General features: G+C 39.7%; 24 protein-coding genes and 2 long non-coding RNA genes across 39 annotated transcripts in view; 15 read left to right on the forward strand and 11 right to left on the reverse strand.

Moving 5' to 3' along the window:
• Mipp1 (Multiple inositol polyphosphate phosphatase 1) overlaps nucleotides 1-7,318 on the forward strand; it is a 9,646-nt gene extending 2,328 nt beyond the window's left edge. The window contains exons 2-6 of the mRNA XM_036815308.3: nucleotides 4,951-5,212; nucleotides 5,679-5,915; nucleotides 5,981-6,222; nucleotides 6,284-6,356; nucleotides 6,421-7,318. Coding sequence (XP_036671203.3) covers nucleotides 4,955-5,212; nucleotides 5,679-5,915; nucleotides 5,981-6,222; nucleotides 6,284-6,356; nucleotides 6,421-7,011 — 1,401 coding nt within the window. The 5' untranslated portion in view covers nucleotides 4,951-4,954 and the 3' untranslated portion in view covers nucleotides 7,012-7,318. The remainder of the gene's footprint in view (nucleotides 1-4,950; nucleotides 5,213-5,678; nucleotides 5,916-5,980; nucleotides 6,223-6,283; nucleotides 6,357-6,420) is intronic.
• On the reverse strand, nucleotides 3,505-4,139 carry UQCR-6.4L (Ubiquinol-cytochrome c reductase 6.4 kDa subunit-like). Its single transcript, XM_017087295.4, has 2 exons — nucleotides 3,886-4,139; nucleotides 3,505-3,764 (listed from the first exon to the last, which is right to left on the reverse strand). The coding sequence occupies exons 1-2, from the start codon at nucleotides 3,963-3,965 to the stop codon at nucleotides 3,623-3,625; spliced, it is 222 nt and encodes a 73-aa protein (XP_016942784.1). The 5' UTR covers nucleotides 3,966-4,139; the 3' UTR covers nucleotides 3,505-3,622.
• Nucleotides 7,319-13,943: 6,625 nt separating the features above from the next.
• Nucleotides 13,944-15,230, reverse strand: LOC118877363 (fibrous sheath CABYR-binding protein). The gene is made up of 2 exons (XM_036815866.3): nucleotides 15,126-15,230; nucleotides 13,944-14,810 (listed from the first exon to the last, which is right to left on the reverse strand). The coding sequence occupies exons 1-2, from the start codon at nucleotides 15,126-15,128 to the stop codon at nucleotides 14,046-14,048; spliced, it is 768 nt and encodes a 255-aa protein (XP_036671761.3). The 5' UTR covers nucleotides 15,129-15,230; the 3' UTR covers nucleotides 13,944-14,045.
• A 12,903-nt stretch (nucleotides 15,231-28,133) lies between these two features.
• Nucleotides 28,134-29,526, forward strand: LOC108019464 (uncharacterized). The gene is made up of 2 exons (XM_036815768.3): nucleotides 28,134-28,242; nucleotides 28,753-29,526. Exons 1-2 carry the CDS (start codon nucleotides 28,240-28,242, stop codon nucleotides 29,413-29,415), a joined length of 666 nt encoding a protein of 221 aa, XP_036671663.3. The 5' UTR covers nucleotides 28,134-28,239; the 3' UTR covers nucleotides 29,416-29,526.
• Nucleotides 29,527-31,190: 1,664 nt separating this feature from the next.
• Nucleotides 31,191-78,349, forward strand: LOC108005621 (adenylate cyclase type 6). Of its 5 annotated transcripts, none has more exons than XM_036815921.3 (29): nucleotides 31,191-31,406; nucleotides 35,556-35,779; nucleotides 46,126-46,388; nucleotides 47,257-47,523; nucleotides 49,311-49,422; nucleotides 51,275-51,429; nucleotides 51,962-52,443; nucleotides 55,682-56,076; nucleotides 56,151-56,271; nucleotides 56,760-56,940; nucleotides 57,625-57,774; nucleotides 58,686-58,807; nucleotides 60,184-60,276; nucleotides 61,263-61,409; nucleotides 62,203-62,361; nucleotides 64,627-64,771; nucleotides 64,837-64,931; nucleotides 65,011-65,170; nucleotides 65,808-65,905; nucleotides 66,126-66,216; nucleotides 66,303-66,416; nucleotides 67,831-67,980; nucleotides 68,981-69,141; nucleotides 69,491-69,624; nucleotides 71,449-71,558; nucleotides 73,450-73,619; nucleotides 73,729-73,910; nucleotides 74,413-74,537; nucleotides 75,406-78,349. In XM_036815921.3, exons 3-29 carry the CDS (start codon nucleotides 46,149-46,151, stop codon nucleotides 76,618-76,620), a joined length of 5,574 nt encoding a protein of 1,857 aa, XP_036671816.3. In that variant the 5' UTR covers nucleotides 31,191-31,406; nucleotides 35,556-35,779; nucleotides 46,126-46,148; the 3' UTR covers nucleotides 76,621-78,349. The 5 variants fall into 5 exon arrangements, with proteins under 5 accessions (XP_036671816.3, XP_065721185.2, XP_036671814.3 ...); XM_065865113.2 differs by having other exon boundaries at nucleotides 35,607-35,779; XM_036815919.3 differs by having other exon boundaries at nucleotides 35,610-35,779.
• st (ATP-binding cassette transporter scarlet) lies at nucleotides 78,335-82,369 on the reverse strand. The gene is made up of 7 exons (XM_017068946.4): nucleotides 81,938-82,369; nucleotides 81,698-81,747; nucleotides 81,468-81,604; nucleotides 79,352-80,317; nucleotides 78,814-79,055; nucleotides 78,652-78,752; nucleotides 78,335-78,595 (listed from the first exon to the last, which is right to left on the reverse strand). Exons 1-7 carry the CDS (start codon nucleotides 82,273-82,275, stop codon nucleotides 78,420-78,422), a joined length of 2,010 nt encoding a protein of 669 aa, XP_016924435.3. The 5' UTR covers nucleotides 82,276-82,369; the 3' UTR covers nucleotides 78,335-78,419.
• Nucleotides 82,370-83,652: 1,283 nt separating this feature from the next.
• Nucleotides 83,653-164,425, reverse strand: LOC108011297 (elongation factor-like GTPase 1). Its single transcript, XM_036815922.3, has 6 exons — nucleotides 162,113-164,425; nucleotides 161,626-162,055; nucleotides 161,450-161,563; nucleotides 97,011-97,195; nucleotides 89,473-89,679; nucleotides 83,653-83,787 (listed from the first exon to the last, which is right to left on the reverse strand). The coding sequence occupies exons 1-5, from the start codon at nucleotides 164,294-164,296 to the stop codon at nucleotides 89,491-89,493; spliced, it is 3,102 nt and encodes a 1,033-aa protein (XP_036671817.3). The 5' UTR covers nucleotides 164,297-164,425; the 3' UTR covers nucleotides 83,653-83,787; nucleotides 89,473-89,490.
• On the forward strand, nucleotides 83,994-89,094 carry LOC108011296 (probable peptidoglycan muropeptide transporter SLC46). Of its 2 annotated transcripts, none has more exons than XM_036815924.3 (5): nucleotides 83,994-84,245; nucleotides 85,872-86,657; nucleotides 87,880-88,218; nucleotides 88,442-88,770; nucleotides 88,834-89,094. In XM_036815924.3, exons 1-5 carry the CDS (start codon nucleotides 84,243-84,245, stop codon nucleotides 88,955-88,957), a joined length of 1,581 nt encoding a protein of 526 aa, XP_036671819.3. In that variant the 5' UTR covers nucleotides 83,994-84,242; the 3' UTR covers nucleotides 88,958-89,094. The 2 variants fall into 2 exon arrangements, with proteins under 2 accessions (XP_036671819.3, XP_036671818.3); XM_036815923.3 differs by lacking the exon at nucleotides 83,994-84,245 and adding an exon at nucleotides 84,688-84,909.
• On the forward strand, nucleotides 99,306-112,732 carry aos (protein argos). The gene is made up of 4 exons (XM_017076417.4): nucleotides 99,306-100,174; nucleotides 110,677-111,230; nucleotides 111,344-111,515; nucleotides 111,579-112,732. Exons 1-4 carry the CDS (start codon nucleotides 99,803-99,805, stop codon nucleotides 111,789-111,791), a joined length of 1,311 nt encoding a protein of 436 aa, XP_016931906.3. The 5' UTR covers nucleotides 99,306-99,802; the 3' UTR covers nucleotides 111,792-112,732.
• On the forward strand, nucleotides 132,684-161,138 carry dsx-c73A (doublesex cognate 73A). Its single transcript, XM_017068944.4, has 5 exons — nucleotides 132,684-134,511; nucleotides 156,389-156,537; nucleotides 156,632-156,710; nucleotides 159,127-159,277; nucleotides 159,812-161,138. Exons 1-5 carry the CDS (start codon nucleotides 133,030-133,032, stop codon nucleotides 160,522-160,524), a joined length of 2,574 nt encoding a protein of 857 aa, XP_016924433.4. The 5' UTR covers nucleotides 132,684-133,029; the 3' UTR covers nucleotides 160,525-161,138.
• Nucleotides 164,426-164,831: 406 nt separating the features above from the next.
• Nucleotides 164,832-166,793, forward strand: TyrRS (Tyrosyl-tRNA synthetase). The gene is made up of 4 exons (XM_017068937.4): nucleotides 164,832-165,541; nucleotides 165,601-165,967; nucleotides 166,022-166,348; nucleotides 166,412-166,793. Exons 1-4 carry the CDS (start codon nucleotides 164,902-164,904, stop codon nucleotides 166,656-166,658), a joined length of 1,581 nt encoding a protein of 526 aa, XP_016924426.4. The 5' UTR covers nucleotides 164,832-164,901; the 3' UTR covers nucleotides 166,659-166,793.
• Nucleotides 166,794-167,031: 238 nt separating this feature from the next.
• GluRS-m (putative glutamate--tRNA ligase, mitochondrial) lies at nucleotides 167,032-168,888 on the forward strand. The gene is made up of 4 exons (XM_017080411.4): nucleotides 167,032-167,383; nucleotides 167,448-167,858; nucleotides 167,918-168,304; nucleotides 168,359-168,888. The coding sequence occupies exons 1-4, from the start codon at nucleotides 167,058-167,060 to the stop codon at nucleotides 168,768-168,770; spliced, it is 1,536 nt and encodes a 511-aa protein (XP_016935900.4). The 5' UTR covers nucleotides 167,032-167,057; the 3' UTR covers nucleotides 168,771-168,888.
• Nucleotides 168,752-171,585, reverse strand: Serinc (serine incorporator TMS1). Of its 4 annotated transcripts, none has more exons than XM_065864349.2 (7): nucleotides 171,428-171,585; nucleotides 170,364-170,919; nucleotides 170,189-170,298; nucleotides 169,946-170,129; nucleotides 169,680-169,889; nucleotides 169,226-169,379; nucleotides 168,752-169,188 (listed from the first exon to the last, which is right to left on the reverse strand). In XM_065864349.2, exons 1-7 carry the CDS (start codon nucleotides 171,461-171,463, stop codon nucleotides 169,023-169,025), a joined length of 1,416 nt encoding a protein of 471 aa, XP_065720421.2. In that variant the 5' UTR covers nucleotides 171,464-171,585; the 3' UTR covers nucleotides 168,752-169,022. The 4 variants fall into 4 exon arrangements, with proteins under 4 accessions (XP_065720421.2, XP_016935904.1, XP_016935903.1 ...); XM_017080415.4 differs by having other exon boundaries at nucleotides 168,752-169,157; nucleotides 169,226-169,367; nucleotides 171,428-171,584; XM_017080414.4 differs by having other exon boundaries at nucleotides 168,752-169,157; nucleotides 171,428-171,584.
• Nucleotides 171,586-171,649: 64 nt separating this feature from the next.
• LOC108011314 (uncharacterized) lies at nucleotides 171,650-172,967 on the forward strand. The gene is made up of 2 exons (XR_010653927.2): nucleotides 171,650-171,940; nucleotides 172,005-172,967. It is a non-coding gene; the product is annotated as an uncharacterized lncRNA (long non-coding RNA).
• A 12,196-nt stretch (nucleotides 172,968-185,163) lies between these two features.
• Nucleotides 185,164-193,671, forward strand: fax (failed axon connections). 2 transcript variants are annotated; one of them, XM_017076424.4, is made up of 5 exons: nucleotides 185,164-185,922; nucleotides 189,674-190,012; nucleotides 191,221-191,564; nucleotides 191,634-191,736; nucleotides 192,112-193,671. In XM_017076424.4, exons 1-5 carry the CDS (start codon nucleotides 185,500-185,502, stop codon nucleotides 192,163-192,165), a joined length of 1,263 nt encoding a protein of 420 aa, XP_016931913.1. In that variant the 5' UTR covers nucleotides 185,164-185,499; the 3' UTR covers nucleotides 192,166-193,671. The 2 variants fall into 2 exon arrangements, with proteins under 2 accessions (XP_016931913.1, XP_016931914.1); XM_017076425.4 differs by having other exon boundaries at nucleotides 191,230-191,564.
• A 3,739-nt stretch (nucleotides 193,672-197,410) lies between these two features.
• Nucleotides 197,411-206,620, forward strand: LOC108011301 (uncharacterized). Its single transcript, XM_036815298.3, has 8 exons — nucleotides 197,411-197,885; nucleotides 197,950-198,008; nucleotides 198,077-198,200; nucleotides 198,251-198,431; nucleotides 198,498-198,690; nucleotides 199,315-200,412; nucleotides 205,983-206,123; nucleotides 206,206-206,620. The coding sequence occupies exons 1-8, from the start codon at nucleotides 197,411-197,413 to the stop codon at nucleotides 206,434-206,436; spliced, it is 2,502 nt and encodes an 833-aa protein (XP_036671193.3). The 3' UTR covers nucleotides 206,437-206,620.
• Gagr (Gag-related) lies at nucleotides 200,469-202,712 on the reverse strand. The gene has a single exon (XM_017086405.4). The coding sequence runs from the start codon at nucleotides 202,418-202,420 to the stop codon at nucleotides 201,377-201,379; it is 1,044 nt and encodes a 347-aa protein (XP_016941894.4). The 5' UTR covers nucleotides 202,421-202,712; the 3' UTR covers nucleotides 200,469-201,376.
• Nucleotides 206,621-207,416: 796 nt separating the features above from the next.
• Nucleotides 207,417-211,483, reverse strand: RAF2 (RING-associated factor 2). 2 transcript variants are annotated; one of them, XM_036815294.3, is made up of 7 exons: nucleotides 211,235-211,483; nucleotides 210,845-211,172; nucleotides 208,750-210,780; nucleotides 208,532-208,696; nucleotides 208,207-208,396; nucleotides 207,915-208,145; nucleotides 207,417-207,679 (listed from the first exon to the last, which is right to left on the reverse strand). In XM_036815294.3, the coding sequence occupies exons 2-7, from the start codon at nucleotides 211,165-211,167 to the stop codon at nucleotides 207,623-207,625; spliced, it is 2,997 nt and encodes a 998-aa protein (XP_036671189.3). In that variant the 5' UTR covers nucleotides 211,168-211,172; nucleotides 211,235-211,483; the 3' UTR covers nucleotides 207,417-207,622. The 2 variants fall into 2 exon arrangements, with proteins under 2 accessions (XP_036671189.3, XP_036671188.3); XM_036815293.3 differs by having other exon boundaries at nucleotides 210,845-211,178; nucleotides 211,235-211,482.
• Nucleotides 211,484-211,832: 349 nt separating this feature from the next.
• On the forward strand, nucleotides 211,833-216,326 carry Agpat3 (1-Acylglycerol-3-phosphate O-acyltransferase 3). 2 transcript variants are annotated; one of them, XM_036815299.3, is made up of 5 exons: nucleotides 211,833-211,986; nucleotides 213,806-213,992; nucleotides 214,063-214,598; nucleotides 215,250-215,607; nucleotides 215,929-216,326. In XM_036815299.3, exons 2-5 carry the CDS (start codon nucleotides 213,812-213,814, stop codon nucleotides 216,012-216,014), a joined length of 1,161 nt encoding a protein of 386 aa, XP_036671194.2. In that variant the 5' UTR covers nucleotides 211,833-211,986; nucleotides 213,806-213,811; the 3' UTR covers nucleotides 216,015-216,326. The 2 variants fall into 2 exon arrangements, with proteins under 2 accessions (XP_036671194.2, XP_036671195.2); XM_036815300.3 differs by lacking the exon at nucleotides 211,833-211,986 and adding an exon at nucleotides 213,536-213,665.
• A 591-nt stretch (nucleotides 216,327-216,917) lies between these two features.
• On the forward strand, nucleotides 216,918-219,549 carry Agpat4 (1-Acylglycerol-3-phosphate O-acyltransferase 4). 2 transcript variants are annotated; one of them, XM_036815302.3, is made up of 5 exons: nucleotides 216,918-217,024; nucleotides 217,672-217,842; nucleotides 218,191-218,726; nucleotides 218,909-219,266; nucleotides 219,327-219,549. In XM_036815302.3, the coding sequence occupies exons 2-5, from the start codon at nucleotides 217,677-217,679 to the stop codon at nucleotides 219,404-219,406; spliced, it is 1,140 nt and encodes a 379-aa protein (XP_036671197.3). In that variant the 5' UTR covers nucleotides 216,918-217,024; nucleotides 217,672-217,676; the 3' UTR covers nucleotides 219,407-219,549. The 2 variants fall into 2 exon arrangements, with proteins under 2 accessions (XP_036671197.3, XP_036671198.3); XM_036815303.3 differs by lacking the exon at nucleotides 216,918-217,024 and adding an exon at nucleotides 217,598-217,615.
• A 658-nt stretch (nucleotides 219,550-220,207) lies between these two features.
• On the forward strand, nucleotides 220,208-226,647 carry roq (RING finger and CCCH-type zinc finger domain-containing protein roquin). Of its 2 annotated transcripts, none has more exons than XM_036815018.3 (4): nucleotides 220,208-220,365; nucleotides 221,753-221,915; nucleotides 221,969-224,179; nucleotides 224,391-226,647. In XM_036815018.3, the coding sequence occupies exons 2-4, from the start codon at nucleotides 221,754-221,756 to the stop codon at nucleotides 224,535-224,537; spliced, it is 2,520 nt and encodes an 839-aa protein (XP_036670913.3). In that variant the 5' UTR covers nucleotides 220,208-220,365; nucleotide 221,753; the 3' UTR covers nucleotides 224,538-226,647. The 2 variants fall into 2 exon arrangements, with proteins under 2 accessions (XP_036670913.3, XP_036670914.3); XM_036815019.3 differs by having other exon boundaries at nucleotides 224,394-226,647.
• A 1,745-nt stretch (nucleotides 226,648-228,392) lies between these two features.
• LOC136116918 (uncharacterized) lies at nucleotides 228,393-228,730 on the reverse strand. The gene is made up of 2 exons (XR_011604453.1): nucleotides 228,501-228,730; nucleotides 228,393-228,447 (listed from the first exon to the last, which is right to left on the reverse strand). It is a non-coding gene; the product is annotated as an uncharacterized lncRNA (long non-coding RNA).
• A 379-nt stretch (nucleotides 228,731-229,109) lies between these two features.
• On the reverse strand, nucleotides 229,110-230,299 carry LOC108018835 (alcohol dehydrogenase 1). The gene is made up of 4 exons (XM_036815868.3): nucleotides 230,139-230,299; nucleotides 229,861-230,088; nucleotides 229,627-229,800; nucleotides 229,110-229,490 (listed from the first exon to the last, which is right to left on the reverse strand). The coding sequence occupies exons 1-4, from the start codon at nucleotides 230,229-230,231 to the stop codon at nucleotides 229,206-229,208; spliced, it is 780 nt and encodes a 259-aa protein (XP_036671763.3). The 5' UTR covers nucleotides 230,232-230,299; the 3' UTR covers nucleotides 229,110-229,205.
• A 1,137-nt stretch (nucleotides 230,300-231,436) lies between these two features.
• On the forward strand, nucleotides 231,437-232,906 carry Cpr72Ec (Cuticular protein 72Ec). The gene has a single exon (XM_017076418.4). It carries the CDS (start codon nucleotides 231,486-231,488, stop codon nucleotides 232,776-232,778), a length of 1,293 nt encoding a protein of 430 aa, XP_016931907.4. The 5' UTR covers nucleotides 231,437-231,485; the 3' UTR covers nucleotides 232,779-232,906.
• Nucleotides 232,907-233,428: 522 nt separating this feature from the next.
• On the reverse strand, nucleotides 233,429-234,409 carry Cpr72Eb (Cuticular protein 72Eb). Its single transcript, XM_017076410.4, has one exon. It carries the CDS (start codon nucleotides 234,125-234,127, stop codon nucleotides 233,477-233,479), a length of 651 nt encoding a protein of 216 aa, XP_016931899.3. The 5' UTR covers nucleotides 234,128-234,409; the 3' UTR covers nucleotides 233,429-233,476.
• A 957-nt stretch (nucleotides 234,410-235,366) lies between these two features.
• On the reverse strand, nucleotides 235,367-236,282 carry Cpr72Ea (Cuticular protein 72Ea). Its single transcript, XM_017086413.4, has one exon. The coding sequence runs from the start codon at nucleotides 236,214-236,216 to the stop codon at nucleotides 235,443-235,445; it is 774 nt and encodes a 257-aa protein (XP_016941902.4). The 5' UTR covers nucleotides 236,217-236,282; the 3' UTR covers nucleotides 235,367-235,442.
• Nucleotides 236,283-238,974: the final 2,692 nt, after the last annotated feature.

The following is a 238,974-nucleotide window of genomic DNA, read 5'->3' on the forward strand; positions in this document are numbered from 1 at the left end:
AATTACGTAGTGCTTGGGTATTTATAATCGACTTTTATATTGAGAGAGCTATAGGGAGACTTTCTCACGATCTGTTATGCCTGAAAATTTCCCCACTCGCCTCAAATAAATTGCTGAATTTGTCAAAAGTTTTTCACTCTTGATACAGTGCCAAAATCATTTTGGCATTCGCCGTTGATCACTTAACCTTAACCGAAACACTTTCCATTCTCCACTTTTCCTTCCTTGTTTGTTGACGAAAATAGTTTCGGTTGGCAGTCAGCACTTTCCTCGCTTTTTAATGGGCATTATTTAATATATCATTAGAAATGTAGCAATTCTATTCTCGAACGACGTCAGATATTTGGCCTGCCACAGAGCTATCCCTATAAATACTTTCCTAAACTCTTTCAAAATTCCAAGATGTCTCGCTGAGGTCAAGCAGGCGGCATATTTTAAAATATCTTCCAACAAAACACAGGCCAGACGAGATACCATCCATTGGACATGTAATGGGTGGGGTCGCCTTGGGACCTCTGGGGTGATAAATTAAATACTTAATGTTCCCAGACAATTTTCGGGTATACCGCTTTCAATTAAAGATTCCGCAAGGCCTAGGAATTATCCGTCTTCCCGGAGAAATTCGATGTCTGCATATTAACTAGATGGTGGCCTTGTCTTTCTAAGTGTGTGTTTTTGTAAGTCCCAAGTCCCAATATTTTTTATGTTGTGCTTGAAACATGGATGTTCCGGTCGCCCAAGACTGGCCATAAATATGTAATATCTCGGTTCTATATGGCGTGTATGATATATGCCCCATTATCCGGGGACGTGTCGGGTGTTTAAAGTGAATTGCGCTTGAGCATCATTACGATAATTGGTCGACCTGGCATTCGCCCTCCTCCCGCCACTCATTTGCACACGTATGCTAATTAATATGCCCAGTAGTCGCTCAACTTTGATTTTAGCATTTTATATTTATTTTTTCCTTTTTTAATTTGTATTTTGTAAGCCACAACATTCGCGGGCAGCTGTGAAAAACGCTAAGAAAACGCTCACAAAAATCACCAGCCAGCTGTTTGCGTGTGTAATCAATTAACTTGGCCAGCAATTGATGCAAGTATCCGTATCTGTATCTGCGCACTCACTGCTCCACATCTCTGAATTGTTTCGTAATCGAAATTATTTAATTTCCCTGTAGAAGTTCAACGATCCCAGATCGATCAGTGTGTGCTGGAGAAATCAATTGGTGAAATGATGAATTGGATTTTGGGTCCACTGACAATGACTTTTGTTGCAGACTGCCCAAAATGAAAACAAAAAAAAAATGGGGAATAGAAAAAACACATCAATAAATTAAGCAAAATGGAAACAGCAGAAAAACAGCAACTGAAAATAAGTTTCTGGTTTTGATTTATGCTACGCTCTAAAAAACCGAAACCCACAAATGAAACCGGCACGAGGGCAGATCTCGAAGAAATATAAAAACTAGGAATTTATTGAAAGAAAAAGGGTACACCGAAAGAAATAAGGATATTTAAAAAAAAACATAGAATTATAGTTAGTTATAAAAATAGATCTCTTAGAAAAATAAAAACTAAGAGTTTGTTGAAAGGAAAATTGGGTGCACCGAAAAAAAAGGCATATCTATCTATCTTAAAGTTTGTATACCATTGGATAGATTTTTTTAAACAAAAAATATACAAAAAGATCTCTTATATTTAAAAAAACCAAAAAAAAAGGAAAAAGGGGTACACCGAAACAAATGGGGATATTGTACAAAATTTGTATAAAATGTTTAGAGATATTTAGTTTTGTATATTACTACTATTATATTATACTATGTTATTATAGGGATATCTAAAAAAAATCTATAGAAAAATATCTCTTAGGAATATAAAAACCAAGAATGTATTGAAAGGAAATGGGGTACACCGAAACAAAAAGAATATATGTTATTTTAAATATTATTTAAATTTTGATATAAGTGAGGATCCCAATTGATCTTGCAAATCAGAGGCAATTTACTCTATAAATAATCGCTATCAAATTAATCACGTTATTCTTCTGTGTATAATATAGGGGTGTTGCATATAGATAGACACAATCAGGCAAATTAGCCAAATGTCACGCACACTTTTATAGGAAAATTCAAACAAATAGTAAATATTACTCACAGATTAAATTAGTTCTCCAAGTTGGCGAATCTGTTTTACAATCGAGGCGGCGGAGTGGGAGTGGGCTAAAAAGCTGGAGCAATTTGCCTCCCCAGTTCATAAAAGCCAGCTAAGTAAACACGAGATGGCAGCCAAATTGGAATTTTAATTTCGCATTGAGAAAACACAAAACTAGAAAAATGCCGATCGAATGGAATGGGTTGAAAATGCAAACAAAGGAGGGGCATTCAATTGATTAGGGGAGTGCCTAAGGAGGGGGTCTCAGATCTCAGATCGCAGATCGCAGTTCGGATCGTACATACTATACGTATAATATCGAGGAGACTCTGGGATCGCTAGAAAAGTGCAACCAATCCGATGGATGCGATGTGAATGTGAGGCAATTATTTGCACTTGAAAATGCAAAGATGGCTGTGGAGGCAGCAAAATTAGATGCGTGTGTCAGATCGCTTTTTGGCCTTCCGCACATGGGATGTAATTGGAAATTTCACAAGCTAATTGCAGCTGTCAATGCTATGCCACTGACGTCACAGATGCACTGAGAGAAAATCTCAATGGAATTTTAGAAGTATTTGTAATCATATATTTGGTTGTATTCAATAAGCTATTTAATGATTTTGGAAAGTTTATAAACAGTATTTTATTTGTATTTAGTAAAATCAGTGACCGAAAAGTAGTAATTTTTTGCGATTTCTTTTTAAACTTGTCTAATTTTTAACTGTTTGTGGCTAAGATTAGATTTTTGTTTGATTTCCAATTTGGGAAATTTGTGAGCAAGCGTAAAAGAGTGTTATTTTTGACATTTTTACGTAAAATTCACAGTGGTCTTGTAAAAAATATTTTCAAATAATAATCATTTGCGGGTCCTGCTTGAAAATAATTTTTAAGTCCTAATCGGTTTTCAAAGAAATTGATTTTTTTTTGTATGCTTTAAAATTCTTTTTTATTATCTATATTTGCTATTATCTAAAAAAGAACAGATTTGTATAAATATTTTTTTTCGGTGTGTAGGATCACGTATCCATTGTATTTATTTGTTTTCCATATCATTCATGCAACAGGTTGCCCAACTGCATTTACCAGCGATCGATGGGGGCGAAATTGTAAACAGAAAACCCCCCAAATTTGTTTCCAAGTTTCCGAGTTGTATTATTTGGGATTAAAGGGGCTTTTTGGGGGATTTTCGGATCATCTATTTCTGGTGCTGTGGCAACAATTTATTTGTTGATCTTTCGGCTTGTGTTTTGACTGGCAGGAGCATTTATTTATTTTGGAAGCGTGTTCCACCAAATGCATTTCCGAAATATAAGCAACATTAACCGCAAAAGGCAAAATTACATTGAAAATATTGAATGCCAGTAAAAGCGTTTATTTGAATTATATTCGAGGGAAAGGCACGATCTTCAAAGGTCTGATTTTGTTCAACCACAGAGACTAAAAATAAGTGAAGCGGCAGCACTCATCTCCTATTTCTTCTTTTTCTTCGGATCTTCGGGTTTGGGAAACTTGGTGTTATATAGGGGAATCCATCCGGCAATGACTTTCCAGTCGGTATAGTAAACAACAGCCAAAGCTGCAGCCAGTCCAAAGGTGGCAGCTGATGGCACACTGTGGACATAAGGAAATATAGTGCTTATTTAGTCAGGTTGGCAACTCTGCTTAGAAAGCAACCCTGGCTAACTTTTGTCCTACAGTGGATGCTGTACTTTTGCTTTTCATTCACACTTACAAGGCTAAGGCCAATGCTTTTTGGTTTTCCGAAGGCTTGTGCTTGCACCATAGACCGCACACTTTCTTTTTCAAACTCATTTTGATTTTTATATTCTGAAAGAAACTCCCTTTTGGAATTGAATTTTAGAAGTAAATAGACGGGCAAGCTTGTCACTCAAAATTCGTATTCAACCAATTTCATCTTGTGTTACATGCTGTTAATGAGCTATTGTAACCTCATCGAAATTCCCTGGGTTGATTAATCAATTTCGGATGCGGGCCCCTAAAATTGAAACGTTACAATCTTTTATGAGCAATCTATGAGCAATCCCAACTTGTTGGCCTGACCTAATTGGGGAAGGAGTGTGAAGGTGGGGACAAGGGTCGGAGGTTGGAGGTCGCTTGATGGACATGGGTTGATGACTAAAAGCCACGTGGAGGACTAGAACTGCAGCAATTTGTCAGCGGGGCCAAGCGAAAATCATTAGCCTAATTTTCAGGCCCAGAGTTAGGTTAGTTTTTCGCGACGGTTCAGAGCACTCAGAAAAATAAGGGTTAACTTCTGGAAAAATGTACTCAACATATGTCGAACTGATCTCAAATTTGGTATACAAGAAAACAGCATTTTAATTTTAAAAGCTTGGTATAAGTTCCAGAAAGCTTAGGCTAAAAATCCATATATTTGTACTCTAATTTGTTATTTATTTATTTGAAACCATAAGTGTAAAGGGTTGTTTTTTTCGAGTGTGGGTGCGTGTGTGCTGGCATTTCCTCCGAACTCCGACTGGATTTCCATTCGATTCGATTCTGTGGGGCCCCTCCCAGATTGTCTTGCCAAGCTCCTTGCCAGACGCCAGCGAAGCAATTTAAATGCCACACCTTCCACTGTCTGAGTTGGGTGGTTACCAGGTGGCCTCCTCATATGACACTCGTCGTGTCCATTAGGGCAGCCACGGCCAGTTGGACAGGACGACAGTTCAAGGATGTGCGCCCGACCGAAGGCTGGGCCACTTAATGTTCGAACAACCCTTTCTCCGCCTCCCATCTGACAATCTCCACTTTCTTTCCATCTGAATTTCCCCAGAGCCATGCGCCTGCTGATTTTCCTGCTGCTGCCTCTGGTGGCCATCGCCCAAGGCGATGACTATTGCTTCAGCAAGGACACCTCCCGGCTCCAGACCCGCCAGTTCTCCTCGAAGACCGCCTACCAGATCGTCAAGGGCACGGACATCGAAAGGCAGTACCTGGTACCGGGGTGCCAGCCCCAGAAGATATGGATCTTCCACAGGCACGGCACTCGGCTGCCCAAGGCGAGCATGATCAACAAGGCGCCCCGGGTGGGAGAGGTGAGTGCTATCTAAGGATACTACTAATATTATATTACTATTATTACAATAAAGGGGGTACAGTTTCACTTATAATATTATAATTTATCATTTATGTACATTTCTTGTCTGTATTTAACAGTATTAGATTTATAGATTCCTAGATTTTATAGTTATATTTAACAAATATACCAAAAAATGTTTCTAAAAGATCTTAAAATTCCCTTTGATCTTAAAATATCTCGTTTATTGCCAAGCAGCAATTCATTACTAGACAAGCTGCTCATTTAGGAAGTGGGTTTCGAGTATTACAAACAAATATGAGCTATTGCTGTTTAGATTTACGACGTTACATTTCCAATGAACATATCATTTGTATTCAAGACAAGTAATAGCAATTTATTATTGAATATTAGAGGGCTATTGTTTATTGTGTTTACCAATGTAGTTTTATGAAATAATCATAAAAATTGTCCATCATATTTAGCTGCGCGATATCATTGTGAATAACTATCAAGTGGCCAAGACCAAGCCGGAAACGGATGAGCTGTGCCAGACGGACCTCATTGCCATCAAATTTTGGAAGTGGAACAGCAGCATAACGCCCGACATGGAGGAGTACCTCACCGCCCAGGGTTACGAGGATCTCAGGGGCACGGCCAAGCTGTATCAGCGGTTCTACCCCAGTGTACTGCCACCCACTTTCAACGATACCTATTACCAGGTGGGTTCTATTACGATATATGTTATACATCTTAAATTGCATTATTTCCAATCAATCTCCCGCAGTTCCGTCACACGGACACCCAGCGCACCACGGAAAGTTTCAAGGCCTTCGCCGAGGGCCTCTTTGGATCTCTGAATACCGCCCATCCGGTTGAGATTCCCAAGGAGGATCTTTTGCTTCGTCCGTATGACTTTTGTCCTTCCTTCAAGAATGTCAACTACAAGGGCGAGGGTTCCGAGTACCAGAAGTTCCATCAGTCCAAACTGTATAACGACACCTTGGCGGCCATCTCCACTCGATTGGGGTAAGTTTATTATATTATCTTTAAAGAATCTTTTAACAAAACCTCCTTTATTGGCACGCAGTTTTCTGTATACCTTGAGTGAGGATGATATCAAGCTGATGTACGATATGTGCCGTTACGAACAGGCGTGGAATGTGAGTAGTTTCTGGAAGAACTCATGTTTTATAGGTTAAATACATTTTAATTAATAATCTACAGGTGGATCGGAATAGCGTTTGGTGCGGCGCCTTCCTGCCTGAGCAGATAACAGTCTTCGAGTATCTGGAAGACCTGAAGTACTACTATGGATCGGGCTATGGGTTCCCTGAAAATGCGAACCTGAACTGCCGCCTTGTACAGGATATGCTCACCCATCTGAGCAACCCGGTATCGCCTCATGTGGTGGCTCACTTTGCCCACTCCACGGGTCTGCTGACCCTGCTCACTGCCCTGGGAATCCAGAAGGACGACATCAAACTGAGGGCCGATAACTACGATAGTTTGACCAGTCGTCGCTGGAAGACCAGTTTGATCGATCCGTTTGCCAGTAATTTTGTGGCAGTGAAGTACGATTGCCCCGGGAGTCTGGATCCCGAGAAGGTAATCTTCTTCCTCAACCAGCAGGCCGTCCAGCTGGACTGGTGCAACGTGGGCCTGTGCAAGTGGTCCGATGTCCTGGAGAAGTACAAGGCCATTTCGGAGGCGGACTGCGGGGAATACTTCTGCCGGACGGGCGGAGCTCCGTCGCTGCGATCCGGAATGTCTGGACTCCTGGCCATCCTGGCCTTTGTGGCCTACTTAATGCACTAACTTTCGATAGGAATAGTTCTTAATTCGTAATGTACAAAACAAAGTTCGTACCAAATGGAGGGCCGCCTCACCTCGACGGCGGTTGTCAGTCAAGTATTTTTCGATTTAGATTTTCTACTTTTAATCCAGCAAAAAGCACAAAACCTCTCACACAGTCGAAAATCAACAAACACAACACAAGAACCACCCACACCCAGACACGGAAATATTTAACTTAACGGTTTTTCTAAACGCTTAACGAACGTTGACGGCGCTGCAGTCAGAAATAGCTTTATATTAACTAAATAAAATGAGTATTTAAAATGTGCTTTCGGTTTGAATTTCACTGAGTTGGCGCCAATATCACTGCTTGCTGTCAAGTTAACTGCTTGCTGTCAAGCCAAGCAGTTTGTAAAATAAATGTAAAATGTATGCGGCGAATTTGTACGAGCTACGGCGAATTCAAACGAATTCATAATTTGAAAAAAAAACATTTGGCGAGGACTCGCGAATTCTTCAGAAAAAAGAGAAAACAATATGAACCATTGCATTAATTGTTCATAAAAAACAAGATTTATTAATTATAAAAAAATAACAGGAACGTTTATAACTTTTGATAGACATTTTCCACTATTGATTCCACTGATATTTCTAAGAAAAATCGTGGGTTAGTCCCTGGATTAAAAGAAAAATTCTTCTTTGTCAGGTGACTTATTGCTTAAGCCATTTTTGACATTGGATGAGTACTAGTTTTAGCTGTAAGGGTGATAATTCTTTGGCTTGCTGATCAACAAATATTTAGAAAATCGTTTTTGTAGAGTTTTTGTCATTTATAATTGCTACTTATAAAAATTTAGCAACTATCTCATTTAATTCAATGATGTTCACAAATAGGATAAAGTTTTGAGTAGCATAAAAAGATGTGTAGTTATAAATTTGTAAAGTATTTATCTACTTAATCCATTGGTTAGTCTTAAACAAAGCTCTATGGCCGATAAATTACTAATCTCTCAGTAAGTCGCGGTACTCACAAGTCGAACTTCCCCGGCTTAGGAAATGGATGAAATTCGAAATTAATTACATTTCCTGGGCACAATCAGTGCGGCATCTACGACCACTGTGTCTGGCCTGGAGGAGAATGCCCCATTCTCCATTGGAGCAAGCCAGCTTTGACAAATCCTTTTTGGGTGTGAAAAGCGTAGGCCCTGTTTAAAGTGCCACACCCCCCGGCTCCCAATATTTTTCCACCGACTGCCACTGTTCCAGAGTTTTTGAAGTGGAATGAGGGCGATAATGGGCGGGGCAGGTCGACTGGTATGAAGCGTCACGTGTTTCCTGTTAAATGCTCTAATGATGGGTATTAGGCCAGACTAAGTGCCACTCATAAGTGCCGCACACGCACCTGACTCTCCTAAAATCCTGGGCCCCCAATTTTCCTGGTCCTGGATTCTGCCCGCCTGCGAATCGGAATCCAAAACCGACTTTGTGACCTGCCTCCCGCCTTTGACATCGAAATTTACGCAATATGCGTTTTTTATTTCGCTCACTCACATTTGCGCCTTCGACCCACTGTCTTTTGGTCCTTTGGGCGTTGTCACGACAGCCCAACTGACGGCTTTTTACCCCGCCCACCAGCGAGGTCCTGCCAAAATCAACGCCCACTTTCCGCCCCAGCTAGTTGAGTGTCCTTGTAGTTCACCTACCGACTGAGAGGGCTGCGTACGTGTTTTTATGCCACTTTCGTACCTCCAACTCCAAAGTCAAAGGTTGATATCTAGCCTAAATGTCTACTTTTCATTAGATTAATACCCTCTGGAAAATCCGAAAAATTACTTAAAAGACAAGCTCATCCATAAATAATGGGCTTCAGCTTGAGTGCTTAAGGTTTTTCAGCCCTAAAAAACATATAATAGTTAGATATGATATCAAGCGGTTGAACTGAAAATATTCCTATAAAATTCTGATATTTATAACTAAAGGAAAATTTAAATTCTTTAATATATACAAACTCTCTACCGATCCAAGTCAATTTAAATAATAGAGAGGAAGAAAATTATATTTTTAAATTCAGGGCTCCACTCATTCCGATCCATTTAGTATTCATTTGTTCGACATAATTATTAAATAATATTAAATCCGACTGACAATGGAGCGGTGAATATTAAATGGCAGCAAAAATCCAGGTTGCATCGAGATGAGTGCATAAGCCAGAAATATTTCACAAACAACAATATTTACTCAGGTATGTTTATACCTTTAACCAGTACGTTTTTTGTAGACTTTTTGTGTGTAAAGCAAACACTTTGACTTAATTAAAATGGCCAGGCCAAACAAAAACTACAAAAAAGTAGAGCAAACAAAGAAGAAAATTGCTTTGATAACGACCCAAAATGAACTCTCTCTCGAAATCCAAACGAAAATTACAAGAATTTTTGTGGTCAGGCTATTAATTTTCTAACGCAAAAGTCGAGAGTAAGGCATACATATGTACATATGTATACACACAGGTGTGTGGATTTCCAGTGCGTGTGTGGAAAATGAAAATGAAAAGTTGCAGTGAAAAATGATTACCAGCAGTGTTGACATCGTTTTCATATGAAATTTTCCCCACAGATGAGCTTCAACTGCATATGTAGCAATAATCAAGTTACCCAAGGCATCAAGTCAGTGTTTAAATATCCTTACCGTTTTATTTGATTTCGGAATATAATATAACATGCAAAGTTAGGAATAACTAAGTAATAAATACGAAAAACATTATAAAGATTGCAAGACTTAATATGAAAATATTTTAGTCACGGTAGAAAATATTAAATATGAAATATCTAAATTGACTTAATTATTGCTTTATTTGAGGATGCAAAAATAAAATCCTTAAATAAACTATAGATGTTGTTTAAATTAATAAAAGAGTGAATAAAAATCATAGTCGAAAATGTTTAAATTATGTAAGATATCCTTGGACTTACTACGTATTTATCAGCGTTTAAATAAGATAATTTAAATATAAAAACAACCATTTTTATAAGAGAAAGTATCAATCAGAAGTTGCAAAAAAAAGATACTTTCTTGTAGGGCAAAACAAATGCGAAGAATGCTCTTACATAAGGCTTCCAAAGCACTTGAAATACGTCCTTTTTGTAGTGAAACCAGTGGAAAAGTCTCATATTAGTGCTCTGCAAATGTGGTGTTCATAGCTGCCAGTTGACCAACTGTGCAATTTGAGGCGATGGTTAGCCATTAAATTTTATCCGGGCACTTCTTGCTACCCTGCTGAGCAGAGGAGCACCGGAGGAGGCCTGGGGCTAGAGCAGGAATAGCAAACAAGGCCTAATAATTAACCAATTACCTGCCGCACTTCAAAGCTCCTGGCTTGGATATCCTGCTCATCGGGTAACACACTCCATCACCCACTCTCTGAACACTGGAAACCCTTTTAGGCCCTTTGGCTCGACGCTTACACGGGACGAGTTGCCTGTTGCTGCTGGTCGGAATCTGACCAGAGGCCACAAAACTTTCATCTCCAGCTGCGGACAGATGGACCAAGACTCAGAATTGCTTATTCATAGCTCACTGACACACAAATGAGTGGCCATTAACGAGTTCTCGATGGATGTTTGGACTTGGGTTTGGGTCCGGTTAGGAAGAGTAGAGACCCTGTCGTGGACAGCAGGGATTAACCCGGATCAAATGTTGCTCAAAGAGTAGCAAATGAGATAAGCTTCACTGAGTTTGCGCTTGAGTGAGTCTAAAATGTTTTAAGCAATCTACGTTAAAAGAAATAATTGTACAGGGACATCTCAAAACTAAAACAGAAGTAGGTAATTCGGTATATGAAAATTCAGCGCCGTTCTATGCGATTCTCAAAAATATTACTTAAGCTTACTTCATTTGTTGCCAATAAATACCTTCTTAATGAATTTATTAAAAATGTATTTTCTCATTTAATTAATTTGCATGCTACATTTATTAAGACAGTAACGTTCTGCCCTAAATTATCTACGATTAATATTAAAACGTGAACAAATTGGGTTCATAAATTTGGGAGCCTACAAAAAGTTGACAGATGTAGACATTTCATTTTAATTTTATTTTTAGCACTTAATTAGCGGGAGACATTGATTAAGGGCGAATGTGGTACACCGAAACCGAACAACCCACCGCTGTGAAACACTTGAAAACCTCCTGCGGAACGTCACATCCTTCGGTTAAGGATGCCACCTCGACGACCGTTAAACGCGGCACTTGACAGCCGACCGTCTGTGTGAAAGTATCTCGTATCCCGGCATCCTTTGTTTTTTACACTCTCCGCTCGAAAGACAAAGCGTGTATGAAATGTGCACCGCAGGGAGGGAATGGGAAGGAGTATGAAAGGACATCAAAAAAGGAATATCCTGCATACGCAGTCCGCAGTGAAATGAATTTTTCCTGCCATTTACGAGCTCAACTCGAATGGCCTGCAGTGATTTCAGTCCTTGCCTGCCGCACATACTCCGTGTTATCTGTCAGAAAGCGCTGTAATGCACAAATTAAATTTATAAATATGCATAATAATTTTTAATAACATTTCACAGGGCGAGACTGTCACTTGCAGCGCCGGCTTTTTGCCAACGAAATTGACTACCCGGGGCAATTTGATTTATCCCAGGTTCAGGTGTGGAATACCGAATGTAAGGTAATGTTAAAGGTTGTTCGGAGCTTGTCTCAGCTTAAAATATATATCAAATGAAAATTGGTTGAAATTGGTTGTCATATAGATAACATTCTAAAATTAATCATCGGAATATATTTTGGCAATCTATTTTCTCTTACATAACAGCCAAGGAACTATTAAGTGTTTTTTTGATCAACTTGTTACCCTCTAAAATACAATTAATTTCATATTTACTAAGAACACTTTTAATTTGGAAGTCATCTTTATAAACTACACTTTTATCATTATAATATCTTTTCATTAACGCTTACCAAATTTAGCACCTTTCTATGCGATTCTCATAACAGCAGCTAAGCAGAAGCTTCTAGTAAGTCAGTATTATTTACATGTGGATATTTCGTAGACATGAATATCATGGTAGACGGTGCTGTTGACCTAAACGATGGGTATAAAAAAGCCGTCATGCTTCCGGAATATGTGACAAATCGTTTTCACAAATATGTTTGCCTTTTCGTTAAGCAGCATCGCCCATCACTGGCGTCACTTTAGCCCAAACATACAGGAGTGCCCACACAACTTGTCCTGCGTGTCCCTACTTGATGGTTTTGTTATTCCTTCTGACAAACACACAAATGTCCTTCCGGGCGGGCACTCAAAACGATTGTAGCCGCTTGTTGCTCCTGCTGGCAGATTCCTGACTCCTGATTCCTGATTCTGGGCCGCTGTCCCCCCAATTTAATATGCAATAAGCGGGCTGTCATAGGCAGTTCGGTCCAAGCCGTTCGTTCTCGTTTTCGATTCCCCCAGGGGGCCTTTCGTACCTAAAATAAACATGCGGAAAATGTTATTACGCTTTTCGGGCTTATCATATTTGGACAGATGTTGGGAGTGTAATTGAGATTCCTTCGAACCAATTGCGCAGCGAAAAGTGCAGAGATTTTAATTGAATTTTGCACAATTGATTTCATAATTTAACAGAGAAGATTGAAGAAGAATGGTGGACGTGATGGGGGGGAATCGGGAAATTGGTCAGCGAAGAGTGAGTGTGTAAAAATGACGAGCTGGTCATTATCTGCGCTTTCCCCTTGCTGCTTTCCTCGTCAGTCAAAGTAATTTAACTTGAGTGAGCACTTAATGCTGCTCCTCTTGCGGAAGATTTTCCGGAACCCATTCCTTTTACCATTTCCATTGAGTTGAGTTAACGCGCAAGTGCATTAATTAAGATCCAAAGGCGTCCATGGCGACCCAGTGGATTGTGGGAAGTGGGCGTGGCAGGATGCGGGCTGAGGGCTGAATGTGAATATAAAATCCTGAAATGATTTTCATATCGAAGGGCTTCAAAGGGGAGGAAAAGGAGCAGATGCCAGCAGGCATTGGGCATAAATTCAGCTAATTGGTTACTCGCATATGAAAGCGCTTTTATTGACACTAAACAAGGCTCAAATGTACAACGTAAGCCAACTCTGACTGCGGAGCTGAAAGCCACTCGGGGCGTATACGTAATGTTATGGTTGCTTTGCGACAGGTAGATTGACTACCTTATTGACTTTAATTATATAAACACATAAGGCCTTGCAACTATTCTGGGAATTCCTTAATAAGGCTTTGCCAGGGATTTAATGGCTCATTGGCGGGGCAACAAAACTAAACTAAAAATAAGAGTTTATTTACTTTTATAATAAATACAAATGTGCATATTTAATTATGTTCCAGAAAAGTAACTTTAATGGAAGAGAGAAAGTATTTTGCTGTGAAATACATATAAATCTTACTCACCATTCTCTACGTTTTTTGCTTCCTTTAATCCGCATTATTTTTCAGCATCATTGCGTACTTAATTTGCATACATAACAAATTAATTAGGCGTAAACAATTTGCAAGGAATTTACAACTTTTTACTGCGGTTAAAAGTCAGGTTAAAAACTGAAACAGTTTACAGATATTTGCAAGCTCAGTGCATTAAAAAAAACTTTTTTTTTAAAATACCAAAAAACAAACGGGTTTTAACTAATATTCTTTCAACTTTGCACAAAAGCCGGTAAAAAACTCTAAGCAGTATTTAGTATATATATATTTATATATATATTTAATATATACAATATATATATATATATATATATACAATTAAAAGGTGGAATAGAAACGTGTCTAAATTGCTGGCAAACTGAGAAATTTAAAATCTGTAAATAAAGAAACATTTTTCCTTGAACAAAAAACGTAAAAAACTCTAAACACTTTCATATTACATATATAAATATTGAAAGATGGTCCCCTTCCTTACTTCAAAATCATTTCAGTGTACTGTTCAAAAATTCAATTTTATTTAGACCAATTAAAAAACATAAACAACAATTAAGAGGTGCAAAAGAAAGGTGAGCAAATCGCTGCCAAACTGAGAAATTTAAAATCTGTAGCGCCTGATGGCGCGGTACTGGTAGCCATCGCTGGTCAGGACGGCACTCTCGCCCCCGGCAGGACCCTCCACGATGACCTCCTCGCCGCCGAGTGGCGGCAGATACTCGGCAGCTGCCTCCCTCAGCTCGGCGGGCACCTGGGCCGGCTGTTGGTAGTGGTAGCCATCCTGCAGCAGTTGTCCGGAGACAGTGGGCACATCCACCACACGGACATCGGCTGGCTCCTCGGGAGCAGCAGCCTCGGTGGTTTCCTCGGCCGCTGGAGCCGCTTCGGTGGGCGGGAGGTACTCCCGATTGACCTTGGGCTCGGCGGCGGACACCACCTCCTCGGTGTCATCGGCGGGAGGAGCTGCTGCAGGAGCAGCGGGAGCAGCAGGAACCTCCTGGGCTGGCGGCAAGTAGGACTTGCTGGGCGGCAGATACTGCCTGGCTGGCTGCAAGTGGGAGACATCCCGGCGGTTGCGATGGCGCAGCTTCAGGCGACGCACCGTGCGATACTCGTAGCCCTCATCCCCCAGGACGGTGCCCTCGGGATCGGCCTCCAGAGCAGCCGGTTCGGCCTGCAGCTCAGCCTCCGACGGATCGGCATTCAGGAGGGCAGCCTCGGTGATCGCGGGAGGAAGGTATTCCGCGGCAGAGGGTTCCACCAGTTCGGAGACATCGCGGCGCAGGCGGGACTCCAGCTGAGGAGCACCCAGAGCCACACTGGCCACAGCGGAGAGGGTAAGGACACCACCAAGCGAGAAGATTTTCTGAAAAATAAATAGGGATAGGTATTAAAGTCATAGAATTTTTTATGGATTTGTTCTGTTGTTTATTTTTAGGAACTTTTTTATTCAAAAACTCTGTTTTAAATTCCAAATATCCATGTCCAAATGAGTAATTTTAAAATCATAGGATTTTTAACAAAAATCTATGGTTTTGTTTTTGTTATCTACTTGTTTTTGTTATTTTCTTTATTAAAGATACTCTATTTTCTTCAAGTTCCAAATATCCAAGTTCATTTTTTTATTTATTTTCTGCTTTCAATTAATCCTTTGCAAAAGTCCCAATCCTAGAGGACTTACCATTTTTCAAGTTTGCTTTTTTTTTGGGTTCACGATTTGCGTCTTGCAATTGAAAGTTGCCTGGGCTGATTGATGATTTGCCAACGGCCAGCTGCTCAATTTATAGCCAAAAAGCGAGCACGGCCATAATTAGAGAAACAAAACGAGAAAAAGGCAGAAACAAATGGAGGCACTTCAGAAGTGAAGTACTCTTCTTGGGGCTTCGCCTTGCTTCAGTTTGCTTCAATTTTGCTTCAGTTTCGCTTTGGGCAATGTCAAGTGGCCCAGCTTTTGGCCCTCGCTCGGCGGCTTGACCTTTCAGCACTCTTTTACCTTTTTTATTTCACTTACTTTTATAACGTTTTTTGTCTAGCTAAAAATATATCTTTTTGAGGTGTTAATTTGCCTGCCTATCGAAATGTACGGAAGTACTCTTCGAGGGCTCTTCAAATTCACTCAGTTAGGGTTCTATTCTGCTTTGCTTTTGAGTTTTGGCAGCTTTTTCCCATAGCTAATTGCGTGCCAATGAATAATTAACATAATTTAAATGCGTATTACATGGGCAATATATAAAACCCCAGCCGTTACTGTCACAGCCAATGAAATTGTCATCAGAACTTGTTGCGGAAATTATTTATTGATTTCATTTTCCACCATGTGTTTGCCTTTTGTTAACCAAACACTGAGGGTCATTAAACAGTCATAAGCATAATTGCACGTATCACATTTTATAAATTCAATTGCGGTCCTTTGGGTGGAAAAAGTTTGATTGTTCTTCGAACCCCTCGGTTTTTGGATAACATGTGTGTGTTTCATTGATTGAATAAAAGCCAAGTTATATAAATACTTTCCTACTATATTCTTGCTTGAATTTTTAATATAATTACTTACTTAATATTTTCTTAAAAATTTACTTATTACATTACCAGGATATTTTGTATCTTTATAAGCCTAATTAAAATTTTATTAAAACACCATTATTTTTTCCAACCAAATGTAAACCCGATTTTTCGAAGCCCTTCTGTTTAAAGTACGTTCCCATGGGTTTCTTTTTGTTCACCCACCACATGTGTAAACGAATTTCGGGAACCTGTCTGCTTAGAATAAATTGGCCCTGTTTAGCTTTTCGTTTAATTTTTCCGGTGGCATTTAATGAATTGTTAATGAGCGGGTGTACCCCCCGAAACCCACCATATAAAGAGGGTGGTAAGGGATTTGTATTCCCTGTTGGGGGGATAAGCCCGAACACCTCCTTCTCATCCCCTGGTTGTCGGCCTAAAAGGCGGCAACAATTTCCGCTGGCTCTTTAAGTTTCCCGCCACAAGGCAATAATTCTTCTCATTCCGCTCTACAAAAAGGGGGCCAACTTGTTGCTTAGCCAAGTTTAAAGTGTCGGGGGAGGCGTCTTCTTGGCCCAGCTTCTTTGCATAAAAGCCACTCATGTGTAATATTTTATGTTCGCAAGATGGCAGAAGGTCTAGGTAGGTATCTGCCGCCTTTTTTCTCGCCCTGTGAGGGGAATAATTTATAGCGCAAACCAGCAAAAAGAACATGCAGATGGCATATAGGATATGTTGAGCCATAAATTGTCCGGGCCTCATTGATTCCAGTGTGTGTGTGCGGGTCTTTGACTCCTGATTTCGTTTTTATACGAATGTAAAACTTTTGCTATGTCTATTTGCCATCGGGCTGCTTTCTTGCCCGTTTGTTTCGCAGTCAATTTGCATGTTGGGTCAATGAAACGAACCATCAAGGGCTTTAAATTACGGATGGCTAGAGCATCTACTTATGGAAATCACTTACGTCTGGAAAAAGGTGTAAAATAGAAATAGCGATCCTGAGAAGTGGGTGTAATTTGTATTTAGTATGTATTATGATTATTTATTTATGAGCTCATAGTATTAAGAACTATATGTTCTTATAGTAGAAATATGTTTCACACTACACATTGATATTTTACTTCAAAAAACTCTTAACGATTTATATTATGAATAAATTTTTACTACCGATTTAAGAGGATGTCCATTATAAATATTATTTGATCAAAAAATAGTACATTCCCTTACTAAAAAAGTAAAATATTTAGAAATTAGATATTATATTATATAATAATCTTCTTCATGAAAATGGTTTTTTTGATTTCACAGTATTTCACCAATTTCCAATACTTACTATTCTTTCCTAATCCTTATCCTTGGCTCAGTACCGATTACAGAGCACCATTAGCCATGAAAGCTGCTGTAAGAAGCTGCACCTGAAAGAAAATTCTTTCCGTAATCCAAGGAGCTGGGAAAAGGGGTTGGAAAAGCCACCCTTGGCTCCCTCGGCAGCCAACTCGAAAATGTTTGTCGAGGTCCCCGAAAAGGACAGCCCCAGTCGAAAATGGAGCTCACTTGAGTGGCAGCCGAAAGGAGTGGAAGTCGAGCTCCTCTTTAGTTTATGAAAATTCTGGGACTTCTAGGCGCCGTGGGCAACCGTTCGCCTAGCATTTATTAAGTTAAAATATTTATAAAATTTAACTGGGTACAGCAGCACGTAAAAAGGCGAGCAGCAAACCAAAAAAAAAAAGGTTTGGGCACCGACAAGCCTATCGATTTACAAATTTAAATTACTTTCCTTTCTTCGGCATTTTACGTGCTCTTTTTTCGTGGAGCGTGGTTGCTGGCAAATCTCGACATGGAAATCCTTTTTTGTTAACAAATTTGCCTGCATGCTGCCAGCCAACCAACCAACCAACCAGCATCCGTCTTTCTCGTTTACGACAAGTATTCGCAATCATTTAATTTTGCATTTGCGTTGACGTTGCCTCAATTAATTGGACTATAAATCCAAGTCAGTCATTCTGTGGGTTGTGACAATTTAATTGAATTGGGTCCCGAACCCCCAGGTCTTCTGGCCCTGCTCATCAATTGGGTTAGTTCCGTAATCCCGTGGTCCTGGCCAAAAATGTGTTGTTAATGGCAACTGCTTGCGGCGGGTAATTAGGCCACGGTTCCGCATGTTACATGTGTGCTAGTTATATTCTAGTAATTGTCGGTGGGATGTATGATGTGCCCCAAAGTCAGAGTAGCTGAAAAATTGATGAGTTGTCATTTCTGGTTACTAGGATTCGAGGGCGGGGGTATCTGTTGAACTTTAAAAGCTGAGCTAATCATAAATCAGACAGCAAATTAATACTTGATATTTGTTCTTTAAGTTGTGTTTTAAAATTTTTAAAAATTTGTCTATGCTTAAGAAATAAACAAAAAATGCTTAGCATACTTTTAAACACCTCTTTAAGACCTTAACAGTTATTAAATTAATTTTTATAAAATTTTTATAAGCTTTCAAGTTTAAATTTAAGTTTAAATAATTTACCATTCTATAATGAGGTACTTAATCAAAGTCCTTAGTAAGTCGAAAGAACTACCACACTTCATCAACTGAGTTCATAAATCTAGTACCAAATATATGTTTTTATTGCTGTCCCATTGAGGCTCAAAACCCATGATGTGTTGACCGCAGGACCCAATCAATCATTCAACCCGTATTTCCACAACTTTTCCGTTCGCATTAACTTATAGTTTTCCCAACCCATCCATCTAGTCATCGCCTCCAAGCAGGGTCCCAGGCAAACCCCGAAAAATGCTGCCCATAAATATTTATAAACTCGAGACGGGAATGTGATGCCAACGAGTCAAAAATCGATGGCAAAGCAAACGATTTTATTAGGCACACCCGCGCACATTTTCGGAGGTGTTCTTTGGCTTGTGAATTTTTAAAATTCAATTTAAATTTATGTAGCCAGGAATTGCGTGCTAGGAAAAATGTTTGGCAATCGACGAGAGCGAAAGCAAAAAGTTGACAAAATGAAAATCGAAGCTTTGGCAATTAGATAAAAGCGGCTAAGTGGTCTCTTTTCTGCAGATATTTATAGCTAACCAATCCCCTGGGGGTTTATTTAAGTAAATACGTTATATATGTTAAAGGCCAAAAGTAGCGGCCCAAAGGTTAAACTCCAATTAGCTGTGCACCAGCTCGTGATAATTAACTGCGAGAACTTTGGAAAAAGGGTTAAGAACCAGAGTTTATTGTTTCGCTGCTCAACGTGGCGTATGCATAATGTTCAGCCAGAGAATCTGACGTTGAACTTGACGGCTGCTGTTCCCCCAGTTCATATTTCATTAAAAATCCGCCAAGGACAGGTCCTGAAAACTCCTGTTCGGAGGGCAGTGCACCTGCGGCTTTGTTAATTTCCCCAGACACCTTGCAACCGAAAAGCGTTTTCCCTCCTGCAGTCCTTCCAAAGAAATGAAAATGAAAACAAATAAGCATCCAGTCCAGTGGGGATGGGGACTCCTTCAAAATGGAATCGGTATAAGGGGGCGGGGGACATACATAGGTCAACAAACAGCAACAATTTGATTTTGTTTGCCTTGCCCTCCGCAGGTTTGTTTGTTTGTCAATCTGTTTGTTTGCGAAATTTAAGGGGAGCACAGGAGGTCTGTCGGCCTGACACGTATTTTACACCTGAAGTTATGTTTAAAAAGTTTGAAAAATAAAACAACAAGTGATACAAAAAAAATTGATAAATGATTTTTCTTTAATTTAAAAATCAAACATAAGAGGTTTCTGTCAACTTTCATTTAAATTTTAAAAATTTTATTTGATTTTCTGTTAGAAAAAGTGGAGTCAGATCTGGAATTTAAAGGTATTGATCAAACATTTGATATAAACATCTAAAAACATGCTATCTGCAAAATTATCTCAAACCTCCTTAAAAAGTATGGTCAATGCGATGGGAGTTCGGATATATAATTCCTATTAAATGATGATCCTCGTGTAGGTGCCATTGAAAATTCCCGACTGAAATTGAATTTCAAATAAAATATAAGGTTTTATAATTAGATAAAAATAATAGAAGCTTAATTAAACATATTGTTAAATATTTTTAAAAGCAGGACAATTAAAAAAGGTTTAAGAATTGTATATATTATATAAAATTATATTTGTTATGCTTTCCGACATTTCAGTTGCTTGAACTTTCTTTCTGTGTATTCAAGTCTAGATGTCCATTCGAGCTTTCCGTTTCACTTTTAAAATAAACAAATTAGTGAAAACTGCAGGTGCAGCATTCCGGTGAGTTCATTGAACAGGACATGCCCCGCAAACTGGCAGACTGCCCGCCAGGATCAATTAGAATCAGACTGGATTCCCGTAGCTCTGCTGTCTGGTTTTATATTTTTTTAATTAGGTCTTTTGGCCAGCAGACATTTTGAGCTCTGTTCGACGCACTTCAATTTCAATTTACTTTTAATTATTCGCCCATTTGTTTTCACTCTCACTTTGCCCTCGTATTCCGACCATTTTAATATGAAATAATTGTTTCGACTACGGTGGCAATAACAATGGCAAACATGGCAACAATTGGCGTGTCGTTTAAACGACTTTCGAGGGTCGGACTTCAATATGGCCAATGGAATGAAAACTTGCTGGTCAGTTGGAGGACCAGGACTCTACGTGTTCTCCACCCATTGTGTGTGTTACTTGTTAAGCGGCAGATTCGTTTCAATTAAATTTGTTGCCATCACTTGTCGACTTAATTAGTTGGCATAACCTCTGACTTCTGCTGCCCGCCAGCGACTTACGGACTATTTAAAAGTGCAAAGAGGATACTTAATGGTTCAGTTTTACAGGTGAGTAGAAATCAAAGGGAAACTAAGCGATGTGAACCTGTAAATATATTTAAGACGGAGTATTTTGGGAAAGGTAGCTCGTTGGAAATGTATTTAGTAGCCTTACGTTACAAAATGGGATTCTAAAGATTTTTCTCGAATGGGGAAGCCACATTTTTAAGAACCAAACCAAAATAGAAATGTGACTTTTAAATTTGATATTAAATCCATCTGTTTTAATTGCATGAATTAAAAATCGTTATGTAAAAATGTATAATATAATGATAGTAACAACAATCTCACCAATGCTTAAAATATTTATTTTAATATTTTAACAGACAGTAAGGGGTGAGGATAATAGCAGATCGGTAAATTCCGCTAAATTGCTGGAAATACAAGGCGCTTTCACCATTTCCCGCTGAGTCCTTGTTATCCAACACGGAGCTGTTATTTATGTAAGGTGTCCCAGGTTGCTTGATGTTGATGGCCCTGGCCGATTATCTTGTTCCAGCAATTTGCCACATTCCTATTCGGCGCTTTGTCGCCTTGGCCAGCGCAGTAAATTGAGCTTAATTGGAAATTACACACCAATTGCCGCACAAGGACGAGCACGAGGATGTTGAGGGCGCTTTCATATGCATTACATAAACCGATTCTGTTCGAGCGCGGCCACTTTGAACCCAGTTAATATAATTAGTTTCGGCGTAAAATTGTAAACGTCAACCGCGAAAGACGATAACGCACAGGAGGAATTTAAACCGCATCATACACACAGCACAAAACAGGACAAGGACATTATTGCGGGCCGACAAAGGAGTGAAAATCCTGCGGCCAAGGGCTGGCAATCCGGGGTATTAAAGTTTCCCACTTGCCACTCATTATGCCCCACATTCCACCTATTTCCTCTGCCACTCCCACTTCAACTCCCACTTTCCATGGAAAATTCAGTCATCCTGCCCACGCAACATGTCAATAGAGGAGTCCCCAAAAGCCGCAGGATATTTCCGTTCAATATTTGTACAATTTCCTATATTTGCGCAATAGAATTTGCTGTTGACATGCCACTTTTTCCCCGCTTGTGGGCGGTTTTGCAATATGAGGTGATGTAAAAAAAATGAAAACTTTACATGTTTTTGTTGCTCAATATCTGCGAAATGGGATGGATTGAAGGACCCTCGAATTTTGATTAGATGTCATCCGCTTTTTCACCGAAAATGCTGCCCAGCTAAGTGTGAAATTATGAAAATTTTCGGTGGCCCGCCAGGTGCGTGTGTGTACAGTGTGTTGTTTTTTAATTACCTGCGAAGCAAATTACGTACACGCCGCATTACACACCAGCAAGTGCGTCTAATGCGATGTCTGCTCTGGGGTCGCCATGTGTCATCTGTTTTGATAAACTGGCTGTCTGGAAAAGGGGAGAAAATAATTCCTTAAACTTTACTTACCTTTAATATTTATTAACACCTTTGCAACACTAATTATTGATATTGAACAAAAAGGTTGTAGAAGGTTGTACTTTATGACAGTACAATTGGGTTGCTATCTATTCATCAATCTATCAATCTATCAATCTATCAATCTATCAATCTATCAATCTATCAATCTATCAATCTATCAATCTATCAATCTATCAATCTATCAATCTATCAATCTATCAATCTATCAATCTATCAATCTATCAATCTATCAATCTATCAATCTATCAATCTATCAATCTATCAATCTATCAATCTATCAATCTATCAATCTATCAATCTATCAATCTATCAATCTATCAATCTATCAATCTATCAATCTATCAATCTATCAATCTATCAATCTATCAATCTATCAATCTATCAATCTATCAATCTATCAATCTATCAATCTATCAATCTATCAATCTATCAATCTATCAATCTATCAATCTATCAATCTATCAATCTATCAATCTATCAATCTATCAATCTATCAATCTATCAATCTATCAATCTATCAATCTATCAATCTATCAATCTATCAATCTATCAATCTATCAATCTATCAATCTATCAATCTATCAATCTATCAATCTATCAATCTATCAATCTATCAATCTATCAATCTATCAATCTATCAATCTATCAATCTATCAATCTATCAATCTATCAATCTATCAATCTATCAATCTATCAATCTATCAATCTATCAATCTATCAATCTATCAATCTATCAATCTATCAATCTATCAATCTATCAATCTATCAATCTATCAATCTATCAATCTATCAATCTATCAATCTATCAATCTATCAATCTATCAATCTATCAATCTATCAATCTATCAATCTATCAATCTATCAATCTATCAATCTATCAATCTATCAATCTATCAATCTATCAATCTATCAATCTATCAATCTATCAATCTATCAATCTATCAATCTATCAATCTATCAATCTATCAATCTATCAATCTATCAATCTATCAATCTATCAATCTATCAATCTATCAATCTATCAATCTATCAATCTATCAATCTATCAATCTATCAATCTATCAATCTATCAATCTATCAATCTATCAATCTATCAATCTATCAATCTATCAATCTATCAATCTATCAATCTATCAATCTATCAATCTATCAATCTATCAATCTATCAATCTATCAATCTATCAATCTATCAATCTATCAATCTATCAATCTATCAATCTATCAATCTATCAATCTATCAATCTATCAATCTATCAATCTATCAATCTATCAATCTATCAATCTATCAATCTATCAATCTATCAATCTATCAATCTATCAATCTATCAATCTATCAATCTATCAATCTATCAATCTATCAATCTATCAATCTATCAATCTATCAATCTATCAATCTATCAATCTATCAATCTATCAATCTATCAATCTATCAATCTATCAATCTATCAATCTATCAATCTATCAATCTATCAATCTATCAATCTATCAATCTATCAATCTATCAATCTATCAATCTATCAATCTATCAATCTATCAATCTATCAATCTATCAATCTATCAATCTATCAATCTATCAATCTATCAATCTATCAATCTATCAATCTATCAATCTATCAATCTATCAATCTATCAATCTATCAATCTATCAATCTATCAATCTATCAATCTATCAATCTATCAATTTTAACGGATAATATCTAATTTTAAAGATATTGTATCAATTCAATCGTTTTATTTTCATGTTGAGCTTCATTAGCACTCAATTGGAACATGAAGAACTTTTCTGATTACATTAATATTACAATTATAATTAAAATGTAATAATAATTATACAATTTTTCAGCAGATTCCTCCTGAAGTGCCCACACCAGAAGGGCCTTTATAAGACATTTTACTAACCAAGTTCTGTCCCGAGGCCTTCAAGCCTTCGTCCTTTTTCGCGGCATGGTAATGAAGGCACAAAAGTGCATTCAACTGAGCGTGAAGGCGGGAATTGACAGGACAGGGTCTTGAGACCGGAAAAGGATGCGGACAAGGAGGAGGTGAATTCCGCGGGATTCCTTTAGGCCATGACAAGAGGCCACCACAAAAGGGTTGGCGAAACTTTTTGAAGTTGCTACAAAATTGCGCTAACTTTTTAGTAAGTCACTTGATTATTTGGTCGTCGCCTTGCCTCATTTCTGTGCCTCTGAAGGAGGTGAAAATTGCTTCAATGAAGTTGCCTTGTCGTCGGCTTGTCTCCGGTTTCACAGCTATAGTCACCCGAAAAAGGATACTACCCCCATGGGTTGACCTTGTCCTGGGATTTGGGTCGGAGTTGTTGGTCGGAGCTGTTGGAAACTGGCGACATTTAGCGCATAATTGAGACAATTAAATTCGCTTTGACAATGGGACCCAAAGTGAGAGAGAATCGAGGCAAATCAACAGCAAAACGTGAATGAAATGTAATAAATAAACCAAAAGGCGGCGATGGGGTAATGAAAGGGGAAAGAAGTTCAAGGAGTCTGGGCCAACACTTTGCCAAAAGGAATCCAAAAATTAATTGAGTTTCAGCTCGGGGTCAGTTCAATGCCAAAAGGATAGAGACACACAAAAGATACATTTATCTTGACAATTCTGGGCCATTTGTTCTAATCTAAAGACTTTCTCTTCTTTAAAATTTCATTTGGTTGCTCTTTTTAGGAGCAAAATTTGTTTAAAATAAATGAATGAATAAATTTTTAATGTTTATTTAGTATAAATATAGTGTAAATAAAATAAACCAAAACTTAATATTTGGTATTTAAGAAAAACAAAGTTCATCATTTTTAAGTATCTTAAAGTAATATTTGCCCATCTGAATTTATTTTAAGTGTGCTACCGTGAAAAGGGTTGACAGAGGTCAACCTGTAAATTGTAATTAAATTTTTCCTCCGGTCATAAAAGGTTTTTTTATATCTTTCGGGTAACACCTTCTGGAACTGCTTGTCCCGGGACAGGATTTGATGTCCCCACTGCAGTGCCTGTTGCATAAGTGATGTCCTTTCCCCCTGAAAGCTGACTGCTTAGTATGCATTGCATTTCCCAAGCCGATTGGGCGACTCCTCTGCGATCCTGCCCAGCTGCAAGGCTAAGGCGACAGGCGACGGGCTCCGACTGATTTTATTATGCGGAAAGTGATATTCGAGGAGGCCGCCCAGGACGAACTTCCTCCAGAGCCAAACAACCTCCGATTTCCGTATCTTTTGCCCTACGAAGTCGCGTAATTGGAGCGTAATGTGCTAAGTTGACAGGCACGTGAATTGCCTCTAATTTGTTGCCTGTTTGTAGATTGTCCTCCCATGAATCCCCTTTTCCTCACACATCTGTTGCATATTTCATGGCGTGATTACATTTTGTTCACTTTTCTATATATACCCGTACTACCTCGCACTATGTGTGCCATAAAGTTGGCAAGTTTTGCATGCAAATGACACTTAGACCAGCAGAAGGCAAACATCAATCAAAGAGTTTGGGGGAGTTAAGGAGGTTAGAGCAATTGACTTACCAAGGAGTTACCAAGAGAGCTGCAATCTACAGGGATAGGCAAGGATATGGGGAATTGGGATGGGAAACTAATAAAATGGGAGGTTACTTTACATTTTAGTAAGGTAATCCATACGCTTTCATCACCCCTTTATTTTACCAGGCGAATATAAATACAATTTGGGCTAGTTCTCGATGAAAGTGGGTATTTACCAGAGCAATTTATGTACACATCTCCAAAGCGAACAGCATTTATTGATTCAAATTTATTACAAAAATGTTTCTATTTTATTTTCTTCGAAATCAACAACTTTTAGTAAGATCAGATTATCTGCAAACATTTTACACCAGGCTGTAATCCTTTCTGCAGCTTTTCTTGTTACCTCCCAGGAACTTTTTTCCAATATAGAGGCTCTGGTCGAACGGTCCATTAGCCAAATTTGAATAGTTTTTCCCTCCCGGTTTGTTCAATGTATTTTTTTGGATGTTTGGTTCGGGGTTTTGTTTTTGGTCGATTACATGCAAACGCCCCAAGTGGCAGCCGCTCGAACAAATATTCCATTTTCCCGGTTGCCCCCATTAAACTACGGCTAAAACTACAGATGTCGATTACATTTTCGAAACTTTTTAGACCACTTTTATTGGGAATTTTAATTGAAGTCGCCTTCGAATAAACCAAGAGGTATTAAACCGCGTGTTCGCGGTTCAGTTGAAATTCCTAACTAAATATTTAGCTTTTCTATTACGCAAACTGGTGGGGGAGCAAAAAACCATCAGATTTCTATGGGTTGGGGGCATTTTCCAATTTCTACAAATCCCCGGTATGCGTAGCCAGCTAAAAAAAATTACAACGAATTGAACTGGCTGAAAAAATGGACCTGAGAGGTAGTTTATTTTGGGCAGGTCGTAATGGCGGATCAAAAAAAATTGCAAGCACTTTTACATTTCGTATTTTTTTGCTCTTCTGTTTTGTTTGCTCGCCACATTGGGGAATAAAATAAAAATGTTTAAGTCCTCTCTTTTTTGGGTGTCCTGTAACCACACAAAATGATAAAGCTGCACACCTAGCTGAAAATATTTGTTTGAATAGCTAGTATAACAACTGTTTGCATTTTTGATACCCTTATTATAGTCTCAAGGGATATGAAATAATTTTAGTTGTAGCAATATTGAAAGGTAAAGAAATTTGTTATTATATATTTATAAGATAAAGAAAAAAGTACTTGCTTGTTGCACTATGATTTATAATTGTCAAATAAAGGTACTGCATTTGTTCAAACAGGTATCAAATATTTATGAATGTTATTTTTATTCTTAAGTAGCTGTGAAATATTTTAGAAGTCTGCCCAACCTATTTATTGATTTGCTTCATTAGCAAAAATGACTTGTTATATCAACAAATATGTGTCAATATAATCACGATTGAGTCATTAGCATTTATTAGAAGTATTAGAATTACTCTTTTTCCTCCAGTTAGTAGGGTATTTAAGCTCCTGTTTGTTTCTGAAATCGTTTCCCTTTGATCCTGTTTTTTGAGCTGTTGAAGCCTGGTAGACTAATATTTTTATTGGTAAAATGGATTTGTGACAGCTCCGATTGGCTTACGGCATTTGATTGAATATATTCTCTTGGCTTTCACTCTTCACATACGACTTTCATTCATTGATTCTTTTTGTGCTTCAGTTTCAGTTTCATTTTCATTTTCGCTGAGATTTCGATTTCGAATTGGAGTTTCGTTTTCAATTTCATCTTAAGCTGGCTTAAAGGGTTGAAGGGCCCTCGGTGTTTTGAACCCACTCTGCTTTTTTATACAGCACCGGTCAAGTGCGATAAGTCGGTTAATTGCTGCTGGATGATGCAGCAACAAATTACATCGGTCCGTTGCGTGACTTCTTCGACACCATTCTGAATCGAAGTGGCATATTGTTTTCAGCACCGTCACCGTCGACCTGCAGTTGGTGTTATTGTTACAATGGCCCAAGACACTTGACATTGGCCCCTTACACAGGCGACATTGAAACCCCGCATCGAAGGTCCCCCACCCAAAATAATTTTATAATTGTAGGATAAATGGTGTTTGTAGAATGGCGGAAGGGAATGAGGAATATCATTTAGTATATGGGAATGGGTCTTCATGGGGTGGGGTAATCTCTAACGAAAATATTGACAGATTCTTCGGCAATCAAATAGTGCAGAGCAAATGGGTAAACACATACACAAGCCGGTCTTCAGATCTTCAGATCTTTAACGAGCATTGACCATTGTCAGGGCCCAAACATCGAACATCCGGCTCTGAGCTTCGAACACGTCTTCGAAGACGCTTGGACCAAAATGTGGCAATGCGGCTCGATTGCGTTCGATTGACCATCGAACCTCTTTTAGCCGTCCTGTTAATTTTTTGTATAAATAGTTAAAACGATTTCAAAAGCAGCAGCAAAACCCAACCGCAGCTCCAATAGATTGAGCAGGTCAGAACCAGATCGCAGAGCAAGCGAAGCAAACGTTCAAGTTACAGGAAAGATGGTAAGTCAGCATATTGAAATAGACCGGCTCTTTAAGTAGTTCATAGCTTTAAGGTGTTAAAAACTAAATTCAATTTAGAGTTTCACTATAAAACATGTCTAACTTGTATACCAAATAAAATTGTGATAAGATACATTTCTTAGATGTCATAATCTGAAATAAATATAATTTATTTTGAAATATATCTAACATGATAATATGAATCATAATCTATCATGAATAATAATATATCTAACATGATAATATTATAGGTGTCATAATCTATTATGAAATAACTATAATTTAATTTAAAATATATCCAACACGATAATATTATAGCTCTTTTAAATCTATCAAAAAATAATTATAATTTATTTTGGAATAAATGTAATATGATAATAATTTGATATATGACGTGTTATATTTTTTAGAAGCCAAGCTCATTCATTTTTTAGATAGTTATTATTGATATTATTATTCAATATGTACAAAAAATATCTGTAAGGGATTAAAATATATTTATATTTCTAGCAAGGATTAGAAGTACTCTGCCTGCTGTTGGCTGCAGTGAGCTTGGCCAGCTGTCGTTCGGTGGTGCGCCGTGATGTGAGCCACCTGCCCTTGGAGTACCTGCCTCCAGTGGAGCTGCCACCTGTGCCCAGTCGGGATTACCTGCCGCCGGTGGAGCAGCATGCGGCCACATTAACCCATGTGCTCCAGCCGCCCCGTGATTATCTGCCTCCCCTGCCGCTGAACAGCGAGTACTTGCCACCTGTGATTGCGGAGGAGGAGCCGGAGCAGGAGCAGGAGGTGGCCACCACAACGGAGGTAATAATTCCAGAAGAAACCAGCACAGTGGAGCCAACCACAGAGGCAGTTATCGTCACCACCGAGCAGCCGCAGGAAGTGGAGATAATCACGGAACCGCAGGAGCAGGTGGAGGTGAAGGCTGTGGAGCATTCGGAGGAGGAGGAGCCCAAGGAGGAGAAGCAGGTGGAGTCGGCAGTGCTCCTGGACGATGGCTACCACTACCGTACGCCCTCTGTGGTGCCCGACCTGCTGCCCGTGAAGGAGTATCTGCCTCCTCTGGACGGAAATGCCGTGGTGGAGGAGCTGCCCAATGGCGAGGAGGACTCCTCCGCCCTTCTGGACGATGGCTATCACTATCGTTCTGTAAAGCGACTCCGCTTCTAGTCCTCCAAAGCCACTAGGTGCCTTATTTTATTCCACTACGAATTTCTGTTTCTGTTCTGTGCGACAATTGTTGTTTAATTTTACAAAATATATAGACAAATACCTTGCCGACACTGATGGTTTGACACGCAATGGGATAAAGGAAAGTTGGTAGTGGAAAACAACTGAAAAGTACTCAGTACTTTCATTTATTTTAGTGTATAGATGGTAAGAAAATATAAAATAAGTGCCTAAAATCTTATAGTCACAATTTATTTAGTATTATATCTTAACTACAACTCGTTACATAAGTTTTTTTAAAAACTCTGGAGAAATTGTGTTAAAATTAAAATGGAGACATTTGATATTCTTTCTATTGTTGGAAAACCAAACCTCTTAAAATAAATTTCTTGTAAAAAACCTGAACTATTTAAAACACTTTAATTTGGAGAGATGTGCTATAGAACTCTCTAGACATTTCTAGACATTTAAATTTCGAGCTTCTTGTCAACCCTTATCACGCGTATACCCTTGTAATCCCACACATACCTTGTATTAGTATTATCTTACCTACAACAAGTTATTTAACTTTTTAACTTTAGAGAAGTTGTGATAAAATTAAAAAGAAACCATTTGATATTCTTTCTATTTTACTCACTTAATGCTTCATTTATTATAAACCGGTAAACCAAACCTTTTAAATTACATTTCTTGTAAAAAACCTGAACTATTTAAAACACTTTAACTGGGAGAGATGTGCTATAGAATTCTCTAGACATTTCTGGACATATAAAGTGATTTCGAGCTCCGTGTCATCCCTCATCACGCATATACCCTTGTAATCCCACCCATACCTCGTAACAACTGGATGGCTGCCGTGAACATTTCATTTATATTGATGACAGGAAATTAGAAAAATGTTTTCACAATGCGCACGCGACGAGAACTCTTCACCGGGAGATATTGTCGCAGTCCTGCGAGGTCCTTGCTGCGTGGGTCCTGCGGGCTACCACCTTCACTTTCCACTTTCACCCCCATTCCCCAACCCCTCTCAATTGATTTGCGGCCGCCTGTGGCCGGGTTTTATTGTTTTCTTTACGTGTCGGCACTCCGCATACATTTTCATTAACCAATCTGGAGAAAGTTTTGCCCTGAACTTGGAAAACCCGCAGCGCCCTTTTTCGTCTGACAAACTCTCAAGCCAGTTCAATAATTCAACAAATTTCCAATTGGCCGTATAAATATTTGAAAACTTTTAAATGTTATTACTGTTTGGCGTGGTGTGTTTGTGTTGGGCCTAAATATAAATGGAATTTTTATGTTTCCGTTGGTTTTTCTGTTGTTGAATTTACTTATGAATAATTCAATGCGAGAGAACAGTGAAATTTCTTGCCTACTTTTGCGCGCAGTTGGCAAATAAAAAGTGAAGCAACAAGTGGCTGAAAATTTGCGGATACGTTTTTCCCCTTGAGATAACCAAAAAAAAAAAACAAATAAAAAATCCAAGCCGTAGAGCTTTAAGTGCATTGCACTCTGCCGAATTTTTGTTTTCCTTTCTTTCCCTTTTTTCTTGATGGTCATAAACCTCAACAAATCGGAGCCAAAACAAACACCTGTAAACAGTTTCCGATTGAAAGAATCGGCCATGTTTCGTCGAGTGTTGAAGGCGGGTAAAGCTTGTGGGAAATGCGGGAAAAGCCTGCCGAAGCTTTGGCCATTCAACATTCGACGAAGCGACGACGAGGAAAATCGTATAAAAGCCGAACGCCGAGGAAAATTCAACTTAGTTGCGGGTTTATTGTTGCCGAATGCGAACGGTTTGGAATCGCCGGAAAATGCGGCCGGGCTGAAGACAGTGCGAGCGAGTGAGATACAGATAGTCGGGCGAGCAACAGTGAAAAGCGTTTGAAGGGCCATAGATACAAGATAATGCCCCATAGAGGAGTCGACTCCTCTCCGCCAACCGATATGTGAAAATCACCCAGTGAGGCGAAAGTGAAAGTGTGTGAAAGGTGGGGGAACGAGGTGGCCAAGTGATAATGGATAAAGCAACTCTAGATTATAATACAAGCTATTTGTTTCTATGAGACAAGTTTTTAAATGATGCCAAAGTACACAGTTACAGAGATAATGAGTTCTAAAAATCTCAATAAATCTTATGAAATATAACAGTCTTACATTCGAGAAATGATCACTATTTAAATGTACTATTTTCGAAGACTTTAGTTTTATAATTGTAAATAATTTTTGAAATATATCACCTTTTTTCAAATTTAAAAGTGAAACTTAAAACCCAATCATACATTTTTTAAGGATATTTAAAAAAAATAGAGTTACAAAACTTAAGACATTTTTAAAGTGAAGTGTAAAATTGCAAAATGTAATGTATAAATAGAAAATCATCTATTTTTATTGCGCAATAAATCCAAATATTATGGCATATTAATTTGTAAACATCCAAAAAGAAAACCCAAATCTTTAAGATAAGCAAATGAAAATCATGAGGGGAAAACTCTGCGTAAGCTACCCAAAAATTAACTGCCACAAAACATTTGCAAATATAAATCAAAATTACCATAAACGAAATTCCACTGTGAATAAAGATGAACTCAAGGAGCCAAAACGACTTGAATAAATCAAAATTAAATATTAATTAAGGCTGCATTAAAATTGCTAAGAAAATTGAATAACCGAAATGGCTGTAAACCAAATTGCCTTGTGAATGCTACCGAAAGAAAACCAATTTTACACACTTAATTTAACCACAAAACTCTTTACGTTTCTCTGCCTTTCGCAATTAAAATGCAATTAATTTGGCAACAAATTTGTTGGGTCTTCGTCTTTGAGTACCAGTCCCCAGTAGGGAATTTTGAAATTTAATTTTCAATTGTCATTCCATTAATTCCATCCGATCGATTCAACAACCAGTTGACTTTGCGCCTCCATTGAATGGCCATCCGCACAAAAATGCATTTTCCCTGCGAAAAGGCTTCTGATGTTGTTTGGTATTTGTTGTTCGGCTTTGTGGGCTCAGCACAGAAAAGTTTATTAATAAAACGTTTTGCCTAACAAAGCACAAAAATGATAAAATAAACGCAACTCAGACAGGCGGATTAGGGTGGCAAAGAGGGGTGAGGTTTAGGGTGGTGGGTGTTGAATGTCATTGTTAACAGTTTTTCATAGATTTGTTACGATGTTTATGGGTAGTACCTGTTATACTTAGTACGGTTTAACTTGAATTCTGAACATATACAACTTCAAACTTAAAAGCTTAGTGCAAGACATTAAAATCTTAGGAAGTCATTTAGGAAGTATGTATTATAATAGCTATATTATATTATGGTTCTTAAAACGATGTTAGTTTTTATAGAATGCTTAAGAACTTCAAGTTGGTAAGGAATGTGTGTAGTTTGAAATGCTAGTGCTTAAAATTAAATCAGTAGTAGTAAAATCTTTAATAAACTTGGTTATTAAAAACTCTTTTTTTTAAATGAACTACAAAAGTTTCAAAACTTTTTTTTTAACAAGGAATATAATCTAAGTTTTCGAATACAAACTATTATTTTACATGCACTTAAATTTCAGTACCATCTTAAATACTTAATTTGTTATATTGTTAGCTTTTGTAATAACAGTTCCTTACCTTTAAACAGTATTATTCTAGTCATAACAATGACTTAACCACTGAGTACTTCCCCCGTCGATCAGATTTCGCCATGTGTCAGCTGGCATCTTTGTGCCTGCGGCCGTGTGTTTGGCACGCTTTTTGTGTTTATTAATAACAAAGTAATCAGAAATTGTAATCTCCCCGCAAAGCGTATTACAGCAGTAATAACAATGGCTACATTGAACCACCAGCCCATCAGCCCATCAGCCCACCATAACCCCTCCGCCCCATTTCAATCGCACGCCCCACAGAACCCCATCCACATTCTCATTCATTTGGCGATTTCAATGTGGGTTTATCTTTGCCGCTTGGCTGTCTTCACGGGATGCATCCTTGAATCCCCGGATCCTCGGATCCTTGTTCCATTGTTGCTGCCGCCACCGAGAACGCTTCCGGCTCAAGTATCTCTGTTTTTGTTATGACTCCCCTGCCTTGAACATGTTTTCATATACTTATTTTCCATAGATTTGCTGTTTATATCTGTTTTTATTATTTTCTAATTTGACGCTTCATTTGTCCATGGGTGATTTCGTTTTATTCTGTTCTCTAACAGAAGGGTATTTTGTTATTTTTCAGGAGCGCGGAAAAGGGCAAATATCTTTAAATGAGACTACAACTTTTAAAAACATAAATAGTATAGTTCATTATTGTTTTAATTAAAGTAAATATTTCTTCATTTTTTTTAAATAGGCCCCTTAAAAAACTGTATATTTAATAATATTTTACCATTTCATATTTCATAATCAAGATGGTATTGTAGCTTTCTAGAGGGAAAATATCTTTAAATGATAGTACAATGATAGAAACACATATAATTAGTTTACTGTTTTAATTCAAGTTAACACCTGTATATTTCTTTATAAACAGGTCCCTTTTTATTATTTTTACCATTTCCTATTTCATAATCAAGATGGTACTTTAATTTCCCTTTTTTATATTTTATTTCTTACATAATAATATTCAATACTTAAAAATAGATAATATGGTATCATCAAGACCAAAAGGGTGTTTATGGGCCTGCTTATAGAAAGTGTAATTTATTTCTCGTTGTTTTTCCGTTCTTTGTGTTTTTCCTGCTTTCTAATTTGACTTTTGCTGGGCGCTGATTTGCGCTTTGATTTTCGCTGACTGATTGGGATTTAGTTGTCGGGGATGAGGGGTGGATGAAAGGACCAAGAACCAAGGACCTGAGATGGATATCGGGGTCCTTCCTATTGATGACTCGATGGCGTGTCTTTATGCCTCTCAATCATTTTGCCTGGCTGCGATTCGTTATTTGTACACTTGCCTTTTTATGTAATTTCACCCATGTCAGTTGGCTTTTCTTTCCCCACCTGCAATTTGTGTTTTGCCAATTTGCCTATTTCGTATGCAAATTGCCAGCCATTTGGTGTCAGTCTCAACACGATGCCCCCCCTTTTTCCACCCCCTTTTATACGGTTTGAGCCACTGGGTCAAAGTAATAAAGCAAACAAATTAATTTGATTGTTTTCACTTGATTCGCGGCAATTTCGAATTTGGCTTCTGCAATTACTTCGGAACTTTGTTTAGCCTTTGCTCATTAGCAGCGATTTTTAAATCGAATTTGGGAATTTTACTAACAATATTAATTGCCCAATAAGTTGAAGATGATATATTTTACTCAGTGGGAAAAAGAAAAGATCTAAATTAAATAGACCTGATTTTCGTATGGTTTATAAACAATCTCATACTGGCTGTAGTTTGAATGGGCATGAAATATATACCTAATTTATATGTATATTCCTAGAAATAACAAAGAGCTCTCCTGCCTATTGTTTTCTGAAATGTTAGGAGCATTGCTAGAAGATAATTCCTTCTAATTAAATAAGAGATGAATTTATTTTTACATTCAGTATGTGCATTGCGTGGTTTGCAGAGGTGGGCGTATTTTATTGTGGAATTTGATTTTAAGTTTGGCAATGAAATATGCCTTAAATTTCCCGAGCTTAAGAATTTAATTTACCTTTCAGTTCAGTGCATTTTCAAATAATTTAATTAGTGATTGGTTTTCATATAAATATATCAATCATTTAATTTAATTTGTAATTCTTAACCTCCCTTTTAAAACCAAAAAACATAAACGAAATTGTTTTCCAACAACCTTTTCTTTACCAATTTTCTGTGGTGTTTTGGTTACATGCCTTAATGTCCTTTTTGGCCGCAACAAATACCAAAAAAAAAAGTGAACTGTCAACCATAAAATCTCGCAAAATGAGAAAGAACAACAATCGGCAGGCAACTACAACAAATCAGTTTAATTTGAATTCCTTTTTTTTCGCCAGCGCGTGTGTGTGAAAATAAAGAGAAAGTTTTTACACAGTTTATTTTTGTCGAGACCTTTTCCCAACGCCCACAATAAACAAAAACGAAATGAAAAGCGCGGCATCGAAAGGGAGCGAAAAGGGAAAATTAAATTCGCAATAATTATTTCAAATATTTTTTCCCTTAAACGGGCTTTTCATTTGGTATGCAGCCATCTCGGCCTTTAAAAAATGCGCACAATTTAAAGTTCAAAAGTTGGCAGCAGGCGAAACAAAGCAACGTAAGGAAAAACAAACGGAGAGATGAAAAAATGCTAAAATTCTTCAGATGTTGTTCGTTAAGGCATACGAAATACTCAGATAAATTATCATCAGCCTAATCAACATCAGCGTTATTATCAGCAGGAGGAGCGAAACTTTTCATTTTCAGCACAAGGTATGTATGGGAAATTGCAGGAAATAAATTCTGATTTGCTCCTTTTAATATGTCCGAAACATTACGTAGCCGACCTGTGTGCCGGTGTCCTTACGATCCGCTGGCTCCTTTGTGATTTCGCTCGTTCATAAGCTGGCTGCCACTCTAAGCACTTAATTATTTAATTATGTTGAACGTCACACACATACACACGGGCTTGTCCAGAATAATATAAGGGAAAGATTTCCGGCCCCCATACCAAACTATATACTAAACTAAACCACTGGAGCTTTTCCCCCATTCAACTTCTGTTTCGGTTAATTTCCTCTACATTCTTTGGCCTTCCACCTCATGTGGTTCGCAGTGCAGTGCTGGCTTTGGTTTATTTCCATTTCCGTTGCACGAGGCGTATGCGTAATATGAATATTTTTGTAAATTATTAAGTATACGTAATGAGATAGTAAATTTGCGCCCCCAACCGCAGGCAGGTAGTGTGGTTTAGTGTCAGCGATGAAAATTGCATGTGTGTTCCCTGGGTGGGTATGAGCCAGCAATTAGTTAAACACAAAACTTTATGCCCCACCAGAGGTTGCGGAGTTTCGCACTTCCTGTGACCCCCGACCTCATGACTTCCCGTAGTTTCCTTCCTGCCCTCCAGGACCTCTTATCTCGTAGGCTCGTCCGGGTCTTAGTGGGGATTTATGCTGGCTCATCTGACTTTAGATATGCTCGTTGGCAGCCAGGTGGTCCAAGTTCGGCCTAAACTTTGAGCAACTAAATGTCCTGGTGCTACCAGAGATGGCCTCAAAACTTTTTCTCTCGGGTGTCTCAGTTTGCTGGCGAAAGATGGTAAACTTTATGGATTACAAAGAATTTATAATTGAAGCGAAGTGTGATGCGAAAACGTTTTAGGAAATCGATGGCTCAACACAAATTAAAATTCCATTCAGTGCGGGGACTTAGAAGTTGCAGCGAAAACTTTTTAGACATTTCAGTTTTAAGAGCACTTTAATACCTTGAGATAAGAATTCAATTATTTTCTTAAACATCATCACCTGCCTGGCATTTAATTCCCTATCGAATGATATTCCATCCAATCTATGCCTAATTTGTGTGAACACATTACTAATTAGCTTGAATGTCATTAGCCCAAAGCTTTGAGCTCATTTACTCGTGTGTAATTCATTGGATTTCCATTTCCAAATGTGTTGATACTCTGCCTGAGGGCAAGACCACAAAGTATCTTATTATTTGTACATCTTTTTAGGAAACAAAAGAATTACTTAATTAAAGTCAAAATCTTTTAAAATATTGTTTTCGTTGTTGATAGGCCTTTATTAGAATTTTTAAATAGCAAGCCATTGTGGATTAGATTGATCAAATATTTAGTGAATTCTTTATTTATTAAACTGCACAAGTAGACAAAAATAGAACTTTGTACTCAAATGTAGCTGATTTGGCCATCTTTAATTAGTCATTGAATATTCGTCTGGCATCGGCCATATACATTTTCATCCGTTGAAAGCCAAATCCAATCAGCTGTTGAGCGTGTTAATTTATTCATAGAATTATTTTTCTGGCCCTCCTTAACTGACCTACGACCCTAGCACTGCCTTACCCTTTTCCCCCAAAATCTGCCTGATTAGTACAAAGAAAATCCTCTTTTGTTTGCAGTCCACGCACGAATTCGATGGGAACTTCAAGGCGAGTCCCCAAATACCCCTATCCCCAGTCCCCAGTCCACAATCCCCAATCTCCGATCCCCATCCATGGAGGCTGAGCTCTCGGTTCAATATGTTTTCCCATTCGCCTGATGCTTTCTTTCTTTCTAATCCGAAAGTGCGGACCATCTGGTTCTGCCTTAATTCCCCGGGCATCCTTTGACACATGAGATGGAAACTGTGAGAGTCCTTGAACTTGCCACGTTTCGTTGCCGAGTTACAAAAGTAAAACACGGCATTCAAGTTCAACTCAATTACTGTACCTACTGAAATACAAAATTCAAGTTCAACTCAATTACCTGACTTTTGTGATGACTAGGCCTTTTATTTGTTTGTCGAAAGCCCCAAAAATGAGAGATATTTTCCTTTTCCGGGTATGAAAGCGCCAACTGACTGCATAAAAATTGTTTCGCTGCTGCTCTTCCGGTTGCCAAATTAAACAAAAAATAAAAAGAACAATGAACTGAACACGTTTTTCTGTTTACTCAGCAATTGTCCATGGAAATGCACACAATATTTTCGATATAAACACACAATGCAGGCAGATACGCAAGAATGTGTACTTATGTGGGCCATATAAACAATCATAAACTTCGTGATTTATGCGCCATTCGAGAGCATCGAAATGCAATCGAACGGAATTGGAATCGCAAATTTTTCGACTCTATTCAAAATGCAGTTTACTTAAGTGTGTGCGCCAGTTTAGCGAGCTGGAAAGCGAATGTCGAAAATGAATTCTCAGAGAAATTCCTAAAAGCTGGGCAAATTCAATTATTTAAAAGGGGAAAGTCAGCTAAGTTTTCTGAAATAAATAAATAAACGTGACTTGTTGTTTTTGAATAAAATAAATAAATAAACAAATATAGATTTCAAAGAAAAGTTATTAGGTTCACAACAAGTTGCAATCCATTTAAACTATTTTCTTTCCTGATCAAAACTAAACGACTGCATATTACTTTTATTTTATTAAATTGAATTATTTATAAATAATTATTTATGAACAAATTTAAATTTGTTACTTGTTACTATGGGAAAAAGTAATACACTTTAAATTGTGTTCATAGATATATTCATGAATTTTAATTTTAAAAATATTTTATATATTTTGATTTAAGTTTAATTTAAGCAATCCTTTATTTTAAAAAAGCAGTCCTAGTTACACAGATTAAAAAATTTACTGATCTCTTATTTAGCCCTACACTTGGAGAAAATAAGTACCTTTTTAAGATCAGCTTATCTTAATATGGAAATACTAGTTATTAGGTAAACTTGTAAATACCACTTTAGTACAGCCGAAAGACCAAGCTACTTTGGCCGATTCCTCCTTGTACCGTAAGTTTTGGACAGTGTACAACAAAATATATATTTTCAAGACCCGGACAACTAGGATTGGGAATTTGGAATTAGATAATATTGCATTCAACGGATTCCTTAAAGAACCACTTAGTTTTTTTGCGAATGACACGTCGATTTTTAATATTGCATCTGTAGCCTTTATTGGCACCTTTTGATTTAATGAACCGGTGAGCAATCAATGCCTTGGGCAGTCCTTCAACGATGACGTAGGCCGAGTCATCGAAGGCGAAGGTTTCCGGATCCTGGCCGCCTGCCAAATCGGCACTTGACATTGCCCAGGGACTCGGAGGTCCTCGGAATGCTCCAACCGCCGGATGACCAGGGGAAAGGCCATAACCCGCCTGCTGCATAACTTTAATGAAATTGCAACCGGCTAAACAGACAATAAACAGTCAGGACATGGGCGGGCACAAGGGGGGTCCGTTTCTGAACCGCAAACTAAGTATGCAAAAGGGCATGGAAACAGTGGCGACTACGGCTAACTAAGAGAATGGCAGTGGAGATACAGAGGGCTAAAGTCACCGGGCCAAGAATGGCCGGGAACTGTGAGCTCTGGGCCACATGAGCACATGGCTCTGAGCGCAACGCATAAAGGATAACGGATAATGGACTTAAAATAAACAAAGCCAAAGGCAGGCGGAAGAGCAGGGCAAAAGGAAGGCGGACGAACAAAACACGGCAAAACAGAAAATGGCCAGGAAGGATGGAGAACCGGGCCAGGGAAACTTTTTTGCTTTGTTGCCAACGTACCCATTGATCGGGAAAATGGGGAGTGGCTACATTATGAGGGTTTTATTTTGGCATCTCTAATTAAGCTGTTTAGTATTCTTTATAAGCTTCTGAGCAAGTTAATACGAAAACCTATGGATGAGATATAGAAATAAGTGTTATATTTGTAAAGGTACAAATACTTCAGTTTACTAAGTTACTAGTCTCAGTTGAGTGGCTGTTGCTTGATACATATTACATTTTAAAAATATTAAATATAGTTTAATGAATAATTTTTATAAAGAATTCCAATAAATTATGAACAAAAGTGTGAGGAATCGTGTAATCCTTATAAATAGATCATGTCTTTGTCTGAGAAATTGTCTTTACAAATGTTGGAACCATATAGCATATATGTTTCAATCGAAATGTTTAAGTATGTTAAGTGGATAGCTTTAAATATTTTAAATTTGGAGACATTATATGTTTCAAAGTATTATTTTTCATACAAAATACCAACAGAGTTAAGATCAAAATGGTTAGGAACCCGGTGATCAATATAAATCTATCACAACTTAGTCTGAGAAATTGGCTGCAAATTTTGGAACTGGATAGGATATATGTTTAATTCGAAATTCCTAAGTTTATTAAATGGATTTCACTGTGGATAGCGTAATATATTTTAAATTTGCAGATAATATATATTTCAAAATATTATTTTTATACAAAATACCAACAGAATTAAGATCAAAATGGTTAAGAACCCGGCAATCATTATAAATCTGTCATATCTTAGTCTGAGACTCTACAAATGTTGGAGCTAGATAGGATATACGTTTAATCAAAATGCTTAAGTTTATCAAGAGGATTAAGTTTACAGCTTTTTATGTTTTTAAAGAGATGTTATATATTTCAAAATATTATTCTTATACAAAATCCCAACAGAATTAAGATCAAATGGAATCAGGAAATCATTATAAAATCTATCCACTCCACAAACGTTGGGACTTTAGAGCATTCCCTTTCTATGAAGGATGCACTTTTATTTCCAATAGCTGAGTACCTCCTTGTTGATCAGTCCCCTTTTGTATTGACGCTTTTCTTCACCGCTCAATGCACATCATCAACAATGAAGGGACTGAAGCTATAAACCGAGACAAAAACGAAGCGGAGGGCAGATAGCATCTGGATTCAGGTAGGATGTCGCATTCATTCGCTTGGTTTGCTTAACTTGGATCACGTCACAAATTAGTAAGTCATTTTGCCATCTTGTTTACCCATTTAGCTGCTGGAAATCATTTTCCGCTCAGCCAGCTGCCGCTGTTGGCAGTGAACTTTCCCATTTCCCCTCTGCCGCCTTTTTTGGACCTCATCCAATGGCTGTCGGTTCGGGTTTTATTACGATGGTCTTGACCGGTTTTATTGCCCCCAATATTTCTTGCATTTTCTGGCCACAACTCATTCAGCAAATACTAGTATGTGGGTTCTGTTTGGCATTTGACTTTTGCCTTGGCTTCGGCATCTTCGCTACTTGGCTCGAGGTTTGTTTTAACAAATTTATAAGCTAAACAAATTTATGCTCGTTGCTCTGGGTTCCCCACTAGCTGTATTAATTATGAATGTTATTTTAGCCCGTTCTACGCCAACCGCACACATTCATGTTTTTGGGTTTCGGGGGAAAATTCCCTTTCCATAAAATTAATTCGATTGCTCTTGAGAGAATTTTAATTGATGGGATGCCAGACCTTGGGCGAAAATTCAAAAGAAATATAAATAAATGCTTGGTTGAGTAATTTTAGATTAAACAAAAACTATGGTGTCGAATATTAATCAATCTGGCGAAAGAGCATCAATTCAGGGATTATTAAAATTATAAATTAAAATATGTAATTATATATTACATTATATTATTTTTAATCCATTAAGTAAGCAAACATACCTTAAAATACAAAAGGGAGATGCTTTTTTATTGATATTTATTTTTGTAAACTGAGATAGGTAATGGTTACTTCGTAATTACTTAAATAAATGGATGTTATTCTTATAAATCACTTCCTTCTGTTTCTAAAATAAAATTTCCAGTTTGTTTTTGTTAGACAACTTAAATAGTCTTTGAGTTCGCTTCTTGATTAGTCAAAGCACTCTGTTCATTTTCCGATGGCACACGCATTGCTATACTGTAGTTTGTACCTTTCGGCCCGGCTAATGAATTCGTTTGGCAATGCAAATTTCCTACCGAAAAACACCTCAACGCGTCAAATGAAATGCAAACAGTATACAAAACGCCCAAAGATGACGACGCGTAAACAAAAAAAGCAGCGAAACCAAAAAATCAGGAACAAAAACAAACAGCAGGCAGCATAAACATTTGGCGGGTTCCAAAAATAGGTGAGCTCCACTGTGCGAAAAATTAGGATAAGCATTTAGTTTTAATATACTTTTCAACTAATATCAAAATATAATTTTTTTTCATTCCAAAAATTAATAATCAACTACAGTTGGATTTTGATTAACCCAAATTACTTAGGTATTATAATTTGTTATAATAATTGTGGTAACAACAAATTATTTATTATTATTTTACTTCAAAATATATAAAATAAAATATATGAAGTGAATATTATAATAGTCAAATAGAACGTTTTCCAATTATTACTTGTACTCAAATTTAAAATATAAATACGATTTATTTATTTCTCTGTATCTTTGTATTTAGTTATTACTCATACCTAAAATTTTAGAGCATTGTAAAATGTTTTGTAGTACATATCAGGATCTTACGAACATTTCTCTCAGTGCTTTTGTGGTGCGTGTTTTTGAGTGTGTGGGAAAGTGTTGGTCGCACGTGTGTTAGTGCGTGAATGCTGGCTTCGCTAACTATATTTAGAGGGACTTACCCAGAGGCTGAAACATAGGTGGTTAATTGGAGAGTATGGTTAGGTGTGATATTGGGGGTGTCTGAAAGGGTGAGGTTCAGGGCGTAATGCCAAATGCCAGCAGCTGTTCCGTTGCCCGGTTAATGAATGAACATATTCATGAATATATGCATGAGAGAGGAGCTCTAGTGCTATTCTTTTTTGGGGATATTTTGTTTATTTCATAGCATATCATATCATGTCATGTCATAACATATCACAGATAACATATTCTTGTTTATTTAGCAACTATCTATTTTTATACATCAGCATTTATTTTTTTAGTATTTCTTTTTTTTAGGAAACTTAGGATATCTTTTCAAAATAGTTAGAAAAAATAAACATTGTAAGTTTTTAAAGAGATACATTCTAAAGCTGACAGTTATCGCATAGTTAGGGGAACCCACCTTCAACAGAACCTTACAGTAATCCTCTGTTTTCCCATTTACACATGTCTCGCTTTTGGAGAGGGTGTGGGCGAGGAAATGAGCTGCCCTCATTAATTTGCTTCGCTTATCAAATTGGTTTTGTTTTTATCAATTTTTGTTTGGCTCGAAGCGGACACAAAAGTTTATCCTCGTGTTGTTACTGTGCCCTCTTGTTTTTGTTGCTGGCACAATATTTGCCAGACCATTAGCGCCATTAACATAATGAATTGCCATTGGACTGCGGCATCGATAGAATCGAATCGAATCGAATCGAAACGAATATAACCGAGGCGATATACCATTATTTCCTGCATGTTGAAACTGTTTGCTTGCCATTTACCTGGTAAGGTGTGCAAATATATCAGGGGTGTGGAGAGCGGGGCGATGACATTGATTTAGTGGGAGTTTTCACAGCTCTGGCAATATTAGAAATTCAATTCCCCTGTAAGTGTATGCAGTTAAATTGGATAAGGAAATATAAGCGAGGGATAAAAAGGAATATAGGGTTTGCAATACTTCAGTAGAAAACTAAAGATTTATGTAAACTATATCATTATAAGTGGTATCAGATCCTTGAACATTTCTATCCCATAATGATTGCTAATGATTTCCAAACTGTGCACCATGACAAACCATTTCTATTATGCGACTGCCTGTGATTAATCATCTGATTTAGCATCCGAAAAATATAATTTTTGATTGATTATGCACTCAGCTGTTGCCTATTATGCCCAAAAGGACCAAACAGTTCAAGCCAATTAAATCCGTTTGTATCCTGCTTTCTGTCAGGGGGCTCTTCGCCGTCAACTTATATTTGGAAAAGTCCTATTGGGGTCGTAGGAAAATGCAAAATAGCTTAGGACTTAAGACGTCGAATGAATGATTCCTGAAGGCAGCCATAAGTGTCGAATGACAGACGATGACGACATTTATGAGCTTTCGTTAAAGAGACTTTTCAATTGCCTGGGCAACGTCTCTGGGGATTTTCCCGCCGCTTTTCCTCCCTCGAATTTCTGTTTTCCTTTGCCTATTTTGCATATGAGCGGGAAGTTGGGAAAACTTGTGATGTTTTTTATTTTTAGTTTTGGTGCAGAAGTAAACTTTGGTGACTTTTCGCAGTACACATAAAGTTGTCTTTTTAGTTTTACTATTTGGAAAACTTTTCTAATTGATGCCAGCTTTGTAGGCTCTCAATTGGCCATAGTTTCTAGAGAATATTTGAAATGGGTTACCCAATTTTCATTTTATTGATCTCTCAATTGGTTTTCATTTTAAGAATATTATAAATATCTAAGAAGTGTTAATTAAGTGTTGAATTGCTTAAACTATGAAACTACTTGAAAAATAAAAGAACTTTTGATTAGCAGAACTAAGAAATATGACTTATAGTTTATGTTATGATCTTCGGGTTTTTCCTCTTTACCATTCTTTCCCTCGATGGGTGGCAAAAATGTTTAACTAAATGGAAAACACAGCATTCTGAATGGCGTAAACTGATTCATGCGAATTTCCAAGGAATTTCTTAAGTGAATTTCGTTGAATTGTTTGTTGTGTTACTCGATAGGTTCGTACTTGTGCGAGAACTCTTTTTTTAATATTTATATTTTCCATTACATTTTTCTTGAAATTTTTTTGGCGTTGAAATTTTTCATATATTTTTTTGGCAACAGCAAAACAATTTGTTTATAGCACGCGGAGCGTTGTGTTTTTGACATATTTATGCCGTTGGCCAGGCACTTGTGCTCGGCCTTCTTCCCTTTCCCCACTTTCTCCCCTTTCTCCCTGCCATGCCCCCTGCGCCCTGTATTGGCAAAGTTTTCAACGCCGCCTCTGGCTAAAAAACAAAAGCCGACAAAAGGCAAAAGACGGCGATGATGAAGACGAGACGATGAAGAGCCAAGAAACCGGCGAACGGCGAACGACCTGGCTTTAAGACTTTCCACAATGGAAGTTTTCCCTCCGACTGCCTGCTTTCTTTCCTTTATTTCCGCTTTACCCGCCCCCCTTCTCACCCCGCCTCTGTTTTGCTGTTGTCTGTGGCACAGTTTTGTTTGGAATGCTAATGAAATCGGGCAGTTTGACTATATCGAAAGACACGATACATTTTTTGTTAAATGGAATATCCAAACAGAACTTTAAAATATTCTATTATTATTAAACTTAAAGGAAAGTCTAAGAAATCTATGCCTTACAAATACATATGTAAGTTTGGCTGGAAATCTTTAGATCTTAATGTTTTTTATCACTTTGTTTTCTGTTTGATTTTTATGTTTGAGTTTTTATTGATGGATAGTAAGTATCAATACCAAAGCATCGTTTAGGATCACAGACAGACCAATAAATTTTCATCTTGAATAATAAACTTTTTTTTTTAATTTCCTTAATTCGTCCTAAATCAGTTTACTAAGATCTAGTCCTATCTAATTTCACTAACTTATAATTAGAATTTCCTAATCCTAAATAAGACAAGTACTTTCCTTGTTTTTTTTTCAAAGGCCTCTGCAAGTTGAATCTCATATCTTTTCACAATACAAACCATATTTTCAGCGTGCCATAAATGAAAGATAATCTCAGCCTTCATTCTTCCAGTTCATTTGCCGTATTTCTAAGATAATCTCTGTTACTTTATGACTTTAAAAGGGTATTAAAACTTCGCTTGATCACTGATAAATTTCTTTGTATTTTCTGCTTCCCAGTTTTTGTTTCATTCGAAAATTTAACAAACAATCTGAAGTTGTGCTCGTTGTGGGCCTATCTACCCATCTCTTTCTGTCCAAATCGCCCCGTCTCTTTCGCGGCTTCTGTTTTGATAGGACCTCGCGTGTCTGGCGAGCATTTCGTGAGACTTAAGTGGGCCGGCACCCAAAAACAAAAAACCAAAAAACCAAAAAAAACCTTAAAAACCCATATATATATAGGTATATATCTGAAGAAAAGTGGGTGGTGGGGGGAATCCGAAAAGTAGATACGATATATTTATTGGCGGCGTCAGTTTGCGATGTTTTTTTTATGCGAGGGCGGCAGTTTCTGTTTGAGTTGCTTTTGTTTTTGGGGTTTTTCTCTGCCTTCGCCAGTGCAAAATCGAATTTATTGTTTTAATGCCATTTTCTGTCGCTGTCGAGCGCAAAAATTGGCAATTTGTTTAGAAATTAGCGCACTGCTTGTCGTTCTTTGTGCCTCTTATAGCATGTAAAATGGAAATCAATTTTCACTTTCCCCATCTCATCCTCTTTTTTCAGACCAAGAGGTTCGAAGTGGCCAAATGAGCGGAGCGTCGGGAGCGGGAACAGGTGGTCCAGGTGGCCCAGGTGGCCCAGGTGGTGCAGGTGGAGTGGGCGGCGGTGGTGCCACCCACATCTTTCGCTCGCTTTCGTCGGAGAGCCAGAAGCGGGAGTGGTCCAAGCGACTCTCCCTCCGGGGAATGCGCCACGGAGGTCCTGGCGGCACAGGATCTGGAACTGGAACGGGATCGGGCTCCTCGAGCCTGGCCAGCAGCAAGGAGGTAAGCCAATTGACCAAACTCGAAATCATTGCTCAACAGTTCACTGGGGAAAAGGGAAGAGATACATCTACGCACTTCAACAAATTTGCTTAAATCATAAAGATATATTTAAATATCTAAGGATCCCATCGTTAGCTCTTAGTTTAACACTAATTGTTAGCTTTAAATTAGATAAATAAATTAATTTTTCAAAATATTTGTTTTATGAATGTGAAATCATTTTTTTTAACATCCATAAAAGATTTTATAAAATCGTAATCTATTCATAATTCCAAAATTAATTTTACTTTCTACTTCTATATAAAAAAGATAGTAATGAATTTCGAATCACAACAAAAAGTAAAGTGATCATTGTTTAAGGGATTGCTCACGATCAGAAGTGGTTGTTAACAGAGAGATATATTTTAGACTAATAATTTTTTAATTACCAAATTATTATATATAAAAACACAACAAATAGATTGATACAAATGTAAGGGTGGACCAATACTTAATTCAATGGGCCATAAAATGTATGTCAACAATTAAAATTAATATGGGATCAATATAAATAATATATATAATGACGATAAACATAGATATCAATCCTGCTTCAATGAGAAAATTAATTGTATAACAAAATTCTATGTGTTTACGTGTTAGGTAATAATAATAAAGACACACTTTTCATAATATTTACGACAATGAGTATTTTGTTTATTTTTTAATTTCAATGCTAGTTCATTTTTAGTATTTGTTGAATAAGGGATGTAATTTAAATGTGTTTATGTTATTGCTTTATATTCTTCTATTTTTTTTGGAAGGTCAGTTTCAATTTTATTTGCTCTAGTCATCAGTGTACTCACACTTTCCCCATGTACTTTTTCAGGAGAGCAAACACAGAAAGTTCTTCAGCCGCTCGGCCTCGTTGCGTCAGGCGGGGAGTGGAGGAGGTGGTAGCCAACAGACCTCCATGGAGCTGCATGTGCCCGGCCAGGAGGGAAAGGTCGGCGGAGGAGGAGCCTCCTCCGGAGCGGGCTCACCGCATTCGCAGACCCAGCCGTCGACGCCCAAGAAGTCCAACTGGGAGGTGATCGAACATTTCAATACGAGTGCCAAGGGAGGCAAGGCCATGGTTAGCAGCAGTTTGATTGCGGTAAGTACGAGGGGATTCTGGCATCAATTAATTTGCCCGCCTAATGGATGGCAGGCCACCCACAGCATCCACCCACCTCCTCTGGGATTTAAATATTTAATTTGATTGTCCCGCCAATAAGCCGGGCCGAGCTAAATTTAAATACGATTTCATTGATGGCTGAAGTTGCTATTGGAAAAGGCGAAGGGACAAAACCTGCGCCCTGGGAAATTTATTTAAACTCAAACAATCTGGCACAAGCAAACCGTCTGCATGTCAGCAAATTTGGATTTTAATTAAATTTATTGTTTCATGGCAATCGATGCCGCAATATGGCTTGAGGACGAAGCCCTGCGGCCAATTAAAAGCTCTTTAAACTTGATCAACACTTTTTTGTTTGAAATTAATTAAAGATATTATAATTTATTATTAGATTACTTAGTTACTTAGTAGTTACTTCCGAAAAAATGTGTGATATTGATTTACTATATCAAATTGTATTTGCTAGTTCATAATTTTAATTTTCTTCATAGTTTGACGTTCTTAAAAAATAAGACAATATAAAATTAGAAATAACTGAACAGCTCTACTTTATTTTCTGTAATTTAAATAATTTAGTTACTGGAACACTTATGAATGCTTTCAAAGGTGAAGTACACATTGTAGAGGATGCAATTCACATTTATTGAGAGCGCGGGTTTCAACCGATGACTAAAATAGATATTATTATGGTTTCTGTTTTGCAATGTTTACCTTTCCTGGAAACTCTAGTGATAGTTAAGCTGTTGCTATCAAACGACTCTATAAGCTGCCCCCATTTTATATCTTTTTTCCGCTATATAGTATACATTTTCAGATGCGGTACTCTATATAAACGTGTTTTAATGCCAACTAACAAGCCATGTCCTGGAGAACGCACTAACACACACACAAGCGCAGGCGGGCACCCACACATGCATGGCTAAGCTGACATGCACAGGGGGCCACTTAGCAACTGCATATGTGTGTGTGTGGGAGGGTATTTCTATTTGCGTTTGTTGTCAAGAGTCAATTGACAAAGTTTAGCAAATTGAAAAGGCAAAAAAGAGCGAGAGAAGTGGGAAAAAAAACATTTCTGGCATTCAAATGGGCGGCAATTTGCTTAAAAACGCCACGGGGATCCAAAACACACACTTGCCACTGTGTGTGTGCGGCTGAGAGTGTGTGCGTGAGTGGGTGAAACGTTTAGTTCAATTGTTTGCGGACCACACAAAAAATCATAGCATACTTACAAGAGCAAAATGAATTTTTTGTGTAAATAAAAGAAAAAGTATCTATGTAACCATTTACACACAGATTCTAGCTATTTAATAATAATATATTATTTTAATTAGGCAGCTGAAATATGTGGTTAAATTGTTTGTTATAAAGTATTCACTAGACCTCTTTTAACATGAATTGTTTCGGCTATGATTTGATTTGATTTAACTTTTTTATTCAAAATGTATTCATCTGATTGAATTACAATTTAATACTAATTAAAACAGATTATATCTTTATATACAAGTAAATTTTTATTACAATAACCAATTTTCCATGTGACATTTAATTCGTTTATTAGATTAATTGCGATTGGTTTGATAACACTTTATTACAAATATAAATTTTAAATATGTGCAATAAAAAGTCATTAAAAAGTTGATTGTTTCGGGAAAAAATAAATATGCCATTTAATTTAACTCATGACTGCGGTTTTATTGAAATGCCAAAATGAAATTACATACCCTGCAGCTCTAATAAAACTATTATTCCTCATTTTACCTTTGAAGGCTGGCATTACGCGGTGCAACATAGACGAATCCATGGACTCCACCAACTCCAGCTCCACCTGCCACAGTCCCATGATCTACCAACGTGACGAGACGCAGCTGCTGCAGCCAGGTGAGAAGAATGGATAGAATCTTGGGTAATAGGAATCGCTTTTCCATCCATAACAGGGGCTACTGAGGGTCAATAGAAATACCAGCATGCTCACATGCCTCCTTAGCCTGCCACATATTTCCCCCAGCCACACCGCTCAAAATGTCACAAGTTGATTGTCATTGTCATATTGAATTTGACGAGGCTATTTCGCAGTCTTGTCTCTTTTTTTTCTCGCTTCTTGTCTCACGTTTCCTAGTCATTGGCATTTCACTCACATACCGCCTTTTTCCCCCCTTCAAGGTTGCCTTGGCTGCCCAGTTCCTATATCATCGCCCCAGCCTCCTTTCACCCACAGCAACCAGATTTATTCTAGTTTGTGTTTCCTGTGAAAGAAACCAGCCAGCCTTTGGTTTTCCTTGGCTTCGATAGACATCTGTGTGTGTGTGTGGGGGAAAAGCTGCGTAGATTTCTATGGAAATTTACATAATCACGTTCGGCATTTATTTATTGATGCATATAAAAACATACTCCGAGATCCATGCCATTCCATGTTTCCCCTACGAGCTTGTGGTTTTCCTTTTTTTTGCATTGTGGTCAGGACACGGGACAGTTGAATGAGTTTAATATGCCGATTTGGCCGACGTTCTCCATTTTACAATAAAATATTTGATGGCTTTGTGTGCTGCATTTGAAATCAAGGTTTCCATTCTTGGGAAGGGAAATGTCAGAGGCATTGACGACGATGTGCCGCACACAATGGCTGGCAAATCGAAAATGTATATAACACGTTAAGCGTACGAATTGTACTCGAGTTGTCACAATGGCCCCAGAAATATGATTATGTGGGAAGATAGAGGTGTCCCAACTGTCTTCGTTAGGTTTTGTAGCCCAAAAAGATACACACGATGTGTTCATCAGGTAACAGAAATTGACAAGTAGTTCAGGGGTTATAAAAGGAAATAGATTTTGAATGGGAAGGAATATGTTTACTTTTTGATTATTAAAACCGAATTTGATTTATAAATTCAAAAAGGAAAATATTCTTTAGAATTTTAGCTAATGAATTAATAATTTTGACAAAGAATAGTTAGTTAATATTACCTGGAAAATATAAAAAACATGTATTTATATAATTAAAAAAAACTTTATTGGACCATTGACAAGTATTAGCTTTTTAACTGAACTTTAAGCTTAGATGGCTTAAAAAATCAGGCACTTAATGAAGCATTTAAGTTGAAACAAATCCGAGCTTTTACAAAAAAACTAATAAAAAAGGTGGCAAATGACACCTTTCACAAACATTTTATTAGTTTAGTTTTTTTAATTACAAATTAACCACAAACAGATGGTTTTTTAATTGGAATTACAATTTGGATGACTAATAAAAAAGTGCAGTATTTAATATACCTAATATGTTAATTTAAAAGTAATTTGTCATCGACAGCCTTAACTTGCTTCAATGCACGAAAATAATTCATTGCACAATAATATTGCATTTACCTGCCCATTCACCCATGGCAATCACTATTTACAATCAAAACCCTCTTGCGAATGCCAAAACTTTTGCATTTCATGCTGTGTCGGATTTATAACTAAAATTTCCATAATTCTAATCAGTTCCCAAGCTTTTCCCCATTAGAATGGTAACTCAAATGTGAAAATGCAACAGCTGTAATTGAACTTGCAAATTTGGCCAGCAATTTGCAATCAGGTTGTGCGGCTAATTGCAGTTGAATTTCAGTTAGAGCTCAAGTTGGTATAACTTTCTGACTGAGGTATTAATTAATTTCGCTTTTGTACGGGTCCGTATTGATAGGCCTTTCGTAGGAGACTTCGACTTCGAATTCAAATCGAATTCATCTGCTTTCAGGCGATGCCGGCAATGTGGAGGCCAACAATCCGATTCCGGGCGGCGGAGGATCCGGAACGGGAAACGGTCCCGTGAGCCCCAGCATCTCCTTCTGGTTCCGTTTGAACCGCATCATCCTGCGCCTCTGCTCCACGCACCAGTTCAAGAATCTCCAGGTAAGCTACTTACGCTCCGGGCTTAGCTAGAAATCCTTTGCCAAACAAGTTCCGACTGCTCCTCAAACGCCCCCGTTCTTAGAAACTTTTTCGCCCGCTTTGCTACTTAGTTTGCTAAACTTTTTTTCCAGCACTTGGCAAAAACATTTTTGTGAAAATGTATATAAAGATTATAGATTTTAATGTGTAATGTCATATTTTATGATTTATTAGATTAAGTTTGAAAAATTTATCTTAATTCAAAGACGTCCAAAAAATTACTTTGGTTGATAAGAGATTATTTTCTGGTATAATCAAAACTTTATCAAAGCTGATGATATAATATCTACCAAAAAATATTTTTGTGTTTTATTTAATTTTAATTTTTGTTGAATTTGAAAAAGATTTCTAAAATATTTGTTAGCATGTAATATATTCACAGAACTCATTATTTTTTATTCAGTTATCTATAAAGAACTGTCCATTTTTTTCTAGTTAATAAATCTTTGAAAACTAATTCTCTGAGTGCCCTAATTTGCCTCTGCCCCATCAGGTGGAAATGCTCTATCAGCGGTATTTTCTGCGTATGAATCAGAGCAATACGACGCACATTTTGGCCCTGCTTTTGGCCCTGATTTTGGCCCTGTCCTGCACACATTTGGTTTTTACCACGCTGCAGCTGCGGCGCAGCACCTCCCTGCTGTTGGAGATCAGCGAAATTGGGCTGGACGCAAATGCGACCGTTGGCAACTTGACGACCACCACAATGAAGCCGCCGGCATCAGCGGGTCAAATTGCCCAAGGCAGGAGCTTCGTCCCGGTTTTGGCTCTCAATTCCAATGCCAGTTGGTTGGCAAAAGAGGCGGTGGCAGGGGGCTCCGATTTGAAATCGGCCCATAGCCACAGCCCCGCCGATTTTGAAGCCAACGATAATGGGCAGCCGGGGAGGCAGTGGCGCCGGCAGAAGCGCAAACATTATCGACGCCTCCACAAGCACCGGTACAAGCACAAGTCACACCAACAACATCGCACCAGGTGAGCAGGGATGCCTACTATTTCCTATAGAACGTATGAACCAACCAACACAATGTACACATGCTGAAGCAAGCTAAATATATTGTTATTTATTTATACTTATCATAAGTTAAGTTATCGGATTCCAATTTTATTCCCTAATATTCTAGATTTAAATATTTATTTTAGAAGAGGGTCGAAATTTTAACCCATTTTCATGTATAATTTTTCCGTGTTTCCAAGGGCTTTCCAGAATGGGAGCCCAAAAACCGAACTTCTAAATTCCGTAACTTAAGTTATCGGAGTCCGAGTTTGTCGTGCGATACCTCTATGAATTTGTGGTTGAATTCCCTTATATTCTTCATTAAAATATGTATTTTAAAAGAGGGTCGAAATTTTAGCCCCTTTCCATGTTCGAGTTTTCCTTATTGCCAAGGGCTTTGCAGAATAGGATCCCAAAAACCGAACTTTGAATTTCCATAACTTCAGTTATCGGACTCCAGTTTAGTCGTGCGATACCTCTATGATTTTGTCCTTGAATTCCCTTATATTCTCGATTCAAATATTTATTTTAGAAGAGGGTCAAAATTTTAGCCCCTTTTCATGTTCGATTTTTTCGTATTTCTAAGGGCTTTCCAGAATGGGAGCCCAAAAACTGAACTTCTATATTCCATAACTTGAGTTATCTAATTCCGATTTAGTCGTGCGATACCTCTATGAATTTGTGGTTGAATTCCCTTATATTCTTCATTAAAATATGTATTTTAAAAGAGGGTCGAAATTTTAGCCCCTTTCCATGTTCGAGTTTTCCTTATTGCCAAGGGCTTTGCAGAATAGGATCCCAAAAACCGAACTTTGAATTTCCATAACTTCAGTTATCGGACTCCAGTTTAGTCGTGCGATACCTCTATGATTTTGTCCTTGAATTCCCTTATATTCTCGATTCAAATATTTATTTTAGAAGAGGGTCAAAATTTTAGCCCCTTTTCATGTTCGATTTTTTCGTATTTCTAAGGGCTTTCCAGAATGGGAGCCCAAAAACTGAACTTCTATATTCCATAACTTGAGTTATCTAATTCCGATTTAGTCGTGTGATACCTCTATGAATTTGTGGTTAAATTCCCTAATATTCTAGATTAAAATATTTATTTTAGAAGAGGGTCGAAATTTTAACCCCTTTTCATGTTCGATTTTTCCGTATTTCCAAGGGCTTCCCAGAATGGGAGCCGAAAAAACCGATCTTATAAATTCCATAACTTGAGTTATCTAACTCCGATTTAGTCGTGTGATACCTCTATGAATTTGTGGTTAAATTCCCTAATATTCTACATTTAAATATTTGTTTTCAAAGAGGGTCGAAATTGAAACCCCTTTTCATGTTCGAATTTTCCGTATTTCCAAGGGCCTTCCAGAATGGGAGCCCAAAAACCGAACTTCTAAATTCCATAACTTGAGTTATCTATTTCCGATTTAGTCGTGTGATACCTCTATGAATTTGTGGTTAAATTCCCTAATGTTCTACATTAAAATATTTATTTTAGAAGAGGGTCGAAATTTTTGCACCTTTTCATGTTCGATTTTTCCGTGTTTCCAAGGGCTTTCCATTATGGGAGCCCAAAAACCGAACTTCTAAATTCCATAACTTGAGTTATCTAATTCCAATTTAGTCGTGCGATACCTCTATGATTTTGTCCTTGAATTCTCTAATATTCTAGATTAAAATATTCATTTTAAAAGAGTATCGAAATTTTAGCCCCTTCTCATAGTCAATTTTTTCGTATTTCCAAGGGCTTTCCAGAATGGGAACCCTAAAACCGAATTTCTAATTCCATAACTTGAGTTATCTAATTCCAATTTAGTCGTGTGATATCTCTATGAATTCGTGGTTGAATTCACTAATATTCTGCATTAAAACATTTATTTAAAAAGAGGGTCGAAATTTTACCCCCCTTTCATTTCCGAATTTTCCTTATTTCCAAAGGCTTTTTAGAATGGGATCCCATAAATCGAACTTAGAATTCCCATAACTTGAGTTATCGGATTCCGATTTAGTCGTGCGATACCTCTATGATTTTGTCCTTGAATTCCCTAATATTCTAGATTAAAATATTCATTTTAGAAGAGGGTCGAAATTTTAACCCCTTTTCATGTTCGATTTTTCCATATTTCAACGACTTTCCAGAACGGGAACTAAAAACCGAACTTCAAAGAGGAAAGCCTGTAGTATATTAAGTAGCCTTATTTAGCTACAAAATATCCATCCTATCTTCACTGCAGATGAAAATGGAGGGGTGTAATATAGATGAAAAAGAGGAGGCAAGTTTTGGCAGGTCACCCCAGTCGACAATGTGTTTTTCCCGAAAGGCGATTCATATTTTGCACAGCTCGCATTTGAGGTTTTACTCCCATGAAATTCAATCAACCAACTTTAAGCTGCCCAAAAAGAGCTGAGCCCATAAAAGTATGGCCAAAGTAGGCTCAAATTGAATTTAAAGCAGGCTGGAGGGGCTGGAACAAGTTAAGCTTCAAGAAAAGTAATTTTAGCCCAGGCAAGGCCACAATCGAAGGGAATCCATGACAAGGCTTTAATCAAGTGCGAAAAAGCGATTTGAAATTTAACTTAAAGACACATTTTAGGGGATATGATACCAGTTGTTAAAGTAAATACGTCAAATTCAAAGATAAATAGTTTTAAGATCTTAAGCAAAACAAATTGAGGAAACGTAATTTGAGTCTTAGTTACAAGAAATTAAATTTGGGATGATTTCGGTAAACCTTAAAAAAGAATCAACCGTATTTAGTTTCAAAGACAATCTCTATCCAAAATAAGTAAAGTTCAACTTATAAAAGCGTATAGAATTCAAGAGGATTAAACTTGATTTTTAATTAAATTTTATTTAATTTAGCGTTGTAAAGCCACAAATGAAATTCCTAGAAGGAAACAAAAGTGAAATTCGGTACTCAATATGTTGTCAAAAAAGAACATAAATTGGTATTCTGTATTTCTGCCTTAACCAATTTATTTGCAACCAAATATTTGTCAACAAGACAATGCCTTAATCAATAGCTCGTGCGAGTACTTGATAACTGACTCCTCGAATTCATTTTGCCTGCCATTTCCATTTACATTTATATTTATTTTGCTACAAATATTTATGCTGGCCATAAGTGCCAGCAAGACGGATAGTTAGCCAAACACAAAGCAGGCATTTTCATCAATTGAGATGGGAGTGAAATTAAATTTCGGACTTTATTGCAGATACAGGATACGGGAGAAGCGGAGTCTGCAGGATATTGGGCTGTCAAGGGGGCGAGGTAGCCAGCTGATTGTTGACACTGCCCCCGATGATGTGTACACAGTATCTCGTGACCAGGACGATAAGGATGAGGATGATGATGATGATGATGATGATGGAGGGCGTAGGGCTGGCAGTAAACGCATTACGTATACGCCGCGTGTCCGCGACAACAATCAAATTTCACAAGCGGAACGTGATGAAGTGTTAAATACATCGTCAAACGCAGGTCCTGCAGCCGATAATTTGGACACTCCCCTGGGCTATGGTCACCTCATCTCCCTGATCCTGCTGCAGGTGGACAGGTCCGTGCTGGTCTTCCTCATTGTCATGCTAATCTGCGGGATTGTCTACGCCTGTAAGTTGCCACCCCACCCCCCCCATTGAATGACTCCCAACTTGGGGCCCTAATCCCTTTGTGTTTGCCTACAGTCCTGCTGTGCATCCTCTCCAAGCCGGCCATGAACGAGATCTTCCTGGTGCTGGTGTCCTACGTCATTTTGGCCACCTTCCTGGCCATCGAGGTGGCCGTCAGCTATGCCATGCAACCCAGGTTGGTATATGGGTGCCCTAGAAATCGTCTTCAAGGCGAAAAAGGATATTAATAATAATAACAATAAATCGGTTATAGACTTTAAATATAATACAAGATAATAGTTTCTGTTAGAAATTAAATAAGTTATTTATTTGAATTATTGTATCTAGTAATATTTTAAATTTTAAATATTAAATCAAATACTTTACTTTAATATTTTATAAAACTGATTTATGAGGTTCAAATATTTTTCATGAAGCTTCTATAAATTCCTTAATTTTTTATCTAAATTGGCTGTTTTTGTTAGACAACTTACTCTAACATTTTGTTAAATGAGACTTAAGTACCCGTAGTTTTTCCCAGTGCACTCCAGCTGTTGCCTGGCTCGGCAAAATTAATCATTCACGGCTCGCTAATTGCGAGAACTTGGCATCATGCTGAGCTAACCACCCCATCTCGAGTACCGTGTCCTAATCGCTCTTCTTGTGTCCGATTTCCTCCGGCAGCAAATCCTTCAACGGCAGCGCCTGCTGCATCGTGCTCATCTACATGACCTACACGATGCTGCCCCTCCGCCTTCGGGAGGCTCTGATCGGAGGCATCCTCCTGAGCGTCGTCCATCTGTACACCTGCCTGAGGTTCACCGCCATCGAGGACGAGGCGGTGGAGGAGCTCCACTGGGAGGAGGTGAGTGGGGGACACATGATACTATACAACTGCGGTCTCCGATTTGGTGAATTCCTGTGGCCTGAATGGGCTTCAATGATATGTGTCTTAATTGCTGTTTGAATTACAAGGGAAGTGCCCGATTTAATTTCTTTAATATATGTGCCCCTTTAAAGACTGTTTGCCATTTAAGTTTACTAAAGAAGTGAATTAATTTGAGGTGTTACAATAGCTTACATTAGTCAGTCTAGCTAATTTGATTACCCAACTTGTTGTTTAAAGTAAAACATTGTTTTAGGGTGTCATATAACTTTTCAGCTATTTTTGTTTGCATTTCAAATGAGCCATATAGCCATCTATCAACAGGTTTTGGCATTTCCACTGAACCGCAAATGCCAATCGATTTAGCGAATAATAAAATTGAAATACTGCGCAACAATAAAGGAGCGGAGTGTTTGAAGGACATCCAGCTTTAATTGCCTCCTTAACGGCGGTGGAAAATGGGAAATCCGGGGAGGAAAACAACAGCTGAGTGTGGCACGTGTCCAAGGGCCTGAGAGTAGACGTAAATGAAATGAAATTAAATTGCCGCCAAATTGAATGAAATCGAGAATGTGTAGTGTGCTCCTCCTCCAGTTGCCTAAGTGTTGTTTTCCTTGTATTTATGGCTCGTAATGTCATTAATGCCTCAATCTCCGCCCGCAGCTGCTGTGCACTCTGGTGGCCCTCCTCCTGGCCAACCTCACCGGGGTCTACACCCACTGGCCCAAGGAAAAGGCCCAGCGGAAGGCCTTCATCGAGACGCGGCAGTGCATCGAGGCCAGGCTGAGGACCCAGCGGGAAAATCAGCAACAGGTGAGTGCTGTTCAAGAGGCGGAAAAACTTTAAAGTTCTTCTCATCTATCATAAAAGAAATAAATATAGAAAGTCATATAAGGATTAGGGCAGTCTAATAAATGGATTATTAGAATAATAATAGAAACCTTTTCTATTTTATTGCAATTTATCTTCATATTTTGTTTCCTTTTGATTTACAACTTGCAAGTCTCTTTAAAGGCTATTTTATAAATACACCATTCCTTCCCCAAAGAAAAATCAGCAGGTGTCTTATTAATGTGTGGGCGTAAAACATGAAAAGGCCAAACCAACAGGCAAACAACTGAATTTCCGGCCATTTTCGCAAAAATGGTATGCATCAAACGGAATGTTGACTGAGGACCAGCGGGGCAACATATTCATCTTTTACTTTTTGGAATGACATACATCCATTCACATTTCCGTGGTCTTTTATCTTGAATATAACAAGCAAATGGTGTTTTTTGTAGAGGGGTCCCACAATGTGTCAACACCTTTTGATGATGACTACTGGAACTAAAAATAAAAATAAAATAAATGAGAAATATGAAAGAGAATTGCGATCAACTTAGAAGCGCCCCCTTATTAAATATATAACATAAAACTAAACTTTTCCATTTCAAGGCAACTTTTTAATACGTATTTTTAAGAATTTCCATTTAAAAAAAAATAAAAAAATATCTTAAAGCACTTTCTTTTAAACAATCCCCTTTAAAAATGTTTAGTAAAACACCAGTATTATAAATACGCTTCAAATGTAAATACAAATTTGATCTGTTGATATTTCTTATCGAGTACGAAACCGTAAAATTAATTTATGCAGTCTGATCCCGGGAGCCAGATTCAAATTCAAATCGTATTGGGGGGTTCTGTAATGGATGTGGGTATTAAAGCGGATCCATTCGTTGCAGGAGCGCTTGTTGCTGTCGGTGCTGCCTCGTCATGTGGCCATGGAGATGAAGGACGACATTGCGGGCCAGCCACGTGACACACAGTTCCATAAGATATACATCCAGCGGCACGAGAACGTCAGGTGAGTGGACCAAAAGGTGGAGGGGGGAAGGGGGTTTCGAATTTATTTGCATGCAAAGTCAATAAATTGCTCGACTGAGAGTCCCTTGGAAGTCTGAATGTCTGAATGTCTGAGCGTGTAACGCGAGCAATGAATTTGTATGCAAAGCCAAAAAGGAGCTGAACCAAATGCACAGCGCCACGCACACAGTTGCAAAGGCGCACACACACACAGGACACCAGCAGTCAACCAAGCATAATAAAGCATACTTTGAGGCGCACCTGTTTGAGCCAAAAATGTCCTCTGTCTCTTGCTTTTTGTTCGCTTTCCCTTTAAAAGAGTTTCTGGGATTTCTGATTTAAGATGTCAAGGGGAAAAAGAGAAATACAGCTGGGTTGTTTACGATAATATTCCTAGAACGTGTCAGTATTATGATATTTCAAAGGAAAAAACTGAGGTGATACACAAGTTTCTTAAGGAGACTAAATAGAATAATATCATTTTTCTTAAGAGCCCTAAACCATATTTAACTGCAAAAAGAAACTCACAGTTCAAAAACCATTACAATTTTAAATGAAATAACAACTTTTATAAATACATATTAAATCTAGCACATAAATGTTAGAGTATTCCCTCCTTCAGCTTTCATACAAATTTTCCCCTGTTACTTTACTTTGTGCTTACCCTCCCAAACTTTGCCTTAGCCATTTTGTATTAAATTACGCGCTGAGCCGACTAAGCCCTTCTCAGTTACGAGTCGTAAAATCAGCAAAAGCGAAACAAGTGGCTGTGCTAACGTGGCTCTGTCAACACATGGCCGTGTCTTATAGGCCGAGAGTAACGTGAAAGGATTTAACATCGTTAGATTTACGTAAATAAATAACTGACACATAACCTGAAATAAAGGATAAAATATATTCCAGAAGACAACAGCTAACAGAATTTTGAAGGGGAAGCATTTGGTATACTGAAATTCCTTTGAAGTAACTGCTTTAAGAGAAACCTTTAAAGGTCTCGTAGATGTCTTAAGAATTCCTTCACAGAACATAACTCATAACGCAAATAAAAAGGGGATCATAACCAGTATCCAATAACAAAGCGGGGAGTATTGACCTCAACAATTTAACGTTTCAGCTAAAGGCAACCAATTCTTTTGAAATGCATCATTACTGCTGCACAGAGAGAAATATCTATAATAATAATTATACGTAAGAATACTTTTCTTAGAAAAGATAATTATACGAGGTTCAAACATTAAAGTATCTTCCCCAAAAATGTTTGGTTGAAGTCCAAAAGCTCCTCTCCCACGTGTTCCCCTAAGTTATACGACTGACTGCTTTTTTCTCTGTATAGGGAGTCCTTCCACCATCTCACATTCCCATTTCCCTCTTTTCCAGCATCCTTTTTGCGGACATTTGCGGTTTTACCAGCCTCTCGGATCAGTGCACCGCCGAGGAATTGGTGCGCCTGCTGAACGAGCTCTTTGCCCGGTGAGTATTTGGATATTTTCTGGATGTGCCATCTGAATGGACCAGTTGGACGGGTCAGGGTTCGAGTTCCTAGCCATAATTAATGGCAAACAATTCATACACTTGGCAAAAAAGAACTACACTTCAGTTTCGGTTAACTTTAGAATAAAATCCTGAGTCCTAACTATTCGATTCGTAACATTAATTAACAAGAAGATAAGATACATTCAGGGTTCTTTCTGAAAGAAGGTTTCAAATTCTACAAATTCATTAAAAGATACTTTAAGTTTTCTACGACAATAAGAAACCAGACCGTACAAAGTCAAAAGATACATTGTAAAGACTTAGAAAACAATAACTACAATAGATCCTAATAAGTAATATATAAGTAATATACCAAGCACCGGTTAAATTCTTACAGTGCACGTGTATCTGTCTGGTTCCATGTCTTATTCATGAAATTGAAGCCCAGACAGAGCCTGTGGCTGTATTAATTGCTCCAAGTGAACGAAGGAAAACTGAACTCGGGGAAAACAAATAAAGCTGCTGACCTCTTTGTAAACGAGCTTAGGCATTAGTAACAAGTTGGTTTCATGGCTAAAGATAAGATACAACTGAGGAAATAGGAAAGGGGTTATAATAGAGGTTAGATGCCTCTTGACCTTTTAGAAATATGAATTTACAATATTATTTGGTGGTTAAATTGGCAAGAAGAAGCCTAAATGCATAAACTGTTTGACCTTTTCAAGCAAATATAATAAATCAAGCCTTATTAATTGGAAGTAATTGATATCATGAAAGAATACGCCAAATTCGGTACATCTTAATTAAAATTAATTAAAGGGTCGCTCTTTGGTAACCCTTTTTATTTCTTTTGTGTACAGCTTTATTTCTTTAAATTAAACTGAGATGTGGGATGATGTCCGTCGCTTATATTGTCGTCCAGACTTAGATTTTCCTGTCCATTTTCCAACTTCTTCGTTTCCACTTTTCCACTTCCATTGCAGCTTTGATCGATTGGCTGCGGAGCATCATTGTCTGCGCATTAAGCTGCTGGGCGATTGTTACTACTGCGTCTCCGGACTCCCAGAACCCCGTCCGGATCACGCCCATTGTGCCGTCGAAATGGGTCTCGATATGATTGACGCCATCGCGTGAGTATCCGTAGCCGTATCCGTATCTACAAACAGAAACACAAAGGAAAACTCCTGTTTTGCGGCCTTGTTGTGGCTGCACAGGGGAAAATGGGTTATTTGTTCCTTTTTTGTTACGACTTCTTGAGATACCCATTATTATAGTTTCAATATTTACATAGAATATATAGAATAATTGCTTGCTTTGAGAAGAATATCTGAAATAAACGTAATTTTAATAGGATTGTTTCTAAAAGCAATATGTTTTTACTCAACTTCTTTAGGCTAACTTGCTAAATAATAAAGATAAGATAAAGATAAATAAAGAAAAACTAAGAAACGAAAATTTTAAAAAGTTCTTAAATAAATAAAGAAGTATATCTTATTCATTTACTCGACTTATTCAACTTTAATTTAAGCCTACTTTAAATTCAGAAAAAGATTGACTTTTTGACTTAGCGCCGATTTCCCAATGTCCTGTTAGGGTTATAATTATGTCTCTGTCAGAGAAAGTTAACCAGAAGTTAAATAGTTTTTGAAGGCAAATTCGTTTTAAAGTGAAGTTATTTAAAAAATGTAAAAAGATTATTTACTTACGTAGGTCTAAACTAGGTCTTCGTTTAACAAGCTCTTCCGAAATATCAATTTAACTATATGACAAAAGTTAAGATGACATTGAGAAATTGGTGCTAAGTAGAAATTTAACATTTTTTAAAAATACCATCAGTAGTTGTAGTTTAAATAATAAATAAGTACGGTTAATTTTTAAAGTGCAGCCAATACAATGCTCCTTTGTTTCCTTCCCATTTTGCAGCCTGGTCCGCGAGGTTATGGCCGTGAATGTGAACATGCGAGTGGGCATCCACACGGGCCGGGTGCACTGCGGCGTTTTGGGCCTGGTCAAGTGGCAGTTCGACGTTTGGTCCAATGACGTGACGCTGGCCAACCACATGGAGAGTGGTGGCATACCCGGGTGAGTCAATCCCTAAACCCCTAATCTTCTAGCTGAAATTAATTGATCCGGCGTCTTCGTCTGTCATCGGTTGACACTTGAAAAGCGTTTCCATTGTCTTGGTCTTGGTCCTGGGAAAATCCGCAACAATTCAATTCATTTTGCTGCCAATCCCCTGGCAAATTCAATTTAATCTTCTGCCAACAAAACCAATTCAATCCATTCAAAGCCCCCGATTCGGTCAGTTTGAGCCACTTCTGGCGACAGCTGTGAATAATGGCTCGTAATGCCCTCCAACCCCCCAAAAACCCTGGCCAATAAAAGCATTGGCGAACAATTAAAGCCAACTTGTTGTGGTGGTCCCCAAAGTTGTATTGTCTGAAGTACAACCCATAAAGGCACTTGAAAGTCCAAAAGTGTCGCCGCTCTGCGGTTATCCTTCGTCCTGCGTCTTTCGTCCTTTGGATCTAGGGTGCGCCTCTCCATTGTGGGCTTAATCGTTGTAATTGCCATGCACACACAGTATTTTGCATGCGTCTTGTGGTTAACTGAAGGCGTCAAGTTATTGGTAACTTACGAGTGCTTGCCGACCCCTTTCGAAAGACCATCCTTCTATGGTCCCTCCCCAAAAACCCCACCCAATCGATTATGGCCCACAACTTGCAGGCCACGCCCACGCCACCCACTCCGCCCACCACCTCTGATAAGTGCCCCACAACAATATTTTGTTGCTGTTGATTCAGCTGCACTCACTTCAACACTTGAGCAATTTGTTTCTGCCCGCATACCCCGGCATCCAAAGTTCAGGTTTGCAAAGGCATATCAGGCAACCTTGTCCAATATAACTTATAAAATATATTTCAGATGAGTTAGGCTAATCACGAAAGTAAAACTTGATATTAGAAACACAAGTATAAACGTAAATATGTACCAAAATGTTATTTTTTTATGCCAAACTTACTATTTGTTATATCAAAAGTATGCAATACAGATTGTAACATTAAATTTAAATACATAGTTTTTTGTGTGTACTTAAAAAAGTTATCCTTACTGCTTGATATATGTATTTAGGATCTCCAAAATATTAATTTATATTTTAAAAAGCATCCCTGCAAAATTCAGATTAGAAATAAATATTTAACATATAATTTCATTATTAAATCAAAATAGGATCTCCGAAGTATTGTATGATTTAAAAATTTATAAGACCTCCTTGCAAAATACAGATTACAAATAACTATCCAACATTTAATTTTATCATTATATAAAATCCTTATTTTTATTTCTTTTAAGATCAAGAATTTAGGATACAAAAGAAGTTACTAAAGTATTCATATAAGCTAATTCTTAGAAGCAAAAAAAATTATAAACTGTTAGGTGTATTTTATTTCCTGCATGCTGATATATTCAATATGTGGGTATTAAACCCTTGAGGACACTCTTCTACCCACTTGAACTTGCGAGAGAACTAGATGGAGAAAGTGTCCCACAATAATAGATAACAATGGGTCGAAGTACACTTGTACTACTTTCTCCGTTACCAGCTCTTGCCTTCTACACTTTCCTTCAGTGTTGATTTTTTGTGAATATTCACGCTGCGACTTTGGGTGGAAGTTTAAGTAACTGTTGAGTTTATTTGGGTCAGCCGGGCGACGGCAGCTCGTTTGTTAGCCCTGTCCCGGGTGAAATTAAAAGCAAATAGCTGCAGTGGGTGTTGCGAGTTGGGTGAATTTGAACCCAAACTGTAACCCAAACCCACGCAGAAACCCAAGGCAAAAGCAATCGCCTCAGCTGGATGCCTGATAAGCTGCAATTTTAGCCGAGAGTTGAGCGAGCGTGGCATGTAAAAAGTTCGTTAGCGGCAGGAGGAAGTTGCCCCGGGGAATGTGGACGGACTGCAGCAATCCATAACAAAGCGTCGTGTAATTATCAATAGAATCAACAACAGGCAGTTACTTGGCAGCCAAAGGATGTGGGTACGGATCCCAAGAAGCCAGAAGGACGAGCATCTGATGCGGTCTTTCGCCTCGAACAGCATTAAAAACTGTTTAGTCAACTCAGAAAAATCAGGAGTAAGGGGAAAATGCAGGCGGTTGAAATGTGGGCGTGGAAAATGGGTTGCTGCGGCAGCTTGTGTGGCATGTAATGTGAGTGTTTCCTGTGGTTAACTGCATTTCTCCTCAACCACACGAGCGAAAAAAATAGTAAAGAAAACCCTAAGCTGATAGAGATAATCATCAGAATGTGTCCTCTACTCTATTATATTTTATTTTGCGACTTTTCCAGACGCGTTCACATCACCAAGGAGACCCTCAAATGTCTGGATGGCGATTACGAAGTGGAGGTCGGCAATGGAAACGAACGCAATTCGTATCTCAAGGATCATCAGATAGAAACGTACCTAATTGTGCCGGGGGATATATACAGGCCAGTGAGTTAACCTCTCCTAATTAATAATGAGTTAAATTTAATTGGTAATGCATTTTTTATTATCAGCACAAAAAGTCTCGCAATCGCCTGCAGGTCAATGGCAATATATCCAAAGAACTGCGCATGATGGGCCATGGAACAGCCCAAAAGCACACTTCCAAGTAAGTTATTTTCATACTTTTGTTGATAATAACTTAATAATAACTTTTTCCTGATTATATTCTTTTTATTTAACTGCAGATTTGGCTTTGGCGACAGTTCGGAAAGCACCAAGGATCCCGAGGACGAGGTGAACGAGTATCTTATGCGTGCCATTGATGCCCGCAGCATTGATCATCTGAGGGCCGAGCACTGTCAGTCCTTGCTGCTCTGCTTCAAGGATAATGTGCTGGAGAGAAAGGTAAATGTCTACTTTCTTAAAAAAAAGAGTTTCTAAAATAGTATAAAAAATTCGATATCCTACACCCCAAGGAAGATAATATCAATTTCTACCTTAAGACTAAACACTGTTGGGAGTAAAAAATAGGATAAAGTTAGTCAAGAATTTTGTATTTAGTTTTTCGCTTACTTATATATATATTTTTTTTGTCAGTTATTTATTTGATTATATGATAAACGAATAGCTTAGACTTATATATTCGTATATAGATGAAACTTAAAGCTGGTGTTAAATAATTTCACACTCCCAATTCGAATAAACAATGTTCATTATATATATCTTAAAGCTCATGAGTTAACTAACTAGGGCTTGGTATATTAAGGTTTATACTCTTTAATCAAATTTTGCATATGATCTTAATTATTAACTAAATTGCTTTCGTAATACTAACTTCTAAAAAGCTACAACAGGCTTTGGCCACCTTATAAGCATAAATTCTGAATCTAAAAAGTTGTTTACCCTCCTTGCTTTGTGTTCCTCGTTGGTTAAAGTTATAACAAGGAGCGAATGCTTATTTCTGGGCTATTGTTCCTTTTGGCCAGTGAACAAATGTACATAATGTATATCTAAGCCGTGCTTTTACCACTCTGTTTTTCAGTACGCCAGCGAACCGGATCGCATGTTGTGTGTTTACTTCTACTGCAGTCTGTTGGTTTTGCTCGGCACCAGCATAATGCGGCTGGTGGTGTTCCAGAGGTGAGTTGGTGGGGATTCAGATTTCAGATTTCAGATGGGACATGAATGGCAGCCACCATTCCCCGATGATTTTTTGGGGCGTCCAAGCGAGGCGCTGTTATGTATGTACGAGTATATATGCCCGCCGGCCTGGCCACTCTTTTCCATCCCACACTGCGTATACGTGTTGCCCAAAAAGTTGCTGTCCCATTTAAATTGGCAACCTGCTCCTCCGTTCCAGCTCCCTGCTGACTTTGGCCTTGTCCACTGGAGCTCTGCTGCTGCTCGGGTTTCTGGTATTTCTGGTGGCATGTCATAAAATCAACTTTCAGGTGAGCACACAAAGAGTTTGACGGGGGGGGGGGGAAATATGTTGACAATCTGCATTTTTCATTCGGCGGAATGCCAAACTTTTTAGCTGCCAGCGGACATCAAACGCTTCTCATTGCGCATTCATAGCAATCGCAGGATATCGCAGTTTTTCGCCTTCGCGAGTGTCGCCCTGATTGTCCTTACCACTCTGCTGGCCATGGTGAGTGTGTATATTTTAATCGCCCCATAATATCCCATAAATATTTAAGTGCATTTCAGGGGGGACAAGCAAGAATGGTTTAATTAAATTGAAAATGACTTTTAAAGTGGCTTGAATCACTAAAAAATAAATTAATGGTAATTTATTTCAGCTTGTTTAAATATTTATTAGGAATTCCGGATTATTTGAGTTGCTTTAAACGCTAGGAAATAAATTAACAGGAATTCATTAAAGTTTATTTAAATATTCAATAGGATATCCTAATTAACTAGGTGGCCTTCAACACTAAAAAATAAATTATTAGGAACTTTTTAATGTTTACTTAAATATTCAAAAGGAATTGATAACATATTTAGTTTTATGTTGCATACAACACACGTTTTACATTTTATTCAATAGATAAAACAAATATTGATTTTATTTTTTATCTGTGATTTTACAGAATTACACAATAAAATTGATTGGCAACAATATTTACTTTAATTTATACAAAACACTTTAAATATAAATCAAACTTTTTTCTACATACACTGCAAATGTAATAAAATGCCCAAGTATTTGTCAAACATTTTTTTGCTCTCTATTTGTGTCAAAAGTGTTATTTCCGCTATGTCACACATGAATTTTTGTTGACTTTAATGGAATGGTCTAAAATAGAAATTTCGGGATTATTTTCCATCTCCAACCTTTATGTTCCGACATAAAAAATGAATCCTAACTGCCTTGAGGCCATTTTCCCTCTGTTCTCGGGACCAAGTCAAGTTTTTCCTACTTGTTTTTAGCCATCATTTGCTGTGCATTTGTGTGAGCTCAGGGTAAAAGTTTTCCGACTAGAAATTCCAGAAACAATGGGCGGTGGTGTGTGGAAATGGTAAGCCACCTCTTAGGAGAAATAAAAATAAAATTTACGTTTTGTAGTCCAAACAAAATCGGGGGCGCGCTTGTTGCGTTCTCCGAGTTGGGTTTGTTTTGGGGCGCGTCAAAACAAAAGTTTTTCCATTAAAGTTCGGCATTGGGCCAAGAACATCGACACGGCATCGAGGGGCAATGGCAACCAAGGAATCCTGGTCCCAGGACCTCCCTCGCATGATGATGAAGTGGGTTGGTGGCTGAATGGGCAACTTGTTACCTGCCCCATGGCTTTTGTCTGCAGCAAGTCTCGGGCCACGGGTTCTTTGACATTTCGTTGTCACTTTGGGGTTCTTATGTTTTTGTTTCGGGCCACCTTTAATGGCACTTTAAGAGCCATTCGTATTCATTTTGGGCCTCGCTTAATGGCCAATCTCGCGGGAGCAGGACTATGCAGGACCAGGACCTGTTGGCTGCTCGTTAAAATCTGCCCGCAGATCGTTAAACTTGTCTAATGCGAATTTCATGGCCGGACAGCTAATTAGCCGTGCTCTCCTCTCCACAGTTCCAGGAATCGGTCCGCCAACTGGAGTTGCTGCAAAGGAGGCGCTTTTGGCTGGATGTTTACGGGAATGTCAGTCTGAATGGTACGCAGTCCAACACGGAGATGCACGACCCCGAGGACCCCTTGTGCGATTTCTACCTGGCATACAATGTGAGTGAGTGCTTCGGGGAAAAGTATGAAAATACCTACAGATAGAAGATAGATTTTTCTTGAGAGGAGGTAGACTCTATAGTCCAGAATTAGGTCTCCTGATAATGAAAAGAAAACGCGCAGAAATAACTGAAATGTATCCTTTCATGTTTAGCCTCTTTCTTCTTAGAAATAGCAAAAATCTTTTGAAGATGATTAACCACCAGTTTTGAAAAAAAAATTAACTTATTGAAAGAAATTGGATCACAATTTGTAAAACTCATAAATACTTTTTACAGACTTTACTTAAACATCACAGGATGTATATATGATGTTCACATGATGATCATCTTATCATTTTCATAAAAGCATAACTACATAATACCTAATTGTTACACTTCCTTCTTACCAAAGCAAAAACTTTTCGAAAAAGATTCAACCTCAATTTGCAAAAATTGTGATTCGATTGCATTTTTTTCTATAAATATTATAAATTAAAAAAATAAAAAATATGATCTAATTGGCAGAAATTGGATCAAAATTCTTAAAACTCATAAATACTTTTTACGGAATTTATTTTTACCTCATAGGATGCATAAATTATGATCATCATCTTTTTCATAAAATCATAAGCGAATCAAAATATATAAAATATATATGTAAATCTGTTTGTTCTGAGCTATTGAATGATATCCACATATCAAGTTTTCTTTATAGGAGATATTTAGATGGTTTTGACTACAACCCCACTGATTTTTTGCCTGCGTTCTAAGATATAATATGTTTTTCCTTAGACTCACTTGTAAGAACTGTATTTAATAAGCAGTTATTAGGTCTAGAAACTGAAGTACCCATATTACAGCCAGCAAGGGCGGGTTCGGATTTCTTGTTTAGATGTCAGCACATGTAGCACATATTGCTTTGTGGGCAGGGGTAGGGTCCCAATTGTTCTGTGTTTATTTGCTAGGGGGGGCGGGCCCTGAATATATAATTCCTTGATGCGCCTCCCCGCCGCCCACAGACGTTCCTGCTGCTGACGCTGCTCTCGATGATGAGCTGTGCCACCTACCAAGTGCTGCGCATCCTGCTGAAGCTGCTGCTGCTCCTCCTGGCCTCCGGCAGCTACATGGCCTGCTCCACCTACTTGTACTCGCGCAGCAGGCAAATAAGCCACGAGTTGGCGTAAGTATATATAGTCACAACCAGCATTCCGCATTCAGCAGCTGCGCTATCTCTGAATGAAAACGAATTATGGCGTAATGCAATTTCAGTTGGCTTCAGTGGGTTAAGGGTGTTAAGGGGGTCCTTTGGGGGGGATTGGGGCCTTACTGAGTCGCCGGCACCAGCTGAAATGCATTTACGGCAGCCGCAAACTGCATTAAAATTGTATTTAGCACCAGCACTGAATGCAGCTGGATTCATTTATCAACTGTCGCAGTAACTTGCCCTTCTTCTTTTTGCCGTATTACCCTTTAATGGACCGGAATAACTCTGTCATTGTCGCACCTTTTTTTCTTACCAATGAACATAGGAACGAGGAGGCCCTGCTGCGCTACATAATTGATTCCATCTTCCTGTTCGCCTTCATGCTGGCCCTGATTTTCCACAGCCACCAGACGGAGGCCACTTACCGCCTGGACTTTATTTGGAAGCTGCAGGCCACGGGTGAGACAAGTTTAATTATGCTGGGAAAGTGGGCAGTGAAAGTGCGCAAAGGAAATTAGGTGGGCAAAGGGTGCTAATGGCGGCCGAGGAAAAGTTTTCAACTTGGAAAATGTTCAAAACAAGTTTATACCATCAAAGGGAATAGTTGAATTCACTTTAGAGGTTTTTAACTGCGTTCCCAGCTAATTTGGATTGAATTTACTTCTCAAGTTCATTCACAGTCGTTAGGTAAAATATTTATAAAGGTTTGCTAGTTTAAATCAGCTCGATTGAATAAAAAGATTTTTGACCGATTTCATACCATCAATCACCAATTAAGTTTCTAAAAATTCCTAAAATGCAAGGGAACAATCTTGATCACAGTTGGTTAAACTCATTTTTGAATACCCTTTTTTAAGTTTGAATATTTACGGAAGAACCTTTTTAGTTTTTATACCCGTTACTCGTAGAGTAAAAGGGTATACTAGATTCGTCGGAAAGTATGTAACAGGCAGAAGGAAGCGTTTCCGACCCCACAAAGTATATATATTCTTGATCAGGATCACTAGCCGAGTCGATCTAGCCATGTCCGTCTGACCGTCTGTCCGTCTGTCTGTCCGTCCGGATGAACGCTGAGATCTCGGAAACTATGAGAGCTAGCCTATTGAGATTTGGCGTGCAGATTCCTGAGCTTCTTACGCAGCGCAAGTTTGTTTCAGTAGACTGCCACGCCCACTCTAACGCCCACGAACCGCCCAAAACTGTAACTCCTACAGTTTTGATGCTAGATAGAAAATTTTAACTGAAATGTATTGTTCTCATCAATACCTATCGATTGACCCAAAAAAAAGTATGCCACGCCCACTTTAACGCCCACAAACCGCGAAAACCTGTGACGCCCACAATTTTCATGCTAGATAAAAAATTTTAACTGAAATGTATTGGTCTCGTCGATACCTATCGATTGATCCAAAAAAAATTTGACACGCCCACTCTAACGCCCATAACGCTTAAATCTGTATACCGCCGGTAGGTGGCGCATTTTAATCTCGCTTTGCTGCTTGCATATCTCCATATAGCTGAGTAACGGGTATCTGATAGTCGAGGTACTCGACTATAGCGTTCTTCCTTGTTTTTTAATTTGAAACTTAGGTATTTTACATATTACATGATTAAAAGGGATATTTTAAAGCATTATCCTAGTCCAAACCACCCTTTTTAAAGCAACTATAAAAATGTTTTCCAAACAATATATGTAGCTACCCATATAAACCACCTCTAACAACAAACTTTCCAACATAGCCAAATAAGAAACCATATTTATGTTAGACCTTTAGTGTTGGCAAACTTTAAAATATCAAGTATACGCACAGTTGCAAACATTCCCCTAAAATTTACAAACGCATTTGGAATGTTCCTCTTCAATCCCCCAGAAGCCCCTCAAATTGTTGTGATTAAAATTCGAGAGTTGGAAAGTTGAGAGCCGTTTTCCGTTTGACACACTGTCAGTGATTTGAAATGATTCCCTCTGAGGAAAAGCGACTGAGGGATTGGGAAAACTTTCAGCGCATAAGCCACTTCATTAGTATTAGTGCACAATTGCACTTCCACTCACAAAGACACCCACACACACAGACTCAAAAAACACAATTTCCCCCGCTTTTCCCATTTCGGGGAAATGGCAATGGCAATGTGTTTTGAGTTCTGTGCTTTCTGTTTCGGCGCTTTTACTTTCCGCTTCGGTAAACTGATAAACTGATATTTCAATTTCACGCTTATGTTTTTTTGCCCTCTTTCTGGGCTTCCGCCGCCGTTTGTTGCGTTTTTTTCTTGTTTTTTTTTCAGAGGAAAAGGAGGATATGGAGCACCTGCAGGCTTATAACCGAAAACTGCTCGAAAACATTCTGCCCGTCCACGTAGCCGAGCATTTCCTGAGCCGCGAAAAGCACCTTGACGTGAGTATACAAAGCAACTAATATTAAATACAATCGTGGTCAAACAAAATATTATACCAATGCTGGCTGGTTTTTGTATGTTATTTTACACTGTGTATTTAGAAAGAAAATAATATGAATTAAAAATCGATATAATGTTTAAGCTGTCAGTTTTAGAAAATGTTTAGATTAAAGATTAACCTTAAAATACTATTATTTAGAATTTTTAAGTTTTTAAATTAATTGCTGTTATTATAGTTAGTTAATTGTTAACACAACTACTTCTAAGATTACAAAACTTTAGCTAGTTTACTGCGAAAAAGTTATATTTTCAATGTTTAAAGCTCAATGGTATAAAAAATGTACTTTTAAAACTTATGGATTTTGAAAAATATAACGGATTTATAAAATCGATACGAAAAAAGGGTATTGTAATAATATGTTTAGATAAACAGATATTATTAAATATATACACAGAGAAAATTCTGACGTTCCCATCTGAGTTGAAAATGTTCTTAAAAATAGAACTACATTTTTAAGTTGAAAATGTTTTTATTTTGCTCGAATCACGTTGAATTGGGGGTATTTAAGTACATTGTATGTACAAATATACTATTAGTTCAGTCATTAGTGTATACTTATCAAAAAGTTGTTAAATAAACTCAATTTAACTTTTCTCTTCTCACCATTTCGTTCTTATATTGCTACCAAAATGTTCTTACACGGTTTTTAAGAACGAATGTTCTCAATTCAAAAACAATGTTCTCAATTCAAAAACAATGTTCTTGGCTACTTCTCTCTGTGCACATTTTATTTTTCAGAATTTATAACTTTTTAAGATTGGATAAATATTTAAGGTACCAAATTTAAATACTTTCCTGGCAACAAGTTAAGGAATTCGTCATATTTAAAGTTCATTGGTGTCAGACCAGGCACTTTTCAAATAAAATGCTTAAAATGTAACTCAAATATGTAACCAAGAATTATTCAATTTGCATAACCATAATGCTGAGCACAACTGTACATACTATGCATACATTAATAGGGTCATATAGTGGCCATATATTCATGAGGCATGCAGGCAAACTGTTCAACATATTAAAAAACTTTGTGGCTGTGAAATCTGCGCCCAATGTTGAGGAGCAGGAGGAAAAGGAGCGGGGGTAAGTTGGTGCTAAAGGATTCAGATTGGCGAAAGGTCCTGGTGAAAGAGGGGTTTTTTGGTCAGGGGAAGGGAACTGTGATGTGACCACGTGTATGCGGCCTTAAACCATTTCGCTGCACTTGCCGCAAGGTGGGAAAGTGGGAAATCAGGGGCGTGGCAGCCTCCCGCATTAAATGCAAATTCAACAAGCTTAGCAGCCGCATTTGATGGCCAACGAGCAGCCACTTTGGCAGCGGCACAAAAGCCAATGAGCTCAACTTGAGCCTGGCAAACAAAACCACACTGGGCAAATGTTGGTTTGGGAATTTTAATTATATTTTATTTGCTTAAACCAATGCCAACTTAAGTGTAGACATGAGTAATTTTGAGTATTCAATATTTAATAGGCATCTTGAATAAATTACACTTTAAATAAGGTCTTTTAATATATAATAGTAGCTTAGATATCTATTATTAAATGGTTCTATTCCTAGAAAAATATTTGTAAGCTCTTAACATACTATAATTTCCATGAGATGCAAATCAACCAAAGTATAACTTTACTCTTATGAAAAAAATAAGTAAAACATTTTAAAGAAATGTTAAGGACCATCAATAAGTAGTTTTAAATTTAAACAAGGTTACTTGAATTTCTGAAACCTTATACATATGTAATTCAAAAGTTTCCACCTCAGTGCACAGCCATAAGCAGATGCAAGAAACTCTCCAGCCAGAATCTAATTGAATTTTCGATTGGCTTTGTTGCAGGACCTGTACCACGAGCAATGCGACTCGGTGTGCATCTTGTTCGCCAGCATTCCCAACTTTTCCGAGTTCTACGTGGAACTGGAGGGCAACAACGAGGGCGTGGAGTGCCTGCGACTGCTCAACGAGATTATCGCCGACTTCGACGACCTGCTCAGCGACGAGCGCTTCCGGTGAGTCCCCCCATTTCCGTTTCCCCTTTGCTGTCCTAAACGGTTTTAACCACTTTGCTGGTTGGGGCCATTTCCGGCCACCATCTTCCTTCCTCCTTCCATGCGGCAGCTGCATCGAGAAAATCAAGAGCACGGGCGCCACTTACATGGCGGCATCCGGACTCACGGCCAACACCTGCGACCGGGTCAACTTCAGCCACGTGACCGCCATGGCCGACTACGCCCTCCAGCTGTTCGACAAGATCGAGGAGGTCAACATGCACTCCTTCAACAACTTTCGGATGCGAATAGGTGAGCAACTCAATCTTTGTCTTTTTGGCTTGACATTTCCCCTAGATTTAAAGGGGAAACTTAGAATGTTTTGAGATTTTCATCAATATAAATATTTTTTACTGATGTTTGCTTAGAAATATATCCATTTCTTATAGGAAATTTGAACATGTTTGCTTTGTTATCATATTCGAATACAGAAATGTTAATTTATATAATATTTATATACTATTTTTATATAAACTTGGATTTTATTTTCAAATTCTTTTTTATTACATAAAGAAATACTTCAAATAAATACTATATGACTTAAATCTTGTCTTAGATATTCCACCTTGATTCAAACATTATAAAACAACGCACTTTAATATGTTCTTCATGCAACAGAATATTCTTTTATTTAATTCAAACATTAAATACGATACTTTGAAATATATATTTTCAACCTACAATACAATATTTTTCCTCCTACATTTAACACTCTACTTTCACTACATTTTATTCCTTGTTTTTGTGTTTGCAGGGATTAACATTGGTCCTGTGGTGGCCGGGGTCATTGGAGCCTGCAAGCCCCAATATGACATTTGGGGCAATGCCGTCAACGTGGCCTCGCGAATGGACTCCACAGGTCTGGTGGATCACATCCAGGTGAGTCCTGATTAAATCATCAGCTAATCGCGTGCACTCAGCTGGATTTTATGCTGTCTCCACTTTCACCATCTAAAGTTTACGCTTGTTGCAAAAACTGAGAGATTCTGGTTGGGAAAGTTTTTTGGCAAGGGCGAAATGATGGCGGGGGCGGAGCCACGCCCACCTAATCAATTGCCACCTGGGCTGACCACTTTAGGGCCAAAGTTTTTAGTGCCAACGAAAACTTTTTGCCAAGGCAGACAGACACAAAAAGGGCACAGATATACATAGATGCACAAATACGATAAAGATATTTAAGAAATGGGGTGGACCTATATTTGAGAATGATTTATAATTTGAAAGCCAATTACTTTACTTTCTTAATGATAATAAGATTATTGAATAAAACAATGCCTTACGATTTTTTTTTTTAAGTTTTATGCTAAAATCGATTAAAAATCAAGTTATGGCCACAGAAAAAATTAATAAACTAAGAAAATATTTATAAGAAAACTAAATATAAATTTATTATATAACACATAACACTTTAACATAACTACTTCAGTGAAAACAATGGTCCACCTCAATACAGTAATGTGTGGATGTACATATACAGATAAAAATGCGCACTTGATTTTATTTGCCGTGCTTCGATGCTGTCAATAAAACGAAGCAAAGGCGAAGAAAATTTGCAAAGGAAATAAATTATTAAGCGGGCGACGCTCGAGGGGATTGGGTTCCTGGGTGTTATCATGAAATATGTAGCCACGGGTGAGTGGGTGAATCAATAAAAGCTGAGCCAGCTCCTTGTGCCCACGGCTGCAGCCATTGAACTTGTCAGCCGGAATTTATGTTATCGCTTGTTCTCCTTTCATCATTCCACCAGGTGACCCAGGAGATGCAGCAGATCCTTGAGGGGCGCGGCTTCGAGCTCACCTGCCGTGGCAGCGTGGATGTGAAGGGCAAGGGCTCCATGATCACCTACTTCCTCAAGGGCAAGAAGCCCATCGAAGTCAAGGAGGACCTGGCCCAGGTCGAAATTGAGCCACCCAAGACCTTGACTTTGGTCAAGGAGCCGGATAAGTCGGCCACCGATAAGGAAAAGCAGCTGGATCAGACCAAGGAGGATTACTTGGAGCAGGAGGATGACCTGCTGCCCTCGCCAGACATCGATATGAACTCCAATATGCAGAATCTGACGGCGCAGCGAAGGAAGTCCCTCTGCCGGCAGCACAACATATCCTCTTCCTTCGGCACCACCGTGAGCAGCTCCACGGGAATAACCCCCAGTATTTCCAACAGCTCCAGTGTGGTCACCATTGGCGCCCTGCCCACCATCCTGCGCAGTTGTAATCCAAATCCCACAACCACTGACAGTTGCTCGGAATGTGGAGGAGCCAGCAAGTCCCTGGCCACGCCCACTGCTCCGCCAAGGACCCTGGTGGCGGATCTCAAGGATGAGATAGCCCGGGATGAGAAGATTGGTTTGAAGGACTCCATTGAAAACCTGGAGATTCTGCTGAAGAACAACATCAGTCTGTCGGATCTGAGCAACAAGCAGCAGCAGAATCTCCGGGGTGAGACGAGCAGCTCCACCACCACCACTCTGCGGAAAAGGGACACCATTGTGAGCTTCAATGTGACGGAGATGGTGACCACCACAGCCACACCCTTCTCCTCCTCCTCGGGGTCATCCAACTCCTCGGCGCAGCCCAAGAAGCGCCGTTCGGTGACCACCATTGCGGCCAGTTTTACCACCTCCACAACCACTAGATTGTTGTCCAACGAGAGCCAGAGCTCCACGCAGACGGCGCCGGGAACCCTGGAGAGCGGTGGCTCCTCGGTGCCTGGCCAATCTTCCACGGAGAACTCATCACAGGACTGGCAGCCCCGAACAGCCTCACTGGAACCCAACCGAAGTCCCATAAAGACCTCGCAGTCCATGAGCCCCATCGGCCAGCTGACCACCGACGTCTTTGTCCTGCCCAACAGCCGGAGCATGGTGCTCATCAGCAGCACGAACGGATCGGTTTCCGGCATGGGAACGGGGGGCGGGGGCAGTAGCCCGAGGACCGGTGTCCTGCAGGATGTCAGCACGTAAAGGATGCGCAGGCAGCCGTGTAAATATGTACAAAACTACCGGCACTTAGCCTAGGCTTATAAGCCTCTATAGAGGTAGCAGTATATCTAAAGGTAAGGGTAAGGTAAGGATAGCGGTAATGATGGTAATGGTTAGGGTAAGAAGAGGTGGCTTGAAGATTGATTGGGCTTGCCAGTATTCAGTACAGTCGAACTTCTTTAGCTGGGTACTTTTCTGTTTTATTAAAACCCCGGTCATCTTTAAGGAATAGTACTTCAATCTATATGATGGCTATAAAATAAGATAGTAACATTATTGAAAACTTGGGAAAAATACCTATTCTAAACTTTATACTTCTGTATTATGAAAGACTTTATAATTTTTTTTAAATATAAAAACAAGAAATACACTTTTGTAGACTTCAGTTATACCAACCCTTCTTAAAAAGTATCGATCTACAGAAGTTCGACTTTACTTCCAGCTTTTCCCTATCCCTCGTATGATCTCGCATTTATTGTAGCTTTACATGTTCCTCAGTTAGCGTTTCAGGGCACCAACAAACAAGTAAATTCCATATCACACACATAACTAAAGTACGAAAGCAAGTTTTGCACTTCAACTGGGTACCAAAGAGCATTGTTAGAACTGTTAGGCATTCGATAGGTTGTAAGTTCGGAGGAAGGTCCTTGGAAAGGAGTGTAGGTGTGTAAGGTTCCTAAGTGTATTTGCAGTAGAGTGTAAATTTAAATGGCATAAGTGTGCAAAAGAAATCGAATTTAATGTTTATTGTCAAACGAACAAACAAACTAAGTACTACATGTTGTTGGGGAATGCAATTGTAAGCTATAAATTAATTAAATTCTTAGAAAATGTATTTCAATGAGTTTTACATTTGTGTTTAACAGATTACATTTAAAAAATACTTGCCAATTAATTTCATAATTAAATATTAAATCAACTTCACAGGAAGTTTTAAATGTAATGTTACGATGAAAGGTCCAATTGCATTCCCCGAAAGACACCACACCAAGCTAAGGAACAACATTAAATAACAATTTCCATGGAACTATATTCCAAGCATCACCATATCGATAAAAGGTATTTTTTGTGGCTATCCAGAGCTGGTGTTCTTTCATAAACTAAAACCAAAATCTGTCAATTGAAGAGCAACAAGAGAACCATATTGAATTGTTGCACAAACGATATTTACTTGAATATAAGTTTAAATAAACAGAGTATCAAATACGAGTAATGTTAAATGTTAAAACAGTATCGTTTATATGTAACGTTAAATGTGTTTCAATGTCTGTATGTCTCAATGTTGCTGAAAGCATCAACACTAAATGTAATTATAACTTTAGAATGGATGCAACATATATTATGCGCAAACAAAAAAAGGAAAAACATACAAAATTCTCGCTGTGATTTCTATGAAGAAGATGAAAAAGATGCATAAATTATTTTATAACCTTTTGTTACTTAGTTTTAACTCGCAAATTTTACGAAAGCCTCTCGGCCACTTTGACTACGGCTAGCTACGAACTATAATTTAACTGAGAATGAAGTATCCTATATAGTTTAAACTTAAGTGTATGCGTGTATTGAACTTGATGTTGATTAGCTTCGATGTTTAGTTTCAAGTTAATAAGGACAAAAATAAACCCAGTCAATGTAAATGTTTCATTGTGCAGTTAACAAGGAAAATAAAAAACAAATGTGTTAATAAATGGCGCTATTAATTTGGAAATTCTAGACATTATTTATTGGATGAATTCATAGCTTGGTAGTTATTATATTTACAGCATTCGAGCTGAGAGCTCTCACAGCTTCCGGGCCCTTCGCCAAAGACAGTAGTAACCCAGTAAATGGAACCCAAAGTACAGCCCCACCATGGCCAGTAAATTCCTATAGACATTGCTCTCGCTGAAGCTGTACTTGTCCAAAACATCCTGACCCGTGTGAAAGCAGGGCAAGTCGGCACTCTCCTGGAAGCACGCTATAAAAAAGATTAATAACCAATCCTTTAAAGTGGGTTCTGTTCCAAACACTTACTAATATTCTGCACTCCCGACCACTGAGCAACAGTCATAGCCTCATTGGCATACAGCATCCAGGAGAGAAATTGGGTCCACCAAAATGCCACTGGTAAGGAGCTGTAAATAAGTATACCCTTGACAGTAATGGTTTCCCAAACACAATTTAAACATCACTCACTTCACTTGTATAAAGATACCCGAGGTGATCATAAATATATAATCCAGTGGCACCAAATAAGCCATTGCCAGCGGTACTGAGTTGAAAGCCGTGGAGAAGAAGCAACCACAGGCTGTGGCCACATTCATCACCAGCACCACACTCATGGCAGTCACTCCGAAGGCATAGAAGGTGGACCTCAGACCCGTCAGCCAGTAGCAGATTATCACGAATATAAAGGGCTCAATTATCATTCCAGGTAGCTAACAAAGTACAAATAGTAAGGTAAAGTGTAACAGATATAAAGTCGAACTTTCATAACTCGAACCATATATCTCCAAAAAATGACAGAGACTTCGAGCCATAGAGTTAAGATCAATAGTAATAGATTTTAGACTTTGTAACTCGAACCATCTGCCGCCAAAAGAGTTTAAGTTATAGAGACTTTAAGTTATTGCCAATAGAACTAGCTCACTTTATAGAGACTTTTAGTTAGGGATGTTTGAGTTACGGAAAAAGACAACTGCAAGTGATGGTTACAAAACTCTTCAGCACTTACCAATGCCAGAATATTGGCAGTATAATACTGTCCCGTGGAATACAATCCAGATCGGGTTTCCCTCATGAAGAGCGGGAATCCCTGGGGAAAGAGGTTGAGCACGGAGTACATGGGATGGTAGGTATTCTCCGATATCATGATGAAAAGTGCTCCCTGTACCGCCTGAACTCCCAGCTGCGATGGTTCCGTGGTGCCGGCAAAACAAGCTCCGATAATAAATGCCATGGCGATCTTCTGAACGAACCTCAACCACTGGATCGTGGGATCCCTGAACAGGGTAAGCGATGCCCTCAGCCACACCACTTGGAAACGTTTATACCAGGCCACGCCCCTGAAGGACTCTACCTCCGTGTCGAAGGGGAAGTTGCCCGACTGGGCCATATGGATCTCCAGATTCACCAGCATATCCCTCTGCTTGGCCGCCGAACTGACGGCAAACTGATCACAAAGGTGCTGCGCCGATCTTTGCGAGGCCTGCTCATAGCCAGGATCGGTGGCCAGGACGCCAATGAGGAAATCCGCCGGATTGTAAGCCTCCGGGCAGTAGTAGCCATGATTGGCGAAGAAACTCAGGGCGTGCTGTGGCGAACCCGTGAAGGCCACTCTGCCATCGGCCAGCAGCATCACATTGTTGAAGTTGTCGAAGAGCTGCGAACTCGGCTGGTGAATGGTGCACAGGATGGTGGTGCCCTTCTGGGCCAACTCGTACAAGGTGGCCACCAGCTGTTGGGCACTGTAGGAGTCCAGGCCCGTGGTGGGCTCATCGCAGAACAGGATCACCGGATTGTTGAGCAGCTCCACGGCGAAGGCCAATCGTTTTCGCTCTCCGCCCGAAAGAACCTTCTTGTCATCGCCACTGCCAATTCGAGTTTGGGCCGCCGATAGAAGGCCGGTTCGCTCCAGCAGTTCGTTGATTATAAGACGACGTTCCTCTTTGGACACCCGACGATCCAGGCGAAGGTGGGCCTGGAATGTAAGGGGATAGTATTATTTAGAATATATAGTATAGTCTAGTATATTTATCCGAAAACGGAATATACAAAACAATTGATTACTGATGTTAGTAATATCGTTGTTTAGCTTAAATTGTTTAAGTAAATATTTTTTCAGCTTAGTTCAAAATAAACTGCCAATGCTAAAGTGTTCTCATTAAAAAACAAGGAAGAACGCTATAGTCGAGTACCTCGACTATCAGATACCCGTTACTCAGCTATATGGAGATATGCAAGCAGCAAAGCGAGATTAAAATGCGCCACCTACCGGCGGTATACAGATTTAAGCGTTATGGGCGTTAGAGTGGGCGTGGAAAATTTTTTTTGGATCAATCGATAGGTATCGACGAGACCAATACATTTCAGTTAAAATTTTTTATCTAGCATGAAAATTGTGGGCGTCACAGGTTTTCGCGGTTTGTGGGCGTTAAAGTGGGCGTGGCAAACTTTTTTTTGGGTCAATCGATAGGTATTGATGAGAACAATACATTTCAGTTAAAATTTTTATTCTAGCATCAAAACTGTAGGAGCCACAGTTTTGGGCGGTTTGTGGGCGTTAGAGTGGGCGTGGCACTGTGCTGAAACAAACTTGCGCTGCGTAAGAAGCTCAGGTATCTGCACGCCAAATCTCAATAGCCTAGCTCCCATAGTTTCCGAGATCTCAGCGTTCATCCGGACGGACAGACAGACGGACAGACGGACAGACGGACATGGCTAGATTGACTCGGCTAGTGATCCTGATCAAGAATATATATACTTTGTGGGGTCGGAAACGCTTCCTTCTGCCTGTTACATACTTTCCGACGAATCTAGTATACCCTTTTACTCTACGAGTAACGGGTATAAAAACTTGTATAAAGGCCAAACAATTATTTATAAAAATATACTACAAACTTTTTCTAAAATAAAAAAGAAACATTTCAATTTTAACTCCAGATAGTAGGGTCTATCTATAAGTAACCTGAATAAAAATACAAAGAAAGTAAAGAATTTTTTATAACTTCCCAAAGAACTTGCGAAGCACCTCCAAAGACAAAATATTCTATTTATAGAGTCTCGTAAAGAGACATAATCCCCCTTAAGATACACAGAGGTCTACGTGCATCACCCATACCATACCATACCATAAAGTTCAAGTGCTCCAGAACAGTCAGAGATCCGAGAAAGAGGTCATCCTGGTAGACGTAGCCGCTGATGCGGTGCATGAAGGGCCCGATGCGCCGGCCGTTTATCAGAATGTCGCCTTGAACCACGGTCCCGGCTGCAGCGCAGATCCCAATGCAAATGGAACGGGACGGAGATAATGGGGATCAGTCTAATCTTATCGGCGGAACTACTCGGTAGTACAACTTACCCGGCTGTCGAAAGGCAAGTGTCGACATTAGTGTTGTCTTTCCAGAGCCACTGTGAATGGGAGATGTTTTATGAGGGGACGAAACTTAGAGAAATCTTTGCTTATCAGTATGGTTGTTATAATAAGACAAAAATTAGAGGACTTGACATAGTTAACACGTTTTTGGTCATCTTGTGTCTCGGGCACATTCCACTCGAGTGCACCTGATCTCAAGTGGTATCGATTTCTGCAGCAGCTTACCTCGAGCCCATTAAAGCCATCAGAGTGCCCGGTTGAATGGCCCCCGTGGAGTTGTTGATGATCCGCTTCATTCGCTGGCCGGAACCCCCAACATTGGTATACACGCAGAGATCCCTCCACACCAAGGTGGCTCCCTGTTCCGTGGGCGACCATTTGCTGTAGCTCCTTAGGGGCAAACTCCTTTCCGAACTATTGCGTTTCGACAACTTGGGTGTGCTGTCCAGGCTGGGCACCTCGATGGTACTGCCCACCGGCATCAATTGCAGCTCGTGTTGCTCCACCGGAGCTGGAGGTCCCGGGGCCTCCACATCGATCAGCTTGCTCTCTGAGTCCGACATTGTCTTTGGGTTCTACCTCACTAGATCTCACGGCTGAGGAGTCTGATTTTTTCTGAACCGAAGCGTGCCACAGCTGGGCAACAACTAACCAGCTAAACCCTGCTGAGAAGTTGTCACAGCCAAGTTGACGGTAAGATAGACAGGCACAGTGAGTATTGGATAAAAGGCACTGGGAATTAAGAAACTCGGTCTATAAAAATAGATTACTTAGAACAAATCTCATAACAAAAATGAATACATATTGTATTAAAAGACTAGTGTTAATATGGTAATTTTAAAAAGTATGTATTATTATTATAAAGATATGTTGCTTATGAAGGTTATGTGTATATAGCTATAAAACCCTTACTCTCCCTTTTTTTAAATTATTAGAGTACTATAATTTAAACATGTATTTTTTCTATGATTACACAAGCTTTTAAGCAAATTTTTTTGTTTGAATATTTTTAAAGCATGTATATTTTTCGTTTAGTTTAAGACCCAATGTATATGTACTTCTTTATTCAATAAGTTCAAGAATTGTTACTCGAACGTATTTTTCAGATTTTTTAACACATTAGCTTAAGGAGGTTCAATCTGAGCTATTATATAATTTTTTATCATTTAAATAAATGTTCTCCCTACTAATGACCACAGTGGTGCCCAGCACCCCACAATGCAAATATGGTAAACTTGGGATCTGAGGTGCGGGGCCCACAATCTTTAGGGTGGCCCTGGCAGCGAGCATTCGATCGTCTTGCTGTTTCCCGACCGCTTGGGAAGCAGCGGACTTAGGCGGCGGCTCCAATTACCATTGCCAGCGGAAAATGCAGTCCAGACCAACCCACCGGGAAGCCCCGCAGGGCCAGAGTCATCCAAGCAGCCAGCGGGAAAACCGCCGCTGCCTCGGGAAAGCCAACAACCAGATGGGAACCCATTCTCGTCTCTGTTTTGCTACGGGCTTTCGCATTCATATCGTGCAAAAGGGGACCCAGAAATTAATTCAGAATAAATAAATGTCTGCGTACCTACAGCTGTGATTGTCACACCTGTGAAAAACTAATTTTCTAAATGGTGGTTGTACTCATGTGGTACTCATGTTGTCCTGGAATCTTTAACTTAACGTTTTACAAAAGGATTTTAAGAAAAATGAATGGTCTGCATACTATAATCCTACCTGATATTAGTAAACTCTAAGCACTGGCCTTTGCAACTATTGTTTAAACCGCACAATGCACTTTAAACAATAACAGAAACTTACTTTTAAACGTTCAGTGTGATTTTATGCTGGCATACTTTTAGGCAGTTTCCACCTACCCGGTGTAAAATTTCTAGATCATGTTTAAAATAAAAGAGTTTAAAATGTATAAATATTTTTTATAAAAACAAAATTATTTATTTTTTAACAGTTTTATACAATTTTTACATTTTATTTGTTTATAAATGCATTGTACAAAACAAAACGTGTATGTCATTCCTCAACACACAATTTAATATAGAGTTTTTTGTGTCAGGCTGAAAAGCGTTTGAGGTCTGAAATAAAAGAAAAAAGTTTGAGGATTAAAAAGGTTTTTCAACCTATGGGAAAATCCCATTGCATACTTAATAATATAGAGTGAAGAATAATCTAAATAGTAGCTCAGATTGCATTGGAGGCCAATTCAAAAGAGTATCAGTATCAGCTTTTTGGCTGATAAGCCGTTTTTGAGTGGAAGGAACTGCCCTCTGGGTTCTCAGTTGCCGTCGAGCTATTAAGCGGATAAGTCGCATCCGACCGGTTGAAAATATTCATAATATCAGTAGAAAATAAGTGCAACGTAATGATGTGATATTCAATACACAAACAAATGGCAACAGCAGCAGAAACAGTTCAACAAAAATATAATATCTATGGTTTATTATTGCGCACAGTAAACAACACAGAAAATCTGTTTAGTAATTAAAAACCTAGCCATTTGGCTGGCAACTGAAAACAGTTATCGCTTTAAATGGCAGGCAGTGGTGTAAATCCAAACCTAATTGGTCTATAATTAAACTTCATAACACCTTATCGCGTTTAGTGTTTTATGGCACGTTTTTGATCTTAAATCGAAAAGGAAAGGTACGTGCGGTTCGATAAGGGAGTATGGAAAATATATAAAAAAAATTCTAGAAGACGGTAAATAAAATGGTTTAATAAAGCCACACGTGTTAACAATTAAATCTATAATTAGGAGAAATAACCGATTTAATAATTAAATTCTACGGTTTTAATTCTAATATAAATAACAAATAAGAATGAAGAGCTCATGATGTATATATTTTTACCAACTTAAAAACAACTACTAACATTACAGAATATAAACCATTCCTAACAATAATTGGTAAAAATAAAAAATTTGTTTAAGTGAAATAACCTTTTACTGATATACCCTAAAATTGAACGTTTACTCTCAGAAGTCTAATCTCCGACAAATTTGCAAAACAAACCACGATTGCCATGCAAATATTGAAAATTTAATCAATTGATAAGCTGCCTTTGGCGGTTAAATTTTGAATTTCGAAAGCTTAGCGGTAAAAAGCTTTGAACCCAACACCCCTAAAACCGAAAAGAAAACACATTTAACATCGCGGGAGAGAAGGCGAGTGCGCAGAGTGAAAATGAGCGCCACAGAGGTGAGTGTTTTGCTCAATTTTGTCAGCCGCTAAGTGGTTTGTTTTTGTTTGCGACGCGGCTAAATTTAACAAAAACACAAAGTGGTGGACCAAAATAAAGAAATAACTTCAGCGCAATTAGTTCTGATTTTTCGCATTTAAATAAATCACATAAATTAAAGCGTCGGGATTCGTTAAACGATTACGTATGCCAATATGATGCCAAATCAACGCGCGGGGAACCCAAGCAAACTGAAAAACTACTTTGAAAAAAAAAACAGAAACAACAGACATGACCTTCAATTTCGAATCTGTTATGCATTATTGATTTTATATTTTGTGTATCGTTTCAAAACGAAAAATAGTGAACAAATACTCGTAAAATTCATAAAATGTAATACGAGAAGATGCTTATCACTTTGTTTACTAGCTAAAAAAAAGTATCACCATGTGGTGCCGGTCAAAATGTTAAGGTCATGGTGACATACGAATGCTCTACTGTACTGATATAGAGAAAATGTGGAAAAAATTAAAAAAGTATATTATATTATATTATAAAAAAAACGTTTTTGGAAAATCAAAAAATTAATATCAGACCTAAACAAATGTTTGTATACAATTTTAAAAATATTTACTTTAAAGGAATTTAGATGTTGCCAGTAAATATTATAACTATTGATTTTAAATGATATACGAAAATGATTATGTTAAAATTGGATAGTTTTAATAAACTCAAGAAGCTAATATATGTATGTGCAGTAGAACTTCTTCTAATATTTAACCTTCATATGTAAATAAATCCATTCGCGTATAGAAAAATATGAAAACGATTTAATATCAAAACCACCTCTTGGTAGAGTATACATCTTTTTAAAACGAGTTTCAAAGTTTGGTCAGAGCGCAACCCTCAGTTCTCCTCAAAACCGACGGCATTGCCAGCATCAAGAAAAACGCGAATTCCAAAATCCCTTGCATACTTGCAGGCACCCACCGGAAATGCGGCACAAAGACGCGACAGTCGGACTAGTGAAAACAGTGAGAACAGCGCTTCCGGTGATGCTAGGGGGCATCGGGACGAGGGGTCGGGACGCACCGCCTGCCAGTGGGCGTGGCACGTGGTCAAATCGACCTCCGTGGAGCCCACAATGTTCCTGTACATGTCCGCCTTCATGATCACCTCGGTGGTGGAGCAGAACTTCTTCCTGTACAAGTCCTGTCGGGTGAACAACAATTTCACGGAGGAGATCTGCCGGAATCTCAACAAGGCGGAGAACGAGGAGTACTGGAGAAAGTCCACATCGACCAATGCCCGGTTCCTCCAGTGGGAGAGCATCTCCGCCCACGTTTTCACCATAATTTTGGCCCTTTTTCTGGGCTCCTTCTCCGATCGTCGAGGCAGAAAGTTGCCGATGCTCATGGGACTGGTGGGCAAGTTCATTTACTCCACGATGATAGTGGTCAATGCCAGGATGCCCACGTGGCCGGTGCAGTACATCATCTATACGGCCACCCTGCCATCGGCCTTGACGGGTGCGGATGTGGCCATTTTTGCCTCCTGTTTCGCCTACATCTCGGACATTTCCACGCTGGAGCAGCGCACCATGCGGGTGACCATTCTGGACGTGATCTATCTCAGTGCCATGCCCCTGGGCGTGGCCCTGGGATCGCATCTCTACTACAATGTCTTCAATCAGTCCTACGCGGACATGTTCACCGTGAACGCCTCGCTTCTGGCACTGGCCATTATCTACACTTTGTGCGCCCTTAAGGTGAGTTTGGCAGTCCTGCATATAGGATCATTTAATACAAGTCTTTTATAAAGTATATATCTAAAAACAGTAGAAAATCAAATGAATTTCGGAAATTTTTAAGCCTTTCAGAAAGTATGTGTTATAACTATTTACCATTATTTACCCTTTACTTCTTTTAAAGTATCCTTTACAAAAATAGCTATCCGATTTTGAGTAATATTTTGTTCTGATAGAAGTAAAAATAAAAACAAGGGAGAACGCTATAGTCGAGTACCTCGACTATCAGATACCCGTTACTCAGCTAAATGGAGATATGCAAGCAGCAAAGCGAGATTAAAATGCGCCACCTACCGGCGGTATACAGATTTAAGCGTTATGGGCGTTAGAGTGGGCGTGGCAAATTTTTTTTGGATCAATCGATAGGTATTGACGAGACCAATACATTTCAGTTAAAATTTTTTATCTAGCATGAAAATTGTGGGCGTCACAGGGTTTTGCGGTTTGTGGGCGTTAAAGTGGGCGTGCCAAATTTTTTTTTGGATCAATCGATAGGTATTGACGAGACCAATACATTTCAGTTAAAATTTTTTATCTAGCATGAAAATTGTGGGCGTCACAGGGTTTTGCGGTTTGTGGGCGTTAAAGTGGGCGTGGCAAATTTTTTTTTGGGTCAATCGATAGGTATTGATGAGAACATTACATTTCAGTTAAAATTTTCTATCTAGCATCAAAACTGTAGGAGCCACAGTTTTGGGCGGTTTGTGGGCGTTAGAGTGGGCGTGGCAGTCTACTGAAACAAACTTGCGCTGCGTAGGAAGCTCAGGAATCTGCACGCCAAATCTCAATAGCCTAGCTCCCATAGTTTCCGAGATCTCAGCGTTCATCCGGACAGACGGACAGACGGACAGACGGACATGGCTAGATCGACTCGGCTAGTGATCCTGATCAAGAATATATATACTTTATGGGGTCGGAAACGCTTCCTTCTGCCTGTTACATACTTTCCGACGAATCTAGTATACCCTTTTACTCTACGAGTAACGGGTATAATAAAATAATACTCATAGAATAGATACTAATTATAGTTATTTGGGTTCTGTTCTAAGCTAGGATTAAAAAGCTTAGAAATTTTATATATATGGGTGTCCCTATCCATTACTCCTCCAAGGTTTTTATCCATTAATTTATAGAGCGCGGATAAAACCTAAATATAACGTAATGTTTTTACTGCAACTTTCAGTGGCAGACGACTCCCAGACAGCGTTCGTTGAGGGAACTCGGCTGGTGTGGATTCTGGGGCGACTACTTTGACATGCAGCACATGAAGGACTCGCTGACGGTGCTGGCGAAACCGCGAAAAGGCCACAGACGCAGCTTTCTCATCATCCTGATGATCAGCATGGCCCTGTACACATTCCAGCGGGACGAGGGCCATTACCTGTACATGTACACCCAGGGCAAGTTCAACTGGGATGTCAGTGCGTTCAGCAACTTTAAGACCTTCAAGTCGTCAGCCTACGTGATTGCCATGCTACTAGGGGTGCCACTGATGAACAAGCTTCTGGGTTGGAGCGATACGGTACGTCCAAAAATTTAGTTATATGATCCTAATCACATATGTACATTTTATGACCATTTCGATTTTAAAATATAATTTAAACCCTTTTTATTTATTAATATTATTTTGAAGAGCTTATCGCAAGTTTAATGAACCGGATAGACATATGATAAAATGATTACATTTATTATTATTATTATATTATATGGTTATTATTATTATTTAACTTCCCTATCTATCGTAGGCCATCGTCTTTGTTGGCACCTGGGCCCATTCGATAGCCCGATTGTTCTTCTATTTTGCCACCAATACCGATTTGCTCTACGCTGGAGCCGTGGTCTGTAGTTTGGGTCCGATTGTGGGTCCCATGATCAGGGCCATGGCCTCTAAAATTGTACCCACATCGGAGCGTGGAAAGGTATTCGCCCTACTCTCTGTTTGCGATAATGCGGTGCCCCTTATCAGCGGTGTTTGCTATTCGCAACTTTATCTGGCCACCATGAATACCAATTATGGAGGAACTGTCTTTATGCTAACTATTGTCACCCAGATAGCTGTCTTTGTACTGACACTGTAAGTAATCTTGAAACCCTTTTTTTCCACCTTTTACTAATTTTTTTTATATCTAATTTTAAGTTGCATTCATATTATTTTGGGCAAGAACTCACTGGCCGTTCCAGAAGTTCCAGAGAAGGAAAGCGGACTTATAAGCCAAAAGGAGGCTATCCAGGAGACTACTTCTGAGGAGGATAAAAGTTAGCTAGGCTTTTACATATTACACACTATGATTCCTAAAAAAGACATGAATTCAGGGAAGGCAGCTATTGCATGGGAAATGTTTCCCATGGATATCAATCCCATACAAGCACCTTCAATAAATATTCTATATTTTCCTAACTCTGGACTTACCATTCATGAATTTGCATTTACAGGTACTCGAATTGGGATTTCTATCAATTGATTTAAATACCTTTATCATTTTTCCGGGGTTTTAAAAAAGTTTGATTGAGTTGTTATTTATTAAATAAAAAAGTAGAGGCTTACCAAGAAATGGTTAGAAAAGTACATTATTTTAGAACATTACAAGATTTGCTTTAAAAATAAACAAATTTGAAATTATATATTTTTCAAAGTTAGTCAAGCATCTTTAGATTTGATTTCCTATCCAGATTATTATAATGTTCTATGAAAAATTGTATTTTTTAAATAGACAGTGATCATCTTTCAAAGGAAGGGGTTTTCTTTAATCCAATTTTTGTTAATTTAAAAACTTACTCCAAGTTTCCTGCGAAATCACTTGTTCTTGGAGAGGGTGCGCTGCTTCTCGGCATGCTCCACCACCTGCTCGTCCACGAAGAGGCCCTTCCTCCGCCGGACACTGTCCATGTAGACCTTGGCCCGGTTGGCTGAGTCCGCCTTCTCGCCGAAGTGCATCAGCTCCTCCTCGGTTGTCGGCAGCCAGAAGGGATCGATATCAATCACCTGTAAGCAGAGGCAGGGTGTAAATTCCGGGAAATCATTTAGGCACTTGAGACGGGACAAAGGAATGAGGCGTCGCTGTGTCTATGCGCCTGCGCCTCGCAATGGATTGGATTTGGGTTGGGTTTTTCTGGCTAGGTCGGGGTATTTCGTTATGGGTTTTCGAGGCCCAGGCCCAGGGTCTTTTGTCTCATCGCCAGGGAAAGCGTGCACTTTCACATCTTCATTGTTTGGACTCGAGAGGCTGCGACAAAGGACTCGACGCTTAATGACTTTCAAAGGACGCAGGGACACGCATTGCACGTTACGTGATAGGGCAGACTCGCCAGGATACGCAGGACGAGGCTCGAGGAGAACGAGGTTCCTCAAGTTCCTCAATGGCGTGAAGAGCGTTTCCTGCGCTTGATTGATGATTGCCTCCTGCGAGGCGAACCACTTGAGAATCTCTGGTGTGAGATCAGCGTTGTTTTGTTTTCCTTTCTTTTTTTTTCAGCAAGGACTCAAGACGCAGCGGGCGGGTGTCGAGCGGTTCGTTGGAAAAACTCAGCACTCTCCCACTCTAGAATTTCGGTTTGGTTCCACTCTTTATGAATTCCCTCATCAATGAAGAAACTTGCTCGAAACTGATTAAGATGCTGAGGCATTGGTCTTTTGCCAGAAAGAAATATTTCTTTGCACAGCAAAAAATATCATAGACATTAGGAACATCATATCACAAATAATAATTTAACATTGTAGTTAGGAAAGTTAAAAATGTGATAAATATTTAAATGACCATGTCCAAAAGTGTCTGTTAGTTAAGATACTACTATATGCGTATTTAAGATTTGATTAAGATTTTTGCGCAGTGCGTGTTCTGGGCCATCTGTTCGCACTACGCTAAACTGCGGGCCCTCGAACATCTTCGCAATCCCATGTAGATCATTATCGGGCACAAAGTTTCGCTTGTTTAACAACAGCCAACAACGCCAAGTGGCCAAGGGATCGAAGGGAACAATGGGGGCACTTTAGGGAGCCGAGCAGTAGTCCTCGACAAGGTAAGGCAATCCCAGTTGGCAGTCCCTACTATCCCAATCCCAATCCCAGTCCCAGTTCGCAGTTCGCAGTTCTCAGTTCACAATCCCTGTCACAACAAAACAGAAACGCAAAAGCGAGACTGCCATCCTGCGCATGCGCAGCAGCATCCAATCTTTCCATCGGTACCCATCCCCATCCATACCTCCTCCACCAATACCTCTACCCATCCCCATTCCCAACATTCCCACTCCAAATCTCGGGCAGAAAACGGAGGAGACCCTGTGGCAGCTGAAGTGCTCCAGAAGTGCGCAGAACTTGCGTCTGAGCCGGGCCAGACAAATGAGCAGCCAGCCACCAGCAGGCAGATGAGTGCACTGCCACAAAAACTGGACCATTAACTGTCCTTAATATTCTAGAAATGTGTCTTTTTTAAGAATTCTAAATAATTAAACATTAAGCTCGTGGATAGGAATGCAAAACTGTTTAAAGTATTCTTGGGTTATATCGTAAACTACATAGATGATTTACAAAACAAGGTTTAGTATAAGTAAAGCCTTGAACCACTTATATAATTACTAATTTTTAAGACGGTCTAGCCCATTGAAGAAAATGACATTTTAGGTTATTACTTGTAGAATAATATATGTTAAAAATGTTTATAAAAGGAATTATTAAATATAAACATCAGCTTTTGAATACGAATATTATAATTTAGTATTAGACTATTTTAATAGCGAAACCAAGAAAGGTTACATGATTTTTGCCAATGTCCTTTTGGCCAAAAACCCACTTATAACATCCCAGGAAGGTGGTTATCCCCACTAATGCAGCACCACGCTCCAGATTACAGGCGATTCAAAGGCTCTGTTCCCCCAAATCTCCACCTCCACCACCACCATTCTCCCATCTTGAGGTTGAAATATTATGAAAAATATTGGAGCGGCCGCAAAAACCAAAACCAAACGACGTGACATCAACACACACACTTGGCATGGTACCATATTATACTATATTATATGGTAGGGTATATCGCTCTGTATCTCCAACTCTCTTTGCACACACGTGTTCTGTATCTGTGTGGTTCTTATGAGCGGTGTGCGTGTGTGTGTGTGTGAGTGAATGTGTTTACCTGTCCAACCGCGCGCGGTTTGTATGCAGGTAATTTACGCGGCAGCTACCGAAATACGCTGAAGTCCGTCGGTCCGTCGGTCCGTCGGCCCGCTTGTCCATTTGTCCGCCTGTCCGTTTGTCCGCTTGTCCGTCCGCGACCAAGACGAAGTTGAGATTATTATCGCGCGCCAGAAACTGGCTGAAAGACTGTGAAAGAGACCGGGCCCAGAGAATATAACTCGATTCGAGTCGAGTCGAGTTGATTCGAGAGACTTGGGGGCCTGGGCCTGTAAAAGTCTCCAGCGAACGGACAGCGGACAGTGGACGGCGGACGGCGGACGGCGGACTACGATGAGCGTCATTTTGACAGCCAGCGAGCGGACAATGCAAACCACGTTCCACTTAAGAACAACAACAACGATAGCAACAACAATCCTTTGGCCACTTGGATAAACACTTGCCTTGGCATGGATATATCCCTACACTGAGAGAAAGTATTGCCACATTATTTAGAAAATGTCGTCGTGTTAGTATGTAACTAAATCTTATTATTTATAGGTGCTTTAAAACTAACTCTTACATTATCATAAATAAATCATAAATTAAGATCAATCGGAAAATTCGTAATTGAGGATTATTTATTAACAAGAAAAGTAATTTCTGGTAGTGCTATACTCTATGATAGATAATGACAAGGTCTTAAAAAAATAATAATTTTAAATATACAAATAAATTATTTAATTGTGTTGGTTTGGTTATGAAAAGATAGCCATTTGGTGCACTCGCTATGGGATTCAGGATCTTTAGTAAAAGTTTTTTTAAAGAGGGTCTCTTAAGGAAGGAATATTATAGATATAGTAAAGTACTTTGAGTCCCTGATCTGGTTATTAATTTTTTTCCCAGTGTATTTGTATGTGTGTGCTTATTCGCACCAGGCAGACTTTAGGGCACTGCCATGCTCTCCCCCGCCCCTGGGCGATCCCCCTCTCCTGCTCCCTGACCCCCGCCCCCAACTCCACCTCCGCCCCAGTCCCAGCCCCGCCCCTTCGCTTTTGGCCCTTCCCCTACCCCCTCCTCCCCCCTCTTGCCCCACTCCCCACTCGACTGTCTCCACTGTAGACTTTCCCTTTGGTGGGGGGGGGCAGACTGTGGCAGGTATACAAAACGAGTTATCAGATTATTTGTTATTTGTCTTGGTTCTTTGCTCACAGTTTGTTGTGGCCGTGGCTGTTATGCTTTTGAAGTAGTTCCAGAGTTCCAGAACTGAGGTCTTGCATGCAAAGCGCGACAGGCAGCAGGAACACCAGCAACAGCAACAACAACAACCAGAACCAAATCATATGCAACAATCCGGACCAGAAGAAAACACGGAGCAGAGCGGCCTTAAAGTAAGACCAGTAGCCAAAGTTGTTATGTTATTTCTTTTTATTTTCCTTTTTTTTTCGGTAGGCTGCAGGTCTTGACCCTCTTCCTGCCCCGACCCCTGTCCCCACACACACACACACACGTAATCATAATAACAATCTTCGGGTTCATCAAGTGGCCAGAAGAGATGAGAAGTGCTTCAGCCAGCGAGGAGTGGGGGAAAAACAAAAGGAAGCACAAAATTAAATAATAACAAAAGCGCGCAAGACAGTAGCCACCCGAAGAAGAGGTATTTGTCGGCTGAACAGTGCAGCCCATTGCTGTAAGTCAAAAGAAAGTTCCATTAGTGAAACTATTTCTTTATGGGACCCAAATATTGTACATAAATTGGTATATATATACAGTTACAGGCCACTAAAATGATATCGAAGATATGAATGAGGAATGAGGAGGATGAATCAGGGATTCTCAAAACTGCAGATGATTGTAAAAAAACAATACCTGATTTACAAGAAAAATAACATTTAAGGTGGTAATTAAAATATATTTGAAGCAATTTTAACAAAATTTAGTCAGCTTAAGATCTTTAGATAAATTTAAACTAAGTTCTAAACTATATTCTATGATTATGTATTACGAAAAATGGAACACTACAATTATAATGACTGATAGTGGGTAGTTCTGTTAGAGATCTTTTTTAGAGATGAGTTTTATTTTAATTTAACAATTATAACATTGATTTATTGTTACAAATTTCCCACTTTTTTTTAGAATATCATTTAAAAATCCTCAATATTCTAATGGAGTACTTTCAATTTTCCTAATGAACCGCACTGTTGGCTTAACTGTTGAGCTCCTGTCTGCCGTCTTAATGCAGCTACGTGAAGTGAAAGACCAACGGCAGTAACAAGAAAAATTATGATATATGAAAACTGAAAATTAGTTTTTGTTGTCTTCGGTTTCTGTTTCAGCTTGCAGCTCACAGCTCACAGTTTGCAGCCCAGCTTGAAGCCTCCACATACCATACGTTAAAAGGTCATCCGCAGAGATGATTTCTTGCGGCTGCTGATCTGCTGATCCGGCGATGCAGATGCTTAACGAACTTATTGTGGGCCATGATGCGGCAAGAAATGGAAATGGCCTTTTGGGAACACGACTCCCCGACCCCCCGACTCCCCGAACCCCCCGCCTCTGGGCCCTTTTTTCCCGTTTTCCCCCAACCAGAAGTTGGCCACTCGAGTGAAGTTGACGCCTTCGTTGTTATTATGGGCACGTGACAACTGCGCCCACGGCTGAGAGCCCGGCCCACTCAACTGGCAGGTAGGGTTTACAGAAAGGGGAAAAAAATTAAAAGAAAGGGGGAGGGGGGTTGGGTGCCAGGGGGCGGGGTGGCCACTGGCCAACACATGTGGGCGTGGACAAAAGTGCTGAAACCAACCGTTTTAATTGCTCGGGCGAAAGGTAAGCTGAAATCCTAATTGTTTTCACTTTACCTTCGCCCAGAATAATGATCGAAATTGTAATTGAATCGAATAGCTTTCAGATACTTATCCACTTGTGTTGGCCAAACTAGTTTCCGTTAAGACTTTAACATAGATACGAGTTAAGATATAGACGCAATTCACATACAGAGAGAATATGGCCTTTAAAGTTATATAAAGACAAATATTTTAATCGAGGAAAGCTTAAATATTATTATAGCGTTTTTAATGAAAAATAAAAAATGTTATTTAGTTAGTCTGAAAGTGTTTTTAACTGAAATGCTATCAAGTTTTCTACATGTTTTGCATTTTAGTTACTGAAATTTGTGGGGAATTATTAATGGTTCAATGGGATTTTCATTCAAAGGCTGCTGAAACTGAATATGCCTAATGCTTCTATGTATTTTTTCTCTGTGCAATCCGACTCCCCTCCCACTTTCCCGCCCCTTTTCCACTTTTCCTGCTGTCTGGCGCTGGAAATGCGTAAGAAATTATACGAAGCAACGGCAAACAACATCTCCGTCGCCGGCAAAACTTGAGCTGAGAAATAGAAAATCGCCGGAAGTCATTATACAAAAACTTGTTGTTATCGATTGGTTGGGCGATATGGCCAACACTAGCATAAAAACACTAATAGAGGGACTTATACCCATACAGAATGCACGCACATTGGAAATATTTTTTATTCAGGCTACAAAACTAATTATTTGAATATACATATAAAAATAAAATTTAATAAAGGGATGATATAAAAATATTTAAAAAATTTCCAATTGAACGATAACTAAAATTGAGCTTTATTTTGGTTTATTTGATGTTAAGTTTCATAATAGGTTTGTTTTTCGAATTAAACAAATATGTTCTTTAATGACGATCTCCATAACTTTAAGTTCCAACCAAAAATTCTGTAGACTGTGGAACTTTATAATTATTTTTGGCTGAACTTGGCTCATCCGCTGATCTTGTCCCATCCGTTTTCGTCCAAAATCGTAAAACCGAAGGGAAAAATCATTAAGTTGGCTGTTAATTGTGGCCCACGACAAGGTCAGAATGCGATGGAGAAAGAAGGCGACTGGAAGAGAGAGGGAGTGAGTCTGGTTCGGGGCTTTGGGTTACCTCGAATGGCACACAGCTGCAGCTTCAAATGGACCATATAACTTTCAGTCCAACTGTTGCTGTTGCCATGTTGCTGCTGCTGCTGCTGTTGCTGCTGCTGCTGCTGTTGTTGCTGCCACTGAAGTTGCTGTTGCCATGTTGCTACTGCTGCTGGCTGTGGTTTAGCTTATAAGACTTCAACAGAAGGTAACAGAAGGCTCAGAGCAGCGTAAGCTGAGATTTTTATATTGACCACAGACAGCAGGCGAGAGTCTTGGGGAAAGGGAACTGGGAGGATCGGGGTCAGGAATAGGGGGAGTACAGTGAGGCACGCACATGGCATATGGTCGGACAGGCGCTGCACTTGTGCCCCATCAGCGGCAACAGCTGCTCCACCAATCTCTGCCAGCTACAGTCGGACTTCTATTAAAGTAACCACCCCAACTAAGCCGAAAAAACTAAACAACAATATTGATTTGCACAAATGTCGCACATTCTTCTTCTTACAAAGAAAGAGGTCAAATGAATAAGAATTCTTAAATTACCAGAAAAATTATTTATATTGTTTTTTGAGTTTGTAATCTGACAACCGCTTATAACTATATGTTTTGCATCTGACTAATTGTGTTAAACAAATGTAGAAAAAACCACGTGATTATTTTCAGTACGTGTCAATGTGTAAGACTTACTCATGGATCCTTTTTAGCTTAATACCTCATATAGAAAAGATTTTTTTAAAGCAAGCAGACAGAAAATAATGTTTAGTCACCTCAGGTCTCTTAAAAAATGATTTAATATAAGTTCCTTTAAATAAATTGTCATTTCAATTTAATAGTGTGAAAAAATGTATTTGCACTCAAATGCTAATAATAAATCCGTAACTCATCTACAATTTTTTCTAAAATTTGTAATAGCTTTAATAAATCTAATCATTTTAGTTGGTCAAAATATCAAGTTATGGTAAAGTTACTTCAAATCAAAGTTCGCAAGAATGCTTTCTATAAATCCAACTGTTATTTTGGGTGTCGCCCCTTCTTTCTTTTAAAATATTAATTTTAGTATTATATACTAGTTTTAATTTGTTAAAATAAATAGATATTTTGGGGGTTTAGATACTAACAAGTTCAAATAAGATCTTTAATGACTGTTTTTAAGGAGTGATTTGATAGCTCTTAGTTTTGGGTCTCCCTACCTAAAGACGATCCTTACTGATACTTAAGAAATTAAGAAAGTTCAAGCTCGCAAGCTCCACTGTACAGTACTCACCTCCCAGTGGCTGAACATGAGCTGGGGACAGGCCAGGCCAGATGTCTGCTTTCGCATCTCCTGGGCGAAGTTGAACGACTCGATCACCGGCAGAAGACAGGTGACCGCGAAGTTGCCGCTGCCCTGGGTCAAATCGCCGGAGAGGATTTTGCCGTGCCGCCGGCCAATTACCGCGTACATTTTACCTGCGAATGATAGAAAACAAGAGATACGTTCTTTGATCAGCTGTTGGTCGTTAGCTAGAAATCGAATTGGGAAAAAAAAGAAAAGGGAAACCTCCAACTAACAATGGCCGCCTTTCAGTTGGAGTTCTCGGTTCTGGTTAATGCTCCTATATCGCCTGTTCTTGTTATTGTTGTTTCTGGCGCGTCTCAAGGTAACTCGTAAACAAATGAAATCTTATCGGGTTTGGCCCATAAAATTGGCGGGCTTTCTGCCGAACCGCGCGCGTTTTTCGCTTGAACTTCCAAGCCGGGAGATGGAGATGGAGATCGTTTTCAGGTCTCTCTCGAACTCTCCATATACCCTAGATGGGAGTTTTTCCGTTTGTTTAAGAATTTTGGATATCCAAAAAACATATATTTCAAATAAAATTGAAAACTGCACAACTAATCTTGAAAACAGCACCAAAATAAGTTCGAAGTTAAGAACTATGACATTTAAAATATTTAAAAATTAACTGGAGCGTTCTAAAGCATTTAATATAGGGTTATATAGGACCTTGGAAATTTCTGATGGACTTCTGATAAAAATAACCATTTTTATTTCGGTTATAACATTACAAGGACCTGATTATTGTGTGAGAAAAAATAAAAAAGATGAGCCAAAAAAATTACCTTCTAAAGGGAACTTAAAGCTTCATTTTGAGATGGGTCTCCTCCTTTCTTGTTAAACTTTTTCTGGATTTTTTTCTCTGTTCTTTTTTTGGCATGCGCTACAAGAACGAGGCCCAAACATGAAAGCACGGCAGAAGGAGAACGAAGAAGGCCGGGAGGAGGCGGAGTCCAAGTCGTTGTGGCTAAGGCAGGAATTAGTTTCCGGTGCCGTAGTAAAGATGACAAAAACAGCGCGGCGGCGGCAGCAAAAACGGCCGAAAGGATGCAACGGAAGCGGCAAAAGCCGCTTGGCTTCGATGCCCCCTTTATTTGTTGTGTTTTTTGTTATTTTGTTGTATTTTGTTACTTTTTTTTTAAGCCAAGCACGCGAGCCAGAGACACCTTGCCATCCGCTCGCTCTCACCCATACAGGCATGCAGGCACACAGATGCATCTCACAGATACTGGCACCCACACAGGCGCACGGCGGCAATGGATGCTGCAACCACCAGCGGAAAAAGCAGCAACAACATGTTCATTCATTCATATCCAGCCCACGACGCGCTCTCTTTCGAGCTCTCCGACGCTCTGCCGCTGCCAATCGTGCACCGAGAACAAAAATGTGCAAGCTTGATCATGATATAAACTTTAAAATGTTTTTCGATTCCCATTAAAAAGCGGGTATAAGTATGCTACAACATTTTTTCTTGTTGTAGGGCTGTTTTTCCTTTTTCAGATCATATTTTCAACCTCAAGAAATTTCTGTAACTTTTTCAAAATAATTGTATGATTACTGGTATAAGTTATTGTCACATTTGGAAACAAATTTAAACAATATTATTAAAAATAACGTCACATAATTACGGAATGCTTTTTTAAGAGAGCAGAAATTTTGGCCTTACCAAATAATTCCTGTATCACCCAACCTTGCATATTAAAGAGGAATTTCGGAAAATTTGTTAACTTCGCTTTTCCCTTCTTAAAATTAAATAAAAAATTATTCTTTTAAGTAATATAATTTCTAGATTTGTAAGCATTAAGTACCTGGAGTATTGACCTTATAGATTTTTATCTCTAACAACTCCAAATTTTAAAATTTTTAACAAAATTATTATTTTAAATTAAAGAATTTTTAGTTGTGCAAATATTAAGTACTTGGAGTATTAACTTCTCCAAATAGCTTATTAGACACAATTTATTATATAGATCTGGAATTTTCTCTAAGTGTAACAAAAGGCCTTTTTAATATTTTAAACAAAATTGTTTATTGAAGTAATAGAATTTTTAGATGTCTAAGTATTAGGTACCTAGAGTGTTAGCCTCTCCAAATATCTTTTTAGAAACAATATATGTATTTTCTCTCAGTGTAACGACACGCACGCACCGGCAGCGACGCGAGCAGCGGACTTCTCTGCCGGCTTCTCCAGCGGCTCTCGTTCGCCGTTCGCCGTCGCTGTTCGTTTTTGAATTTTCTGTTTGATCAGTTCGAAAAGTGAGTTGGTCGAGCGAACAACCTTATAGCGAGGGTAGCGCAAGCGATACGAGACGAAAGATCAGCGGTGCCACAGAGTATACGATCCAGGAGCGAAAGACGAGTCAGCGACGTCGCGGGTGTAAAGTTACTAAACAGCAAACAGAAACCACCCATTAACTGTAGTGGGCCCTAAAAATATTCAATAATTTTCGAGTGACATTCGCCACAAATCAATCGATCGTTCGATTTGAAACCTGATTTGTAGAGTTCGTTTCTGCAAGTGTGTTCGTGTGGCATGTAAGCCATGGGTTCTGGGCGAGCGAGCGAGATAGAGCGAGAACATTGATTTGATTCGAATTCAATTACAAAATTCATTGAGTGTCAATTACAACCGCAAAAAATAAAAAAAAAAAACAACAACAGAGAAGCAAATCTCAGGAGGAGATTCCGAGATCCAGAGCCAGATCCAGCAAAGATCATATCCAGATCCAGAGCCATAAATCATGCCTGCGACATTGATGTTGCTGCCGTGCATGTTGCTGTTGCTGCTGACCGCCGTTGCTGTTGCTGTCGGCGGCACGCGACTGCCGCTGGAGGTGTTCGAGATCACGCCGACAACATCCACGGCGGACAAGCACAAGAGTCTGGAGTACACCGTCTACGATGCCAAAGATATATCCGCAGCAGCAACTAGTACAGTGAAGCCTGCTGCCGAGCAACTGACCGTGGTGAGCATTTCCACGGCGACCGAGGAAAAGGATCTCGCCGAATCGCGGCGACATGCGCGACAAATGTTGCAGAAACAGCAGCAACATCGCAGCAGCAACAGCAAGCACATTGCCGAACGGGATCTGCGCATCCTTTACCAAGTGGGGGTGAGTAACTAAAGCCATGAAACCTAAAATTAAATTGATTAGCATTGGCTAATTACAAAGTGTGGCTCGTGCAACATGTTTGCATTGATCGGGGCAACACAAAAAAAAATAGGTACAAAATAAAAACCAACAACTGGCAATGGCAGGTTGCATAATGCAGGCAACAACGTCAGCAGACACCTGTTCAACTGGTTGCCATTTGTAAAATGCCCACGCCAGCAATATCAAAAGCAGCAGCATCTACACAGAAAATAATATCGCTTGATTAGATACTTTCATTGGGTATACAAGTAGAAGAAAGTTTAGGGGTTCAAATCCCCTCTTCAAGCACTTAGCGATCCCTTACTTTATAATGGGAGACTGTCAAACCTATATGGTTAATCAAAATCAATCAATTAGGTTTTATATTGGACCAATCTCTTACATGATTTTCTCTATCTGTACAGCAGGTTTTGCAATGCAACTTTTTTGGGCTGGGTCCGAGTCTTAGTTTGTTGTTTTGATTATTATATTTTATTTTTCGTTTTGCCCAAGAAACTCTGGCTATATTTAGCAGCCGCCCTATAGCCATTACACTTGACACCCACAAAACCACTATCCATATATCAGCACACGCATATGGCACATTTAATTGCAGCGGCAACACACTCGCTCTAGATGAAAAATGAAAGTTGTTTGCAGCCGAGAGCTCAACTCAACTGATCTGTCGCATTTGATCAATTAAAGTCGCAATTGCTATAACCGAACGATATGAGCGATACCAAAACCAATTAGCCGGCCGGGTCAAGAGTTCAATGCTGGCTGACTTATTCATGACTAAGCCAACGGTCCACCAAAAAACTTCTTGGCGTTATCTTTCCCCTTAAATCCATTACAATGCGAATTCAGATCATAGGTCAAGTCGGTTCCATTGTTCCCACTCCCGATCTGGCCATAAATCAAGTATCCGTTGAGAAAGAGACGGGACTGGAACTGAGAATGGGTATGGGAATGGGTGTCTGCCATATATCATGTATCGGATATCTATTATGTCAAATGTCATATGACAAAAAACACGCCCTGAAATCGAATTCTTGCCTGATGTTGCTACGAGGCCGAGGCGTGAAATATCAACAGCAATCAAAAGCAAAATATTGACTATATAAACAACTATGCAATGGGGCTGGGCAGCAAAAAAAAAGGTTCGAAATAGAAATACCCTTAGGAAAGATCAACATCAGTACTTTAAAATATATATAATATTTTACTTTAAAAGATTATAAAACTTTTCCTAACAATTCAGAATAAATGTTAAAAATCTTTAAGAGAATATAAAGTTGAAATCGAACTATTAAATGTCCTTAAAATATAGACCATAAACCTATTTATCTTTTTAAACCAAGGAATTCAGTTCGACTTGGTTTATAAATTTTGAAATCCGATTGTCTGCAAAAACTGTGGAGCGTATTCAAAAAAAGCATAACAAAACAACATCCTAACACAACACCTAAAATAGACAAAAACCCAAAAAAAAAAATAGAGAATTCCTGTTGTTTGGAAACTTGCAATAAAAACGCCTTATTGGAGAATAGAACACAACGGAATAGATCCACAAAAGGCAGTGAATGAGCAGCCAGAAAGAGAGGAACATAGGGGGTTAGAAAGAGACAGGGACACAGGGTGGGAAAGAGAGGGAGGGAGGAAGAAGGCGCTGGGAGGCTGGGAGGGTGAGGAAAGTTGATAGAAGAAAACAAAAAGTTCCCATGCTTAAAAGCGCTAAACATTCAGTTCCGGTATTTAAAAACGTTTTCAACAACAACGACTGAGACGGGGAAGAGAGAAAGAGAGGGCAAGAGCAACAGAGGGGGGAGGGAGATGGGAGATGGGGGAAGACCTGAATGAAAGAAAATTCATGAATGAAATACGACCACGACGACTACGAGAAGTCGATGATGATGGTCATAATGATGGTGGTACGGTATGGTATGGTGTGGTATAATGGGTGAAATGCTGGCGAGTGAGAGGGGTGATGGGGTGGTGCATGTGTGAGTTGGTACACTGGGAAAAATGCCAAAACTTGCAAGCTTATTGCATTTAAAAATATTGTAAAACAAACTGTTGGTAACTATGATATTAATATGTTTTCAAGTCGTAAAAAAAAGTATGAAAGTACCAAATTGAAAGAATTTGGTGCTATTTTCTAAGATTTGTATGTTCATTTTAAGGTATATTTCCTATGTATATATTTATTACGATCCTTATACTTTATTAAATGTCATAAGGTAATATTTGCTAATATTTTCTGAGATATTTAAGATCATTTAAAGGTTCATTTACTATATATATATATATTCTATCCTTATAATTTATTAAATGACATAAGGTATATCCATTTCTACTAAATAAGCATTCAAAATGAATGTCCAACTTGTATGCATAATTTTCTCTCACTGCACATGTGTGTGTGAATGAATGAAAACGTAAACGCTGGATGAGCAGAGCAGCCAGCGAATGCTACGTCAGCGACTTCAACTTCTCGCTTGGCTGGGCAAGTCAATCTATGAATGAATGAATGCCAAAGCGACAGACCGTCCAAATGTATGAATGGATAAGGCCAACAACAACGGCAAGCACACCAACAACAACAACAACAGAGATCGGGCAATTTGTTGGCCATATACAAACAGATCAGCCACGCATATTTGGCCTAAACAAGTCGATGTGTGTGCGCGTGGCATGGCCAAAAGCAAAAAAAGAGTTGGGAAAACGAGGTATGGGGGAGTGGTAAATGGAAATGGAATATCAAAAGAGTCTGCCACAAATTCCAATTGACTGAGAAACGCATAAACAAATCAAGCATAGATTCCAATTTTGGCCATTTGACCAAGCTACACATAAATTCTGTTGTTGCAGCCAGGTGTGAAAATGCTTTATAGGCCACAATCCAAACATAAAAACAAACGCGCCAACTGTGCGTATGCTTAATGCCAAAACATGCAATAAATACTTATGAAAATACATTTGTTTCTATACATCTAACATTTTTTTTGGCGTTTTCGGCCACACCTCTACTAGTAATTAATGGCACTTTTATGCTAATTCATACATCCAATATGTTTGACAATTTTGAATTTAAACATCTTCAAACAAGTTTTATGAATCGTTGATCTGCTTTTGGTAATTTTATGCTCATGAGTTTTTTTTTCACAGAAATCATCAATGGAATCGAGCATCCGTTTTCTAGTGAACTTTGTCAGGTTTTCTTGATGAGAAATTCTTGTGAATGAATTTCTACGTTGGGAACTATCGTTAATTTAGAAAAAAAAATTTATCAACACGGAACCCCTTAATTGATCAATCACTGATCTGCTACAGAATCGGTCTAGTTCTATAGAATTAATAGATCATAGATATGACATTCCTTAATTGGTTGATGACTAAATTAACGGGAAATGAATTTAGGCTTTTAAAATAAAAATGAAAATCTTGTATTAACACAATCCTTCTATAAATCATCAAAGTTCCGTACCTTCTTCTAAATGATTTACATCACAACAATTTGAAAACAACACTTTAATCCCATAATGAATCGAAACGCGCTTCCCTTGATTTCGCATATCATGTTTTCATAATTTCAATCTATGCTTTTTTTTCTCCACGATGGAATTTTTGTTATGCTAAATATAGAAATTATTCAATGCGATTCAGAGGCAAAAACTAAAAAAATAATAATCATAAAAAAGACAAACAAATATTATTGAAAGAGAGTAGACAGCGACGACGACAACAAAAACAATGGATATGTATATCGGTTAAGTGTGTCTGGATGCCGCAGACGCAGATAGGCGCGTATATAAAAATATTTGCATAAAAAACAAAAAAACAAAAACAACCAGCATACCGCAATTATTCACCTAAAAAAATGCCCAAGTCTACAATCTCGGAGAGCTCCATTGAGAAAAATGCCCCGACAACAACAACCTGAGCCAACGGATGCTCGGATACCAAAAAACTAGTTTGCCCACTTTTTTCCCTCGACTTCTCCTTCTTCTTCTACAATATATACTTTGTTGCTGGCGCGCGCGCCAAGTCAACTTTATAGATACAATATATATATATATTTATATATCTTATATGAATTAACTAAAATGTCGTACCAAAGTCACAGTCGAAGCTTTAAATACTCTATGGTTTACTAAGATTTCAAGATTATATAACTTCGTTGGGTTTTATTAAATATTTCTCCGTTTTGAATAAGATAATATACATTGCATTGATTTAAAAATAATCCAAATCACCTCAAAAGAGATTTAGTAGAAGGTCACTGGATTTTCGGTGAAAATAATTATCATCGTAATTATTTATTTGTCAGCCATGAGGTCAAGCAAATGTATCTATCATGTCCAGACTTCTATATCTGTATCTTTATACTCTCTCTTGATATTGTTGTCTCGGCTTTGTGCCACTTTTTTCGAAAACATTTCTCTGTTGCTGGCCAAGACGGAAATGTGGCTTCGAACACTTCCGCTTTTGTTGGCCAAGAAGCGATAGATAGATAGAGATAGAGACCTTGTTACAGTTATTGATGGACACGTTCCAATTTCCCAGACTCTGGGGCTTTTTCCGATCGTGTAAGTGTGCTAATTACGTGCCCAAAGGCGCAATTTGTTTACAATAATATCAAAACAACGAAGAAGAGAGAAAAAAGTAAAACGATGGCGGGGCAAAAAAAAAATAAATTAACTATAAATAAGCAAAGGCCAACAACGACGAATGGCTCGTCTTCGTTTGTTGCTGGTTTTCATTCATAAAAACGCACGCAGACGTCGAGTAAACAACATATTGGAATGGGTATGGGTATTATATGGGTACTACAAAGGGGGCGGCAGCGAGGCAATGGGGCGTGGCACACCGAGTTGCTCGTAATTATCACACACAAAACAGGCGAAAAACCATTTCGGGTGTTTTACTAGAGAGGTTTTGTTTTTGCCAGCAGAAAAAAATATATGTGTAAAAAACGAACAGGCAAAGCCTGTTTTCACTAAAAGCCGGGCAACTTTTCATTTAGCTAGCTGGCCATTCATTCATTCATTCATAAAAATCCCCGCAGCAACACCGAGCAAAACCCAGCAGCAACATCAACAAGCCATCGGCATTGTAGTCAAGATTTATTTATTTGGCGGCAAGCGCGTAAAAGGAGACCACAGCACAGCAGCAACATCGCAAGTAGCAGCAGCAACAGCAACTGCAACAGCAACGGCAACAGCAGCAACATGTTTATAGCCCGCCATATAGTCGGCAACATTTTGCGGTTGTCTTATTTCTTTTTGGCCAAGGCAACAATTACAATGGCCAGAAAGCCGCAGCAAAAAAGCCACAAACAACTATGCCACGTTGTTGCTGAATGAATGAATGAATGAATTACTTTTTTCCGTTCCGTTGTGGCAGCAACAGCAGCAACATCAGCAGCTGAGACCGATTGTGGTTGGATACTGGGCATGTGGAGTTGGGGTTCGGGATGAGGATGGGGTTGAGGATGAGGATGTGGATGTGGTTAGTGGATGTCCGTATGCGTAGACGTTCATTAATTGTGACGATCAACAAGCTACGCAAAAATCAAGCAGCAACAAAAAGGGGAAGTTGCTGATGTTGTTTGTTGCTGCTTCAGCTGCAATTGGCTGCCCCCAGAGAAACCAGTTTCCCAGCTATACCCTTAACAATCCTTGACGAGCTGGATGGGTATTTCAGCTATACAATGAGCTTGGATAAGGAAATTATAACTAATAAGAAATGATACAATACTATTTCACCACATATAATGTCACATAGTTGCTTTTAATGCAAGAATAATAATTTATAAACAAATTATTGAAAGCTTACACTTAAAAATTTTTAAAAGGAGCTTAAAGTTGAAGATATTTTAAATGACGTTCCTTAACAAAATGTATCTTATTTCGGTGGAAAGATGTTTAAACGTTTTTTCAGTTTACTGTCTATATTTAAGAATGAATATTTTTAAAAATGATTTCCTAAAACATGATCACTTAGGGTATCTGAACTTCTGCAACTCCCTCCTTTAGCTGACATTCTTATAATTTTTCTGCTGTTGTCTGTTGGCTTTTGCCCGCTTCCTTTTGGAATTTCTGCTGGTTTTATGAATGAAAATGTTTTTTCTCTGCTTGTTTGCGGTTGGGGCATGCTTCCGTTAAGGCAATCCAGAGAGAAAAAACGAGTGAAAAAACCAAGCAAAAGTGGCACGGTCAGTCTGCGTGCCCCTGGCGTTTCCTCGACGTTGCCTATGCAAAGTAATATTATTATATACATAAATATAAATTCATCTTGGCTTTGGTTTTTTTTTTTTTTGAGAAGCCGGCCGTACACAAATCTTCCCTACTTCCGGCTTGGGCTTAATCTCACCCAGAATTCTCTGAGCCTGAGAGTTTTCACTGGAATTCTCTGGGCCTCCGACTTGGACTTGGAATCGGAAGACAGATAGTGACCTAACAACTTCCGTGTTACTTCCGCTTCTTCGGCTCCATCTTCCACTTCCGTTTCTAACAATTTTAATTGAATTTTCGTGTAAACACACCGACTTGCGGCCATATATATCCGATGGCCCAGACTTGACCACCAGAAACCCTCGGCCTGGGATCAAAACTGAGGCTGAGCCGGCATACTTCCGCTTACTCCGGCCACATGACGACGCCAGATTGCATAATTCTCTAGCCCAAAAAAAGAGAAGAATAACCCAAAATCAGAGTGTGGGATGGGTTAGGGGTATGGGGAAAAACAATGTGAAAAGGAAATGTATAGAAAAATCATTAACGCACAGACAAAAGATAACAGAGGGTCTAGGGGTATAGGATATAGCGGAGACTACCTGATGGAAACACACTTGTGGCAGGCGGCAGGCTGCTGCCATCCATCCGTCTCGTCTAACGGTTGGGAAATCGGAAAATCGGAAAATCGGAAAAATCTCCAGCCCGGACGTTGATCGTCGTGTGTGCGTCAACGCCCTCATGGGAACCGAAACCCACGAAAGAATTACGGCCGGGGAGGGGGTTAGAAAAAAAGACTCAACCAACTGTTGCCGCTGCACCGAGAAAACTCAGACATCTTCCGTTTGTTGTGTGGAAATTTATATCATTGATTGTCCTTTGGTTGGGTCTGGTTATTGATAGCACCAGATGGGGCCGAAAATGCACAAAAAAAAAGCAAAAAGCAGAGCAGGTGCACTTGCTATTTGACCCTGTTTTGCAGAAGTCATAGTCAGGTTCTTAGGAAGGTAATGCTAGCAGCCTATTCTGAAAACTGAATAAGGTAAACCAAATGGGCCAACTATAACTATTTTGAAGTCTTTATTTTTAAATGGTTATAATGATTTTTGATTGAAGGTTATTCTAAATTATAGTTCTTGGCTATTTAAATATTTAGGAATGCTTATTATTAATCTTAAAAATTATATTTATTGATTTAATAGTTCTATATATATTTTTTTACTTTATGGTTTTAATTTTTTCTCGAAGCCACATCAAAATAATATTTTTCAATAAGTTAAAATCAAAATCTATGAGTAAAAGTGCGACCTAATGCTTGAAAAGAAAGCCATTTCGGAATGTATTATTTGTTGATTGATATAAAATAATATTTTCCAATAAGTAAGAATCAAAACCTATGACAAATAAGACGACCTAAAGCTTGAAAAACCCCATTTCTGAATGTATTACCCGATGATTATTATAAAATCCCTATAGGAATCCCTCCAAATTGGCACCACTGCCTTGTGCAATTGTAGACACCTCACTTCCGTTGCGTGGAGTGGCATTCCCGGCATTCAGGCAGCCACATGAGGCATGACAGCAATGAGGCTAGAAGTAGCTCCAAGAATTCCATTGAGGGGAGTCCCCCCAACCCAAACCATGCCATCTTCCCCCCTCTGGAGGTTGTGTGCGGGGTTAATTTGATTCAATTAAAGAGATGGTATGGGCGAAGGGTTCCCCATTTCAGGCGGCTTTCATTGAAATCAAAAGTCACACAAAAGCTTGTCAATGCTTGCCGCCTCACGTTGCAGTGTCCAGCTGCTGGAAAGAATAAGGGGGTAAATGGGAGCCAGGCGGGGGGAAAACTCAGCTTTTATTGTCTTTGGCGCGTTCTCAACTTCCGTTGGCACTGCACTTTGACACATGAGGCTAATTGTTTGACTGCTCAGGGAGCGGTATACGTATGTACACGCGTGCTGCTGATGGAGATCGGGCAAATTATAAAGTGTGGCAGCAGCTTGGACCCCCCAGCCCCTCTGCTTACCCCACCACACCTTCTTTGGGGAGCTGTTAAACCGGAAATCCGGTTGCCTTCGCTCCCTTCTCGCCGCCCTTCTTGTGTTTGCTTTTTCCCTCGCTTTTTGTGTTGGCCCGGCAAAACTTTTACTACTCTTCCAGCTTCTTCGCCAACACAAAAACTTTCGTGTTGTTTATAAGTTGATTCTAGTGATGCACAGAAAGAAATTTCTTTAACATTCCAGAGTTTACAACAATATTTTCATTCTTATATTAATCATATATTGTAAGAGTATTGTTTTAAGCTCATTTCAAATGAATTTTTTTTATCTTAACATATTTTCTATGGCAATTTAACCTAGTTCATATAAAACTTTTTACAACATCTTTTATGAAGATATCACTCTATAATTATACATTTAAAAAGGTGCAAAGCCATTTTTGTTATGAGTACACCAATTTAGTCTAGAATTTTTCTCTGTGCATCTATAGTGAGCTTCGCAGAGATGAGCTGATGGCTTTGGAATGCCGATGAAGCATGTCTTCTTAGATATGCTGCCCCTGCCCTGTGATTTGCTTATCAATATGTAAAATTTTATACGTATAACGGTGATGTCTTTGAAGTGCCATTTCCCGACACAACAAGAAAAACAACGAATCAAACACAACGAAAAAAAATGGTAGAGAAAAAACACTGAAGGGGAAGAAATCTCAATAAACATGCTCGAATTTCAAAGAATTTCTCACGCTGCTTACTCGACAGCGACCCCCTATAAAACTCCACTTCTGGCGTATCCTGTCAGGGGTGGATTGACAATGGCCACATAGCTCCCCCTTCAAACGGAAAAGAATCTCAGCAATGCCCGAAGCTCCTACTTGAAATATGAATAATCAAAGTGAAGACAAATTCGCTCGTCAAAAGGGTTAAGGACTTCGGCAGGTGCTATGCCTGAAACTGGGTCAAAAATGCGTGGGAATCTCAAAGAATAACTGGCAAAAAGGAAGTTCCGGAAGCGACATTATAAGCGAAAAAAAAAATAAAATCAGGAAGTAAATAAAACTAATAAAGTGAATAAGGAAGGCAGGCAGACGACTTCCGGAGGGGAATGAGACAGAGAACAGCAAAAACAGAGAACAGAGAGAATTGTCATAGAACTCCAGTTCAATTGAGCAAAAAGGTAAAAGGTCAGGCAACCTGTTTCGGATTCACTTCCGCTTCGTCTACGGCTAATCCCTTTTGCGTGTGTGTGTGTGCACTCGCTTATTTACTTCCGTCAGTTGCACTAAATCACTTCCGGACTTCCGGTATGCGCTCACCCTCAAAAAAAAACAAAATAAAGGACCTCAAGGAATGACCCTAAACAGCTCAGGTAGCAGCAGGTGCAAGCCGAAGACCCAAAAAATAATTTGAATAAAAATCAAGAGAAAAGTGAAGAGATAGAGAGAGAAATGAAATTGAAACCAAACAAAAGGCGAAAACCCTCGACAAAAAGGGATAACACACAGGAAAAAAAAATAACACAAGGTGCGCGACAGTTCCACTTAAAAAATTGATTGCTTTCGATAATTTCATTGGAAACCTGTTGTTGTTGCTGTGGACGTTGCTGTCAAGCATCACTAACAATAAAATCGAATGATAGAAGGGAATCAGCCTCTGGAGTGGCATCCTCGAAAAGCACCCATCAGTTGCTAGTTGTTGGTTTTTATGTTACGACCAGGACCCAAACACAATGCATAAGTTTTTATTGGCCCCGACTTGGGCAAACAACAACAGAACCCAACTTTTGGGTCTCTCGTCTCTCTGTTTAGAGAATTCAATTAATGAAATGTATTTGCCGGAGAACATACAAACAAACAAACAAACAAAAACACACCAAAGTTATCCCCGAGTTTGAACCGACTTTAGTCGTTGTAGTTATGTTAATCAAGTTGCCAAGATTGTCTTGACACAAGCGGCTATTATTGAAGGATTCGGGACATTTTGGGCTAAGGAAGTTTACCCTTATGGTTTGTTTATCTTATGGTAATGTGGCGAATAATCAATGGAAGTATGAAGGAGATAATAATAGGCTCTTATGGCTTAAAATCAAGTTCTTAAAATGTATTATATTTCATTGGTTTCTCGAAGATTACGGATGAAATGAATACACCCATTGCTATTCACAATTTAGGGAGGTTATTTGCCTTTTAAAAATAAAATATATGCCAATATATTTTACTAATCAATTTCTTTTACTTCATTTCAAGGACTCTGAGGATGATCTGCCCATCTGCGCCCCGAATGCGGTTTGCTCCAAGATCGATCTATACGAAACTCCCTGGATTGAGCGACAGTGTCGCTGTCCCGAATCGAATCGTATGCCCAACAATGTGATCATCCATCATCACAGTCATTCGTCGGGTTCGGCGGATTCCCTGAAATACAGGAACTACTTCGAAAGGGAGAAGATGATGCAGCACAAGCGAATGCTTTTGGGTGAATTCCAGGATAAGAAATTCGAAAGTCTGCACATGAAGAAGCTAATGCAGAAACTGGGCGCCGTCTATGAGGATGATTTAGATCATCTGGATCAGTCGCCGGACTATAATGATGCCCTGCCTTATGCGGAGGTGCAGGATAATGAATTTCCACGCGGTCCGGCGCACATGAGGCACTCGGGTCATCGGGGATTAAAGGAGTCACCCACTAACTTCATTGGAGGCTGTCCTAGCAGTTTGGGCGTGGAGGATGGTCACACTATTGCCGATAAGACCAGGCACTATAAAATGTGCCAGCCGGTTCACAAGCTACCCGTTTGCAAGTAAGTTGAAATATATTACATAAACTTCATATTTCTGAAGAATTCTTTACCAAAATGGTCTAAAAAAAATAAAAAATATATTATCTAAATGAAATATCTCTCTTCCTTTGCAGACACTTCCGTGACTACACTTGGACCTTGACAACGGCAGCCGAGTTGAATGTGACAGAGCAGATAGTCCACTGTCGGTGTCCCCGGAACTCGGTGACCTATCTCACCAAGAGGGAACCCATCGGCAATGGAAGTCCTGGCTACAGATACCTCTTCGCCTGCTCTCCTCTGACGGTGAGTTTATAAGGAATTTTCTCGTGAAAACTTGGCTATAACATTTATTTTTATTTTATTTAGCGCCTTCGCTGTCAGCGGAAGCAGCCGTGCAAGTTGTTCACGGTGCGAAAACGGCAGGAGTTCCTCGACGAGGTCAACATCAACTCCCTGTGCCAGTGCCCCAAAGGTCACCGCTGCCCCAGTCATCATACGCAGTCCGGTGTGATAGCCGGCGAGAGTTTCCTGGAGGATAACATACAGACATATTCCGGTTACTGCATGGCCAACGATTGAGTGCAGCACTTGGGAACCATTCCACACAGCAAACGTATATAAAACAAACACTTTGTAAAGGAGGATAGATTGAGCGGTGGAGCAGCTACTATATAGATATCGACTGAGCCAATTGAGTCTCGCCAAGTTACCAACTAATGAGAATGAGGAAAAACGAACAAATACAAGCTTAGAACTTAAAATGCCTAATCCGCACACACACAAATCATTTTCAAGTTTTAAAAAAGGAGCGTGTTTCTTTTGCTACCAAATTTTGGTCATAAAACGTATGATATAAATATTTAATTAGTTTTAAGCAACGATATGTGCGCAGTTTGTTATACAAATAATTTGTAATGAATATTTATGAAAACAAGAGCAAAACCTGCAACGAAGGAGGGCATACCTTCCATTATGTAATATAGCAACAAACTATACTCGTAATCTAACCCGCATAAATTGTATATATTTTAATATATGTATAACTAAAAAAAAAAAATGGAGAAACAGTTTCAGTTATAATTTAAACGGAAATTACGTAGAGCAACGCAGCAAAGGTCAAAGAGCAGGATGTGCCAAATGTGCAGATAGGGTGCAGTTAGTTAACCTAAGGATATATCATTGAATAATTCATAGCGAGGGCAGTTCGAAACTGTGACAACTCTGGCAGCTATTTTAGTGCAATTTTTTATGACGTCTTCAAAGCGATTTCCTTTGGAATCAGGCTCAGCAATGGGTTTCCAAGGAAGTTAGAAATTAATTTAGAAATTGCGCACTTCATGTAAACGTATAGTAACCACCATGACTCCTCCTCTTCCCTCTAACTATGCATATGTACATCGATTTAAGCTACGAGATTTTGTTTTTTTCTAAAAACGAGCAACAAAATTGAGCGATGTTTTGGGTTTAAACATTTTGTAAAAAGGCAAAAATAAATTTTAATTTATGAAAAAAAATCTTAACTAATTTGTTTTATTCTGAATAGATTTTTATTTTTATACCTAAATATAAATTATTTAAAGCCCTTATAAGTAGGCAATATTAATCATTATTATATCATTCTCTGATTGCATTTTGTCCACATACTTTTGTGAACACCGTGGCTTTCAAATGTATTGCCTACTTTTTGGCTAAGTTATAAGTAATTTTTACATTGAATGTAAAAATATTTAATTTGAAAAAAAACATTTAATGATAATAAGGCGAACATAATAATGATAATAAATCATTTTCATTGCTACTTAAAATAAAATTTATTTTACCTATAAAAAACAAACAAATCTGTTAAGACCAAAAAAATGAAACAGTTAGGGACTTAAAAAAAACGGATGTTTAAAAAATGATATTTCACAAAATATAACTTCTTGATAAGCTGCTAGATGTAATGGAGTTATCTTATCAATATAACACCATGATCCAAATGTTTTCTAAGAGATCTAAAATATAATTAAAATGAAATAGATCGGAGAAGATCCGCAACAAACACATCAATCCGCAAAAAGAATGAAACCAATTATAACGCCATAAAATTACATTTCAGGCTAATAACCGACAATTACAGAACTCTGGATTTGCTGGCTTAATTCTTGACCAAATTGCCACATGCCTTATGCATCCATCAAAATTATTCAACCGCAGAAGTGCTTCCTCTCTAAACTCTGCCCAAGCAAAACCAATTAAAACTAAAGCAAAAGTAACGTAAAGTTAAAGCCAAAAGCCGAAGCTTAAGCAGCTGAAAATGCAAATCATTGGACCAATGTTGATTAGAAAGCAGCTGTCGGCGCCTGAAGAAGAAGTCAAGACCCGTCATATAATTAAATAAATACCTCAAGATGCTGGAGAGGTTGGCCCTCGCTGCCTTGCCACAAATTCAATTACGGCCAATCCATAAAAACAAAGCAACAAAAAGCCCTGATCAGGAATTATGTTTTGCTTATAAAAAAAACATTACATTACCCTTTCCACCGAAAGAAAGAAGTGTAAAAATATGCAGTGCGAAAACTCAAGTATATCATAAAAAGATGAGTACTTTTTTTTATGGGCTTTACCGGAAGAAGTCAGAGCATGGGAGAAATATCCCAGGTTTCAGCGAATGCATAAAGCGGATTTATATTAAGCATACAAGATCCTCAAAATCGTTTAGTGTGCCAACTAATTAGCCAAAGATCATAGAAAAATGAAAAAGATCATGGGAAAAGCAGCCTTCCAGCAGCAGCCACATATATGTGGCCACATGAAAACAGACAGAATGGGCACAGTTAGAAGACAGTTTATAGCATTAGCCCCTTAACAAGACCCAGCGGAGAATAAAGAACGAACAACCCAACCAACTAACCGACAGACACACAGACTCTTAAAAACTTTAATTAGAGTTTAAGGAGCCCGGTACATTTTTCATTAGCCTGGCCATGAAATTCACTCACTTTTAGCCATCAGAACAGACAACTACAGACACAGACACCGAAATTGCCAGCAGTTAGCCACAGAAATAACTCATTGTCGCCCATTCCTCCGCGTTTTGTCCTCAATCTCGATCTGAGGTCGGCAATTTTCACTTCAACATGGGACTCTTGTCCCCAGAAACCGATGTTTTTGGCTCAGTAAAAGTCGAAACTGAGGTAATAGAAAGTAAGTGCCCAGCTCTCGCAAATTAATGTTCTTGAGATGATAGGGGATTGTATAGCTTCATTGGTGGCTTTTATGTAGTAAATATCTTAAGCCAACAAGTTATGACTATTATTGTGATATCCTAGCTAACGAAGATCCATCGCTTCTCTGATCAACCGAGGATCCTGCATTAAACCGATTGAATCTTCAGTCTTCGAGATTCCAGATTCCTGAAGTCATCTATCATGAAAATTCCTGAGTAATTATTATTTTGGCGAAAGTTTCATCACCCATCAAAACGCAGCGGGTCCGAGTTGACTGACTTTGCTACTGTTGCACAGATGACCGTCGATAACTAATTATTTCCACTCATCTTTCGACAGCCAAAGGAAGCAAAAAGCTGCCAAGGTGTCTGCATTTTCGATATTTATGAGCCATCATCATCGGACTGGCTCTACGACTCTACCAGTCCCCCGCCCCCAAAAGTGGATGAATACTGAACCTCAACCATATATTGATTGATTGGCTTTGATTATTGGCCGGACAGCCGATGGCTGAAATTTGCATGCCAAAAGCGACATAGGGAGATAGATATTGGTTACTGAGTTTCGGGTTATTGGATACCAGATTTATATGCATCATTAGAAAATGCCAACAGGGCTGCTTCTTCTCTTTCACTGCTCGTAACTTTCTTTCGCATCATTAAAATGAATAACAACAAATTAGTCGCAAAACAAAAACAATACCAAGAACTGTCCACAAATATCAAGACCCCGAAAACAAAGTTGCATGTCTTGAAGGAAGACTTATGTAAGACACTGGGGAAAAATGAGGTAATCAAAAAGGGGTTAAGTTTTAAGTTTATCTTTTTCATCTTGCCAAAATGAATAATGTAAATACTGATTTATAAATAATAATAAGCAACATTTTTCCTAACATTTAACATTTTTTAGGGATATAAAAGTCAAACATTTATATTATAAGAACATTTTCAAGATTTCCAGATGGTTTTCTTGATTTTCGCAGTGCACGAAGAAATTTCTTTCGTATCCGAAAAATTTCTTCATTTGCGGGTCACTAATTAGACGCGATTTGTTGGTCCGAGCAGACATGCAATCTCCCCCATGAGGAAGACCAAAAAAAATAGTGAGATGGGGGAAGTGGGAACAACCGGCCCTTTAAATGGCCAACATCTGCATAATTATGCGTTGTTGTTGGAAGGTGCTTATGCATCTCAATGAATTTAATTGTGCAACATTAAGCGTGGAATGGGCTTAGGCTCATATCAATTTCTGGCCTGGGAGAAATGGAAAATGAGAAACAGAAGCGCAGAAAGCCCACTCAAATATAATTATTCTTAATATATATCTTTAGACCGCGGCCGGTACTTTTTGCGGCTATTTTCACCGCTTTTTTTCGGTTAACTCTTCATACAGGAAGCACTCAGGTGAAGATTTCACCTGTTGCTTGGAAAGTGAAATTTCGTGGGTTCATCGTTTTATTTTCATTTCTATTTCTATTTCCACTTTGGCTCTGTGAGATAATTTAAATGCGATAAGACATTAATCAATGCAATTAGCCTAACAATTGTATTGATATCCGATGGATGTGAATTTTCAACTGGACAAATTTCCAAAGATCTTAATGGCATTTTAATGGGAGCAGGCAGGCAGTCAGGGTGAAAGTTTATCGATTTATTTTTTGGAAGCTGGCCGAGGAAAATCTGTGATATGCAAAAAAAAATATGCCGCACTTAATGGCGAATCCAGACAATGCAATAAACTGCAACAATAAAGCAATAACAGTAACAATAACAATAATTGTAATAGCCAAAGTGCAGTGCCAAGTCATCGCCGATTCAAATGGAGCTTGAAGCTTGAAGCTGAAGATGGAGATGCAGATGCAGGCGAGGTGCGGCCGCAAAACGAAAGCCGAAAGATCCAAAGATACAAGATACAAATCATGCATTACAATGGTTAGGGGCAGAGGCACATGCATTGAAATTGAAAGTAACACACGACTGCAACTTGATGATGATTTTCTAATTGCACAAAAGCCGAGATGACTCAAGTGCCTGCAAACGCAAAGCAACCTCAACATTTTTCCCGAAAGGTGTTAAGTATGCAAATGACGAGCAGCTCTCGAGTTAACATCTCCAAGCCGAAAAAAAGTAGTCATGTTGTAATATTTACGGCCAAACAAAAATAAAAAACAACTCAAACACACATATGATCCGTGTGGGCGGGGTCAGCGCGCCTTTTTGGCCCAAAAGCGAGCGGTAAAAGTCGCCAGCGATTTTGACCCCACAGCCCCAAAGCGGCAGCAGATTCGCATCTTTCAGATACTTTTACATGTACTTTCTCTACTTAGAGCTAGAGTTTGGCTGCCATCGCACAATTTTTTCTCAATTTTTTTTCTCCTTGCCTTTTAGGCCGCGCCTAATCGGAATTTGTGCGCAGGCGAGGAGGAGGACCTGGAGGAGAAGGCCCCCGAGGAGGAGACCCCAAGATCACTGGAGATCAGTGGCAGCGACAACGCTTTGATGTTGTAATTAACTTTCATTAGACTAAGCAAACAACTCCGAGAATTGCAAGCGAACAAAAAATGATCGCGCAAAACGTTGGTAAAAACTCAAAGAAATCTCTTCAAATTTGGAACTTCCGTAAGCGAATCTCGCATTTAAGTCTTTAGTTGGGTTTTTTTCCCTTGGCTCGCTTTTTTTTTTGGCACTTCCAGGTAGAGGGGCAAACTAAATTTCACTTTCGCTACACAATATCAACAGCGATTTAAGTGTGTGCTATATTTAAGTATTTACTTGGCCAACAATACAAAAAGTGAACACAACAAAAGGCAAATAAACTTAAGCCATGTTACCCTGGAAGTGATGTTTTGGGAAGAACTGTATTTGTTAAAAGAGTTTTTAACTTAAAATTAAATAAACAAATAGTAAAAATATTTTATAGATTTTATGAGGGAGTTTGTGTTAAGAAATGGTATTATATTTATTTGTTTAAATATTTAAGGTGAAATATGGAAAGAAAGAGGTGTTCCACAAACATTACCAAAATCTAACGTTTAAATGCACTATTTCTTATAAAAAAGATACAAGGTATCTTCCAGTCGAAGATAAAATTGTAACATTTTCTCCTCCCAACTCCTATTTACCTTTTCAACTATTTCTTTTGGTCATGCGAATTCGTTTTCAAGGCGCGTTGATTGTTTTTCTTCCCCCACCATCGCCCCCATCCCTTACCAAAATACAAAAAAAGTCGGAAAAAAATTGGCCAAAAAAGACAAACGATCCATGGGAAAGCCGCAAAAACCGAGATTCAAGCATTCAAATGAGATGCGGAGAGACTTGAAGTATTTGCCTTGATTCCGCTCAATTGGCAATTTCGGAAAGAAAGTCCCCCATGCGCGTCCAAATGCGAGTCCAAGTTCGAGAATCCCGCTGAGCTGCAGTTTTGGCCACGTAAAGCCACTTGGCCAACTACTTGACTACCCGAAGATCGTGTCCAAGTGGCCCGCTGAGTAATTAATGACACGAACCCCGAAATTTCATCGACCACCAAGTCCTCTTCTAATTAAATAAACAAAATGAGTGGTTGGGAAAATTTTTGGCACAAAACCCCTAGGAGATAAACCCATAAGCTTCTTTGTAATTAAAATAAAACTTTCCATTTTAAATTAAGGGTTAAGCAGAATACATAAATAAGACTCGACTTTAGTCTCTTGAGATTTGAGAGAAAAAAGGTATACATTTAAATGGAAGGTAAGTACTAACATTTTATGTTTCTAACTAAATTTTACAGCCTTTGGAAAATAATTAAATGTTACCTACCAAAATGAAGATAATTTAGAAGGTGAAGGTTTCAGATAAAAAACTTTAACATGAGGTTTCTATGATAAATGGGTCATCTTTAAAAATGCTTTGCAAAAACTTTGAGAAGATAAATATGCAATTTTAACGCTTACTTTCCTTTTCAAAAAGCAAAATTTGATCTTGAGTAGGAAAAAATCACTTGAGGAAAATCATATTAATGGAAAAAATAACCATTGACAGCAAAGGCGGCTGTAGAAAAAAAAAAAGAAAACCGAAGGCAGAAGGAAAAATATAATTTAGGTGCAAGAGAAAATTCAAGCGCATCATGCGAGCAAAGGTTTTTCCCCAGCACTATAGCCATACCATGCCATACCATACCAAACCATCCCATGCCTGGATGACAGAAATGATGATGAATACGCGTTGGCAGCAGCAGCCAGCCCAAGGCCCCTTGGTCCCCCCTGCTCAAAAGTATAGTGGATATGGCAACAAAGCCGCAGACATCATCAGCAGTTTTAACGGCTGCCAAAGTTGCCAACGCTCCCAACTTGCGGGTGTTGCGGTGCTGTGTTGTTTCTGTTGCTGCTGAGGTCTGTCACACCATCGCATCGCTGACTGACAGACATGTGAGGAAAGGTCTACACTGAGAGAATAAGGGAATAACTAGGACTTGAGAAGTTCAAGATAAATCACAGATAACGAAGCAAGCAAGTTCTGAATTAAAAAGTCACACTCAAGATATATCACCTAACTGGTGTCAGAAGATCTTCAAGATCAATGGCAAAAAAGGGTTGTCTTATAGAAAACCTTTAAGATTTTTTACTTTGTTAAAATAGTATTACCATTTTTCGTATAGAATGAGGGTACTTCCTATGTATTTACGACTAAAGTTATAAAAGTATTTAAAATACTCTTCAATAGGAAGATATGATGGTAAACTTTAAGATCATATTTTCAATCATGTCATACAATGTCATTTAATATCAAAAGATTTATTTTCAATAACTCAAAACGTAAAAGAATTTCTATTTTATTTGTAACAAATCCTGAATCATAATTATGTATTTTAATAAAATGTTTATTAATTCCCTGAGTGTACTGGGTAGTATTGGGTGTATCCAGGTGAAGCTGCCTTGCAATTGCATTTAATGAACCCGCTTCAAACACGAAGCTGCAAAAACAATGTCAGCCGGCGAGAGCGCGAAAAATGTTTCAATAATTTAATGCAAATGCACAATAACAATAACCATTGGCCCACACTCCGGCGCTTCCCTCATAAATATAACAATTTTCAAATTACATTTTTAATGAACTCATAAAAATCATTAAGACCCATGGCATGTTGTCAATCCTTTGTCTCCGTTGCTGTGTGGTCTCTGGATGGTTGGGATTTCATGGGAGATGGCAGATAAGGCAGATGGCGAATGCCAGATCTGTTTTCTTTCACTGACAGTTGCAACATGGTGGCATTACCCGCGATAGGATCTGCATTTCAGGGGAAATTAGCTTTGAAATGTGATTTGAATTGGGTGCTTGAACTGGGGGAAAAATGTATGCAGAAATTTGGGGTTTAAAGGGTAGATAATATCGCGATTAAATGGATAAACACTTTAAGTTAGTAGCGAAAAATATTGTGGTACCGTCGACAATTTGGTAAGCAATTTAAAAAATATACATAAAACTGCGTTTTTTATGATTATGATCATATCCGTAAAGACGTAAAGATACTTCATTAAATTGCATGTCTTAAAAAATAATGATCTTAATAAAAGTTCCCAATTAATTGTGTCATATTTGTGTTAGAAAATCCGATAACACAGTCAACTTTTAAACAATCCCCTTTTAAATAGCACACTAACTCATTTCCAAATAATCCCTCGATAGCCGATTAATACTCACCAATAATTCCGTGATGGATGTGAGAAAACAATGTGGGATTATGGTAATTCTAGCAACAACCTTTCACCATAGAACACATTTATGCCGAGTTACAAAAGGCAGCGATGAAGTTGCGACCATCCTTTTCTTGGTTTATCCATATAAATGGGTTCTTTTTTTTGCAGAAATGTTTGAGAAAATTAAAACAAAACATTGTGACAGCTTTCTTTAGCACATTTACAAATTAAAATTGGCAACCGCAGGGCTGGGAGGGAAAAACCAAGAGGACAAACCAAACAACCACTAGAAATGGACCAACAAAGTGCGACAGAGACGGATGAGGTCGACAGGGGCAGAAAGAGAGATAAGATAGCTACCAATCTGAAACTGGGCTTGAAGTGTACGCAAACTGTCTTGGGATGTTAGTGGTAAAAGGCGTTGAGGTGAAGGCACCCGGAGGGGGTAATTAAGAGCGTGGGACGCTGTAGAAAAACCACGGAAAATATGCGTCCAACTTGGAAAATAGAAAACTGACAGGGACAGAAACAGAAACGGAGAGGGAAAACGTAAAATCAAGAAATATGATAAACATGCGAAACATTTTTACAAGCCAATTTCGTTGCTCTTCATCAAAGATTGTTTTTTTTTCCCCCGGGAATCGGGGTCAGGAAAATCACTTTCATTTGACTTAGAGAGTTGGTAGAAACTTCTTTAAAAACCCATTTCGGGGCCATTGTTGTGTCCCCAAGAATGCAACGCACCACGAATGTTGAAATATGGCATTAGAGATTTAGAATCGTATTAATTAATTTGCATAAAAACCAGTCCAAGTCGAGGTCAGAGCAAACGATATAGATACAATGTGGGATCTTCCACTCATAGGTTCTCGGTGCCCTGGACAGTTACGAAAGAAAAACCTAAATAGAATCGACAAGTCTCAAAGAAATGCAAATGCCTCGTTGCCATACAAAAACGACTTATGGTGGGACAAAAGGCCAAGAGTGGTTCACTTTGTTAGCCAGTTCACTTCACCTCCTCACTGGGTCATAACGTTTGACACCTTTTCGATAGAGGTCCAATGGTCAGCAGTGCAACCAAGTTGGTATATTCAAAATATGCTACTAACTCCGAGTAGTATGACCCAAAAATGAAACTTTAATAAAAACGAAAGCCGGTAAGCCACATAAACAAATAGTGTACAAAGTAAAGATTAACTTAAATAATTATGCAATAATATTTTCAAAAGATATTTGAACTTAAGTCTAGTACTAGATCCATTGAAGTATAAAATCCTTTGAAACTTTTAAATTGTTTTTGCAGTTATTTTATTTCATAATTTTTTCATATTTAATGTGCCTTACACACATAAAACATCTAAGTTACTTACTTAAAAGATCTTTAAGTCAGTTTACAAGATGTTTAAATCAAAGATTTTATTATGTAATGGAAAGAATAAAAAACACTTTTGAGTATTATGGCATTTCTTCAAATGCATAAACTCCAACGCCCAAATTGTCCTCATAACCCAGGAGCCCCCCCTAAAAAACGTAGGTCCGCGTAATAAGGGTCATCTAGACCCCGGAAATGACCACTAAAAGAGTACTCAGAAAGGGATTTACGATATAATATGGGCCATAAAAATATTATACAAGTAAACAACAGCCTTGGGCTCTTCTCCTCGCTAGGACAGTGGACCGTGCTATAAACCCGCGAAAGGAGAGCCAATCCGAGAACAACTTCATTACGGCTGACAATGATTAGAGAGAGCAGCGACAATTTGTGCAAGATTATTGCGGTTCATTTCGGTCCCACAAAACTCCCGCGCGAAGGTGATAACTTTCAACGGTTTCACGTTTGAAATTGACTTTGTAGCTTTGCAGCCTGCTGCAGATGCAGCTACCACTCGGGTCTGTGGGAAATTAATGAATTAAGCGGCGGCGTAGAAGAAACAAAAAATGGAAATAAGTAATGCTCACATTACATTAGGGAGTATACACCGAGAATAAGTTTTGACTAAAATAAAATAAATATCTCGAACCATTCAAGCTGTTTTGATAAGTCATTAATATCTTCTTATTTTAAGTTAAGAATCTTAACTTATGATATATGTATATAATCCTATAAACAGTATAAGCGGGTAGGAAACTGTCAGGCATCCAAATGTTTTTTATGAATCTTTCTTTGAATATTGACTTGGATTTGAATTTCTGTTTTAAGGTATAACTAAAATTAAAATGTATCTAATAAATTAAGGAATTTTTTTCATAGTGCAGATGAAGAAGCGACTATGCCAAGTGGCAATGCCAGAGTATCGCGACTTTAACTCATTTCCACGACACTCAAATGAGCAAAAATTATTGCGGTTAAGTACGCGAGCGCAGAGATTTTCCAACTTTGGCTGACTAAATCGGAAAGTAAGCAAAAGAAAATCCCGTCCCGTCTGCTGGCTTGTTAGAAGGAAAAGAAAATCCAGCCAGTTGGAGTGAGACAGATAGATGGAAAATTGCAATCCGTCGTCGAGGGAATTTTCTCCGTTCCTTTGTCGCCATTCGATGGCAGCGCCGAATCGTGAATTAAATTTAAACGGCAGAAAAATACAAAATAAATAAATGGGACAAGTGAGCGAGCGACTAGCGAGATTTTAGCGGGCGGCAAGAGTGTGGAAATTATAGGGCCTACTAAGCGCAACAGATCTTGCAGTTTCGGTTTGTCTTGTCATTGATATTGGGAGAGAGATGGAACCACTCGGAATGTTGCCGCCAAAAGGGAGTACGTGATGGAAGAAAGTTTGCCCTGCGAATTTCACATAAAAGCGGCATCCTGAGATGCACGTTCCATTATTCACATTTATCTAACTACGAGTACGGGCTTAAAAACCTTAAATAATATAAAAGAAATATCCCTGATAATGGAAATGTAAAAAGATAATACCAAAATTAAATTTATTTTTTATAAAAATATTTGTTAAAAGGTTATATGGCTAATTTTCTTCAGATTATAATATTAAGTTATTACATTTGGCTAGCTAATCTTTTTTTATTTGTAATGTCATTTCAAAGATTTTATGGTTTCTCAATTTCTTTATAAATAGTTAGTATGCTCAGATTATTTATATTATATAATTTTTATTTTTTCCACATATCCTAACTTTTAACCAAACCTATCAATGGCTTACCCTTATCAACTCCTGGGTAACAATAAAAACTGAAATTTTTCACTCACTTCTCTGGCTGCTAACCATCTCTAGCAGCTGATTGGAATCGGATAGGACAGATAGATAGATAGATAGATAGAAAGACGGTGAGATGGATGGAAAAACAACTGATAGGGTCTGAGGGGCGGGCGAACAAATTGGCACATTAGACAAATCGTTGCCAGGACGGCAGAGTCTCCCAAGACAAGGGGCTACATCTCAATAACGATATCAATGCAATCGAAACAGCAGCCGCAAGAAGCGAGTCAAGGAAAACTGAAGGAAAATGCGAAATGCATAGTGGAAGAAAGTTGAATGAAACTTGCCATCGATCGTCATAAATCAAACCGCAAAATAAAAAAAAAAAACCCGCAAAGATTCATCAGTCAATCAGCCGAGTGGATCGGCAGATGCGATCAAATGTCAAGCCCACACCTCACGGCTTTCAACCTTATCCAGTCACAATTTAAGCCATCATTGACCCATTTTCCAATACCCATAGCTGCCATCTTCCATCTCGCATCACCCATCGCCACTTGGGAATAGGCCCCGGCGATGATGACGAGGATGATGATGATAATGACGAGGATGATGCCTCGGCCATGTTCCGTAACGTGTCGCCATTTAATTGGCTTCGTGTGAAGTTCAAGAAAACTTTGCCAAATACCCAGTATGGTGCCACACACCACCCTTTCCACTGCTCTGCTCCAGTCTCCGGCGACTTTGACACTTTAGAAGTTGCTTGTCTAACGAAAAAATAAAAATAGAGCGGGCTGAAAAAAAGTTGGGAATGTGTAACTTTCAAGGTGTCGGCAGTATCTGTGTGTAGTCTTTAGATATACCCTTAATGAATCCGTTGACAGTCAACCTAAGCGAATATCTGAACCTAATTAAATCATTATAACAAAACTTTGCAAAGACTCACTTAAGGTTCGAAAAGGATTTTCATAGTCAATTTAAAAGATACAAAAAGTATCTTCCATTTTGAAAAAAATGTAATGTTCAATATATTTCATATTCCCCAAAAAAAATATTTTTAAATATCTCAAATTGTATCTCTTTATAGCTCAAAAATATATAAATAAGCATAAACATAACCTCAAACTTATGTAGAACATTTTCTGAATTGCCTACAATAAAATACTTCATAATAGCAATATATAGATATATTTTAGGTTGCAATAATCATTTTTTCTTAATAAAATACTAAATATTTCTTATTAAACCATATATTAAGATGATGATTTTTACTATCATGTATTCAATCAGATTTCCGCTATCAATCCCTATCAGTTAGGGTATTATGTGTGTGCCCTTAGATCTTTCGTGCTCATCGGATGTCGTCTAAACAATTTTTCAAAGAATTTTTCGTCATGCGCTTTAATTAAATTTTGTCAGCCTTCTTTTTGTGTGGTGTCATGGCCCGAACAGACTTGCCGGTCTGCTCCGTGCTGGCCTGGTCTCGTTGGTCTTGTGGGTCTGGCTGACATTGTTGACAATGACTTTGTGTTGTGTGGCTGCTACTGTGATGTCACTCACATGACCAAAAAAAAGAGGCATTAAAAACACAGCGGGGCGATGTGGAAGTGGCACTGAAACCGGCTCAGATTGCATGCCATGTCCAAGAGACACACCAAATACATAATTACAAATTCATTTGGCACAATTATGCGGCACAGTTGCAATTGCCAAGTGCAATTGTTGCACACACACGACACAGATTTAATTGCATTTGGCAAACGGGCGCAACAAGTGGCAGAAACCCTGGCTAAAAAAAGATAAGTAAATAAAAGCCAGGCACGCAAGAACTAAGAAAATGACAGTGTTGGCTTAGTTCTATTAATTAAGCTACTAGGTACAGGTTACAAATTTAACTAAGCAATGGTGTTCACTTCTAATTGGATATTTACAGCCTACAAATTTGAATGGCATTATTGAGAAGGAAGTATTAAATATTATAACATATTGCTTATGTTATATAATTTTAAAATAAAATAAATAACAAAGGACAACTTTTTTTAAATATTTATTAAGAAGCCTCTTTATAAAGCAAATATTTCTTTTGTTTTAAGACAATACTTTAAAATTGGTATTTTAATACCGAAAATAGGACCAAAGTCATGTACCCAGATACTTGGCATCACTGAAAATTTGCCGGGTAAAAGGCCTGAAAATTGCTACCTCCGCAGACGGTAAATTAAAAAACTTAATGCGAAAGGTGAGGATTGCGGATTGGGGAGTCGAGTGGCAAATTAGGAAAACTCGCAACTTTTGCCACGATTTTAATTTGTTTTCAGCTGCAGTAATTCATTTTGCATTCATTTGCAACGCATCGCGATAAATGGAAATGAGACGCAATTAGTTCGTGGGGGGTGTCAGTTTTACGAGTATCTGGATCTGCCGATAGATGGAAGGTTCCAATAAACGCAACTGGTTTCTGCAGCTGGCTTATCTAGTGCGTGTGCATATGGGAATATATATCCAGAGATAAATTCTAGTTTGTCCAGTGCCGCTTTCACATGGGGGAACTAAACTCCAGCATCCCCATACCGATCATCATAATCGGGAAATAAGTGAAATAAAAATGAGGAGGCCGAACCAGTTGCCAATAAGTTGCCTCAGGAAAATTCCGAGTCAGTGGCATTTAGAATTTGTTGTAATCGCTTCTATTTACACACCCAGAGAATCTTCGAAGATTGAGAGCACAGCCTATTTCGCCTGGATGGGCAAAGCTTAATCAATGGATTTTAATTGATTATATACTTGGTTAACGATAGGTAATAATCAATTACATACTTTATTAATGACAGTTCCATTTAAATTTTCTTATAAGGATATTATTTCCATTAGCAAAGCTTTCGAATGCATGCAAATATTTTTTGATGTTAGGAAGTGGCAAACAAGTTGTTGATACATAAACACAACGTAAACCATAATAATAATAATACATTTTCTCTGACAGCTGGTTTTTAATGGCCCATATAAAGTGCATATATAATTTATGAAAAATCCATAGATTCCTGATTATTTCAGCTAATTTTCTGTAATGAATCCACGATCCATCCATGCAAAATATCGCTTAGACACAAAGTGATCCAAAAAGATTACTTCATTGAACTTTAGCTGCGGCACAGATCACCGAATTGGTTAGCTCACAAACAGTTAGAACAGTTGCCAAGCCCAGGCGATGATCATTTAGGCCATTAAATGGCGAACTCCACCGGATCCCATCTGGTGGGGCATTTGACCCACAATTGCTGGCCGCCAACTGCTCCACTAAGTTTAAACATCTTCACATCCTGAGCCACCGAAAATTGCCGACTTAAGCATTTCGAAATCAATTTAGCAGACAATGGTAATTACAGCGGCAAGGCCTGTCTGTCTGGATTTGGATCTGGATCTGAATCTGGATCTTGAGAGCTATGTGGTCTCGTATGGCGCGGATTATGCAATGGGCCCGTCAAGAGTTGGCCACTGGTTCGGACATGATTGTTTCAACACCAACTGCGCCTCTGGGAGTCAACGAACCTGTGACAGCTGGGCGCAAAAAATGGCGCAATCTTTTACCAAAAAAAAAAATAAAATAGAGAAAGAAAAATAAAAATAAAGCCTTCAACCATTTCCCCCACATATGCAACGGTACCTGAATATAAACCCAAAGTGGAACATTAAAGAACTTGCCCATTACGAAACTAACGAAAAAACGATCGTGGTATGGTTTGGAATTCCGACTACAAGATACCCGCCTTTGTATTTATGTGTACTCATATTTTAAAAGTAGAAATTAGCCGGAATCCAAAACGTTACAAGGCATGCAACAAGTATCTCATAATTATTCTCTGGTTGCATTCACTTAATTTGACTGAATAAACATGATTTACGGTAGTAAAGCAAAATACATTGTGTTAGGTATAAATTAATATATTACTTTGTTTTGGTATGTACGTAAGGACACAAAAGTGGGCCAAAGAATGAATTCTTTAAAAAAGATCTATTAAGAAATACTATTAAAAGGGGAACCATAAAAATGTTTTGGGAAATTTCAATCTTTTTTTTAAATTAAATGAATTATTAGAATGTTTAATTTTATTAGATTCAAGAAAAAATGCAATTCAAAACTAAAGTTTTCTCAGTCATTGGGTGCAAAAACCAAAAATCCTCTTTAAAGAAAATTGTTACTACAATAAAAGTAATAAAAAACAGTAATATCATGATATGATAAATGTTGTAATACATTTCTTTTACGTTTCTATATATTTTTTAAATATTTCTCACATAATCCTTTTTCCTATATAGAAATGTAGCAATGCCATATACCCTTCAATCCTACGAAAACATTGGGTACTAAAACAGAGCCGTTTTGAACTCTAAATGCTGGAGTTAAGGAGCCGCAGAAGAACAGTTCAAAGCCCCGGCAGGCAGTAGCGGCAACTGCCACAAGTACGAGTATATTTAATAACAAACAGCTGATGGGCGGGGAGTAAGTGCAGCAGGAGCCACATCAACCACATCGGCGGAGACTTCGGGGGCGCCACTAATGAGCGACAGGCGGACACCCCGAGGTGTCTCTTCTCCAGAGTCCAAGATATATTCCCTCGATCCGTCGCCCGAGAACACTTGTCATAAACAGCTAATAGACGCGTGCAGCGACAACTTGATTAATTGAAACTAAATGGGTTCGAGTCCGAGTCGGAGTCCGAGTCTTCAGATGCCAAGTAACGCTTCGTGTCGGGCAACAATTAGAAACGGTAAGAAAAACTCAACTCAACCGAACTCAGCTGAACTGAACTGAACTGATCTGGCAGGAAGTGCAGCACACAACTTGGGCACAATTAAGCAAATGACAAATGGCATCAAATTGCATGCAAAATGCTAAGATGGTAAAATGGCAAATTGCAAATGGCCGAGGCGCCATCAGGATGCCGGAACGAGGGACAAGATCACCTTGGTCATTGAACGCAACAGCAACAGCAAGTGCAACAGCAACAGCAACAGCAACAGCAACAGCAACTGCCTTTACAGCAGCAACATGTTGCACATTCCAAGCGATGTCCGTTAGTGGCTGGTGCAGTTTTAATAAATTTAAATGTGGCCAGCTAGCCGTTGCCGAACAACAAAGCCGCTGTCATTTGAGCGGCCAACGAGAATTGGTAATTGATGCCAAGGTTGCACAGGAAAAAATGCCACCAAGGCTAGTCATCAGCTCTACCATTTTTCACCTATCTGTGGGATACATGTAATGTCTTTTAATAACCTATCACTTTGTATCTGTTATCAAAATTGCTTTAAAATGAAAAACATGAGGGTGATCTCTAGAACACTATTTCTTAAGATTGAGTTTAGTTCTTAGCAATATAGTTTACTGTTAAGCAAATAAAATGATACAACATTGAATAGTTTAATTTGAAAGGGTTTTACTGAGCGTGGATTCTTAGTTTTGAGTGGATAGCTTTATACTTATATAGATTTAGATTTCTAAGAAACCCGTATAAAGAAAGTAAAAATCAGAAAAGTTAAAAAACCCTTTAGAACATTATAATATATTATAATATAAGTAAAACACCGAATCAAAATAATTAAACTCAAACTTCTGCTAAAAGTTTTTTCTCCATGTGCCCACCGCGGCAATGTTTTCAGCTCAAATTGTTCATTCTCATGGCTTATCACTGAATTTGCGAGCATTTCTTATGGAATTGCTTACCCACGTCTTGCATAATGCACGGCAGCAACTTGCAACATCTGTGGCCACTGCAACTGTACCAACGATGATGCCATGGAGACTTTTTGGGCTGCGATCAGGCACCGGCTATTACACAAATAACAGCTAATAACAGTAATAATTCAAATTAATTTCGCACCATTTGAAATCATTATGTGATAAAGAGAAGATACCGCTGAAACCCAGCCAAGAAAAAGAGTGGAGGAGTCGCGCAGGCGGCGGTATCAAGATCGCTATTAAAATAAAAATGAAGACAAAACTTTGGCAGATAAAAAAAGAGCAGCGCTAAAATGGCACCGAAATAGAGAGGAGAAGGAAAACCGAAGCGAAGGCAACCGAAAGCCAATAAAGTCTTGGCCAAAAGGAAAAAGTTGCGCAGAAAAATTACCGCCAAAGACCAAAAGATCAAGCCAGGGGGAAATAAACAACAACAACGGCAGGAGGAAAAAGCGGCTAAAAAAAAAGAAGATTGCTATTGGCACTTGAGCAGCAGCAGCAGCAACATCGTGCTACGTCTCCCTCTCTCTTTCACTCATTTAAGCCACACTGCAAGAAAATTTAGTATATTTAAGGACAATAAGGTAACAGAAAAAAAATAAAGAAAATACCTCATATATAAACCATAAACAGTTTAAGGATTTAAGAATTTTGTATCTCCGTTAAGAGTTCATATTTTAGATTTCATTACATAACAAAATATTCAAAAAAGATGCAAAGGGTATCTAAAATTTTATTTTTCAATATGGATATATTAAAAATAAAAAAAATTGTCATCTTATTTCCAAAATGGAATCTATTAGAGAACAATGTTTATTTTTATTAGGGACTGTAAATAATAATAACATTTTTTCTATCAAAAACTGTTCAAATTACTTCAAAATTTATCTAAAGTGTTTTTATTTTCAAAAAACCTTTTAAATATTTTTGGATGAAAAATGTTATTTAGTTTAACAAGGAAAACAAGGAAACTACTTATAAATGTCTTATAAATTTAATCAGTAAAGTGTGCGTCTTGGTTTTTAGTCCAACATTGCACTTAACTTTTTAATGTAAATATTAAATAATATTAAATACAATTTGTTTCAGTGCAGATCATGCTAAACAGTTGCTGGCCTGCAGTAAAATAAGAAGAAGACAGCATAGAAAAAGGGCAAAAGCATTTTCATAGCTCAGTAAAGTTCAAGAGTTGCTGCGGTGCTGCAGCAGTTGCTGTTGCTGTTGCTGCTGCAGTCGCTGTTGCTGTTGTACTTAGATGATCGTCGGTCGCATATTTTATAGCTGGCAAAGAATGCAGACGCCGCCGCCATTGCGTTAAGATGTTGCTGCTGTGTCTGGGGATGTTGCTGCTGTGCCCGCTGCATATGCACAAAAGATAAGAGCCGAAGAAAGTTGCAACCACGCAACAGCAGCACCCACTCACAGCAGCAGCAGCAGCAACAGTTGCAGAAGGAGTTGGCAACAACGGCATTGCGTTTATCCCATAATCATTATAAACGCCTTATGTGTGTCAGAGACGAAAGCCAAATAGTTGACCAGTTTTCCACCCATTCCAAATGCTAATGAAGGAAGCGCCTGCAGCCTTGTCAACGTTCTTTTACCATTCTTTTTTTCTATTTCCCCCCGTATCTTATTTTCTTTTTTTGGGTTCTGAGAGATGGCTCTGGGCTCTCTCCATTAGGTGGCTCTAAAAAGGGCTAAGGAGCCCAGCCTCTTTCTCACAAATTACACCACATTTGCCGCTGGCAAATTTTTGCTGCTGCCACAGCAGCAACACACATACACCACAAAACCCAAGAGCAACCAGCAACTGGCGACCAGCAACTTGCAACTAGCAACACAAGCAGTAGAACAAACATTTCCCGCATCTATCAGGTGCATTGATCTATGGCTATTTTTTTAATTAACGCTCAGTTTCTTTTATTGCGCGGCTACGTGAAAAATGGGAAGCTCCACAATACAACAGCCTTTCCGCTGAACTTGAGCTTCAGATGGCAACGTTTTCTTATTAGTTCATTTGTTATTGTTTTATTGCAGTTCCCAGGCGGTAGGGAAATTGTTTGGGGCCAAATAGTTGGCTAGAAAAATGAAAGGAGACAGGGAAAAATGTTTAATGGCATATTTAATGCTCTGTGGAATTAGGAAGAAACATAATTTAGATTATACTGGGACTAAGAAATTCGATCTATGTAATAGATGTTCAGTGAGGCCTAAAATATAGGTGTTAAATATCTATCTTCATTATTCCAAGTGCTTAAAAATATTTATATATTTAACAATATATTGTTAATATATTTTTGACTTCCATAAACGAACCCCGTATTACTATCAATCGCATTACCATAAGTGGGACTCAAAAGAAAGATAGTTTATTGAATATTCATTTTTGATAAACTTAATATAAACTGCTAATAACCAATGTATTTGTATACAAAATTTGAATGACAAAGCCACATTTTTAAAGGTTGTTTTGAAAACTATTTTTTATCTTTAAAGCTCTCTGTGTGTGTAAATATGAGAACACTTTGAAATGGAAATGGATGGGCCGCCTGAAGTTCATTAGAAGTTCTGAGCACGATTGGGGCTATAGATCACCCAGAGGGAGAAAGGTCTTGAGAAGCGAAGAAAGACATGATACTGGGAGAGAGAGTGTTCAATGTGGAGCCACATATTTCCCAATCTGCAATTAAGAAGGCCGCGACAAATTATGTTTAATGCGAAAGCATTTAGCTAAATTGAACCAGAGAGAAACCAAGAATTTTCAGCTGGTTTTGGGGAAGCGTTAGCTAGGTGTTAACTCGTCTGGTTCTGCGAGTACCAGTCCAAATCGATGACAGACTAAACGAGCCAAGTTGACATTGAAGCGAAAGCAGCTCAAGAATCAGGCCGTGCAGAGAAAAAAATGAAGCTGTGGTTAAGGTCAAGAATAAACAACCTTGAAAAAATATAGTAAACTTTAAAAAACATTAAAAATTCATAACTTTATATACTTTCAAATATAATAATACCAAAATTCAGATAAGGTTAATCTACTTAATTGGTAAAGCAAGAATTTATAAGTAAATATTAGAGCTCTTCCCCTACAGCTGGTATCAATGGGCTCCATCTAAGTACCTAGAAACTTGGAACCCAACTTATATAATTTGATTTAAATATGGCTTAAAGACCTCAAATTAAAACATTTTTTGCAAATTTTAGTTGTGGTGGTGGTCATTTTCTCCGTGTATCTCGGCGTATTCCTCTCTTGGCCGACGTGTGTCTGGAATGACTAATTGAATAGTGCATGGGCTCGTATATCTGGCAGATACGTATCCGCCAGATACGTTATAAGGAAGGCGTGTGCCTGGCCTAATGGCTTTGCCCAGCAACATGTTGCTCTTCATTTGTCACTTTGGCCCTGGCAACATTCGCTGCCAAAAGCTGGAGTTGGCAAGTTGCTAGAGAAAGCGCTCTTCTCTCAAATATATATATAGATAGTTATATATTTCTCCGATTCTCCTTGGGATTCTCTCGGATCGAATTGGATTCTCCGCTCTCCGGTTGCGACGATGATCGCAATCGCGGCGCGCAACATGTTGGCTTCAAACCGGTCTGGCCATGAACTTGGTGAAAGAAGCTACCAAACCGAAGCTCCCAGTTGGGAGAAAAGTCTGCGCGGCGTTTTCCGCTTGGAAATTTTTAAAAGACGCTGCCATCCAGCGGTCTGGAACATTTGTAGTCCGACGTTAGAAGTCAGCGGATCGTGGCCAAAAAAAAAAGAAATAGTAAAGATAGAAGAGAAAAAACCAAAGTGTCCCAGGCAGCTGGTTAAAAGATACTGATTCCTGACTCTGGACTTCGCGTGTGTGTCTGTGGCCGAAGATTTGGAGTTACTGTTAGTTGACACTAATACGAGATCGAGTGAAATACGAGAAATACAAGAAATAAAAAAAAAACCGAACGTGAATCGCGAGTGCAAAAAAGTATAGAAAATAGGAAGAAAAGTCGCTTTAAAATAAATCCCCGAAAACCCAATAGAACCAAAACTGCAATCTTGGTCAAAATGGTGCGGTTAAGTGCAGCCTGGAGCTGCTTTTTGGCCTTGATTGCTTTGGGATCTGCTGCTGCCTCATCGGCGAACTATCCGGGTGTCATCGAACTGGTGGGCTATAGCAATCGCCGGGCACGCACCTACTTCCAGGAGCCAACCAGCCGCTCTAATCCCAATCCGCAATCCGGTTTGACCTCGGCCAAAACCCGGGCGGACATTGAGACCGTTAAGAGGAACATAAGGAAATACGATCGTTTGCTGGAGTTGGATACGAAAAATCTGCCAGAGCAGCAGAAGGATATGCTGGCCAGGATTGTGGAGCGTGTGGCCAGACTCAAAGAATCCCTGGACATTGAAGAGCAGCAGTTTAATCAGCAGGAAGCTACTTCTGCCAGGATCAGCAGCAGTACATCCAGTACCACACCGCAGGAAACGGAATCGCAAACGGAAGCGGAAGTGGAGAGGGATCAGGATCAGGCCTTCGAGCAGAGCACACAACCACCCACTGGATCCACCGAAGCCGAAACAGATCCCACATTGATCCTGGACGAGACCACGCTGCTGGAACTGCAGAATACGATGAACGAGCAGGCTGCCATGAGCACCATCATGAAGGATCTGCCAACTACCACGGATGTGAGTCAGCAGGAAGCGGAAGCTGAAGCGGAATCGGAGGCCACCGATGTGGCTGGTGAAACCACTTCACCCAATCTGACCACTCAGCCAGAGGCTTCGACCACCAGTGATGAGTCCCTCACCGATTCCACCGATCCCGATGATCAGTTCGTGGCCGCCAGATCAAATAACAATATAGCGGCCATAACGGCGGCAGATGATGCCGATGGCACCACCACAACCACCGCGAATTCGGGCAGCCAGCAGCGCACCTTGACCACCATGGGAAAACTGAAGAATCGGGCCACGAAGCGACCCTTCTCCCACAAGGTCACCGCCGCCCTGAAACGAGGAGGTCAGCGTCCAAGTAGCGTGAGTGCAGCGGCTGCAAGTGCCGCAGCTGCCTCGAAACCAAGTAGCAGCACCACCACTAGTATTAGCACCACCCAAAAGCAGAAGTTAGCCACCAATAATCTTCAGCAGAAGCAGCAGCAAGCGAAGCCCTTGCAAAAGGTGACACCCTCGATTGGTGGAGGTAGTGCATCCAGTCCGTCATCCTCGTCGATTCCCTCGGCTACCACGAATTCGGCTGGTCCTGCCTTGCCCATCGAGCAGTTGTACACCCGTACTCCTCAGGCCAATATTCCACTGGCAGCAGCGGCAGCCGCAGCAGCTGCATCCTCATCCGCAGCAGCAGCTGCAGCAGGATCTCCAGGATCCCCGGGAGCGGGAGCTACCCCGACCACCTACAGCAGCCAACAGGAAAGCATGGTCTACGATGCACATGTCAATGCATCGGCCCTAATCGACAGCCTCAACACAAACGCTCGCGAGGAGTACTACCAACAGAAACTGGGAGCGGTCAACAAGGATAATAAGGTAAGACTACCATCTACAGACCCTTTTTAAGAAACCCTGATTTTCAAAGACTCAAAAACTATAAAACTCTACTAAGAAAATATCTTATCCTTCGGAAGTATAGGTGCTTTTAGGCTATTTATCCTATTTTAATAATTTGTAGGTAAGCCTTTCCTAAACCTTTTTTGAGCTTTTGACACAAGTATATTTAAGGAATGATCACAATAGATCACAGCTCCGAAAATCTTTATAAAACGTTTCATAGATAAATGATGACATTTTAATAAAACCCAAAATATTTTAAAATTTCTTTGACATACGTACATCCTAATAAATCTCTAGAAAATAAAACATACTTAAATTAAATCACTTTACCTACAATTTGGACTTACTTTTTTTTTAATGCACTATTCTTACTTCCCCTACCCAAAAAAAATAGGGCTTCGCAGACCTAACTTTTAAGGGACCATCCAATTCCTTTCCAAAATACGGTCCATTCTTTGGCTTAATTAGCAATGATCACCAAAAAAAAATCGACAAAGTTCGAAGGGGAAATGTAGAAAGGGGAAAGGCGGCGAGCGCCTATCAAGCTAGATACATACTTCCCAAGACAATGGGCCAAGTCCCCGGGACAGAGACATCTCTGGACAAAAAACGGAAACCGTTTCGGGCTAAGCTAACAAAAACAAGAAGAACCGAAGTAAAACCCCGTTGAATGTCAAATGCAGAATTATTGGAACAACTTGACTCTCAAACTATAACAACAAAGCAACAAGCGATGACAACGACAATGACAACAACAACAACACGAAGGCATTGAAGGCATGGTAGGAGCCACAAAAAGTTCAGAGATACACAGAGAAAAAAGTCTATTTAAAATTATAAAAGTAGTTAATCCACTAGATAATCAATTATTTTATGTAAATCTCCACGCAATTAGAGTTTATATCCAGCACCTCTCTCTGCGCTTCTCAAAGCCTTTAGTTAAGGTTATTATTCAAGTATTTCCCACATTTTTAAAATACTAAACTATTTTTCAAATTGATGAGTTTTTAAAACCTTAAGCACCCTTGATAGGTTCAGAAATCCAGATGTTACTCAGGAGTTTTATGAAACGCCTTATATTTCAAATATTTTTTCAACTGTATAGGGGTACTGTCTGGGTTGCCCACTTGGATAGTTGGCCAAAGCTGGCCACTTGTTATAAATGGAGCGCCTCCAGGCCTTTGGCTTTCCATTGCAAATCGATTGTCATAAGCAGGGAGATGGCACGGGGAAGGGAACAGCCCGGAAAGCAACCAAAACTTTCAATACAATTGTTGAGTGGGTCAGTTTGTTTGGGTTGGTTTCGCAGCGCAGCGTATCGTTTTGTTTTCAGCTTTTTGATGACATGGACAAGGGAACTGGTCAAGCCTTATTAGATACAGTCAAGACGGAAAACTGCAGTCAGTGAGACAGCGATGAAGATGGAGGGCATCTGACTGGAGGATCGGCAATGATTTGGGCAGGCAGGCATCGGAATGCCTGGCAATTTGTTGCCACTACTGACCTATAAATTTTGATGTGCACCTAACAATGATGATTGGTAGTGGAGGCCGGAATGACTTCGCGTTTGAGTCGGTTTGTGAGTCTCCGCGCAAACAACGACATAATTTATGGCCATAGTGCGATCGGCTATCGATGCAAGACGACACACATAACCCAGCTTCCATCCACCAGCGTCCCAACTACCGACCAACATCATCGACAGGTTGAGCAACTCACTTACCCAGAACAAGGAAACAGGTTGAGTTGGCGTTGCAAGATTCTAAGTGGCTTGGACTTACCTGAAATGAGAAAAGAATTAAACTAAATGAAAATGTTTCACTTGGCCATGGGTGGTTGAGTCACTGGTTCTATGCCGGTCGTGTGCCTAATTAAAATGGCAGTCACATATCCGCGCCTAAATGGTTCGCCAAGACCCCGACAAGTCTAATGAAGACTTTAATTGTTTGTTCGCTGGTTCAATCGGTCTGCAGATTAATCGAACTGCTCTTGTGCGGTTAGCATCGTTTGATGCCGTTTTAAGTAAAGGCTGTGAATGGATGCGATTATGGTTGCCGCACTGGGAATGTTGGTGGGGAATTTAAGAATGAGTTGGATTAGGCTTGGGTCCCAATCCACCAGAAATATAAGCCGGGGAAAGTTAAGGCTCATGCCTTTCATTGCCAATCCCAAGAGGTGGTTCCCATGGATGTTGGATTTGATTAAACCGAAAGACACTCTCCCAGCAAAGCAGCATTACGCATTCAGCGCCTCTCTCCGCGCTTCTCAAAAATGTTAGCTTGGTTGATGACTAGTCTTGTGTACTTTAAAGGATTTCCTTGTCCAAATAAAAGATTATACGATTGTCTTCCGCAACGGGGACGCTGTTAATTAGTACGGATTTCCATCTTTCCACACAGACATCAACCTGCTACACCCAGTAGTTAGGCCTTGGAAATGTTCCCTTCAGTAAACAAATAAAATTGAAAACCACTGAGTGAAAAGTGATCATTAATAACAATTCAATGCTCGAGCATCCAGCATGTTAATGGGCTTCGAAAGGTCGTAAAATCGAATCAGAGCCGCTTGAGACAACGGCTCTCATCAGAAGAACTTTATGAGCTACCCATGATGGTCAGCCGAGGAGAATACTTCAGAAGATGATGACGCTTGATCAGCGGAGCGTCAAGCTTGGGGTTGGGTCTTGATTGCTGGCTGTCGGTTACCGCTAGAAATATCATAAATTAACGATTAAGCTCAGATTTGTTTACGGTTACCGCAGAGGGAGAGGAAACTATGGAGAATGCCTTGGTTTGGTTTTAGCACTGTGGCCGCGTGTAATTAACACATTGTTAAACAGATTTTTGCTTCTTGCCCGGCATTTGTTTTTTGGCAACGATCGAAAGATGAAAGACTAATTGTTACATTGCCAACAAAAGAATTGGGGTTCGCTTCTTTGCTAATTTGCATACAAATAATAATACAAACTGGGGGAAAAACTTTCGCTGCTGGTTAAATTTACACGCTTTCTTCTCGAAATACAATCGACTTAGAACTGCAAATGGGGCTAAAGACCGAAATATATTTTGTTTGATTTGTATAGACAAACCGATTGTGCTTAATTATAGAGGGCAAAGCACCGTTAGTTCGTTAGCTAGTTCTATGGCTAGGTCATGTCTGATTCCGGCTGCGATCTTCTTCGCATGAGTTGCAAATTCCTCAGTTTCCCCCTCTTTCTCTACCAACCTGGTGATGCAACCACCGTCATACGACTTTTTCACGCTTCCAACTCGGCTAATTATCGGGGAGGATGAGAAGGCCCAGAGGCTTGGCATGAGCCAAAGCTTTGGAAAGACCACCACTCATAATAATTAATTATAGCCTTGCCATATGCATCATCCAAAGAAGCTACAAGAAATTTAACTGCAGTTTTATGCACAGTAGATTCAGGGGTATACTGGGTTTATTCAAAGATAGTAAATTTTATATTAATATACCCAAAAGAAAATATAAAAAAAAACTTACATTGTAGCACCTTTCTTTGCGCTTCTCAAAAATCTTAGCTCAAGAAGTCAATCTTTTGAAATTGCCATTTTTCTATTTGTCGATAAACGAGTTAACAAAATATTATTTTCCACTTGGTTAAGTCTTAAAAATATATAAAACCTGAAGAAGTAAAGAACTAAACTAAACTCACAGAATAATTGAATAGAATTAGGGGAATGAAAAAGTAGTTCACTAAATGGATTTTTTGAAAGATAATTTCACTTAAGCGAGACACTCTGCACAAGATTTATTCGGTTAGTTAGCTCTTAAGTTTTTATATGACCTCTTCCTCAACTACCCATGGTAACCAGACCAATTCGATCACTTTCCACCCAACTTTCGATGGTGTTTTTTTCTTCTACCAAACTTCGACTCGTGCCTCGTTGCAATAGCAATGACACTAACAATTTCACAAGTCATAGAGCATATAATCACGGCCTTGGCAGCCAAGTATGTAACCGAATGGAAAACATGGAAAATAATGTTGAAAAAGTGAATTGCAGTTAATGTGGATTTCTAGAAATCATAACGAAAAAAAAGAGAAAAGAGACGAAGGCGGTGCCAAATCAAAGACAAAGAAAAACCCTCCTACGGTTCGTGAAAGAGTGTGAAATTTGATGTCTAACAATTTAAAAGACATCGGCAGTTGCCGCTGGTTTTTCCTAAACACATATGAACATATATAGACCCATTTGGACAGCGGAAGAAGGCGTGACTTGGTCAGCCGATGATTGACATGCTGAAGTAGCATGGCAAAGTGCACTTATCGAGGTCTGTCTGTGGTCTTCACGGTGGATCCGTGTGTGTGGGCTGATCAGAGCAGCCAAGAAAGTTGGCGGGTGGTAGGTGGAAAATGCGGGGTTATCAGGCATGGAGAATTGACGTTTAGTCCGTCTAATTGAAAGTGGAAAATGAGAGCTGAAACAATTCAATGATTTTAAATTATGCTTTAAGTATAATACAATACTAATTATTAAAATGAAGTCAGTTATTATACAATTTTCATATGACAGAAGATGTATAATAAAATTAAAATTCTTCCATGTTTAATATATCCAATATGCTCTTTATATGGACAGCACAGCGCCTTCTGTATACGACTTGTGTCGAACTTCAAATCAACATCAAAAATCTGACAAGCATTAACCAAATTTCCCCTGGCAGTTCAAAAGATTCATCAGCTTTATGCTCTCCCATCGAAAAGTCAACACCTCATACATCAAGAACTCTTCCATACCGTAACTCCAACTCAAACATTTTCCCCTGAGCATGATCCATTACATCACAAACACAGATTTTCCGGGGCGGTTCGGTAGTGGAGTGGAGTGTACCACTAACCGAACATGTTGTGATTAAACATTTACCGCTTTGTTTTATCAATTGCTTGTTAACACAAACTCATACCGACACAGAGATGATTGAAGCTGACCGTTAGATCAAAGACATTAGACGCCCAAAGTTATGCTAATTTCAGATTGTTAAGAAGGAAAGGCTCTCGGTGAAATGACGATAAACCAGAGACAATGGTGATGATGACGATGCCATAGAAAACTGGTAGCAAGTTGCAGTCACACAGAGAAAAGTACTTTATATCCGCAAATTGATCATAAAATCAATCAAAAGCTTACTATTTGAAATTACAATTTCAGTATCTTTAATCCAAAAAAAAAATTGTCTCTTGAAGTTATATTTTGTATAACTACAAAGTACTATACAATATACTTTTGATCGAAGAAAAACGGTTATAAAAACGATTTTAGTTAAGTGCAAATGAATGAAATAAAACAAAACAATGGAAATCATAATATGGGTCTGACATTGACATTACTTTTCTCTCTGTGCAACGGAAGCTGCATATCTGCTACCGAATGCAAATGAAAGCAGTGATGCAGAAAGCCGAGAAGGCTGAGAGAAAGGGGCAGAGATATGCACTCATATATGATTAGGAAAATCGAACAATGCTCCGACAATCCAATCCAATCCAATACAATCCAGTCCAATACAATCCGGCAGGCAGAAGAAAGCAGAGACGCCGCCAATCTTGTCGGGCTTTCTAACTCGCTTGTTTTTTTGTTTTGGGAAAGGGTTTTCTGTTTCTATTTCTGTTTTTTTTTTCTGTTTCTGCCATGATTTATTAAAACTTTTACTAGCAATTATAGTCGGGAAATGGGCGTGTGGACTCTACAAAAATCTCACCCACTAATAACTGTAATTTATTTGCCCAACCGGCGAAAATTATTTCACTTTGATTGGTCATCACAAGGGGCCATAAAGCAGAATCCCAGAAATGCGAAATGAAAAGTGAAATCCGTCGGCAAAGGGTCGGAGCCACAAAACAAAGGCCATAAAAACGAAGCAAAGAAAGGGAAAAGGCAAGAGTAAAAATAGAATTGGAAGCGTCTTTTCAATTAACCCAAGAACCCGGGCGGATATCTATTTGGTATCTGGGTAGCGAATGCCCACTGTGCCCATTCCATAATTTATCGAACGATTCGCAATTTATGGCAATGACTTGAGCATCCAGAATTGGCCATTTGGCTAGGCATTTATCTCGCCGCATGCTATTCAATTACGAAATGGGGAAAACAACTTCAAGATCCCAGCAAGATCATCAGCGTTTGAGATGGAAGATATTTCTTGACTTTAATGAAGAAGCTAGTCAGTCAGGAGATGACTTTCAGATAATAAGATTTATTAACTAAATGTACAAAAATGAAAAGGCGGAGACAAAGAGGACTTTTCAACTTTATAAATGTAGATAATAAAGTAAACACTTAAACAGATATGATTATGATGGTTTAAAAATACATTTTTATCTACATTTTTTATGGCAGAGATTTTGCAATGTTTAACAACTCATAATCCATTATAATTTACCCCATAATTTCTGATCTTAACTTAAGCCACAGTCTTTTACCCAAATACTTCCAAAGGTGTTCGGAGGTCCCCTTTAAATCGATCCCCCTAAGATCATTTGTTGGGCCAAGATCAAGCAGATCGTGCAGCTACAAGACATTGATATACTAATGAGGGCTGCACTTTCCATTGATCGCTTTTTACCCGGACAGACAGACAGCGAGAGTGAGAGTGTAAATAGTCATTAGGGCGACTGCCAAAAACAAACTACATCAAGTTCAGATAAAACAAACCTGACACCTAGACCTAGGGGAAAAAAATGTGTAGGACGAAAGAGCCTCCACCACCACTGGCATTGGCATCTCCCCCACAACGAAACGACTCACGACCAAATTAAGATCTCAAAGCATTTGGCAAACTAATTGCAAATGTCTCTACTACAAGTCGAAAGGGGCTTCCCCCTCGAGATGCCCTCGACTTGGAGCGACTGCAGCTATTTGCATTACAAAGACCCAAACGACCTATGAGATACTTCCAACATCTTTCATCCACTTGGGCCCCCCGCTCGTAACTCCATCTTCTTCTTCTCATCCTGGCCATCGAATTTGCTGTGTCTTTGTCTTGCGGACTTTTTGGCCAAGAGATTCCGATTCCGATGCCGATTCAGTCTTTGGCTTTCTTCTCTGGCTCTCTGGCAACTTTCTGCTGCTTTGGCTTTCTAGGTCGTGTAATTGTACATACAGGCAACAGCGTCGAGGAAAACCAATTGCATTTAAATCACATTTTCTTTGTTTTTTTTTAGTCTTTTTATATCTAGCATTTTGTTGCTTTTGCCATTTTGATGGCTAATTCAATTGGTGCTGCTGCTGCCTTTTGCTACATCAAATTGATAAATTATTTATAAGAATTGCAAGAGTGTATCTAGGCTTTTCGGCATTTATGGTCTATAAATTTAATATCCAAATGCACATTTCCAAATAATCATAAACAGAAAGTATCCAAACTCAATTTGTGGCTTTCAGTTTGATCTCGTTGGCAAGACAGTTATGCGATCCGGTTTGTTTGGATTGATTTGCTTTGCGTTTAATTTGAAATTAGTTGGATTTGTCAAAACTAGATTGAGATCGATACGGAAGATCATCTAACTTATTCATTAAAAATACTCCGTTGTGAAGATAAATAGATAGAAATGTATCTCACTTTTGTTACCAATTTATTTATATATATATTTGTTACAAATATTGCTCTCAGAGATATACTGAAGCCAGTTGAGACTACTGCTCAAAATCACATTTATTTCTGGGCCAACTGAAGGCCAGAAAATCTCCATTTCAAGGGGCATAAGCTTCCTGCCCCAACGATAAGCCAGGCCATTTGTTAGCAATTTTATAACATAGCTTTGGCCATAAAGCAGCTGAAGTCGATGCCAAAGGAGCAACCTCTAGACCAAACAAATTATGCACCCCACCCAAACGAGTAAAAGGAAACTTTTTGCGCATTTCAAGTTGAGGACAACAAGGAATTACAATTTATAAGCAAAACAAGAAGGCATAAATAAATGCAGTAGTAGCAAATGTTGCAACATCGTACCAGCAAGAAGAAGACGAGGCCAAAGTCAGGGGGCCACGCCCACGAATTAGCAATTTAAATGTCCTCCAAATGCCACCCAGTAAAAATGCTACCAACGCTGGCTCTTTCAGGATCTGAAAAACATTGCACCATATAAAAGATACTGCCTTTCCCACCCCCCAAAGCACTTTCTACGTACCAAGACATAAATTTCACAGGTACAAACACCCCGGCAATCTGGAGTAAAAGTTGTTGCTCCACTAAAATCAGCTGGAAATAAAAATTTCGAACAAGAAAAAAAAAACACAATCACAAAAAAAGAAGCATTATAAACGCTTCACATTGTAGATTTGCCATTCAAAATACAATTTTCAACATTATTTCAATCGTTGATTGCATTCACCTGTCGTGAGTGATTGTCTGGAGTGATTTGAGATTCGAGTTTTGAGTGGGTTAAGAAAAAAAAAAACTCTGGTTGCATGTTCGACTGAAGTAGGAAAGTCTCTCACCATCTTTCCCCATTAATTGCAGGCGAGCATAGAAATTGCCGAATTAACGTTTGGCCCGCAGACCTTTTTCGGAGGTCAAAGTTGCTCTCGACCGCAAATCGAGTTTTGATTTTCGAATTTATGGCTCATCGCCAAATTACCAGATTGCTTTCTTTGTTTTGCCCATGTTTTTCGTTAGAAAGTGCAATTAATTTGTAGATCTATGATTGCGCATCTGAGATTAAAATTAATGGCAGTGGGCCGACAATCGAGTTTGGGTGCCCAAAGTATAGATAACCAGAAATGATGGCAAACAAAAAAAAACAATTTCAAATGAAAATATGAAAATACAAGCTTAGTGTAGATATAAATATTTTTTCTTGCATAATAGAGGTAAACTAGAATTTAAAATTAAATCAACACGAGCTCTCAATCACTCAATCAACCTGAAAATGACCTTAACATTCCCCAGCTGCTCATCTTTCAATCAAATCACATCAACAAACAAAACCAATAAAAACCAAAGCTGAAAACATTTTCATTTTCCTTTCTTTGGTGAGCTGTGGAAAATTGGAAATGCATTTGACTCCATCAACTCAACTTACAGCCAGTGTGGTCAGGTCGGATTTTGCTGGATTTTTTGTTGTATTTTTTGTAGGCCATCTACCGCCAACACTGGCACACTGACAACTGATGTTGCTGCTGCAAATGTTGTTGCTGCTGCTGCTGCTGCTGCTGTTGCAGTTGCTGCTGACAACTTGACACAATTTTTAATAAGAGACGACGACAACAAGCCGGTAGAGTGTCAATTTCCATGGCCAGGAAAAGCCAAAACCAAAGAAAACCGAGAAGCAAAAACAGCAAGAAAAAAAGAAAAGAGGAAAAAAAGAATTCGAATCTGCAGCTGGAGGCAGCTGGAAAACTCCTTGAGCCCAACTCGACTCAAATCAGACAGTCGCATATCGATGATATAGGTAAAAACCCATTCGAAAGGCTCTTGCCAGCGGATATTACAAGTGCTTACCGCTGTTGTATGGATAAATATTGCTATAGCATTGTCAGCAACTTCAGAAAGTTGTGGGTTGTGTCAAAGCAATTTGTATTTATGTGTTTGCCAGTGTTTGTCCGGTCATTTGTCAGATATTTCCGCGGGTAAACAGCAGGACTGTTGTCCAGCTTTCCCAGAAACAGAAGTTCGCAGAGGAGGACTCCGGCTCAATTATGTGCGAAGATTCCATCGAAATCATTAAAATAACAAATTGGGCACGAAACGCAGCCCACAAAATGGACAAAGCCGCAAAACTCCTTTTTGGTTGGCCAAAGAAAATTGAGTTGGTCAACGACGACGAATGCAGATAGTTTTTTTTTTTCATTTTTGGGTGGAGAGAAGTTGGCAGTGGTGGTGGTGGTTAAGTGGCTTGGAAAACCGCAAATAGCAAAATGGTGCAAAAAGGGTACAAAACCGACGGCAGGCTTCAATTATGGTGTGTTTGGGTTTTCGGGGGACTGAAGAGGTTTTCGAGAAATGCGCTTTCTAACTGCAGCCAACAGTTCCCATATCCCTATCATCATGAAGTCATCGAAGTTTATCATCATCCTCATCATCATCATCATCATCGTCGTCGAACACAGCCGAAAAGCAAAAGTTTCTTTATGGGCTAAAAGCGTGTGCGGTGGGCGTGGCATTCGAAATGGAAATTTATGCCACAAGATACAAGATACAAGCCTGGCCAATATGTGTCATTTGTGGTAGTCTCCCATCCCGAAAGATCCCTGGCCAGACAACACTAATTGAGTTCAAAGATCGCAGAGCATGGAAAAGTGGGAAAGCTCGAAATTCAGTGGAACTTAACTTTGCACAGTTTTATTAATCATTTCTAGCAAAAGCTGGCCGCGATTTGCCAAGTTCCCAGATTCCCAGGCACCCATAACACGACCGCATCTTCAATCAACGTCACAACAGAGCCCATCCATAGACCATAGACTAGTGCGGTTCCATGGGTTCCAAAAACCGGACCCCAGGAAGGCCGCGAAAATTAATGAGCGAATCCCTCGCCCTAGACATTTTTTACATAGGCGGGCACAATATCGAGTTTGACTGCTCCCATATGGATATGGCCAGGATGATGGGCAGGCGCAACAAAGTAGTCCGCATCCCAAATGGTTGGCAACGCCATAGGACACATGATGATGATGATGATGATGACGATGACGACGAGGATTGAGGATGTGGTTGTGGATGTGGATGAGGATGAGGATGCCACCGATTGTGACAGGTTTATGCGCAGCGAATGGTTGTGAAATGGGGCGTCGCATTATTCAAATGGTATGGCAAAATAAAAGAGAGTAAAGGCATTAAAACGGCTTGTAATAGCTCTCTTGAATGGCAACTAACATCCTAAAGTCTTAAACCGTTTAAGAACTCATAAACTTGATAAAATACAGTTGTTTTTTTCGATCTTTAGATGATTAAACTAAGGAACTATTAAAATAATGTTATTCTGCAGTTCAACGACTTCCTTAAATAGTTTTTTGTAACTAAAAACTAATACTAACTAGAATCTTCTTGTCATTTCTAATTTGAAAAAATTAAAAAATTGTAATTAAATAAAAATCAAATATAAGTATTCCTAGATTTTTGAAAATAAAAGTCTTTGTAATAGATCTATTATTTATTATAATATACCATTATACGGTTTATCCGAACAAATAGTGACCTTAAGTTATTATTCAGAGACGAATGCATCAAGAATCTTCAGGAATTTCCTAAATTTTCACACAAAAGAGTGTCCCGTTTGTAGAACCAGCCCCAATAAAACACGATAAACGCCAACGCGTAAACCTCAACTCGCTGGACTCAATCCAATCCTCCCGTTTGGCCAATCCACCCGATGGTGGCATCCTCTCCCAGAAGAAGATACTTCATCTTGGCTGCTCTGGCCGCTGGCTGCCGGTTGGAATTGAGCAGCGGAGTTGGGTAATTTGATAGGCGACAACTAGCCAGCCACGGTTACAACCGACAACCGACAAACGCCAACGGACCTGCGGTGGAGCTATGGATCCATTGGAGTTATAGCCATGGTGGTACATGGAGCTATGGAGCTGCAGCAAAAAGTATCTCAACGTGTGCGTATCTCTTACAGCGCAACAAGCAAGTGCAACTAATAAATTAATGTGCCTGCCATGCCGGGGCCAGTAGTGGAGAATGGAGAAAGACCTGAGACCAAGAGACTCAGTCTCAAACTGGGGGCCTTGTAACCACTCATAGTTGGCTGTCACCTGGCAAAATGAAAGCTACAATACAAGCCAGCCTTTGGATCATAGCGTGCTAAATTTGCCAAGCAGGCAGCAAGGCAGCCAGGCAGTCAGCCAGTTGGCATGTCAATGGTAGATACAAGATACATTCGTATCGCGAGAGGAATGCGCTGCGTTTGCATACGAGATGAGCTGCTGCTGCTGCTGCATCTTGGTTAAAATAAAAAAAAACAACAGAAAAGAGGGCTGACCTGCATAACGGTGCCGCAATGGAGATGGAACGAACTGCAGAATGAGCCCAGACTATCCGCTCGATCCGCTCGATCTGCCGCTCTTTATCATTATCCATAATAATAGAGAATAACCGAGACCAAGACCGAGACCGAACTTCACCAACTCAGTAACTCAGAAATCCCGGCAACTGAGCCTTTCATAATGCTGTCCATTTTGATTATCATCCACTTAATTATGATTGATAGCTGTAAATGCCGAGCCCGGCCATGTATCTATTAGATACCATTCTCGGCTGCCGATTGGCTTTACTGTTAAGCTCAACGAACGTATCTTCTCGGCCCATTTTGGTCCGGCGACCACGAAATGCAAATTCAAATTGCCCACAACTGTGAAAATTGCCTTCTACTCCGAGCAAAACACTAAATTTGTCGCAAATTACAAATGACCAAAGGAGTGAAGATGTTGCACTCCATCTACTCTTTGGCCAGATACATCAAAGTATCTGCTACAAGCTATGCACTTGGCATCTGCGCTGCTCACAAAAAGAATATCAAGAAAAAAGGGTTATGGGCTGGGGAAAGGTATTCGCTTTATATTGCCGACTTAACGTTTTTACAGCCAAAGAAACATTAGTCATGGTTGTGCAGGTTGGAAATAACTAGCTTGGAAAGGTCTTATTCTAAGGGCAAACCAGAAGAAACTGAGTCACTTTTATAAGAATTTTTGGAGAAAATGTAGAAATTACTTCACAGGCACATACCATTTTTAATCTAGAAAATAAATAAATTTTAAATATTTTCGGCGGCTGTTAAAATACAAAATATATACCTAGTCTTTTAGAATTTTCCATACAAAAGGAATTAAAAGGGTCTTAAAAATATATTAAAAGGGCATCCAAAAAAAGAAGGTTGGCAAAATATTCACGTTTAAATACTAATACGCAATAATATTTAGTAATTTTTTTGATTTTGTTAGATAATGACAAAGTAAAGTAATTTTATGCTCTTTTAATAAGATTACTAAAATCGGTAGTTTGTAAGTTTTAAAGGGAAGGCAAAAAGTTAAGGATCGGTTAGTTAAGATTTGTATATTTCGTAGTACTTCTAGGAGCTTCCTTTAAGCGGGTTCCCCCTGACCCCTACTTAAATGATACCTGGAAAACCATTCGCATTCCAATCTAAGCTCGTGCAACCTGCTGCCAGTTGGCTAATACAGACATTAGCAAAGGTCTAAGAATTCTACAACAGAAGAAGAATCACTGCACCATGTTCCCTTCCAAGCGGAAGCTAATAATTAACACAGAAAAAAAACACAGAGCACTGATAGAAGGAAAAATGTAAAGTGGAAAATGGAAAATGCAAAGCGCGTAATGTCGGCATCTTTATCTCTCACCTCTTTTTTTTCTAGGCTCCGTGGCGGAAAAAGTCATGCGAAAAAAAGATTGTCAGATGCAAAACAAAAGCCGAAACGTAACCGCAGGGCAGAGGGGGGCGTGGCAGGAGGCGGTGAATGAGATGTGCAATGTGCGCTACTTTGATAAAATACAAGAAAGAAAAAATGGCTAGGCTAGCAAAAAAAAAAAAACAGCAAAGAAACGAAAGAAAGTCCAATAAAAGAAAGTGTTTGGCCCCAAGGCCCCAAAAACCAAAGAAGAAGATGTCGAGAAGAAAGAAGAGCCAGCCCAGTGCACATTATGTTATAGAAGGCGATGAAGAATCGAGACAAAGCAAACAACTGCAGTAATTAGGGCCGACAAGGGAATTATTTGCAGTCTCTGAATATTTCCCTTTTAATTTCCAATCCCCCTCGAAAGTTAATTACATACTTAAATGAACACTATAGTCATTCTTAAATTCCCCGAAGAGATTATACCATTGAAATGGAAATTACAGAAACCTTTATCTTTTCTTTATTTACTTATATATACTTTTAAAGTCTAAAACAAATGCCATTATAACAATAGATTTACATTAAACATTGGCATTTAATTAGGTAATGAATATTAAACTATGAGTCTTTATCATTTATATTTTTGTTAAGCCTCTTAAATTTTTAAATTTTAATATTCCCACAATTAGTTACAAATTTCGCTTTCTTTGAAATAATACCTTTTGAAAACTCTCTGAGTAAGGTTATACCATTTAAAGTCCAATCAAAGTGAGAATTACCCATTTTTCCCTAGGCCCAATTTATTTGCAATTTTGTTTTTATTTTTCGACCATTATTTTGACACAAAAAAATACTAATTTCGCTTTCTTTACCTTTTTTCTTTCTTCCAGGTAAACATCTCTCCACCACAATGACCATATATAGTACGTGATTCGGAGAATAAAGAGGAGGCTAAAAGTTAAAAAAGAAGCCGAGGTTTTGGCCCCCCATTTTGGCGTAGAGTTTATTATGCGTTTTAGCGGTAAAAAGAAACAGTAACAACAAACAAACCGAAACATTTTGACCATTTTGCCGGCCTTTTGTTCGGGGTAAATGACCAAACCCAAAGTATAGGCCATTAAATGGTTATGGATTCGCTTCGTACACCTTTTCTTCTGATCGTTTTAAGTGAATTTGTTCATAATGTTTGCCCTGAACAAATATAAAAAAACTGGGCTGTGGTTTTTTGGGTTAGTTATTTTATATGCTAACTGCGAGAGAACACAGAAGAAAGTGATAGCTAATCGAGATTTGAATGAGGAAAGTGAATTTTTAATAGAAATTAACATGAAAGCGAGCGGAAAAGGGAGAATGAGATTGAGAATTTTATTAGGAGAAGAATAAAAGTAGATTTTAATAATGTTGGAATTATATATTCAAGATTTGTATCAACATCAGATTAACTATTTTTTCTGGAAAACAAAATTAAGACATGCCTATAGAGAATATCTATTAATGAAACCCAATCAAAAGTCGACAAAAAATAACTGCGATAGTTAAATTGAAACTTTCCCAATGTTAATGTTGAATGTTAAACCTTTCCGGTCTTAAAAAATGTTCCCAGCATCCGGCTGACCTAGTATATCGTAATATTACCAACTAATGTCGTACTTCCTTTTGGTATCATGACCGAATCGTTACCGTAATGGCAGCAACATTAAATCTGTCCCACAAAGTGTCCCAAAAACAAGAGTCAAGCCCCAAGTAACTCATAAACGTGCATTAAAGACCATATCATAAGCTGGCATTTAAACTCATTAAAGGTTCAACAAACCTTAACCAACGAGCCGAAAGAACTGTTTAGGAGACCGGACCAATGCGATGGTCTCCCTGGTGGCCTCAAAACTAGAACAATAAACTCGGCCAACGGCAGTGTTTAAGAAAAAAAAAACAAACACCAAGTAACGAGCGAGGGGCAAGAAATGTATAAAAATATTATTATTACGGCACTGGGCATTAAAGCCAAATGTAATTCTTAGCCAACGGCCAACAGGGCTTATGACCAAACATAAAAATACCCCTTCTTGGCCCGAATGGCATTAGAGAATAAATTAGAACAAATTAACGATTGCGGTCTGCGGTTGACACATTAAACGGATTCCAATTCCGCCTCTGATTTTCCATCTTCGATTCAGTTTCATCATCATTGTCACCACGATGACAATTATGAACACGTCTTTGGCCAACGACTCGAATTGGTTATGGAATGTAGTTGCTGCTGTTAGATTATTCAACAATTTTCTTCTTTTTTTTTCACTGCTAGCCAAATCATGTAATTGCCTTTTATGCATCTGGGTTTTTGTCAGTGCACAGAAAGAAAATTATGAGGTTATGAGATGGGTGTTAAAGGTTTCATATTTCACATTTTCATATTACTCGATTATTCGGAATAGCTTATCTTCAGCTTTTGGATATCTTAGGATATTTTAGTAGTATATTTTTAGGTTCTTAATATTGAGAAACACTTTTTTCCATGTACCTGCTGCCTTTTCTTTGTTGCAATCTGGATCTGTATCGTCATCTTCATCGCGGTGCGGCAAACCAGAGCTCCACCTTTGTTTGCCGTTTGACAAGTTATGCGCAGAAAAAACAGCGCAGAAACAAAAAATTGTAACACCGCCTAAGATGGATATCAGTTACGCATGCGCAGCTGAGAAGGCCGCATCTACAAAGAGCCAACTTTGGCCGGCATTCAGCGGCCTGAATGGCTAGAAAAGATGTGGAATAGTTCAAAAGAGCTTCTCAGCACCTGCTCTGTTTAAGGTTCATAAAGGGGAACAATTTTTATGAAAATACCTATTTAAGGAAATGGGTTATAGCTACATATCAGAAATTGAATTACCAAACTATCTTACACCAAACTATCTGTACATAAGTCCAACATTTCTGAAAAATAATGATCTGTTAGGAAATGTATACATATATAGGATCAATCTTTTAACCCTAAATTGTATCTCTTGATATTTCCTTAAATTACCAATTTATAATTCAAATGAAACATATATGACTAACATTATTCATATTCAATGTGTAAGCTATACATAAACCCAATTGAATATTTAAATTTAGCACTGTGAATGAAATATTTCTTGCCTTTTATTCCTTCTTCCTGCACTCTGTTTATAACAAATCCATAAAGCGAACTTTAACCTTTTGCTATCCAAGCACATATGTTAGCCTACGCTATTTTTCCCTGCTGACCAGTTATTCTTTTGAACGGAGAAAAAATCGGTAATCAAGCTATACGATTTATTGAACATTTTAATTACAACCTGCGGACATAAAAAACTCGAGAGTGTTGAGAGTTCACGAGAGCTTGGGGCTACTCAGAAAACACCAAAAGACCAAAAAAATCCCATAGATCGAGGAAGAGGAAGAGGAAAAGGCCCAGGTGGAGGTTCCAAACACACACTTTACCTAACTTTTACTGGGATTTAGTTGGATGCTGTGCGGGATGATGACGATGGTCATGGTGATGATGATGATAATTATCAATTGCCTGTTGCAAAGCGGAAAAAGCAGTGGGTAAACAAACAAATAAATAATGGTAAACAAACAAACAAATAAACAAATAAACGGCTTTGTGCCGGGATTTGCATGAGAAACTACAGTTAACAAGAGACTCGAGTGAAATGTGTGCAAGTGTAAGATGATTTTCGGTAGCTTGTCGTGTCAAATGAAAGGAAAGGTATAGGTCCGAAAAGAAAGATACATCCGTGAGTAGACAAACTACTTGAAACTTCACGCTTTATAAATAACAATAATACAAAAAAACATACCTCGGGCGCAGAACTTGAACGAAAGTACGTGTACTTGAACGACAAAAATTTCGGTTTCACTTGTGGCACAAAAATTAAATAACAAACAGATTGAGAAAGGTAAAGCTTAAATAATGGCAACTTATTTTCCGTTCTTTCCCACTCAAAGTGGTAGGTGTGAAATACACTTGAGCACCGACTTTCACGTAATTAAATCAAATTTCGAAATGAAAATGAAATGAAAATTATTTATTAATTGCGGCCTTAGCCATGCAAATTTCCATTGAATCCGAGTAAGAGAGTCTTGAGCCTGAGAAGTAGCCACATATAAATCAGTAGTCAAAGCGGTGAAATTTTATGTCTCTGTTTTTTTTCTCCCCCCACTCTTGAATCTCTTCAAGCTGATTTGAATAACAAGTGGCGGGGGCTTTCGCATCTGCAAGATATATAGATACAAGCTGCCGCTGCTGTCAGTTACATGCGTTTAACTTTAGCTCCAGTGCTTCGTTGCTTCTGCTACCGCCGCCTCTCATTAAAAGTAAATTTCGAGCTGCTGGCATAAATCAAGCCTCTAAATGGCGACTCGGCTACAAGATATATATTCCTGTACCGGGTGCACAAACAAATGCGATGCCCGGAGGACTTGAAATCCGAGAAGTGCTGATGACTGCAGGACTTGTTTGCTAAGCTTGTTAGGTGGAAAAACAAAGGCCGAGACCGAGAATCCACTGTGCTGTGAAGTGGCAGAAGAGAAATGTGGCAATTTGTTATTTAGAAAATGCTTTATCACTGAAATCAAGATAGTTTGGGTGAGATTTTAGGTCTATAAGCCAAGATACTTGAAATAGTTTAAGAGGCAAACAATCCACACAGAAAATATGAACAAAGTATTTAAATATCTTTCTATTTTTGGGTTTAGGAAGTAAGATGCAATCACTTATTATCATTTTTCCATTTAAGCAGTGTAAGAAATTTTTAATAGTATTTGGAAACTATTAATCAATTTAAATGCATTATAAGTTATCTAAAATCATTAATAGAACATATTTGTCATTGCTATATTTATCTTGTAAAGTCCATTAATCTTTTTCGTTCTCCCTCTAAGATATGATCTCACAATTTTCGTTCATTTTTCTTGAAGTCCCATAATCCAGTCATTCAAAAGCGCACTTAAACCATCATATTTCGGCGAAAATTTCCCCCTTCAATGGCTCATCAAGAAACGGCTAATCAAATGGCAATCATGGCCATCGAAACCAGTCAATAAGCCAGGCATTCATCAGCAAACAAATCACGCATACGTCGTGTTGCACACAGCAAGTTTCTGCGACTGCCACTGCAATTTACTGTTTGTTGTTTTCTATTTACCATACGATGTTGTTATGGAACAAACAAAAAGAAAAATTTTCCACGTCATTTGGTGTGGGGGGGGGGAGGTGGAAATTAGCAGCCAAACCGAAAGAAAGAGTTGCATAAAAGGAAAACTTTAAAGAGCCATTCTGCTAAAGGAAAATCAACGGAAATGTCACTTTCTTTTCAATCAAAACGCAATTCATGGCACTCCAAAAAAAACAGGAAAAAAGAGCCAAAGGTAGAAAAACCCCAAACACGAAGTGCAGAAAAAGAAACACAACCCGTGAAAGGTCGCGTCGAGATTCCGACTCCGAGTTGCAGTCCAAATTGCAGGAAGCTGGCAACGGAGAACACGATTTTCAAGTGGCACTTGGGTGGGCAGGGAAAAAGCTGGAAACTAAAAAAAAAAAGAAATAAAGAGGTGGAGGGGGGAACAGGGAGTATCTCTTGCTAACTGCCACCGTCTGAACTTTAACCTGTGTGAAAAGCGGACATACAGCAAGCAAACGCTTTAATTTGCAGTTCGTGGAAAATTCTTTTGGCTCAGGGCCTAGTTAGGGATTTTAACCCCCCCCAAACACCCCTCGATGGTACATGGTAAATATTTAAAAATGTACTTAACCAAAGTGAAAGAGACAGGCAACATGGAGTGGAAACAAAAGCATTGGCGGCGACAGTTTGGACATTTGGACAGAAGCGACAACCAGCTGACGCCAAATAGGGAAACGGAAAAGCCAAAGTACAAGCGGCTAAAATTCAATAATAATGGTCAGGGTCAGTGTAAATCACTCTTGCCAGCAAGCCAAAAAGCCCAGAAAACCAGAAAGGAGACCTACCTGACAGTAGGTGGCTGAAAAGCTGAATAGCTGAATGGCTGAATGGCAAATGACTGACATGGGAAGTACCGTTTCTTTCCAGGCGGATCATGGCCCAGCAATTTGGCCTAAACCAAAGATGCTTTCGGTTCAATTATGTGCTAAGTAGGAAAAGGGAATTGTTTGAGTTTGGGCATTTGGCGATTCGGGGCGCTAGAAAAAGGAAAATGAGCCTAAGGGCGCCTCCAAACTAGATCGATAAATTGTCAGCCAAATGGAAAGCTGCCTGGAGGTCAGAGCAGCTCCACAGGAAAATAAATTGGAGTTTTAATGGGAAAGTAAACACAAATGAAAGAATAAGTGGAACTTCTATAAATTTGAATTGAAATATGAAGGAGGATTTGGAAAGGCATTCATAAGGTTAAATGGTAATTAGGTTTTAGGTTGCGATACAAATTACTAAAGTCCCCAATTTCAAAAACATTCAATTATTTTCCTATTTATTTCTAAGTCTAAATAGACTAAAAAACAAACTAAAATATTAAATATATCGTTTCTATAATTCGCAATATATTTTTAACAGAATCAATATCTAATTTATTTAGTTTCAATATAATTAAAGAAAATACAACAAATTAAATCAGCCCCAAGATTAAAATCCTCTCAAAAATCTTAATTGTTTTTATTTAGTATCAGTAATTTGAATTGAACTTGGAGAATGCTTTAAAAAGAAGTTATTAACTCATTAAAAAAATATATTAAAAATAAAATCGAAGTCTTGTTAGCTTACCTTAAAGTATAATTACTTTAATTTCCCTTTAAATCTTTCTCTCTACAAACTAATGAAATCATTAAATTCTTTTACTCCATTTCCAACTGCTTACCTTCTTTAAACTTCCATGAATTTGCACGCATTGATGAACAAGACAACAAATTACAAAATAATTAAAGAAATACTGAAAAAGGAAAAGTTGAAGAGCTCACAGAAATGAAAACTACCTTCAATTGTGTCATAAATGCCGACACAAAATAAAAGTTACCAAGTAAAGGCTGCAAAACTTTTTAATAGTCAAACAAGGGGAAGAACTAAATGAAGGGTCAGGGTATCCTGAGTTTCCCCTGCTGTCGGTAAAAGTTTACCGAAAATGAAAAACAACTTGGGGAAAAACACTGGGAAATGCTCGCAGGAAGGAAGTGGCTGATGGGTTGGGTCAGGTGGGCCAGAATGGAATGGGATGCGATGGGGAACAACAGGGAGATGGCTGGAAATTACAAGTAAAAGTGCGTTTGGCAGTTTACCCGGTTACCCAGGGTTACACACACCATATATACATACTATATATACTATATATACCCACACTCGACTCAACGCGGTCCCCTCCAAGTTGCATCAATTTCTTAATAACTTTGTTCCCCCTTCTGAGGCGGAAAAGGCGCGTTGCAACGCGCGTCAAGGCGAACCAAGCAATTTTGTGTGGCATTATGTGAGGGTCTCGTTTGCCATTAACCTGCTTTGTTGGCCAAGGCAACTCGACGCGACTGAAATCAACTGAACTCAACTCGACTCAAGTCGCCTCTCCTCGGCTCAAAGTGCTTTGAATGCCTGCTAGGAGTCCGTCTCTCACAATAACATCTTTTCCTGCTGCTTTCTTATACTTAAACCATTTTAGCGTCTCTCTTGGTTATTAAAAATAGGAAAAACCGACCATGTTATAGAAAAGTGTCATTTTGAACACCCTATAGAACATATATATCTTAAAAGTGAGGAACATTTTTAATAAGAAGACCTTGCATGCCTAAAAAATGTAATAAGTGATATACAAATTTCTAAATATTAATATCCCGTAGCCACTACATTTCAAATTTCACTGAACATTGTTTTCGAACTTCGGTTTTTTTTTAGATTTTTATGAAAAGCCGTTTTGCCCGCAGGACTTACTTCCCCGATTGTTAGGCTCCTCTTTTATAGGCTTAGAGAGACAATGTAAATATTGCATTGTATATATTAAACCTATTTCCCCATCGATCATAATGTTTTTGTATGTTTTCATAAGCAATCTTATTACTATGATATTCTTTACAGTAGGTAGTTCTTAAATGTAACCATTTTACTGGAAAAATTGAGGGATATTTAAATCCGGCTTTTAAAGATTTGTCAATAACAACTTTATTTACGACCCCATAATATAAACCCTTTTCAACTACCCGAGACTTTCTTGTATTTGCCTAAAAAACCAAGCTTTATGTATTTCACAAACTTCTGCGAAAAGTGGCAATACCCTACCCTAGTAAGCAAAGAAAACTTTCGGCAGGGCGATGGTCTATATGGGATGGGGATTTCGCAACCGGGGGAGCGTCAATTTCGCACTTCATCCATGCCAGAAAGCTGGCAGTAGACAAACAACACTTTGTAACGCCTCGACAAGGAGCCTCTTTTGGCCAACAGGGCTTCACACCAACAGCAACTTTAATTGCTAGCCAAATAGATAGAAGGAAACCCTTTTGGCCACATCAATCAACAACAGGAGCTGAATCTTCTTCTCATCTGGTTTTTATTTTCTCCATTTAACAGAAAACAGCGACAGCGAAACCGACGAAATATCATTATTATCCGCACAATCAGCACATCTATCTGCTGCCCGAGTGTGCCATTCAGCAGGTCTGTAATGCCGTCTACGTGAGACTCAATTACACCCAACCACTGTGCGCCTGTCCATCAAGGTGAGTTACTAGATTGGGATACATATACCCACTGCCCACTTGTCACTCCCGCCGCCAGGTTCTAATTAATCCTGCAAATCTAATCCTCTTCCAGATATCGTGATCCCTGCTCGGCCAGCCTGAATGAAGATGATCAGCATACCACAAAATTGGTTGGCGATAATAAGAAGAAGGTAAGCTGATGATTCCAACCCAACCGAGTTACTTAGATAATTGCCTTGGGCCACGATTGTAGGAGGATCTATCTTGGGAACCGAAAGTGGAACTGGCAGATTCCGCATTTCTAGATCATTTCGGTTAGATCACTCTCGGTAGATCATTAGTTCAATGGTTAGTTACAGGTTCTCAATGGCACGACTCCGGTTCTCTGGGAAGTCGAAATCTTCTCGGGCTGACCACAATTATGATTTCATCTCTTTTTAAATGAATTAATGGAAGAAGGGATCAGTACAATTGGATCATTGGTTGTTTGAAAACTAAGATCACCCACAAAAGACACGAATTTCATTTTCTGTAATTGTTTGGAATTCGGAAGATAATTTTATGAGGAAATAACTTTCAGATCGAATGAAAATTAGGTATAGAAAAGATTTCTCAGAAAGTATTTTGATTGGGAGAAAACAATTTTAAATCAATGAGTAACTTGTGCATTAAGTTCAGAAGGTCAAATAAGTTGGTACATGTTTTTTAACTTTCTTAGGGTAAAGCTTGTTTGGAAATAAATTTCATATCTGAACCAAGTATAAAATAAAACATCTCAAAATATCATATAGGATTATTTAATCCAAGGATGATCCAAAATAATTTTAATTTAAAAAATTAGAAAAATTGGGAGACTTAAATATCAATTATATATTAGAAATTTGGTAAAAACCCGTTGACAGTTAACATTTTTAAATACAGGAATTTCTGAGATTCGAATTTGTATGCGTTTTTTTTAGAATGCCCAGTTAGCCAAGATAATAACCAAAAACACACCTTACTACAAACGCCTAATAAGCCATAAAATTGAGTATCGTTTGAGTACTTAGAGAAGATGAGTGCTTTTGAGGAAAGCCACGCCCTGAAATCAATTGCAAATTTCGCAAAGCAGTGGTCAATTAATGAAAGACACGATGGCTGAAAGCTGGCCATATATCATTTGATCACTTGAGAATAACTTGCCCATCGCAAATTCATCGAAATTGCGCCTCATTTGTGGGCTGACCGAGTCGTAAAATTGATTTCTGAGTTCGCGGTGGTGCAGGCACCACTTTTGGCAGAGGAGGATCCACTCCCCAGAACCCAAATCCAACCGAAGGCACGATCGGGTCAGCTGGAAAATCACCTTCTACTCGCAGACCTGCGGTTTGCAATATTATTTGCTTTATTGCCTGGCCATGATCTGCTCCTTTTGGCCCGATTTCCGATTTTTCCTCTTCACTCTCCGCACATTTAATTGAGTTATAAATGCGAATGGCGTTGCTTGGAAAAATGTACAAATAAATTAAATAATAAAAAGCATTTCTAATGGCTTAATGGTCGCGCACTGAGTGCACTGTGTGTGTGTGGGCAGTGTCAGACATTGTCATAATTACACTTCAGTGCACTTCACCTGACCGTTAAATGCAACACTTGCTGTTGGTTTTGCTATTTTCTGCTTTTGCCGGAACTGTACAGCAAATTATGAAAATGCGTTTAGCTGGAAAACAGAGAAACAAGAGCGGGGCGTTAGGAAAAACTGGAACAGCCCGGGTGGACCACATTAACCTGAATGCCAGCCAATGAAGCGGCAAGCGGAAAATGTATAGAAAAAATTGTAAAAAAAAAAATAAGAAAAAAAAGAAAAGATTTTCCCCAATTGGCTGACATGCAAACGAGCGCCTCAAGAGTCAATCAAATTAACGTTCGGCGAACAACACTAACAGTAGCCCAGGCTGTGAATCAGTTAAAGGACAATCAAGTTGGCCAATTGAAAGCGTAGCAAAACGGCCAAAGTCAGGGCAATTTGGCCAGCAAAGTGTTCGAGCCAGCCCACCGGCTGCTAAAGTCTGGCAGATCTCAAAATCAAAGCCCTGGGCGCTGCCTGCTCCTGTTTTTGCCTTCTTTTCTTTTAGTTTCTCACTAGCTCGTATTAAGTGACAGCTTGTCCATAGCGTTTAGCATGCTAGCTTTCAATTTAGAGTCATGATCGGGATCGAAATCGGGATCGGGGTAACTTTCTTTCCTGCCCGGTGGGCCAAAGTGAATGGCTAATGGGCGGACTATTAGGCCGGGTCTGCAGTCTAGACAGACTGCACTAAAACAAAATTTTCAACTGACATAAAGAAGTTTTACTTTTTGACTTTGTATGATAGTAAGTTAGTCCTTATGTATAGCATACTGTTAAAATAGTAATACAAATTAAACATAAAGTGCTATTAAGTATTCAGTACATTTTAAACACTTTTTAAGTGGGGTATTTAGTTGGGAAATGCTTTTATTGGCATGTTTAGTATATTTTTAGGGACTTTTTATATTCAACAAAATTGAATATACTTTTTTCCATAGTGCAGGTTTTTTTTACACCTCTGATTTTTAAACTCCCTATTTTTTATAATCCATGTTTAGGCCATCACGTTGGCCAAAACCTGCGAGGCCACCACCGAGATGCGCGAGTGCCGCTCACCCAAGGATTGGTCCCTTCTGGCGCTCCAAAACACACGAACCGGAAAGTCGCACTACCTGGTCATCTGTCGCTGTCCCGATCACTTCAAGATGGGTATGTGTATATACTACATTGATAACTTAATTTCAATAACCGATATATAGAGTTGAATTATAATTGCAACCAAAGTGTTGGAACCAGGTTTCAAAAATAACGATAGCCATAAATAAGCAACTATCTAACTGAATATATTTACTAATGTTGTGGTTCGATATTAATAATTGGCTTATCTAAACAATACAAGTATTGCTCAAGTTGTAGATTCATTAGTTTAATAAGTTTCCCTACTAAAAAAACTAAAAAAGAAAGATATATTTTTGTAAAGGCCGCAAGTTTAACTTATACCTGATTTGAATTCCAAATATTTATATTCCTTTTAAAACTTTTCCTTTTAGTCGGTAGCATTGGGATAATAGACAATGATGATTATTATCATAATAGCAATTATTATATATAGTACTATAGGAAAATGTCTTTAATGATGGTTTAAACATAAATATATCAACACAAGAAATGTGATGTTCTAGCACCCTATTATATATGTTCTTTATAAAACCCAAGATTCATTGAATTGTTTGATTTTTTCAGAGGGTCCCATGGCCCATGACCAGCCCACCTATGCCAGCGTTCCCGGAATCCGAGTGTTTGGCATGATGTGTGTAAAGCCGGGTTACTCGGTGCGCAAGCCCAGCAACCAGCCGCCAAAGAGGTACCAGCTGCAGAAGCCCTTCTATCGCCCGTCGGTGGGCACCACTCTGAGTGGTGGTCAGAAGGATAGCTACGGCAGGCCCATCTACGGCGGAGGCATCTCCGCGGGCAGCTCGGCCATCAGTTCCAATTACCAGCCGCAGGATCAGAGCTTCCAGAGCGGAGGAAGCAGCTCGTATCAGTACCTCAACCGACCGGAGAGCAGTGGTAGCCACAGCTCCGCCAACTTCCGACCCGATCAGTTCTCGATCAACAATTTCCCGGGCAGCAACTATGGACGCAACAATGAGAGACGTGGTGATTTGCCGCCCATCGAGGCTATTTCGAGTGGATCGGGAACCGGGGGAAACGAGGAGCAGCCGGGCAGCAGTACTCCGGCGGCTGAGGAGGAGGCCAGGACCACTCTGCAGGCGGAACAGGAGGCGGAACCGGCGGCTGCAGCGGTTCCCGTGACGGCGGAACTGACCACCACGGCGGAGGAGGCCGTACCCGAAAGTCGTGCCCGGCGATCCCTACCCGAAACGGACGACTATGAGCCGGAATTCCCGTGGGATCGAGTCCTCGAGTTCCAGCAGAGCATCATTTGGGACTAAGTTCCGGGAATACCAACCAATCCTAGTAGATACAATTTCAATAGCACAAGGCGACATTACCGGCGACTATACACTGTGCAAAAAACAACTGTGACTGAAGAAGTAACGATGAGAAAAGAGCGGAAGTAAATGGCTTCAAGAAAGCATAAAGTTCACGTCACGTAACGTCTAGCGTAGCGTAACGTAATTAGCTAAGCTTTTCTTAATTTAAATCATGTTTTTTAGGCATTTCCCCTGGCATTTCTTCCCAGTGTACCACACCACCCCCCTCCTAATTTATATATTTATACATACATGTATTTATTTACAAAACAATTTACGAATTAATTAAACAATTACACGTGCCCGGGCACGATCGCATTAATTGTTTAATTAATTTGTTTTGCATTTAAGCGTAAACAAGGCCTCAACTTTTTAAAATAATATTTAAAGATTTAAACGAATAGTTTAGGTGCAAAACTGGAAACTATTTTAAAAGGAAACGAGTAAACGAAAACGATAATTAAATACAAAAAACCAACACCGAAATTATTTAACCTAAATTTAGTTGCTTATTTATGTTTAGACCTAAGCTGCATTTACTAGTAGTTAAATAAAATACTATTTTAAAAATATATCCTTTTTGAAAATTCATTTAATTTAGGAGGCTGTTCACACAAGTTTTATAACGTAAGTATAACCTACTGTTAAAATTATACGAAACAAATTAAATTTATAAATTAAAAATTAAATTTATAAATTAAAACTTTTTTAGAACATTTAATTAAAAAAAAAAAAATTTAATAAATTTTAATTTTTGGACATTGTTTTGGTTCATTATTAAAAAAATGTATTATTTTATATTATTAAAGTTTTTTTCTTTAATTTTAAAGATTGTTTGATTTTAAAGATTGGTTTTTTATAAAATGTAAATTTTGCCACTCACCTAACATTTCCGCATTGACCACAATATTACAGCTGTACATGGGTGTAACTAATCTTTGTGGCTGATTTTGGAAAGCCTGTCGACAAACCTCCTTGGCAGCAGTCAAAACTTGACCTGGAATATGTAGGGAAATTAATTAGATCAAGAATTTGTTAAAGAAAATATTATCAACCTACCCGAGAAAGGACCTCTTGAGTTCAAATCCTCTCCTTCCGTTTGAATGGACCACTCGAGAACCGCAAAACAAACGCCCTGCATGGGCTCCTCGCACAAAGGACCCGCCACGGAGGTCAGTTGGAAGCCATTCACCAGTGAACTATTAAAATCCTTGCGCGGATCTGTCTTGGAACGAACATCTGTGTCCGACTTGGCATGACTTGACCAGAAGTCAGGCTGCTCGTAGTCACTAAGGTTGAGTAGAATATTGGTACCACAATTGCGAGGACCCAAAGCCCAGACTCGATTCACAAGCTCTTCGGTGGACAGTGTGCTTAACCCAAACAACTGTAGATCCTTCAGAGCTGCGATCAGTTTCACTTTGATGGTGGCCAGCAGGGTAGTCCACTTCTCCGAGAGCAATTGGTTTCGAGGAATGGCAGCCAGTTCCTGCGGAAAAGGAAATTAATAAACTGTTTACAAACATTTTGCATTAGCAACTCTTACCTTGAAAAATTCCGCGTGCTTTTCAAGCAATTCCACAGCTTCTGCTGGCAGGGGCACCGCTATGACCTTAAGAGTGCCCAATTTGTTGAGCGTCTGCTGGACGGCAATCTTCTTGCTCACATCCTTGTCTTCTGCCGTCTTTACAATTGCCTCATTAACCATATCCACCGTGGCAGCGGGCACAATAGTCTCACGGAAGGACACAATCGGTTTGGATACGTTCACCTTGATCTTGGCATAGCTCTGCTCCAAGTCGTGAACGCATTTCTCCACATGAACCTCGCCCAAGGTGGTGATCACATGCTCACCCGTGGGAGCCATCGACACCTGGACACACGCATCTGCTTGGTTCAGAAGCTTCAAACCTTTCACCAATTTGGGCATGTCCTGCGGTTGAACCGGTTCGATGGCCACGCGGAGAATAGGAGTGGCCATAATGCTTAGTTCGCTGAAGGAGGTGCAATCCAAACTGCTACTTAAGGTAGCTGTTTTGACAATGTGTGATTCCAGACCACCGATTCCCACGATATTTCCCGCAGGCACTTCATCCAGGAGTTGGAGCTCACCTCCCATGAACATGTATAAATCTCCGATGGTCACACGACTGGCATAGGGGGCTTCATCCTCCTTACGATGCGTCGGCTGCCGAGGATCGTGTTTGGGCGTCAGATTAAACAACTCCATGCCGCGCTTCAAGGTGCCGCTAAAGACTCTGGCGAAGGCTATAAAAACGAACTCGTTGGGCTCTCCCGCCTCCGGTTGGGGTTCCTCCGTTTTCGTGGCCTCCACCTGGGTGCTTAGCTGTTCCACGCCCTGGCTGATCTTCTCCAGCTCCGCTTGCTCACTTTGTAGCTTCCTTTCTTCATTGCGACGACGCACCTCATCCCTGCGCTGTTGCACTTCCTGATCCGTAAGTCTCTTGGGTCGATTCTGGGGCAAATGGGTTACATGCACTGGTGTCATTTTGGACACAAAGGCAATGACATCCGAACTATCCGCATCGCAAGTGGTAAAGCTCTCCTTGAGTTTCAGGGTTTCCGGTGGCAAGGAACTCAAGTCCACATTCGCTGGATAAAGCAATCTCTGGGCCCTCTCCTCGCTGATTTTGTGAGGCGGCGGAACGTGCTCAACAACCATGTGGAGGACACTCCTGTCAATGGGTAGCCACTGCCCAAGCACCGCCTTGATCTGCAGTTTGGTGTCGGTGAGACGCAAATCTCTGGCGGCCAGTTTAAGACCCAGTTTCTCGGCTATTCCAGGCAGCTTATCCTTATCCTTCCTAATGGCAATGATGTCGTAGAGGCTCCAAATGTTCTCCAGCACGAACTGGACAAACATGGGTTTCTTCGCCTTCTCCTGAGCTCCCGGCAAGGCTTCTTTCTTCTTGGAATTATAGTAGAAGTCACCCCACAGAACCTGCTCAAGATCATTTCGCTTGATCTCCAAACGTTTGGCGTACATGGCGGCAAAGTCTCGGACGGAGAAGGCCCAGCCATCGTAGGCGGAACAGAAGATGACGTTGCCGGAGCTGGGTGAGAAATATAGCTCCGAGTCATCCACTTCCTCCAAAGCGGACTCGTAGTTGTCCTTATTGGTAATATCCTCTCTGGCCAAGATGTCGGAGGCAAAAATGCTGCCCAAAACGGCGTTGACTTGCTCCAGGACTTGGGTTAAATGGAAGTATGCGTCGAGGGGATCCATTTGCTTCTCCAGGATAAGGCGGTCCAGTTTGTTGAGCACCAAGACGGGCTTCAGTTGCTCCTCGTAGATTTGCTTTAGACAGGCGCGAGTTTGGGGACCTACGCCCTCGACCACATCCACAACGACAATAGCACCGTCGCATAGACGCACCGCCGTGGAAACCTCGCTGGAAAAGTCCACGTGACCGGGGGAATCAATGAGATTGATGAGGTAGTCCGGATTACCGGCCATTTCCTCCGCCTCCTGGTAGTACAACGAGATGCTGCTGCTCTTCATCGTGATGCCACGCTCCTGCTCATCCGCCCGATTGTCCAGGTAGCGCAGTTTGCCCGCCATCCGCTGCGAAATGATGCCATTGCTGGCCACTAGGGAATCCGCCAGAGTCGTCTTGCCGTGATCCACATGCGCCAGGATGCAGATGTTGCGCACCTGTTGACGTCGTCGCTGCAGCTGGACCAGATCGCTGCCCTCAACCACGGGCATCCTGAATCGTTTGTGGGCGTAACTTCCTTCCGATTGTCAGAACTATTTCAACTGGGAATTTCGCCAATTGGTCCAATTGTATTTATAAACAAAACCGCACGCGGCAAAACAACCGTAATTTCGCAATTTGGTGTGACCAGCTGCAGGAACTTTAAAATTAACAGGTATGTTAACTAGCAGATGTTGGGCAACTGTTAATAAAGGCTTTCAGCCTAACTTTTTTAAAGCCAAACATAGCTGTTTTTACTTTATTAGTTCTTGTTAAAACGTTTTATGAAGAAATAAATATATATTCTACCCAACTAAGCGCTAAGCTGAGCGCAATTTTAATTTTCAATTTTTTAAAACGGCTTCAAAGGCTGTTTTATATTTGTAATGAACATATTTAATTTGTATTTTTGGTAAAAAACTCCATAGCAATTATTAAATATCTTATACATTTTTATAGCTATTTTGACATTAACTTTCTCTGTTGTTAAAAAGCGCTGTTAACGACACTGTTATATCCAAAACAGCTGATCACCACGCATGCACTTGCGCTCTTCCTCTTCCCCCGCAACAATTTCGTGATTTCGCACGCGAATCCCTCATAAAATTGCTTAAAAATGGTCGGAATAACGCCCGAAGAGAAGAAAACGCTCATTACGCGCAATCTGCAGGAGACCCTCGGCGATGACAAGCTGACCAAGATCCTGGCGGAGCGGGATCTGAAGATCTACTGGGGAACGGCGACGACGGGCAAGCCACATGTCGCCTACTTTGTGCCCATGTCGAAGATTGCCGATTTCCTGAAGGCAGGATGCGAGGTGACGATCCTGTTTGCCGACCTCCATGCCTATCTGGACAACATGAAGGCGCCCTGGTCTCTGCTGGAGCTGCGCACTCAGTACTACGAGCAGGTCATCAAGGCCATGCTGAGTTCCATTGGCGTGCCGCTGGAGAAGCTGAAGTTCGTCAAGGGCAGCGACTATCAGTTGTCCAAGGAATACACCCTGGATGTCTACAAACTAAGCTCTGTGGTCACGCAGCACGATGCAAAGAAGGCGGGCGCCGAGGTGGTCAAACAGGTGGAGTACCCCCTGCTCTCTGGCTTGCTGTATCCCGGCCTGCAGGCTCTGGACGAGGAGTACCTTAAGGTGGACGCCCAGTTCGGTGGCGTGGACCAGCGCAAGATCTTCACCTTCTCGGAGAAGTACCTGCCCCAGTTGGGCTACGAGAAGCGCATCCACTTCATGAATCCCATGGGTGAGTCATCGATTGGCTCTATGAAAGGTGCAGCTTTTAATCGCTTTATACATTTTAAGTGCCCGGCCTGGCTGGTGGCAAGATGTCCTCGTCCGAGGAAGACTCCAAGATCGACCTTCTGGACTCCCCGGCCAACGTGAAGAAGAAGCTGAAGAAGGCCTTCTGTGAGCCTGGAAACATTGCCGACAATGGTCTGCTGTCCTTCGTCAAACATGTCCTGTTCTCGCTCTTCAAGGAGGGTGAAGGATTCGAGGTCAACCGGGAGGCGGAACACGGTGGCGATGCTATCTTCCTGAAGTACGAAGATCTGGAGAAGTACTATGCAGAGGACAAACTGCATCCGGGTGACCTAAAGGCCACCGTGGAGAAGTACATCAATCGACTGCTGGATCCCATTCGCAAGGCCTTCGAGAAGCCAGAACTGCAGTATGTAATCTATGAGGGATTAAGAGCAATTTGATATTGACTGATTACTTTTAGAAAACTGAGTGCTGCTGCTTATCCACCACCTGCCAAGGTAAAAGCAGGAGCTGCTGCACCGGCTGCTGGGGCTGACGAAGATGCTCCCCATCGTCTGGATATCCGAGTGGGCAAGGTAGTGGATGTGGCCCGTCATCCGGATGCCGATACCCTTTATGTGCTGAAGATTGACCTGGCTGAGGAGCAGCCCAGAACCATTATTAGTGGCCTGGTGAAGTTCGTCACCCAGGAGGAGCTGGAACAGCGACTGGTGGCGGTTCTTTGCAACCTGAAGCCCTCCAAGATGCGTGGCATTTTGTCCGAGGGAATGGTTTTGTGCACCTCAAAGTGGGTTACATTTATCAGCTATCTCTAAACTAGTTATTTATATTTTTTATTGGTCTTCAACAGCGCTGATCACACAGTTGTGGAACCGATTGTTTTGCCAGCAACAGCTACTCCCGGCAGCCGCCTCTCCTTCGAGGGATTCAGTGGCACGCCCGACGAGCAGCTCAATCCCAAGAAGAAGGTGTGGGAGAAGCTATCCGCGGACTTCAAGACCAACAGCGACGGATTGGCCGTGTGGAAGGACAACTTCCTGCTGACTCCTGAGGGCGAGAAGCTGTCTAGCAAGCTGGCCAACTGCTCTATTAAATAGAACTTCGATTGCCAGCCTACCTGAGCCGTGTAATACTTACAACTAAGCCGAATGTTCACAAAAAAAACTGCTGCTAATTTATTGATTCCCCTTTGTAAACAATATGCATTTTGTTAAATAAAGCGCTCAAAAATATATGTCTTTTTGCGCTAATATTCTTAAATAGTGGGTTTTTTAAACCAAAGTCGAAAGAGTTTTTCCAGTGTAGATAAAAGTTAAAAAAATTTAACATTTTTTTATTCGAATTATGGCGCCATTTCTTCCTCTTACTCCGCACTTTTACTGTTACGTCTCTGTTAGCTCTAACAGCCAGATAACAGCGCTGTTTTCGATCAGCTGTTTCATGTAAACAAAAACCGGCGAAAGAAATTTAATTTAATTCGCTTTATTCTCAAAGAAATGTTGAAGATTAACCGGCGATTCCTGATGCAGCAGTGCTTGCGCCACGCCCACAACCAGGTGCGCGTCCGCTTCGCCCCCAGTCCCACGGGTCACCTGCATTTGGGCGGACTACGCACAGCTCTCTACAATTTTCTGTACGCCCGGCATTTGGGCGGAAAATTTCTGCTCCGGATCGAGGATACGGATCAGACGCGACGTGTACCTGGTGCCAGCGAACGCCTGGTGGAGGATCTGCTCTGGGCGGGCATAGAAATTGACGAGGGACCCGGTTTTGGCGGTCAACTGGGACCCTATGTTCAGAGTCATCGAAAGGAGATTTACAGGTGACTAATGGAAAACTTGTGCCAGCCAAGTGGACTATATATATATATTCCTTCTCCTTACCAGTAAAGCCATAGAGGAACTCCTCCTGAACGGCACCGCTTACAGATGTTTCTGCACCGAACGCCGTCTGGATTTGTTGCGTAAGGAGGCGCTGAGAACCCGGCAAGTTCCACGCTATGATAACAAGTGCCGTCATCTCACTGAGACGGAAATCGATTCCCTCCTGGCCAAGGGTACGCCCCACTGCATCCGTTTCAAGCTGACAGACCACGAGGAACCACTGGAGGATCTCATTTACGGCAAGGTGCACCACAATGTCAGCGATACCGAGGGTGATCCAGTGGTCATGAAGAGCGATCAGTTCCCCACATATCACTTTGCCAACGTGGTGGACGACCACCTTATGGGCATCACCCATGTCCTGAGGGGAGTGGAATGGCAGATATCCACCACCAAGCATTTGCTGCTCTACAAGTGGGTTTAATTACACTTTTCGTTATATTTTCTGTACTAAAATATGTGCATTCCCGCAGAGCTTTTGGCTGGCAGGCACCTAAATTCGGTCACCTGCCGCTTCTCGTAAATGCCGATGGCACCAAGCTGAGCAAACGCCAAGGAGACATTGGCATCCAGCACTTCCGGGAACGGGGCTACTTTCCCCTATCCCTTGTTAACTATGTGGTTTCTGCTGGCGGTGGATTCGAGCATAAAGCCAATGCCAAGCAGCAGTTGCTCAGCATGCAGAATCTCTATGAGCAGTTCCACATAGAGCGAGTCAACTCGCATCCCAGTCGCCTTAATCCCGAATTGCTGGATGATTTCAATCGTCTGGAGATGGCAGAACGTTTGTCGGCTGATGAAAGCCGTTTGAAATTGGTCAAACAAGTTCAAGAGCTGGTGAAGAAGGCCTATCCACAGCAGTAAGTTGGAAGTAGAACTACACCAACACATTACAACACATTACAATATTTTAGTTCCAACTTGGATCTAGCTGAGGACCACATAGTGGATGTGCTGAACTGGTCCTCACAGCGTTTAACACTGCTCCAAGATTTGACCAGCAGCAAATTGAGTTTCCTGTGGGTGAAGCCATCGGAATTTAAACTTAAGGACCTGAAAGCAGAGCAATTGGATAACATACTCACATTACTGAAAGCCATCCCAGACTTCCACAAAGATGAACTCAACATTAAGCTGAAAAACTTTGCTCAACAAGAACACATCAAATTCCCGCTTATGATGAAAACCTTAAGGGCCGCCCTGAGTGGCTTAAAAGAGGGTCCTGGCGTGGCGGAAATGATGGAGATCCTAGGCAAATCGGTAACCCTTGAACGACTCAAAGAAGCTCTGCCCCAGGAAAGAGTCAATTTAGAGCAAAACCAATAATTTGGTTAAGTTTTGTTATATTTTGTATATAGAATTTAAGTATAGATTATTTTTTATATTTATATATTGATAACTGTTGCAATTTGAGAATAAGATCAATGAGTAGACACCACAATAAGAGTCAAAATTATGTATGATTAATCTTCCTCCGTTTCAGAAACTAATTTCTCGTCGTTCCATTTTGGCATTCTCGTTTTGCTCGGTTAAGCACCATTCCTAGACAATAATACACTAAATAATTAAATCGCTTAACTAAAGTCGCGATTGGTAAGTATAATGGGCGCAGCAAGGCTCCAGCCATAGATGAAGACACCCAGCCAGCTGGAGACGATCTTGACCCACATGGAAGCCTCGTTGCCGTTGAAGAGCTCGATTTCCGAGTGAGGTCTTAGGGGATAAACCGGGAAATGTGATAAAGCTTGGCTTTCTATTATGGATTAGCGTATTCTACTCACTTGTACCAGTTGGTCAGGGTCATCATAACGTACAAAGAGGCGCAGACGAAGACCACGTGGAACATGGACCAGGAATAGGTTACGCCCTCGGTCTCGGTGTCCGTGCTCGGCTTTCCATTGGCATCCGTGCCGGCCTCTGTGTCTGATAGAGCTTCTGTTAAAACTACATTAATCAGAGTGCAAAGAGGGACGCCAGGTGGCCATATTTTTCACACAGTTTCAAATACCAAGTAACCGAGTGGATTAGTTTGGTTAGTCGGAAAAAAATAAAAGAAAAAATAAAGCGGCAATAGCAAACGAGGGTTAATAACCAGTATTAGCTTGGGGTTTTCTTTGTTTGTACAGCGAGGAAAATGAAAAGTGAGGGCGATTGAATGCGTGATGGAAACTGTGGAAATGTGGTAATGGCTGGGAATGCGGACGGAGCACTAGGGAACGGAAACGAAGCACCTACCACGCTTCTCGCTATTATCTTGGGTGATCTTTGAGACCTCCACCGCCGAACTAATGCAATTGTACAGGATGCACAGGAGCCAAACAACCAGACCGATAATGTTGGTGGTGTCAAAAGTAACCCTGGTGGTGTGGGTGGGTGGAGCCACAGTGGTGGTTGCGTTGCCGAATCCCTCCATCATGCCAAACATGCCAGGATTGCATTCTTTTTCTGTGGGAGTCAAAAAATTATACATTTATATACTTTTTGAAGTAAGTTTCTCCTACCCGGATTGTTGGCCACTGCGGACCATGTCAGATAAACCGTGTATAAGGTAACCAAAGAGCTCTGCAACAAACCCGAATGGGGCAAACGCTCCTGCACAGCCGGCAGAACCGAAATGACGCTGATCACCAAACAGAATATGAGATTGATGGAGATAAAGAACTTGTTGATGCCGCAGCCAGTGCTCTAAAATTACAAATATTTCTCGAAAACATGATTAAATAAGCTTAACGGCCTTCACTCACAGTGGTAAAGTAGATATAAAGCAGGGTAATCCCAGTCAACGATAAGATATAGCCCAACAGAGTAACCCCAGCCAGGGCGTAATAGTATCCACGACTATTTTCAGCGCTCTCTGAAGGAAGAATTCCAAAATGAAGTAAATGAATCATACAAAAAATTGGGATAAACATGACTCACCTATCCAGTTCTCCGCCAGCGAGTGAGCGAAATCCACAATGATGACCAGCTGCACGAGTATGAAGGCCAGGCCACCTATTAGACCCACCCACATCATTGCCGGGCCAAAAGATCCATCTGGAATGAAGATTGCTCCAATCGCAGCGCCAAAGCAGATCAGGAATTTGAGGGGCCAAAAGTTGTTCTGGATGTGGGATCGCGGGTCTCTAGAGCTCTTCACACCCAGCATAATGAGGGACATCAGGGCGAAGAAGCATGCCATGCCAAAGCAAATCCTGTAGACAGCCATATAGCCCAGAGCGTATTCGCAGTCGACTTGCAGAGAGCCTCCGGAAACGGCGCTCAAAGCCCCAGAGCTGTACGAGGAAGTGGAGTTGATGCAGAAGGGCATCTTCTTCAGGGTGTCCTGCAGACCCGGAGATAGAGCAATCGCCCCCAGAACAGTGCCCACCAGCAGGATAAAGGCGTACATGAAGCGCGAGGAGGAGGCGTTGGTGCAGCTGGGGCAGGCGGAACAACACATGCTAGCTGCAGTGCCTCCGCAGCACATTGCGCACTGGAAATGTAAAGAATATTCTTATTAAAAACAATTCCATTTCATAATAATCATTGGTTATTAATTAAATTATAATCGATAAAAACTATGTTTATAAAAACGGGTGATGTTTAACTATGGTACACTATAGAACAACAGACCAGAAATCTGGAGTTTGATCCAATTGTGATTTACAATATTATTACATTATTTACAATATTACATTTTCTAGAATACATCGTTTATTTAATCCCTAATTGAATGACACATCTTTTGCTTAAAACCATTGTTGCCTCTAAAACTTGTGTTCTCAAATGGAAACTGATGATGATCTGTTTCACAGGGTACTGGAACCCTTCAGCGAATCATCATATACATCTTATAATTAAACATTTTTATAAAGAGGCTCCCTCGATTGGGAAATTCTTGAAAACATATGGCTAGCCCTTATTGATTTGTAGCCAAGTTAAAAATTTCGGATGGAAATTACTCGTTTAAATCGCTAGCTATATGCAATGCATTTTCTTACCTGAGCGGCCGAACAGAGGCCCAATACAGCTCCCATTTTTGTCGCCGAGAAGTAATTGCGTTTTTAATAAACGAAGTTAAAAATCTTTTTGTTTGTGAAAATGTTAGGGATGTGTATCTCCCTACAATATCAATTTATCGATGATATATCTGTAACATAGAAAGAGGCGATGTTTTCCCCAGCTCTGGTGTATCGATTTGTTGATAACGATACCTAACACAGCTGAAGCAAAACAGCTGACAGAAACCGATGAAGGACGATTTATTTTTTCTGCAAATAAAATTGATTACAAAGCGAAACTAAATACCATTTCAACGATCAATGCTAGCTAGTGTGATCTTTTCAGCGTCAAATGATTTCTTTATTGCTGTTCGTAAATTGATTAAGGTCGCTGATTAAAGTCGCTGAAAAGGCAGAAATCTGTCTGAACAGGGTACATTTTACAAGTACGTCGAGGACGGAAAGTAAACAATTTCACTCCCACAAAGTCCATTTCAGCTGGATAAAGAACATGTAAGTAAAATAGTAAATAAATTTGATAATTTGTTTAATCTTTCAAGTAATTTTCAACTATCAGTGCGATGGAGTCGTCTGTATGCCGTGTTTGCCAGGTCAACAAACCTGAGAAAGGTTTCCGATTTCCAGAACCCATTTGCGCGTCCTGCCTGCAGGATAAATTAAATGCATTTCTCGATGAAGATATGTTTCTAGAATCGGACAGCGAAAGTGAGAATTCAAACCTTGAGGAAGAATCTCTTGTAGCTGAAAATTTGGAGGAGAAACCACAAAGTGAACAGAAAAAAGTGAAAAACGGGCCACTTAAGGAGGAAGACATAAAGGAAGAGCATTACCCTATTTCAAACTCCAACATTAATCAAGAAAATGATGATTATATCATTGATATAGATCTGGAAAACACAGAAGACCAACCTTACACGTGCCCTCAATGCCATAAGTCCTTTGTCCAGAGCATAAGTCTTCAGGCACATCTGCAAACCCACGCAAAAAAAAGAGAGTGCTTCCAATGCTCAAAGACTTTCACAACTGATGTTAAACTTAAGTCGCATTTCTTACACGTGCACTCAGACGAACGCCCATTTAAGTGTACCGTCTGCCCAAAAGACTATAGACTGCGAAGCAAACTCCACAGGCATTTGAGGGTACACACAGGAGTTCGACCATTCAAGTGCACCCACTGCTCGAGGACCTTTACACAGGGTCAATATCTAAAGGCACATATACGAACTCATACCGGCGAACGACCCTACAAGTGTCCCCTATGTACCTCTTGTTTTTCACAAGCATCATCTCTTCGATCACATGTTCGAATACATACCACCTAGTGTTTCAAATGTTCATGCTCCCACAGCTTGCATCTCTTGCTAAGCCACACAGTAGAAAGCCTTCGCATCTTAGCTGGAACTCGGATGACGCGGAAAGAGCAATAGAGTCTCAGCCTCGAACGTCATCTATAAATATTTCCGTAGTACAAATTTCGTACAGACTAATAAAAGAGTATTAATAAAATAGTACATAAGCACATTATTTTTTACTTACTGGTACTAGTACCCTCAGTATAATGAATATTCCCGATGGGAACAAGGGGATCCGGATGTACGTTTGAGGGTTCACTCCGTGAGCAAAATAGGAGTGGTCCTGTGTGACGTCGCTCTCAATGTTTTTCTCTCCAAATATATCTCGTTAACTTATTAATCTAATTGCAATTTTAGTGCACTTAGTATAACGCAAGTTACAAATTTTATTGTAGAATATTAGGGAATTAAGCCCCAAAGTTATAGAGGTATCCCACGTCTGAATCGGAATCCATAGAGAATTAAAGTACAAACTCATAAAGTACGTCTTAATCGTAATCAAATAGCTTATGTTTTTGAATCTAGAAGTGCTATTTTTGGGTTCCCATTTTAGCAACCATTGCAATTATGGAAAAATCAGACATGAAAATGGGTTCTCTTTTAAAAGAAATCTTTGAATGTAGAATATTAGGCGATCTAATTACCCAAGTTATGAAATCTGGAAATGCAGTTTTGGGTTGCCATTCTGAAACCATGGGAATTACGGAAAAATCGGACATGAAAAGGGGTCAAAAATGTGACCCTCTTTTGAAAGAAATCTTTAAATGTAGAATTTAAGGGAACTCCACTACAAATTTATAAAGGTATCTGGCGTCCAAATCTAGATCCAATTACCCAAGTTATGGAATATAGAAGTGCTGTTTTGGGTTCCTATTCTGAAACCTTTGGAATTACTGAAAAATCGTACATGAAAATGGGTCAAAAATGTGACCCTCTTTTGAAAGAAATCTTTAAATGTAGAATTTAAGGGAATTCCACTACAAATTCAAAGATGTATCGCACGTCCAAATCGGGATCCTATTACCCAAGTTATGGAACTTAGAAGTGCTGTTTTTGGTTCCCATTCTGAAAACCATTGGAATTACGGAAAAATCGTACATGAAAATGTGTCAAAAATGTGACCCTCTTTTGAAAGAAATGTTTAAATGTAGAATTTTAGGAAATTCCACTACAAATTCATAGAGGTATCTGGCGTCCAAATCGGGATCCTATTACCCAAGTTATGGAATCTAGAAGTGCTGTTTTGGGTTCCTATTCTGAAAACCTTTGGAATTACGAAAAAGTCGAACATGAAAATGGGTCAAAAATGTGACCCTCTTTTGAAAGAAATCTTTAAATGTAGAATTTAAGGGAATTCCACTACAAATTCAAAGAGGTATCTCACGTCTAAATCGGGATCCAGTTACCCAGGCTATGGAATCTGGATGTGCAGTTTTGGGTTCCTATTCTAAAAACCATTGATATTACGGAAAAATCGGACATGAAAATGGGTCAAAAATGTGACCCTCTTTTGAAAGAAATCTTTAAATGTAGAATTTAAGGGAATTCCACTACAAATTCAAAGATGTATCTCACGTCTAAATCGGGATCCAATTACCAAAGCTATGGAATCTGGATATGAAGTTTTGGGTTCCTATTCTGAAAACCATTGGAATTACGGAAAAATCGTACATGAAAATATGTCAAAAATGTGACCCTCTTTTGAAAGAAATCTTTAAATGTAGAATTTAAGGGAATTCCACTACAAATTCAAAGATGTATCTCACGTCTAAATCGGGATCCAATTACCAAAGCTATGGAATCTGGATGTGAAGTTTTGGGTTCCTATTCTGAAAACCATTGGAATTACGGAAAAATCGTACATGAAAATATGTCAAAAATGTGACCCTCTTTTGAAAAAAATGTTTAAATGTAGAATTTTAGGAAATTCCACTACAAATTCATAGAGGTATCTGGCGTCCAAATCGGGATCCTATTACCCAAGTTATGGAATCTAGAAGTGCTGTTTTTTGGTTCCTATTCTGAAAACCTTTGGAATTACGAAAAAGTCGAACATGAAAATGGGTCAAAAATGAAAGAAAGAAATTTTTAAATGAAGAATTTAAGGGAATTCCACTACAAATTCAAAGAGGTATCTCACGTCTAAATCGGGATCCAGTTACCCAGGCTATGGAATCTGGATGTGCAGTTTTGGGTTCCTATTCTGAAAACCATTGGAATTACGGAAAAATCTTACATGAAAATGTGTCAAAAATGTGACCCTCTTTTGAAAGAAATGTTTAAATGTAGAATTTTAGGAAATTCCACTACAAATTCGAAGAGGTATCTCACGTCTAAATCGGGATCCAATTACCCAAGCTATGGAATCTGGATGTGCAGTTTTGGGTTCCTATTCTAAAAACCATTGATATTACGGAAAAATCGGACATGAAAATGGGTCAAAAATGTGACCCTCCTTTGAAAGAAATCTTTAAATGTAGAATTTAAGGGAATTCCACTACAAATTCAAAGTTGTATCTCACGTCTAAATCGGGATCCAATTACCAAAGCTATGGAATCTGGATATGAAGTTTTGGGTTCCTATTCTGAAAACCATTGGAATTACGGAAAAATCGTACATGAAAATATGTCAAAAATGTGACCCTCTTTTGAAAAAAATGTTTAAATGTAGAATTTTAGGAAATTCCACTACAAATTCATAGAGGTATCTGGCGTCCAAATCGGGATTCTATTACCCAAGTTATGGAATCTAGAAGTGCTGTTTTGTGTTCCTATTCTGAAAACCTTTGGAATTACGAAAAAGTCGAACATGAAAAAGGGGTTTAAATTTTGACCCTCGTAAATAAGAACACTTTTAATGTATATCATTAGAGAATTTAAATACAAAATCAAAGAGGTATCCCACGTTTAAATCGGGATCCAATTACCCAAGCTATGGAATGTGGATGTGCAGTTTTGGGTTCCTATTCTAAAAACCATTGATATTACGGAAAAATCGGACATGAAAATGTGTCAAAAATGTGACCCTCTTTTGAAAGAAATCTTTAAATGTAGAATTTTAGGGAATCCCACCACAAATTCATAGAGGTATCTGGCGTCCAAATCGGGATCCAATTACCCAAGTTATGGAATCCAGAAGTACAGTTTTGGGTTCCTACTCTGAAAACCTTTGGAATTACGTAAAAGTCGGACATGAAAATATGTCAAAAATGTGACCGTCTTTTGAAAGAAATCTTTGAATGTAGAATATTAGGGAATTCCACCACAAATTCAAAGAGGTATCTGGCGTCCAAATCGGGATCCAATTACCAAAGTTATGGAATCCAGAAGTACAGTTTTGGGTTCCTACTCTGAAAACCTTTGGAATTTTGGAAAAATCGGACATGAATGTCGCAGTGGGCCCTCGAGAAGGCGGAGCGCTATCCGGGAAGTTCTAAAACGTCGCATCCGCCTCGACGAAGGTTGCGCGTTCGACCTCTCCGCCGTCAACATGGACCAGTTGGAGATCATGAAGGAGAAGTGATGGAAAGTGATCCGCATCTTGCCAGAGAATGCTTCAGCGGAGCACAAAAAAAAGCATGCCTACCCTCAGCTACCATGTAGTGTGCTTACATTTTTTTTTTGCTTGCTAACGGATTAACGCGGCCTTTCAACTTCCAATCGCGGTGATAGCGTGTCGAGCTACCGAACTTATAAATCGCCTTCTGAAGACCTAACCAGTGCTCCAAATGGAGTTTCTGCGGATTCGGTCGAAGAGGACAGCGGCAGTGCGATTCACCGTTTTACGTCCCACGTCCTGTTCCGTGTCGCCCGTTTCGTCCGGGTCGACCACCTCGTCAGCACCACACTCCTCGCCCGCATCCGGGAGTCCACAGATGCCAAAAGTGCCTTAAGGTCTTTCCGAGTATTAACAAAGCGACCCATTGCCCGTGCAGGCCCCAGGAGCTGCGAGTTCGGTGCCCGGACTGCAATTTTAAGTGCCGGATTGCAAGTCTTCGACGCCGGGCTTGGAGACCGTTACGGAGGCCACAGAGAGGGAGTTGGCCTACGCCCTCGTATACGGCTGCATTTTTTGCGGCAAGAAATTTTGCTAAATATCAGCAACCCAGGGCACGTGACGACGGCCAGAGCGTTAATAACGAACGCTCTGACCGAAATCGAAATGATTTTTCTTTTCATCGCGGCGGACAGGGATTTCATTATTCACAAATCCCCTCCGCTACTTGTGCCCGATTTGCCTGACAGTTAAAAATGTATTATCATCATCAAAGTCGGGCGGCTATGGAACCTAAATTATTTAGGAGTCCACGCAAGAAAAGTAACCGATGTTGTGTTAAAAACAAACAATACACTCCGGGTGCAATGAAATCAAAACAATCAAGTTTCGTCAAAACTATTAGCAACCAAATAACAACCACAAATTCAATAGCGAGTGAGGGGCTTGACTTATTAAATCACAGCATCTGCTCTGCTGATGAAAAAACCAGCACCGAAATAAAGCAATACACAGAAATACTAGACATTTCAAAAGATTCTGCAGCTCAAAAATGTGAGTGGAGACCCTCAAAGGCACATACAAAACGAAAAAAAACATGTAAAATATATGTTACAATCCAAACAAGAATCCAGCAATTAAATTATGATCCTATTACATTTTTTTTTAAAACACAATGATAAGTACATAGTTGGGAAAAGAAGAAGCACAGTCCTGTAATAATTGAACGCTATCCATTGCTCTTTTGAAAACCGAAACGAAGTTTTAAAAAAAACTCAAGTGCTGGAAATCTTTCATGAAGATGCGAGACTCAATCAGCACAACTATTAGCAATTTTCCACGAGAGAATTTTTAAAAAGGAATTTTATAACTGCACCAACCAGCCCAATATCCAAAACAGGAAACTGCGGCCCATTGGAAACCAAATCCAAAGAGCTTGATCCATGTGACCTAAACCAACACTCCAACTGTGCCTGGGCATGAATGAAAAACCATCAGTTACAGGGCTGAATTTTTCGGAATATCGATATTGAGCAATCGAAACTGGTTCATGTGGAACAAATATCGCATTCCTAACTAAAAGTAGGAATTCTTTTTTATTACACCGGGAATAAAAATGAATCGGGAATGAAAAAAGCGGCAAAAAAAACTGTATGGCAACGCTGTTTTAGGAAGTTATTTTCAAAAGGCAATGAAAATAGCGAAAAAAACTGTGTGACAACGCTGAACGAGGAAAATAATTCAAAAAGCGAATACAAAAGAGTGCGCTTGCAATGGATTTGAAGAAGCTAACTATGTTTAAAAAGGGGAGCGCTTATTTGCAGGCGGCAATCGGTTACGTCGCTGATCGCAAGGGGACCTTAAGAAAGGCTCCTTTTTTATGACCAGCCCGTTCAAATCAATTTTAAACAACCCGCGCACTTTTTTTATCGTCTTCGACGAGTTCCACCAAAAAAAAAAGTGTCCACCTGGAGATTTGGGAGTTGGAAGGCCATGGTGGTGGCCATTGCCACCCTAGACGGGAAGTATATGGGCTTCGTCCACTTGGTAAGTTTAGTTATTTAACAGATCAAGTTTCTGTTTATATTTTTGGTCTTCCTTCCTTTTGCCGGCCGCTGTTAGAGGTGATTATCGTATATCGTAGATATCAGCCAGTGCAGTGAAATCTACTGCTAACAAATTTAAAAAAAAGACAGTATACTTATTTTGATTTCCTTTCTTTTTGTAAAATGTTTTTGGGCTTTTTGTTTCGGATGTTTATTATTTTAATAACGTTAATAACGAACGCTCTGACCGAAATCGAAATGATTTTTCTTTTCATCGCGGCGGACAGGGATTTCATTATTCACAAATCCCCTCCGCTACTTGTGCCCGACTTGCCTGACAGTTAAAAATTTATTATCATCATCAAAGTCGGGCGGCTATGGAACCTAAATTATTTAGGAGTCCGCGCAAGAAATGTAACCGATGTTGCGTTAAAAACAAACAATACACCCCGGGTGCAATGAAATCAAAACAATCAAGTTTCGTCAAAACTATTAGCAACCAAATAACAACCACAAAATCAATAGCGAGTGAGGGGCTTGACTTATTAAATCACAGCATCTGCTCTGCTGATGAAAAAACCAGCACCGAAATGAAGCAATATACAGAAATACTAGACATTTCAAAGGATTCTGCAGCTCAAAAATGTGAGTGGAGACCCTCAAAGGCACATACAAAACGAAAAAAAACATGTAAAATATATGTTACAATCCAAACAAGAATCCAGCAATTAAATTATGATCCTATTAAATTTTTTTTAAAACACAATGATAAGTACATAGTTGGGAAAAGAAGAAGCACAGTCCTGTAATAATTGAACGCTATCCATTGCTCTTTTAAAAACCGAAACGAAGTTTTAAAAAAAACTCAAGTGCTGGAAATCTTTCATGAAGGTGCGAGACTCAATCAGCACAGTTATTAGCAATTTTCCACGAGAGAATTTTTAAAAAGGAATTTTATAACTGCACCAACCAGCCCAATATCCAAAACAGGAAACTGCGGCCCATTGGAAACAAAATCCAAAGAGCTTGATCCATGTGACCTAATCCAACACTCCAACTGTGCCTGGGCATGAATGAAAAACCATCAGTTACAGGGCTGCATTTTTCGGGATATCGATATTGAGCAATCGAAACTGGTTCATGTGGAACAAATATCGCATTCCTAACTAAAAGTAGGAATTCTTTTTTATTACTCCGGGAATAAAAATTAATCGGGAATGAAAAAAGCGGCAAAAAGAAACTGTATGGCAACGCTGTTTTAGGAAGTTATTTTCAAAAGGCAATGAAAATAGCGAAAAAAAAAGTGTGTGACAGCGCTGAACGAGGAAAATAATTCAAAAAGCGAATACAAAAGAGTGCGCTTGCAATGGATTTGAAGAAGCTAACTATGTTTAAAAACGGGAGCGCCAATTTGCAGGCGGCAATCGGTTACGTCGCTGATCGCAAGGGGACGTTAAGAAAGGCTCCTTTTTTATGTCCAGCCCGTGCAAATCAATTTTAAACAACCCACGCCCTATTTTTATCGTCTTCGACGAGTTCCAGCAAAAAAAAAGTGTCCACCTGGAGATTTGGGAGTTGGAAGGCCATGGTGGTGGCCATTGCCACATTGCAAGTTGTTATGCATAACGTCAGTTTCTTTGCTATTAGCGCTGGGCAAGCTAAAGAGTATGCGATTGCAGTTACGAGGAAATCATTTTCATATATTTTTAGCAAGGAAACTGACGTTATGCATAACAACTTGCACCAAATTCTTACGTTCCCCAACACTGAAAATTTAAAATAACGTTTAACGGCCGCTGCTCCCGAATAATGAACTTGGGTATATACGTTTAAAAATCTGTTAAAAATCGATTTACCAACGGATTGTCGTGATCTATGGCGCATATTCTCCGTTATGGTTCAGCCATCAAGAAAACAACGTAAAACTAATTTCGGTTTTTACGCGTGTATTTTTAAAGAAGCCATTTATGCCAGCGTTTTTGATTTTTTTCCAAATTTTTCAACTTTGACGAAGTGTAGCTTTTGAACTAATGAATGGAACTTAATGATGTGTATAAGAAAGTTAAAGGGCATTCTATTACCTGTAAAATGAGTCCTTAATGACCGAATTCGGTTTATCACAACTCGAGTTATAAAATAAAAAAGTGCGAAAAACGTTTTTTACACTTTAAAAAAAATTGGTACCATAGAAAAAATTTTAAGTGCCCTTTTCTTAATCAGGGAGATGTATCTTACCGGAAAACAAAGGTTTCCTGAAAGGCGTATTTCATCAATTTTTTTTTTGGAAAGTGGTGTTATTTAACAGATCAAGTTTCTGTTTATATTTTTGGTCTTCCTTCCTTTTGCCGGCCGCTGTTAGAGGTGATTATCGTATATCGTAGATATCAGCCAGTGCAGTGAAATCTACTGCTAACAAATTTTAAAAAAAGACAGTATACTTATTTTGATTTCCTTACTTTTTGTAAAATGTTTTTGGGCTTTTTGTTTCGGATGTTTATTATTTTATATATTATTATTTATTATTTTTATTTTTTTATTATTTTTATTTTATTTATTATTTTTCATAGATGTCCACAGAGATAAGCAAGTTGGGGAAACTGGAAATAAAGGACGGAGTTCGCGAAGTTTTCTATTTTGCGAAACACAACAGGCTGCAACAGTTCCTGGTTGCAGCCGTGTGCGATGGCAACTCGGCCAACCAGGAGGCCACCCAGGGATCCTGGATATAGGAGTTCCAAGCCTGTATGACCACAGGCACTTGTGCGGGCGTCCTGCTCGGTTGGGGCTTGCAGACGGTATGCTCAGGCACGCATATAGGCATCTTAAATTCCGCAAAGGTACCTATATGCGTGTCCTGGGCGAAATGGCAACCAAAGCCACAACAGCCATAGGCTCCAACCACACGGCGCTCGCACACTACCATACTGAGTTTGGCCGCATACAATATCTGCCGGGCAACATATACCAGGTGGTGCCGGAGGAGGAGGAAGTGTCCCTAACAAGCTTAAATGCTGATCTCCTGGAGGACATCGTCCCAAAATTGGCAATTTTTTTGGAGGTGGCGATGACCGAAGCCCTGTCGATGTTCCCGGAGGTCAGGGAGGATGAGGAGCTGGCCCTCCTGGCCATAACAGAGGACCCGTATTTATATTAATTAATTTAATTTGTAAAATAAAAATTGTTATTAAATATTTTAAAAAAATTTCTTATTTTTAATCAAACAAAAACACCTCTTAAAAATAATATTACATCCGATAAAATATATAAACTATATTAAATTTATGTATTCGGCACGCTACAACAGAAAATTTACATGTAGGTAAATAAATACATATGTACTGTAAATATTTACATACATTAATCATAGAAAATTTTTTTTTAATTATTAAAAATGATATTTATAGAAATTTTTAAAAATGATAAATAAATATAAGTTTAGTTTATATTATTATTAGTTAATATTATTATTATATATATATATATTATTATTATTATTATTATTTAAAAAAAAATTAGCAATCCACGCAGCGGTGGCAGCGGTCCAGGCAGCTGCTTTGGCTTCTCTGGCGCACGCCACGCGTCCGCCTGCGCCAACGCAATGGTATCCTGCGCAGGCATATGTGGCGCCACAGCCACAGTGGTATCCTGCCAAAGGATTTGCGGCGCCACAGCCACAGTGGTATCCTGCGCAGGGGTGGCAGCCTGCGGTTAGCAATAAAGGCAGCGGTGGCAGCAGTGCAGGCTGCTGGTTTGGCGGTCGTGGCACACGCCACAAGTGCGGCGACGCAGATGCCACCACCACCACCACCTGCACCTGGGCAATGGTGGAGTCCTGCGCCGCAGGCATATGTGGCGCCGCCACCACCAACACCACCTGGTCAATGGTGGTATCCTGCGCCACAGCCACAGTGGTATCCTGCACAAGGATTTGGAGCACCACCGCCACTGTGGTACCCTGCGCAAGGGTGGCATCCTGCGCAGAGATACGTGGCGCCACCACCACCACCACATCAGGCGCTACCGCCACCACCACATCAGGCGCTACCGCCAACACCACATCAGGCGCCATCGCCAAAACACACACCACACCCACACCCGCAGGAGGAGGTGTTGGAGAAGGCGGTGTTGATGGAGCCGGAGGAGGAGCCGTTGGCCCCCATAACTGTGCCGCCGCGGCCATCAGCAGGGCGTAGGCGTCCTGTCGCTCCTCAGGCTCAGGAGCGGCCAGGGCGCCCATATCCAGCACTGGGAGGGCCTCGTCTTTCATTGCCTCCCCATGCCGTCCAAGTGTCTCACTGGCCGCAGATGCATACGACGGAACCGCAGAGTCACTTCGACGGCAATGGACGACGATGCCTTATCAGTGCTGGATGTGCTGGCAGAAATGCGTGCATTCTTATAAAGCCAGGCGCCACAAGTGCTTGGCCTCGTCCCTCACTTACTCGTGCCCCTACTGCCCATTTAGTTCTGTGGGCAGGAACCCTAGTGGGCATAGGGTTAAGTGCGAAGGGGACGGGGTCACGGCTTACTTGCCGGATGGCCCACATGCCACCCTGCGGCGACATTGGGCGGGCATCAACAACGGGGTGTTGCAGCCTTCGAGGGAGTCTTCAATGGCCCCCACGTCGCGGGAACTTAGCGAAGGGCTTAATGCCTTGTTGTAAGTATTCATAAAATTTGATTTGATTTGGTTGTGCACTCCAAATGGCTGGTACTTTGGCGATGCAATTTGGATGATACCGCCGGGCACGCAGGCCAGCCAGGGAAACCGGAACAGATACCAAAAGTGCTTTAAGATCTTTCCGAGTATTCATTAAGCGACCCATTGCCCGTGCAGGCCCGAGGAGCTGAGAAATTGGTACCCGGACTGCAATTTTAAGTGCCGGATTGCAAGTCTTTGACGCCGAGCTTGGAGTCCACAAAGAGGCAGTTGTTGGCCTATGCCCTAAGCAACGAAATAACAAGCGCAAAATCAATAATCACCGAAGGCTTTGACCTATCAGAAAACAGCCTCTGCTATGCTGATGGAAAAACCAGCCGAAGTGAAGCAACATACAGAAATACTAAAAGCTCATAGGCACATACAAAACGAAAAAAAAATATGTAAAATAAATGTTTCAATCAAAACTATTTTTTTAAAACGCAATGATATATGCCTAGTTGGCAAAAGTTAAGGCACAGTCAAGTAGTCTAGTTAACTATTGCTCTTTTGAAAATCTAGGCGAAGAAATAAAAAAAAACCCAAGGGTTCTTGAAGGTGCGACACTGAATAATCACAATTAGTAAGAATTTTTAAATAGGAATTTCATAACCAGCCCAAAATTCTAAGAAACAGGAAACTGCGGCCCATTGCCAACAAAACGCAAAGAAATGTTTCAATCAAAACTATTTTTTTAAAACGTAATGATATATACCTAGTTGGCAAAAGTTAAGGCACAGTCTAGTAGTCTAGTAGTTATCTATTGCTCTTTTGAAAATCTAGGCGAAGAAATAAAAAAAAACCCAAGGGTTCTTGAAGGTGCGACACTGAATAATCACAATTAGTAAGAATTTTTAAATAGGAATTTCATAACCAGCCCAAAATTCTAAGAAACAGGAAACTGCGGCCCATTGCCAACAAAACCCAAAGAAATGTTTCAATCAAAACTATTTTTTTAAAACGCAATGATATATACCTAGTTGGCAAAAGTTAAGGCACAGTCAAGTAGTCTAGTTATCTATTGCTCTTTTGAAAATCTAGGCGAAGAAATAAAAAAAAACCCAAGGGTTCTTGAAGGTGCGACACTGAATAATCACAATTAGTAAGAATTTTTAAATTGGAATTTCATAACCAGCCCAAAATTCTAAGAAACAGGAAACTGCGGCCCATTGCCAACAAAACCCAAAGAAATGTTTCAATCAAAACTATTTTTTTAAAACGCAATGATATATACCTAGTTGGCAAAAGTTAAGGCACAGTCAAGTAGTCTAGTTATCTATTGCTCTTTTGAAAATCTAGGCGAAGAAATAAAAAAAAACCCAAGGGTTCTTGAAGGTGCGACACTGAATAATCACAATTAGTAAGAATTTTTAAATTGGAATTTCATAACCAGCCCAAAATTCTAAGAAACAGGAAACTGCGGCCCATTGCCAACAAAACCCAAAGAGCTTGATTCATGCGACCGCCACTCCAACAGTGGCTGAGCATGAATGAAGAACAGGGCTGAATTTTTCGGGATATCGATATTGAGCAATCGAATCTGGTTCATGGGGAACAAATATCGCAACGCACTGGTTCCCCAAACGAGCACTTTAATCATTTGATATAAAATTACTTATAGTAAGGAAAAAAGTTAATAGCTTAAATAGTTATTAACTAACTCAAAGTAGGAATTCTTTTTCATTAGTCAAAGTAGGAATGATTTTTCATTATTCCCAGTTTTAAACCAGTCTACACGCCCGTTTTATCTACATTGCTATCTACACAAACATTTTCCCTTTCGGCCGCATTGATGCTATCGTACAGTGAGAAAAAAGGTTAATTTAGAACGGAATTCAAACTTTTATATTGGCGCCAGTATTGATTAGTCATAGCTAGACAAAGTATTTAATATTTTACGCTACATGCAATTCCAAATTATTTTCAAATGAACAATAAGCTTTAAATATGTTGGTATGTTGGTACCGCAGCATAGCACCGCTAGCGATGTGGCAAAAACACTCGATAGGCGATAAGGCATTATGGTCGACGGAACATTCGATAGCCGATAGAGCATCGATATTTCCAGAAACGAAAAATCGCTCTTGAGCCACCTCTACAAAATCGCACCCGCAGCGAGAATCCGCTCATTTCAAATTTTCAAACTCCCGAGAGCGGTTGCGGTGGTGTCGTCGAAACAGCGGCTCCTGAATCCATCCGAATCCTGCATTTGCCTTGCCGTGGAACTGAAACCCGAATCCGAATCGAATCGAAGCGCAGTGGTGGTTTCTCTCCCGCTCTCTCTGTCTATTTCTTTCTCTCGCGCGTGTGTGTATGTGTATGCGAGTGGCAGGAAAAGTGCGAAGCCGAAATCTTTTTGAGCTGAAAGAAAGCGCAACTTCAATTAGCAAAAGCAAGAGTAGTAGTAGTAAAAGAAAAGCGGAAAACTAACAAACAAAAAAAAAAAAAAGAAAACAAAAATGGCAAGCGAAGTGGCCCAAATACCCGCCGAGGAAACGCCCGCAGTGGCGGCGGCGGAAAAGCCAGAAGAGCCGGAAAAGCCAGCGGCCCAGCCAGCGGACTCAACGGCGGCTCCAGCTGCCGCCCCCGCAGTGGAGAAGGCGGCTGAGGATGGGGAGGCCGACAAGAAGGACGAGGCCGGAAAACAGGACAAGCAGCAGCAGCAGGATGGCGAGGAGCCCAAAAAGGAGGAGGCGGCCGCTGCTCCCGTGGCTGCCAAATCGGAAGCCCCGCCCGCCCAGAAATTCAATGTGCACAAGACCAACTTCGAGAAGGACATCATCTATCTGTACCAGTTTTCGCGCACCCCGCTGCTGCCCTCCTTATCGCCGTACTGCTTGAAGGTGGAGACCTGGCTGCGTCTTGTGGGCCTGAAATACGAGGTGAGTTTCGGGGATAACCCAGGAAATCTGGGGAAACTCTCGGGGTATCCCAGTAAAACCCTTGAAACTCTTGAAAACTTCAAAAGAATAACCCATGAAAACCCAGAAAAACGGAAAACTCCCAGATATCCCAGATTTTTCAAGGCATTTTTGCGGTACAGACTTTTTCCCAGCTCCTGCGGGAGAGGGAGAGAGCCAAAGAGAGAGAGCCAGCGCCGCCATCATGGTGTGCTAAGCCTGCCCCGTGTCTGTGTGTGTGACCTGCCCTGCCCCGTAACTGAAAAAGGAATACATTTAGCCTGCCCTCTCTTTCCCCCGCCCATGTGTGTGTGTGTGAACCTGTAGCCTGGTCCTGTGCGCGTGTGTTTGTGCACAGCGTATACATAAAATTTGTGTGTGCGCCGACGCTGCGTCGCTGCTTTATGCTCCACTCTGGCCCCCTTTGTCAATCTCCCCCCCCAACCCCCGCCAGCAAACCCCCTTGCAAAAGTCGTGCTTCAAATTTTGCACTTGCCGACTCTCTCCTTTTGTCTCGCTTCCTCTCTCGCCGTCTGCTCTTTGTCTTTTGTTGCTGCACTGTTTTTTATTTCACTTTTCTTTCGACTTCATTTTGCACTGAGAGAAAAGTGTATCTCAAGATGATAAGTAATTTAATATCCCCAATATGTTTGCCTACTTAGCATCCATATGCCAACTTCACTTAATATCCACTCAACGTCAATTTGCTTCTTTTTTCGCTGTGTGCAGCAGCAGCAGCAGCAGCTTGTAATTGCTTTTAATAAAAATTGATGCAGTTTAAGATGGACTCAGAAATAGCTGTCTCCCTCTCCTCCTTTTCCCTTTCCATTTCTTATCCGTTAAGTAGCTGTAATAGTGTGGGAGGGGTGGGGAGGCAGACAAACAACTGTCAACGACTTCCAATGGTGCCTTCCATTTTAGCCCGTTTTTTCCTCTTCTTCTTTTTATTATTATTATTTTTTCTTCACTTTTTAAAGCGCGCCTATGCGGTTTGCATATTTTTTATATATTTACGAGAGGAAAAACTTGTAGTGGGGGAGAAATGGGTGCGGTCACCCGCACAAAAACTGGCGACGCAATTGCTGTTTAATCTTATTAATTACATTGGTTAATGAAAAACGAGCCCCTTGACGATGCAAGGAATGTTTTGTTAATTGATGCCGCTTTCCAGATGCCGATAAGCAATCGCCCCCATATGTTGCATTCCACGAATGTGCGGGGGAGGGGGAAAAGGCAATTATGATTGACAGTAGTCCGTCAGTTGGCCCGCAGCTGGAAATTACTTTCCATTTTCATTATTCCCATTTCCACTGATAAGAAGGCAGCCCAAATAAAAAAAAAGCACAGAAAAAAAGAGTTCAACAAACTTGGAGACCTTTGACATTTCTGGTTTGTTGTTGCAGCGCGCATTAATCATAAAAAAAGGGAGGGTGACTGTAAATGCAACTGACTAAGCCAGTTTTCCCCCTTGCGTTTCTGCTTTTTTTTTTAATACCCCCCGCTGCTACGGCTCGACTGCATTTTTTTCCTTCTTTTCCCTCCTTTGTATACACACATTCATCAGTGTAAACAAGAGCAGAAGTTGTTTCTTTATTGATGATAAACCAAATGCATATTTTTTTCACACCACATTGAAGGCGGCGCCCATTAATAAACACTGGAGCAACAACCACAACAACAACAGCAGCCAGCAGCGATGCATAAGTTTCGCTTTTAAGGCGGTGGCCCGCATTGCTGGCATTCCTGAGTGTCGCGCGCTAGTAGATTGTGCAATTAATTTACATTTTCCCTGCCATATGAATTACGAGCACAAAATGATTAAAATTCAAATAGAAATGCTGGCGCGCCATTTCATTTGTGCAATATTGCCATCCTGATGCAATTTCTAAGTATTCTGGCAACGCTGCTGCTGCCTCTCCTGCTGCAACTGTACATGTGCGAATGTGTGCGTGCTGCGCTGTGTGTGTTTGAGAGGAAATGGAGTTTTTTTTGTTTTTTGTATTTTCTGGTTTTTGTATTTTTACGTATTGTGGCTGCCTTTGTTTTAATTAATAAACCGCATATTTGCATTAAAACAACACACAGAGGACGGCCTTTGTTGTTGCTCACTCGCTCCAGTGCAATTCTCCCGCTCGTCGCTCTCTTTGGAACTTTTGTGCAAGGGTGTGGATACACGCACACACACACACACGCAGGCTGCATAATTGCATTGCTGTTGCTTCTTCTTCTCGCCTGACTTTACACTGCAAAAAAAATAAGAAGGAAAGAAGTTGATTGGGGAGGCAAAGCCATTGCCTTAATTGGCATAATGATTTAATAAAAAAATAAATATTTGCATTGTGCGTGGGCACACGAAGAAGAAGCAGAAGATGGTGATGGAGCTAAAGAAGAGGAAGCAAGCAGACAGGCTGCCCCGTTTTTGTGGATCATTGGAATTGAAAAATGGACTCCACCCTTTTTGCAGAGCGTTGCGATGCTGCCGCTGGAAGGCGAAAATCTCTCTACAACTACAATGCTCCTCTCTCTCCACTCTCTCTTTTCCTTTCTCTCTCCTCTCTCGCTTTTGGCGGACAACCACACCCTGCCTCTCCCTTTTTTGGCAGAGGGCGCGCGAAAGCATAAAATATGGCAACGGCTCGCTTTTTGTTATGGCCCTCGTACTTCTAATTAGAAATTATTATGTAGATTTGTGCAGCCAAGCTGAAAATAAAAAGGTTCAAACCCGAACCGGACACCCGCCTATAACTGTCACATAGCTAACGGTAACGCTTCGTGCGGACGTGTGTACACACTGGAAGGCACTGGAATATGTCAAAATGTTCGAATAGCGGGCAATTGGAACGACGTTTTCCCTCCCGCTGTGCGCCTGTGTGCTGTATGTGTGTTCGTCCGTTATATAGGGGTGTTGGTTTTTTGGGTGGGTTTTTCGGTTTTCGAGTCTGGGTTTTGGGTTTTTGGGTTCCTGGGAGGTACAGCTAGCTTTTCGTGTAGTGGTTGGTTTTTCAGCATCTGCTTGGCATACATAGGAAATGCCCAAATACACACGCAAACAAACGATTGCCGGCTAGATGTATGTCATGAGCGCCATCTAGCGGCCGGAATCCTTGCGGGGGAGTGAACTACATTTCGCATTAGTCATGGCTGTAAAAAAAACCACTTCGCGGTTCCATATGGCCGTTGACCATCTCAAAATTATGAGTATTTTTAAGTTTGTCATCATTTATTTGCGACTTCACTTATTCATTTCACAAAACACGCGCAAATTCAAAAATCTTGTTTTTTTAAAATGTTTTCGAAAAAACAAACGTTAATCGCAACTTCAGAATAATATTCCTCTAGTATTTTGAAATTATATTTTACCACCAATTATTATGATACATGATTATACAAACGATTTAACAAACTATGGTAAAATAACCCATCGTTACAATACTCCTTCAATCAGTTTCTATATTTAAAAACCAACACCCAGATCTGTTGAACTCAAGTGGTATTTATGATCTTACTCATCCCAACATGATGGCTAAGTCCTAAAACAGAATTCTTGTGAAATAGGAATTACCGATTTGAATGACCATATACGGAAATATTTGTTCTCACTGCATGAAGTGGAATGCTGATCGCAGATAAAGGGTGGGGTAAACAATCGCCCACTCCCCCACATTCCTCGCACGATTACTCATCCCACGCAATGAACGAATTAAATTTATCTTCGTGTTCTTTCCCTTTGCAGAATGTCGATCATAAGATGCGTTTCCGCTCCAAGAAGGGTCAGCTGCCGTTCATCGAACTGAATGGGGAGGAAATCGCCGATTCGGCCATTATCATCAAGGAACTGTCGTCCAAGTACGAGAAGAATCTGGACTCGGGACTCACCGCCGAGCAGAGGAATGTGTCGTACGCCACGATTGCCATGCTGGAGAATCATCTCATCTGGATCATCTTCTACTGGCGCGCCAAGTATCCGGACAATGTGCTCAAGGGCTACAAGGTCAACTTGCAGCACGCCCTCGGCCTGCGGCTGCCCAACTCGATTCTGAACTTCTTCTTTAAGATCACCTTTGGTCGCAAGGTAACTGGATAGTTTGAGATATTGGCGGTCATGATCATGGTCCACGATTTTCACTTTCCCAGAATTTGTATGATTTTGATTAGAATTTTCATTGAAACATTGCATACTTTTGGTCATTGTTGTAATTAGTTCTACAGTCAATATCATCTAATTATAAAAACTATTTGACATATAATTCTAGGTTTAAAACTATTGGTATGAATACTGTTCTAGTTTTTCTTGTTGGTAAAAGTAATCTATCTTTTGGTGTTTTACAAAGAACTAATATTTTGCTATACATTTTTAATTTAAATTGTACATTTTACAAAAACATATTTTACCTATTAACTTTTAATCCATAAAATAGGATGTAAATTTAATGTTTTACTGATGTGAATTCTGATGTGAAATTAGTATATACATTTTTTAAATGGCGTTTGGGAAGTTAAGTTTGAAATAGTACTCCGTTTAGACTGTACTTTATCTAAATCAAACAAAATGAGTGAAAGTGAAAACCGGAAGATGCCTGCTAGACATGTAGAGAAACATATTTTTTCAACATTAGAAGTAGCTGATTTATTTGGTCTTGAAATATAACAACGCCAGCAGCTGAGCCTCCAGTAGTTCCTAAAACCGAATATATCCGCACTTTGTTTAGATTGAAATCGTAATCGAAAACCGGAGAGGTTCCCAAGTTGGCTGGCGTTGTGGATTAGGCGGGGATGGATGGGTAGTGTAAATAAACAATACTTGAAAATTGAAACTAAGAAAGCGGTGGCGTATTATATTGCACCTAGCTATACGAAAAACAAAATGAAATGAAAAAACTCCAAACACCACCACCATCCCCACACATATAGTTTATCCCGAAAACGCCGTTGGCATAAACAATAAATCCCTGGCGGGATGGATTTGTTTATATCTCGAGCGGTTCTCACATAACAAACCCAGACCCTAAAACGGGAAATCGAATGGAAAACAATCGTTATTTTACCACTAACTCTTGCATGGTTTTTCTCTTTTTTCTTTTTCGTTCTTTTTTGCATACTACTTTGGTTTTGAACATCTAACTGTGTAATGCGTATTGCCCCCCGATCCCCAAAAAAATAACTCACATCACATCTCCAAACACCCCGAATCCGTAACGTATGCTTGTGCATCCCCCAAATCCGTAACCCCCAAAACATCCGTAACTGCTGTACGGCAAAACAACTATTGAACACAACAAGTGGTTCCAGGGCACGAAGAAGCTGAAGGCGCATGGCATCGGCGTCCACAGCGCCGAGGAGATCGAGGAGTTCGGCAAGAACGACCTGAAGGTGCTCAGCGAGATGCTTGACTGCAAGCCGTTCTTCTTTGGCGACGAGCCTACCACCCTGGATGTGGTGGCCTTCGCGGTCCTGTCGCAGCTCCACTATCTGTCCAAGGACATTGCGTATCCGCTGCGCGACTACATGACCGAGAAGTGCCCCAACTTGATTGGCCACGTGTCCCGCATGAAGGACAAGTGCTTCCCCGACTGGGACGAGATCTGCACGAAGCTGGACCTCAATGCGCACATTCCCAAGCCAGAGTGAGTATTGTTGGATGAGTTTATCCAGCTGATCTATTTTCTAATTACATTTTTTTGTACTTTGTGCAGGCCCGAGACCAAGGAAGGCAAGGAGGGCGGCGAGCAGGAGAAATCAAACGAACAGGAGGGCACTGAGGGCGATAAGATCGAGAAGGAGTTGGAGAAGGACAAGGTGAGGCCTAGATCCCCAAAGCCAGAAGGTCCTTCTTTCATAAAGTTCATAGAGATAGAGTGAATAAATGTAGAGTGGGTCTAGTCCAAACATAACTTAATTTATAATTCAGAAAATGTGTCAACACTTATGAGTCTATAAAAATTTTAAGTCTAAAAATTCTACAAAAATTTAAATGTTCTTCATATGATTCATTCTTCGGATCATATGATGTGAAGTGATATGATATGAAAGTATGAAGATGACAAAGGTTATAATTCTTAATGGTAATATGTAACATTCTATTCTCTATTTTTTATACGAAGAAAGACCTTGTAATCCCCAATATTACCAATTTTTAACCACCTATTAACCCATGTCCTTGTTCTTTTCCAGTCAAACGAGAAGGAGTCGACCGAGGAGAACAAAGAGAAGGAGGAAACAAAGTAAATTCGCCGTTAGTTATATGCGTACATATATCTAGTATATGTGTATGATCGAAGGATACAAAAACACCCACATACACACACATTATATATATATACATATGTAGTACGATACTATATAGTAAGGCCCTATATAGCTAGGCGCTACGCTCTCATATATAAGCATTCAGACATCAGAAAACCACTCGAAAAGAAAAAAAAAAAAACCACATTAACAAAAAACACCCATTTACACACACCTAGGACAACTGTAAAGCAAAAGCAGGCAAAAAAACCATCAGCAAGAAAACGATCCACTAAGTAATGAGAAAAAAAAACAAAAAAAGCATATACAATAACGTAACGTAAAACTTTGGACATCTTTTTTTATATATTTACACGACGACGACGTTTGTATTACAAGAACAAGAAACAAAAAGCAAAAAATTTCAGAAAACGCAAAAAAAAACCGTAAAAACCATTTAGTATAAAATTATAAAAGTTTATACGTATAAATATTAAGATGATGAATGAAAGCGATGAGAGCGGGGGGAGAAATTATAAAAAATTAGTTAAAGAACTCGAATAAAACAAAGAACAAGTGAGCAAAACGTGAGTAAAAAGAGTGAAGCCCGATAGGAGGAAAAGTTAGGAAGGTGTAGAACAGCATACAATACGCATTAATCATTAGTTTTCATTCAAAAGCGATCTATATAATACACACTCATCCACACTCACTCTCACAGACACTCACACACACACACTCACATATAGCATATGCAGCAACAATTGCAACTCGATGGTATTGTTTACTCTTCCAAAATTGATTAAGCTTAAAGTAAAGAAAAGGATCCGCAACCAGTACGATAGGAGGATATGATATGATATGACATATAGTGATGGTTAGTAGGGATGGCATGCAATGGGAATGAGAATGAGAATGGTATAGGAATGATATAAACGGAATGACGGCAATTAAGTTTATTTTTTATATATATATGATTGCAAATAGTAATTTTGATTCTCGTGTGCAAATAATTAAACAAAGCAGATAAAATTTATTACTTATAATTATATACATAAACCTTATATACGCCCATTATGCATAAAGATGTGTATAAAAAAAAAAAAAAAAACAAAACAAACAACAAAACATAAAAACTGTATGTTGGTTCTTTTATTATATTATATTTTATTTCTATAAATATTATTGTAATTTTACTGTGTATTATGATTTTGCAAACCAAAATCCCTTCGTATGAGATGCTGAGAGCGTTGATCCATCGATGATTCACCCCCCATAAAACAAATCAAAACAATTCGAACCAAAAACAAATACTCGGCCATCCATACGAACAAAATTTATCTTTTAATTTGTACGAATTTGTAACTACTTATGTATATTCTCTTTTGGTACGTCCATTGAAACAAAATTATGTACGCCTCATTTATTTTTTCTACTGTCTTGTGTTTTATACGATTTAATTTAATGATATTGATTATGCAAATATATATATAAATATAAACATAATTTCTACTGTAATTAAAAATGCTGCAGACAACAAAAACGAACGACAAACTCATAGAAAACACAACAGACATCTGAGGAGAAGAACTGGAGCGGAAGAACTGGAAGAATTCTCCGCGGGGAGGTCACTCCCCCCTCGTTCTCCTACTCCAACACTTTCTCCCTTATCCAGTCGGCCTCCCATTCATTCACGGATTCTTCGGTGTTTATTGTTTTCCGTTTTTTTTTTTAACTTCTCATAAAATAAAACAAATCATCATCAGCCACAGATGGAGAATGAATGAAATTTTTAATAGGGTAAAACTCACACAACTAAGAAATAAAAAGAAAATCGAAAACAAATACAGAACCCATTGAGGCGCGACAAAAAAACAGTGAAAACAATTTAGGAGAAGGTCAGAAAGAAACCAAGAAGCAGGAGAAGACGAGCGGGCGATCGATCGATCCACGAAGAAATTCTCTATAACGATACGATTTGTAGACTACGCAAGTATTTTTATGTATTAAAGGTTATGTTGTAAGTTTTTATCACAATATTTGTATTGTAGCTCAGTGTTTTATATGATTATATAAAATGGATAAAGAAAAACAAAAACAAAAATGAAAACGATAAACCGAAATGAAACCGAAACCATAAAAGCGTAAAGAGCAGAAGAGCAAACCCGGACAGAAAGAAAAATTATTGTATTACATACATCTTATATATAATAAATATGCTTCTTAATAAAAAAAAAAAACAAAAAACAAAACAAAACAAAGCCCTGAATGTGCTCCCAAATGATTTACGGCGGAGGCTTCCACGGCGGACACGCACTGTCCCGATAAAGAAGTCGCATCGGTCGACTTTAAGCCGGGGTGGCTTTACTCGCCCGCAGAGCTTTACGGGAAACAGAGGAAAAATTTAATTATGACACCCGAGTTATCTTCCGACGACGTACCCGTACCACCTGATAACTCTAATTCAAGTTTGCTTATTCATATCTAAACAGTCATAGTAGCCCTCGGTTATAAATTTCGCCCCGATAGCAGATAGCAACCCAATCCACAAGAAGCCCCCTAAATTATTTTGTGTGGTCACTGTTTTCGTGGTCAACAATCAGTCCAGATGAATCAGTTTTGGGGCACTTTTAATTGATATGATTTTTTCCAATTTCCCCAATTATAATTGATCTCAGTTAAGAAGTTAAACAAAAGGCTGGGCAATTCAATTAGGCAAAGTGAAGAGAAGTAAACATTCAGCAGTGAACTTTCTTCCCCAGCTCAAGGTCACAAAGGAGACCCAGAATTGTGAATATTTCTACAGTCTACAGCCTTATATATATATATTTGCACCCAGATATGCCAATCAAATTGACATTCAATTCAATCTGACCCAATATCACCGAGACGGGGGCGGTAATCGATATTTGACCTAGGCCAATAAATTTTCCACCACCCCCATTTTACTAGAGTTGGAAGTTGTCTAATCAACATTTAATTTGATGTTCGATTCGAACGCTTCGAAGCCATCAAACATCAAAGCGAATGGCAGGGGCTTTTGGGGGTTCTAAGCCCCCCCGACTAATCAAGGCAAACACATCGAAGAATACCAGGCCCACCCACCCCATTGGCCCCTCTATTTCTGTCAGCGACATTTCGGGCAATTTATTGAAGACGAATATTCCAATCAGAGCAAATCATGCGAATATGGCAAACGGAATTTATTACGTCAAGCGTGCAGGGGCCGTAAAAAATAAAAGGTAAGTGTGATATCGCTTGGATCCATCTATCTCCAACCCGCAGTTACAGCTGTAGCCAAAGTTGTAGCAGCTCATATTTTCAAGGCTTTTGGGGAAGTATTACTCGGAATAATAAGTGTATTTCAGCTTCAAGGGAAAATCTGATGCAAGACTAGTTTACTACTAAAACAAAGGAATTGGATTATTTATTTATATTTCCAATTCCTTTTTAATAACATGATATTAGATGGAAATGGACTAGACTGCCTAGTTTTTATTTTGTTCGCATATGTATAATTTTCTGAGCATTACGGAATCTTGTTGAAAATAAACTAAGAGTAATATCTTGAAAGATCTTACCGATTATTTCTTTTGTAGATGAGTTCTTTAAGATGAATCCCTATTTATAAATATAACTATAAATGTAAACCAATTTTTAGTTCTATTGGAAATTAAAACATTTTTAAGAATAGAACATAAGTACCATCTTAGTATTTTATCTTTCTTAATAATTGCTTTTTAAAATAGGTCATAAGAGGTGATTATTTCTTAAGAGCTACTAAAATTTTTATCGTATCTGTACACACCTATCGCTCTGACAAACACACTTATCCGGGGAGAGCTTATAACGGTACCGTTCCGTTTGTCCTTTGTGGCAAATATTTTTTTCAGCTCCCCAAAAGAGGGGGAGGGGGTTTTTTCAGAGCGAGAGGGCGACAGTATTGGCGTGCACATTGCATGCGGCGACAGGTGGGTGGAAGTGAGAGGGCTGGATGGGTGGAGGGGTGTGCAAGAGATAGATAAGTAATTCCATGGAGCATGCAGCTTGGTTGGATGTCGATTCGGAATTCGGAGGCTCCCAGCATTGAATTGGTGTTAAGCACGAACCGAACGAAATGGAAATGGAAATGAGAGAACGAGACTGAGAATGAAAATCAGCAGTTGTCATTGTCATTGGAATTGGTTGTGGACTGGACGGGTGGAAAATGGGTGGGAAATCGGGGAAAAGTAGGGGGCAACGGGGACTTTACGGCTCGAAGGCAAAAAGGGAGATGAAAGACACGCCACCGAAAGAAGAGTCCGCCGGAGTTCCGTTCATCCAGTTGCCGCTGTTCACTGCAACTGCTCGGTTCGGATTCGCTCCTGCTCTTTTAACCGTTATCCGGGGCAGCTTATCCGGGAAATATCCCGCGTATCCGAAATACCTTCGTGTAATTTACCAGTGATTATCTCAATCCGATCGTGCTGAAATCTAGTGAAAATTTACTAGATGAACTAAATTAGAGCACGGTATTTCGATATCTGAATAATTGTGGAATCTATAGCTAATTACCCATTCGTGCTGAATTGTGGCATAGTGTTATACAGTGCTTTAACACTAGGCTGTACCAAACAAGAAACTGAAATTTATCTAAAACATTGCATGTTATTGAAAAGTGAAGGGCTTTAGTTGCTTTAAATAGTGTTAAAATGTTAGAAAGATATCTAGATAGAAACTTTTATACTTAATATTGTTTTCTTTACTTAGAACTAAAAAAAATTATTGTCCCACATTGAACAACCCTTAACCTACAACCCCTAAAAGTGGTAACTAACTAATTTTCGAAGACTAATGACAAATATAATCAAGTATTCATAATAAATGCTTTGGGAATAAAAATTACTCTATATAATTGTGCTGATAGTAAACATTCAGACAGTGCTTTTATACCTAGTTAAACTGCATTAAATCGTTGTGTTCCGAAAAATCCCCGTGACTTGAAAATTTTATTTTAACTCGGCCTCATTTTTGTGATATAGCATGTTTTAATAACCTGATTTTGCTGAAATTGAGTTGATCTTAGATAGTCTATAACAGTTTATCATTTTAAATTGAAGCACGAACGATTTACCAAACTTTATACAGCCTATGCCCATGCCGTGTAATTATAGTTATTATAAAACAATTTTATACTCATAGATTGGTCTACCTAACTTGACGGTTTACCTTTCCATTGATTAGCTGGAAACAATTATTACCCACCATGTCCAATCAATTGTTTTTCCTGAGCTTGGCGGACATATTTTCCGTGTATCCGGCAATTTTTAAGGAACAGAGCAAGAAGCTTAAAAAGACCAAGCAAATCTATCTGCCCAGCGATGAGGAATGGCAGGACAAGATGTACTACATGCTGTTGGAGATCCAGCGCCATGTGAACGACTCCTCCGACGATACCATATCCCTGCACGAGATCAATAAGAAGGAGAAGCCCATGTTCGATCCATTGCGTATTACCAAGATTATATCGCCGGGTGTGAGTCCCAATGGACGTCGAAGCAGGGCCCTGAAATACTGCCATTCCACCACCGTCAAGGTTAAGTTGAAGACCGGAGCACGCTGGTCTTTGCCCACCATTGCCAATGCCGCCAAACTTCTCCGAAAACCACCGATTCTTGTGGACTTTCAAAATGAGCATGATATGCGATTGGCCTTCTCCTTAATATACGATGTCTTTCGATGTGGGTTCTTGAGATTGTGTTGTATTTTATGGTCTTCTAAAGTTTTTTGCCTTTAACTTTTTAGACAAGGTTGTAATGTCAAATGCTTTGAGTGACGTGTGCTTTTTTGAGAAACATCCAGAGGTGGGTGCAGATTATATTGTAAAATAGAAATAAGTGGGTTATTACAATTAATGGTGTTTTAATCTTAGTACAAAAGTGACGAACAACGTATTTGGTTAATGCTGTTCGAACTCTACGATCGTCAGTTTAAGGGTCGCAACTCCGAGGAAAAGGATCTACAGGCTGGTCTTTATAAGGAGTGCGAAGTCACAGGTGGGTAGCTAAATTATTATATAATCCTTATAAAGCCAATTTCTGAACAGAACTCGCGGAGGTCCTCTGGCAACATCGTATTCGACTGGCAGCCTCGATTTCCCGGATGAGGATTCAGGTGGGAGCTCTTCGTCTCTCACAACTCCTTCCCATCCATCTTCAGAATGAGAAAGTGGCCATTGCAGCTGCGAATCCTGTGGTAACCGGTTGGATAAATCCTTTTTTAGTAAGGTTTGTATTTAACAAAGATAAATAAAGTAGAATTAGATATTTAACATATATTACTTGGTTTCTAAGAAATAAGGAAGAAGCGGATAGGATCCTTACCGAAATGGGCTTTACTGTCCACGGACCTGACGATGAGGAACAACTTATGGTGCAGCACTGTAAATGGGACAATATATGTCCTTTGGTCATATCCTGTATTCCCAAGGACCGCAGTGAATTCACCAAATCCAAGCTAATGACTAAGCATTACTTCATAATGCAGGTAAGCTTTCAAAATAAAATAACGAATTTATTAAATACTTATTTCTGTTAATTTTATTTTATTTTAAATAAGTACTTGTAATGCTAAGAAATAAAAAGCTGAAAGATTTAAGGTTTAAAGTACGAAGGCTTTTAGTTATTATCAACTTAAATTTTGGCACTGATGGCCTAAATCGAAGGACAACTATTATCAAAAATATATAAGACAACTAATAAAATTACGTAACTTTTATATTTTTCAAGCTTGTTTCACATAAAATATAGATTATAAGCTAGTGGTTAGATCAATTAAACTAAAAACAAAACAGTCATTACCTTAAACTCTTGTTTCCGGTTACAGTTAATTGTAGTCAGTTAAAGATGTCTGTTAAAATGACAAAAACAACACGTTGGGCAATTAGAGTTTTTCCCGGAAAAAATCGGCGTAGACAGCTTTTAAATATATCTTGGTTAAGTCAACTTGGCGTATGATTAATAAACATTGAAACCAAATCTTTATAAACATGTTTTCGTCTCGTAATGAAATTCTTGAAAACTTTCGGTTGTGTTTACACATTTTGTTTTTGGATTGCAGGAGTTCCAATGCACTCTTTTGAATGTTTACAAATATTGACAATTCTTTCAGGACAAGAACTTCACTTTTGGCCCGGCCATTATGTCGAAGTTGATGGATTACTTTGAACTGGATGGCGATATATTGCAGACACATATAGGTTCGCCACGATCCACTGCATATTTGGCAGCTCTTTTCTACTCCATCAATCGGGTGAACAACTTCTATGTTTATGGAGCTGGGGCAAATCTCAAGGAGTACCGTCGCTATATGGAATCCATTGGGGTAAATAATATCCGTCTGTTTGGCGATGCGTTTACCTCGTTTCCCATGGAATCGAATCGATTTCGAACGGTGGTGGGAATTTTCGCCACTCCACCGAACTCCTTTAGTGCCATTTCGGATCCCATCGATTTGATCTGCTCGAGGGGCGGAGATCTGAGTATGCTAGAGGTCCTCACCGAATCAGAGGTCAGCGACGAGGGTCGCCAGCGGGTGGCCATGATCCTCGAGGAGCAGCTGCTGACCCTCACCATGTCGATGTCGCGACCCCAAGTACAGTTTGTTCTCTACCAGACACACTCCATTGTGGGCACTGAAAACGAGGATATGGTGCAGCATGTCGTGGAATTGATTAACAAGTTGGCTTTGGAGAAGCATCGCAATGCCTACAGAGAACAGAAACGTTTGGAGGCCCTAGCTGAAGCGGAGGCAGCTAATATTCCATCGGCTGCGATGACCAAAGATTCGCCCAGGAAGAAGGATAAACCCTCGGCACAGCCGGAACTTCCGACTCCAGGAACGCCGGCTTCATCGGCTCCACCCTTGCCGAGAGTGGATAGCATAGACCTGATAGTAACCCCTGACATTGATGAGTTTGTGCAGGATACGGTGCCAGATATATGCATCAATCAGGATAATTGCATCAAACAGCAGGTTACGGGTAGTTATTTATCCCTAGTACGAAGGAAAACTTTAACACATCTAAATGAAAAATACCTAATTAGACGGGCGGAACAGAGAGGACTCTTCGGCAAGCCCGAAAAGGATTCCAAGGATAAGTCGCGACCCAAGACTGTGAAACTCCAAGAACAGCATTCGGAACCAGCGCCCCAGGATATGGGCTATGATCAGAGGAACTCCGCTCATCGATCAAGTGCCCAGCAAATTGTAAGTAAACTGTAGAATTTTGCCAAAAATAACCCTCAAAGCATATACAATAGGGCTGTTAGACTTTACACTTTATTGTTAACAAAAACAAATTTGAAGGTGGGCGATTGTTGTTAAAATAGCGCATTTGTGGGAGATATAGGGGGTAATGTGACTGAGGCTGAGCTTGAGGTGTGGGGCTATATGTACACTGGAGTCTTATGAGCTAATAATTAACATGTCCATACTGTCTGCGGATTGATCATCATCGATAGACACGCGATCGATGTCATCATTATTGAACATCATTTTAATCGGCTTCATTATCTGGTATATCGACAAGATCATTTCTAATGACTCTTCAACGTTTTGATTACAAATACTATTATTTCATATACTTTTTGTTCTTTTACAGGTTACTTTTTTATGATCTATCATAGATTTCATACTCTGTTATTTTAATTAAATTAAATAACATTATTATAATCGATTTTACCTCTTCCTATCACACTTTCTATCATTTGAGTACCTTTTACTTTCTATTATTTGTATTATCTTCATCTATATTCACATCGTTTGTATTATTTGCATGTGCAGGCGTACACTTTGTAATTCATGGAGGTATTTCATTTGTTGCATTGTTTTTTATAATATTAACATTTCAATTATTTGTACATTTTAATATTCACATCATTATCATATTAAATGGGACTGATATGTTTGTTATACTGTTAACTGGTAGTACCTAGTACAAATCAGCTCCATCTCATTGCACAGTATTGCTCACATTACTTTAATCTATATTCACATCCTATAATCTGCAGCCACATCATCACCATTAGAGAGGGTGAGGTTTTAGGGTAATTAGCATGAGGTGGCAAGCACTTTGCCTTGGCTTAGTCACAGGCTCCAAGGGATTAGGTCATGCTCGATCTGCTTATCTCATTGGATTGTTAAGACTGGGAGATCACCGATCGATCGAAGATTACTTTTTCCAGGCACTGGCCGATGAGGTCTTCGCATAGTTCTGACTCTTTTGCTGCTGATAGTTCTGTTTAATATCCGCTTTCTTGCCACTCGAATAGTTTGATCCCATGCCTGAACTATTGCTGGTGCCATTGTAGCTGAAACTGGACTTGAAGGTGGGATTGCCCATGCTCTTGAACATGGGATGGTTCTTACCGGCACCCACCGGTGGTGCCGACTGGTTGTAGTAGCTCCTGGTGTTGTTCTGCTGGCCCTTGTCACTGGACATTTGGCGGGCATAGGAGGAGAGTCCCAGACCCACCGCACCCATGCCCACGCCCAATCCCACCGTGCTCACACCCACTCCGCCCATGCCCACTCCGTAGGACTGCTGCTTGTGGCTGGTACTAAAGGTGGCCGCCTGATCCGTGGCCAGAGATCCACTCTGCGTGTAGAACTGCTGTTGCACCTCCACTATATAGCGATAGGCCTCCTCCATGCTCTTCGGGTTCCGCCGCAGGATCATCGAGTGCGTCGGCTCGGGCAGGTGATCTCGGAATACCTGCAGAGTGATCCGCTCGATGTCCTCGAGACCATATAAGGTATCATTGTGGGTTAACTTTCTGTTGATCAGTCTGTGCTTTAGCTTGGCCATCTTCTGGTAATACAGCTCTATATTCGAGTCCAAAACTGCACTGCGTATCTTGTGTATCAGCGAATAGCTGGACTCCCTTTCCGCATAGTTGTACAGCAGTTGATCCTTGAGCTTTAGCCAGGATTCAGCTTTGAGGAGATGACCATTGCCAGCTCCATTGCCATTGCCCACGGGAGCACTCATTTGTCGCGTAAAGACCGCCTCTCTCGCCCGATCTGTGCACTTGTTTTTAATATGTCCTATTAACTGGGCCTTATAATAGTCATCGAAACTATTTATGGCCGGCATTAGGGCCTCGATTTTATGGAGGAACTGCGGCAGCTTGTTGGGATCACTGCCATCGAAGTTCTCCACCAGCTTTAGCCGGCTCAGGACCTGATTGTATTTGTTCACAAACTCGGGATCCATCCTGGCTATATCTATATAGCTTTACCGTTAACGCTTCGCTTGCGTTCGCGTCGACGTTTCGGGCGCGACTGCTTCCAAATTCGAAATCACCGCCAAGCGACCGACGACGGCCGCGTCAATAATTGTTGTGTATGGAAAAACAGATTTTAGATTCTTACAAATGTATAAATTAACATTCATTAACATGAATTTTACTTGCAAGACCCTCTCCGATCCAATGCGAATTCGAAATCGACACGAACCGTGGTCGAGCCGACAGAACTGAACTGAAATGAGCGGATCCGAACCCGAACAGAAATCAACTGGCAGAATAAAACAGAACGGAACACAGCGCCCGCCATTCATTGTGGTGGGAGTTGTGGTACCCGGTGTATATGGAGTACGGGGGTGTACTGAGCTTTTTTGGGTGGTATGACATGGTCAATAGGAAGCCTAGGGATTTTGACACGAAAACTTTATGCCCTTAACTCAAAAGTAAACTTCAAATGAAAGATGGATAAACATTATATTTTTTAATTCTAATTTTAAAAAACTGTTATATAACGTTTAGCCGATCTGCTTGAGATATAGTGGATTTGTTTCAGATATTTACCTAGATATCATGTGGTCCTCAGTAAGGAATACAATTTTAGTAGCATACATTTTGGGTTAGAATACATTGGGAATATTTTTTAATATTCCTGTCAAAAAAATTCAATTAAAAGTTGAATTCGTAGGATTTATTTATTTATTCTTTGATCAAAAAAAGTACTAAAATTGTAGAACTTATAATATTTTTGTTTAGGTACTATTAACTTTAGAGGGATTTATAAAAAAGTTTTATGAAGTAATGCAACTATAGTGACCTTCAAGTATTGACTACATTTTGGCGACCAACTGGGGATAAGAATAAAATAAGCAACTGAAATTGGTCTTGTGATCGTAAAATTTTTCCGATTGACATGAAATTTGGTATGTGAACTAAGGTAGAAAAAACAAATACTTTTCCATCAGAAGAGAAATTCGATTCTTGCTAATTTGTACTACAATCAAGTTTTAAAATATTATAATGGGTATCTGAGATCTGTAACCCCGTTCTCTGTGCCTGCTATTTGTTTACTGTTGTTGTGTTGTATGCCCGGCGCTGAATCATAGGCACAAACACAAGCACGGCGACACCCTGCGACCGATCGCGCCTAGATATAGCCGGGCAGATAGAGATAGAGATAGTGCCAACCCAACGGACACGGGTCCACAAAAACCCCGTAGCTAAAGCACAGCACGCACATACTACCCTAATACAACATCGAACACAACAAACGAATTTCATTAAAAGGCGCGCACAAATCGCTTTAAACGAAGCGTTAGATTTGTTTTTGTTTGCCTTTTTCATTCGCCGTGCTAATTGTCAGGGGGCAAATGGCAAAAAAATCGAAATAAATAAAAAAATAAAGAGAGAAAGTGCACGCGAGGATAACATAATTGGCTTTTCATTGACAGACAGTCAAATAGAACATGCACCGCCTTAAATATTACACATACGCACTGATTGACAGCGAAAAATGCAACTTTTCGACATTATTCACATGCAAATTGTTCCAAACAGCAATTGCATTCAAGGTCCTTTCATAATAATTTAAGATTTTTTCGAAGAATCTAATTGTGCGGCTCACGCTGCACCCTGCACTCGATTGCTCATCGCTTGATCTGCACTCAATCGACCCCAGCAGCATCTAATTCAGCTCGATTGCCTCCAATCTTGACACGTACACTCAGAGAAACAAACAAATTAAGTTATTAATTTAATAATTATTAACTGATTTTTGATTTATGGATATTTTTATTTTAAAAATATATTTTCAATAATATGTGATACTGTGTTAAAAGTAATTAGTACAACTTTCTATATTTAGTATGAAGTTCTTATATCACTATCATAAAAGTCATATATAATCAAAATATCGAAGACCAGTTTAAATTTTATTAATAGTTAACAAAAAGCCATTACCATTACCCATACTTTTTATATTATTTTAACACAATGATTTAAATTTTTTATTAATTTGCCAATAGATGTAGTCTGTCCTTTCAACTGATCGACTTAGAAAATCCCTTAAAAAATTAAAGAACCAATTTTTAGTGTTATTAGTCACCATAGGTCACGATGATTGAAATTTGGAATGTAATTTCTCTCAGTGCATAGGTACTCATACCAGCGCACACCTTTATTAGTGGTTACCGCCGCTTAACCCGCCACTGCCCCCTGTTCCCATCGATGGGTCGCTTTTAAGGTCTGCTGCGCCGGCGTGCGCGGTTCAACTAATTAGCAACAATTTCTGAGCGTTAGCGGCTTGTAAAACGGTTTAATAATAGCAAAAACTTGTCGGCGAGTAGTCATCGCCGAGGACAAATCACAAAGAAGCCGGGAGATTAAGGGGACAAAGGGGGGGTTCCATTGGGGTGCTAATTTAAATCGCGTCTCTAAACTGATAAGCGGATTTAATTGCTATCAACTTCGAGTTGGATGACTTCGCCCACCCCGCCTGTCACTTTGGCTCACTGCGAAAACAATCCACGCCGCCTTGCAACTGTAATTTCTATAGTTATTATGCGGACAACAACAACAGCGACTTGCTTTGCCGCCTTGATAAGCAGGTTCAGGGACGCCCCCCACCACCCACCGATTCCATTCCAGCCCCACCCAACCGATCCCCACTCCCCAACCAGAAATACCTTTGTGGAGTTTTCCAAACTTAAGATAACGATTGCCTGCTGCAAAGGTGATTAATCATATAGATAATGTCGATATACGTTATGATTTCATTCACAACTGTTTGTAAAATTTAAATGATAACGATTTTAGCAAACTTTGGGGTTCAGATATGGCTTAATACACTCCCAGAAAACAAATATTTATTTGAATTTTATTTAAATCAATAAAATGAACCATAAATTTTGTGTTTAATAAATACAAACATACAGTCGTGATGACTTGATAAACATTTTTATAATACCAGGGCAGTGTTTTTTAATAACTTATAGAGAGATACCTTTTTAATTTGGAAAGAAAACACTCGCCGAGATTGAATTTTTATATTTATAATAGATGATACTATTATTTCTTTCAATACTAAAATATGCATGAAAATTTATATGATAACAAAATATTATTATTTTTATTTAAAACGAGAACCATCACAGTCATAAAAAATGTATTCCTTTGTTGTGATCTCATAAAAGGACCGTTAAAAACCCTTCAAAATATTATGCTTACAAAACTAACGTTTAAATACAAATTAAATGAAAATAAACCCCCCAAATTTGGAGCCCAATGTTCGCATTGTTTGCGTTCAGCAGGTGTCTAAATGAAGTACACTATAGTACCGAGTACACAAACTTATGGGCCATAAATTCAATTGAAAGCCCGCTCGATTCGAATCATTTGCAAGCCAAATTCGGCGCGAATTCTTGGCCAACATTTTGCGCATATTAATTGTGTTCTCAAAATGTGCTCAATTGTTTGGAAAACTAATTACGTGCGCGCGCCATTTAAATCATTTTTATTTATTTCTTTATTTTGCAGCTCCAGCGCCTGCAGCGATCGACGAGCGCCAGTGCGATCCGTTCGCACCTGACCAAGGTATCATCGACATACCGCCGACCCATCGCCTTCAACTTTATTCGGCGCGAGTGCAAGCGGTTCTACGTCTTGCCCGTCTATATGGTGAGTGTTTTTCCCCTTCAGACAACCAGTTTTAGGGTCCAATAATATTTACAATCCCGAAACGGCCAATCCCGATTTTTAGCACAGCACCAAGCAGAGCATTCGATTATGGTGGCAATATGCCTACAAATGCGTCACTCCCGCCGCCTCGTCCAATGCCGCTTGGAATCCGAATCTCAAATTTAGGCTCTATTGCAGTCGGCAATTGCGCATCCGGAAATTGAGACGTGGTCCGTGGTCCAGGAGGCAGCCACTCCGGTTGCATATCAATGACATCAAGCTGTTGTGCCAGGTGCGCAGGCGAAGTAAATAAATCAGTTATGGATTGTTTATCAAGCCCTATAGGGAAGGTCTAGACAAAATTCCATTCCCCAGAAGTTCCACAGAAAACTCTTGTTGGAATTCATACTTTGATATCTTCCCGCCGTTTGAGGGCATTGCCATTCATGGCGAATTTATCGATAAATCAATACCAATCAGTGTTGAAGGAAAAAATAAAACTTTTAAATAATCTTAATCCATTTATGGTATATCTTTTATTTCGACACACATCTCTTAGGCCTTTTAATATTTTAGTACCTTATTATTATTTTATATTGCAAATGTAAGAATTATTAAGCAGGTTAGATCTTAACATCATTCAAGGAACTTTTTGAATAAATAGACTCCATCCTGAAAATAAGGTTAATTTGGCCTGCTCAGAATAGAATTATCTGAGCGTAGAATTATCTAAAGACAATAAACAATCTAAAAGCCAAGAAAATAGGGGAATCCAATCGATAGCTGCGTTTGCTATTGAAGAAACCACCAAAAAAAAAATAAGATTTCACTTAAAATAAATGTAAACATATTATTTATTTTACCAACAGCATGGAATTGTAGTAAAAGGAACAGAAAATAAATAAAAGTAAATATTTTTAAACAGCTTTCTATTTAAATGTAACCAAAATGTCATTTAAATTATATTTCTTAAGAGCGAAATCAAACATACTTAGAAACATAATTAGAATGCACTTTTTTATAAATTCAAAATCCAATTCATCAACTTTCACAGATGTGCACGTTTTCGGTTGAATGTTTTTAAATTGTATAGAACATACCCTTTTTATTAGGAAACTAACATTGTATTGATAAAAAATTAACTAGTTGTGTAAATTTTTGTATTATAAGCAAAATGGATCTTTGAAAATAAAAAACTCTTCGGAAGTTAAACTGAATTGAATTTTAGTTACACATTTATGGGACAAATTATAAGTTTATCAACTATGCAAACTATCAATTAGTTGTTCCGAGTAATCGTTAAGTATTTGATTTATTTATAGGATGAGCGTGATTGAGTACAAATACAAAAATTAATTCAATGAAATGCAATTTAAAATTGTCGGTCAATGTCCTGTATTTGTCAAAGACTTACGCCGTTGAGTAAATGGGGTAGGGCATTTGCGATGCGATACGCTATAGGTATAGTTATAGTTTATAAACATAGTAATGCTGATATCCTAAGGGCGATCCACATCGATGCCACAAGTTCGATAATGTGAGTCCCAGGCGCGAAGCTGAAATAGATGAGTGAAGGAAAAGGTATTTTATTTTAAATACTCTGTAGCAGAGAAAACAAATTAATATGTGTGGTTACTACAAATTGGGGTATATAGTTATGTTGAATTTTCAACGGTTGTTGAAAATTGATAGAAAAAATCTCGAAAAATCTTTTGGGTACTTGAATTAATGTTTTCCTTCAATTTCCTCTTCCAATTTCCTTCAATAACCACTTAAGACCACTTAGCTGACCTGGCAATCACGACTGCAGTACCATTGATTTTGGCAACTGGAGCACATGTAGGTGGCTTCATGGCGCTTGCATTCGTGGCAGCGCCTATCCTCTTTGCCATTGATGGGCGCGGATAAATCACGATTAGACTTTTTGTTGCTCTTCAGGCCAAGCGGTTTGATCTTGTCTGACTTGGCCTGGATCTCGGCCATTTCTTCGTCGTTACGGTAAGCGGAATGTGATTCGTGGTACTGGAAAGTAATAAAAGTTTATTTTTTATTGCAAATAAAGTAGTTCCATTAGATTTCTTACCTGTCTATTAGTTGGCTGACGCTGGGAGGCCATGGGACTGCTGTTGAACAGCGGTTTGAGTTGTGAGTCAATATCGAAATGATTGTCCATTGTGATGTTAGTGTAAGGGGAAGGTTTTCCCGGAGCCTCGTGGTAGAAGGATGAGGACGTGGTAGCCAGATTTGGCGTGGAGTTGGTCATCTCCTGATATCTGTAAAAAAAAAAAATAAAATTTAAATAATATGCACTAATAGGGAAAGACGAACTTAAAAAACAAGATTTATAAGTAGTGTTAAACGTTAATTCAACTCCGAAGCCTATTTGAAACTTAATGAAGTATTCCCACCTGTCCTGTGGATGCAATAACTTTTGCCTCTTAGCCAGCGGAGCATTTGTATTTAACGTATCCCGAGGATCGCGCGTGGACATGGAACTCCTTCTGAATTGCTTACGTTCGTCCTCGAAATGGCGAAGAGATACAGGTGGAGCTTGTTCCTTCAAGCCCATAACTCTGAAATTATTGACATCGATTTAGAGTTCTTAGAAGTTGTTGACCAAACTCACCCGCGCAGCACACGGATGTTGTTCTGGTTGAGTTCGGCATAATTTAGGCATTGCTCCACCGCCGACAGGCCACGTTTAGAAGTCATTGGAGATTGCTGCTCTTCATCGAGCATCGCCTGCATCTCGCGCAGCTCGTCAGTGCTACAGCTTTTTGTGAGAAGAAGCGGCAGTAGGTCCTTTATGACCGTCATGCGCTCCTTTCGTTCCAATCGCGAACGCAGCTCCTCCTTCACGCAACGAAGATGAAGCAGTCGATTGTATTCCTCCTCTTTTTGGGCTATCAGATTGTCTATTGTTTTTAGATCCGCATCAATGCGCTCCCGTTCTGCGCTCAGAGAATTCTGATCTGGGCGGACCGATTTAACCTTATCCGTCATGATGGAGTCTATTTCATCGAATAGTTCCTTGACGCGATAATGGAAATTGGCGTCACTGTTGTTGAGATCAATGGTGGGCTTTTGGCGGGTTGTCGAAGAAGAGGGCTGCGGTGATTGCGACCCCTGCGTCTGGGTGGACACCGTCTCCGAGCGACGTGGTTGCGGCTGCTGGGGAACCGCAAAGCTGGGTGGAACATCTGGAGGCAAGTTGAGTTGCACTTGGGCCGGCATTTGGTTAAACTGCTGTGGTGGAGCCAACTGCTGCGGTGGAGTCTCCCTTGGTTGTTCAAACTGCTGTGGTGGAGCTTCTATTGGTGGAATTATCTGCTGCGGCAGAGCTTCCCTTGGTATACCCAATTGCTGTGCCGGAGCTGATCTTGGTTGAGCTTGCTGCTGAGGAGGAAGCTGTTGTTGTGGCGGAGCTGGCTGATGTGGCGGAACTGGCTGATGTGGCGGAACTGATCTTGGTAGAGCTTGCTGCTGTGGTAGGTCAAATCTTGGTGGAGCGAGCTGCTGTGGTGGAGCCATCTGCTGCAAAGACGCTGATCTTAGTTGAGCCATTTGGTGCAAAGGAGCTTGATGTACTGGTGTCAGAGGCTTTTCCAGTGGAACTGCCCTTAGTGGAGCAGCCTGAACTGGAGGTTTCTTTGCGATAGCAGCCACTTGTGGAATAGCAGCATACAAAGCAGCCACTTGGGGTGAAGCTGCCTGTTGAATTGAATAGTTCTGCGTGTTGACTTTTGTGTTATTTGGCAGCTTCTCGTTGGGATAGGTTATCTCCATGGGCGTAGCCGGCGGTGTAGGAGTATTTAAACTGTAGGAGACGGGCGTCAAATTATCAGCCGGCTTGGTCGCAGGCGGAGCCAGGGAATACGGTGTGCTGAGCTTGAACGAAGGCTGACCCTGAAGAGGATTAGCAACTGGGGTGCTGGGCATTTGGAGATCTAAGGGTATTGTTGTATTCACTGGTTTGTTTTCCTGCACCTGCATAAATTCAATCGTATCATCATCATCCTCATCCGCATCTAGATTAGTGCATTTCTCGCTGCTTGAGGGCGGTGTCACCGAGCGCCGTCTCTTGAGAGTGGATTCAACTACTAGGGATTCGGCCACTTCCAGTACCACCTCCTGTTGCACAAGGGTCTGATCATTTAGAGCCTGCTCCAACTCCATGGTCGCCGAAAGCTTGTCAAAGTCAAAGCCAGGCTGCTGAGGGTTCTTCTGTATCAAGAACTCATCGAGGATAAAGGAACCGTTTTCGTTGTTTGCCGGCGGCTTTTTCTCCGGAATTTCAAAGTTGATTTGAGGAGCGGGCACAAATTTAGGCTTATTTTCCTTGACAGGCGTAACACTGGCCTGCTGATCTGAATCGGGTTTCTCCGGGGATTCCTCGTTCTCCGTGTCATCCAGACAAATGAGTTCCGGCGACCGACTGGCACTACGACTACGCGAATAGCTGCGACTACGGCTACGACTGCGACTGCGACTCCGACTGGGGCTGTGGCTGCGACTGCGACTACGACTGGGGGTCCTGCTGTCGTAGTTCCGGCGCTTCCTGGCATTGTAGCGAGCCTGGAGCTCTGATTTGCGCCTGGGCAGCAGATCCTTTAGGCCCTCCAAATAGGTGTTGTACTCCAGTTTATTGGGGCGCAGCCTGGAATGGGATGAGGTGATATTTTGAGTTCGGGGAAGGGTTTCTACATGGGATTCTAGCTTACCAGCGCATGCTGCGACGCTTGAAGTAAAGATTGGGCCATCCGCGACGCTGTAGCTGCAATTGCCGGATTCGGCGAAGGGTTTCGGCGCGTGTGGAAGGCGGTGCCGCCTTGATCTCCGGCTTCTCATCCTTGTCGGATGTAGAAGCCACTTCGGGAGCTGCATTTCCGGGCTTCTCCGATCCGGTGGCTTTGGTCTTCAACTTCTGGGGGCGCTCCTTGCTCACCGCCGCGTCCATCAGTGCGTCGTATTCCCCCTCCTCGTGGCTGTACTCGTCGCTACTGAGCTGGGAATTGGAGGAATCGTAGATCTCCACGTTGGACATATCGGCTGCAACTGGACGACGGTCAGGTATGTACATCTTGGGCATTTAACCCCCCAAAAAAACTCACGCGCTCACGTCTGCAATTTTCGCCCAACAAAAAAGCGTCTGCCGGCTGAATTTTCAGATCCGCCGCCTCGCTGCTCCTTGCCGCTGCTGAAAACCACTTAACACCTTGGTCCAAGACCCCAAATGGGTTAACTAGGGTTTATCCCAGTTTTTAAGCGTCTACTTTCAGCGAAAAAGCAATTTCTAATTGTAAGAAAATTAGTTTGGCGTTCAATTTCGCGAAAGATTTTTGACAGGCAATTAGTGTGGACGCAAACCAGTAGGGTTGCCAGGTGTCAGAAGCCGTGGAAAAAATACCAACAGTAATTTGGTTAAATACTAGATCGAAAAAAGTGAGGGGGTTTAAAAAAATTATAATTATTACATAAATCATACCGAATTCTGAAATTCGGGGTTTTTTTATGTAGCCCAAACCCAAAACAACGACTATATGTGATTTAATTGAAACATTAACGAAGATTCTTGGTGATTATATTCATTAAGATAATAGTAAATCATTAGGAATCTACTTTGATTTTCGGGTTGCAATATTTAATCTTTAAAGATTCTTCAGGAATTTTTAGCTAGTTGTGCAAAGTGCAGTAGGAAACAATAGCAGCCTGGCAACACTGATGAAAGTGAAAAAAATACCAAAAGCAGGACTCAGCAATTCCGATTGTTCACCGGTGGGCAACTTATCTGCACGCGAACGGTCATACCGTTTGGCTGACAAAAGAAAACAAATCAATTCGCACAAAAAACATTGCCAAAAAGGTAAATGGCGGGCACTTCGTCGCCGAGTGATAGTTCTATAGTGTTGATAAGGTTTTACAACCAATTCCAGTGACAATAGTTAACAAAGGGCAAGGCTATCCTGGCACGGTGTACATATATGTGCGCAGATATATACATATATAACAGGGAATAACCGATAAGAGCGTCCCAGCTGCGGATTGATAGCCCTCCTCCATTAAGTGGACTTTGTTTTTGATAATTGTGGGTGGTGATGCGATCGCGGATCGTGAATTGATAGCCATAAAGACACACCGCGCCACCACACACACTCACACGTGGGCCAGCTGAGTATATATACGTATATAAGCGTACATACATACTTATGCCCCGGTGTGTGTGCGCAAGAACTCTTTTTTGTTATATTTAAGACATATATGTAACACATATTATGCATATACTATATGGTGAGCGATCGAAAAAGTGAACCAATTTAGTGCAAGCAGTTCAACAATCATCGCAGGGGTCACCAATTGAGTGCAACAAAAATACAATCAACTTGATTCAGTAAATTTATAATTTATTTAGCTTTGTGTTCTTTATATATAAAGTGGTATATTCGTCTGCTCAAAAACATCTCTTAGCAGCCCTTCTATGTATAATGTATTATTTAATCATTAGGAAGACAGGGTTTACCCTTGAACCTTTGTTATCGTTTCGTTTCGTTTCATTTATTATGACACAACTTTAGTGGGTTTCACAACTTTCGTTAATTTATACAGTCACGGATTTATATTACGTGTCTCATTACTATTAATGACTTATCATCACTATTGTAGGTAGTTTTGAGCTTAGTTAGTTTTCACAATAAATCGTAATATACATAGGTCTCGCACAATATTGTAATTGTATTGTATTGTACAGCTAAACAAACTTTTTTAGCAATTTAAATTTAGCACTGTTCCATTTACCTTTAAAGCAAATGTTAAAAGCACCTTAACTCTAATCCTAAATACATAGATTGAATAAGAAATTCGTAAACATAAAGTAGGTACGCCAAAACCTTTTTTAGGAACCATATAAAATATCAAAACTAAACCTCTTAATTACTTTTGAAAGCTCCGAAATCCTACAAAAATTATTTGATAACAATTATATTAGAGTCTCATTTTTTCTACGACAACGGCAGGTTTTAATGTATGCTTTTTCCCCAAAGTTCAAAAGTTGAGCGAGTATTTTTACACACCATAAAAACGGTTGTTAAAATTGTAGAGGTTTTCGAAACGGTTCCATATATTAAAAGTAGCACTTAAAAAGCTTTATTCCATTTTCATGCTATTTGCACACCTTTTCCCCTTTGGAGTAGACCTGCTAATTTTAAAGATTGTTTACTTTCGCGAGCTTCCACTGTGAAGTATCTTCGATTTGCCCTATAATGACTATCCGTCGCTCGACCGGACTTTGTCCACAGCGGCTATTGCTATTTCCAAGGGAGAAGTCATCGGTTGGGCAAGACTGATTAGATTCCTTCTCCGGCAGCGGGCTTAGCAAAATATATAGCTATAGCAGTCCCGATATCTGACGAATATCTCTGCGGCTCGGTGGTTGCCCCAGTCCATTGCCAGCTGGTGGTGCAGGTGGTTGCCTTCCCGCTTTTCACGCTTTCTTTCAACTTAGCCGCGTGCTTTTGTCCCAAGAAAACTGAACTCGATTGAGTGCTGGTAATAACCGGGGTGTTTCATCCTCGGGGCCATAAAGTTAGGGGGGTTTACGAGCACTACCAAAGGGGAGCAACCTACAATTAAAACATTTGATTACGTAAAGGCTGCAGTTTTATTGGTTAAGCAATCTCTAATTGCAGATCAAAATGGTGTCGCTGGAGAAGCTGAAACAATTGAGACTGATCCACCTGTGCATCGCGCTCACCTTCTTCACCAGTGGGCTGTGCATCAACTTTATCCAGCTGCTGATGCACGTTTTCATCAAGCCCATAGACAAGCGCCTCTTCCGCAAGTTGATGTACTATGCCTGCTATTCGCTCTACTCCCGTGAGTATATCCTAACTGGATTAAAGAGAACAATACACAATATATAATAATAAACAATATAATCTTTCAGAACTGATCTTCGTGTCCGACTGGTATGCCGGCAGCAAGATGACCGTCTACATGGACAAAGAGGACTTTGAGAAACATGCTGGCAAGGAGCATGTGCTCCTGATCATGAATCACAAGTACGAGATCGATTGGCTCAACGGCTGGATGATCTGCGACAAGTTGGGCGTCCTGGGCAACTGCAAGGCCTACGCCAAGAAGGCCATCCGCTATGTGCCAATCATCGGCTGGGGCTGGTGGCTGGCCGAGTTCGTCTTCCTCAACCGTAACTTCGACCAGGACAAGACTATCATCACCGAGCAGCTCAAGGTGGTCTTCTCCTATCCCGATTCCACCTGGCTTCTGCTCAACGCCGAGGGCACCCGTTTCACACCCGCCAAGCACGAGGCATCCGTAAAGTTCGCCCAGGAAAGGGGTATGCCGGTCCTGAAGCACCATTTGATCCCACGCACCAAGGGATTCACTGCCAGCTTGGCACCCATTCGCGGCCTTTGTCCCGTCATCTACGACATTAATCTAGCGTACAGGCCCGACGACAAGGTGAATATTACAAACCCAACTAACGAGTTCTATGAATTACACCCTTCTGAAACCTGTTGAGTATATATATTCGCAATTATATAACTCAATATTGTGCCATTACTTTATTAATGAAACATTTTGCATAGCCCACTTATAAAGTTTCGATAAGGGTTATCAGCCTATTCGATAATGTCGTTCTGATTGCTTTAGTCCAATCTAATCTCTTACTTTTACTCGGATTATCTTATTGCTCAAACAAACGAACTCACTTCAGTGCCACTTTAAAAAGTCATGTTTCTCTATGCGATACCGATAGGTTTAAATTTATAGCACGTCAAGGTTAACATAAATGTCAGACTGGGGGCTTACTTTATTATATTGCCAAGGTAATGTTTTTTATTCCTGATCTTATTTACTTAGCCTCCATAGCAACGATAATTTTGAATACGAATAACTTTTCCATCTAATTATAGGTTGTACACGATACTCGACACATTGCAGTTTATTATGGGTTTAAGTAATAGTAGCCAATTCGGTGGTTATAGGTGGTTATAAAGATGTGGTGGAATTGTATGATCGTAAAGCTAATAAGCGGCCCCCTTTATCTTTTTATAAAGTGATTTCAAGTATGCAAACACAAACTAATCCAGTTTCTAATTATATTTTAAGGTACCTGCCACAATGCTGAGCCTGCTGCATGGAAAGGGCGTGGAACCCTACCTGCTGATGAGGCGTATTCCCCTTGAGCAGGTGCCCGAGGATGAGAAGGAGGCCGCCGCCTGGCTGCAGAACCTGTTCGTGGAGAAGGACAAGATCATTGACAGCTTCCTGGAGACGGGCAGCTTCTTCAAGACGTCCGGCGTGAAGGAGGTTCCGGCTTACGTGAACAAACCCCGGCTGTGTTCGCTGGTGAATTTCGCCTGTTGGGCGACATTCTCGCTCTTCTGCATTTTCTACTACTTGATTACTTCCCTGTTGGCGGCAAACTGGACGGCCTTCATCACTGCTCTTTCTGTGCTGGGACTTTGTAAGTTGATATTTAAAGAGCTCAAGGGTTATCACATTGGAATCAATATCATATCTTAATTTACCTACTAGGATTTACATACGTAAATGGAAAATAGGCCATTTAAATGTAATGCTATCTAATATAATAGGACCTTTATAATGTGCACCTCATATTATAAAAGATCTACTAATCTTAAAGATAGGTTTTTTTTACAAGCTTTAATTATATTTAAACAACTTTAGAAAAGAGCTAGACATCCTTTCAATGTGATTTCTCCTACTATCCCCTACCTCTCTGTGTATTCTATATTTTTCTAAATATTTGTTTTCTGAATTTCAGTTTACTGGCTAATGGGTCAGGCCATCAACAAGACGCAGATTAGCAAGGGATCCAGCTACGGATCGTCCAAGTCGAGCACAAAATAACTTTCGATTTCGCATTTAGTTCCGATTGTTGTCGAACTCAATTATCTACAAGTGACGTTGTAAAAGGCAGTCCTCTCACAAATCTCTCTGCTAAACGGATCAATTCGCGATTCCACCCCAGACGATATAAAGTGTTTTTGAACAGAAGTGCATGTTTTTTGTCTAAGTTTATAGTTACAAGGTAACTCCCGCACACTGGAGCCATCAATTTGCGTACATAGTTGGTAGTTGTACACCTAAGTGGAAATTTAATTGTTTGATCAATTGTATTTGGTGAGCATTGCAATAATTAAATTAAACAGTACGTGAAAAGTTTATTGTTTTTGATAAGGAAAAGCAGTGCGCTGATAAGGGGGTCCAACAGCTGATGCGCCTTGGTGAGCAAGCAGTGCAGCTAAAGAATGGCCTTAATGAAAAATACTAACTTTTTTTAGTTTTTTTAAAGAATCTTTAAAACTAAATTATACAAAAATTCGGTAAGTAGTAGTTTAAACAGGAAAACTTATTATTATTTATATATTCTCAACGCTAATTACTATAAAGTTTATAGTTTAGGCGCACATTTTTTTTAAAAGTCTACTGTTTTACGCAGATATGAAAACGGGTGCAGAGAACATAAAACTATTCTTCACATAGCATACGACATCAATTAAATTTTTACTAATCAGCATGTTTAACTCTTTCGGTTCTTTATCAGTTGTTACGATCGGAAGCAGTGCACGTTCCGTTAATGGCACTGCTTGCCATTGGCTTTATACATATATACAAACACACGCGCAGCATAAAAGCGTCTTTATTCGGAGATAAGCAGGCCGCCTGGTTTCCTATAACTGATAACAGGTGATTAAAAGTGTTAGTTATAGGTTTCTGGGGTGTACTATCGACGCAGATCCATATCACTAGGGGCCCGGACGACTAGAAGAGTCAATTTCATTCAGTCGACGTCTGCTGGTTGGTAGAACAACTTGCAACTTCCTGGCCTCCAATTTGTCAAGATCCCACAAAGATAGGTGAGTGATATTGTGTTGGTGCAAACAGTACTATATCGAAATGTAAACCTAAGAAATAATATATTACTTAAATAAATACGTTCTATAAGAAGTGTTATAATACGGAAGACATATGTCATACATACATATTATCGCATATGACTTTATCGTAGCGGGTTATCAATTAATGTATAATTACAATAGTTTTCACTATACCATACTATAAAAACTTTTTAACAAAACATGTTGTAATCATCGTGAAAATTATATATATTTTTACTTATGGCAAATTTAAGTATATTTCGTAATTAGAGATGTAAAAGTAAAAGTTGTGTAATTCTTTTACAAAAACCTACTATCAGTGGGAATTCCCATTTTATAACGTCGGGTAAGATAAGAAATATAGTTTTTTAGTTTATTGGTGCTCACATAAAAGAGTGCTTACTGTACCGCTACAGTGTGCTTTGTAAGTGTGTGTTTACGGGTCTATAATTTTAGCAGAACAATTTGTCCATGACACATTGGGAGCAAAGTTTGAGTGCCGGCCATAATCAAGTCCATATCGCGCGCTGGACATATTTATTAACTGCATTGCAGAACATGAATTTCGATGTGTGTTACGTAAAGTTAACCCATTTGATTGATTTTATTGGCATTTTTATTTTTAGCTAGGATGTCACATCTTAGGGGATTGGGGCGATTACTAATCGCCGTGACCTTCTTCACGTGCGGAATCTTCGTCAACATTGGACAGCTTTTGCTGATCATTCTTGTGAGACCCTTCGACAAGCGACTCTCTAGGAGTCTTATGTACTACCTCCATTATTCTTTCTACAGTAGTAAGTATACCAAGTATAAAATATATCATTTTCAAACATGTTTTGGTTTTGGTCACATTTCCGGAGAGAATAGTTCTTGATAAGGTTGAATATCAAATATTTATGTCGTTCTTTCATTTTGTTTAACAAAATTGCTTTAGTTTCAATGTTTTTCCAGTTAAAAATATGCTTTTCTTCTATATTTAGACTTTTCTTTTAAAGTTTTATAATAAGATCATTTAAAAAAAGATCATGAAGCTTATAAAACCTTATTAAAACCTGAAATTGAGTTTAAAAAAAGGATAGATACATAGAAATACGGATTTTTTAAGGATTTTAATTTATTTTTAAAATTTTCTCCCTTCTTAGTCCTGGTCTGTGTGGCGGAATGGTATGCAGGCAGCAAACTGCGGGTCTACATTGATCCCGAGGACGAGGAAAAGTTCTTTGGCAAGGAGCACGGACTGTTGCTGATGAATCACACGTACGAGATTGACTGGCTAACCGCTTGGATGATCACCGACAAGCTGGGAGTTCTGGGAGGAGCCAAGGCGTACGCCAAGAAGATGCTACGCTACGTGCCCGTTGCAGGATGGGTCTGGTGGATGGCCGAATTCATCTTCCTCGACCGCAACTTCGAGAAGGACAAGATCGTGATCAAGAGTCAGCTTACGGAGGTGTTTTCCCATCCGGATCCGGTGTGGCTGTTACTCAATGCTGAGGGCACTCGCTTCACTGCCGCCAAGCACGAGTTGTCCGTGAAGTTTGCCCAGGAACGAGGTCTTCCCGTGTTCAAGCACCATTTAGTGCCGCGCACCAAGGGATTCACCACCAGTCTTCCAACCATGCGAGGCATCTGTCCTGCCATCTACGACATCAACCTGGCCTTCAAGAAGAGTGCTGAGGTAAGGACTTTTAATTTGTTCGTGCTAAAAAGAAAAAGGTCTTTAAAGTTCCATTGAGTAATTCAAAATAATAATATTATAATGCAGAAAATAGTTTAATTTAAAAGATTAAAATGAAAAACAAATCTCTTACCAACTTTAAATTGCCAATATTTACTGATGCTATGTATTATGTTTTATAGCCAAGACCCACCATGCTGTCCCAGTTGAATGGTGAGCCCGTGGAGCCCTACATGTACATTCGTCGAGTGCCACTGGAAAAGGTTCCAGATGGTGAAAAGGAGGCCGCTGCCTTCATGCTGGACTTCTTTGCGGAGAAGGACAAGATCATCGACAGTTTCCACGAAACCGGTAGCTTCTTTAAGAATTCCGGAGTCAAGGAGGTTCCCGAGAAGATCTACAAGCCGCGGCTGGCCTCCCTGCTGAACTTTTTGGGCTGGGCCGCTGTATCGGTCCTTTGTATTTTGCACTATTTGGTCACCTCACTGGTTGCAGGCAACTGGATTGGCTTCATCACCGTCATATCCATCTTGGGAGGATGTAAGTTGAGAAAATGTACTTTAAAGGAACTTAACATAATTTGGTATACTTTATTTTCAGTCTATGGCCTCATGGAATGCGCTGTCAATGCTTCCAAAATTAGCAAGGGCTCTGCTTATGGAGCTACTGCTAAGAAATAGATTTTAATACCAGAGTTTTGTAAACTTGGCGACATTATTTGATGAGATGTAATCATTACTCGACTGTAAATTCCTAGAAATTAATATACATTGAGTCAAATGTATAAAAAAACGAAGTAAACTGTATAACGTTATATTTTTTATGAGTTGTGTTTGCCTTGTAATTACTGCCTATAAGCATGAGTATTTTCTGCGTTGTAAATAAGTCATATAAATTTAATCAGATGATTGCTTGGTAACGCAATTGGAAATACAGGAGGCTACAGCATCGGTCAATTTGTTAGCATTAATGAGTATTCCCTTAAAAGATAATTCGCTTAAGGGTACATCAAATATATGATATAATTATTTTCCTTTATAAAATATATAAAGATTGTTGGCAATAAAATGGACATGTATCTACTTTGAGTTCCGACTGAAAGTAACTTAGAAACTTATAAAATACCTTATAGAAAACCATAGGATGTTAAGCTAGAGGATAATACAACTTATTTAAATAGTTTTCAAAAATTAAAATTAATTTAATATTTAATTCTTTGTTCGTTGAGATAAAAACTTTCAAATATTGATAGGTTAACCGAAAACGATAACTGCTTATCGCAATCAGCTGGGCACATTTAGTGTGACCATTTGCACAAGCAGTTCAAAAAACAATCGGCCATTTATCACCCAGCCGAATTCAATATTTTTGTGTTTGAACTTAAGCAACCGTAAGCGTCCGAAAAGAGAGAGCGGGATTAATACAGCAGCCGCCGGAAAAGAGATGGAAAACATCGATGTTGGCGTGTCAAACATCGATTACCGATGCTTTGAAAACATCGATGAATCGATGTTAACATCGATGTTTCTACCGCCTGCGGTCATACTGATTGCAACTTCCAATTTTTTACAAAAAAATCCAATGAAAATTAAAAAACATCTTTTCGTACCTTTAATGCAATAATATGTGCATTTTGAAGGTGAGTCAGTGCAGCGCCAGTGTCGAGAATCGCATTCAAGCGACTTTCTATAGAATCTGCCGAGCAAAGTGAAAAGTGAAACGTAACGAAAAAAAACTTTGGGAGAGAGTTTTTGTGGAGTTCTGTGATTTTCCTGGGTGATATCTGGCTTTTAGGGACTGCCCAGAGGAGTGTAGCCCTAGTTCGCGAGGGTGGGAGACCCAAAGAATATAGATCGCATTGGATACTACCCGAAATTCCCTTTGTTCGCGTCTTAAAAGAAAGCGGATGGCTGATGACGTTGAAAGCGAGTTACGTTTGGGTTCCCCGAATAAAATGGTTGGATTACCCCTGAGCCAGTGTGTGTGGGGGGCCTTTAAAGGGGGCTAAAACGATCCTACGAGTACGTATACCCCGAAAAAGTTCTCCAGGAAGTGCAATTTGGCCATATATGTATGTTATATATACATACAGATATACTTGCATGCGTGTACAAATGCCCCCGCACACCAACACCAGATGGCGAGGGTGTGTGAGTGAGCGGGTGTGCGTGTGTGTGTGCCAGCGACAGCTGACGTTGGGGGTACTGCGAGAAGAAGAAGAAAAAGACGAAAGCGAAACTTTTTACTGTGCCACTTTTCGATCGGTGTAAATGGAAAATAACTCCACCTTGACTCACGTCACTTACATCTTTACTTCACTTTTGAGCCAAAAAATAATTTCTTCAAGATTTACCGATCCATAGATACGATCATTCTTTGGTGAACCTATTTTACAAAAACCCCCAACCTAGGCATATATTTGATCATTCCAATTAAGATCAATTTTATAGAATACCTTGTCCTTAATTTGTAGGTCCCAAAACATAAATCAAACCTGATCAAATAAATTCTTTGTACTATCCCATCCCTCAAGAATACATTTTACATTATCTCCATTTAATACCCAAATAGTTAGTTATTAGTTAGTTAGTTATTAGTTATTATTTAAAAATTTCTTTTAAATAACTTGTTATAAATTCTTTAGCAAGCTTTACCAAAACCCAGATAAGAAAAACATGTTACAAGTGTCACAGAAAAGTTTTATATAAGGCAAACAAACTTCCGTATCGGGGTTATTCAAAATGATTTTTCGCATTTGCGACAAAAAATATCTTCTAATCCGTAAACATATATGTTTGGGTTTTATTTTCACAAGACTATTACTCTGAAATAGTAATTATTTGTGGTCCCTGGTTTTTATAGTGTTAAGTCTGTTTCGATTAGGAATTACACGACTATTAGATCGATATATGATCAATAGGTTATATCTCTAAGTTGCCAATAATATAAAAGAGTATTCCAAACTTTCACATAACTGGTATTCTTTTCCTGTTGGCTTAATCATCTTAATTGGTTGTTATTCACAGCATGCCGATTCAGGCTCCCTCATGGACAGATTTTCTGAACTGTCCCATCTGCTGCAATGAATTCGCGGCCAGCCAGCGGTGCCCGGTCAGTCTGGGCTGCGGGCACACCATCTGCAAGCTATGCCTGACGACCCTCTACAACCGGCAGTGTCCCTTCGATCAGGTGAGTTTATATCCACTATCATAAACTTCTCCAAACTTATATGTCCATTACAGACCGTGATTGTCAGCGAGATCGACAATCTGCCCGTTAACCATGCTCTGCTCCAGTTGGTTAAAGACTCGGAGCTCCTGGAGCTGGGATCACCACCGCCCAGTGTCCAGAAGCTGGAACCAGAGCATCTGAAGTGCTATCAACTGGGTCAGCGGTGCATCGAGGAGCTGGCCTTGCATCTGAAGTCCTTCCTCAACCTAAACGGAAATGGCAATCTCCTAACTCGACCCATGCAACGGAAACTGGTTACCCTGGTCAACTGCCAGCTGATGGAGGAGGAGGGACGAGTGAGGGCACTCCGGGCAGCCAGATCCCTGGGCGAGCGCACAGTCACCGAGCTAATCCTGCAGCATCAGAATCCTCAGCAGTTGAGCTCAAATCTGTGGGCGGCGGTACGGACTAGAGGATGTCAGTTCCTTGGACCAGCCATGCAGGAGGAAGTGCTTAAACTGGTGCTACTCGCCTTGGAGGAGGGATCTGCGCTATCGCGCAAAGTGCTGGTCATGTTCGTGGTGCAGCGACTGGAACCGCAATTTCCACAGGCCTCCAAGACGAGTATTGGACATGTGGTGCAGCTTCTATACCGTGCCAGCTGCTTCAAGGTGTCCAAACGGGAGGCGGACTCATCGCTGATGCAGCTTAAGGAGGAATTCCGCACTTATGACGCTTTGCGCCGCGAACACGATGCCCAGATCGTTCAGATAGCTACCGAGGCGGGTCTGCGGATAGCCCCGGAACAATGGTCTTCCCTGTTGTACGGAGACGTGATGCACAAGAGCCACATGCAGAGCATCATCGACAAGCTGCAGACACCCAGCTCCTTTGCCCAATCAGTCCAGGAACTGGTCATCGCCTTGCAGCGGACTAGTGATCCCGCAAAGCTGGCCAGTCTGCATCACCACCTCAAGTACCTGGCTAACATCGATCCCTGTGCGGAGGTGGCACCCTGGCCGGATTTGGCTGAAGCCCTAGATGCAGTCCGTCATTCGGTTGTGGGATTGGTAAACTTCCTTCAGCACCATGGCGTTCGCAAGGCCCAGGATGGAATCAGTGGCGGTGGCAGTGGTGGAACGGCCAATAGCAATCCCAAGTACAAGATCAGCCTGTGCAGGGACTTGAATGTACGGAGGGTGTGTCCCAGAGGTGCTAGCTGCACTTTTGCCCACTCCCAAGAGGAGGTCGAGCGCTACCGGGCCCGAAATCGCGGTAAACATATAAAGACACCACTAACGCTGCAGGGACCGCCAGCCATGGGCGGTGGAGCCATCAAGAAGCCCCTAGGAGAGCAGGATGGTACGGCTTTGGGAGTGGGAGTGCCACCCATGTTGCCCATGTCGCCCATGCATTTCATGGGATCCCCCAGGGGTTATCTGGAGCCCAGTTTGGGTCTATCGCCAGGAGGAGGACTTCCACCACAGCAGCCTCCACCGCCGCTGCTCCATCCGTCGCATCACAGTCCCATTACCCGACTCATAGTTCCCAACCGCTATGATCCTCGTTTCAGCGGCTATGGCGTTGGTCAGCCGAGGAATCCTTCGCCCAGGGATTATCAAACCAATCCGGGAGCGCCACAGCAACGCAATGCCAACCCACCGAATTTCAGTGTGAACAGCAATATGCACAAGGGCTATATGATGCCCGGCGGCGGAGGGGACGTCTTCCATTTGGGCAACCCCTGGGAACAAACCTACCTGGCTCAGCAGCAGCAACTTCCTCCACAGCATCCCCAGCAGCAGCAGCCACCGTCCAGCAAGCCGAATCCCAACCGACCGTTGTCGATTTTAGCCGCAACAGCTGATACCTCATTTTATGAAAAGAAACCGCCGAATAGTGTTAACATAGATCTGGACAGAGTCCCAGAGTCCGATGTGGATGCAGTGCCTCTGTTCCGGCGATCCAACAATAACAACCACAACAACAACAATAGCAGTTCCCACAACAACAACAACAATAGCAATCATGGCTCCTCCCTGCTCTTCTGGAATAATACGGGCAAAGAGTCGGCGAACTTTGTGAGATCAGATTCCATATTGGATGACGATGCGTCCACATTCGATGTGCCCACCGGCTCCTCCATGCTGAGTCGCTACGGTCCTATTTGTCCCAAGAGCAGCACGAACAGCAGCTGGAACAACTGGCTGCTGGACAACGACAATGATCTGGGATATGGTGGCTACAAGAGCGACAGGAACGATAACTTCAATGCCAACAAGGTAGGTGGGGTGGGTTGGGCTTTATTTGCCCCAATAAACGGGGGTGCGATTATTAACTCTTTTATCTTTTTATGTAATCTATTTTCTTGTTCATGAGTTTGGTAACAAGCACACCCTAGCTTCTTGTAGATAAACGACTTGTCTTTGGGGTTTCATTGCATACCATTTTCAGTTCTTTAATCATTTCTATGCATTATCTTTCCGTAAACAGCAGCAACAGCCGATGTGGGGCAGAAAGCCACAGTTAATGTCGGAGGATAGCTTCGAGGGCGGCATCGACAGCGGTATGATGCAGCAGCTGGAGAAGAACCTGGTGGACATCGTCGATCCCGATGACAGTGGGATCAAGGTGGACTAGGGGCTACCAACCGGCTCACTCAGCCAGAGGATATTTCTATATAGGTGTTTATATAGATCGTTTGGGTGGGAAGAGAATATGTATAATGCAATCATTTTACACATCGTTAGAGGTTTGTACCGCACAGTTCAAACTTTGGTAGAATTTCAAATGTAATTGTAGTTAAAACTGATCCGACCGATCCGTTATTGGATCGGAGCCAAAACAAAACATCAATTGGGTTGGGTACCGTCTATTAGAATCTATTAAATAATTGTCTAATTAGTTCATTGTTCAAATTTTGTGGAAATGTGTTTAATCATGTTCGTGTTATGTTGCAAATTCGGGGATTGTGTCTAGCAAATGAAAAACTAAAAGCAAACAAAAATAAACTCAATTTAGATCGTAAACATTTGTGTGTAGCCTAGAATTCAGCTCTGACGCGTAGATATGCTATAAATACGATCCGTAGGAATTCCCCAAAAAGGTGATCGCGAATGATTAGGTATGCAAACGCTTGTTGAGATCAGGCAACATCCAGATTTGTATAGCAGCAAAGGTTTTAAAGCAATTTTTGTCAGATTAAATAGAAACTGTGCACTAATTAACTGAATCATGATCACAAGACTTTGATATCTATGTAAAACTCAAATTCTTATCCAAAACAGTCTGTTTATCATCCCCCCCTGATTATTTGTGATCAAGTTTTGATTGATTGTGTAACGCTGTAAACATAGATATAAACATATATATTTTTTTTAATTATTAACTATTTCAAAACGCTATTTTTATATATACAAAAATGAGCAGGGCTGAAAGGACCTGTGAATCCTTTCGCTCTCAAAACACAATCACACACATACACTAACACGCATACACATTGAGCCACAGGACACAAACGATCATTTGTATGTGTGTGAAATGAATGTTTATATTTCTTAAAGAAATTTTAATAACGCTATTGTGCGATGTTGTTAACTATTGTACTATATATTATTAAATTTATTGAAAATAAATTAAAATCACGTCCCCTTCTCCAATTTTGTAAACTGTGAGAAAAGTAAAGCACAGAAAATGTGACGAACAGAAAGTTTGAATGTCAGTCAGGGCTTTGAGAACATTTACACATACCTACTCTATGCAAATATAAATTTATATTTATATCTAGATACTAACCAATTTGTGCGCTCTATTATTAATATTATATATTAATGTCAGTTGAGCCCGCGTTTTTCTTTCAAGACTATGTACATCATTTTGATTTGAAGAGAAAATGAAAGATTTTGTAACTTGTATTTGTTAAGCGATGAAATCAGGAACCTTATATATAACTGCGCTTGATCATAGAAGAATATAACATATATATCTTTACAAATATATTTATTGTTAACGAGTTTCGATGCCGTGTGTGTAGTAGAATCCATGTAAAAATATATTCCCCGGGCCCCGGGGAGTATGTGTTCAGTTGTGAGCTAGTTAAAATTGATCGAAGCAATTTTAAAACAAAAAAAAACATACATTTAAATGTATTTTCCTATTACTCAGAAACTAAAGCATTCAATGTATAGAAGTGAATCGAGGGAAGTAGTTGAGAATTCTTCAATCTATTTGTCTCCTTTGAAATGTGAAAAGAAAAAGAAGGCTGGGTGGAGAGGCGACTAACTGCGTACTTAAGTTCCGATTACGATCTAGATACAGATTCAGATCCAGATTTAGCGTTCTCCGCCCGTCCTTTGGCTGTGGTGATGTTTTTTTTATAGCTTAAACCCAATGGGTTCAGTTCATAATAACGTATTTGTTGAGTTGAGTTTTGTAACTTTATAATTTACAATCAGTCCAGCAACCCGCCAAATCCCCCAAAACTCCAAAACTTCAAAAACTGACCGAGGCTCTTTTTTATTCAGATCGTGCCGAGCAATTCACACATACACACAGACATTTTCTATTTACACACACTTATTTAAATGCATATATATATATTTATCTATATGTTAATTAAATGTATTTTTGGTATTATCACTCAATGTTTCTACCCTAAGCAAATTTCGAGTTCTGTTAATCAAAGTGGAAAAAATATGCAACAAAAAAAATTATTTATTTTATTTACCAATAAATTTTCACAAAACTTTTAGTTGTTTCGGTTTTATCTGTACCAATATTTTAAGTTCAAGATGAAAGATAATGTGCGAAACATATCAAAGCGTTGAAAGCGAAGAAAGAAACCAAGAAACTTAACAATATAACCACCAGCAAAGTATAAGGAACTAAGAACACCAATAGCAACCACCAGATAGGTAATTTAATGGAATACAATACGAAATCCTAAAGTTAACGCAACTAGTTACAGACAATCCGCATAACTTAATAAGATAAACGTAAAATATGATATGGTTAATAGGCGCTTCTGTTCCTCAACTTAGGGTTAGTGATGTTAAACGACCAAGGTCGTATAGATACAGATACGGACGATTTTGCAGTAGCTCAGATCCAATAAGTCTATTAAAACTTGCCAGGAGACCGCTTGTCGAACCACTCAATAACATCCTTGATAGAACTGCACTGCAATTGAATAAGTAGATAGCCAGGGACTCTCTTTCAGCGCATCAAATGTGTTATGGTGAGGACAATACAATACAATACAGTACTCTCAATTTTAACCGTACAACCCAAAGTCGAAGCTCAACAGAAGAGTATGATCCCTGAAAGGTCATAGGTCCCGTCTCTGCAAAACAAATCGTTGCTGTTTTTGGTGTAATTTATAAGTTGAAGATCCTTGAATTGTGATGATGTGAAATTTACAGTTAACATGCGAAACTAATCCCAGTTCAATGGGAACGAACAAATGTCTTTATATTAAATGCTAATTGAAACTAACTATATACGAGTATAATAATGTATCTAAATACACAAACTACACACAACTGGAAGGATGAACCAGATAGGCGTATATTGTATCATATAACTATGTAAGCAGAGATTGTATTTTACATGCATTCTACAGGAAAGCTAAACCTTCCCCTCCAAGCGGGATGTGCTTCTTCTCCAACAGATCCCCCAAATAAAATTGGGTCTATGTCCATGTTAATCATATCCCAGAAAAGAAGAGCTCTTACATAGATCATATTTCATATTTGTATCCGCTTGCCAATAGTCCGTATTATAATATCACTCAGAACATTATTTTTAGTCACATTTCAAGCTGCTGGCAGCTTGATATTTGGAAACTCCAGATAAAGACCATAATAACATATAACTATGTAAGCTGTATTTTCAAGAAATTATTCATCATAAAATTGTTAATTTGTTTGGGCTTTCCGGCAGATTACCCAAGTAAACTTTGGATTGTAATGGAATTTTAAAATCACAATTAAATTCCTTTTCTAGGGTATGAAAAATTTCGGAATACCGAAGGCAAACATCTCTTCTAGTTTTGTGGAATGTTAATCGATAATGTATGTTCTTGGATGTGCTGAATATGTATATTTATCTTCAAAATTCATTGTAAATGTTAGATACGAAAAACCAAAACAAAAGTAAAACCAAACTCAATTTTGTGTGTGTATGCCTGATAATTAAATAAAACAAACTTAATCGAATTCTACAATTTAATTTGATATGACTTGATATGGTTCTGATTGCTCGGCAATATGATCCGTTAGTGTGGTTAATGTGGGGTTACTGAGTATAGAAATATATTGATTACCCTATTAAATGGTTATATTTAATTTATTGAACCAACCAATCATTTGAATGAGGTAACATGTTAAAGCGAATTTTTTAATGTTTAATCATCCAGCTGGGGGTTCCATTGGTTTGGTATATCTAGTTTTTACCCAGTTCCAGCATAAGAACTGCTCCATTTCAGGCAGTCTCCACTTTTCCACTCATCCAAAAGTTTGACATTCTCAGTTAAATCGAATATGGCCAGGGCCTGAAGAACAAATAGTTAGAGTTTCTTTAAGTCTTGTTTAATGGTTAACTTACCTTTATTTGCCGCTGGAGCAGTTCTTGCACGCAATTCCGACCAATGCCTCCAAATCCACCAAGGTAAACTACATTTTTGCCTGCCAAATCCATGTGCCAATGTTAAAAAATAACTTTTAATTGGGTGCAATTCAATTGGTAGCAACTTGCAACTAGTCTCCTTGTTAAATTTTCAGAAACTGCCGAATAAAAACTCAGCAACTCATCTTCGTTTTTTGATGTTATCTAATATGGGGCGGAGAAATTTGATAAAAGCTTCTAATAAAATGGAAAGGTTATCTCCTTGAGGTATGGAAAAATTTTAAGTTCTCTTTCAAAAAGATGGTCGTTTATCATATAAAATTAGCTTAGTCTTTACAAGTGGTATAAAGATAATGAAAAATGTCATTGAATGAATCTATTTAAAAGTTGGATGTGCCCTACTTTTTCTCACATTCAACTGACGTGAATGCCAAGACAATATTTGCTTAAACATGTGGATAAAGTTTACTAGAATGCAGTTAAAATAATATAATAGTTACAGAATTCTCAAACCCATTTGATAAGACTTCTCGAGGAAATCTAATCTGCTCATTCTGTCCGAGAGTCCTCATTAAAGTGTAGAACGAGTTTGATTAACTTAATCAAATTTATTTTTAAATCACCAACCGTTTCAAAGAGATAACATATGAATGCATATACATTAGAAATAATAACAACGCAGAACTAATTCTCTATCTGGGGCTTCCACATGACCGGCATATCCAACTCCTGGGATTCACCCAACTCCAGCATTAGAACTGCTCCATTTTTGGCTGTCTCTATGGCCAGGACCAAGTTCCTGGCGCAATCCTCCGCGGTCTGTCTCTTCACCTTGTTGAACATGGCCAGCATGGGTGTATCGTAAGTGAATGTAGTCTTATTACCAATATCCTCTAGGAGTCCAGTGTCCGTGAATCCCGGACAAATGGTTATAAAGCTAACGCCAGAGTGAGCGTAGTAAATGGGATTCTAAATATTGTTACAATAAATCTTGTTAGTTACAAATTCAGACTAATAGGGAGAAATATATACATAAAGAACATCTCATTTTATAACATGTTCAGATTATTTGAAATCTATTATATTTCACCCCCCACATACTTACAGCCATGGCCCTAGTAAAAGTGGTAACTCCCGTCTTGGCCGCTGAGTAAATGGCCATTAGAGCAGTGGGTTCGAGTCCAGCCACCGATGATATATTCACTATGAGTCCACCCTTACCACCCTTGGCCTTGTCCATGTACTCCAGAGCGGTTAAAGTGCTGTTTATAACGCCCAGCTTTAGTAAAATAAACATTTACAAAGCTTTTCAAACATTAACTAATCAATATTCCCTCACCAGATTAATTTGAATGGAAAGTTCGACCAGACGATCGTTCATCAGTCCACTGCCATTGACCACCACATCGAAGTGACCAAATCTCTCAGCGGTCGCCTTATAAGCCGCATCTATATCCGATTTCTGAGTGATGTCGACTTTTTGGTAGATGATATCTGTGTTGGGATTTTTGCTTTTCCAATCAGCCAAGAGTTGGCCATTCTCAGTCAAATCGAAAATGGCCAGCGCCTGATGATAAAATTGATTAGAGTTTGGGTGTAGATTGTTGATCAACCCACCTTTATTGGCCGCTGGAGCAGTTCTTGCACACATTTCTGGCCTATGCCGCCGAATCCGCCAAGGTAAACCACATTTTTGCCGGCCAAGTCCATGCTGCAATCTCGAAACGTATTTGCTCTGCTAGATTCCGTGCAATTCAGTTGGTGGTAAGTGATATACTAATCTTCGCCAGATTTCGACCCCCTGTTCATACGATCTGAAAAGTGCTAACGACCCTGTCGCTATCGCTATGGCTCTCCGTTCTCCGCTCCAAACGAAGCTTTTTGGGCCATCTTACTCTCGGAGAGCACATAATATTCTTCCAATTATTAATTCATTAGCTTAACAAGCGCTGCTGTACTACTCATGAGATTTTGCCTTATTTTAATCATGTTTAATGCAATATTTTTAAAAAAATTATGATATATCTTATCCTCCTCAGCTAATATTTAAAAATTTCTTTAATGCTCTATGAATTTTTTTTTTGAGCTTTATTTTTATTAACTGTTGACTTTGTCTTGAAACACCAGCACTGATGTGAACTGCTAATTAGTATACATTTGTGCAATGATAATGGTTCAGATAACTGCGCACTTTAATAATAAAGATATCACGAACTGAGAGTTGTGATCAAGCTTCTATAAGTATTTAAAGATATTGTATGTTTTTACTTTATCAAAAAGTATTTATAAAGAGTAACAGTTACTTGCTAACTTTTAAAAAAAAAATTTAAATAGAGAGAAAGAGGTTCAAGGAGGTTGGGTATTTTTTCAGATTATCATAAAGATTTTATTCTGCTTAATACTTAAGTGCTTACAAACTTTTTATTTAAATAATATAAAAATGTAGTGAATTAATTTTAATTGACTTAATTTTGTGTAATTTTAGGGATAAATTGTACTAACAAATATTTATGTTCATGAGATTACTCCCTATATGCACTTCATATATCTGTGTCAACTAGCGAACCATGAGTCATCTGAGACCATCTAGTAATCGAATATGGATGTTTATCCCATAAATGCGAACAAATCGACTTCCCCCATTTGTTTTCCGCCAAAATCCAGGTTGCGGTTGCCACATCCGTGGCGGCACACATCTTTGGAAATGGAAATGTCGCCCAATTGCGCAACCGATGGATCCGTGTCTCAATATTAAGTTCACTATTGCAACATCCGTGCGGTAGCAAACCAGAGGGCCCAATAGCAATCGACACCAATCGGATCGCGGCGGATCGACTTGCGGATTTCGAGGTCATTGTGCAGACTGGGTGGTGGGTGGCGCCTCGAGTTACCCGCAGGTGGTATAAAACACCCATCGATGAGCCACTGCAGCATCAGTTCCACAAGAGCAATCAGAAGAAGAGGATGCACTACTTCACTTGGACGATTCTGGCTGGCCTTTTGGCCCTAAGTTTAGCTGTTGGATTGCCTCAAAGGCCAAGCGGTGGCTACCAGGAGCAGGACACGGCCAGAGCCTTCTACTCTTACGGCTATAGTGATGACAATGCGGCCCGGGCTGAGTACTCCTCCAGAGATGGCACTTCCCGGGGATTCTACTCCTATGTGGATGCTGAAGGTAAACTGCAGACGGTTCGTTATGAGGCCAATGGCGTTCAGGGCTTCAAGGCTGAGGCAAGTAACCAACCCCAAGCTCCCGTTGACGAGGGAAAGGCTCCGTTGCCAGTCTCCGACACGGAGGAAGTGCAGCAGGCTCGACTGTCCCACCTGAATGCCCTGAGGGAGGCCAGGGAGAAGGCTTTGGCTGCCAGCTTGCGTGAGGAAGCGGACAGAAGGCAACAGCAGGAACAGAACAGGAACAAAGGCGAGGATCAACAGTCAGGGGAGCAAAATCTAAGCGATGAGGACGCGGCAATCCTGGACAGAGTTCGAGCCGAACTTTCAGCAATGCTGGCCGATCGCCAGCGCTCGAGCAATCTGCCTAGAAATCGGGAAGATGAGGAATTACGACGGGACCAGAATATCCGGCAGGAGCTGAGACAAGATCTGAGACAGGAACTGAGGCAAGATCAGCGAGAAGATCGACGCCCAGACCAGCGAGAAGATCGACGACCAGATCAGCTAGAAGATCGGCGACCAGATCAACGGGAAGATCGACGACAAGATCAGCGAGAGGATCGTCGTCAAGATCAACGAGAAGAGCGACGACAAGATGAGCGAGAGGAAAGACGACAAGATCAACGAGAAGAGCGACGACAAGATCAGCGAGATGATCGGCGACCAGAGCAGCGAGAGGATCAAGAGTCCCGTCTAGCTCAACGTCAAAATGAACGTCAGGATCAGTCCCCGAACCAGGATACTCTCCGAGAATTAAACAACAACCGGGAGAATGATCGTCAAAGCTCGCAGCTTCTTCAACTCCAGACCTCCTCCGATCGCGATGCCAATGATCTGCGCCTGCGCACCATCTACTCTTTGGCCGATCTCAGCTCCAGAAGCTATCTAAAACTCGGCGACTTGGCCAGTACTGAGAAACTGCTCGAGGATCGTTTGGACAACAGTGATCTCCGGGTGCCAATCAGTGCCTACTACACTCTGGTCTCTCCAAACACCAAATACAGTGTGACCACGCCCACAGAGCTGAGAACCCTGCGGCCAGTGGCCCTTAGTCGCAGTTTGTTGGTCAGCAAACGCAACTGATGGACTGACGTAACGGATCTTGGAGATGGATCAAAGCCGGCTAATGATCGTGAAAGATAATGGGGTGTAACTATGATGTGTTTCCTAAGAATAAATGCAAGACAGAGCACCATTGTGCCTAATTCAAATGTCGTCTTTATTTGCTATTTGTTGCGATGAAATGAGTATCAAGACTAACAATACCTTCGATTTTAACACACTTATCTTATCTTTAAAACTTAAGAGATTTTTTTTTTGTTTCTTTTTTTCAATAATATTATTTATTTTTAGCAGATACGAGTAGTTTGAACAATAGGAACTTACAAAATGTGTATGATATCTATATATTCTTACAATATTGTTATAACCATGTGTTCTTATTAAAAATCATTGCCTGGAACTATTTTAACAAAATCTTTAATCTTTAATTTTGTGAAATTGAAATATAATGACTTGATAAATATGGAAAGAATGATCCTAACAAAAGCCTATTATGCATAGCTAGTCTTCTGAGCACTAATTTTATTCAATTGAAAAGTGATAAAACAATTAGATAAACAATTAGATGCAAATGCATTCACTTAATTTCATACTTAACAGATTAATTTCAAAGATTAAAATGAAACTCAAGACAGATATTATACAATTTTTAATTTCCAATTTGCATCATTTATTGCTCAACAATTAACAGAATTATTCGGAGAAGTCTCATCCCAAGATTAGGCCACTGGCAGGTAGTTCCTGGAGGGAACTTGTGCCTTGGCATTGCTGTGATAGTTGTAGACGAATCCTGTGGTGGGCTGATAGACATAAACAGGCTGGGAACGAACGGCGATGGGAGATGGAGGTGCTATGACCAGGACCTTCTTCTCGGCGAGCAATTGATTGCGCAGCTTCTCGGCTTCAAAACGCTTGAAGAATGCTACTTTAGCGGCAGCCACCTCGGGAGTATCCTGAACAGGCTGGGGACCAAAGGAGGAGTCGCCGGCAAACCTCAACTTGGCCTGGTTATGGGCTTCCAGATGCTGGGCACGCAGGGCAGCCACCTCTGGGGTTTCCTGGTTGGCCTGCTGGTTGGGCAGACTGGAGGTCACATGGAAGCCCTCGGCATCGGCCACATAGTCCACGGTCTGGGTCTCGCCATTGGCATCCACGTGGGAGAAGGTGCCCCGGATCACGCCGTCCAGGGTGCGGGTTTCGTGCTTGGAGTACAGTGGAGCCATGTAGCCATAGGCATACTGACCATGCTCATCCTGGGTGTGATACTGACTGATCGTATCCGAACTGGGTGGGGCTCCATACTCCAAGCTGGGTGATCCGGCAGCCAAGGCGAAGGTGGTTAAAATCAGGCAAAGATTGAGGAACTGCATCTTCTCAAGCGTGGTTTAATTTTATATAGGCTATTTGGGGATCTTTTTAAGGCGCTGCTAGTGTGGTGGACTAGTACTCGCTCTAGAGAACTCTGTGCTGGGATCGGTTGGGTATTCTGTCTTTTATAGGCGGCGCCTCCTGCCAAAAATTCACAATTTCGTGCGTTCTCAGGAAGGTCGTCCGGTTGGGTTTTTACTTTCATATTCCACCAGCCTGGATTATTGTTCCTTTTTCCTCTTCCTCTGCTTCCTCGCTTTTTCGTACATAAATACTTTGTCGATTTCGATTTCAACAAGTTCAGCATAAATTTGAGCACAAAAGCCGCAATTTGTTTTCATCTGCGGCAGGGGCAGCAACACGAATGGCATCGCATCGTATCGTATTGTATCGTATCGGATGTGGACATGTTCGGAGACAACCAAACAACGTTCCGCAATGCCACAACGCAAGAACTTAATCAGGCTACTTTTCAGTGGGTCTGGATGTGCACTGGGAGAAAATATACGCGAATAAATTTGGTTTCAGCATGACATAATATTTTTGTTATACTATCTCATTCTTATAAAAGGGGTTGAAAGACAAGAAATCTACAGTACTGAAGAGAACCTCGCTTAAAAAGTTGACTATAAATAAAAAAATATTTCAAAAGAACTTAGAATAACAATAAAATAAACCACTAAAATCCTTTAAAATAGACACTAAAAATGAAATCTTTTTTTTTGCATTTATTTCTCTCAGTGTAAGCCTGGGATCGTCAAAGAGGGGTCAAGGAACCGGGTTGGGCTATTCGATATGCCGTCTACCCGTTCCAGTTTCAGTTATTTCGGTTGTTGCCTTTGCGGTTGTTTATGCTGCTATTAAATATAATTGAAATCAAAATTCGCCTTACATTTATGAAGAGTTTATGCTGTATGTTTGGTATGTGATGGGTTGGACTGGGCCAAAAGGTTGAGGTAGGACAGGGTCCGAGTGAGCGGGTTCCGGTCCTGGGGTTAAGTTGCCAAAGGGTTAAGTTCAACCGGATTTTTGTCTTTATGTAAAGGCAACTTAATGATGGTTTACTCAAGATCCTAATACCACCTTTAATAAATAATTTTAAAAAATATTTTAAACTAATATAAGGAGGACTTGCCTTTGGGTTAATTTGAGTAGAACTCTTATTAACGCACTCAATATATTTAGGTTCTATAATAAATTCCCAAACAAGATCCATAAAAAACCCAAAGAAAACTCTCGAGACTGATTGACAATTTTTATTTTAAATTCGAAACTCTTGAATGATGAACCAAATCGGGCCAGGATAATTGCCCTCCATCAGTAGTAGAAACCAGGGGTATAGTACCGGGGGATGGTGTACCCGTAGACAGGAGCTGGAATGACCACGTGGTGACTGCGGGCCACTGAAACCGGCACCTTGCCCAGCACCTGGTTGCGCACCGCTTCATCCTCGACGCGTTTCAGGTGAAGAGATTTGGCAGCAGCCACTTCCACGGTGTCACTCACGGGATGAGGCAGTTGAACATGACCACCAGGTGATCCGGCCACGGATGACCCGACAATGGAGTGCTCATGATGCTCCACTGGATGCTGGTGTCCCTCTGGCTGAGCACTTCGGCCGCTCTCCACCGGAGTGGGGTGATGTGGCACCTCAACGGGATGCTGGCCAACAGGATGTGGGATTGCTGGATGTGATCCCACCACGGGATGCTCGACGGGATGTTGAACCGGATGCGATGCACTCCTGGGACCAAATCCGAGCGACTCCTGGGGTACTATGGCCTTGGGCAGATTGGTGGCTGCCACATGGAAACCATCGGCATCGGCCACATATCTAACCGTTTGGTATTTTCCAGCCGCATCCTGGTAACTGTAGCTACCCTGGGTGACGCCGTCCAGGGTGTGGGTCTCCTGCTTACTGGACAAAGGTTCCGAATAGCCATACGTGTACTGACCCAACTGATCCTTGGCGATATACTGCCGCTGGGTGGGCGTAAACACGGCGGATCCCTCGGCGGTGTATACGTAGGGATAGTACAAGGCCAGACCGTGGGCCAAACTCAGGCTGCCTAATAACAGAAGATACTTCATGGCGATGGGATTCCTGCAGGTGATTCCTGTTCTTAAGTTCACTGGTAACTGTTGGTTCTGAGCCTCACTTCTCATCCTTTTATACTCAGGTTCTTGGGCGAGTTCTAGATTCTAGGTCTGGTTTAGGCTGAGGTTCTTGGCGTCCAGCTCCTGCTGAAGAATAGTAATTCTTCTACACTCGGAAAAAAATATGTGAAATTAAACAAATACCAAAAGAACCAAACTTTATTTTAGTCTATTCACCTTAGAATACAAGAATTTAAAATAATTTTAAAATTATTAAGAAATTATTTAGAAAACATGTAAAACCACAAAAATAATGATTTTGGGAACGAGCAATATTTGTACTTTTTAAATAAATAGTGGTTGCCTTCTTGAGATGTTACATTTTTGGTAATTTGATTTTAAAAATTGTATATATTTTTTAAAGAACCGTAACTTTTTAATACAAAGATAGATAAACTTATAATCATATTTGCCATAAGTGAAGTTTTTAAACTATTAACTTAAGCTGATACTTAATGTAATTTAAAAGTTTTCTCCAAATGTATCCATCAGATACACTTCAATGCAAACGAGGCGATCGCGTTGTCTTGTCCACTTGTGTCGTTAACGGACATTGCAGCTCCGCCCTTCACTCCCCCTTTTTGGGGATCGCCTCCTCGAGAAGGCGGTGTCAATTTGGTTTAATTGTGGCCAAGGCTGGAGTGGGCTCAAATGAGGGAGGCCGATGCAGATGGAGATGCAGAGGCGGAGGCAGCTCCTCCGCTCGAGGAGCAATCGCTGCCTGGCATCTCCATCTCCATTTCCATCTGCATCTGCAACCGAATCAAGGGCCTTGGCTGGGTGGACCATCAAGGCCAAAGACCGCATCAAGCCCAGCGTGTAATTGATATGCAATTGTTGTTGCTGCCAGGGCATTGTGGCATCTCAGCCTCCCTTTTTGTCCGAACATTGCAACGGGGCCACGACAACAACGGCAACAACTGTGGCAACAACTGTGGCAACAACCGACGACGACAGCAACGGCATCTCAAGGTGAGTGAAGGCCAAGGGCCACATTTGGCCACAACTTGGACACGGGAGTCATGCGCCCCAGTGGCGGGCAGAAAAGGGGGTTTTTAATAATTTTTGTTATCATATTTTTAAAATTAATAAACTTTTTTTTTGATATATTCTATAATCCTAAAAGTATTCAGTACCAACTATTATATCATATCAATATCAAAAATATTTTGTAAACATATCTTTACTATTTTGGAAAATATTTCAATAGGATCAGTTAAAAAACCTTTACCATTTTATGGACTATTGACTGTTTACTCAAAAAATAACTTATTTGTAAATGTGCGGTTGGATTTTTTAAATATAAATAAATAATAATAAAGTGAAGATACCACATTACCAAAAGTTACTAAACAAAGTCCCCCCTAAAAATATGCTTTGCCACCGTCCATGGGGCTTCTGCAGCTGCATTGGTAACTCCTGCTCCTCCTTCGCTGGGGTTTTATTTTTAGCATCGGCTTTATCGGATGCCGCAGATCGGTGGTGCTTAAACTTCGCTCCCGATTAGGAGGAGGGACAGCTGCAAGAACCACATTGGCCTTGACGGCCCGGCTGATAAGTGCGTTTTAATGTTAGCCCCGTTGGCACTTAGTTTCAATCAAAGCCCAATTCTCGCCATTCCTGCCAGCCTTAATGATCTCGTTAGTTCTGGGCTGGAATTGAAAATGGATTGGCAATCTGGTCTGGTTTACCTGATGCCATTCCTATTCCTCGTTCCTCACGGCGTGGGCTGTTGTGCACTGATTTGTGAACCATCATCGGGTCTTTGGACTGCCTCTCACTTCGTGGCTAATTAGAGGTGCACTAAAGATAGGCCAAGTGGCAAGACTCTTGTTCGTATTTATCGGACCTTGGTGGACTCTGTTTTTGTGCCCTTGAAAGAGAGCTTAATGAGCAGGGACTACAATTTATTGGATCTCTTTTTAATCTTTTAGATTTGATTTAAAAGTAAAATGTCTGGAAATAATTTAACTGAATAAAAATAAACAGAAACCAACTTATAATGTTAAAATTTAAATAACTTTAAATTTGTGTCTTTAAAAAATTAACAAAACTTGCATTTTTATGGTTTTTGTGATTGCGATTTAAAGAAAAATTATCCCTTTAAAATATATTTTAAAATAATATGCTATTTATTTCGTCAGTCCTCATTACATCTACCTTAAGATTTTTTACTAATACCCTAAACATAATCTTTCATCAGTCTTTGAAAAAAGGTTTTTAATAACTAGGCAAAGTTTTAAAAATCGAATGTTACTTTATGTATAATTTTGGAACTTAATTAAAAGTCTCCTAAGGGTACTAGAGTTCCGTTGGCCAAATTAGTCTTTCGTTCACTTCGTATTTTGTTTTTGGGCCAGGGCTATGACTTCATCGTGTTGGCCACGAAACTAACCAAATAATTCTGACAGTCAGTTCCCATAAATCAATGTCAAAGGTTTTTTCCTTCGTTTAAGGTTTGTTTTGGGCTTTGGGCTGGGGACTTTGTTAAATCATTTTATTGTGTGCGAAGCAATTTCCTTATGATTTCCTTTTGACTTTTACTTTTTCCTGATTGCCCAAAATAGAGGAGTTCAAAAAACCCATTTACCAAGTAGGGCGATCACCAAATCCTAATCGCTTGAAATACTCGAAACAAAAACTCATTTGCATACCTTGGCATGAGCTCACTGCTTAGTAAGGCCCTAGTCAC

Source organism: Drosophila suzukii, chromosome 3 (assembly GCF_043229965.1).
Source record: "Drosophila suzukii chromosome 3, CBGP_Dsuzu_IsoJpt1.0, whole genome shotgun sequence".
Lineage (NCBI taxonomy): Eukaryota > Metazoa > Arthropoda > Insecta > Diptera > Drosophilidae > Drosophila > Drosophila suzukii.

What these genes read in the sequence shown, in the direction of transcription:
- UQCR-6.4L (XM_017087295.4), bottom strand. Translation starts at nt 3,965, where the DNA reads ATGAGTTTGAAAAAGAAAGTGTGCGGTCTATGGTGCAAGCACAAGCCT. An exon ending in AAAGCATTGGCCTTAGCCTT is followed by an intron (nt 3,765 to 3,885) that starts GTAAGTGTGAAT and finishes TTATGTCCACAG; the next exon opens with TGTGCCATCAGCTGCCACCT.
- LOC108005621 (XM_036815921.3), top strand. Translation starts at nt 46,149, where the DNA reads ATGAGCGGAGCGTCGGGAGCGGGAACAGGTGGTCCAGGTGGCCCAGGT. An exon ending in TTAGCAGCAGTTTGATTGCG is followed by an intron (nt 47,524 to 49,310) that starts GTAAGTACGAGG and finishes TTACCTTTGAAG; the next exon opens with GCTGGCATTACGCGGTGCAA. An exon ending in ACCAGTTCAAGAATCTCCAG is followed by an intron (nt 51,430 to 51,961) that starts GTAAGCTACTTA and finishes CTGCCCCATCAG; the next exon opens with GTGGAAATGCTCTATCAGCG.
- st (XM_017068946.4), bottom strand. Translation starts at nt 82,275, where the DNA reads ATGTCGGACTCAGAGAGCAAGCTGATCGATGTGGAGGCCCCGGGACCT. An exon ending in TGGAGCACTTGAACTTTATG is followed by an intron (nt 80,318 to 81,467) that starts GTATGGTATGGT and finishes CTTACATTCCAG; the next exon opens with GCCCACCTTCGCCTGGATCG. An exon ending in GGTATCTTTATACAAGTGAA is followed by an intron (nt 78,753 to 78,813) that starts GTGAGTGATGTT and finishes ACTTATTTACAG; the next exon opens with CTCCTTACCAGTGGCATTTT.
- LOC108011296 (XM_036815923.3), top strand. An exon ending in TTCTGGGTTGGAGCGATACG is followed by an intron (nt 88,219 to 88,441) that starts GTACGTCCAAAA and finishes TATCTATCGTAG; the next exon opens with GCCATCGTCTTTGTTGGCAC. An exon ending in GCTGTCTTTGTACTGACACT is followed by an intron (nt 88,771 to 88,833) that starts GTAAGTAATCTT and finishes TCTAATTTTAAG; the next exon opens with TTGCATTCATATTATTTTGG.
- aos (XM_017076417.4), top strand. Translation starts at nt 99,803, where the DNA reads ATGCCTGCGACATTGATGTTGCTGCCGTGCATGTTGCTGTTGCTGCTG. An exon ending in CACAAGCTACCCGTTTGCAA is followed by an intron (nt 111,231 to 111,343) that starts GTAAGTTGAAAT and finishes CTTCCTTTGCAG; the next exon opens with ACACTTCCGTGACTACACTT. An exon ending in TCGCCTGCTCTCCTCTGACG is followed by an intron (nt 111,516 to 111,578) that starts GTGAGTTTATAA and finishes TATTTTATTTAG; the next exon opens with CGCCTTCGCTGTCAGCGGAA.
- dsx-c73A (XM_017068944.4), top strand. Translation starts at nt 133,030, where the DNA reads ATGGTGCGGTTAAGTGCAGCCTGGAGCTGCTTTTTGGCCTTGATTGCT. An exon ending in CGGTCAACAAGGATAATAAG is followed by an intron (nt 134,512 to 156,388) that starts GTAAGACTACCA and finishes TCCATTTAACAG; the next exon opens with AAAACAGCGACAGCGAAACC. An exon ending in TTGGCGATAATAAGAAGAAG is followed by an intron (nt 156,711 to 159,126) that starts GTAAGCTGATGA and finishes ATCCATGTTTAG; the next exon opens with GCCATCACGTTGGCCAAAAC.
- LOC108011297 (XM_036815922.3), bottom strand. Translation starts at nt 164,296, where the DNA reads ATGCCCGTGGTTGAGGGCAGCGATCTGGTCCAGCTGCAGCGACGACGT. An exon ending in AGCACGCGGAATTTTTCAAG is followed by an intron (nt 162,056 to 162,112) that starts GTAAGAGTTGCT and finishes CCTTTTCCGCAG; the next exon opens with GAACTGGCTGCCATTCCTCG. An exon ending in GGTCAATGCGGAAATGTTAG is followed by an intron (nt 97,196 to 161,449) that starts GTGAGTGGCAAA and finishes TATCATTCGCAG; the next exon opens with GTAAAATGTACGCGGTAATT.
- TyrRS (XM_017068937.4), top strand. Translation starts at nt 164,902, where the DNA reads ATGGTCGGAATAACGCCCGAAGAGAAGAAAACGCTCATTACGCGCAAT. An exon ending in TTCGAGAAGCCAGAACTGCA is followed by an intron (nt 165,968 to 166,021) that starts GTATGTAATCTA and finishes GATTACTTTTAG; the next exon opens with AAAACTGAGTGCTGCTGCTT. An exon ending in ATGGTTTTGTGCACCTCAAA is followed by an intron (nt 166,349 to 166,411) that starts GTGGGTTACATT and finishes GGTCTTCAACAG; the next exon opens with CGCTGATCACACAGTTGTGG.
- GluRS-m (XM_017080411.4), top strand. Translation starts at nt 167,058, where the DNA reads ATGTTGAAGATTAACCGGCGATTCCTGATGCAGCAGTGCTTGCGCCAC. An exon ending in AAGCATTTGCTGCTCTACAA is followed by an intron (nt 167,859 to 167,917) that starts GTGGGTTTAATT and finishes GCATTCCCGCAG; the next exon opens with AGCTTTTGGCTGGCAGGCAC. An exon ending in AAGAAGGCCTATCCACAGCA is followed by an intron (nt 168,305 to 168,358) that starts GTAAGTTGGAAG and finishes ACAATATTTTAG; the next exon opens with TTCCAACTTGGATCTAGCTG.
- Serinc (XM_065864349.2), bottom strand. Translation starts at nt 171,463, where the DNA reads ATGGGAGCTGTATTGGGCCTCTGTTCGGCCGCTCAG. An exon ending in GCTGGCGGAGAACTGGATAG is followed by an intron (nt 170,299 to 170,363) that starts GTGAGTCATGTT and finishes TTCTTCCTTCAG; the next exon opens with AGAGCGCTGAAAATAGTCGT. An exon ending in CGCAGTGGCCAACAATCCGG is followed by an intron (nt 169,890 to 169,945) that starts GTAGGAGAAACT and finishes TGACTCCCACAG; the next exon opens with AAAAAGAATGCAATCCTGGC.
- fax (XM_017076424.4), top strand. Translation starts at nt 185,500, where the DNA reads ATGGCAAGCGAAGTGGCCCAAATACCCGCCGAGGAAACGCCCGCAGTG. An exon ending in TTGTGGGCCTGAAATACGAG is followed by an intron (nt 185,923 to 189,673) that starts GTGAGTTTCGGG and finishes TTCCCTTTGCAG; the next exon opens with AATGTCGATCATAAGATGCG. An exon ending in AGGAGTTGGAGAAGGACAAG is followed by an intron (nt 191,737 to 192,111) that starts GTGAGGCCTAGA and finishes GTTCTTTTCCAG; the next exon opens with TCAAACGAGAAGGAGTCGAC.
- LOC108011301 (XM_036815298.3), top strand. Translation starts at nt 197,411, where the DNA reads ATGTCCAATCAATTGTTTTTCCTGAGCTTGGCGGACATATTTTCCGTG. An exon ending in AGCATTACTTCATAATGCAG is followed by an intron (nt 198,691 to 199,314) that starts GTAAGCTTTCAA and finishes CAATTCTTTCAG; the next exon opens with GACAAGAACTTCACTTTTGG. An exon ending in GATCAAGTGCCCAGCAAATT is followed by an intron (nt 200,413 to 205,982) that starts GTAAGTAAACTG and finishes TTTATTTTGCAG; the next exon opens with CTCCAGCGCCTGCAGCGATC.
- Gagr (XM_017086405.4), bottom strand. Translation starts at nt 202,420, where the DNA reads ATGGATCCCGAGTTTGTGAACAAATACAATCAGGTCCTGAGCCGGCTA.
- RAF2 (XM_036815294.3), bottom strand. Translation starts at nt 211,167, where the DNA reads ATGTCCAACGTGGAGATCTACGATTCCTCCAATTCCCAGCTCAGTAGC. An exon ending in TTATTGCATCCACAGGACAG is followed by an intron (nt 208,397 to 208,531) that starts GTGGGAATACTT and finishes TTTTTTTTACAG; the next exon opens with ATATCAGGAGATGACCAACT. An exon ending in GTCAGCCAACTAATAGACAG is followed by an intron (nt 208,146 to 208,206) that starts GTAAGAAATCTA and finishes ATTACTTTCCAG; the next exon opens with TACCACGAATCACATTCCGC.
- Agpat3 (XM_036815299.3), top strand. Translation starts at nt 213,812, where the DNA reads ATGGTGTCGCTGGAGAAGCTGAAACAATTGAGACTGATCCACCTGTGC. An exon ending in CTGCTATTCGCTCTACTCCC is followed by an intron (nt 213,993 to 214,062) that starts GTGAGTATATCC and finishes ATAATCTTTCAG; the next exon opens with AACTGATCTTCGTGTCCGAC. An exon ending in CGTACAGGCCCGACGACAAG is followed by an intron (nt 214,599 to 215,249) that starts GTGAATATTACA and finishes TTATATTTTAAG; the next exon opens with GTACCTGCCACAATGCTGAG.
- Agpat4 (XM_036815302.3), top strand. Translation starts at nt 217,677, where the DNA reads ATGTCACATCTTAGGGGATTGGGGCGATTACTAATCGCCGTGACCTTC. An exon ending in CCATTATTCTTTCTACAGTA is followed by an intron (nt 217,843 to 218,190) that starts GTAAGTATACCA and finishes CTCCCTTCTTAG; the next exon opens with TCCTGGTCTGTGTGGCGGAA. An exon ending in CATATCCATCTTGGGAGGAT is followed by an intron (nt 219,267 to 219,326) that starts GTAAGTTGAGAA and finishes CTTTATTTTCAG; the next exon opens with TCTATGGCCTCATGGAATGC.
- roq (XM_036815018.3), top strand. Translation starts at nt 221,754, where the DNA reads ATGCCGATTCAGGCTCCCTCATGGACAGATTTTCTGAACTGTCCCATC. An exon ending in GGCAGTGTCCCTTCGATCAG is followed by an intron (nt 221,916 to 221,968) that starts GTGAGTTTATAT and finishes TGTCCATTACAG; the next exon opens with ACCGTGATTGTCAGCGAGAT. An exon ending in ATAACTTCAATGCCAACAAG is followed by an intron (nt 224,180 to 224,390) that starts GTAGGTGGGGTG and finishes TTCCGTAAACAG; the next exon opens with CAGCAACAGCCGATGTGGGG.
- LOC108018835 (XM_036815868.3), bottom strand. Translation starts at nt 230,231, where the DNA reads ATGGACTTGGCCGGCAAAAATGTGGTTTACCTTGGCGGATTCGGCGGC. An exon ending in TGCTCCAGCGGCCAATAAAG is followed by an intron (nt 230,089 to 230,138) that starts GTGGGTTGATCA and finishes TTTTATCATCAG; the next exon opens with GCGCTGGCCATTTTCGATTT. An exon ending in CTTTTACTAGGGCCATGGCT is followed by an intron (nt 229,491 to 229,626) that starts GTAAGTATGTGG and finishes AACAATATTTAG; the next exon opens with AATCCCATTTACTACGCTCA.
- Cpr72Ec (XM_017076418.4), top strand. Translation starts at nt 231,486, where the DNA reads ATGCACTACTTCACTTGGACGATTCTGGCTGGCCTTTTGGCCCTAAGT.
- Cpr72Eb (XM_017076410.4), bottom strand. Translation starts at nt 234,127, where the DNA reads ATGCAGTTCCTCAATCTTTGCCTGATTTTAACCACCTTCGCCTTGGCT.
- Cpr72Ea (XM_017086413.4), bottom strand. Translation starts at nt 236,216, where the DNA reads ATGAAGTATCTTCTGTTATTAGGCAGCCTGAGTTTGGCCCACGGTCTG.